At 41.0% G+C, this 267,863-nt stretch overlaps 2 protein-coding genes across 2 annotated transcripts; one reads left to right on the forward strand and one right to left on the reverse strand.

Annotated features, from left to right (window-relative positions):
- The first annotated feature begins 57,124 nt into the window (after positions 1-57,124).
- Positions 57,125-237,432, forward strand: LDAH (lipid droplet associated hydrolase). The gene is made up of 8 exons (XM_063442120.1): positions 57,125-57,245; positions 68,926-68,997; positions 75,577-75,725; positions 122,637-122,771; positions 147,012-147,181; positions 184,077-184,317; positions 216,759-216,841; positions 236,332-237,432. The coding sequence occupies exons 3-8, from the start codon at positions 75,581-75,583 to the stop codon at positions 236,515-236,517; spliced, it is 960 nt and encodes a 319-aa protein (XP_063298190.1). The 5' UTR covers positions 57,125-57,245; positions 68,926-68,997; positions 75,577-75,580; the 3' UTR covers positions 236,518-237,432.
- A 23,772-nt stretch (positions 237,433-261,204) lies between these two features.
- GDF7 (growth differentiation factor 7) lies at positions 261,205-267,455 on the reverse strand. Its single transcript, XM_063440863.1, has 2 exons — positions 267,104-267,455; positions 261,205-262,124 (listed from the first exon to the last, which is right to left on the reverse strand). The coding sequence occupies exons 1-2, from the start codon at positions 267,453-267,455 to the stop codon at positions 261,217-261,219; spliced, it is 1,260 nt and encodes a 419-aa protein (XP_063296933.1). The 3' UTR covers positions 261,205-261,216.
- Between the last annotated feature and the right edge of the window lie 408 nt (positions 267,456-267,863).

Here is a 267,863-nt window from a genome sequence, read left to right on the forward strand (position 1 = left end):
TGACTTTTTTTCTTTGTAGACTTCGGGTTGCCATCTGGAACCCGAATCTACTTATTAACTATACATTACCACTTACCTTGAATTCACACTGGACAAGGTCCTCCCTTCTTCATTTCCATGCCCTGTCTAATGTCACACGTCATCTGTGGTCCAACCAAATGCTTCTCACAGAGAAGTACTTGATTGGACTGTTTCACTGGCAACAAGCAAACACGCGCACACTGGGACGGTGAGGGGAGGGGAGATAGGATTGCTTTAATGTTTGAAAAAAAAATAACATGTTAATAACAGTGAGAGGAGGGGAGCACAGGGAGGGAGGGAACACTAAAGTTTACCCTTGCGCTGCCTGCAAAAGAGATGCTCATTACATCTATCGCCAGCATGCTGTTCACGCTGACGACTGATGTAACTTGATATTAGGCTGGCTGGAACTCTCTAAGTCACATGTGGTAGGGGTTTAACTAGCCTCCAGCACAAAAGTTTAGATTTATTGGTATGTGCATCATGTGCAGAGGTGGACATGGTGGTTGGAGTAAACCTGTACGCTTACAACTGCCAAATAGGTCAATAGACATATAAAGGAGTAAGACAAAATATAACATGTTTTAGAATAAAATATATACTCAGAATGAAAAAGTAGAAAGTCATCAGTACAGTACTTGCACAATTCACAGCCATACTAAGACTCTACACTCCCCTCTTCCCCTTACCCCCCTCTCCCCCACACACCCAAAAAAGGCCAATTTATCCAATATAACTATTAACATTTATTATTTGAAGAGCAATCGTTCGAAACTAACACATTAAGGGGAAAGAAATGTTTTCCTACTTAAAAGTTATATTTCAAACATTCTTACAGAAATGTATGTCTTTGAAACGTAAATTACATTTTCACATCAAATACAGATTTTGTGACAGTGACAATTTAATGTGCTGCATTAAACTGTCCCTTATAAATCTTACGGGTCCCGAGCCTCAGGGCCCTCTCTGGCTGTCCGAGCGTACAGAGACATGTAGTAGATAGGAGCCGGATGCCCAAAGCTTGGCCATTACTGTTCTAAGAGCATGCTGTGCTAAAACAGGAGGGAATGCAGTGAGCACATGTTAATCACCAGGAACTCTGTGTGAGATGTTGGCATTGGGCTCGATCCAATACTAGTCAAGCTCACACCCAGGGATCACACAGCACAGATGCAGAATTTGGAAAGGAGTGAGAGGATGTCAATAGCAAGAGACCTGGTGAATTCAGGCAACGGAGGTTGGAGGTTCTGTGAGGAGACAAGCCCAAAACATATGCTGAAAATAATCGGCTGTATTTACTTAACCTGTTCACTGACCTGAGGGAATATACATAAATATATATAGAACGAGGATACATAATGGTGAAATGGGTATTATAGGAAAATAATGTCATCAGGAGTTCTGGAGAAACCAGACAAATGTATGGTTTATAAATATCTTCAGAACCCCATGACAGAACCCCACATGACAGAACTCCACATGAAATTATTTCCCTAATACGCATTTCATCTTTTTATTATCATGAATATTTTTGGCATGTACATATAGCGCCAACGTACTCCGCAGCTCTTTCATATTTTATGATATTTTAAGGGTTGGTGTAAGTGCTCCGGTAGTTGGGGCGTTTGATCATTAGTGTTAGGGTACTGTAGGGGTTAATGTTTAGTACTGGTTTAGTGTAGGGATTAATATATAGAGTGTATGGTTAATGTTTAGTGATAATGTTGCGTAATAAGATAATGCTGAAGTTAATATGCAGTGTATTGTGTTAGGGTAGTGGGGGGGGGGGGGGGGTTAATGTTTCTGATAGTGTATTCGGGTAGTGCAGGGGTTAGTGATAGTGTAGTGTATTAGTCCAAAATTGTATTCCTAGCACTATAGTATGCTCTGCACCCCCCCCCCCAACCGATAAAGGGTTAAAACCTTACCCCCATTTCAGTGCCAATGGCTCAATCTCTGCTCCCCCTCAGTCGACGAGGAGACCTAATGCGCATGCACGGCGAGGGAATTAGGACTTCCTCATTGCCTTAACGCTTTCCTTTGGAGTTTTAGTTGACGCTGAATGACCTGAAGTCCATTAAGGACCATGAAGCACCTCTAGTTGTTGTCTGGTAGACTGCTACTAGAGGTGGAGATAACCCTGAAAGGTAATTATTGTAGTTTCTCAATAACTGTAATAATTCAATTGCAGGGTTAAGGGCAATAGGGACACTGCTCCCTGACCACTTCAATGAGATGAAGTGGTCTTGGTGCCTATAGTGTTTCTTTTAATGTTTAGCTATAGTGTTAGTGTAGTATAGAAGTTACTGATTTGAGTAGTAGGGTGTGTTAGTGTAGTGTTGAGAGTTAAATATGTTCATTTATAATGTTACATTGTTCCTCTGCATGTTAACATTATTTGGCTTTTTATCCAGTGCCATATTGGTCTTTTTGCAGAAGCTGTTCGAGACCTTCTGAGATTATCCCAATGGTTGATCCTGGGCCATTTCAATGTTCCTCATAGATCACTGGAGCTCTACAGTGTTTGTGTAGCAATTACAATACTCAGCCAGATGCTTCTCATAAAGATGTGTTGAATCCAATGAGAAGCATACACACACGAAGACTGTTTCAAACGGACAGCACTCCCTTACAATCACATCTCTCATTATATTGTGACTGTGCTCAGATATGGACTTAGAGGCTTACATGCATAATTAGGTGTCTTATATTGCATATCATTTAATAAGCGTACTATGCTTTTAATAAATTAACGTTAATGGTATAAGAAACGACAGGGATTTGATCAGAGAAACATAAACAACAAAATTGCAAGAATCATACTCAAGTAACCATGAAGGAAACAAGTACAAACTAGTAAATATGTTTGATTTGTGTGTGTGTGTATATAAATACAGTTGCAAGAAAAAGTATGTGAACCCTTTGGAATGATATGGATTTCTGCACAAATTGGTCATAAAATGTGATCTGATCATCATCTAAGTCACAACAATAGACAATCACAGTCTGCTTAAACTAATAACACAGAAAGAATGAAATGTTGCCATGTTTTTATTGAACACACCATGTAAACATTCACAGTGCAGGTGGAAAAAGTATGTGAACCCTTGGATTTAATAACTGGTTGAACCTCCTTTGGCAGCAATAACTTCAACCAAAAGTTTCATGTAGTTGCAGATCAGACGTGCACAATGGTCAGGAGTAATTCTTGACCATTCCTCTTTACAGAACTGTTTCAGTTCAGCAATATTCTTGGGATGTCTGGTGTGAATCGCTTTCTTGAGGTCATGCCACAGCATCTCAATCGGGTTGAGGTCAGGACTCTGACTGGGCCACTTCAGAAGGCATATTTTCTTCTGTTTAAGCCATTCTGTTGTTGATTTACTTCTATGCTTTGGGTCATTGTCCTGTTGCAACACCCATCTTCTGTTGAGCTTCAGCTGGTAGACAGATGGCCTTAAGTTCTCCTGCAAAATGTCTTGATAAACTTGGGAATTCATTTTTCCTTCGATGATAGCAATTTGTCCAGGCCCTGACGCAGCAAAGCAGCCTCAAACCATGATGCCCCCACCACCATACTTCACAGTTGGGATGAAGTTTTGATGTTGGTGTGCTGTGCCTCTTTTTCGCCACACATAGTGTTGTGTGTTTCTTCCAAAAAACTCAACTTTGGTTTCATCTGTCCACAGAATATTTTGCCAGTACTGCTGTGGAACATCCAGGTGCTCTTGTGCAAACTGTAAACGTGCAGCAATGTTTTGTTTGGACAGCAGTGGCTTCCTCTGTGGTATCCTCCCATGAAATCCATTCTTGTTTAGTGTTTTACGGATTGTAGATTCGCTAACAGGGATGTTAGCATTTGCCAGTGACTTTTGTAAGTCTTTAGCTGACACTCTAGGACAGGGGTAGGCAACCTTTTAGTAGTACTGTGCCGATATAGGATTGTAATGTCCTGTAGCGTGCCGATCCTATTTTTTTTAAATTGAGGTGTGTATGCTGCCGTATTCTGCTTGTGTTATTTATACTGTAATTGCTTTGAATCGTTGAATTTGTGGGGTGTACCTAGAGTATTTGGCACCCGGGGCGGATCCTGGGCTTGGCACACACACACAGTCACAGGCAGAGAGTCACTCACACATACACAGTTACAGTCACACACACAGTTACATGCAACATCACATACACGCACACACACCGTTACAGGCAGACAGACACACACACACACACACAGTTACAGGCGTGCAGTCACACACACACAGTTACAGGCAGACAGTCACACACACAGTTACAGGCAGACAGTCACACACACAGTTACAGGCAGACAGTCACACACACACAGTTACAGGCGTGCAGTCACACACACACAGTTACAGGCGTGCAGTCACACACACACAGTTACAGGCGTGCAGTCACACACACACACATACACAGTTACAGGCAGACAGACACACATACACACAGTTACAGGCATGCAGTCACACACACACAGTTACAGTCATGCAGTCACACACACACATACATACACAGTTACAGGCAGACAGTCACACACACATACACAGTTACAGGCAGACATACACACACACAGTTACAGGCATGCAGTCACACACAAACACAGTTACAGGCATGCAGACACACACACAAATACAGTTACAGGCATGCAGACACACACACACAAACACAGTTACAGGCATGCAGACACACACACACACACACAGTTACAGGCATGCAGTCACATACACACATACAGGCATGCAGACACACACATACACAGTTACAGGCATGCAGACACACACACACACATACACAGTTGCAGGCATGCAGACACAAACAAACACAGTTACAGGCATGCAGACACACACACACAAACACAGTTACAGGCATGCAGACACACACACACACACACACACACAAACACAGTTACAGGCATGCAGACACACACACACACACACACACACACAAACACAGTTACAGGCATGCAGACACACACACACAGAAACACAGTTACAGGCATGCAAACACACACACACATACACAGTTATAGGCATGCAGACAGACACACACATACACAGTTACAGGCATGCAGACACACACAGACACAGTTACAGGCATGCAAGCACACACACATACACAGTAACAGGCATGCAGTCCCACACACACTGACACACACACACACACAGTTACAGGCAGACAAACACACACACACAGTTACAGGCATGCAGTCACACACACACACACACACAAACACAGTTACAGGCATGAAGACACGCACACACAAACACAGTTACAGGCATGCAGACACACACACACTATTACTTACAGACAGGAGCTGGAGGAGGAGTGGATTCACTGGAGTTCTCCTGAAACCTGTTAGGTGGAGAAGCAGGGATTCCTTCTTGCTGCACCTCCATGTGCAGCAGTAACAGCAGCGGGTAAGGGCCTATTAAGCCCCGCCCCGCTGCCAATTTGACTCCAATCCCGATTCTGCTTAGCTCTGCCCCCACTTTCCTTCTGTGCGGCCAGTGCAGCTGCTCCTTGCGTGTGTGAGCTGTTCTGGCCGCCCGGCACCCTAACTACAATGGGGCACGGTGCCACTGCTCACACAGCCCCCACACCAGGGTCATGCACCCCCCACCCAGTGGCACCCGGGGCGACCGCCCCCTCCGCCCCCCCTTAGTACGCCACTGACTATTATATTGTATATGTTCATTAGTAGTTTATGGTATTGAGTATGATTCATATGAATGAGGGCTGCTTGTGGTATTGTGTGTGGATGGATATGTCACATTGTGTGTGTGTGTATGTGTGGGGGCTGTTTGGGGTATTGCATGTGAGAGGCTGCATGTGGGATTGTGTGCATGTATGTGGATTGTTAGCGGGTTACGTTTGTGCGGATTGTGTGCATGTATGTGGATTGTTAGCGGGTTACGTTTGTGCGGATTGTATGTATGTTTGTGTGTGGGCTGTTCGTATTATTTGTATGAGGGGAGGCTTACTCTGCAGGTCTGTGTATATCTAGCAGTGTGGGTGGCTTACCTGGGTTCCAGTAGGGACCAGGCTGGCCAGGTACAGGTCAAGGAAAGGAGTTGCAACAGCAGCTGCAGGCTGCTCTACTACAGTGTGGATTTCCATACACAAGTGCTTGGAGGATGCATAAATTGAGGATTGTCCTTCACTACCTCTTTGTATTAGCAGATATCTGAAGTTTCACTGGGACTCCTGATAGACCAGAGCCTGTTTGGCTCTAGCAGCCTTGAGTGCCGTGGAAAGACACCTCGAGTGCCGTGCATGGCACTAGTGCCGTAGGTTGCCTACCCCTGCTCTAGGATTCTTCTTCACCTCATTGAGCAGTCTGTGCTGTGCTCTTGCAGTCATCTTTACAGGACGGCCACTCCTAGGGAGAGTAGCAGCAGTGCTTAACTTTCTCCATTTATAGACAATTTGTCTTACCGTGGACTGATGAACAGCAAGGCTTTTGGAGATACTTTTATAACCCTTTCCATCTTTTTGCAAGTCAACAATTCTTAATCGTAGGTCTTCTGAGACATCATTCACATCAGGCAATGCTTCTTGTGAAAAGCAAACCCAGAACTGGTGTGTGTTTTTTATAGGGCAGGGCAGCTGTAACCAACACCTCCAAGCTCATCTCATTGATTGGACTCCAGTTGGCTGACATCTCACTCCAATTAGCTCTTGGAGATGTCATTAGTCTAGGAGTTCACATACTTTTTCCACCTGCATTGTGGATGTTTACATGGTGTGTTCAATAAAAACATGGCAACATTTCATTCTTTGTGTGTTATTAGTTTAAGCAGACTGTGATTGTCTATTGTTGTGACTTAGATGATGATAAGATCACATTTTATGACCAATTTGTGCAGAAATCCATATCATTCCAAAGGATTCACATACTTTTTCTTGTAACTGTATATGTTAATATATATATATATATATATATATATATATATACACATCAAACACAAAATACTTTCAGATTTTAACTCCCTAAGGATGGAGGCAATTGTACATGTTCTGATCAAAGCGAAATGTAAACAAAACCTTTAATTTGACTATATGTCTGTTCAACCATAATTTACCGCTTTTATATTACGTGCACCCACACTTATTACATATAATTTTGTTCAGGAGAAACAGGGATTTCATTTCACATCAAATATTCATATATCAAACATAATTTAATATGCATAAAATCTATATAAGTGTGAGAAATTAAGTTCGGCATGGAATATTAACTGTGAATGTCATGATACTGTTAGCTTTTACTGCAATCAGATACACATATTTGTATTCAGCGATGTCTCACAAGTACAACAGTACCCCCCATGTACAGGTTTTATGGAGTTTTGGAAAGTTACAGGGTCAAATATAGCACGTTCTATTTATTAGTTTTTTCACATTGAAATTTAACAGACTGGTTATGTTGTCTTTGAGACCAAGTGGTAGCCCAGGAATGAGAATGATCCCAATCATGGTATACCATTTGCAAAAGTAGACAACCGAAAGTATTCAAAATGGGGTATGTCCGGTCTTTATGGGGAATGTGCAGTCTAATAGTGTTTCAAAACAGTAAAACGTATGACAATGATGATCTCGCCAGTGCCAATTATGTGTGAAAAATGCAAAAAAAAATGCAGATGGATAGTCGGTGGGAACCGGGTAAGTAACAAGGATGTGCCGACCGGCATTTAGAACCGGCTTCTTAAGGACAGCAAAGAACACCAGCCGCCCTTAAGGGATTCAAGGAACACTTGGGCACCAAAACTACTTCATATAAATCCCCGGCACTTCCTTCCTTTAAGTGTTAAAATGTTTTCATATAATTTCACACTGAAGTAGAGTCCCCAGACGCCTGACCAGGCAGAGAACACATTTCTGTGGCATTACTTACTACGAATGGCTAGTGACATCTACTGATCATCTCAGACTATCACTACCACTCATACACATGTTTTTATATTTGTCTGCAGCAGAGGGAAGGGGATCCAAACCAGCTCTTGGGGGACACCTCTTCAGTGTTAACACCATCCAAAATTGATTTGACACGTAAAAATTATACGTTGCCAGGGAACTCCAAGCACCATAACCACTTAATTAATATCGAGTTTTTTTTTTTTTTAATATCCTTTTAAATGACTCAGTAGGGTAAAAGACTAAATTTGCAGAAGAATTAAATAAAACTAAGGTTTAATATGCTGTTAATCATTGACTAGACTGATTAGTGGTAATTTTTGGTAACCTTTGTGATTCCAATGTTGATCTATAGGGGAAGAACGCAGTAACCCTCATTGTGTGATAAACATAGGAAGGAATTGTTTCTAACAGTTCTCCTATACGGTGAATTATAACTAAAGGTCTTTTAAAGCCTGTCTAGTACATATTAATAAAACAACCTCATCTGGTGATAAAGAATATTAGAAACGGTCCCATGTTAACCTGTAATATAAGAATAAGAAACAGTCTTCAAGGTACTCCACTGCTAGTCATATTTTATACAGAAATATCATCTGTTTTGTATATTTAATACATTGAACGAAATAAAGATTAATTTCTGATTTATACATAGGAAATCCTCAGTGATACGTCTGCAAGTGTTGCTAGGACAGCATTGCAGCCGTCATAGCATTTCGGTAAAATTGATGACAATGTCGGTGATGTTGAGATACTTAAACCAGATGAAACAAAGGAAAATTGTCTTTATTCTCGAATAAAAGTAATACAGCTGATAAGTGTTTGGGACCTGCTGTGTTAGTATAGAGTTTGCCAAAAAAAATAAACGTGTCTGGTCCAAAGGTTCCAGAAGCACAAATTCAGACACATATGTAGCTCCTTGTTATGTTAGAAACAGTGTTCGCAACATGAAAATGTCTGTTAGGAGAAGAATAGCCAACATCTGGAACACGAAGATGCTGAGCATCATGGGAGATATAGTCAGCAGCAGACAAAGAGATGGTCATATCCTTTAGAATTTGAGCCTTATAGAAAGGTGATATGGACAAAGCACATAATATTTAAGTAAACATAAATCGGACAAATAAATATTTCACAGAAGTGCAGAATAATTTCACATCTACAGATTCTGTAACCATAAAAAATCTAGGAGAATATATGAAATATGGCAATTTTCTAACCTAAATATTGTAATATATATTCCCCCCGCTGATGCTTTCCTTCAAGACTTCTCTGGGGATGCACCGTTCCTGTGGAACTCCCTTCCCTTCTCTGTTAGACTTTCACCCAGTCTCCACGCATTCAAAAAAAATCATTGCATATCAATTAAAATGTTAATAAGTTTCCCCCATACCTTGATTCCTCCTTGATTCTGCACCTGTCATAATTAAAATAAAATTTAAATAAAATAAATATATATATACCACTAAGCCCTCAGTAAATACTATTCTAGCAACCTACTTTCAATTCTACCCTTACGTTTTGTGTCGCTATACTCCACTCCCTCTAGAAGGTAAGCTCATTGAGCAGGTCCCTCCACCTTTCTGTTCCTGTGTGTCCAACTCGTCTGGTTACAAATACTTGTCTGTTAGTCCACCCATTGTAGAGCGCTGCAGAATTTGTTGCCACTTTATAAATAATCATAATAATAATAATAATATACATTCTTGTTCTGTTCCTATTTTCCTAAAACAAACCATATAGCAAACATTCACATATTATCCAATACCGAGATAGGATAAAAAATATGTCACCTAGATCTGGTCTCCAAAGGATCCACATTGATAAACCGCATCACAACAGCCTAAATTCATGCTATCAAAACAAATCTGATGCGTTGAGGCATGGCCTTCGCAAGACCTGTGTCCTGTGATATCTGGCACCAAGACATTAGCAGGAGATCATTTAGATCCTGCACGTTGCGATGTGGGGTCTCCATGGATCAGATTTGTTGTTGCAGCACATCCCACAGATGCTCAGTAGGGTTGAAATTGGGCTAATTTGGAGTCCAAGGCAACACCTTAAACATTTGGTCATGTTCCTCAAACCATTACAAATCTTATTCCCCTCAAACCATTCCTGAACAAATTTTGCAGTGTGGCAGGGTGCATTATCATGCTAATAGGGTCCACTGCCATCAGGGGGCACCATTGCCATGAAGGGTTGTACATGGTTTGCAACAATTTCTAGGTAGGTGGTACATGTCAAAGTAACATTCACCTGAATGCCTGGACTAAGATTTCCCAGCAGAACATTGTCCAGATCATAACAGTGCCTCCACCGGCCTGCGTTTTTCCCATTCTGCTTCCATCTCTTCTTCAGGTAAATGACTCATGCGCACCAGAAATCTAAAAGAAAATGTTATTCATCAGACCAACATACTTCCATTGCTCCATGGTCCAGTTCTGACACTAGCATTCTTATTGAAGGCCTTTTCGGCGGTGGACAAGGGTCATCATAGGCACTCTAACCAGTCAGCGGTCTAAGTAGAAAACTTAGATTCACTGTGTATTCTGACAACTTTCTATCAAGGCCAGCATTATGTTTCTCAGCAATTTGAGCTACAGTAGCTCTTCTCTGTAATCAGGCAAGGCGGGCTAGCCTTTGCTTCCCAAATGCATCAATGAGCCTTGGGCGCCCATGATCCTGATGCCAGTTCACTGGTTGTCCTTCCTACCACTTTTGGTAGGTAATAACGACTAGGTCATGGTACCATTGATGTTGATGGCCAATATACATGCAAATGTTACACTTTACTTTTATGTCAATGTATGTATTCTTATGTATATGTGAATGCATGTGAATAAAACAAATGTTTGTATTTAAGCTTGGATACAGTGTGAATGCATGAGTGCTTGTTAACCGCGGTGCATGTGTCTATGTTCTTGTAGGTATATAGTCCCTGTGTGGATAAATGTGTGTAATTGTGTTTAGTATCAGTATGTATGAGAAAAAAAGATCCATTTGAATGTCAGTTTGAGAATATGTAAAATATTGAGTGTATGTATTATTATACAGCGCCAGCAAATTCAGTTGCGCTGTAGTAAAAATAAAAATGGGGTTTATTTTATACATAGCATCAAAAGTTGTGTGCACAATGAGTAGTATAGTAGAGTGTCAATCCAAACGCATACAGTGTATAGTGTCAATGAGTGTGAATGCAAAAGTATAATTGCTGTACAGACTAGAGCCTGTATGGGTAAATGCAAGGTAGTGCTGATGTATGTGAATGCAGGTGTGCCATTTATGTGGAAGGTGAATATAGGGGTATATTTGTATGGAGTGTCAGCACAAATACACTCCTGTTACAACATCCTAAAGTAGTATGAAATGTTGGAAATTACATAAATTTATAATATACATAATATACATACTTTAGAGAGGTTTACAATCAAACTGTGCACTATTTAAGAGAACCTCAAAATGTAACTATAGTTAGAGAGTTAGATAAAGGTTCATAACTTAACTTAAAACAAAATGTTTTTGACAAATGTACTAGGTAGAATCCATCATTCACATCATGGATAACATTAGAATGAGCTCTGTGCAATCACTTACTTTACTGAGAGGGCAGTGGATGCATGGAATAGCCTACCAGCTGAAGAGGTAGAGGTTAACACAGTAAAGGAGTTTAAGCATGCGGCTATTCTAGATAAAAGATAAGGCCAGGGACTAATGAAAGTATTTAGAAAACTGGGCAGACTAGATGGGCCGAATGGTTCTTATCTGCCGTCACATTCTATGTTTATATCTTAAACTCTATACTGGTGATGATACTCCCTGAGCTATACAAGTTTTAGGCAAAATTCATGGACATTGTGAGCAACGAGTCCCTTAAGGGCTTAAGGCAAAAACACTAGTTTAAAAAAAAAAAAAAATAAGGCAAACACAAAGCACAGTTCAAGAAACTTTAATTTACATTTATTTTAAGCAAATAATATAATTGAAAATCTAAATATCTATTTTACTGGTGCACGGAATATATAAAAATTGTAAAATTTAAAAAACATGCATATTAAAAAGAAAACCTAAATTTGAATCTGTATTTTTTTTCTATTCTCTGTCATTGTCTGGTTTAAATCAGAGATTACACTCCTCCTCCAAACCATATTATAGTTCTGTAACCAGAAACAGACTTAACGCTGGTGTATAAAGTCAAAGAATAGAAACAAAAGTCTCTAAAATAGGTTCATGTGTTCATTGATCTCGATTAATTCCCATTCTGGTAGGAAACCAAAAACTCATCTGATGTCGGTAATAATGGGCTTAAGGATATCTACCCAATGCAATGCCTACACAGATCAAATCATGATGACTTCATACTTTCATTTACAGATCTAATCATGATGACCTCATACTTTCATATGTGATGTCATCGTAGATTGCTGTAAGTATAAAGTTGAGGGGAAGCTCACCAATAAAGAAAATCAATGTATCGTCTCCACCTCTACGTCCTCACAATGATGTAAAAATCTACCAAGAATGCATTTGTGAAAAGAAATGTTTGCTTTATTAAGTCATCGAAAAAAGACCTGGCAACTTTTGTTGAACAAAGACCCATAAAGGGTCGAAAGATTGCCAAGTCATTTTTTGATGACTCAATAAAGTAACCATTTGTTTTGACAAATGGACTTACGGAAAATTTTCCAGCTATACATTTTAAGGGAAAATAAAATTGTACATGTATATGGGATTAAAATCTTATCCAACCACAGATCCTCCAGTGCAGCATCAAAGACCCTTTATAAATATTTCTTTCAGTCTCCTCGCTTGGGGATATGCGAATATCTAATTAAATTAACAAGATACACACCCCAAGGGAAGAAAAAAGCTAACAGTTTCATTTTTACAAGTAAGCACTTTATTTAGTAAAACATCTCTCTGTCATAATGATGGGAAAATGTAGCTCGAAGGTTCCAGGACAATATTAGACATTCATTAGGAGAGTCAAGCTGTTGAAGTGGCAGATGGCTAAGCCACTTAAGGTCCTTATTCACTGCGGGGAATTTGAGGATATAACAATTTTAACACCCAGCACCTCAGTTTTGCTGTAGAGTTTGCACTCTGCTGACTGCAACAATCTTACATCTGCAAACTGGAATTGGGAGCCAAGCGTTGTCTCATTCCAATATTAGTAGAAATGTCTGTATCCTGGCTTGGGTTTATTTCTAATCCCCATGCAATATGGGGTTGAGAAATTTGATTTCAGCTGCAGGGAAATGATAGCTTTGTTTATGAATTTTACAGGCAAATCAAACGAGAGGCCAGAAAAGCAAGGCACGTTATATGGTGGGTGTCTCTACAGGTGTATTACTTGTCCATACAAGAGCAAAGGACTTATAGTATGTTATGCTTATATTCTGAAACACTCTTACAGCATATTAACATTGAATTTCAAAGCTTTTATTTTATTACACAGTTATATTCTCCTTACAGTTATATTCTCCCGCTCTCACAGAACATTACCGTAATATTTAAAACATCATAATGCCGTTTAAAGTTGCATTCTAAAACTTGCGTATTGAAGGGGTACATTAAAGGGGTACTATATTGACCAAAACTATTTTAGCTTAATTAAGCAGTTTTGGTGTATAGATCATGCCCCTGCAGTCTCACTGCTCAATTCTCTGCCATTTAGGAGGTAAATCACTTTGTTTGTGCAGCTCTAGTAACACCTCTCTGCATGTAACTTACGCAGCCTTCCTAAACACTTCATGTAATGAGTTGTCTAGTGTTTACACTTCCGGTCTTGCCCACCGTTGCCTTTCAGACCGTATGGTAGAACAGGAATAAGAATTACCCCCATGATGGCATCCTTTTTGCAAAAGTAGACAACAGTACCCCCCATGTACTGGTTTTATACTGGTTTTGAAAGTTACAGGGTCAAATATAATTTAATTTAAAAAAAAAAATTGATTGAAATTTGCCAAACTGGTTATGTTGCCTTTGACACCGTATGGTATTGCAGATAGGGTATATCCAGTTTTTTCTAATAGCCTCTTAGTCACAAACACTGGCCATAGTTAGCGTTCATATTTGTTGTTTGCATTTTTCACACACAAACAAATATAAATGCTAACTCTGGCCAGTGGCTACTACAAAACATACCCCATTAATTATTTTTTTTTGACAATTTTTATTGTTTTTCATCATAACATTTCAGGGGAAACTGGGTGGTGGGGAGGGGTACAGAAGAGAAAGAAGAGGGGGGTTAGGCAGGGGAGGATAAGCATCAATTACATAATTACTCAATTACTTGACTACATAGCCGCCCTTGTTTCAAACAATACAGTTCAATATCTGTACTTTTGTAAGTAATAATGTTGGGTACCTTGTAAGGCTTGTCCACTATGGTGTCCCATTCGTGTGCATCCCGCCTATCTAATTCCCGTACACTTCACCTATATCTCCATCCTCCCTTGTTGGCTCCCTCTGTTGTTCCAGAGTGACAGGAGGGCTATGGTACTCGGCCATTATGGAGGGTGCAGTTGTCTCCAGGTGTCCCAGCTCTCCCAAGCAGCCGATGTCATGTTATTGGGAGGGCATATGCCTTGAAAGTGTTTCTCATAGATTCTTTGGTTGTCTAGTTCTGCTAACACTAGTTCTATTGGTGCTGCGTGACTTCCATGTCCTTGCGATTGCGCATTGGGCTGTAAGTAGGATGTGGTATGTGATTTTCTTTATGTGTAGGGGCATTTCAGGGGGAAGCGTATTGTGGTTCGTTGTGTGTGATTTCTTTGAGCACCTCCTGTATGGCTCTCAAAAAGGGCTGTATCAGTAGGCAATGCCTCCAAACGTGTAATGTGGTGCCTATGTGTTTGTTGCATCTCCAATACTCTGGTGGGCTGGATGGGTACAGCCTGTGCAGCTTTTCGGGAACCAAATACCATCTGTACAGCATTTTAATTTGCTGTTCAATGAGTGTCGCTGATTTTATTAGTTTTCTAGGGGAGGTTACCAAGTCTTCCCATTGCTGTCTGTTAAGGTCAGCGCCCAGTTCTGCTCCCCATTGTATTGCCGGTGAGGCTATTGCGAGTGGTGTGTGTTCTGAGATTAGTTTGTAACAGGTTGATAGTGGTCTGCATGTCTTAGGGAGTCTGCGTTTAATGTATATGTTTTCCCAGAGAGTTTGCACCGGTGGGTTTGGGCTCTGCGGCTTGTGATCTTTAGGGTTGTGTTCACGAAGGAATGATGCGAGTTGTCGATATGAGAAGTGTGAGGTGGTTGGGATGTTGTGTGTTTGTTGTAGCGTGTTGAAATCTGTGAGTGTGTTTCCCGTGTGGGCTTGGGCTAGGGTCGTGATGCCTCTCTCGTGCCATGGGGCTGCATTAAATGTGGGTATACAGTATGTTATAACCCATATTGGCATGGCCTGTGAGATTGGAGCTTAGCTTGTGTCTGTTTGTGTCCCAGACTCTTAGAAGCAGCGCAATTTGTGCGGGGGTGTCTGCCATTGTCGGCCTAATCCTCTTGGGGAGCCACAACACATGTGAGAGTCCATATGGTTCCATCAGGTGTCGTTCCAATGTCACCCATTGGGGAGGGGGTTGGTCTATCAAGTGCAGCAACGCCGCTGCTAGAATAGAGGCATGGTAATAGGCGCATACATCTGGTACTGCTAGTCCGTCCGCTTTCAGTGGTGCTGTCATTAGTTTCCGTGCTACTCGGGGCTTTTGTCCAGCCCATATGAATGCGTTAATGTCTTTTTGGATTGTTTTAAAAAATGAGTGGGGGACTCCTACGGGTAGTGTCCTAAAGACGTATTGTAATCTGGGGAGTATGGACATTTTTAGCGCAACTATTCGCTCGATCCATGTGAGAAAGAGGGGCCCCCAGGTTTTAATGATAGTTTTGCACTCATTCCACACCCTGATATAGTTTCCTGTTACTAAATATTTGTTCTGTCTAGTAATGTGTAATCCCAGGTATGTTATATAGTCTTTCCTCCATTTGAAGTCGTATTTGGTGTGTAGTGATTGGATTATCGTAGAGGGAAGGTTTATTCCCATGGCTTGTTGTAGCGGAGTAGAGGTATTATCCAAGGTATCTCCGCTGGTAGACAGGAAAGGTAATCCAAGACAGGTACAAGACAGGTAACGTAGTTACAATCCCTTCCCTCCAATAACTAGACGACACATAGCATGGAGGTCAACTGACAATTTTTATTCACGGCTCCAGGAGTTAACTGCCAACTGTCAACTGTCAACTTTTAAATGTTCTGCAATGCAGTAATAGCAAGACGCCATAGACCTGCAATACACTACACACGCATATCCTTGGTTCTTAAAGTGGTACATACATATTAACGAAAATACAGTTTTAAAGATGGCTGCTGCTGCCACAATGCTCCCCCAGAACCAAGCCGGCATACACAGTCTGATCCCAACGGATCTGCTTGGGGATGTCCGGAGGAGTACCCACAGATCACTTGTCAAGTTCCGTTTGTCGGGATAACCCGTCGGCATTTCCATTTAGCTTTCCCGGACGATACTGGATGGTAAAATCAAATGGCTGCAGCGCTAAACTCCAGCGCAGCAGCCTGGCAATTTCGTCGTATTTGTTCTGTTTCCTCTTTGGCCTGATTTAGCTTTGTGGTCGTTTCACGAAGACGGTGTTTGGTATCCTTGTGTGTATCCAGCTCAGTTTTGAGTTTGTTGTGAGCCCACTTCACTTTGATGGCGTAAGAATTGACTTCCTCTTTAAGTTTTTCAATTTCTCGACTCTGAAGACTTGTTTCAGTTTCCTTTGTCTCACAAAGCTGGTGCAGCCGCCCCTTTTCCTGAGTAAGAAGTTTGATTCTTGCATTGTTCTTCTCAATCTCCTTGTTAGAATCTCGCAACTTGCGTTCAATCGTTTCTTTTTCTTTGCGCAGATCCAGAGATTCCTTCTCACCTCGGACATATTTCGTTACCATGGCTTCTTTCTCTTGCCGTGCTTCCTCACATTTTTTATTTGCCTGCTCTGTTCTAAATGCCATCTCCTTGTGCAGCTGCTGGATGGCATTTTTGGCAGCCGTATCCTGGGCCATAAGTCTCTCTCTCAAATTGCTGAGTTCTTTATTCAGCTCCTTGATTCTTCTTTCTAGATGAGCCTCAGAGTCAGTGGGTGGTGCCGTGGTGCAAGCCTGTTGACGGGTGATGACTGGGTAAGCCTCCTGTGGGGTTGGTCGTGTAACAAAAGTGGAGGTAAGCTCCCCCAAGTCATTCCCCAAAATAACATCCGCAGGCAAGTCCTGCATCATCCCCACTTCCACTTGCCCTGCCCCTGCTCCCCAATTCAAATGTAGTTTGGCAGTGGGGACCTTGTAAATGGCTCCCCCTGCCACCCGTACTGCTATACAGTCTCCCGTGAGATGTTCCGTGGCCACTAGGTGGTTCCGGACCAAAGTGATGGTAGCCCCGGAATCTCTCAACCCTTCCATCCGCTTTCCTTCGATATGGACCACTTGTTGATGACCTTGGCGGTTGTCAGAGGCCGCTTGCACCGGGTTCACTTCGTGGAGGGTGCCTAGTGGTTCTTCCATCTGGGTGGGGGTGGAAGGCTGGACAAATGCTCCTGTCTGATAGCAGTGTACTGCTGCTCGAGGGACAGGTGGTTGTCTTTGATGGGGCCAGGATGGTCGGGCCCTGTTTCGGGGACAATCCCTTTGTACATGTCCCAGCTGGTTGCAGGTATGGCATCGGATATGTGCCCGGTTGTTGTATCTGGGAGGCTGCTGATGGTAGGTCCCTCATGGCCGGGGAGGATCGACCAGGGTAGGTCGGGGAAGGATTGGCTGAGAAGATACTTTATGTGATGAGCGCTGTTCCCGCCTGGTGTCCTGGTGCTCATCAGCTAGTTTAGCGGCTTCTTGTAAGGTACAGGGTTTACGATCCCTTACCCAGTTCTGTAGTTCTGGTAACAAGCTTGTGTAGAACTGTTCCAGTAGCAATAACTGCATGATATCCTGCTGAGTGGTGGCTTTTGCTGCCTCAACCCACCCGGTGGCTGCTCGCTGTAGACGGTGTGCGAACTCAGCGTGTGAGTCCTTCTCCTGTTTTTTCAGTTCCCGGAACTGCAATCAGTATGCCTCAGGTGTAATGGCATATCGTGCTAGGAGGGCTAGTTTTACCTTCTGATAGTCCCTGCTGTCCTCTTCAGGCACGGCTCGGTACACTTCTGCTGCGTGGCCTGATAGGTTACCAGCTAGCAAGGGTACTTGATATTGAGGGCTGATCGCATGCAGCTTGCATAACCGTTCAAAGTCCTGCAAATAGCCATCAATGTCGCCCTCTGTATCCGTAAAGGCTTTAAACGCTTGGTATGGAATCTTTGCTTTCCCTGGCAGGGTAGGGACATGCGTTGTGACTCCCTCCCCCGCTTGCTGGTTCATCTGCGACCTTCGAAGCATGATGTAGTCCTGCACATCTGTATAATACCTGTCAGCCATCTGTTCAGCTAGGGCTGGTGGGAATAAAGCCATCCTGCTCCTATATTCCTTAGCAAATTTGGCTTGCTCCTCCTCCCTTGGAGCTGCTGCAGCAGCTGCGGCTCTGTCTCCTTCCATGAGCTCTGCGATTAGAACAGCCTTTGCTTTGTTGCTTGCTATTCTCCCTCTTGCTTCCAGTAATTCCTTTAACCCCTTAAGGACCAAACTTCTGGAATAAAAGGGAATCATGGCATGTCACACATGTCATGTGTCCTTAAGGGGTTAATGTGTTCCGTTTCAAAAGAGTATAATCCGTTTCCATTCACCGGCTGTTCGTGTGTTTCTCTGTATTCCCGAACTCCGGTTTCATCCGAATGGTTTAACTCACGGATTATTGCTTCTTCCTTTCAGTTTGTTTAAATTCCTGCCGAACGCTTCTTGCTGTGTAGTTAAGATTCCGTCACTTGCCACCAATTGTAGCGGAGTAGAGGTATTATCCAAGGAACTAGACGACACATAGCTTGGAGGTCAACTGACAATTTTTATTCACGGCTCCAGGAGTTAACTGCCAACTGTCAACTTTTAAATGTTCTGCAATGCAGTAATAGCAAGACGCCATAGACCTGCAATACACTACACACGCATACCCTTGGTTCTTAAAGTGGTACATACATATTAACGAAAATACAGTTTTAAAGATGGCTGCTGCTGCCACACTTGTGTTTTTAATGTATTTACGGAGTAGTACGATAGGCGGCCATATGTTTGTATCTCCTGCATTATATAGGGCAACGAGTCTTGGGGTCGCGTTACATAGAGTAATATGTCATCTGCAAAGGCGCTTCTTTTATATTCTATGTTTTTAACTGTGATACCTTTAATCTGGGGGTGGGCCCTGATGGTGTGAAGCAGGGGTTCTAGTGCTAACACGTACAGGAGAGGCGAGAGTGGGCACCCTTGCCTCGTCCCATTAGAGATGTCAAAAGGGTTTGATTTGAATCCTGATTGGAGGACCTGCGCTGTTGGGGCTGAATACAGAGCGAATATTTGGTTTATTACTGGTTGGGGGAATCCATATGCTCTTAAGGTTCGCTCTAGGAAAGGCCAGCTGAGGCGATCAAACGCCTTTTCGGCATCTAGGGCCAGCAATAGTCCTCCCTCCAGTAGTAGTGTCAGTTTCCTGGTATTGTCCAGCCCCTGTCTCCCTGCCACGAACCCTGTCTGGTCATCCTCTATGAGATTGGGTAGGATATCGCTAATTCTATTAGCTAATATTTTTGCGTAAATTTTGGCGTCGCTGTTCAGCAGTGAGATTGGATGGTAATTTTGCCATTTGTCTGGTGTCTTCCCTGGTTTTGAGAGGCCAATAGCATCTCTGGTGGCAGTTTCCCCGAGCTCGTGGTTGTAAGGAGGTGTGGGGCGAGTTCCCTGGCAAACATTTTGTAGTAGGTGTTGGAGAGGCCGTCTGCCCCCGGGGACTTTCCATTAGGGAGATTCGTTATCACCTTCAATTTTCTGGAATCTCTATGGGTTTGGTCAGGTTTGTTAATTGAGTTTGGGTTATCTGGGGGAGGTTGGTTTGTCTCAGATAGTCATCTATTTCTGTGTGGCTCGCTTCGTGTGTAGTGCCTAGTAGTCGTAAATTGTATAGTTTGGAGTAAAAGTCAGCAAATTCTCTACTGATGTCTGCAGGTGTTTGGTATTGTTTGCCATCTGTCCCCGTGATGTATGCAATTTTAGTGTTGGCATATCTGGCTCTCAGTCCGTTCGGCTAGATGTTTGCTGGCCTTACCACCATTGTGATAGACATTGGCTTCAAGTTTATAGAGTAATGTTTTTGTTTTTTCCGCATTCAGTTCAGTTAATCTGGCATGTAGTTTTTGCAATTGTGTTGCTAGTTGTGGTGTGGGTTGTTGTTTGTTTTGTTTTTCTACCAATGCCAGTTGTGTATGGCATTCTAGTAGAGTGGTTTGGTGGTGCCTTTTCAGGAAGGATGCCCGTCTGATGAACAGCCCTCGCATGACTGCCTTGTGAGCCAGCCAAACTGTAGTGTCAGAGACCTCCTTCCCTGTGTTTGTGTTAAAGAAGGCTCCTTTGGGTGTCCCTGTTATGTTCGCCTCGTTGATGCCTCAGAGCGGTGACTTTTTTTTGAGTCAGTGTTTGCACTACCGAGGTCCTGTTAGCAGGCCCTGGGAGCTATATCTGTGAACATACATAACTTGTAATATGGGGTATAACAACCAATGTGGGAACATATGTTAACATGTTAGTAAGGTTAAACTTACTCTCTCGTTGTCTTAAGTCTCTTGGAAAAGATAGTATACACCTTCCTCCTTTCGGAGGTGGGAGTATGTTGCTGCGTTCAGGTGGTTGACCAGTCTCTTGCTACCCTGGGGGTTTTGGCGGGTTGTTGCTTCGACTCCTCCAGAACTGGTATGCCCCAGTCTTTGAGTGAGTCCCTGTTCTGTGGTGGATATCACATGCATCCGTCCTTCATGGTGGACCAGGAGCTTGGCTGGGTATCCCCATCTGTAGGCGATGTTCTTCCCTCGCAAGGTGGCGGTAATCTGGGCCAGGCTTTTTCTGAATCACAGTGTTTCCACTTATAGGTCGGTAAAGATTTTAATGTGCCCATATGGATCCAGCATATTTGCTGTTCTGCTAGCTTTCACTATCTGTTCCTTCACGTGGAAAAAGTGTATGCGGGCTATAACATCCCTCTCAGTACATGGTGGGAGGTGTTGTGGCCTTCTAAGGCGGTGCGCTCTGTCCACTATCAATTGGTATAGGTGTATTGCCGGAGTGAGCGCTTGGAACATATCCTGGAGGTAGTCGTTTAGGCCTGCAGGTAGTACTGTTTCAGGGATGCCTCTTAACTGGATATTTTTTCTCCGGGAGCGGTCTTCCAGGTCCGCTACTTTCGTTTGGAGAGTGTGTAATTTGGTTTCATAGTCTTGTACCTTTTCAGTCAGGCCGTTGTGGGTGTCTGCACATTCATCCAGTTTCTGTTCTATTTGGGCTGTGCGCTGGCCTATATCTGCAATGTCTTTTCTGAGCTCTGCTGCCGCGCATCGGGCTAGAAAGAATGACTCCCTTTCAGCCTTAGCTGCTTTTAGTTTTTGCCTGTGGGTCATGGTGGGTCCAGGGGTACCTGTTTAGTTGCTGTGCAGTCCGTTTATCTGTGCTATTTGGCCCCAAAACCGCGGGAGCTTCACATGTATGCGTCTATGCCGCTTGAGCTCCAGGCCACACCCTCATGGGCCCAATTTGGACATTTCCACTCACTTTTGTTGCCAACGGTTTAGACATTAATGGCTGTGTGTTGAGTTATTTTGAAGGGACAGCAAATTTACACTGTTATACAGTCTGTACACTTACTACTTTACATTGTAGCAGAGTGTCATTTCTTCAGTGTTGTCACATGAAAAGATATAATAAAATATTTACAAAAATGTGAGGAGTGTACTCACTTTTGTGAGATACTGTATATTCGCATTAGGATGAAAACTAAAGTTGAAAGGGACTGTGCACCATCACACACTCAAATGGGTATAAAAGACCAGTATGGATTCTACAAAGAAAGGCAGGGATTGGAAGAAGCAAAGCACAGAAAGGTTAAAGACAGTAGGAGTCTGGAAAGTGGTAAAGAAGCAGTAGATGGCAAAGGTTGCACTCTGCAACTTCAGAAGAGGGTTTGAAGACCAAACAGATATTTGTGAAGGGCACTCTTCGTCTAAAGAATCCGAAGCATAAAGGACAATAGATCAAAGCAAGACGATTCTAGACCTTGAACTTCAGGTATTAAGTGTACACATCAGCCATTTCTAGAAGTTCAAGAAATGGCACATATATATCTAAAATGTTTTTGTAAGGCAACACAATGTACTTAAACCTGCACCTACTCCAATAACTCTTCCTACATGTTGTCCAGTTATTAAAAACATTGTCATGCCATGTATGTTGGGGTTAAATTTAACTCAATCCCAGTTCCCCCTATAAAGATCAGAGCAGCACCATAATCAATAAATTCTCGAGTTTTCTATTTGTCCATATAATGTATTTTTTTTCCAGAAATGTCCTTCATCATTACATAGTCATGGCAAGCCCAAATATTGCTTATTATGAATAGTGTCAATAAACTAAATATTTTACATGACTATTTGTAAGTGTTGTTGCTATTGATTTATTTTAACCAATTCACTGATAGTGTTTGTCTCTAAGATGTAAGCCCTTATTTCTTTTTTCGTTATACAATTTGTTTATTGACCATTTATTAATTCCTGTAGTTACTAAGGAGGTGGCTGGGGGTGGCTGGACTGGTTTAAATGTTCACCTTAGCTGGTAGCTAGGCATAAATCCTGGATTCATTCTGCCAGTGAGTGGAAATGGGATCATGTCAGTTTATGTCCTTCCTGTGTTATTTTGTTCTATAATCCAAAAAGCTGACGTGATAATAAAAACATAATAAAATTATCCTGTTGGATAGATTCCCTTGCCAGAATGGGATGCGGGAAAGCTACTGAAACATCAGTAATTCATTGCTTCCTCCACTTTAAAGTCTCAAGTGTAAATTTGAATCAATCATCTTGTCCACACCATATTTTTCCCCATAAGATAACATGAACTTAAGATACATAAGTGCTTGCATTCACAGTGCATGAGACTGCAACTCCCATGATGCACTCTGAGTCAAATGCTAAAATTAATATTATGAACTTTAAAATCCAATCCAACTTCAATGAACATTCCAAACATGATAACAGGAGTGAGAACTAATGGTGACAGCAGTGCCTTGGCAACCCGAGTAAAATCAAACTTCTAGTACGATCAGATCAGGTCCAGTCTCCATGCTTGAATTTCTGACATTAAAGTGTTCCATTAACCTTTTTGCAACACAAACACTCGTTGCAGCCATATTTCAAACTTTAAAAATATTTAGATAGCTATCCTGTTATAATTTATTCGGGAAAACTTTATTTCTTCAAAGTTAAAATGTAATTTCAATGCATTTGATTTGATAATATATGTTGTTTAATCTATGAAAAATAGTGGTAAGATCGGGTTTTATTTCAGATGGGACAATTTGTATTGAAATAAAAAAACAAAACTGGTCTTGCATAAGCAACATGAAAAATAAAAACGCTGTATCCTTTTTCTAAGAAATTAAACTATTCTACTCTTTGCTGGATCGCATTCAAAATGGAACACGTCTTACGGATACACAGAAACTGTTGCAACTGGATGCCACCCAATAGGAAACGCAGATGGCAACTCACTGCATGTAAAAAAAAAATATACAAATAAACATGCTTATAATAAATAGTTGTTGCTGTACCACACCAGTAACACTTAAATATCTGGAAATACAACAAACTATAATTGATATATCAATGGGTTGGCCAGGAAGACATATGAAGTTGGTGATGGACCCCAGGTGACCCAGGGCTCTCATTATACTCTAAGTTTTCTTTGTTTTTGGATCTGTGGGATCTGAGATAGATCTTCACTGTGAAAAATACAAAGGTTAATTTTATTTGATAGACTCGTTGCAGTTCCTTTTTATGCATGACTATATTTTGGATAAATCTTTTGCTCAACATTCGTGATTTGCCTGTAAGCTACGCAGCTGTGTTTATTCTGGATTGTAAATCATTATTAAGAGATATGAATTGTTATTGTACTCTGGAGAAAGGTAATGAAACATAATTCAGGGTTGTATAGAAAGCACAGCGAGAGACCCCTCTATGCAGTTAGTTTAGTATTTATTGTACTCAGCTACTATGTAGAATGCAGTTTAAACACACAGTGTATCCAAGTGCAAGGGAAATCCGACTTAGCGTTTAACGCCAAATACAATGATACTCACTAGTGGGTGTTACCATGGATTAACCCCTTCTCTACCAGGCGGTTTGTGGGGGGAAAAAAATGAATCAGTGTATTTTAGGCGTCCTTAAATATAATGTTTAAATGTTTTTTTTTATTTTAGTATGCATAGACAGCACATAATGGAGACAAAAATAAAATTTTGAACAGAGAAACTTTTTTAAAAAAAATAATCACTAAATAATGAGATTACTGAGAAAACAGTGTTGTACATAAATAACATTTCTGAGTATGCAGCCTTTTTTAACATACAGGGTTAGTTACTATAGTGAGAATTCAAAATGAATTTTAAATCTAAGTCCAGAGTATCCAGACTGATAGAGTCGCTGACTTAGACATTTTTCATGTTCAGCTATTGTGACCCTAAATGTGAAATTTACTTAGAATCCACCATGATTTCTCACCTAAGTGAATAACCCTGATAGTCTATAATCCTATCACATATACATTATCCCATATACACTCATTTGCGCATCTACAACCTGTTCCAAATTATTATGCAAATTATATTTTTCTCCTTTACCTAAATAATTGATGTAAATAACAGTCAGCATAATTCTCATGTTATCAACTATTAAGAGTACAATTCAAATTTTATTAAACAAACCTCCTAATGATAACAGTATTTTTTTAAACATAAACAACTTACAATGCACTGTTCCAAATTATTACGCACGGTAAGTTTCAAAACACTTTATAGGTTGTAAAGAACTGAAAAATGTCATTTGTTGTGTTTGCAGCATATCTACTGAAATCAAAAGCTATTTCAATCAAACGTATAACAACATTTTAACTTTTTAAACATTTGAACAGGTCATGTTAAATTTTAACATAGGACCCCTTATTTGATAGCAGCTTCACAAGTCTTGCATCCATTGAACTTGTGAGTTTTTAAACAGTTTCTGCTTGAATTTGTTTGCAAGATGTCAGAATAGCCTCCCAGAGCTGCTGTTTGGATGTAAATTGCCTCCCACCCTCGAAGATCTTTTGCTTGAGGATGCTTGAGGATACTCCATCCATCTGGACCATCCAGGGTTGCACGGCACTCATCAGTGAACAGGACTGTTTGAAAATTAGTCTTCATGTATTTTTCTGCCCAATGCAGCCGTTTCTGCTTGTGAGCATTGGTTAGTGGTGCCCGAATAGAAGGTTTATGCACAGTTGCAAGACTCTGGAGGACTCTCCACCTTGATGTCCGTGGGACTCCAGAGGCACCAGCAGCTTCAAATATCTGTTTGCTGCTATGTAATGGTATTTTAGCAGCTGCTCTCTTGATCCAATGCATGGATCTGGTAGAAATCTTCCTCAATGTGCCTTTATCTGCACGAACCCGTCTGTGCTCTGAATCAGCCACAAATCTCTTAATAGTGCGATGATCACGCTTAAGTTTTCGTGAAATATCTAATGTTTTCATACCTCGTCCAGGGCATTGAACTATTTCACTCTTTTCGGCAGCAGAGAGATCCTTTTTCTTCCCCATATTGCATAATGTGGAACACCCTCCTTTAGTAGTTTTTCCTTAAATTGGGCTCACCTGGCAATCTAATTATCACAGGTGTCCGAGATTGTTTGCAGTGATCAAAAGAGCCCTGAGACACAATGCCATCCATGAGTTAAACTGAAAAACAAAATATTTAATCTTTGTGACACTTAAATAGAATTTGCATAATAATTTGGAACAGGGTGTATATATATAGTCCCATGTATATTTGTATATGGTATCAGATTAACATGACATTGCCCTCACATTGCAGCAATGTTGCAGTAATATAATTACTTCTTGGAACACATACATACACACATACATATATACATTTTGATACATGTGTGTACATTTTGTGTGTGTGTCTGGCATTGTGGGTATCTGCCTAAGAGTGTGTGTGTGACAGTAACAATCCGTGTGCATCTGTGAGTATATATCACTGTGTTCGTGTATCCATGACTGTGTATCTGGAATGCACATCTGTGTATAGTATATCTCTTTGTCTGGGAGCATGTGTGTGAGGGGGGCAGCTTGCCGTTAGTTAAGTGGGATGCTGCTTGTGGTCTTGATGTGTGCGTTCTGTTTATGGTGAGGCTGTGTTGTATGTGAGTATGAAGGTCATTGTGTATGTGTGAGGGTGATTGTCTGTGCATGAGGGTGACTGTGACAATGGTGATATAGTGAGTGTGACAGTATTACTGTGGCAATGTGACTTTGTAGGGTGAGTGCGACAGAATGACTGTTGGAGGGTGAGTTGGGGGTGACTGTGTACAGGAGGACTGTGATTCAACGTCCAGCCTCCCTACACCATGCAGTGTGTGCTTTTTGGGGTTTTACAATAACAATTTGCATAGGACAGTTCACTCCATATAATAACGTTCTAGCAGCTTAAGTGCAAGCTTAAGTAAACACTCCCCCATGTTATAAAAACAATAATAATAATAAAAAACAGGATGCACACCAAAGCTACTGAAAATATAATTATTTCTTTATTTACACAATAATAGGATAATTAAACATACAATAACCACAAAGTAAAAAAGGCTAGAATCTATAAATCACTATTTCACAATAATACCGTCATTGACTGACCTGCCAGAGCAGGACACAATCCACAAAATCTCCCAATCTTGCAGCACACAAAGGGAAGCCTTTCTCAAGTTCCCACAGTTACTAGGGGTCTAAATACATATCACCCTTCCTTCTATAACACACGCACAGGGAGCTGGAGGGTAAAATAATCCATTAGACACCTGACAACCGGCCCTTACTCCTTCCTATACCCAGTCAGTTGATGAGCAATGATTGAGGATCATGGAGCACCCAAGTCCTCTGGCTTCAGAAAGATAGTCCATAATCCCAGATGGCCAAGGGTCTCCTCTCTCTTTTTGCCCTTCCTACCACACACTCTCTAGTAAGAATTATATTGGGGGAGCAGCTAACCTAATGGAAAAATAACATTAAAAAATAATTATACCCCCCTCCAACATATTGCTTGGAGTCTTCAGCACAATACAGCAGCCCAGGAAAAAAACACCTGCACGGTTAGAGTACGGAGGCTGGCCTCTTCCCCATTAAATACTAAAAAACATAGCTTGTGCCTCTACATTTCAAGGATCTTATTGCACTACAAGTTAGAGATAGTGGATAAGGGATAAAGATCAAATTGTGACTACAATGTAGTTCTTGCTTATTGATGCAATACAAGACTTTCGGGACTAGAATGTCATATCCTAAAATAATATATCCAAAATAAATGTACTTATATATAAATAACAAAGCTTAAATAAAACAGTACCATCAGGACATGCCGAGACACAGTCTCCATCCTGTTTGGTTATTATATTACTCTGCAAAATGACAGCATCATATCTCAATATTACGCACATAGTATATGATGGGTGATCTCATCCCACTGTGTACCAAACACATCCCACCCATCTATATGACAAAACTGAAATGTAATACATGGAAATACATACATATTCAGAAACACTGGTATTTCAATATACTTACACAATGAGAGAGATCAAACAGGTGTGAGTACATGAAAGAGGTGCTTACAATTCTTACAATTACAATATTTTTTATGTAACTTGAGCAAGTCACCAGTTTTCACAGTTTTTATGTTGCTGTGTTTTAATTATCCGAGAGTTCCTTTAGATTAGACCCTGCTTTGATGGATTAAAAATGAAATAGAACTGGTTAAAGTGTATCCCAATTCTTAATTAATAAACCCACAGGGGAAAATTATTTCACTTTGTCACTCACATACAATACACATTTGGATAATAAATACTACTATTGAAATACGATGAAAGTTAAATTATGTTTTAATTATATATTTTTGGAGGTTTACTAAAGGGACACAACAATCATTTTTTTTTTTTTTTGTAAATATAATTTTTATTAACGTATTTTCAATGATTTTACAATACGAGGTATGCAAGAGGGAACAGGACTCGCAGGTCCCTGGAAACAGTAACAAATAATAATCGCTGGTGGGCTCGCAGTCCCCAATAATACTATAGAGACTCACAGGTCTCTTACTTTTTTGATCGACATGTTTAGAGTCGTTTTTCATTAGTTGTCTCGATGGTGAGACTCGCAGGTCTCTCACTGTACTAGACGTTCGTGGATGCGCAGATCCAGTTGGTGACAATTACAGCTTCAGGTATGTATAATGTACAAGAGCCCTGGGGCACTTGGTTAGTGTCGTGGATGGATATCCTTAGCTTTCTGTCGTGATCTTTAACATCCTAGCATTCTAAGGTTCTACCCCCTTCTTCCTTAACAGTAGATAGTTGTATTTAGTAGGTCATGTCTCAGCTGGGTTAGCCGGGTGAGTTCCACTTTATGTCATACCCTTAGTCCAAGCTCGTTAGTCCACTTCAGTGACTGACCCGTGTGTCTCTTTTTGTAAGTGTGGAGGGTGTCTCTGTCCATTATCTCTATCGTGTGTTTAATGTGTTTTCAGCCTTGTCTTAGCGGTTGGTGTCCGTGTTCCACCTCGCCATGTTAGTGTGGCGTTGGTGGCCTACGTCTTCATGGTGAGCCGTGGTGTGTTTGGTACCCTCCACTGATATGCATCCTTAAATGTGCCATACAGCACCCTGTCTTGGTTATGTGTGATAGTGCTGTCGTCGGGCTATTGTACGTCCCTGGGTCGGTTTCGTGTCTTGGTTTTGTGGGGGTGTAGCTGAGTACGGGAGGTTGGGTTTCCCTGTCTAGGACGGTCTGTTTGTCTCCGTCAGATCGGGCCTTCGGTTCGTCCAGGGTAGTCCCCCGTCCCTTTCTCTGAGTCTCTAAGGGTGCAGTCACTAAGTGTCCATGGCGTTGCTGGTGGTCTCGGGGGTGTCTTTGTGTCGGGTAGCATTGACCTTCGGTGTGTGCATACTGTTAAGTGGGGTCTGTCGGTGTTTTCTCTGTAGGATTGGGGGAAGGGTAGGTAGGTGGGGGTGGGGTGGTCCGGTCCGTCGTCAGTCATCAGTCCTCCGTCTCCCTGGGTGTTTAATTCCCGTTTTTAGGTTGGGTGCTGGAGGTGAGCGTCGGTGGTTATCCTGAGGTCTCGTTGGAATTTCGGTTTCGCTGTCTCTAGGATCCAGTATGTCCATATGTCTGTGTATGTCGTCGGGGCATTGTTCGTCGTCAGTGTGAGTTCCTCTATTATCCTTAGTTCCTCCATTTGGTTGAACCAGGACAGCAGTGATGGTGTCACAGGTTTCTTCCAGAATTGGGGGAGTACTCGTTTGGCTACATTTAGTATCCTGATGGTCATGGATTTTTTATATTTTGAGTGGGGAACTGGTGTATGGTGTAGGAGCATCGCGGCCGGTTCCAGGGGGGGTGGTCGTTCTGTGAACTTCCCTAGCATTTTGTGTATGCCCCGCCAGTATGGGGTGATCAGTGCGCAGTCCCACCATATATGTTTCAGTGTGCCTTCCTCTCTTTCGCATCTCCAGCACAGACTGGATAGGCTTGGGTTCATTCGGTGTAGGAGATGCGGTGTTTTATACCAGTACGTCAGGAGTTTGTAGGCCGTTTCCTGCGTTTTACTATGTGTGGAGCAGTGGTGTGTTAGGTAACATATCGATTCCCATTCCCCTTCCGTGAGTGTGATTCCTAGGGCTGTTTCCCATTTACCCATGAAACGGGGTGGATCGGTCGGGAGTTCCGACTGTAGCATGGAGTACAGAGAGGATATCCCGTGTGGGAGTGGGTCCGGTTGTGCGCTGATCCTTTCTATTGTGGTATATTCCCTGCCAAGCGCTGACCCCTGTGGCAGGGTGTGAATGTAGGCTAAGAGTTGGGCATAGCGAAAGCGGTGCATGAAGGTGGGGGGCGTGTCTTCTAGCATATCTGTAAGCTGTTTGCAAACCCCACTCTGTAGAGTGTGGTGTAGGCGCGGGGATGTGCTCGGGATGATGTTTCTGAGAGCCCGTGGGTCTAGACCTGGGGGAAAATCTTCGTTATGTGTCAGAGGCATAAGGGGGGAGGGGTATGGTGACAAGTTCCCCTGTCGTTTGGCCTTCCGCCATACTCCCAGAGTGTTTTTCGTATATACGGACATGGTGTGTCCGTCCGTCTGTTCGCGTCTCCATGGAAGTCCCGCGATCGGTCTACCTGCCTCCATCTCTTCTGCCGTTTTCCACAGTTTGTGGACCCCTTCCTTGGACCATTCTACAACCCTCTGTAGGTGTGTGGCCATATAATAAAGTCGAAAATCTGGGAGGGCCAGTCCCCCTTTGTCTTTGGGTCTGGTCAGTATGGAGAATTTTGCTCTAGGTTTCCCCCCGCCCCATATGTATCTGGTCATTTCTTTCTTGAGCGTGATGAAGAAGGGTCTCGGGATTACAGTGGGGATGGCTTGAAAAAGGTACAAAAGGCGCGGGAGGAGGTTCATTTTTATGACCTGTACTCGCCCTAGCCACGAGATATGGGGGTATGACCATTCCCGCATGTCTCTCTGAAATGTCTGTAAAATGACCGCAAAGTTGTCCCTAAACAGGTCTTCTGAGTGTTTGGATAGCCAAATACCAAGATATTTAATCTTGTCCTCGGCCCATTGAAAGGGGAAGCTACTTCTTAGGGTTTCCGTTCTCGTGTGGGGTACGCTAACGTTTAGGATATACGATTTTCCGTAGTTAATTTTCATGTTTGATAGGTCCCCGAATGCCTGTAGTTCTCTCATGATGTTCGGTAGTGTGATGGTAGGGTTGGTCACCACAAAGAGTAGGTCGTCCGCGTAGGCCGCTACTTTATGGTGTACTGGGCCTGTCGTCAGGCCGGTCACGTCTGCGTTGTGTCTGATGTGTGTGAGAAACGGCTCCAGTGCTAGAGCGAACAGGAGCGGCGACAGGGGGCACCCCTGTCTGGTGCCGTTATGGATGGTGAAGGCGTTAGTCAGTGCCCCATTAACTAGTACCTGGGCAGTGGGCTCGCTGTACAGGGCTTCTATCCATTTCCTTAGGTGGGGGCCCAGTCCCATGTGTGCAAGCGTCTCAAAAAGGTATTCCCAGCGTACTCTGTCGAAGGCCTTCTCCGCGTCCGTGGACAGCAGGAGGAGGCCTCCTACGGCCTTTCCGCCGCCGTGCATGAGGGTGAGTGCCCTGATGGTGTTGTCTCGGGCCTCGCGTCCCGTCACAAACCCCACCTGATCAGGGTGGATCAGTGATGGGATGTGCTTCGTGAGGCGCGTGGCGAGGACCTTCGCCAAGAGTTTGACGTCGCAGTTAATTAACGAAATGGGTCTATAGTTCCCACAATGTTCCCTGTCTTTGCCCTCTTTGGGTATAACAGTTATGTGGGCTGTCAGGGCCTGCTTGGGGATACGTTCCCCGTCTCGTACCGCATTGAACGCCTCCACCATTGGTGGAAGTAGCTCTTCTGCGTATGTCTTATAATATTTCACCGGCAGGCCGTCTGGCCCTGGGCTTTTACCGGGTTTGGTGTTCTTGACTGCTATCGATAGCTCCTCTATAGTGATGGGCTCGTCTAGCGTTTCGGCGATTTCTGCGTCTAAAGTCGGCATTGGGTACCTCGTCAGGTATGTTTGGATCGCGTGGCGAAGGCGGGCCTTCGCCGGTTCGGTCTGTGGTTGCGGGAGGGTATATAGGTCCGTATAATATGCGCGGATTGTGTTCATGATGTCCGACGGGAGTCGGTGTAGGGTCCCCGTTTTGTCCCTGATCCTGTCTATGTATGTGTGTAGCCTCTTTTTCCGTAGCATAGCAGCCAGAAGCTTGCCGCTCTTATTCCCGTGTAGGGTAAAGAAAGCTTTATGTCTCGCGGCGTCTCTGTGGTGTTTAGAGTGGATTAGCGTAGCTAACTCTCTTCTGAGTTGTAAGAGTCGGGTTTGGAGTGTGTGGTCTGGGTCGAGTTTGTTTTGGTCATCTGTGTTGTGGATTTCTTCGAGGAGGCTCGCCTGTCTCATTTCAGTTCTCTTTTTTATGATCGCCCCTTGTTGAATGTAATGTCCCCGTATCACGGATTTGTGCGCTTCCCATCGTATTGTCGGGGATGTGTGTTCGGCAGTGTTAAGGGATAAGTAGTCTCTAATTTTGTCGCCTATATGGGTTAAGACCTCCGTGTTAGTGAGTAGGTATTCGTTTAGTCTCCATTTCGGGGTAGTGGGGCGAAAAAGTGGTGATTTTAATTTGAGGGTGACAGGTGCGTGATCTGACCAAGTCGCCGTTCCAATCTTGGCTTCGGTGACTAGGGAGAGGTCATATTGTGTGGTGTATATGTGGTCTATCCGGGAGTATGAGTTGTGTGGGTGGGAGAAGAAGGTGAAATCCTTTGTATCTGGGTGGTGGGCTCTCCAGCAGTCAACCAGGCGGTGGCTGCGGAGTAAGGTTTTAATGTTTTGCCGTTGTTGCGTGGGAATATGGGAGGAGCCTGATGATGTGTCCCATGTCGGGTCTAGTGCGATGTTGAAGTCCCCTCCCAGTACGAGGGTCTCCTCTCTGAACTCCATGAGTTTGCGGAGTGTTTGCTTGAGGAAGCGGTAGTGTCGCGTGTTGGGGACATAAACTGTCGCGAATGTGTATTGGCGCTCAGCTATTTTCCCCTTAAGGAACAAGTATCTGCCCTCCTCATCCGTCATGCTTGTTCCCCCCTGGAACGGCACACTTTTATGTAGTAGGATCGCTGTTCCCCTAGCTTTACCCCCGTGATAGTCACTGTAGTAGCCTTGTGTGTATTGGTGGTTAGTAAGTTTGGGTCTGGTTCCCTTTTTAAAATGTGTTTCCTGTATCATAACTATTGAGGCTCTCTGCTTGTGAAAGTCCCTTAGCGCTCCGGATCTTTTCTCCGGTTTGTTTAGTCCCTTTGCGTTGATAGTGATGACGTGTAGAGGTGCAGGTGTCAGGGCCATTTCTCTCGTCATGTGTGTATCGGGTGAGCGTCTCGTCTAGTTCCTGGTCTCTTTTGTATGGGAGGTGTAGTAGTAGTACGTGTGTCGTAGTCGGTAGGGTTGTCCGGAGTCAAGTATAGGTGGTAGTAGGGTGTACGGGGGGGGGAGGTTGGGTAGGATAAGGGGTATGTCTCGGTCTAGCGACCGTTAGGTATAGACGTCGGGGAGTCACAGTCCGCGGCACCACCTGTGGTGCGCGTGGGTTGCTCACCGTTTGGTCGGCGTCTCTCCTACTAGGCGTAGGTCGGGTGTCCGGGCGTCAGTGTCGGCGTCTCAGTGACATGTCCCCTGGTGTCCCTGTGCGGCTCTGAAAAGGTGATTAGATGGAATGTGTTCGGCTTCCCCGTCTCGAGGTGTTCCTTTCTATGGGTTTGTGCGTGTTGGTCAACTCACGTATGTAGCATGTCCGGTCGCTACTGTTAAGTGTGGTACAAACAACAGTATTAGCATTATATCATTCAGTACAACAAGTATCAACAGTTAACTAGCATTTCAAACATTATATATTTTTTTTTTAAACTATGGAAGAACATCAAGAGTGCCGTTACCCCTCTCTCCTTCGGTCCCCCCGGCTGAGCTAACTGGTGCATCGTGTCTGTCAATATTTCTTTCCTGGCTATTATCCCTCTGACATCTCTGTTGGCTGGGGTCCCCGCCCCGGGTGGGCCCCGCCGGTGCCACCGCCCGCCCGCTCCCCGGAGTTCGTCACGGGTCAGGCGGGTGGCAGCAGCCGGGCCCAGCCGGCGCTCGGGGCCCCCCTCAGCTTATGGTAAACATCGCATTTGAAATTATGAGACATCACATTGCTTACATTTCCCCCCCGCTGCCCCCCTCCCCCCCAATGAGAGTCCCAGCAATGCCTGTGGGGTCCGTTAGGTTACCCTACTCCACTGAGCCGTGGAGCCCTTGATGTGTGCTCGGTCTTTGTAGTTTCTTCGTCTCCGTAGGGGGTCGGGTCTCTCTCTGGGGTGGCCGGTGGCCGCGTAGCGGGATCTATTCGGTGTGTCCGAGGACTCTGTTTTGTCAGGTCGGTGTTAGGATTGAGTGTTCAGTTTGGTAGCGGTGCCGGTGGTGGGCCTCAGGATGGGGGGTTCATAGTGCACAGTCCTTTACATGTTGGCGCCTGAGGGGCGCGTGGTTTGTTGCCTTGTTCTCCGAGGTCTCGGTGGTTGCTGCGGCCTGGTCTGCATGTCGGGTGAGAAGGTGTAAAAGGCTATCTGGTCCGGCCAAGGCATGTGTATCTGTGGCAGTTGAAGGTCCCGTACAATGTCTCTGAGGTCGTCTTCGCTCTTTACCATGTATGGGCCTGTATTCGTAGTGATTTGTAATCCGGTAGGAAAGCTCCAACGGTATCTAATTTTGTTGGCTTGTAATACTCTCGTGAGGGGGCGCATGGCCCTGCGGTACGCTAGGGTTGCTGGTGATAAATCAGGGTAAAGTTGCAATTCCGCGCCTTTGTGCAGTATTTGCCTTTGGTCTCTGGCGGTTTTCAGGATATCTTCCTTAACTTGGAAGTGTAGTAGGCAACAGATGACGTCCCGTGGGGGGGACTCCGGTGGGCCTCTGGGCCTAAGTGCCCTGTGTGCCCTGACGAACTCGACGGGTGTATTGGGCGGCCTCAGCAGTAGGGCATTAAATATTTCCGTGAGAGTTTCACGGATCGGCGTGGTCTGGTCTAGTTCTTCGGGCAGGCCCCGGATTCTGAGGTTCTGTCTTCTCCCTCTATTATCTAGGTCTTCCATATGGAGGGCCATTTGGCGGAGCTGTGTTTCTTGTCTGTTCAGGGTGTCTGCGGTTGCATTCTGCGCTGACATGACATGGTCGCAGTCTGCCTCTAGCTGTGCCACTTTGCTGTGTATCCCCTGTAAGTCTTCCCTCAGGGCCTGCAATTCCCCTGCAATCGATTTGTGAAGGGCCTCATTGGCCTCTTTGAGGTCTGTTTTCGTGGGCAGGTTGCTCAATATAGTCGCCCAGTCCAGCTGGGGTGGGGGTGGGTCGGGTGGTGTAAGTACCTGCTCTAGGTGCCCGCCGCATGGCAGGGCCGCATGGCTTGTGCCTGATGTTTCTGCGTCCCCTGAGGCCTGATCGGCCTGTTCCGTTTGGGCCGTTAGGAATCTGCGCATGTTCGCAGTTTGAGTCCCCCTCGGGGTGTCGGTGGTCGTAGTGGCGTGCTGGGACCGGTGATTTCTTCCCATATTTCTGTTGTTGAAGCTGGTGAGACGGGTTTGTGATCTTAGCCTGCAGGGAGCTCCTGGTTCACGCCGCCATTCCGCTCGGCGCTCAAGCCACGCCCTCCACAACAATCATTTTAACCGATACAGTACACTGTAGCAGTTATAGTGCTAAGAGGGTCCGGGGCAGCCCATGTGTCAAAAAGTTGTCACCCTAATCCCATCCATGCAGCTGGAGTCATCATAATGAACTAATTTTACTTGTTTATTAACTGTTGATTAATTATTTTCAGATCAAAACTTCGGGAGAAGAATTGCTTGCTCTTGCCGTTCTTGCTGGAGGCCATGAGAAGAATATCCAGATATTTTGGACTACATTTTCCCTAATGCTGTTACAGTCATAATGATCACAAAGTGTGAGGCGAAATGCAGTTCACAACATCTGGAGTACTGATGGCTGACTACACTCCTCACTCAGAAGACCTTTTTCCTGATTGCCATTACTTCAGCCAGATGTATGTCTGAGATGTAAGCATTTTCCTATAAGGAACCATACACTATCTCATTCATCTGAATCAAAATGTTGTCTTTCTGGCCTTCTGTTCAGAACCTTCTAATGAAAAAGCACATTGCTGGCACACTTTGGATCTATTCCATTGCTTATCAATTTATATTACCAGATATGTCTCCTGGAGAAAGGCTTCTCGCCTCTCTGTTCTACCCTTAAGTTCCAGGAAAGGTGAAGCAGCTATCATTTCTACTTTTGAATCTGCTCTTTCATTCTGTTGTACTTTCCAACACTTTCCATCCCTATCTTCTTCAGAGAAGGCTATTAAGAGGCTAGTTACTAGACTGAGGGACCTTGTCTGCGTACCTCCTTATGTATTGTATGTATATAAATGTTACTATCCTGTCCTGATTGCCGAGAGAGAAGGAGCTACTCAGGTACGCGTGTGACGAGCTCTTTTGCATAGAGCTCTTCCGACGTAATTAAACCGGCACGTGTGCGCCACATCTTAAACCGGGGCAGGCGCACAGCAGTCGACGTCCCTGAGGCTGAGTGGCGCCTCATTCTGCATTGGAGCGGCAGTCCGTCCGATCCCGACATCGGCGGATGGGTGGACGGATAAGGTAAGTGAAAGCTGCTTGTCGATGTCTGTCAACGTATTTCTTCTGCAAGGCAGCCCTATGAGTTAAGATGTGCCGAACCTGCTCCCATGTAGTTTTCATGTTACCCAAATAATCCTCTACAGTCGGCATCTCCAATGAAGGAAATACAGCTGGAAGAATAGAAGGATGAGAACCATAATTGAGGTAAAAAGGACTGTGGCTCGTGGATTCTCGTTGAGTACAATTGTGAGCATATTCAGCCCAGGGAAGCAGTTTCGCACAGTTATCCTGGTTGTCCGAGATAAAACACTGTAGATATTGTTCCAATGATTGGTTTGTTTTCTCAGCAGCACCATTGGATTGAGGATGATAGGATGATGAATGACATAACTTGATACTTAGTTGGTTAGTAAATGCCTTCCAGAATCGGGAGACAAATTGTGGTGTTTTAGATTGAGCACATACGTAACATGTTTGTACGTACTCCTTTACATCCTGCCTTAAAGATGGCCACCAAAACTGAGCAGCAAGGAGATTACTAGTCTTCTTAGTTCCAGGATGGCCATTTTTACGAAATGCCAAAGGGACGAACAATCTATCCTGTGGAGTCTGACTAGGTGCTTCAGTTTGTACTTCATTTAAAGACTTAACGAGGTCTGAACCAATGTTAAGTTGTGTAACTGCTATTATCTTGACTTTAGGGAAAATAGGTGCTACTTCATCAACTGTAGGAAAGGTTGGTTCGAATTGATGGGATAATGCGTCTGCTTTGGTATTGTTGGTACCTCGCCTATAGGTAAGCACAAAGTTAAAATGAAAGAAAAACAAAGACCAACGTGCCTGTCTAGCTGTTAGTCTCTTGGCCTTGCTCATGTAGGATAGGTTTTTATGATCCGTCAGGATAGTAACAGGGATGGACGTACCTTCTAGCAAGTGATGCCATTCCTTAAGGGCCAGTGCAATGGTTAAGAGTTCCCTATCTCCTATCTCATAATTCTTCTCAGCTTTCGAAAGTTTTTTAGAGAAGAATCCACACGGATGTAGGGGTTAATCAGGAGATAAACGTTGGGAGAGAATAGCCCCTACGCCTGTATCGGATGCATCTACCTCTAAAAGAAAAGGTAGAGATGAATCCAGATAGGTGCTTAACCAAACGCAGCCTTTAGGGTGTCAAAGGCGGCAAGTGCGGCAAGTGCTTCCTGGAGTCCATACCTGATTAGTTTTTTCCTTCTTAGTCATGTTAGAGATAGGCGATATTATGGAGGAAAACCCTCTAACAAACCTCCTATAGTAGTTAAAAAACCCTATGAAACGTTGGATGGCTTTCAAACCTTTGGGTATGGGCCATTAGCAGATGGCATCTAGTTTTTTAGAGTCCATCTCAAAACAGGACTCAGAAATGATATACCCCAGGAAATGCACCTTTTCCTGATCACTTCTCTAATTTGCAATACAAGCAATTGTTCAACAATTTACATAGAACTTTTCTTACATGCATATAATGGGTTTCCGGATCTGGGGAATAAAGTAGTATATCGTCCAGGTATACGATAACAAATTCCTGCAAATATTCTCTCAATACGTCATTTATCAGGTCCTGGAAGACGGCCAGGGCATTACATAGTCCAAAAGGCATGACTGTATATTCATAATGCCCATACCTAGTATTAAAAGCAGTTCCTCACTAAATTATAAGCACCTCGTAAGTTTAGTTTGGTAAAGATCCTGGAACCTTTCAACCGGTCAAACAGTTCTGTGATCAGAGGAATACGATAAACGTTACATACAGTGATCTTATTCAACCCCCTGTAATCAATACATGGCCTAAGATCACCCTACTTTTTTGAAACAGAAAATAATCCTGCTCCAGCAGGAGATGAAGACCTTCTGATAAACCTTCTCAAGGTTCTCCCTTGTGTATTCCTCCAATATCTGATTCTCTTTAAGAGACAGAGAATAAACAGTGCCTCTAGGTGGCATAGTCACTGGCAACAATTCAATAGAGCAGTCATACAGCCGATGCGGTGGTAACTCATCTGCTTTCTTTTTGTCTTGGTAGACCTTAGGCACATCTGTGCATAACAGAAGTAAGACAGGTACATTTATGAGGCCCATGAGTCTGACTTTAGTGATACATCCCTCTGTACAAGAAGAACCCCATTTGACAACCTCTCCTTTCCCCCCAATCTATCTGTGGGTTATGTTTATATAACCATGGATACCCCAACACTATAGGAAATGAAGGGGAGAAAAGTGTTTGCCAAACAAAATTTTCCTTATGAAGAACCCCAACCATCATAAGAATGGGAATAGATTTCTTAGTAATGGTGGGTTCTTCAAGGGGTCTACCATCTATGGCCTCTCCGCACTAGTATTATAATCATAACTAATTAATAAGAAATACAGTATGCAGTGTAGTATCTGAGAATACCACATTTCTCTTGACCCTGTACATAGACTAACGTAGGATACTTTCTCTATAAAAGACTAGAGTAAAATTCTAGTAGTAGAACTAGATCATTATTTTTGTACAGTTAACAGAAGTCAGACAAAACAAATATGCTAGATTTTTGTGGCAGATCCACGTTTTGTGGATTTCTTCAAGCTGATGGTCAGCACATTAAAATTGGGGTCTAAAATGTATGTAGCAATTATGTGCTGCAAGAGGAGAAACAGTTAAATAATTAAGGGTGTTTCATTGAAATTCCTTCTAGATCAGGCTTCTTGAACTGTGCCTCCCTCCCCAGATGTTCCTGAACTACAACTCCTGTCATCCTCTGGCCATTTATTGTTTTCAAAGAATTCCGAGGGGGGCAACGTTCCACAAATTGCAGGGAACCACTGTTCCTGTAGTTGTAATGTAATATTCAACCCAACACACAGAGTGTAAACCCACCAGGAGAAAATAGAGACAGTAAGAAGATATCTAAACCAGTCCTTAGGATGGCCGGAATAAAGAATAAACTATAGGAACGTCAAGACAAGCCAAGGTCAAGGGAAGCTAGAAATACACAGATAGCCGAGAGTAACCGGGTTCAAAACCAAAGAATAATCACAAAGAAAACAGGAACGCGCTAAAGAGACACTAGTGACTCAAGGAACACTAAGAACCACAACAGAGAACTGTGCTTTGGGCAGACTGTGCTTTTATATGGTTGGGGGCCTGGTTAGCATAGCCACGCCGCCAAAAGGTACGTGTGTGCCGAGCTCTTTTGCATAGAGCTCTTCCGACGTCATGACTCCGGCACACGTGCGCTGTGTCAAAAAAAAGGAATTGACGTTCAGCGTCCAGCTTCCATGAGGCTGAGTGGAGCCTCATTCTGCATGGGAGTGGCGGTCCACCCAGATCGGCAGACCTGTAAGGTAAGTGAAAGAGGGCTGACCATAATTAACTGCAGTGAATACTTTGCAAAAGGCTGCAGATCTGTTTTCTGAAGCTGTTACAAGTCCTCCCCTTCTAACCCCACCCAGACTTTCTGTGGCTATCCAATCACAGACTTCCCAAATGCAGCTCATTGAGAAGTCTTTACAAGGCAAGTGCTCTGGGCAATTGCTGCCTCTAAAGTTTAGCTCCACTAAGTTAAACAAACCAGGAAGTAACAGGACTGGTTGCGTGACTGACAGCCAAAGGGGGTATAACAAGGTCAGTTCATAAAACTGTCAAATTCTATTGAAATCTGCACTTTTTGCAAAATGAAAAAAAAGAGGACAAACCACTTCAGCAAGCTAAGCTGCTTTAGACATGTGGTGTAAGTCTTTAACTGTGAAAGGCAGTGGAATTTGCCATTTTATAGCATTCTCATCACTTAAAGCATCATGACTGTAAGACCATTTACCATAAAGAGCCCAGGGTTAATTACTTGTATTAATCCCTGCACTGCCTCCAAGACAGCAATGTTTTCAAGAAATAATAATAATAATATTCAGCATTAGTCAGAAAGATGTCAGTCACACAAAGGCCTTGGAAAAATTAAATCAGGACAACAGAATTTCCCCTGATACATAAAGCAACCGCAGCTTCCAGGACACCTGCAGAGATCGGTACATGGCGTAAACCACAGCTCCTGTACTGCATAAAACAGGCATTAGTCAACATTAAGTGTCTTTGAAATTGCCAATGATGAATAAGCACTACTACTGGAATACATAGGGGTTGGTCAGTGTCCGTGTTTATTTAATATCAAGCAGAGTGTGATGGAGGTTGCAGATCACTATTTCAAATAGTTAACTGTTCGTTCATCCGTTGCACCGTAACAAAACTCTTTATTTTCTGGGAAAAGCAATCTTTTTTTGTGGATTTTGAAGGAAGCCCAAAAAATGCAATGTAAAGAGAATGTTTTTCATTTTCACAGTTCACGGTATGCTATCCAGCAATATCAGCTGCCCTCGAGCCCAGGGGGTTAATTACAATTAAAGCTGAACGCATTTCGGGCCAGGCAGCCTTATCTAGGCGGCAGCCCAGTGACGGGTTACCTTGGCACTCCTGAACTATATTTCCCATGATGCTTAGAGAGACTTTGTAGTCTGATGTAGGCTATGCATTGTGTGTGCTATAATTCCCTACAGCTCTGGAATGTTAGCGTTTTGGCTTATGAATGCAAACCATGACACCTGGTTTGTTGTATTCACACCTGATTAGTTTTATTGTACTTGCTGCTTCCTGGTTTTCTCGTGTTTCCTGAGTCCGTATCAGGATATGATGTCATGTTTCTACCATTCATGTTTTATTCTTTGCCTTAATGTGGTCTGCGTCAGATCAATACATTCTACCTCGTCCTACTGACTAATGATCTTCTGACACACTTCTTTTGTTTATAGAAGTTAAGCAATAGGATGCAGTAGCACACTGAAGTCAGAGCTCTTTTCAGATTTTTTTTTTTTTTTATATAATTTATTGGTCCAGTGAGATGGCTCAATAAAACATTTAACTAAAGAGTCAGCTAAATAGACTACTCCCAACCAATTATTCATCCGCATGTAGGGCTGCATGCAGCATGCATAGCGCACAGAAACCTGCCATGGGAGAAATATCAGCTACGTTTTAGGGAAACTAATTGTGTCCAGAGTTTTGATATAAAATCCAAATTACAGTAATTTAGTAGAATCATTTCTGATGAACAGTTTAGTTCAGACAGTTTAATGGAACGTTGAGAGTTAGGTAGTATAACTGAGCAAGTGACAGATTCTGATTGGCTACTGACATCACATACTCTAAGAATACTAATGTAATGGGTTATTCAAACCACTACGACCACTTCAGTGATTCAAAGTGGTCATGGTGCATGGAGTCTTTATGTGCAGCATTTTTCTGAGAAACCGCATGTATCTAGGGGCTGTAGTATATGTATGTAAGAGCTGTAGAGTGTGTGTGTTTGTGTGTATAGATTTAGTGTGTGGATGTGTATAAGGGCTGTATTGTATGTATAGTATATCTCTAACTGTCGGCCTTGACCCATGGAATTCCACTGGGCATTTAGCCCAATGGCCGGTCGGGGCCTGGTATTATTTTAAAATGATTTCTATAAAAAAAAAAAGTTACTTTACGTCGATTAAAATTTTTAAATATCAATTATTTTCTGCAGGTTGTCTAAATGAAAGGACTATAACCTTTTCATGTCAGTGTGTTATATAACTAGACAACCCTGACTACAGGATTTAATCTAATAGTCATAACATCTTTTTACATTGTCTTAAAAGTGTGCCATACCTCTTTCTGGTTAATAATGTTTAAGTAACCAATTTTTAAGTTAAAAAAATAATAATAATAATAATAATAATAATGATAATAAAATGGAAATAATGTTCTGTAAAATAAATTTCTCATAGTTATTTTACTTTGATACCTTGCATTTAGAGAAAGGTTATAATGAGTGACAAACAGAAAGAAAAATACTGGAATAAATTAAATTCTGATTGGCTCCAAAGTGTTCTAGCCGGTCAAAGTAAGATACGCTTAAATGTTCGGTCACCGATGATTGTAGCCCACAGATGAAACATAAAAATAGACATTTTTTAACCACATTTACTTATATATAATTCACCTTATCTAAAAGTGTTCTTGTATATATAGTAAATACATGCTTAGCATTACAGTCTGTTTAGTATCTTTTTAGTAAAGCCAAATAATTTTCCTCCGATTTTGCAGCCAAGAGAATTTGATAAACAGACTTCATAATGTTATATCTGTATACATGCAAAGGAAGCTACACTATTTTAAGATCACTTCCAGGAAACTGGGGTCTGATCCAAACTTTCACACCTGTAAATAAAACCCACATCCACTCTTCATGTTTGCCCTTATTAAGTCCACTTATAAACTCCAAATGTTATGCCCCAAGAGCGAACCATGAGATGTGGTTTAGAATTATAAACTGACCAAAGTCTCTTATGCCCTTGCCAAATTTAAATCATTTCCTGATCTTTTGCAGACGAGCATGGGTCCCCACGGCAGCTTCAACAAGTTCTAACAAAAATAAACAATTCCCAAAAAATAAATAAATCTCCAAGTTTGAACTTTTACATTTTGTACCAAGGAGGACCTTACCAGAATAGCTGCCCAAGGAAAGTGATTGAATATTTACCTTGGCCAAGCTATTAAATCTCAGTGGCATTTTAGTCTCAGCTGGTGTTCAAGCAATAACTGAAGGATTACATAAATCATAATAATGAAGAGTAATACAGGCCATGCTAAGGGAAAACACAGCAATATATGTTGTACAAACTGTAACCTATAATAAAGATTCAATAATGTACTAGAAGTAGAATACAGAAGCATTTGCTTAGAATATATATTTGTATTTGAATTGGCACTCAGCAGCTCGATTGTACTTTTATGTTTGTTATATGTGTTTGGATGGTTATTATATTTTACGGTTGCATATGTGTTTGCAGAACCATCTATTTAAGTGAACAAAGACTCAACATTCCATGAGGTTTTTTTTGGAACCCAAAAAGAGTTTTTCTTTCTACAATCACATCTTCCAATTTCAAGTCCTCGGGTTTGTGCATCCATTGGAATAACTGTTTATATTCTGAGACGCAGAATAAACACACAAAACATCATAGGCACATAAAGTCAGCAGAAGCTAAAAAACATAAAGTTAAGCAACAACTGGTACAGACAGCAAAAAGCACACACACACACACAAAAAAAAAAAATACAACCAAAAGCAGTCCAAGGTCAGTACAAAAAAGGCAGGAAATATATCAAATTCTCAGCAGACAAAAACCAACAGGAACCTACAGCTAATCAAGGATGTCAGGCTAGTGGAGGAGGAAAGTTAAAGGGGAACTGTCATCTCTCTGGAAAACAAACCGCTAAAAGGAAAACTATAGGGACAGGACTACAAACATTCAAGCCTCAGCCCCCTTGTCAGCTAAATAAAAGGTGATTTTACTCACCTTTCTTCCAGTGCAGGACTGTCACGGCTGGCTCTGCCCAAACTCTGCCCCCTAGGCTGAGGTCATCAATCTTGATGATCTCAGCTGATCCAATGCTTTCCCACTGGAAATAATTGGGAGCCTATTGCGCATGCGCGATAAAATGCCGCACTGCACCAATCAACATCTCCTCATAGAGATGCATTGAATCAAGGCATCTTAATGAGGTTGTTTAGCACCTCAATGCAGAGCTTGGAGACCATGAACGTCAGCACTGCACATTGTGCAGCACTGACCCAGGGAGCATGTCCATTGTCCGTTTAAGTGACGGCCACTAGAGGTGTTACTAGGCAGCAATGTTAAAGGGACACTATAGGCACTCAGACCACTTCAGCTTACTGAAGTGGCCTGGGTGCAGTGGCCTTGTCAGTTTAACCCTGCAATTGTAATTATCGCAGTTATTGAGAAACTGCAATAATTATCTTGCAGGGTTAACCTCACCTCTAGTGGCTGTTTACCAGATAGTCACTAGAGGCACTTACTGGTCATTATGCATGAGGACATCCAGTGTCAGCTAAAACCCCATAGGAAAGCATTAATTCAATGCTTTCCTATGTGGTTGTCCTAATGCGATAGCGGCACTTGCCGCACATACGCATAAGGTCCTTGATATCAGGGGATTAGCAGCGGAGGCAGAACCTGACCTATTGTGGAGGTACATCAACGCTGGATATAAGTAAGTGACAAAAGGGTTTTTTTTTCTGCACTGTGTGGGGCGAAGGTGTGAGCGAGGGGATACTATAGTATTCCTAGTCTATAGTTTCCCTTTAACACAGTCTTTTCTCTAAAAAGGATGTGTTTACATTGAAAAGCCTGCAAGGACAGGCTATTGACACCAGAACCACAACATTAAGCTGTAGTTTTTATGGTGACTGTAGTGTCCCTTTAATTAAGCTCAACAAATTACCAATAACTTGTGTTAACTGTTTTTTAAGTGATGCCCCATTTTCATTTAAATGTAAGTTAAACATGTAGCAACTGAAATCCCAATCCAGTTCAGTAAAGACAGAGCTAGAGCACACAATATAATGGAATAAAATCCAGAAACATTGTGTCTATTTCTCCTACTCTCTCTATGCTCTCTCTGTGCTAATTGACAGGTAAAAAGGGCAGAACTTGTAACAATCAGGGAGCCAAGACGGATGCACGTACCTCCGGGATAGAATTAAATGCAGAAGCGTGGATTTCTACATTTAAAGGAACACTATAGTGTTACAATTACATACATATATTTCTAACACTATAGTGCTGGACTACCTGTTTAGGTGTCAATGCCCCCTCCCCTCTTTCTCAAAAGGAGGAAAAAACGGTAGTTTACTTACCTTTTCTCCATCGTTGCACTTGTTTCGCTGCAGTTGGCCCCACCTCCATGGCTGAGATAATTTATCCTGATGATCTCAGTCACTCCAGGGCTTTCCCATAGAAAAGCATGGTGAGGCTGCTGCGCATGCGTAGCAAAATACGGCACTGCACCAATCAGCATCTGCTCATAGACAGATTGAATCAATGAATTTCTATAAGGAGTGTTTCGTGCCTCCATACAGTGCGTGGAGACACTGAACATAGGTCCTGCAAAGGTTGCAGGACCTAACCCAGGAAGTCCCTCTAGTGGCTCTCAGAATGAAAAAGCAGATTTACATTACTGAGCCTGCAGGGACAGGCCATAGATTCCAGAATCACTACATTAAGCTGTAGTGAGCAGCATTCACAGCTCTATATACTGAGCAAGCATCCATCCTGTTAAATAGCAGGTGCACGGATCCAGCATGGGTAGCATCAATTAGCACGTTGGAAGTGGTAGCAAAAGCACAGGCAACACATACCCACAGAAAAACCATGGTAGATGGTGCAAACGTGACTTCTAGCAAGTCTAATTATCTGGATCTAAGCTGATATGCATGCCTTCTCTTCAAATTAGCTTATTAATAACACAGCAAGACCCACAATGTCACGCTTCGCAGCCAGAGTCTCAAAACAGTAATAATTGCGTCAAACTTTCACGGTGAAATATTGTGACTTTTTTTATTGCTAGTTCATCACAGGAATGTTCAGTTCACACATCATTATTTTCTTTTCTACTGAATCTTTTATTATATGTGGTTTTATAGATACCACCAAGAATGTTCACTTCACACTTTATGTGGGTCCAGTAATACTTAATTCAGTTTCTGTAAGTCTTGGCTTATGTATCAAGCATGTCACACGGCATGTGCAATCATTATTAATTATAGTCATACATACGTTTGCCGCAGGAATGTGAAATTTCCACAAGTGAAAAAAAAAAAAAAAGGCTTGTACACCTATACAATCATTAGAAAAAAAAAAATACATAAATCAATGTTACGATCATTTCCTTAATTTTAATGCCTTGGGTTTGGATGATAGGACTATGCCAAACTGTATGGGAGGGCTACAGCAAGCTTCTCAGGAGACCAAAGAAAGAACGAAGATCTAGGACCACTGATATAATCTAAATGCCTCTCTGAAAAAGCAAACAATATGTTTCTTCGGTTATTAAAATAAGTAATATTTTGAAACGTACTGTGACAGTATTTATGCTCATTTGAGCACAAAGGACTTATTTTTATCTACATAATAAAAGAGAAAAAAAAAGAAATGGTCTAAACATCCTAAATATTTGAAACTTCATCATTATATTACCCATGATTGGCCATTTATTAACATGATTGCTAGAAAACTCATGATGTAAAAAACAATATATTATTGGTATTAAAGGACCACTTTAATAGGCACCTAGACCACTTCAGCTCAATGAAGTTGTCTGGGTGCCAGGTCCATCTAGGATTAACCCTGCCTGCTGTAAACATAGCAGTTTCAGAGAAACTGCTATGTTTACATATGGGTTAATCCAGCCTCTAGTGGCTGTCTCATTGACAGCCGCTAGAGGTGCTTCTCACTGTGATTTTCACAGTGAGAAGACGCCAGCGTCCATAGGAAAGCATTGGTAGAGGGAGGAGAGTCCCCCGGTTCTTGCCGCGCATGCACATTCAGTCGGTGACGTCCAAAGGAGGAGGAGAGTCCTCAGCGCCGAGGGAGCCCGGCGCAGGAGAAAGGTGAGTGTTTAACCCCCTTCCTCCCGGCGAGAGGGGGGCCATGAGGGTGGGGGCACCCTCAGGGCACTATAGTGCCAGGGAAACTAGTTTGTTTTCCTGGCACTATAGTGGTCCTTTAATAAGCAATTATTCTATAATTGGTTAACAGTTTTTAATTATTGAATGGAGCTGAAATAATGGCTTCAGAATTGAATTACAAAATTGTTGACTATGCTAGGGTGTGTACATATAATCTTAATTTGAATAATGACAGAAGGCTTTATATTTTGCTTACATCTCTTTACTGTACTCGAAGCAGCAGCACAGATCACATATAGAAACATTTAAGCACAAAGCTGACAGAAAAAACATATTCTAAAATGTCTATGGTGCAAAACCAAACGTATGTGCAAATTGAAAAACAGTGTTGTCACACAAAGGTGCAAATGCAATACAAATGTGGTATATTTACCTTATAATTCAAATAACCACTCACAATATAAAGAGAGAAAAAACAAGAATACTTATAGTGTAGTATTTAATGTGACCAATACATAATAAAAACTAAAACCAAGAAAGGCACTCACAAGTATATGGCACAAAACAAGTTGTGCTGAAATGGCTTTGCCCCAAATGGGGCCACTTATCTCCTGGAAATCCCCTTCTTTTATGTTCAAATGCTCAGTCATGGAGAGTTTCAGTAATCGGTTCTTATGAACTGTAATAACTAGAGTAACCTATTTGGGTGCCCCTGGTTCGGCACTTTCCCTTCATGCGAAAGCTGGCTCTCTGGCGGCCATTCGCATGAACCAGAGCCACAAATTATCCTCAGCGGTACTTGACCACGATTGTTATGGATCTAAATTCAGTATGAGAACTTCATGGGTTTCCGGTCACCTCAGCCGCGAATGTTATGAAAGTGTTTTCAGCATGAGGTGACCGTGCGCTTCCCTGACAACTTGGTTCGCAGTTTTGAACCATTTTGAAATCCGGCGAGAGCACTTTTTGGAGGGAAGGTGCCTGAGACTAAGGGGAACAAACGCTACCTAAGAGCCAGCCGGAACACCCTGTATTGCGTCCTCAGGAGCTCTTGAAAAAAGCACCAAACAACCTGGAAATGTTTTGGGCATAGGACCATGTGTGCAGCCGGTGAGAACTTTAACACAGTGGCGTTTCCCCTACACTACATGAATCTGAGTGCTATTTGGAGAACTTGGGCGCTCAGATCAGGACTATTTAATGATGTATTATTTGTGGGGTTATGTTATGTTTTTATGATGTTTTGGGGTATTTTTATGTATGCCTCTCTGTTCCTGGAAGATAATTAGCTTACCGGTCTTTAATGCAATTATCTCCCAGGCACAAAGATTTATGGGAGGGACTTGCATTGTATTGTGTGGAGACCCCCTGCTGGGAGTTGTGTATATAAGCAGGCCACTGGGCCATAATAAACCAGTGTTCCTGTACCCTTCATCAAGCCTAGGCTGATGTTTGGGAAGCTCAGAGCTTTAATCATTGCTGGAATTGAGAGAACTACAGCGGATATACTCAGTTGGAGTATAGGGGATCCATTACACGATGTAACAGCTGACCCATAGGGAGCCCTTGAATGAGTACGAGAGTAGTCAAGATGACCAATCTCATTAAGTTGAGACAAGAACTTCAAAGTGACTGGGATAGCTGCAGTAAAGGGATTAAAGTTCCCCTCCAAACACCAGCTACTCCAGCCTATGAGTCCAAGAGCAAATCCTTAGTTGCCTACGATAGGCCTTCAACATTCCAGGAACCCTGGAAACCAACCAAGCCACCAGACATAGACAATCTTGCAGTATGAGAGCACAAGGGTCCCTGTGAGGACTGGCGAGGAGGAGAGGAAACATAGGTCAAAGAGAAAACTCCAGAAGGTCTGGATACCAAACTTGGCTCTGCCATAGATGGGCTAACAGGAGAATGGAGGTCCGAGTACCAGGCTTGGCTCTGCCATAGGGGAGTTAACAGGACAATTGACAGTTGTTGGGAGCAGATCTGATGATAACCAGCATTGAGAATAGTGGGAAGGCAATACCTCCTTGGGTTAGTCATAGTGATGTCCCGAACGGTTGGCAAATAGTTCCTGGTGAACATAGCTTGTTCGCGTTCGCCAAAGATGGCGAACATATGCGATGTTCGGTCCGCCCTCTATTCGTCATCATTGAGTAAACTTTGACCCTGTACCTCACAGTCAGCAGACACATTCCAGCCAATCAGCAGCAGACCCTCCCTCCCAGACAGCATCCATTTTAGATTCATTCGGAAGCTGCATTCTTTTTTTTTTTTTTGTATTATTATTTTATTTATTTTTTAGACAGAAGTGTGTTATATTTGAGCATGTTAGGCTGAACGTGCGTATATCATGGCCAGTTGCACTGAGGGTATGAGTATATAGCAGTACAGTGTTATGAAAGATGGCTGTCATGTTTAGGGTGTAGCTTGCACGTTATCAACTATGTATTTATATCAGCAGCTCCACCACTAGTTATAAATCAAGTGTGAGTCGCCCCATGAGATGAGACTAGTGAATAACATAATACATGAACGGTTAAGGTAAAGGCATGTAAGGAACTACGACAATAAACTCTTTAGGAGGTGAAATAATGACATGTTTAAACGCTTGCTACTTTACGATTAGTTAATGTGCAGAAAGCAGTTCATGTGATCAAAGGCATGGTGTGGAAGATCGGCTATAGTGGGACATGCTTGGCAGGCTGCTGTTTACTGCTTGTGCTCATCCGATCCCTTATGGGCGCAAGGTGCAGACCCTGGGAGTCCCTGATACCTGGAACAACAAAGGCAAGTCTCTGGCTGAGTGCCGGGTTCGCGGCTTGAGGTGGTGGAAGCTTGTTTTGTCGGGTGGTCGGATCTGTCCCGGTGGTGCTTCACGTCCGGTGCGGGATTGTGGTAACTTAAGGTGGAGGCGAGTGCTTGACATGGGGCAGGCTCTGTATTTCTGTTTGTGCCTCCGGTCCCGCCTTCGACGCCTTTTGCGTTGGTGGATTTTAATGGGGACTGCTTCGCTTAGCTGTGGTGGAGCTTGTTGGGGCTGTGGTGGAGCTTGTTGGGGCTTCCTGCTTGTTATTTGCTTCCAAAATTGATTAAAGAGTCTGTCCAGCTTAGACTCAATATCCTGCCATGCTTTGCTGGTACCAGGAGGACACGCGGCTGCCGCCATATTGGGAGAGTATGTCAGCCTGGGCGGCTGTGCTCTGTGCGTCCATTAGCCTTAGACAGCCTCTCAGGGGTGGACCGGGATAACCCCCACCGGTCCGAGAGGGGAGGTAACGGAGCTCCTGCTGGGAAGTAGCTGCTCCTGGGCATCCCAGGATCGGGAGATCGGCCGCCTCTCCCGCCCGGTGAGCACCAGGCCACACTTGCCACACGGAGGTAAGACTCTGTCGAGTTGCTGACCGCTATTAAGCATGTCGGGTCGGTCAGGTAGGAGCTAAATTGCTGGGTCATTCCCTTCTGGGGTGAAATTCGCTTGTTGATAGCTGCTTAAAGTGAGATATTGAGGGAGCTCACACAAAGTGTGTCCTTCCCCCATGACAGCTAGGCCTGCCCCCCGGAAGCTGCATTCTTAGTGAGAGGAGGGACAGTGTAGCTGCTGCTGATTTAATAGGGAAATCGATAGCTAGGCTAGTGTATTCAGTGACCACTACAGTCCTGAAGGACTCATCTGATCTCTGCTGTAAGGACAGCACCCCAAAAAGCCCTTTTTAGGGCTACAACATCAGTCTGCTTTTTTATTTTTTTCAGTGTAATCTAATTGCAGTTGCCTGCCAGCCAGCGTGTGTGTCAGGCTCACAGCGTATACTGTGCCCACTTGCCCAGTGCCACCACTCATATCTGGTATCACAATAGCTTGCATTTAAAAAAAAATTAAAAAAATTGACTGTAATATAATAGCAGTCAGTTTCCTTCACACGTGTGAGTTTCAGGGCCTGCCAGGTCACAGTGTCACACCAGTGCAACTCATATCTGGTGTAACAGTAGTGTACATTAAAAAAAAAACTAGAAATTTGACTGTGAAATAATAGCAGTCAGTTTCCTTCACACGTGTGCGTTTCAGGGCCTGCCAGGGCACAGTGTCACACCAGTGCAACTCATATCTGGTGTAACAGTAGTGTACATTTAAAAAAAAGAAAATACAGGGTGCCTGTTGTCACCTTTCGGGGCCCCTTGGTGTTGTACGTGGCTGGGTGGAGGAAGAGACCTTCAATTACATCAGTGAGGACAAGGAACGGGACATGGCTAGCTTGGTATCCAACCTTGTTTGCGGTTGTGCAAATGGACTGTTTGCGGTTGTTTGCGGTGCGGTGCGTTAAACGGGGAGTTTGGTCTGTCACTGTGAAGCGGGCGTAACCCTTACACTACCTGATCGATACAACATCATACCTGATGTTTTAAAGCACGTTATTCCAAACAATTTAGGCATGTTAGGGGATTCCTGCCCTTTATGGATTAAAACCAGACATCAACTATGTAATTTTCCATGGGAGTTTTGCCATGGATCCCCCTCCGGCATGCCACAGTCCAGGTGTTAGTCCCCTTGAAACAACTTTTCCATCACTATTGTGGCCAGAAAGAGTCCCTGTGGGTTTTCAAATTTGCCTGCCTATTGAAGTCTATGACGGTTCGCCCGTTCGCGAACATTTGCGGAAGTTTGTGTTCGCCATTTGCAATCGGAAAATGTTATGTTCGCGACATTACTAGTTAGTCAGTCTTAGTCTCACAGACCATTTTTAACTTCCAATGTATTACAGGAGCCAACTGTAAAACCTTGAAAGTTTACTATCGGTCTGTGAGACTAATATATCTACCATGTCTACCTGTTTAGAAGATGAAAGACAGACTGGTCCAGATGCCAATCTCTGCTGTCCAGTGAGAAGATATTCTACCTTGAGCGTGATGTTTCATGTGAGGCAAAAGCTGTAAATGTATTTTGTGACCTCTGAAAGGACTTGAGAACTGGTTGCCCCAGTTGATTTGTATATTGGACTGCTAAGATGTTGTCCATCTGTAATAGAATGCAACAATCTGATTGATCTCTGGCAAGACTGCAAAGAGTGAATGAACCTGCGATCAGTTCCAGGTAATTGATATGTAATCCAGTTTTTTCGTATGACCAAGGACCTCTCGTGGAAGAGTCTACTAAAAGTGTTTCCCATCCCCATAGACTCACATCAGATTCAAAGATGAAGTCTGGTTCAAGTATGAAAATTGCCTTTCCATTCCAGACCTGCATATGAAGGAGCCACCAGCGAAGTACTCACCATACTTCCGGAGTAATGGTCACATGTTGATCGTATGAGAGGTTGAATTGTAGGTATCTGGTTTTCAGACATCGCATGGATCGATATTGCAATGGTTCCAGGTAGATGGCTTGTATTGTAGATGGCTTCTATGGAGAAAGATAGCAATCTTAGCCAGGAGGTGAAAAAGAATCTGATCTATTCGGACTACTAGACAAATCACTTTTCTGATGCTGTGATCTTTAAAGGCAGTAGTTGTAGAACACAAGAGGTTGAATTTATCTTAAACCCGAGAAACTGAACTACTTGCATTGGGACGAGAGACGATTTTTCCCTGTTGACCACGAAACCTAAAGACTCTAGAAAGTGCACAATAAATAGCATCTGACAATGTAGATGAGACACTTAATCACAAAATATCAACAAGTTGTCTAGGTAGAAACAATAATGAATGCTCTGGGATCTCAGATGAGCCATGACTGGTTTCAGCAGTTTGTGAAACACTAAGACAGTCCAAAGGTTAGGCAGGTGAACTGGCAAAGGCACCCCGCCAGGAAAAACAAAGAAAATATTGACTGCCTAGTGCAATTGGCATGGGTAAATAATCGTCCTTCAGGTCAAGGCTTGTTAACCAATCATCTTTGAGGATAAGATTCTGCAACAGGTGAATATTCTCCATTTTGAAGTGCCTGTATATGACAAAGGAGTTGAGCAGGCGTAAGTTTATGACTGGACGAAAATCCCGTTTACTTTAACTCTAGGCAGATGTTGCTGAAAAAAACCTCCTTTGTCTTGAGCATACTGCACTGAGCTTTTGGAAAATAACGCTTAAATCTCATTAATGAGAGCAATATGCTCTGTGGAGGAGGACATAGCTGAACCGGAATTCTATGACATACCCCTTCCAGCTGAAGTGGTAGAGGTTAACACAGTAAATGAGTTTAAGCATGCGTGGGATGGGCATAAGGCTATCCTAACTATAAGATAAGGCCAGGGACTAATGGAAGTATTTAGAAAATTGGGCATACTAGATGGGCCAAATGGTTCTTATCTGCCATCACATTCTATGTTTATATGTTACCCCTAGACCAGGGGTCCTCAAACTCCGGCCCCCCAGATGTTGCTGAACTACAACTCCCATGATTCTTTAAATTACATAGCTAGCCAGAGAATCATAGGAGTTGTAGTTCAGCAACATCAGGGGGGCCGGAGTTTGAGGAACCCTGCCCTAGACTGTCTGAAGTATCTATGTATCCGTAGAGATTGCTTCCCAGTTCTGTAAAAAAAAAAGGGACAACCCCCTGCAGTAAACATGGGAGAAGAGGTTGTCATAGGTAAGCTCACCTGCGGGAGTACATGCTCTGCCGAGTGCCCCTCTGATCTTGTCTGTACCATGTTGGTAAGAGAAATTCCTAGAGGATGTTGCAAGGAAAAGGGAAGCTGAGTTAGCCCTGGGACCAATTGTCCAGAAGCGGCTAGTTGCCAAGCCCCTCTGCTAACCAGGCCTCCTAAAAACACCTTGTGTGTAGCGAAAGACTTGCTTCAATGATGTCTGAGCTTTGTTGAGAGTCATGAATAGATCAATGTGTTTCAGGGCCTCAAACTCCCCCCCATCTACGGGCCATGGTGGGGAATGGTGGACAGGGAGGACCTCCGGACGGTACCCCCTCCATCAGTCACTGTCACCAGTCACCCCCTCCCTTAGTCACTCTATCACCAATCACCCCCTCCCTTAGTCACTCTGTCACCAGTCACCACCTCCCACACTGTGTCTAATAGTCTAATATTAATATAATTATAGAAAAAACTGTTTTAAAATCATTTGGGGAAAAAAGTCATTTTCGGTTTCAGTTTTCGGCCAAGGGCATCTTGAATTTTCGGTTTCGGACCAGAATTTTCATTTTGGTGCATCTCTAATTACCTCCTATCAACTTTTTGATTGGTTGTTTCTATATTTGATCCGTGCTTCTGTTTGAAGTACAGTAAAGAGAGATTAGAAAAATATGAAACTGTAATGTAAGAAAACTAGTATGAATTTTTAATAAATACATCTTTAACAGTTTTAAGGACCAATGGCATATTTTATCATCATCATCATCATAATCTGATCTCCAAAGATGATATACAAGTATCCTCAAAACAAATGCTCAAGTTTGTGTCAAAGCCTATTACGTCTACTTACATGAGAGGCTTTGGTATTGATATGTCTATTATATGTGTCAATTACATATAACAGGTCTTAAAACATTCCCGATATCAGAGGGACAGTCCCGATTATCAGCTCCTAACCCACCATCCGGACTTTGCTACCTGGTGACTGCTTTTTGGGGACACCAGGGAACTGTCCCCAGAAAGCAAAGTGTTTGAGCATCATTAGATCAGGGCACCAGCAGAGAACATTAAAACAGTTCTCGATGCATGGTCCAACCTTGGTGGGCAAGCCTGCTTGATTGGCAAGCAGCCAGACCTGTCAGTTCTTTGGGTGGACTCTCCCCCTTGCGTGATGCCAGTGACGTTCACATTACTGGCGTGCCTCTTATAATCAGCCCTCCGGTACCTTTTTCAAGACAGTTTTGTGAGTGGGGAGTCACTGATTAACTGAGAGCATTTCAGAAGCCAGGTAGATCTGAGATCAGCCCTGGAGACAACTTTGGTGTTAAACCATTCAAGATTTAGATGAAGTTGTTATGGTGCCTGGAGTGTCCCTTTAAATAACCTAGACTTCGCCCATAAGGCAAAGTAATCATTACATTGTCTTATGATGTCTTTTGATTACACAGTTAACATGAATATTTCATGAAGATTTTATTTCTATAAAATACTCATAACATGACTAGAGGTGACAGAGCCTCTTTAAGCTCAGTTTTCATTCCTGTGTCACACTTTATTCCACGGCAAAATGATTTTCATCATTTCTGAAAAATCATTTGGAAAACGCAGTCTACGGCAAATAATATACATCCCAAAGGGAAGCAATCGGGTGCAACTGTGTGTTTAAATTAGTGTTTCCATTCAGAAAATATTTTTATTTAAATTGTATGTAATAACAAATCATAACAGCCACAGTAGCAAAAAAATAATCTGCGTAAAATGTGAAAACAACATTTATGTTTTAAAGAAAACTGAAATCTGGGCTGAAATATATTTTGCCTACGCACCAGGAATCGAAACAACACATAAATATACAGCAAAAAAAAAAAAAAGAATGCGCTCCGTTTATGGTGTTTGAAGAACACAGGATATATATATATATAAAGAAATATGCAGGATAAGCTAGTTGTCAAGTCGCCCACACAGTGCATCACCATAATATGCCTACGATTCTGCCATAGAGAATCAATGAATACAATGATTCTCTATGGCAGACCATGATCAGGAAGCCCCAGATATCACTGGATATGCGAAGGTCCCCATCTGTCAGCTGGGGCCATAATTAGTGAGTGCTGCACATAGCCCTTAAATCACCACGGCTGACTGATCATACTCAGCTGCAGTGATCCTGAGCTGCGAGGAGTTAAAATCAGGAAGCCCAAGGTATCTTTCAATAACTGAGAGTGCCCTTTGTCACCTGGGACCACAAATAATGGTCCCTAGACTGACCGATGAGCTATGTGCAGAGGTCAAAGCCCTTTAAATCACTGCAGCTTTGCCATCACTCTTAAGGAGAGGACTTGGAAGCACCACTTGTTTTTTTTTTGTTTTAGCAATAAGCTATCACATTCATGCCCAGCCTGAGTCTTGGTATCCTCGATATTAGCCACCATTCATACACAGTCTGGCCCCTGCTATCCTCTGTATCTGTCACCATTCTGCTATCCTCTGTATCTGCCACCAATCATACACAGACTCCTGCTATACTCTCTGACTGTCCACATTTATACCGAGCCTTGCCCCTGCTATCCTGTGTTTATTAACTGGTAACAGATATGTTCATTGTCTGTCCCCATACGTGTTCCAGTTATCCTGTGTCTGCCATTATTTATACCAGGCCTGGCCCCTATCCTGTGTCTGCCATTATTTATACCAGGCCCGGCCCTTATCCTCTGCGTCTGCCTTTATTTATCCCAGGCCCGGCCCCCATCCTCTGTGTCTGCCATTATTTTTTTTATCCCAGGCCTGGCCCCTATCCTCTGTGTCTGCCATTATTTATCCCAGGCCTGGCCCCCATCCTCTGTGTCTGCCATTATTTATCCCATGCCTGGCTCCCATCCTCTGTGTCTGCCATTATTTTTTTATCCCAGGCCTGGCCCCTATCCTCTGTGTCTGCCATTATTTATCCCAGGCCTGGACCCTATCCTCTGTGTCTGCCATTATTTATCCCAGGCCTGGCCCCTGTCCTCTGTGCCTGCCATTATTTATCCCAGGCCTGGCCCCTATCCTGTGTCTGCCATTATTTATCCCAGGCCTGGCCCCTATCCTCTGTGCCTGCCATTATTTATCCCAGGCCTGGCCCCTGTCCTCTGTGTCTGCCATTATTTATCCCAGGCCTGGCCCCTGCTGTAGATGAGCCCCTGCTATCCCCTGTGTTTATCCCTGCCCATTGTCCCTCCTGGCCCCAGCTTTGTGCCCTCCTGCCCTTGCTTTCGCTTTCTCTGTCTGTCTGTGACAGTGACGCACGTTGTGGCTGCAGTCATGCCGTACTGTACGCCGGGCGCTTTGCGTAGATGCCCGCTAGAGGTAGGCGGGGCTATAGGGACAGCTGCCAGGACATGGGAGGGGATATGCGAGGAGATGGGCGGAGCTACAGTGAGACGCTCTGATGTGGGAGGAGCCATGCGGTGACTTGGGTAGAGCTACAGTGCGAGCCGTTTTGATATGGGAGGGGCCATGCGGGGAGATGGGCGTGGTTATGTGGAAGTGGGAGGAGCTATATGTAGAGCTGGTTAGAGGATGTGAGGAGCTGTATGTGAAGACATGGAGGGCGTTGCTTGCCGCCGCCCCCCGTTCTGTTCCTGTATGTCTGCTGCTATGGGGAGATATGACTAGAAGCGGACCTGGAATGATGTGAGGTATTAACACAAGCCATGATCATACCATGTGCAGCCACCACACGCCCATTCCTGTCTGTATATTAATTAATTATCCATCCATCCCTCTGCAGGGACACTGAATAACCTGCCTCCACCTCACAGCTGTCACTCACTGCCTGTGTGCTGAGTGGGAGTGGAGTGATGGATCATATGAGTGGGCTGGGAGACCTGCAGGGTCTAATGAGGTTCTTATAAATTGCAGGGGGCCTCTGTGGCAGGGGATGCCAAAAGCTTTTTTTGCAGAACTACAACTCCCATGAGGCGTTGCCAAGCTGTATAGGCAACAGCATCATGGTAGCTGTGGTACTAGAACAGCTGCAGAGTTCCCTTTTTCCCATCACTCCTTATTGATACAATGTTGCTGAAAATTTGCTACATTGAAATGACTTGCTCTACTGCTGCCCATGCCAGCCTGCAGTGCACTGCGTGGTTTAACCCAGAAATATGCCCTGGCTGTGCCAGGTACCCTCTGCTTCAATAATGATCTCCATACAAGCTTTGTTACTGCTTTGTAGATGAGGAAACACAATTTTTACATCAGCAGTTATACTTTGTGTTAATAAGCTGATTTGTATCCACATTATGCAACCTTGGTAACGCTTTGATGCCTTAATGTATTTTTTTTTTTTTTCTGTTTTGCTTTGATTTGATTGAAGAGTGGAATATATGAAGTCGTTTTTTTTTTTTTTTTACAAATCCACAGAGGTAAACAGAGAACGCACACAATCATATGATGTTTATGTCTCAGCACTGCAAAAATGCAAGATGGATTTGTTTTGTGGATATCAGGATTTATAGAAAAATCAGGAGTTAGTAAGAGCATTGACAACAAATGCCAGATTCATTTCCTTAAGTGTGTGACGCATGATGTCATATATGTGTTGGGAGTCAAAATAAATGCCTGAATCACTGTGTGATCATATTCATTTAGTTATGTTGTTTGGACCCTCCTTGATTTTCTTACAGAGTTCTTGTATTCTAAGTAAATTTTGAGTTAAGGCGAATGCTGTGCAATGTTATTGATGTCATTTTCATTAGTTAATAAAAGATTAAAGAAACAATCTAAGCACCGTAACCACTACAGGGCGCCTTAATGGTTATGGTGCCATGACTTCCTCTGTGTAAGTAGGCAACCCAATTTCTAACAGTTTGACAAATTACTTGGGGTCGTCTAGGCGCCGATAACGTCCTATGTTTCTGTTGGCTCTCCTGAGCTAAGCCTTGCTATTTGAGCTGAGAGCTGATTGCTCTCAGTCAATGAGCTAAGTTATTCAGCTCTAGGCTTGGCTCAGAACAGAGAGCTTCTAGCTCACATGGAAGGTGCTGTGATCAGCACCTGGCGGACCCCAGGTAAGTTGCCAAAATGTTAGCAAACGGTTTCAATGCTTACATTGTGGATGCCAGAGCATACGTGGCACCATAACCACTGCATTATTTCGTAGTTATTGTGCTTGGAGTGTTCCTTTGGAAAATGTATGCCAGACCTGCAGCCTAGAGATTCCTCTTTCATTATTATGTTAAGATAATTAATTGGTACCTAAATATTGCTGTTCATTTATTAGATTTTAGGGATTTGTAGTTTAGCTGTGCGTTTGACAATTAAGCTTCAACTCCCATAAATCCTGTGCTGAGTCCATAAAGCTCTGATTATGGATTTAGAACTGTAACTTTAAGCAAGTGTTATGATTGGTTCAGTCTCTTCTGGGTCTGTGCAGAGGTTTCTGCAGAAGTTTTAAATCTTGGGATATTACTGTACAGATAGCTTGTGTATATAAATCAAATTCAGACCTTGTTTTTAACAATCTGGAGACAGATTTTAAGCATCCTAGCCTGGATGTCAGCCGTCCAGCGGCGTACGGACCAATTGAAATCCAGACACAATGGTGGCACATTTAGAGAAAATATTGCAAAATCTGGACATAATTTTTTGAGATCAGTGTAAAAATGTTGCAGTCCTTTTGGGGGAAAATATAATAACCCTTGTTAAGGTCGAAGTCCTGCAATTATCCCTTTGCAAGATTAAGGGCGCAACATTACCCTTGTATTTTGTAAAATATGGGAATCCACATTGCGCAGTCTAATTTTCCGCAACTTTTTGAATAACATAGATAGAACATTGATTTCAATCAAATCCTGTTAATTACTTTTCAATGGGTCTTTAAAAAATAAAAAAAATATGAATGACTTCTAACTTTACAAACAGTTGGCAACCACAATCCTAGTGAGGGCTAAATAAGAGAAACAATGATAAACTATGAGCCTGGTATGGGGTGAACTGGAGGTAATCTTGTTCTGCAGGTATCTGGCTGGACTTTCAACCAGAGCTTTAGATATAGTTTATCTTTTTGTACTTTTTTTCTTTAGATATAGGTGATTCCAATATGTACTTAGTTTTGCAACAGCAGCATTTTACTTGCGCAATGCTGAAAAGTAACAAACATATTGTCACATTTACTAATGTTAACCATTTCTTTTTTAAATAAGATACATTTAATATTATCGGACAGTGCATGAAGAAAATTTTCATAGTGGCAGACTAAAATCAATAAACTGGTCTTGGCAGAGATCCCAAAGGAACCCCCTTGATTAATTCATGGATTAAAATTAATTCTAGATGTATTTGCAGTAGGAAAAAGTAAAACGTCTTATATGGTAGCAGAAGATCACTTGAGTTCTAGTTCAGCAGCTGTAGACCAGCAGGTTGTCTACCCCAGTATTAAGCTGTATTTTTTAGTACGGCTTATGTTTCAGCTACAGACTTGCAAATCAAAAACTTGGCTCACACATGACTGCTTAGGTCTGTAGCCTCCTAGACCAGTCCAATGCCAAGTAAAACACAGACACACACTCACATTTGTGAAGGACATTGTCACATATTTAATCATAACTACTTGAACCTGTTTTCTTCAAACAACCGATAAGCTCCAGTACGCTACTGAGCTATAGGTTCCAGCAGGCAGGTATACTCAATGAAAAACCTTGGGTTCTGGTTTTAAGATGCTATTAGCTGCCACAAGACAAGCTTTCCGAGCCTATGTAGGTGGTCGTTCGCTGGCCAGGAATTTCTGTGGCTGTGATAATACAAAAAACATACTTTGTAGTGGTAGGAAAACTGGAAAAAACGGTTCAGGGAATGACTGTAAAGTAGTATGGTGTTTTCTTTGGGAATCCCAAGGCAGAAAGAGAAAAAAATCCAAAATACATGTCCCCTGTTTCTGGAATGTGCATATGAAGACCAGGACTTTACTTTGAAAACTCCAAGATCTTGGTGGTTGACGTATACTCATTCAATCGATGTTCCCTCACCACCCACAAGATGCTCTAAGTCCACATTCTTTTAAAGTCTTCTCTCCACAGAAATACCCTGTGCATTATATAGCATTTTCTAACATGTCTATAATTTGTGCTGATGATTTTGAAATGTGTTAAGGAGTTTGGTTTTTATATGAAACCAAAAATAATAAAATTCTAGCTAAGCCTGGGCACGTTAGATACAGAATGTCCTTCGAGAATTCTTCAAACTATTTCCTGTTTCCTGCACTGTGGAAATCTTGGAAGTGTGCAAAATCACTAATATTTGTCTTCTGATATGACATTATCTTTCCTCATTGTGTAGCTTTCATGTAAAGTTATCAAATTGTAATGCAGTTCCAAGATGGCCCTCTACATGTTGGAATTGCAATGTGTAACGGAACCACTGGCACCCCGACCGGGTACCTTCCATTGACAGATGCTCCTAGTGCTTTCCGAGGTCTCCAAGCACTCCACCTGACACCATAACCACTGCAGACCCCACAAGCCGCCACAGCTTGGTTGGGGTCTCGCCGTCTCCACCCACTCTGGACCCAAGACCAGGGTCCAGCTTCCAGTAGGTCGACCCCTCCGAATTCCAGAGAGCAGGAACAGGAACAAGCTCTTAGCAGAGCTTAGTGATTATATCCTGGGGCGTATAGTGATTATAGCAGTCCCCAGAGTGTAGTTATCCAATTCCCCAAACATGAGCTGAAACTTCATGAAGGTACACGATGATCTGTTTAATCAGCACGAACGGGCTTTCTTTTATGCAAGTTTTCAGGCCAGAGGCACACCCTCTGGACCTGTCGGTAAACTATGACAAAAGGGACACAAACCAATGGGAACACTAATTAACAAAATAACACTCCCACATACACAGTAAAATCCCTCCTCTCCATCCTGGAGATAATTAGCTTAAGGAACTGCAGTACATTCAATTATCTCCAGGTACAGAAAATATCTCCATTTTACACTAACAGTAAAATACATATAAATACATAATTCCTATTATATTACACAGAAACCCCACATTTGACCTATCCCCAGATAGCTCGGATCTCATCGCCCAATATAGGTGAACAGCGCTCATATACCACGAACAGAGTAAATTTGCCATGGGGTTAAAGTTTTACAAGGGCTGATGAGAGATTGAGGAGGAACAAAGCTGCCAGTTTAAACTGGTCTGGCAGTGTCCCTGGGACAACGCCCTGCTGGAGAACAACGGGACAGGAAATGGGGGAGTGGAAGAGGAAGAGGCACACCTTCCCAGGGCTTCAAAGGGGCAGAAAACATATTTTAAAAGTCCAAATATGAAAAACCCAGTGACAAAAGGCAATTTGTCACACAATGCTACAAGAAAATATTAGTAATTTTTTTATTTAAAGGGACACTATAGTCATCCAGACCATTTCAGCTCAATGAAGTGGTCTAGGTGCCAGGTCCCTCGGGTTTGAACCCTTCAGATGCAAACATAAGTTTCAGAGAAACTGCTATGTTTACATTTGGGGTTAAGCCAGCCTCTAGTGGCTGTCTTCCGGACAGCCACTAGAGGCGCATCTGCAATGATTGAGGCATATTATGCCTCAATCACGCAGAGCGTCCGTACGAAAGCATTGAAAAATGCTTTCCTTTGGACACTTTGAATGCGCGTGCGGCAGTGCCACGCATGCGCATTCAACTCCTGTGACGTCGGACGAGGATGTTGACGTCGGCGGGGGAGGAGAGGTAAGGGAGCCCGGCGCTGGCTTAGGTGAGCTACTGAACGGGTACCCTCAGGGTACTATATTGTCAGGAAAACCGATTTGTTTCCTGACACTATAGTGTCCCCTTAATGTTTTAATTTAATAGATGGAAATACATTTTGAATGACAATGCCAGTCCTCCATTAAAGGGTCACTCTAAGCACCATAACCACGTCACTTACTGAACCGGTTATGGTGCAAACACCCTGTCTTTGATAGCTCTCTTTTTTAAATGTTTAATGTGCAATAAATCTCCTTTTTTGTTCTTCCTGAGTGTAGGGCACCTCCTTTAGGCTTTCAGCCAGTAAGCTGGTATACTGTCTCCCTGGCTGTCAGTGTCAGTTTTGTTCAACTTTTGCATCTGGTGTTAGGAAAAAAAAAAAACACAGGTACCTAGAACTCTCTCTCAGAAGGACTTTCACAAGGGCCAAATACTGATAAATACATGACTGGGTCTGAGCATCTGGGCAATTCTTGTATGGTGTTCCCCGAATGCAGTGGTTTGTACCTACTAAAAGTGACGCAAGTAAGGAAACCAGTGAACTAGCATCAGGGTCATGGGTGCCCAGGGCTTATTGTTGCACGTGGGGAGCAAAGGCTAGCCTGTCTGGTCCGATCACACAGAAGAGATACTGTAGCTAAAATTGATGAAGAACGTAATGCTGGCTATGACAGAAAGGTGTCAGAATACACAGTGCATCGCAGTTTGCTGCGTAGCTGCAGATCAGTCAGAATGCCCATGAGACCTTTGTCCACCACCAAAATCACCTTCAGTGGGTACATGAGCATCAGAACTGGACCATGGAGCAATGGAAGATGGTTGCTTGATTTAAAGAATCATGTTTTCTTTTAGATCAGGTGTATGGCTGGATGCATGGGGAGGAGATGGAAGCAGGATGCATCTTGGGTACTGGAATTCATGTGAATTTTGTACACCTATCCAGAGATTTTTGTAGACCACGTACACCCCTTCATGGCAATGGTGTTCCTGATGGCGGTGTCCTCTTTCAGCAGGATAATGCACCCTGCCACACTGCAAAAAATTGTTCAGAAATTCATATTCCCTAGATCTCAATCCGAACAAGCATCTTTGGGATGTGCTGGAACATCCACCTCGCAGCTTGCTGGACTTAAAGGATCTGCTGCTAATGTCTTGGTGACAGATACCACAGCACACGTTCAGGGGTCTTGTGGGGTCCATGCCTAACAACTGGTTTTAATATTGTGACCGATCAGTGTACATGATACAATGTAAATAAAAAAAGAACATTTTGGTTCCTTCAATATTCCTATGTTGCAGATCCCCAGCAGATATAGGCATGCTATTGTATTGAAAGCCCTGCGGCTGTTATGTTTGTTTATATTTTCTGAGTACTTGGCTTTTTTACTAAAACCATAAAAAAATCAGCATTCTTTCTTATTATTTATCTTTATGACTGCAACATTGCAGCAGTACAGTGCAGCATGCTTAGTGTGTTGGGCTTGCAAACATTTTACACTTGCTGATTTTTCTCACACACATCACTGGAAGACGTGTTATCTCAGGCTAGGAGAGAGTGGGCCTCAGTAATCTGGGGCGAGAAGCAGGATTTCTTGGCACAAAGCTGAGTTTTTAATGAGAAGTGGAAAAACTGACTAGGAGTTTCTCTGCAGGTGCAAAAAGGTTACCCTAACTAGACTGTCAGATCTTGTTATAAAAATGTCTATAGGATTGAAAAAAAATATAGAAGACAGAAAGAAAATGACCTAAAGTACGTGCTTTCAGTCAGTCAGTTACCCCCTCCCCCCCAGTAAGCCTGCTATATATTACTGTGTGCCTGTCACAAACAAAAAAAAGGGTTGGTTTATTTTTGGATTTATATATCAAAATGGATGGTATCACCTTTGGCTGAACAAGCCATGGATTTCATTCTTAACTCAAAGTGTACTGGCAGTTTTATGTTTTGAAAGCTGTTTTTTATTTCTCAATCCATTACTTCAAAAAGAAAGCATTCTGCCACAACAATTTCATACAATATTGAACGTGAAGGCCTGATGCTAATGGATGAAAAAAACTCCCATTATAAAAAAAAAAAAAAAAAAAAAAAAACCAGACCTTAAATCCTGGACTGTTAGGTGTCCCTTGAGGAGAGGGTTGAGCAGCACTGCATTAAATGACAGATTTAAAACATTGGATGCTAGCATCTGTCCAGGAACTCATTGTCCAACTCTTATTCTGTCGCTGAACAAACTCCTCACTGCCGCCTGATCCTAACTCTCTGAAGTGATCAAAAATGTATTACTTTTCCCCAAACAAATACTTCTAATAGAGAAGCATTGCCGTCATGTCCGGTCGTCTTTGTGATCTGCCCAACATCCGTTGTCAAGATACTTGGTATGCTGTTGGTGAATGTAAAATAGAATATATTCTGAATCTGTTTTAATTAGAAGCCCTTACCTGCATTCTGTCTTACAAAGTTTGTGGGCATTGCAAAATGTAATCAGTCCTGTGTCTCAGGAACTGTATTGTTTCACCACAGCATCTGCGCCCCCAAATCTTTTCATTAAACAAACACTAGTGCATGCCTCCAAAGATATATTTATTAGAACTGAATAAAAGTTAGGTTTAATTTAACATATATTTTGCCCAATGTTAATTTTTATTTATTTATATAATCAGTTTGCAAATGAACATAGCGATAAATAATCACCTTGAGCAGGTGGGGGTAATTTATATGAAAAAAAAATAATGTAAAACTGTGTGTACCGAATGACATGGTTTTTGGATATTTTCCAAACGTTTAAGCCGGAGACATGACAACACATTCATAATTACACATGGTCAGTAGGACTTTTTAAAATGGGTAAAAGAAAATGAATCAATCTAGTGATGTAATAAGGACACCTGCTACCATTTTAAATCGTGCTGAAAGATCTTGTTAGAATTGAAATTTGTCATCGTTTATCTGTGTGACATTTACTGTGTACGTATAACAACACAGACAAAACGTATAACAGTATTAATATACTGCCCATGAAAACAAATTGTTTTAAGCTGCTATACTATAATTGTACAGGTAATTAAAGGGATAATGTCACCAAAAGAGTGGATAACATTCTAAATATTATTATTTTATTATTTATAGCGCCATCAGATTCCGTAGCACTGTACAATGGGATAGAGTGTAAAATTGAACGTAACGTGTTCTCATTGATGAAATAAATGAAAATGTATTGATCAATGGTATTTTTAACATATTACATTTTAAATAATGTGTATTTCCCATATAATGCATTATTTAGCTATTTTACGCACTATTATTATATTTGGGATATTTAAATGTTTTGGGGATGGGGGGAGAGTTAATTTTTGTTTGTTTGTCTATTTTACTTTTATGGAAGCTTAGTTACTAAATGACTCTAAACAGACAAAATCTTCATGCCCAAGTTAATACTATAAGAACAGGATGTAGTGTGCAGAAAAATGTGTAGCCAGTAAACATCTTGTTCTGTTTTTAGGTCACACTCTACCTCCTCTGAACCTTGAGTAGATTGCATGCAGTCATGCTTATGTTGTGGGTAATATTCCAATGTTTAAAATCTAATAAGAGTTGTATCATATGCCAGAAGTCTAGTAAGAAGCTATGGTCATCATGACGAGGCAGGTTCAACTAACCTAACATTTGCTTGACCTTTTTTTGTTTTGTTAACATTTTATTTTAATTTTTTTTGGATGCTTTTTTTTCAAACTTCTGTCAAGTACAATACAAAGGAAAATAAGAATAAAGGCTAGCATTACTGATGCTCGAATGCAGTGGTGTATTTTGGATTTGTGCTGCCCTAGGCATGACTAAACTTGCCCCCCCCCCCCCCCCCCCCAATTGGTGTCAAGGCCATTTTTTTGACTGACAGACACATGCCCTTATTGATACATGCACGGATATACACTCACTGACAGATACACAGTCATTGGCGCACACACTGTTTAACCAACACACACTTTCACTGACAGACACACACTGACACACACTCACAGGCACACCCATTCTCACTCACAGACACACACTGACAGCTACACTCATTCACTCACTCACTCACTTACTCACAGTAAGGTGGACAGCCCCAGAACACGAGGCAAACAAGGCATTTGTCTGGGAGCTTGGGGTGAAATGTTTTGGCGCCCCCCCGAAAGTGCCCCCCTAGGCAAATGCCTTGTTTGCCTTGTCGTAAATACATCCCTGCTTGAATGTAGGGTGTGCACTATATATATGAGAAGTGCAGAATCATTTAACAGCATCCATTGATAGTGGTGTTAATAACACCGTGTCAGGAACACAAACATGTATTCAAACATGTATGTAATACTATAGTATTCCTTTAACAACATGTTCTAAAAATATGTGCAGACCTCATACAGGCAATCCACAATTTTTAAGCACATGTCAATAAATGTAGATTATATCTCCCTCATGGGAGCCAGAGGCTAAAAGAACAAAAACAATGCAATGATACAAAAAAGGAAAATCTGTATGTGCCAAAAGAAGGGGGAAACAAAAATATGAAAGAACTTACAGTAACTCTGGACGCATTTCGCACATGTTCTGATGCTTTATCAACATAAATCTAGGGAATGAAACTATCCGCAAGTGTAATCTGCATTGCAGGCTAAATGGAAGATGTGTGTAATATTTGTCAGTCTGTTCTTCAACCAGGTGCCATAATGCACATGCACAACAAGTGAGCATGTTGGGAATCCGTTGTTAGAACACAAATAATTCCATAAAGATTAACAACCAGCATTAGAAAGCATCTGGCGGAGAACAGGTTGTGTTTCATCGTGAGTGAAGGGTCCCAAAGTAGACTGAAGAGCAGGCTTGTGAATTGATGTCAAACGAATTGGAATTAGTCAAAATTTTGGCAGATTGGTGGGTCGTTCAAATTACAAATTCACACAGACAATGGGCGAATATGTTAGTTTACGTTGTGATTCGGTGTTCCGTCCATGACCGCATAAAAGAAATAAAATAAAGAAAAAAATCAGTCAGACTGTACACTCAACCAAATGCTGAAAATTGCCAATATGTGGATCGAATTAGAATGGCAAAACACCATCCTTTTTGGTTGGGATTTTCTTTATTCGGGCATGAAAATGATGCTATTACTCTACTGCAAATTATATTTATATATATATATATATATATATATATATATATATATATATATATATATATATATATATATATATATATGTATGTAAATAAATATATTTTCCAATACAGTGAAAGGCTCATTTTTCACACCCTTTTGGTTCATTTAAAATAAATTTCGCCCAACCAAATTTTTCCACCGTGCACAAGTCTACGTAAAAGCTTGTTAATTGATTACCTCCAGCAATTTAGAGGGAAATGGAAGAAGATAAATTGGATAGAACAGAGTAATCTCTGAAAGGTTTGTTTAAGACGTATATTATTTCAGAATGTCTAATAGGTTGCTGACGCTATCCCAGTAGACAAAAATAATAAAAGGTTAATGAGGTGGATAAAAGAGGTGAGTACTAGCTAAACTTTTACTTTGCAAAATCATACCACATATGAATGGTTATATAATTGTTTAGATATTTTCTTACAATCCTTTAGAACTGTACTTCGGATGCCATTATCTTGGTATGATCCCTAACCCTATTTACATCATTTATTTATACTGAATAATTACACTCTCTTTGTAGAATTCAAACTTACATCACCTTTTTTCTAGCCTTTCAAGTGATGTAAGAGTAAAGACCATGTGTATATAATTTCATATACTATATACATAAACTACGCTGATGTAGTTGCCAGCTTTTGAAAAATGTTTTGAGGGTACCTTTAGAAAAAAGTAATGAAGTAAACAGACTGGTAGACATTTGACTACTCCCATGGACTCCATATTTCCACTCACTACACTCATGTCCTACCCCATGAGCCTAAATGTGATACTTATAGTGTAAATTTGACCCACCAATTTGACATAATGTAGATTACATCAACTAGCACCCACCGCTATTCTCAAATAATGAAGTCAGTGTTGGTGTTACAAGTTTTGAAGATCACTTTCTTACTATGTGGCAGTCCGTCTGTCCGGCCATCTTACACATAAACACGACTGGAATTAGCATTAACATGGTAGTTTTGGTGAGTCTAAGTGATTCAAATGGCTCCTTAGCATCTAGTTAGCAAGTCGATGGCAACAGACCCGCTACATTTAGGGTAACATAACCAATCACAGAGCTCTTTATGTAGGATGTAAGGATTTATAAAACACTAAGAATCCGTGTGTAAGGGAAATTGCTATTTATGGTATACAAAGCTAGGGTTTTGACAGCAAAACCGTAGGTGTTTGATACAGATGCAGTGAAAACAATAATGAGTACTTGTATAATTGTTGATGTTAATGTGCCCTGTGTCGCTGGGAAGATACATTATAAAATACTCACTATGTTACATTTAAAGAGTTATGCGTTTAATATCTATATTTTATTTGAAATTAAGTTCATCTCTTCTAACAACTATGCGTTTTTTATAATCAGAAAATTATGTTTTAGTGTTTAATTCTTTATTTTTTTCCTTTTTCTTTAACTGGACCATCTGGGAAAAAAAAAAAAAAAGATATACATTGGGGCCATTATTTAGGACCGCACTTCTAGTCAAGTTTGGACCTTGGTGCTTTGCTCTTTTCAGGTAAGCAAAGTGACATCAAAATGCAATTAAAGACATGGTTGTTACATGTAAAATACTGTATCTTGTTTAATCCTCATGGCATTACCTGATATTAATGCTGCTTCTATGAATTCTAACTCATTGTTTTATGAATAGTTATGTATCCATACAATGTAATTTAGAAACACAAATGTAACTTGTCTGCCCAGCACACCGCGGTATTGTAAGGTCTGCTGCGAGAATACTTTAATATCATTAGTATTATGGCTGTTATAATCTTATTCAGGGCTTCACTCATACAGTGTGATGAGTGGAACTGTGTCTTATCCCATAAACCCTTGCACAAGTGTTTATGGGATAAGATAAATCCCCAGGACACACATGTTAGTCTCCTGACTGGTTAGTCTCCTGAGCCTCTTTCAAGCTTGAGAGAAGTCTCCATGATGCTTCAGTTTTACAAACTTTTTTCTGTTATTATTTTAATGCATTTTTAAATGCTGTAATGGACCACTAAAGCCACCCAGGAAACTCCACTTAAATGAAGTGGTTTAAGTGCAGTGTCCTGCAATAAAACAGGGTTTAAGAATCAGGAATGTTTACATTGCAGGGTTAAATCTACCTCTACCGACTGCCTTCTTGACAGCCACAAAAGATGCTTCCCCTACACTGACCTAGCAAAACTCTGTCACGTTATGTAGAAGCATTGATTCCTCTATGAGGTCCATTGGATTGGAACATCATGAAGCAGGCCACGCTGTCTCCACAATGTCGCAGAAAGCAGAAAGATGAGCAGCTCTGTAGTGGCGCTAGAAAAATCTATGTAAAAGTAAGGAGGGACCTATAAAGATCTAGGGACAAGAGCACTGTAACATTCTGAATACAAGTTGATAGCGGTACTTTAATGATAACCATGGTACCTAGACCCGTCCTCAAGCCACTTCAATGATCTAGATTGTGTCTGTATCATTTTGGACGAGAATTGGGAAATGCCTAAATCTTGTACTCTTGGTGTGCATGATAACTGGGTTGGGAACCACTGATCTACAGAATGCAATTGTGTACCACTTAAACTTCAAATGGACAAAGAGGGGCACCTTCATTTTAGGGTTGTTCCTGGAGTGTGTGGTGAAGGGCATGGGTGTCCTTTGAAATTTTTAACTGACTTCATTTATTTATGCAACTGATTTTAGAGCAAGAACAATGTTTCTCATTTACACAGATTTTTGTCTATACACATTTATTGTAGTTTAAAAGCACATTACTGGAAGTATTATTGCTGTGGATCTCTGTTACACTGTCAAACACCAGCAATATGGAGCTCATAGAAAAGAGGAACAGAGGGACTTGGGCTCTAACTAGGCACTGTCCCTCCTAGGTAGGCACAGTTAGAATGTTTACAATTGAATATGGGGTACCTATGTATATACTCTTTATATACTCAGGATAGTTTTGATAAACTTGCAGTAATCCATTATATTAATTTTTACTGTGGGATTTTATTGTACTTTGTATGAGTGGAAAAGATAGATTGTGGGCCTTTGCTCTGTGTGATTTCTGAGGGTTTTAATATATTTATAATAAAAGTGAAACTTAACTCCATCCATTAAATTGTATTTATAACTCTAACAGTTGTAAGCTCATTCAAAACTGTGCTAGATAGTTCTAAATTCCGTGGGAGTTGTACCATTAGCAGAGAAATGGGTAATCTTGAGAGACCATTCGATTTATAGCAAAAGAAAATGAGAAACAAGACAAAATAAGGGCGATAAATAACAGTTTGTACAAAGGTGGGCACAAAGACAGTATAGTGGGAGTTATATAAAAGCCCTGCTTTTATTTTAAAAAAATGAACTAATTAATTAGCTTTCCTATTTGTCACAAATATCACGTGTGATATAAACAAATTGTTTACCATCTTTTGATTGTCTATAGAGCTTTACCTGAAGGAAAAGTATTAAAATCATCAGTAGAATAGTCAAAAACATAGTAAAAGAATAGAAAAGCAATAAAGAGGATAGGTTTGTTTAATGGATCAGTAAATGAATGACGACATTTCTCTCACAAAATAAATATAAAGAGGGCTTGAAAACAATTAAGCAGGACTGTGCTTTAGGGATCTGGAGTGACAACTTGTTTTATATCCGCTTCTGGGCAGTTCAAATGCAAAACTATATATTTTTTAGTTAGATATGTTCTTTAAGTATTTTAGATTCATAAGCCTCCCATTTTTTAAATGGAAAAATAAATACATAAATAAATAACTATATAAAAAATACTTAAATCAACACTATATAGGGTCAGGAACACAAACATGTATTCCTGACCCTATAGTGTTAAAATCACTTAGGTGGCTTGCCCCCTTAAAAGATAATACAACTTACCGTATTTCCAGCGCCACACAGGTCTGCCGGCGTTGGCCCAGCACCTGACCCGCCTCCTTGCTGACATCATCAGAATTTATGATTTTTAGCCAATCCAATGCATTTCCATGGTGAAAACCTTGGATTGACTGAAATCGGCAAGGTGGCTGTATGGGGGCAGGGCCAAACACTGGCTTGACCAATCAGCACCTCTTTATAGAGATGCATTGACATAATGCATCTCTATGAGGAAAATTCAGCATCTCCATGCAGAGCACTGCCCCATGAAGCACCTCCAGGGGCCATCTGAGGAGTGGCCGCTGGAGGTGTCCCTAGGGGGCAATGTAAACACTGCATTTTCAGAGAAAATGCAGTGTTTGCATGAAAATGACTGCAGGGAATGATTATACTCATCAGAACAAATGCATTAAGCTGTAGTTGTTCTGGTGACCATATTGTCCCTTTAAATTCCAGCTATGGAACAGCGGTAACTACAGCATGATCCACCTCCAGTGAAGTCATCAAGACTAATGACTGTTATCCAATCAGCTGTTTTCAAAGAGAAACATCAAAGACAAACGGTACATGAGTGGCACAATCTTCACAACCTGACAAGCTATTGTTCTCTATGAGAATGTTTTCTGATTTGCTAAGATTTTGCAATGCTCAAGTTCACCTATTTTAAACATTCAGACAGATTACATACAAGCCAAAATATAGTAAATCACAAATACGCACCGTGATTGGCTGATGTGACATGAACATACGTGGACTGCAGAGAAACGTTTTCAGGTGGCAAAGATTACCCTTAACACCTGTATCTGTTCAACGTTTCTACAGCTCCAGGTGGGAGGTAAGCTAGGGAGCCTGGGGTGATTTTATACATGTCAAATTAAATTATTCAAATTTAAAATATTACCAGTTTTACACTGATCTCATTTTAAAGATTAAAATGATACTTTCAGTCCTATATTAAAAAAAAGGCTAGACTGGCTTTTAAAGATAGTTTTTATTAGGTAGCATCCCCAGTTTACTGCAATTGGTGGGATATTAAAACTAAAACACAATGTTTATGGTGTAAAAATCTATATTTGCTTCAGGACCTCATTAAGAAAATGGCAACATAATTATATAATGTCCAGCGAATCCCAGAAATATTATCATGGGCCTTATGTTCTCCAAGGTGTGTAACCTTATGCTCTAGAACAAAATAATCTTGGATGCGTTTCTTCGACATTCCAATAATACAATGCTATACATGGGACTTATAAAAATGTCCACAAGCAAACTTAACGTTACACAGAGAGTGCGAAGTGTTTGATTGATGGCAAAACCAACTGAGTAAACCTCATTAAGGTCCATAATGTTAACTTTGCTGAGGAGGAGAAAATTATTTCAAACCATTTGGGTCCAAGGTGTTAAAAACATCTCTAGGTGCTAAAATGTAGTTTGGCAGTTAATGGCTGATAAACTATTCTCCATAAACTTGAAACACACATTGGATAAATAGTGAGAAAAGAACAAGAAGCCAACTTAAAATATGTGTTCATGAAATGGGAGAACCCTTGACGGACACCTCAAAAATAACTTTTAATGTGTCCTTAAAGTTGTAATATTTGGTTTTTTTTTTCAACTTAACTGAATGGGCATTAAACCTTGTTTGATCTGCAACCCTCCATAGCGATAATAAGTCTTGTTAAAAGCAAGAATAATGTCTTTCATTATTGTTGCTATAGATTTGCAGATAACAAAATGTTCTCTGCTGATATATCATGGAAACATGAGGCTTTGCGTGAGTTATTTATTTTTTTTATTATTCTTTATTTTTGCAGTGTAAATATTAACATACATGCTCATCGTGCCATAACAGCGAATGACACGCAACATAGTACACAAAATGATAACGTCGTAGGCACAAAAACATAGGCACCATTTTATAATATGATTGTAACATCACGTTAATCTGGCACAACTAGAAGGATATTCCTTGTTGGTTCCTTAATATAAGCATACTGCCTAGGCATGTAGAGTGAGCAAGGAGAGCACAGGATTAAGCTAGGCATACATGTTAAAGACTAATAACAGAAATAATGCTTATGGATGATGGGCATGAGATTAAATAAAAGTATAGGAGGGTTAGTATACTGATCCAATACTAGCACAATAGCAAGATAACATGAAGATCACGTAGACAGACAAGTATACACATTTAAATATCAGACTTGGCAATGACAGTGTCTGAACATCAAGTGCTAGACATGGTGAGTAGTAATTTGTGAAATGTGCTTGATAACATGCTGAGTCAAATTACTTAAAGTTAAAACCACTGGGATCTAAGATAGCACAATATCTCTGCTCTAGTTAAAATTAAGCAAAAGTAGATTTTAATAATGAACTACACAACATAAATTTACGTTCATAATGGCATCTGCCAACTTAATCAAGAGCTTGATTTCAACGGTAAGCACTTCGTCCTGTTCATCCGTTTCCCACAGGGAGCAAAACAGACGTGTGACTAGGCAAGTCCATGTAGGATACTGCAGCACGGTTCCTGGACAGGGCAACCCTCCAGCCCCAGACTTGAATGATAGCCAGCATCAATAGACCACAGACTTGAGAGTTCAGGGAGCTTAAGTCTTTACCCCGTTGGGGGGTCATGGAACCAGTTGGTACTTGGCGCCGTCTGCGTTTGATCCTCCGCCGGTGTTGGTAATGCAGGGAGGCTAAGCCTCGTGTAGCTCTCAGCCCAGGTGAGTAATTAGTAAATTGCATGGGTGCTTGCTGAGTTGCGATGCCTGGAGGGAGCCTTTTTGTCCCTGGCACTGTGTTCCTCATTTATTCCTCCTGCCACGCAGTCAGGGCAACATGTTCACATTGCCATAGTTTTATCCAAAAGCTCTGAAAGATTTTGTCCAACCGCCTCAGGATGCTTGCAGTGGACCTTTCATGGACTCTGTCTTGTTCAGGCCCTGTGGATCGCTCAGATGGGCCTCTGCCATTTGTGCAGGTGGAGTTCGGTAAGTGCAGTCAATGCCGCTTGTATAGGTCCAGTGGGGACCGGTATATCCCCTGCCTGACCAGACGGAGGAGGGGGTAGTTGGAGAGTAGCGGTACTCTATAGTAGACCTTGGAGGGAGGAGGTCGGCCGCCTCTCACTTGCTCTGTCTCCAGTAGGCCGCAGCAGTTAATCCCTGGTTCCCGATGGGTGAAACTCTCTAGTGAGGTTTCTACTAGCTCCTTCGGGTATCCCTGACTAGTGTGATGCACCCCAATGCGTATCTAATCTTGTTGGCCAGGATTAACACCCCTAAATCAGCCAAATTGAGAGGAGTTCAGGCAACACATGTCTGGACCGCTCGGAGATCAGGCTCCGCCCCCTTGAGTTATTATTTAACATGTTGTAATTATCAGAAACTGGATTAATGTTTATGGTCAGAATCAGAAATAAGCGTCAGAATCAGAAATAAGGGTCATAGGGTTAAGAACAAGATTATGGATTAGAGGCTAGGGTTTGACATCAGAAGATGAGGTTAAAAATTAGCAATTACAGTTACCTGATCAGTATGAGTAATTATAGGTTAGGAATTAGAGTACAGAGAGTGGGATTTGGACTAGTGTTTGTCCTTGGGTAAGAGTTGAGAATCTTTCTTTTCTGTATTCATATAAATGAGTTGAGAAACTGGGATTGACTTTGAAGATGGATGTAAGGGTTAGCGTTTATGGTTATAGCTCAGAAAATTAAGATCCGTCGGGAAGTTTGGCAGGTTAAAAATGCAGGTCCCCCATAATTTTACTTTTTTTTTTTTTTTGGTTCTAATAATTTTTATTAAGTATTTTTCATTACAAAATTACCACATGCATTCTCAAATTCGCAATTTTTTTTTTACATACGGGCTAGTGATTAGAATTAAAAAAAATATCATTTAGTATGAGCATTGCGGCTCATGATTAAGGTTCTGCTTGGATTCTACACTGCAGATGCTTAAAATATGTGTTTCTTTGATTCTGTCCATCAAGGTTGGAGAGTTTTTCTGAAGTACTAGACATTTCTAGCACAGTGTAATGTAACAAGACATGATCACATAACCCTGGTGGTCATTTTAACATGTATAAAATATATAGTTTAACAATGGTCATATATTTTAAGCATCCCGACCAGTTTTTTATTGGAAACATTACGTAACATGTACATTTTGGAACTGTAATATGTGACTGACCGACTTTTTCTTTTTTGTGGAAGAACAATGTCTGAAGACCACATTGCAATGCATGAGGAGTTTATATACTGTGGTGGAGCTGCCACCGAGGTTTTGAAATATGGCCCATGGATAAATCTAAAGAAGACAAGTGGAGAAAGTCCACCTAAGCTTTTATTTTTCATCATTCCTGGTAAGTTTGGCACTAACTAGATGTCAAATAATATCATATTAATTCTATGCAACATCTGGATTTATTAATTGTATGTATTAGGATGGCTTGCCAGGGGCTTTGCTAGGTATGAAAAATCTGTTATAATCCCTCCCACATAGTACCTAACGCCCATTCTATGTCTGCCCAAACTCCTCAGTAAATATACGTATTAATATAAAAGTGCCAACTGGCACATATAGGTGCATGGTCTTACTGGCTCACTCACACACACAGCCCCATACGCAGCAAACTGCGATACACTGTGTATTCTGACACCTTTCTATCTTGGCCAGCAGTACGTTTTTCTGAAATTTTAGCTACAGTAGCTCTTCTGTGTGATCAGACCAGATGGGCTAGCCTTCACTCCCCACGTGCATCAATGAGCTTTGGGCTCCCATGACCCTAACATTGGTTCACCAGTTGTCCTTCTTTGCACCACTTTTGGTAGGTACTAACCACGGCATACTGGGGGCACCCCACAAGACTTGCTTCCAACGTTTGCTGCCTAATACATATCACCCCTTTTTACCATTGTAACAATACAATCAATGTTATTTGCTTCACCTGTCAGTGGATTTAATGACGTGGCTGATGAGTGTATACGCACAGACTGTTACACATACTCTCAGATATACACAATCTTAAAAAAAATTATATATAAAACATAAGCAGTTTACCGAGCCCCTAGTTACATTGCTTGCTAATCCAGAGTATCTTCTCTCTCAGAAGCTTAGTTGTAACCCACAGCAATACTCTAAACACTAGAGCTCAGGAGAGCCATGCTAGACGGGGCCTGGCTGCAACAATACTGCTATTTGGCCACGCTACCTGATAGGGGGAGAAATAGAGTAGGGCGGGATTTTGGCATTTATTGCTGTTAGTTCTGAGTCCCCTGATCTGGCAAGGCACACAACCGGGGACTCAGGGCTAACCATTATAAATGCCAAAATGTTGACTTTGCCCTAACCCCTTTGTTGCGGCAGGGTCTTTATCCCAAAGTGCCCATGTAGCATGTTGATGAGGTAGCCTCTTGTTTGATCACGGTGTGAAGGAAAATTCTATACATTAGCGATTGATTCTGCCCCATCATCCTATACCTCTCAAAGGGGATATTCTCTAAAATTATTAAATTTACTTATCAATTGCAAACTTTCACCAGGTTCAACCCATAATAAATCATGTAACCCAACACCACAGCACAGGGGATGGAGATGGGTGGGTGACAAGTAGCATTACTGCTGTCTGACACTTTCTTTAAACTGTTAACTTATGAGGTATGTCAGTGCTCTCTCGTAAATAAAACCGAAAATTAATTACCGTATATACTCGAGTATAAGCCGAGTTTTTCAGCCCATTTTTTGGGCTGAAAAACCCCAACTCGGCTTATACTCGAGTCAGAGTCTGTATTATGGCAATTTGCATTGCCATAATACAGACTGGGGGGAGAGGGGGGCTGGCAGAGCTGTACTTACCTGTTCTGCAGCTCCTGTCAGCTCTCTCCTCCTCCGCGCCGTCCGTTCAGCACCTCGGTCAGCTCCCAGTGTAAGTCTCGCGAGAGCCGCGGCTCTCGCGAGACTTACAGTGTGAGCTGATAGAAGGAGCTGCACGGACGGCGCAGAGGAGGAGAGAGCTGACAGGAGCTGCAGAACAGGTAAGTACAGCTCTGCCAGCCCCCCTCTCCCCCCCACTGAACTGCCACTGGACCACCAGGGAAGGAGAGCCCCCCTCCCTGCCATGTATCAAGCAGGGAGGGGGGACGAAAAAAAAATAAAATAAGAAATAATAATAAAAAAAAAATAATAATAATAATAAAAAAAAAGGGGGTATAAGGACCACTGTGGGAGGGGGGGGGGGGTATAAGGACCACTGTGGGAGGGGGGGGGGGTATAAGGACCACTATGGGAGGGAGGGGGTGGGATAAGGACCACTATGGGAGGGAGGGGGGGTATAAGGACCGCTATGGGAGGGAGGGGGGGGGATAAGGACCACTATGGGAGGGAGGGGGGTATAAGGACCACTATGGGAGGGAGGGGGGTATAAGGACCACTATGGGAGGGAGGGGGGGGATAAGGACCACTATGGGAGGGAGGGGGGGAGAAAAGGAACACTATGGGAGGGAGGGGGGATATGGACCACTATGGGAGGAAGGGAGGGGGGGATAAGGACCACTATGGGAGGGAGGGGGATAAGGACCACTATGGGAGGAAGGGGGGGGATAAGGACCACTATGGGAGGAAGGGGGGGGATAAGGACCACTAGGGGAGGGAGGGGGGGATAAGGACCACTAGGGGAGGGGAGGGGGAAGTAAGGACCACTAGGGGAGGGGAGGGGGAAGTAAGGACCACTAGGGGAGGGGTGAGTCAGGACCACTGGGGGAGGGGGGTGAAGGAACACGGGGGTGGGGAGGTAAGGACCACTGAGGGAGGAGGAGGGGAGGTCAGGACATATGGGGGGGGCAAATATCCTTGCACCGGCCCTGCACACACTGCATTCATACACTGCATTCATACACACACTGCATTCATACACACACTGCACTCATACACACACACTGCACTCACACACTGCATTCATACACACACACACTGCACTCATACACACACGCTGCACTCATACACACGCTGCACTCATACACACACACGCTGCACTCATACAGACACTGCACTCATACACACACGCTGCACTCATACACACACACGCTGCACTCATACACACACACGCTGCACTCATACGCACACACGCTGCACTCATACGCACACACGCTGCACTCATACGCACACACTGCATTCATTATACACACACTGTAAATAAATATTCAATTAATATATTTTTTTTTAGGATCTAATTTTATTTAGAAATTTACCAGTAGCTGCTGCATTTCCCACCCTAGTCTTATACTCGAGTCAATAAGTTTTCCCAGTTTTTTGGGGAAAAATTAGGGGCCTCGGCTTATATTCGGGTCGGCTTATACTCGAGTATATACGGTAATAGTATGGGCAGATTTAGTCCTGAATCTGTTTATTTCTTTTTTTTATCCTTCAAGTTATTCTTCAGAACTCTAAAATTATTATTTTGCAAAGTTAAATAAATAATAATCTAGTGAAAACAGAAGAAATGAACAAGTGAGTGATGAACGACACCAAGCAACTTTACCCAGAGAACACATCATTAGCACAGGACACTGAAACAGCACAGTCTGCATAGTCCCACCTTAGTTGCCCGGCATCATTCCAGCCTTGTGTTTAAGAGCTTTTCTGGGAAGCTCCCACCCTACCTGAGCAGAATGCTCTCCCCGGCTGTTCCCACCTCCTATAACCTCCGATCCAGTACCAGCACTTTATTTAGTCTACCTCAATACAAAAAAAAAGCAGCCCGATCCTCCTTTTCCTGCAGAGCGCCGCAATTATGGAACAACCTCCGGCACACTTTAAAATCTTCCCCAAGCCTAAAGTCCTTTAACCCCTTAAGGACACATGACGTGTGAGATGTCATGATTCCCTTTTATTCCTGAAGTTTGGTCCTTAAGGTGTTAAGAGATCCCTCTATACATACCTCAAAACAGAATGCACGTGTCATGGTTGAGTATATATTTCCTACCTGTTCTATGTTACATTTTGTATATATTGTGTATTAATATTGTTTTTGTATTTTATCTTACCCTATTGTATCAATGCAATGTTTTGTAGACCCAGGACATACTTGAAAACGAGAGAAATCTCAATGTATCTTTCCTGGTAAAAATATTTTATAAATAAATAATTGTTAGGGAGATTGGCATGCATTCACTGTAGGCTAACCTTCCAATTCTTCGGACAGACCCACCACCTTTGATTTGCCTTACAGGCCTATGATTGTCAGGGAGCTTGGCATGCATTCACTCTAGGCTGACCTTCCAATTCTTCTGGCAGATCTGGGCAGTGCCAGTGACATGATTTGTGTCACTGGCCCACCTTCTTTGAATGATCATAATAATAGAGATTTATGACCCTATCTAATTAAGAGATCGGTATATGTATTTAATATAAAACAATGAGTTTTGGTGCGTGGACAGCTATTTTACCAGATACGGAATAAAATCTTCGATTTAGCACTGTCCTTTTGCACCCAATCGAACTTTGGATGAAATTTTGCAATGCATTTATTAATGCACCACAAGTCATTATTTAATTAGTTCATTAAAAGTGTAGTCTAAGCTTTTCAAGAAATGTATCAATGTCAGCACGTTCTGGAGGCATACAGCCATTGCATCCAATTACCATAAAGCACTTTTCATATGGTTTTATATAGATTTAGTTCTTGATACTATTAGGTTCTAAGGAAATGTGTTTCAGCTTTGCACCGATACTTTGATATGTAAAATACCTCTCAAATGTTTTTTTCTTATTTTTAAGCACAGGAATGCAGCACAGTATCTTAATATCTGGTGTTTTCGTACCACGAAAATAATTCTCTTTTCATGTTTTTTTATTTTATTAAAATATTTTTCGTCTTGGGAGATTTATCTGAAATGTTTAGTTTCTGTTTGATAATGTGTAATAGTAATGATGCAAAACATAACATTTTCTGTGGGTGTAACTGGTACATCAAATTTTGATTATAACAATTCTCGACTAGTTCCTTGTTTTTGCTGTTTAGTCTGTTGGCGGGTGTCTACCGCGTTCTTCTTCTTTTTGCCAGTGTTTCTGATCTGTGTGATAGCACTTGGATTGCTTCTGGCTAATTGGAAGCCACTGACCAGCTCTCAAAGGAAATTGGTAGTGTCCTGAATGTTATTGAAAGCTTGAGTTCCAAACCCTTAGACGACATGTCCTAAGCTATCATTACTGGTTTACTTTTCTTCTTCTTACTTCAAGCAAATCTTAAGTGTTCCACAATTTGATTTGTCAGTGAGGTTATTCCTGGTTTGCAATAAAATAAAAGAAACGCCTTCATTTGTTCTAGTCTTATCTGGAAATCAGAAATAAACCTAAAATGTGTTTTTTTCAGTTGTTTTATTAAAGTGCAAAAATAACTCAAGATTAAAAAAAAAAAAAAAATAACAAAAACCCTAGAACCAAAAAAACAGAATAACATATATGAAACTTACTCTGGGTAGGTTTGTGGCAGAATTCTAATTTATATCTTTAAAGGAACACTATTGTGTAAGAAATACAAACGTATTCTGAAATGCTATAGTGTAGCGCTACCTATTTGGAATAAAGAAAATGTAACTGGTGTGCCAGTCTAGATATGGCCACCCCTCCTCCCAGTCTGAGATCATTAATCTTAATGATCTGAGACAATCCAATGCTTCTCCATAGCATTTGGAGGCTTGTGTGCATGCGCACCATTTGCCATGCTGTGACCAATCCACATCTCCTCATAGAGATGCATTGAATCAATGAGCGTTTTTATGCAGAGCCAGGAGATGCGGAACGTCAGTCTTGCAATGTTTGCATGACCGAGCCCAGGGGGCACCTCTAGTGGCTGTTCAAGTGACAGTCACTAGAGGTGGAATTAGGTAGCAATATAAACACTGATGTTTCTCAGAAAAGGCAGCGTTTTGTCATACTCAGCCTGCAGTGGCAAGCTGTATGCCCCAGAACCACTACATTAAGCTTTAGTGGTTCGGGAACCTATAGTGTCATTTTTTTAAACCACTGCATAGTGTATGTAAATTATTCTTGCCTTTTTGCCATTGGTCAGCATTATTAGTCAGTTCTTCGTTCCTTATCTAACAAAGTTTATAAGAGGTTCCATCTGTCAACCACCTCATACACCATGATGTAAATATAGCTGACCAAATTGGGGGCATGTTAGTCAGGTTTGCTTGCTAAGCTTCCTGGGAATTTTTCAATCTGCCTCTTGGGCCTAGATATGCACACCTGTATATGCAAAGCATATATGGATGTAAATATGGACCTATATATTCAAACCACACTCATTTGCACAGGCAGAATTCTGCAAAGGGGGTTTTCCATACTGCAAACCAGGGGCGGATCCAGAGCCTGTAGGGGCTGTAATGGGGAAACAGCGGCTGTAATTGAGGAGTTAGGGGCTAGGAGATCTATTGGGGGATAGCGGCTGTAGTGGGGGGATAGGGGCTGTAGTGGGAGGGTTAGGGGCTGTAAATGGGGGGTTAGGAAATGTAGTAGGGGGATAAGGGCTGTAGTGGGGGGAATGGATGCAATCGGGGATAGGGGCTGCAATTGGGTGAGAGAGGCTGTAGGGGGTAGCGACTGTAGTAAAGGAACATGGGCTGTAGTGGGTGATATGGGCGGAAGTTAGGATGAATGGGGCTGTAGTGTGGGGATATGGGCTGAAGTTGGGATGAATGGGGTTGTTGGGTGGGGGGATATGGGCTGCATATAGGGGGTAGGGACTGTAGTGTGGGATAGGGGCTGCAGTGAGAAGTAAGGGACTGTGGTAGAAGGGTTAGGGACTGTAGTATGGGTGTTAGGGGCTGTAATGGGGGAATGGGACTGTGGGGGGGGGGGTAAGAGCTGCATTAGGGAATTAGGGACTGTAGGGGTGCATAGGAGCTACATTTGGAGGGTAGGGACTGTAGGGGCTGCCATAGTGGGAGTATGGGCTGCTGTTTGGTTAAAAGGGCTGTAGAAGAGGGCTTAGGGCTGTGGGGCATAGGGACTCCAATTGGAGGGTTAAGGGTTGCAGTAAAATGGAAGGAGCTTTAATAGAGGTGTTAAGGGCTGAAGTAAAGGGCTTTAGTTGGAGGTGTTAGGGGCTGTAGTAAGGGGCTTTAGTAGGGGAGGTTAGGGGCTGTAGTAAGGGGATTTAGAAGGGGGTGTTAGGGGCTGTAGTGGGGGTGGGTTAGGGGTGTAGTAAAGAGTAAGGGGCTTTAGAAGGGGGTGTTAGGGGCTGTAGTGAGGGTTAGGGGTGTAGGAAGGAGTAAGGGGCTTTAGAAGGGGGTGTTAGGGGCTGTAGTGGGGGTTAGGGGTGTAGGAAGGAGTAAGGGGCTTTAGAAGGGGGTTTTAGGGGCTGTAGTGGATGGTAAGGGGTGTATTAGGACATAGGGGCTGCCCATAGGGGGGCTGGATATAAACAATAGTGTATTCCCCCCTCCCTGAGGCTTACCCTGGGTAATCCTGTTCCCCGTTGTTCCGGTGGGAGATGTGCTGCTGCAGACAGCTCCTTCCAGCAGCCACTGAGGTAAGGATCTGGGCGGGGGCGGAGCCTGTCGCAAGTGGGGCTGCAGTAAAATGGAAGGAGCTTTAATAGAGGTGTTAAGGGCTGAAGTAAAGGGCTTTAGTTGGGGGTGTTAGCCCCCCCCGGATCCGCCACTGCTGCAAACCGGTTTAGTAATGCACCCTGTTCCAAATTATTATGCAAATAATATTTTTCTCATTTACCTTAATAATTGATGTAAATAACAGTCAGCATAATTATCATGTTATCAACTATTAAGAGTACAATTCAAATTTTATTAAACAAACCTCCTAATGATAACAGTATTTTTTTAAACATAAACTTACAATGCACTGTTCCAAATTATTATGCACAGTAACTTTCAAAACACTTTATAGGTTGTAAAGAACAGAAAATTGTCATTTGTTGTGTTTGCAGCATATCTACTGAAATCAAACTAATAACAGCATTTTAACTTTTTAAACATTTTAACAGGTCACGTTACATTTTAACATAGGACCCCTTATTTGATAGCAGCTTCACAAGTCTTGCATCCATTGAACTTGTGAGTTTTTGGACAGTTTCTGCTTGAATTTGTTTGCAAGATGTCAGAATAGCCTCCCAGAGCTGATGTTTGGATGTAAACTGCCTCCCACCCTCATAGATCTTTTGCTTGAGGATGCTCCAAAGGTTCTCAATAGGATTGAGGTCAGGGGAGGATGGAGGCCACACCATGACTTTCTCTCCTTTTATCCCCATAGCAGCCATTGATGCAGAGGTATTCTTTGCAGCATGAGTTGGTGCATTGTCATGCATGGAGATTTTATTACGGAAATCATAGTTCTTCCTTCTGTACCAGGGAAGAAAGTGGTCAGTCAGAAACTCACATACTTTGCAGAGGTCATCTTTACACCTTCGGGGACCCTAAAGGAGCCGACCAGCTCTCTTCCCATGATTCCGGCCCAAAACATGACTCCACCACTGCCTTGCTGATGTCGCAGTCTTGTTGGAACAGGGTGGCCGTCCACCAACCATCCACTACTCCATCCATCTGGACCATCCAGGGTTGCACGGCACTCATCAGTGAACAGGACTGTTTGAAAATTAGTCTTCATGTAGAAGGTTTATGCACAGTTGCAAGACTCTGGAGGACTCTACACCTTGATGTCCGTGGGACTTCAGAGGCACCAGCAGCTTCAAATATCTGTTTGCTGCTATGTAATGGTATTTTAGCAGCTGCTCTCTTGATCCGATGCATGGATCTGGCAGAAATCTTCCTCAATGTGCCTTTATCTGCACAAACCCGTCTGTGCTCTGAATCAGCCACAAATCTGTAGTGCGATGATCACGCTTACGTTTTCGTGAAATATCTAATGCTTTCATACCTCGTCCAAGGCATTGAACTATTTCACTCTTTTCGGCAGCAGAGATATCCTTTTTCTTCCCCATATTGCATGAAAATGGTGCTCTGCTTAATAATGTGGAACACCCTCCTTTAGTAGTTTTTCCTTAAATAGGGCTCACCTGGCAATCTAATTATCACAGGTGTCTGAGATTGTTTTCAGTGATCAAAAGAGCCCTGAGACACAATGCCATCCATGAGTTAAACTGAAAAACAAAATGTTTAATCTTTGTGACACTTAAATTGAATTTGCAAAATAATTTGCAACAAGGTGTACAGTCAAGGTAAATTTTTACAGACTTTCTTTCAATTGATTCTAGAAGAGGTAGAACAAAGAAATACCAGTGGCATAGGGTCCAAGGTTAATTAGTATTTTATGTTAATGCCATAAAACCAATTCTAGATTTAAAAGTGTAAATGTAATATATTAAAGAGTTAATTTGGTTTTGATGGAATGACAACAAACAAAGTCAGTTACATATATTTTTTTTTTTCCTAATACCTTTATATGAATAGGAGAAGTCCACTTTTGGCTCTACCCTGTTTCCCCTGCATTGTGTGTATTGACTGTTGTCATGGCGGCTCAGGTCACTGCAGTTGAAGCAGCCACTAAGAACTCTCTGATCACTTGTTAATTTGAGGAGCAGCTGTGACCTGCAAAGTACGGGCCCTTATGTCCTCCCCATCTGCATAGGCAGTCAGTTATAGGCAGTTTTCCTAGCTAATGAAGTTTTGGCGTTTCACTGTATATTGTTTCGGTTTCTACTATACTGTTTGGCTGACTGCTGCCAAACCTCTTTGTGCTTTTTGCTGTCTTACAAATTGATTTGGATCTTCGATGGATTGTACTGATGTCTTTTGGGGCCTCTGTATATGTCTCTGATGAGTTTCCTGTTAACATAATATAGTTTAACAAAGTGATTTTTGTGAAATTATCGAGATTATCTTTTTTTTTTTTTTTTACTCCCTTTACCCAATAGCAGGAATTAATTTGTGTTTTAAATGTAGGTACTGGGCTTCATATTTTATCTACCTGCTAAACAAAATCAAAAAAATCTAGGTTTAAAATTGTAAATGTAAGATTTTTAAAGATGCTATATACAGTTTTCATATTTTAGATAAAAAATTTAAAAGAAATATTGATTAATATAAATATGAAAAATACAATTGTAGTAGCCGGTAAAAAAACAAAATACATTTAATGTGTTTACAATATCTAAAATAAAATTTTTAAAATGTGTTAATGATTTCAGGGTTTTTTTTTTTTTTTAAGGCAGTAGGTAAAGAAACAGTCAAACAACTTGCTTGTGGATATATCCCTTTATCTGTTGGTATTTAGGGAAAGCAGATATTTTTTTTTAATTCTTTATTTTTGCAGTGCATATGAGGGTAACATACAGGCATGTGGTGCCCTAAAGGCAATCCACTTGCATATTTCAAAACAAGGAGTACATAACATGGAGAGCATTAGGGTATGGTTATACAGTGCACTATTTTTATATATATATGAACAAGCTTAAATCATGCTGTTTAGGCATTTATAGATTGAGATTCTGTCAACATCAGGTTAAAATACAGGAAGATAGCTTTTCAATAGTTATCAGTTGCTGCCAGCGTTGGGTTAAACGACACAATTTTTTAAAAAAAAATTTCCCCCCTTTTAAAAGGACAGGAAAACAACATCGTGTGTATCATTAGCATTTCATGTTAGGCATGCTAGGCTAGTATTGAATATGTCAGGTTTAGTTACGCTTAAGTGTGTGTCAAGCTGCATAGTATTCTGTATGGACAGGCACACAGGCTAAATGTAGAGAGGTCGCTTTAAATATACACTCTCTCTTACAGTAGTACAGATCCGCTTTGGTGCATATAAATTAGCAGAAAGCGTGTGTCATGAAAAAATAGGTGGAGGAGAGACAAAGGAGAATACATGGCTTATGCATAGATTATAGGAACAAGATTAGGCTATTGGACTATTCCACTCTTGCTAGACTGGTTACATCTCCCTCGTTTGTGTGTGGTTAAATGGTTACACGTTATAATATACAGTGGCTCTAGCGTGTATAGTTGTGGTTGGATATGATTATACTTTGCCTAACTAGCTAAGGACATCGGTCGATGTCTCGACAGCTTAAGTAAGTACTGCATCTTTGCTGTAATTCGCAGGCCTGGCAGTAAAGCAGAAGCACACTTCTGTTTACTCATAGCTTCAGTAAGAGACAACTTAAGATAGTGCTAAATAATAATAATGAACTTTCTGACCATGCTTGGTTAGTTTAAAGTCGCGTATGTTGCGGCAGAAGCCGACACAATATATGTGTATGATATATGCATCACTGAATAGGCAAGTATTTCTCTCTCTACCCCATTTTCAGATTTTCCTAAAACGGCACCCACATGAGAGATCACAAATGAGGGACAGAAAAGAAGAACTAAAAGAAAAAAGGAATACATATGCTGAACATAGTCCTACCCCACAGACTGTGAAATAGGGGGTACAGAGAATAGGCATAATGAGCTTATTTGGGCAAGATGATATCATCTTAGCCAGTAGAGACCGCCATACAGTGTCACCCAATACCACATGCGGGCCACAGGCGAGAGTCCAAGTCCAATCTGGGTTTCTCTGCTCCATTTCTCCCTGCGCTGCTTACACTGGTGCGCAGGTTACAAGGGCCTAGCCACGCTTCTCTCCTGCCACTGGCCTGCGTTGGAGCCGGCGCCAAGATGCCACGACCTCGGGTCCCGTTGTAGGCCAAATCCTTCCCAGCCGGGTGAATGTAGGAGGCACCGTACGGCATGCGTTTCTGCCTTTGTTGCTTAGGGGTCGGTCGCCTGGTAGCCTTAGTCCCTAGAAGGCGTGGAGTGAGGTGCGCTTTCTGTTTCAGCATCGGTTCGCTCGTGAGGGGCTTCTCCGATCTCACCTTGCAACTTCGTTCTGTTTTCGCCTGGGGGACCACATCGGGAGTCGCTTGGTTTGTCCTCTTCTCCAGGGCAGCCCACAAGCGGTTGAAAACTGCCTCCAGACGGTCTGAGAGGGTGTTGCTTGTGTCAGGTGAGTCAATTTGGCGTGGTGCCTGGCCTCGCGTCTCCGAGACCCTTGCGTCCGCCATCTTGCTCCCCACCTTGAGGCAATCGCTGTGTGATAGTGGAGAAGAATTCCTGTGGTAGGTAAGCCCGGGTGCTGGTGAGTATCGGCAGCAGTAGAGGTGGGGACCGGGATAACCCCCACCGGTCCAAAGGGGGGGGTACAGGGTTCCGCCGCAGCTCAGCCTGCACAGCTCTGCTAAGGGGGTCGGCCGTCACTCCCAGCCGAGACCGCGCTAGGCCTCAAGTTTGCTGGATCAGAGCTCTGTGTCAGAGTGTCTCGAAGTTGCCCCCATCAATGCTCGGGGTATCCATGACACCCCTCGGTGTGCTCCAGAGTTGTATTTTCTTGTTTTCTTGGAATTTACACCGATTATGTCAAGATTTATGAGGAGCTCTTGTCCCATGCGTCCGCTCAGTTAGACGGTCAGGCCCCGCCCCAGGGAAAGCAGATTTAGACTGTGTTAATGATTTCATATAATATACATGTAATATACACAGGGCTTAAAAGTTCTAATCCTATGACACACGTCCATGACACATTCACTAGGGCTGACATTTTTCACACAGCCTGCATGACACACAATGGTTTAATTTTCAATCAGATGTTGACTTGTTTTAGATGTTTTTATCTCCTTCTCTGTAAAATTACCTTGAGCCACACACAGAAGGCTACTGCAATGTCTAGGAAAGCATAACTATCCAGCATAACTATCCAATCTCACTTTACAGGAAGTATTTAGGAAGGCTTTGCAAGACACATGCAAGGAAGTTTGACTATGGCTGCATAAACAAAGTGATTTAATTCCTAAATGGCAGAGAATTGAGCAGTGAGACTGCAGGAGCACGATCTACACACCCAAACTGCTTCATTAAAGGACCACTATAGGCACCCAGACCACTTCAGCTTAATTAAGTGGTCTGGGTGCCAGGTCCAGCTAGGTTTAACCCTTTTTTTTTTTTTTTATAAACATAGCAGTTTCAGAGAAACTGCTATGTTTACAATAGGCTGAATCCAGCCTCTAGTGGCTGTGTCATTGACAGCCGCTAGAGGGCTTCCGCGCTTCTCACTGTGATTTTTCACAGTGAGAAGACGCCAGCGTCCATAGGAAAGCATTGTGAATGCTTTCCTATGGACTGGCTGAATGCGCGTGCTGCTCTTGCCGCGCATGCGCATTCAGCTGGTGACGGAAGAAGAGGGAGGAGGAGAGCTCCCCGCCCGGCACTGCAGGAAGAGGTAAGTTTAACCCCTTCCTCCCCCCAGAGACCGGCGGGAGGGGGTCCCTGAGTGTGGGGGCACCCTCAGGGCATTATAGTGCCAGGAAAACGAGTATGTTTTCCTGGCACTATAGTGGTCCTTTAAGTTAAAAAACCTGTATTAAAAAAAAAAGAAAAAAAAAAAACATGTAAAAAAATATACTGGGCAATAAGGCTGAATTAAAGCATACTGGTATCTCCAACATTACAGAAAGAAGCTGTTAGATGTGGAATGAAAGGTTAAAGAGTTGACATATATAAATGATGGTTCTCTTATAGTTTTGAGAGTTTTTTTTCAATCAGTAATGTATTACATTACAAGATTTTTCTGAATAAGGTACAAGGCAGAACAAAGCAAGAAAAATAATATTCAAACTATTGGACCACAGACAAAATAACCGAACAGAAAACGCAGATGGCTTGGAAATGTATTCTCTGTCTGTTATTTTCGCCTACAATTTGAAATTCTGGACAATTCACACGTTAATGAATAAACTTAAAGTAAAAAAAAACAATAGTTTAATTGTACTAACTTTAGTATTTAGTCTTGCAAAAACAACACAAATGTGGCTAACATATACCCAGACTGCCATGCAGGATACAGACCACTGTGATGTCAAAATCCAACCACAAACCTCTCCTTCCCTGGTCCAGATGATGAACATGACATTTACTCTACCGTTTATTAGTCATTTGCATAAAATGTTTTCAGTTTGTTATTTTATCCGATTGCAATGATATAATCCAGATATTGAGTTAAATCCTACATTCTCATTTGCTTGTAGAAGGTTTGAACTTTTCCACAATCGCTCATAGTAGCCACAGCTCTATGGTGGGGGTATATGGATGTGTCTCTAGAGCACTAAGCAGGCTTGCCAGTAGATGGGGCTGTTTTTAAAGATTTACAATAGACATTGTACCTAACTGGCTTTGTGCTGGCACTTCAGATGGACGTTACTCTCATATATCAATAAAGAGCTGTTATTACAGATAAAATCCCATTAGCACACATGGAGTAAATATGTGGAGTGCCACGGGTGTGTGTACACATGATCACTTAGATGGTCAGTGAAGAATGTAACAGTCTATCGAATTCCTCTGATTTGTTCAAGACCACCCAGAAATGTGCAATTCTATCTGTCCATCTGTCTGTCTTATCATGTATTATTGGAAATTTATGTCATTTATGGGTTCTGGAAACAAACAATGAGGAAAAAAAAAAGATGGAGTAGTTGTTTATGAATGTCTCCAAATTGTGGAAATAGCATTTTTTTTGCTATAAAATAAACAGTTCGTGATCACACTAATATCCTACATATTGCATCCTTTTAGGGAACGCTCCAGCGTTTTTAATAAATACATTACTTTATAACGTTGGAGTGTTGGTGAATCTGGTGGACTCCCCTTTCTCTTCCCTTTCCTGTAAAAGAACAAAAATTGGTTAATTTGCCTGTAATTTACAGTTCCAATTCACACTCTGTGAATTCATCAGTAGTGATGGTGTCTGGCCCGCCCCATGCTTTTTTTAAAGAAGTATTGGGAGGCATGGTGCATAAGCAGCAAGCACCTCTGTAAGAAGGATAGCCTCCCACTTTATAATAGAGCACAATGCAATCAGGAAGAGCACATTCGTGACTCCCTGGTTAGCAGCTGGGAGGGTGCATCCTAGCACCTTTACAAGTGAACCAATTTCTCTTGAAATCAGCACTTTCATAAAGAGTAAAGGGGACAGTGTTAACCCAGTACGCACTTTATCAAGCTGAAGTGCTTTAGAAAGCTTGGAGTTTTCCTTTAATTATTTAGGGCTTGCATTAATTAAAGCAGTACTGGTTGCTTAGATGTCTGCATAGGAGTGGTTATACCTTCAGGCAGCACTTCACTAGTTGGCAATTAATTCCTTCTCTCTCCTGAAAATGATATGCCCAGATATGAGCTAAAGTAAAGCCCGTGTTTGTATTATTTGCCTCACACATGCTTCACTCGCCTTCTAAACCAAGGTGAAAGTGTTTTTAATTTTTTCAAATGTGTTTAAAGGGACACCATAGGCACCAAGACAGCTTCATCTCCGTAAAACACAACTGTTCTGCAGAACCACAATGTTTAGGTTGCAGGTTTTAAACCCTCTAGTGGCTGTTACTTACACAGCCACTAAGGGCTCGTCCAGCAAAATAACAGAGTAAATCTCCACTACTTCTATCAGACTTTCTCAGCGAGAACATTTGATTGGTGCAGCGCTATGGTTTGCCACACATGCGCACTAGCCTCGCAATGCTATCCTCTGGGAAAGCATTGTATTGGCTGAGATCCTCAATCTCTATATGATCTCAGCCCAGGATGGCATGGCGGAGACTGGCGCTGCAAGGGAGAAAAGGTAAGTAGAATCATCTCTATTTTACTCCCTACAGATGGGGGCCAGTAACATAAATGGCCGTCAGGGCACTTCGGTATTAGGAATACACATTGGTATTCTGAGTGCTATAGTGTTTAATGTTTTTAAATTTCCTTCATTTTCCTGGCACTACCAGCGCATACTATGCAAATTAATTGTAACCCCCATGGTGCCATGCTTCTGCAAAATGACGAGACCCACTTTACTCTAGAAGAGTAGTGAACAGTGTTCTGTCTGGCTAGTAGCATTTAGTTTAAGAAACCTGTGTGTTCTACCGGCTTTCTCTCATTCTCTCCCCCCTTCCTCTACTTGTCTCTCTGTGTGCAGCGTAGGCTAGCTGAAGCTCCCTTTCTTCACTAAGGAAATGGTAAAGCTACAAGAGACAACGGCTTTGTGTGTGAGATAAAAACTTAAATTTTGTAAGTAGAGTTGGCTGTTCCTTTAAATCACCCCATGTGATTAAATCACCGAGACACCTTGGGGCAAATCGGATCACCATTCAAAGGGATACGTTTTTAGACATGGAATCCAATTTCTGGGGTGAGAAAACACATGTGAACATACGGTTGTGCCTGGATTTCGAACACTGTGTCTACATTGCATTTTATAAGGTTCCACTTACATTTGCACTTTCAACATATGTATGCATTTAAGATGAATATAATACAAAATCATGTTTTTACACATGTCTGTATGCATTCCTCGCATCAGCTTCTCAGCTTTTCACATACTTATGTATTAGGACACGATGTAAGAGTAGCAGTGTCAGAATACAATAAAATATATCACAAAATTCTGTTCTTAGTTGCAAAAGTTCCTGTAGGAAATATTTTCATCAGGTCACTATGACCTAATTACAGTCGGAGAGTTGTAATGCGTTTTAAACTTTGAAGGTAAATCTATATATTATTTCTTACAAGGGCTGGATTTACATCTTAGATGTCTGTACTTACAATTTCTAAGTCTTATGCCCCCCAAAATACACTTTTTTTAAAGAAATAAATAGAAGTTATGTAAAACCACAGTTAAAGGGATAGCCGTTTTGGTGTATGGATCGTGTCTTGCAGTCTCACTTCTCAATTCTCTTCCATTTAAATCAGTTTTTTTTTTATACAGCCTTAGTCACAGCTCCCTGAATGTGACTTATACGGCCTTGCTAAACACTTCTGGCACTACAGAGCAGGAGATAAACCTTTCTAAAGTAAGTTAACATCTGATTGAAAATTAAACAATTTTTCTAGTGCAGGCTGTGTGAGTCACAGCCGGAGGAGGTGTGGCTAAGGCTGCAAAAAACAGAAACAAAAGTGATTTAACTCCCAAACAGCAGATAATTCAGCAGTGAGACACAGAACTCGCACGTAAAATACTGTACAGATGGTACCTAGTGCCCACCAGACTTAAACACAGCTATCCGGATGCGTCAGACACATGCTGGAGGTGCACTGCCCACAGGGGTACCATGATACATATATGGTGGCAATGCCCGTCACTTTGAAGTTTCTGGCCCCAAGTCGCAAGCCTAATACAACACTGCACTGGAGTGCGCCTCAACGCCTCGCTAGAGACATTTTTACTCCTCCTGCTACCGCAAATGCCACACCTGCATCTTCGATACTTAATGTACCACATCATAATTGCTGCTCTTACACTCATTAGTCGCCAATGGAAGAAAACAACCATTCCGACGATAAACCAATGCATTACAGTGATAAACAATACCAAAACCTACGAAATTATGGCACGGAAGAGAAAACAGGGAAACATCTACTGGCGAAAAGCATGGGAACTATGGGACAATACCCAACTAGAACCCTCGTACAAGACCAGCTCACATCAGAACCAAGCACATAATTTCCTCGACTGGAACTACATCACCACACCCCAGGGCAATACGAAACATACACCCGACATATAGTCAATCACAGGCACGACACGCCACGTAGCCAGCTATGCACTCTCACACTCTACTGTTACCCCCCCCCTACCCACTCCCCCCCATCCCTCTCCTTGCTTTTATCTCCACTCCTCCCCCTCCTCCCGCCCCATAAATAACCGAACTTATAACGGCATACGATAACGAGTAAGGCATGGGATACCTTCCTGCCCTCCACTAACCGAGACCCACTACCATACACCAACTCTAACCAAGCCTGACAGGCCCACACACTTTGTGAAACTATGTTGCCGACTAATAATGAATCCACCCTACTCTGTACGGTTGCATATACGATAATAATCGTTAAACTTAACAAATGTCAATGGTCAATAATGTCTCAATTATGCCTAACCCTTTTCCTTTCTGTACCCTCCCCCCCCCCCCCCCCGTTAACAATAAAAATAAAAATTGTCAAATTAAAAAAAAAATCAAAAAAAAAAAATTGGTACACAGCTTTAGACCACCTAAACCTCAAAAACATTTTCTTAATTCAGAAAAGGGCTTCTACAAATGTGGGAATTGCAGCATATGTAAAGCGACAGGTCCTCCCTACAATAAAAAAGTCGCCAACTTTCAATACACAGTTACCAAATAATCTTTTAATATTAAAGAATGCATTACTTGCAACTCGAAGCAAGTTGTTTACCTTTTAAGCTGCCCATGTGGGTTACAGTATGTAGGACAAACCAAGAGGATGTTAAAAACAAGACTTAATGAGCACATTTATGACATTAAAAGGAAATTTGGTAAACATTCAGTATCTAGGCATTTTATGGAACATCATGCCAGTGAGCCAGGGTGTTTAGAATTTTGTGGTATTGAGAAGGTCAATATTCCCTGGAGAGGAAGATAATTAGCAAAAAAAAAACTGATCTATCAGGAAATGTCCTGGATCTATAGATTGAAAACTTTGGCTCCATCAGGAATGAATGTAGATCTTGAACTTTATTATATAATTAGCTTCTATATATGATGCCCATGGTGGAGTTTCTTAAAGGACCACTCTAGGCACCCAGACCACTTCAGCTTAATGAAGTGGTCTGGGTGCCAGGTCCAGCTAGGGTTAACTAATTGTTTTATAAACATAGCAGTTTCAGAGAAACTGCTATGTTTATCAATTAGTTAAGCCTTCCCCTTTTTCCTCTAGTGGCTGTCTCACTGACAGCCGCTAGAGGCGCTTGCGTGATTCTCACTGTGAAAATCACAGTGAGAGCACGCAAGCGTCCATAGGAAAGCATTATGAATGCTTTCCTATGTGACCGGCTGAATGCGCGCGCAGCTCTTGCCGCGCGTGCGCATTCAGCCGACGGGGAGGAACGGAGGCGGAGAGGAGGAGGAGAGCTCCCCGCCCAGCGCTGGAAAAAGGTAAGTTTTACCCCTTTTCCCCTTTCCAGAGCCGGGCGGGAGGGGGTCCCTGAGGGTGGGGGCACCCTCAGGGCACTCTAGTGCCAGGAAAACGAGTATGCTTTCCTGGCACTAGAGTGGTCCTTTAACACTTGTAGTGAGCCATGAAAAGATACAAAGTTGTTTTGGTCTATTTTTTTATCTTTACTTATATTCAAGTTACTTTGTTTTAAGATATATAAGATTTTATGCTTTTCAGCATGAATCTTTATTACAATTTTGATATTCACATATAACTTATATATATTTGGTATGTTTTTAAATATTTTAGACAAGAATCCATGTTGATATATTACTCTATTAATCTACCAGGGAATACTCCTTAGTGATGGCTCCTCAATTTCTCCTTTAATATAAAGAAACCATATGTCTATATGTCTAGATTTCTTTCTTCCTTTCACCATTTTTGCTATATATATATATATATATATATATATATATATATATATATACACTTTTTTAGTTTCCAGCCAAGTATTTATTGTCTATTTTGCATTGAACAATTTTTATTATAATTGTATTTATCTTTCATGCCCCATAGGATCTTTGTATTCATAAATGGGCATTATGGTTATAATGTTTAGGATTTATCCTAACATGATTGAAATGGTTAATTGTGTTTTGTATGTGGACCAAGAATGTTCACACCCTTTATTGAATAATTAAACAAACAGACGTTTTACTAATTAATTAGACAGGAGCATATAAAAGCATGCCCCAATGAACTGTTACACTATCTTAAAGGAGCCTGGTATTGTGGGCGAAACGCGTCGAAGTGTGAACAGCTTCCTGCTGCCAGAGGTGGATGCACGTCTAACTGTCAGCATTGTTTGCCAGCCACAGCCTCCTCTCCGTTTGAATATTCATTTTATCAGCGCTGAGATCGGGTGGGAGTGTGCACTGATGGTAACGGCTGCCTAGCCTGTTTGTATTTTAAAGTTTATATCGTGGTTTCTTGGAAACGAGTACCACAACTTGCTAATGTAAGGGTCTTTAATTTGGGGGAAGGGTTTTGTATGTTAACTTGATTAAATTGCAGTATTACGCTATGATAGGTCTTTTTGTATAATTTCAAGGCTAAAAGCCCACAGTGCAACAATGTACCTACAGATGCTGTGACATAGCTGCAAGACTAATCTTAACCCTGTAAAAGATCATCACCCAAGATTTATTGGACCCTATAGCAAGACTTTTCATGTTTATTTGAGTACTACACTTATGCTGGTTTGTTTTATTGTATTTTATTTTTTTGCACTTGGAAGTATTTCCATGAATCCGCATTTATAAGTGTTTTACATCAGTCCGTAGGAAAGCATTACTCAATGCTTCCCTATGGAAGCTGGCGTCTTCTCACTGTGAAAATCACAGTGAGAAGCGCGGAAGCGCCTTTAGCAGCTGTCAATGAGACAGCCACTAGAGGTTGGATTAACCCATATGAAAACATAGCAGTTTCTCTTAAACTGCTATGTTTACAGCTGCAGGGTTAACCCTATATGGGCCTGGCACCCAGACCACTTCATTGAGCTGAAGTGGTCTGGGTGCCTATAGTGGTCCTTTAATTTAAATCTGGGGTGTTCAAAAGGTAGATCCCCACAAGTTCTAGAACTTCAAATCAAATGATGCTACGTGATGCTCCGCTGATCGGAAGAGAACTATTTTCCAGATGATTAGTAGCACAAATGCCAAATTTTTCCTTTGCAAATAAGATGCCCTAGTATAACTATTTGTGATGACTTGTCAGTTTTGAATTCTTTAGAGAAGATTGATCACCAACACTTTTCCATCTAATTTTTGGGAAAGTCTCTTTTCCATCATATTTTAGGCAAATTAATGGCGCAATTTAGGGAATCTCTCTTTTTTTTTCTCTCTAACCGCAATTTATGAATCCATGCTGTTTTTACACGGATGCAACACATTTATTAAACGTTCCACCACTTTTTTACCACCATAAATACATTCCACCACTTTTTTACCACCATAAATTTGGCAGTCTTCTGAAATTTAATTTTTCTTGAAAGCTAGTGAATTTTACAATGAAGAAAACTGTTACTTTTCAGATCATTTTAATAAAATTGTTCCAACTAGTAATAGAATTTAGAACTTCCCATTGTATTTCATCCATAGGTCATCGACCGTGTCGACAATTTTAAAGCTTACAAATTATTAAGGTGCAGAGCTGTATATTTGCAACTTTAGATTTTTTTTAGATTGATCTTGGAAAGTTTGGTAAGTGATACTCTGTGAAGATGTCTATTGTGTTGTGTGTTGCTCAGGAAGAGCTCAGCCTTCAGCTTCAACAGATGCAAAATAGGCCTAATACACAGAGTTGACTTCTGTCCCTCCAGATGCTGTGTCGACTAATAGATTTAGGACCTTTTCAGCAGATGCTGGGTCAACATTCCACAAATGGAACGTCTTAGCTCCATATTGTAAACACTGGTTTTCTGTAATGCGTTTTGTAATTCCCATGGTTTCCAGCCTGAACGTAGCAAATTTTTCCACATTTAAGTTTGCTAATTGCATTGAAACTGATCAGTAGCTTGTAGATACATATCTGGTGTTACTTTAAAATAAATCAGTCTTATGTCATGTTAGCGTAACTACTCTATGGTTTGTAAGAGTTGGTGCTGAAACGTTTGTCTAAATATAAAATATGAAGCAATTCATAAAATGGGGAAAAAGTGTGTCAAGCACCTGATGTAAGAATAGTGAAATTTGTAATGGTAGATGGAAAGTCACTTCACCATCTAAAAAAAGGCATGACGAGAGGAGGACTATGTTCAAAGACCGATATGTGTATGTATGTATATATAAAGTATACTGAGTTAATTAGGTCCCTCACCTTCCAGTTCTCTTGCAACTATTTGTTTGTTAATCCCACTAGTGTACAGTGCTGTGGATTGTCTCTGCACTTTGTAAATAGCAAACAAATTTCCCCAAAATTTGCTCTCAATTTCCTAAAAAGTCATAGTTGACATTAAAGGACTTGAGCTAAGAATGCATAATAAACGTCAGTTTATGAATAAAAATAAAACCAAAATGGATTAAAATATATATATATATATTGAAGAAATAAAAACACTAATTTGACAATTCCTAGTTGACATAAGTCAGTCGTTACACTTTGACTAGGTACAATACAGTCTCTCCGCTTCGAAGATATATACCTGTAAGATTAACCCAATAAGGTATGTTTTAGTGTAATCAATATACTAAGGTAACCCTACCAAATAATATTTAAAACCACTGTATCCTCAACTGCTGTAATGTAATGATGTGCTTAGTATACCTGTAAAATATTCGCACATATTTAGGTAATATGTCAATCACCCATGGCAAGAACACTAGTAGGGAGGACAGTCATTTTCATTGTATTGCTTAGTGTTGGGCTTTTTTTTTTTTTTTTTTTTAATTACATCATGATGGACAATTCCACAAGCCAATGTCACATTACACCTCCTCTTTTGTACCCAATAATGTTTGTCCCATGGTCTAAATGTGTACATGTTGATGGAAGTATGTGAATGAATGATGACGATAAAACTAAAAACAATTAACACTACAAATATGCCTACATTTCCCTTTACTGGTGAATAAAATAAAGGGTATGTAACTTAAAAAGTTGAACAAGATTAATATTGTTTTTAAATGTCTTGACATTAACATGTCATGTAATTACATGACCCACCATTGTGACATGCTTAAAGAACTAAACTGTCTGTCGCTGGAATCCAGACGCACCCTTCATCTTTCCAGCCTTGTGTTTAAGAGCTTTTCTGGGAAGCTCCTACCCTACCTGAGCAAAATGCTCTCCTCAGCTTTTCCCACCTCCGATCCAGTACCAGCACTTTATTTATCAATACAAAAAGAAAGCAACCCGATCCTCCTTTTCCTACAGAGCATCACAATTATGGAACGACCTCCCGCACACTTTCAAATCTTCCCCAAGCCTTAAATTCTTTAAGAGATCCATCCCTTTATATCTAAAAACAGGATGCACCTGTCATGGTTGTTTATATGTATCTTACCGGTTCTATGTAAAATTTTGTATATATTGTGTATTCTAGAAACATAGAATGTCACGGCAGATAATAACCATTCGGCCCATCTAGTCTGCCCAATTTTCTAAATACTTTTAGTTAGTCCCTGGCCTTATCTTATACTTAGGATAGCCTTATGCCTATCCCACGCATGCTTAAACTCCCTCATTGTGTTAACCTCTATCACGTCAGCTGGAAGGCTATTCCATGCATCCACTACCCTCTCAGTAAAGTAATACTTCCTGATATTATTTTTAAACCTTTGCCTCTCTAATTTAAGACTATGTCCTCTTGTTGTGTTAGTTTTTCTTCTTTTAAATATAGTCTCCTCCTTTACTGTGTTGATTCCCTTTATGTATTTAAATGTTTCTATCATATCCCCTCTGTCTCGTCTTTCCTCCAAGCTATACATGTTAAGATCCTTTAACCTTTCCTGGTAAGTTTTATCCTGCAATCCATGAACCAGTTTAGTAGCCCTACTCTGAACTCTCTTTAAAGTATCAATATCCTTCTGGAGATACGGTCTCCAGTACTGCGTACAATACTCCAAGTGAGGTCTCACCAGTGGCGTACACACAACCCATGGGGCCCCGGTGCGAAAACTGATCCGTGGGCCCCCCCCCCCCGCGCGCGCGCGCTTACTCTGCGCGGGCTGGGGCCGCAACACATGGCGGCGGGCACCTGGTCGCAGGGCTGCGACCCCTGCGACCACGTTATGTACGCCAGTGCATGCATAAACACATACACTTAAAGGACCACTACAGACACCCAGATCACATCAGCTCAATGAAGTGGTCTGGGTGCCAGGTCTCTCTAGTTTTAACCCTGCAGCTGAAAACATAGCAGTTTCAGAGAAACTGCTATGTTTCACTGAGGGTTAATCCAGCCTCTAGAGGCTGTCTCATTGACAGCCGCTAGAGGATTTTCTGCGTTTCTCACTGTGAAAATCACAGTGAGAAGACGCTGAACGTCCATAGGAAAGCATTGAGTAATGCTTTCCTATGGGCGGTTTGAATGCGCGCGTGGCTCTTGCCACGCATGCGCATTCGGAGCCGAGATGCGGATCGGGGCGGAGAGATCCCCAGCGCCAAGGGAGTCCGGCGCTGGAGAAAGGTAAGTGCTTAAGACACACACGCACACATTAACTGACAGACACACACTCAGTGACAAACATACATACAGACGCACACAGACACACACTCTAACACTAACACGCACACTCCAACACACACTCTAATACTAACACACACACACACTCTAACACTAAGACAAACACTCTAACACTTACACACACACACGCACTCTAACACACTCACACACACACACTCACTAACATACACTCACACACTAGCACACACTCACTAACATACACTCACACACACACTAACACACACACACACTAACATACACTCACACACTAACTAACATACACTAACACACTCACACACACACTCACACTAACATACACTAACACACTAACACACTCACACACTAACATACACTCACACACACACTAACATACACTAACACACTCACACAAACATACACTCACTGACATACACTCACTGACATACACTCACTGACATACACTCACTGACATACACTCACTGACATACACTCTCACTAACATACACTCTCACTAACATACACTCTCACTAACATACACTCTCACTAACATACACTCTCACTAACATACACACTCACAATAACACACACTCACAATAACACACACACGTTTTTTTTTTTTTTTTCTATTTAATCCCCCCAGCCTCCTTACCTGTGGGAGAGCTGAGGGGATTCCCTGGGGTCCAGTGGTGTCACCCGGCGGGCAGTCAGGCTGGCGTGCGCGCGAGGGAGCACTCTCCCCTGAGTGCTCCCTCTTCAGCTCCCACGCGCGCCGCGTACTGATGCCGGAGCCGGAAGATGACGTCATCTTCCGGCTCCGGTTTCAGTGCGGTGCGCGAGGGAGCTGAAGAGGGAGCACTCAGGGGAGAGTGCTCCCTCGCGCGCACGCCAGCCTGACTGCCCGCCGGGTGCAAGCAGGGCCAGCCTCGGGGGGCCCGGAGGTGGCCGGCTCCTGGGCCCCCCAGGAGAAGAGGCTGGCCCAGTGAGTACATACCTGGGTCGCAGGGCGGCCGGGCCCCCTGGTGGGCCGGGCCCGGTCGCAGCCGCGACCCCTGCGACCCCGGTATGTACGCCACTGGGTCTCACCAGTGTTCTGTACAATGGCATTAGCACTTCTCTCTTTCTACTGCTTATACCTCTCCTTATACAACCAGGCATTCTGCTAGCATTTCCTGCTGCTCTGTTACATTGTCTGCCTACCTTTTAGTCATCTGAAATAATCACCCCTAAATCCATTTGGCTTATCCCTCCTGGAGCATCAAGCCTGTTGCAAATTTTAGTACCATCAGCAAAAATACATACCTTACCATCAAGACCTTCTGCAATATCACTAATAAAAATATTAAAGAGAGTGGGTCCAAGTACAGATCCCCGTATTAATATTGTTTTTGTATTTTATTGTACTCTATTGTATCAATGCAATGTTTTGTGAACCCAGGACACACTTGAAAACAAGAGAAATCTCAATGTATCCTTCCTGGTAAAAATATTTTATAAATAAATAATAACCGTGTACTTAGATGCCTAGCTACATTAAGCAAGTTTACAAATTGTCCAGTTCATAGAGGAATAGTGAGTGACATTTAATGCAGCTCTGACACCTTCTATGGCATAATACCTATTTATGATTGACCCCTTAGTGACCAGACTGTTTTTCAATTTTCTTACCGTTAAGGCACTTTTTACATTTCTGCGGTGTTTGTGTTTAGCTGTAATTTTCCTGTATGTATTCCTCTTACTCATTTACTGTACCCACAACTATCGTGTACCATTTTTCTCACCATTAAATGTTCTTTCTAAAGATACCATTATTTTCATTAAATCAGACAATTTACTATATTTATTTTTATTAAAAAAAATGATGACAAAATGTAAAAAAACACTTTTTTGAACTTTGACCCCAAAAATCTGTTAAGCATCTACAACCGCAAAAAAACACCCATGCTAAATAGGTTTTAAATTTTGTCCTGAGTTTCGAAATACCCACTGTTTTTTGGAAAGTTATAGGGCCATAAGTACAAGTAGCACTTTGCTATTTGCAAACAATTTGTTTTTTCAAAATGTACGGAAGTTACATTGTAACACTGATATCTGTCAGAAATCCCTGAATAACCCTTCACATGTATATATTTTTTTAAAAGGAGACAACCTAAGGAATTAAACTTGGGGTATTTTGACTCTTTTCATGCAACCATTTTACCACCAATCTATGCCAAATTTAAAAAAACAAATAATTTGTGATTTTTTTTTGACACACATAGCTATTTAAGAATACATGTACTGAGAACTTTAAGGGTTACTGCCAAAGAGCACCCCAATATGTGTTCGGCAACATCTCATGAGTACAGTGATACCCCCCATGTATAGGTGTGTCGGGTTCTCTGGGGGCTAAAAGACCTTATTTGGAGGGTGTGCATTCCAGTTTTCAAACTTGGAATTTTCACAGCTGGTCATCATAAACCCATGTCCTATTTGGGACATTTTTGAAGCCAGCCAATGTAATTTATATCCATCAAACCATATATTTTTGAAAAGAAAACAACCCAGGGTATTCAATATGGGGTATGTCCAGTCTTTTTTGGTAGCCACTAAGTGACAAACACTGGCCAAAGTTAGCATTTATATTTGTCTGTGTGTTAAAAATGCAAAAAACAATTATGAACGCTAACTTTGGCCAGTGTTTGTGACTAAGTGGCTACTAAAAAGACTGTACTATAACAAAAAAATCACCTAAGTCACCAACTCCCCCAACATTTCGGCACCAACTGGGTGCCGTTTGTGTGTGAAAAATAGAAAAAAAATTTAACTTTCACTGACAATATCGTCATTGTGATATGTCTTACTGTTTTGAAACAGTAATCTTTGCGTTCAGCAAAGTCTACCAAGTAAAACAGTACCTCCCATGTACAGGTTTTAGGGTGTCATGGAAAGTTACAGGGTTAAATACAGTGCTAGCAAATTAAATTCTCTGGACTTTCGGCCTGGGTTGTCAGGCCGGTCCCCTAAATTGCAATCAATAAAATTACATAATTATGTAAAAATATTACATAAATATGCACGTAGAATTTAAATATATATACATATTTATATTTTTGAAGTCTATGTGTATATTTATGAAATTATTTATGTAATTATGTATAATTCATATTTTTATTTATATATACAGATATATATTATTCATTCTATGTGTATTTTGATTATTTTTATATATATATATATATATATATATATATATATATATATTATCAAAATACAGTTAGAATAAAATTACATATATATATATATATATATTAAATTTTACTCTAAGTGTATTTTTATATTAATACTCTTAGTATGACATTATATATGATATTCATAAATGTATGTATTATATAGATATAATATACGTATATATAAATATCATATATATACATAAATATATATATATTATATTACTTGATTATTTTTTATTTGTTAACTTTATTTTTTTACTTTTTTCACTAGCAGGGGGACTGCCGGTCAGTTCAGGCAATCCCCCTGCTAGCAGCACTATGGACACCTATGGCGTCCTTTCAGATCAGTCACATGGCCCCTGGGCGCCCTTTTTTTGCAGAGGGGGGACTGTCTGGGCTGTCAGGCAGTCCCCCCATAGAAGAAGAAGACCAATCGCCAGCGGGGGAACGGCGGCGATAGGTAAGTACATGGGAGAGGGAGGGAAGGGGTTAATTTTTATAGAATTTTTTTTTTATTTATTATTATTATTATTAATTTTACTAAGTGCCTTGACCCGCCGAGGCACTCAGCACAGGCAGAGCATCGGAAGCCTGCCTGATTGCTTCTGATGCTCTGCACTACACTGCCCGGATGCCACGTGGGGAAATCCGGAAGTGACCGATCACTCAGGGTCCCAGCAGTGAGGGGTATTGCACGATGTTTTGACATCAAGGCATCGCTGCAATACCATTAGATCTGCTGGAAGCGATCATGATTGATTTCAGCGTTCTAATTCCCCCTTAAGGACTGTTTTTTGTCAACGTACCTGATACGTTCGCAGTCGCAATGGGGTTAAAGGAACAATATAGTGTTAGGAATACAGAACTCTGTGAAACGACAGGAAGTCTCAGCCCTGCAATGTAAACCCTGCAATGTTTTGTATTGCAGTGTTAAGGGGACAGGGACAATGAGAAGAAGTGGCCGGGTGCCTATAGTGTCCCTTTAAACTGGCATTGCAGCAAATTTCGAAACTTTATTACATCAATGTTATGTTATCAGTTTTTGGTTTGTGTTTCTTCCATGCATCATATTAATACAATTATTGATAATTATATTAATCTAGATTATTAAAATAATTCAAAGGTATTACATTTACTGACAAGGTTATTCACTGAAATGTAAAATGCTGGGAATTTAAAGTGAATTTTTCAAATTATTTGAATTGAAAAATTCTTCAAGACAAAATATTAATTCTTCATATAAAAAATAGAAAATATAATAATCGTATGAAACCGATTTTTATTTGAAAATACTTTTGCACCAGGAGCTGCGATTTTCTAGGCACTTTAATACCTCCTCCCGCTATTGACTGGCAAATTAGGCAACATGCATCGCTCTGGGATTTCACATGACCACACAGTAATCTTTTGTCTACGAGCAGATGTGTGGAATGAACTATCTTTTTGTTCTGGTTGTTGAGTGTCTTATCTCTCTGAGCCTTGATCAAAAACGAAAAAAATAGTAAGGAAAGTCCTCAGGTAAAAGTTGCCATTTGCTATGTGAAAAGAACGAAAGAAAATACTTCTTGTCTGGAACAGACATCAGTCACAGGTGTCAGGAGCTACCTAAAGTTCAACTCGGAACCCTGACAGGTGGGTTGTAAACAGCGATTACTTTCACTTTCCGTCCAGATGATTCCCGGGTGCTTGGGAATATGCCTAATGCCAAGATGAGGAGTTAATTCTCCTCGGGGTGTGTTATTTGCTCCAAGAAATTAGAGAGGGCTTTGCATTTAGAAAGACAATAGCCGGTTGAAAGTGGATATTGTAATTGCAGTGTTAGGAAAGAGTGTCTGTTTAGAGGTCAGGCTGATGTGTTGACAGTAAACAGATTAATGCATTGCGTAGGTCTATGCAAGTGTTAGTTCGGAAGGAGATCCCTCTAAACCTCTGCACCTCTACGCTCACTCCAACCAACCCCCAGCTTGTTAAACATTTGCTTCTATTTAACAGCTGTTCTCTGAAATACATATGATGAGAATTTAATGCCTAACATTTCCTACAAAATGCTTGAAAAGATGTAGAAGCACTCATCTGGCCTTTAAGAAAAATAGCATGTAGCCAAAACAAATCCACAAAGTGCACTAAATTTAAGCAAAATGTGTGAGCTAGCTAGTGGATATTACAATCTAAACAATAGTCTATTTCTCATCTCCTACTGTCTTAAATTGCTAGCAAATGGATTTAATTTAACAAATGCAACTCTGGCAGAATTTGGGGTAAGGTACTGTGTCGTAAGAGTCTTCAACTTGAACAAGTTTCTTGTTTCTAAAAGCCTACTAGTAAAATTCTAAACTCCTGGTGAGCAGAATGCCCGAGGCCTCTGTACCTGCTTCTCTGGTGTCCGGGTGGTTATTGGATTTACTAAGAAGTCAGTATTTGGAGATATTTTTCTTCAATGTGCTGTGTTATTGTGTGGAATCACACATTATGGATGCTTTTTTTTTCCAGATGCTTTGATTTTTCATGCTATTGGGGAGTGCAAGAAAGTGCCGCCCAACATAGTGTAGATATCTAGATTTTTCACATCAGTAACTCTAGAGCAAGGGTAGGCAACTTTAACACTCTAATTGTTTTGGACTACATCTCCCATAATGCTCTCACAGCCATAAAAAGTTGGAAAAGCAAAGATGTCGTCTACAGCATCTGGAGTGCCAAAGGTTGCCTACCCCTGGTCTAGAGTTTGCTGTTCGTGCATAAAATTGGAAAGTGAATTTTCATTCTCAGTGTTGGAACTCTGAAAAAATACTTTTATATTGTCTGTAATATATGAGGAATCATTGAAGAACAAGTGATTCACTACCTAATGAAGAGTTAAAGTGAATTGCAAGATACAGGCCAAAATAGCTGATAAAAAAATAAATATATATATATATATATATATATATATATATATATATATATATATAAATATATATATATAAATTAGCCTTGAATTATTCAGTTTTGTTTTGAATCCATTATATTTTTAGCACTAGATTTACATTTGCTAAAGCCAGCAAATCTGAGAGTTCCCGCTCATCCACTTTGCATCTAGTACTTACCAGCAGCATCCGATCGCACACACCAATGCAAACCAGAGCAATATGTCTACCATTAGCTCTGACGCAAAACCAGCGCACAAGAAGAGAGGGGAAGGACAAGACACCAGGTTAACAGTAGCAGACCTGTTTGCCACCTCACGCTCCAACCAGGCCGCACAAGATGGCTGCCATCTAAGCCCGCACGGCCCCCTCTCACCATCATCCACAACGGGCAGTGAGACGCCTGAAGTGACAACAGGTGAAACCTTGCATATTCTCACCAAGCTTCTGGAGGTCAGAAACTAGCCGGTGAAATAGCACGGAGCTCGCAGGAAGTAAAGACGGAAATACAAGCCCAGGGGCTGCACACCTTGAAAACAGGGTCGAGACCATAGTGTGGGCCCACAACACCACAGTGGCTCATTCACACTCCACGGACAGACAGCTAGGAGACCTAGAGATGCTAGTAGAAGACTTGGCAAATAGGTCCAGGCGCAACAACCTTCAAATCCGGGGCCTGCCAGAGGTGCCCAACGAGGGCTCCCTGGTGGGAAAAATGGAGCATTATTTTAAACACCTTTTGCCAGACATCCCTGACGACAAATGGGTGATCGATCGGGCACATCGCGCGCTGCACGCCAGAAGAGCAGAGGGCTCCATGCCCAGGGATATCCTCATGCTCTTTCATTTCTTCTCCATGAAGGAAGCAGTCCTGCACTACAGCAGAGAGCTCAAACTGACCTACCAAGCCTGCCACCATCTCCCTCTCGCATTGAGTGGAAGCCCATTACAGAACAACTGCAACTGAGGGACATTCGCTACACCTGGGGACACGCATTCAAGCTCGTGGCCTTCATGGGAAATCCACAACTTTAATGATCAATTTAAGTAGGAACTGGGCTGGGTCCTCACCCGGTTTGAAAGTACCAATGGAGCTGAACCTGCCTAAGCAAAACCACCCTGAGCTTCCCACTCTTCCAAGAGACTGGTATACCACAAAAGAATCCACACAGTGCCACACCTGAGTGCTGTCGACGGAATCTTTGATGGCGCACCTATGCCAGCACTTACTCCATGAATTGTCTGATTCCGCCGAGACTTGGACTCAGCTAAGTGTATCATATCAGGGTGCTTGTGTAGCACGGGGCTATATTGACTTAATTAGGAACTGTTTATTGTGCAGACAACAGCAGAAAGGGGGGATGGAAGTGGGGTTTTGAAAATAAGCTTAACTGTATGCAAGGTAATGTATGTAACATGGCCAGGTGAAGGCAAATCCAGGCTCACAGTATAACTTTGACACCAGCATCTGAGAGACACCCCATTGAAGTAATTCCCTCCCGCAAGGCGCGCTTCAGCCCCACGCCGTCCCCATAGCAGCCCAACCCATCTTATACCACCATTCAAGAGAATATGCCCGGGCCTCACTCATACTTAAAGCCCCCATCGTAAGTAAGGGCCTCACACACCTGAAAGCCCCGACACAAGGCCGTTGACATACACTACGAACATCTTCGGCCACTCCAAGGGGTCATTGTACATACTACTAATCTTGGGCACAGCGGGATTGCACCAACACCGATCACTCCTGAATGCTAGTACGCTATCCCGCTGATGGCAAGGGGGAAGGGCCCTCTAAATTATATGACTGCGGTGGGAATAGCTAAACTCAAAGGTGAAGGAAGGAGAGCCGCACTGGGTGGGACGACCCAAACCATATGGCTCCCGGGGTCTACAAACGAATACCACATCACACACTCACTGGGGGTGGGGGCACGGGGGAATACACAGGAATCCAACCCCCTCCTCCTGAAACATCAAGGGCACTCGATCCTCCTCTCACCCCCCATTGAAACCCAGCTTACCCCGCACCTCACCATATGTGGGAATACCAACCGACCCCTTATTTTCAATATGATTTCTTAATGTAAGTAATTTATTTTTGGCTTACCTGGGTTTGTTTACTTCCTGCTCTAAAACAGTTCAGCCTTTCTTCTTTGGAAAGTGTCAGGATATGGCTCTGTGCCAAAGTGGTTCCCTGGTGCTCCCCTTGGGACCGTGGGATCTACTATCCGTAACCCTGCCCTGAGATTTGCCCCTGCTGCCCTGAATTTTACCTGGATACTCTGCCTTCATTTTCTTTTGCCTTTTGTTTTTAGGCTCAGGTGCATAGTTACTGTTCTCTCCTCTGGTGGCCTGTTAATCTTTTATTTTACAGGCTTCCTTTGGATTATCTCAGTCTTTTTCCTGGTGTTCCTGTTGATGTCTCATCTATTTTTCTGTAGACTGTTTTGCGTTTTTTTTTTCTCTTGTTTCCCCACAGCTATTGGAGTTATTCCCATAGTTTGTTATTCCAGTGTCCACTAGCGTTAAAAAATATATAACATACATATATAATATCCATAAATAATCCGTTAATAAAAAATAAATAAAAATATAGTCCTGGAAAAAGGAAAGTACACTCTTTGAATTCTAGAGTTTTACATATCAGGATATAATAATAATTTATTCCTTATCAGGTTTTATAATTAGGTAAATACAGCCTCAGATGAACAACAATACATGACATATTACACTGTGTCATGATTTATTTAACGGGACACTATAGCCACCTGAATAACTACAGCTTAAAGGACCACTATAGTGCCAGGAAAACAAACTCTCTTTCCCTGGCACTATAGTGCCCTGAGGGTGCCCCCACCCTCAGCGTCCCCCTCCCGCCAGGCTTTAGGGTGAGGAAGGAGTTAAACACTCACCTTTTTCCAGCGCCAGGCTCCCTCGGCGCTGGGGAATCTCCTTCTGCCGTCATCGGCTGAATGCGCATGCGCAGCAAGAGCCACGCGCATTCAGACAGTCTCATAGGAAAGCATTCTCAATGCTTTCCTATGGACGCTGGCATCTTCTCACTGTAAAAAATCACAGTGAGAAGTGCCTCTAGCGGCAGTCAATGAGACAGCCACTAGAGGCTGGATTAACCCATTTGTAAACATAGCAGTTTCTCTGAAACTGCTATGTTTACAGCTGCAAGGTTAATCCTGGATGGACCTGGCACCCAGACCACTTCATTAAGCTAAAGTGGTCTGGGTGCCTATAGTGGTCCTTTAATGTAGTTGTTCTGGTGAGTATAGTCAGTATGTGCAGGCTTTTTAATGTAAACATGCCTTTTCAGAATGCAGAACTGATGTTCAGAGACTCCATCCTCTGCATGGAGAAGCTAAATTTTCCCCATAGAGATGCATTGAGTCAATGTATCTCTTTGAAGAGCTGCTGATTGGCACAGTGCTTCGTTTTGCAGCACATGCACGATAGCCTCTCAATGCTTTCCTATGGGAAAGCATTGGATTGTCTGAGATCATCAATTCTGGTGAAGGCGGGGATAATGGCAGCAGACCCAATGCGGCACTGGAATAAAAGTAAGTTTTCTACTTATTTAAGGTAAAATGGGGCCAGAATGTTAAATAGTGTTTTTAACACTATAGGGTCAGGAATACACATTTGTATTTCTAACCCTATAGTGTTCCTTTAACAAAAATAAAGCTAAAATGGAGAAGCCATATGTGAAAAATTAAGTCCACCCGTACTGTTTCCATGGGTGCTGCTAATCAAATGCCCTTGATTAATTGATCATCAGCTATAAAAGCTAACGTTTGCTGGTGTGGAGCATCCAGGTGTGTGTTAACAAAATGCCAAGGAAGCTATCAGCAATGATCTTTGAGAAGCAATTGTTGTTGCCCATCAAACTGGGAAGGGTTATAAGGCTATTTCCGAACAATCTAACGTCCATGATTCTACAGTGAGAAAGATTATGCAGAAGTGGAAAATATTCCAGACAGTTACCAATCTTGCCAGGAGTGGACTTTCCAGCAGATTCAGACCTTGCAATGCTCAGAGAAATAGAGAAAAACACCCAAGAGTTACATCTCCGACACTACAGGCCTCAATAGATATGAGATAGGAGTGGTGATGTTGGACTAGCCAACGTCAGAACCCCAAAGTAGGTTACAAGAGGTAACATGGGGGCTTAACCCCACAACAAGTAAATAACTACCAACTGAAAGAGTGGGATAGAAAAAAACCACTCACTCAAAAGTGAACGGGTTTCAATCTCACTCTAGGAGATTACCTCCTAAAGTAAACGTAACAAAGAAAATGGTAATAACCTTTATTAAACTAAAATTAAGCAAAGAAAATATATATAATAGGTATAAAGCTTACCCTGGATAGAAACACCATAGAAAGTTGTGTTAGTGAAAATCACATAAAGGTGAGGAATTAAAAACCTGGGGATATGTTCCTTAATCTCATAGAAAGTGATGTATATATATTGTATATACACATACGTATAAAGTCCGCTAAAATAAATAGTAGTAAGGCCTCTAAAGAGGACCAAGTTAGACTATAGGGACATCCGATATGTGGACCAATATATAAGAGAAACGGAACATAAGTACAGACTGCTCCATACAAAAGATGAAAATTAAATAAACCAAGTCACGCTAAAACGGTAAAATCCGTAAGTAATATATATAGCTGGGATCGTGGTACCTAGCGATAGTAGGAATGCCGATATGGTACTGGAGTTAAACTGTGGTCATTATAAATAGTGTCTCAATAGAGTATATCAAGATAACTCACTGGTGGAAAATAAATTCACAAAGAAGCACAAACGGTGTAGAGCGATGTAGCAGACTCTCTGGGAGGCCATATGTCTCGTTTGGCAATATAAACTATAGGGAAAATCCAATAGTGATATATCCCCTAGTGTGAGACTAAAAGATACATAAAATCCACACATTTACTTTACTAAGCATTTCTTTTCTACTCTTTACCTGGGTTTGACGGATGTCCGCTTTCATTATTTTTTTTTTATTTTTTTTCCAAGTATGTGCTTACATAAGCTTATAGGGATTTATTAGGCTGCCTTGAAGCAGCAGTTTAGTATCTATGGCCTGCCTGTGGGCTAGATAGTAAGCCCAGGGTTTCCTAGGATATTGTCTCCTTTTCTTTAAAGTTACTAATTTCGGAGGGGGCTTTTTTGATTTAAGGTTATATACCGCTGTGGATTTTATGTATCTTTTAGTCTCACACTAGGGGATATATCACTATTGGATTTCCCCTATAGTTTATATTGCCAAACGAGACATATAGCCTCCCAGAGAGTCTGTACAGCAGGGTCGGCTACATAGCTCTACACCGTTTGTGCTTCTTTGTGAATTTATTTTCCCCCAGTGAGCTATCTTGATATACTCTATTGAGACACTATTTATAATGACCACAGTTTAACTCCAGTACCATATCGGCATTTCTACTATTGCTAGGTACCACGATCCCAGCTATATATATTACTTACGGATTTTACAGTTTTAGCGCGACTTGGTTTATTTAATTTTCACCTTTTGTATGGAGCAGTCTGTACTTATGTTCCGTTTCTCTTATATATTGGTCCACATATTGGATGTCCCTATAGTCTAACTTGGTCCTTTTTAGAGGTCTTACTACTATTTATTTTAGTGGACTTTATACGTATGTGCACATACAATATATATATCATTTTCTATGAGATTAAGGAACATATCCCCAGGTTTTTAATTCCTCACCTTTATGTGATTTTCACTAACCCAACTTTCTATGGTGTTTCTATCCAGGGTAAGCTTTATACCTATTACATATACGGTATATTTTCTTTGCTTGATTTTAGTTTAATAAAGGTTATTACCATTTTCACTACAGGCCTCAGTTAGCATGTTAAATGTTAAAGTTCATGACAGTACAATTAGAAAAAAGCTGAACAAGTATGGTTTGTTTGGAAAGATTGCCAGGAAAAAGCTTCTTCTCTCTTCTTCTCGTGTGACACGTCATGATTCCATTTTATTCCAGAAGTTTGGTCCTTAAGGGGTTAAAAGAGCATGGCAGCACGGCTTAGGTTTGCAAAGTTGCATCTGAACAAACCACAAGACTTCTGAAACAATGTCAATTGGACAGATGGAGATGTTTGACCATAATGCATGAGGCAGACCGCCAGTATATCGCCGCCACGGACTCCCTTTCCCAGTGTAAACTAGCTCCAACCAGTTGTGTCAATAATTATAGCCAGTGTAGCATTCCCCCCACACATTAGCAGAGACTGAATGTTGGGAGTATATCTGTTTAATGCAAGCAAACACTCACAATTTATGCACACAGTAAACTCCTCCCCTATGCCTGAGAGATAGTCAAGAAACTTACAAACTCAATTATGTCCCAGGTACAGAATATAACAATTCTTTAACACCCCAAAAGTACCCCCAAAATACATGGAACCCCCTCGAGAGTCACATCCCTCGATCTGAGTGCCTAACATATCTAAAAAGCACTGAGGGGGGGCGTGGCCTGACCGGGCATGGAGTAGGACGCATCTAACCGCAGCTCCGTGGCCCCAGCTCACTACAGCACCGATCCACAAGCCAGAATTGACCCAGGATGGGCAAAACTAGAAGGCTACACACCCCGGGCCCCTCGCAATCGGGTTCGCCGAGCCGAACCGCAGGACCCATGGACGGGTACCTCGGAACTCCGAGGGACTCGCGGGCGCACCAGGCCGCGACCAAAATGGTGCCGGCCTCACCAGAAAGGCGCAACTCTGACAGCCCCACAATCAGCCCGGCCAGAGAGGAATCCCTCACTCAAATTGCAGCAGACTTAGCTACTATATCTGCAAACATGATGTCCAGGACGGACAAAACGGAATTACTGGCTGAAATACGGACGGCGATCAGAGAAGAGGTCATGGAGGTTAGGAGAGACCTGACAGCCCTAGAACGCAGGGTGGAAGAGCTAGAGGCGGACAGAGCCCAAAATTTACAGCACCATCAAGCCACTGAAATAGCCACTACCAGACAGGGCAATGTCTTGCTGGAACTAAGGAGGAACTTGGAGGACCTGGATAACCGCGGACGCAGAAACAACATCCGCATACGTGGGCTCCCTGAGTCCTCCGGGGAGGCACTGCCGGAGGTCCTACAAGGCCTGTTCACCTTGATACTGGGTGATAGGGCCCCGGCGGACTTTGGCATAGAGCGCGCTCACAGAGCTCTACGCCCTGCGTCCACAGAAGGCCCGCCAAGAGATGTCATCTGCTACATGCTCTCCTACTCATTGAAGGACGAAATCATGAGAGAGGCAAGGAGTCGGCAAAACCTCACCTACATGGAGGCCCAAATCTCCCTGTATCAGGATCTCTCAGTGCTCACGCTGGAAGCAAGGAGGGCGCTGCGCCCGCTAACATCCATGCTTAGGGACCGGCGGATACAATACAAATGGGGATTCCCCTTCAGTTTACAGGCTAAGGTGGGCAACACGTGGCATATCGTACGCTGGCCGGCGGACGTCCCGCGCTTCTTACGGGCCGCAAGCCTCCCAGCAGTGACAGTGTCGAACTGGATCCTCGAGAGACAACCACCACGCCCGAACACACCGAGAGAAAGACCGGGTACCGGCCTCACAGGTGCTGGATTTCGCCGGGGCGGACCGGACAGCCATGAGGAATGACATGCCTTGGGGCCCTGGACTCGGCAGTATGGGGCGCCTGCTAACGGCCCGACTTCCCGGCTCTACACCCAAGTCTTGGCCTAGAAACACCAACGCACCGAGACTGACAGCCTTGCCCCCCCCCTAGGGACTACCTCGAGTGACAGCCTACCTATGCAGCGAATTGCAGACTGACCCGAAGCAGCTACTACTTCACTGGGTATGTACTTGTTCCCTTACCTTGGACCCCTAATGTTTTGGAGCTAACCAGAATTGCAGGACACTGAGACAGTGGGGAGCCACGCAATTGGGGCGGGGGGCTTTGGTGGGAACATGGGTCTCCCGGGGAAGCTTAGGGGAAGTAATCCCCTGTGTCTTACGTGACTCAAGCCCAATAACAGCTGGAACCCCCCTTTGAGTGGCTGAGATGAGAGATTAGCCCCAGTGGACAGCAAGGGCCGGTAGCTCGAGACGATCCCCATGTCAAACTCCCAGTTAATCCCTTCCACTTCTGGAGGGCCCTTGCTCCGCACCTTGCCTAATCCCATGAGGGCTGGCGTGCTCGCAGGCAACATAGCCCAGCTCATAGCCTGTTGAAATTCGGGGAAGTGGGAGGGATGTGGCCCTTGGGGTGGGGGGAGAAGGGAAAGTTGCATGTTATGGACTATCATGTACTGCTTTACTGTTAATACTGTTTATGATGTTTATAAGTTCCACGCCACATTTGTCCGCACACACACCTCCACGAATGGGCAAGTCGCTCATCGACACTCACTGGTTGGGGGAGGGTGGGCTGGAGCGGGAGCCCGGGGTGATATCTGGTCCTTGTGGGGGCCACAGAGCCTGAATGCCAACTGACTGCACACTAAAAGGTCCCCGGGGTCTGGAGGGGCACCTGGACGGAGTACGGGTCACACCCCCACGCACGACCTCCGAACTGATAGGGACAATTCCTAATAACCTTGACTAGTGGTCTGGGAGCCTAGTGAGCAGGGTGACATACACCACGGTTGACCCCTGAACGGACGATTCACGTACCCCCAGTGACTGACTCGCACTGTGTAAATACTCGGAAGCTACTCTGGTGACACACCCCGAGGGGACTAGACACCGGGGGGCGACGGACTCCGAGGCGAGTACTTGTTACCTACCACACAGACTGACACCCCCCCTTGACACCGAACCGACCACACGCCCCTTCCCCCCCCATATCCTACCCCCCTGAACATTGACGTACCCAACCCCTACCCCTCACGCAGACAGTGATGGGTTCCAAATACGAACCGGCGCCACTCAATATATGGTCAAACAACGTTAGAGGCTTGAACGTGCCCGAGAAACGATCCCAAATACTCCGAACCCTATGGTCGGAGCGTGTCTCGGTCGCGTTTCTGCAGGAAACGCATCTCAGGGGAGCGGAGGCTCCCACCCTAAAGAACGGGAGGTACCCCACGGGATACTATGCAAACCACCCAGACGACAAAAAAGCTGGTGTGGCGATCCTATTCTCACATACTGTCCCTTTCATATGCACTGAGCAGCGACCCGACCCGGGGGGTAGATACCTGTTTCTCAAAGGGACAATAGCGCAACACCCTTACACATTCGCATGCCTGTATGCCCCTAACCGCAACCAACACGTCTTTCTGACTAAAACGCTCGCAAAGCTAGATAAGTTTAGGGAGGGACTTTTAATTCTGGCAGGGGATCTAAACACTCCGCTAGACACTAGACTAGACACCTCTAGAGGGGAAAGTTCGATACCAGGTCATTGCATACGCGCTGCAGGGAAAGCACTGACAAGGAGTGGGCTAGTGGACTGCTGGAGGGCGGCAAACCCAGATGGTAGGGACTATTCCTACTACTCGGCGGTGCACCGGCGATATAGCCGGATTGACTATATCTTTATGGCACAGGAAGCCCTGCCACTGCTACGCAAGGCAAGCATAGGCCCGATAGCAGGGTCGGATCATGCCCCGATCACGGTTCAGATCCAATCCCCATTATACAAACCAGCAGAGAGGCAATGGAAGCTAAATGAGAACATGCTCCTACACCTGGGGGACACAGACCCGGTCAGACAAACACTGACACAATATTTCGACACCAACACGACCCAAGACGTACAACCGCTGACAGTATGGGAAGCACACAAATGTGTCGTACGGGGACATTACATTAAGGTCTGCACACAGCGGAAAAAAGACAACGCACGACAACTTACCACGCTGAACGGACAAATTGCTAACCTGGAGCAAACACACAAGCAGAATCAGGACGAGGACACGTTCCTCCGACTGACTGCACTCCGAAGACAGAGAAGGGACATACTAGCCCAGGGACTCCTGCGCACAATTAGAAAATCGGCCCGGTTCTTTTTTGAACACTCTAATAAGAACGGGAGGCTACTGGCTCGACAGCTTCGAGACCGGAGGATGGCGAGCCACATTCATAAAATTAAACCCAGGAACGGGGCTGAAACCCGTCTACCTGACGGAATTCAGTGAGCGTTCGTAGACTACTATACGGAATTGTACAATATCCCCCAAACCACCTCAGACGCGGCACGAGCGCGGCGCTCCCGGCAGATCACTGAGTTCTTAGAACGGAACATAGATAAAAAGCTAACCGCTGACATGCGGGATGATCTGGAACGACCCCTCACAACGGAGGAGCTGGCAGCGGCCTTAAAACTCTCCAAAGCCCATAAAGCCCCAGGCCCAGATGGCCTACCTCTGCTGTACCTACGTACATTCAGGGATATCTTGCTTCCGCATCTTTTACGTGGCCTCAACTCCATATTGGAAGGGGGCCGTTTCCCCACTGACACTCTAGCGGCCATAGTTACCGTGATACCTAAAGAGGGAAAGGACCCGGCGAACTGCGCGAGCTATCGCCCCATATCGCTCCTGAATGCAGACTTGAAGTTGTTTGCAAAAGCCATAGCTCTGAGAGTCGCAAGACACCTCCCCTACCTCACACACAGACCAGGTTGGGTTCATTCCGGGCAGGGAAGGGAGGGACAACACGATTAAGGCACTGAACATTCTACACCTAGCTCAGACACATCGCAGGGAACTCCTACTACTATTGACAGATGCTGAAAAGGCCTTTGACCGGGTGGACTGGTCGTACCTGGGGAGCACCCTCACACATATGGGGTTTGGCCCCAACATGCTGTCCTGGATGCTCTCCCTGTACACTAGTCCCACGGCGAGGATCCGCATTAACGGGGCTCTGTCCGCCCCTTTCCAAATCAGGAATGGCACCCGACAGGGATGCCCGCTATCCCCCCTCCTGTTTGCCCTCTCCCTGGAACCATTCCTGGGGGCGGTCAGACGGAACGGGGGAATCTCCGGCTTTCTCCATGGTCACCATGAATACAGAGTAGCGGCATATGCAGATGATATGCTGTTTTTTCTCACTCAACCACTGGTCTCACTACCAAATCTTCTCACAGCATTTCGGGAGTTCGGAGCGCTTTCAAACCTTAAGCTCAATACGGACAAATCAGAGGCCCTCCACCTCCCGCCCCCAACCGGCCCCCCACCCCATCTGTACTCCCAATACCGATTCAAATGGTGTGACACCAAACTGAAATACTTGGGAATTTGGCTGCCCAAAGACCCATCCCAACTATACCTTCATAACTACCACCCACTACTAAACTCATTGTTAGCAGACTTTAAGAAATGGTCCCCGTACTATATATCCTGGTTTGGGCGAATCAATGCGGTCAAAATGAACGTGTTGCCCAGGCTACTTTACCTATTCCAAACAGTACCGATCACCGTGCCCAGGGCCTTTATTAGCTCCGTATCGACCGCTATACGCCAATTCGTTTGGAAATCCCGCCAAACCCGGACAAAAAAATCCACCCTGGAACTGCCAAAGCGGATGGGAGGCACAGGTTTGCCCTCCATAGAGACATACTACCGCGCCTCACATCTACACAGACTGACGGACTGGCACGTACAACACCCCTCAAAGCAATGGGTGGCGCTAGAGCTGGGACAAACGGACAGGAGAATTCCCTCCAGGCTATGGTTGCACACCTCCACATATTCAGACTTACACACCAACAACCCTCTAATCGACGCTTCGATCAGAGTGTGGACAGCTGTGCGCTACAAACTTAGGCTCACCACCTCTCCTAGCCCTTTAATCCCCATCACTCATAACCCGGACCTGGCGGGCGCCTTATCCCAACGGGACATGGCTGGTCTCCGACAGGCAGACTGGATGTACCTACACCAATGGATCGGCACGAGAGGACTTAAACCACTCGCCGAGATATGCCCCGATAGACCACCAACGATACTCGAACGATTCAGGTATCACCAAATAAAGTCATACTTTCTTTCTTTGCCGGGCCGAGGGCATCTACTCAGACCCCTAACCAGCTTTGAACACCTATTCGTACACAGAATACATGTACACAGGGGTATCTCTACCATATACACCATACTCATGGCCCAGACCAGTGGAGACGTAGTGCTCAAATTTAAGGACCACTGGGAGACAGATACGGGGGAAGCCCTCACCCCACAGGACTGGGACAAAATCTACACCCTCACTCATAAATGCTCCATCAGCTTAAAGTACCAAGAGCTAAATTACAAAATTTTAACCCGCTGGTATAGAACCCCGGACATATTACATCGCATGAACGACAACATCCCGGACACCTGTTGGAGATGCGGCACACATAGAGGCACCTTCATTCACATATGGTGGACATGTCCAAAGATCACCACATATTGGGAGAGAGTCAAGGTAGAAATAAACAGAATCACAGGGGCAGGGATTCCCCTAGACCCCCTAACGATGCTGTTACACCACACTCCCACACCCATTAAGATTTATAAGAAATCCTTAACGTTGCCACTACTTAACGCAGCTAAGGCCCTTATCCCAGCATTGTGGAAACAGAGGGGGGCGCCTACTCTCCAGCAGTGGGTGACAAAGGTAGAAGAAATCCACTCAATGGAATCTCTAACGGCAGACCTCTATGGTAGACAAGAGCAGTGTGCACTGACCTGGTATCCATGGGAGGCATATCTAGCCAACGGGGCCACCAATCCCCAAGGGACTCCTCAGAGGGCCATAGCGAGCCACCACGTACAAAGCTAAACTAGCTGGATACCCCCCACCCCAACACCTCCCATCCCACCCCCCCCCCCAGGACTGGACGACGGACGATACCCCCCAACGACTGACTCGGACAGACCCGTAATAGGGACTTATTGACCTGTACACGTTTAAGACGTAAAAGACCAGGCAGGGCAATGAGATCAGAAGACATCAGGTCACCTGTATAGCACAGCACCACCTGACTACCTGGACCGGTAACCAACGGGTTCACGCCTCAGACTGACAGTATGGTATGACAGGCAAACAGATCTCCAGTTATATGCTCACCCACAGTACTTATTGACAGTGCAGGCATTAGCACACCGGGCTCTTACCCGCGTAAACAGGCGGCCTGCCTAAAATAGAACTATGGACTAACATTAACCCTACTTACCCGAGAAGTGTTCCCAGCAATGGCTGCTAAGATAAGTGCTCGATAATATTCAGGTTGAGGGTTACACGGATGATAGGGAAAATCCAGCAATCATCTAGGGTAAACAGGGAGCCAATGCACGACAAAATAAGACTACACGCAGAAGTGTATACACACACATATGGGACCCTAAGTTGCCTGAAAACCGTTAGATATCCCCGATTGGGACCCGGCAGGTTCATGCAGGTGAAGAGACACATTCATGCACTACCTATCACAGCAATATATACTGTTTTACCTTCAAGAATCGTTGACTCTGTTTGAACCCACATGTTTATTATTGCTAACCAAAATGACAAGCAGTCTGTTTATAACCAATTGTTTATTGATGACTGAGTTCTACATTTGTAAGCATGCTTACCGACTTTGCTGTTCTGTACACAGCTATTGATCACATGTATCTAACTTAACATGAAAAATAAAAAATAAAGATTGTCTAAAAAAAAAAAATAAAAAGCACTGAGATCAGTTCGGTGGTTTGGGACTGCCACTAGGGTAAACTTTTGACCAGCCGACCACGAGGTTGAAGCCTAAAATAGTTCCAGAGAATAAGTGGCAATGGCCGGTCTGAGTAAGAGGATTCCTATATGAAAACCACACACAATATACAAATGATTTCAAGTGTTGTATCTACAGAACACCGTCCGTATGAGTGGTCAGGAGGTTGAACAGGCAGCAGTTCTGTCTTCAACGGTGTTCGCAGGAAAGCCTTCCCGAAATCAGCTCCATGCACTCGACGACCAGGTACCGCTGCCTGCGTTCGAGATACAAAATGTCACCCAGGAGAGCATTCATTCATTTTTTCCCTTGTGGTTTCGCACTTGTTAACGGAGGGTTCTAACATTCTAATGAACTGTTGGGGTGGTCCTCGTTTGGTTACCGAAACAATGAGTTCAAAGGGAATTGTAGCATTAAAAAAAGAATTAGTATGAGTTATGGGGTAATCCTTCACAATGCACAGTGCTACATTTGGCAAGAACCAAACACAAGCACCTTATACCAACTGTCAAGCGTGGTGATGTAGGAGTGATGATTTGGGCTTGTTTTGCAGCCACAGGACCTAAAAACCTTGCAGTCATTGAGTCGACCATTAACTCCTCTGTATACCAAAGTATTCTAGAGTAAAATGTGAGGCCATCTGTCTGACGGCTACAGCTTGACCGAAATTACGTCATGCAACAGGACAATGATCCATAGCCCGCCAGCAAATCTACAACAGAATGGATCAAAAAGAAAAGATCAAGGTTTTACAATGGCCCAGTCAAAGTGCAGACCCCAACTCAATTGAAATGCTGTGGCACGACCTTAAAGGACCACTATAGGCACCCAGACCACTTCAGCTTAATGAAGTGGTCTGGGTGCCAGGTCCATCTAGGATTAACCCTTTCTGCTGTAAACATAGCAGTTTCAGAGAACAGGGTTAATTCAGCCTCTAGTGGCTGTCTCATTGACAGCCACTAGAGGCACTTCCGCGCTTCTCACTGTGATTTTCACAGTGAGAAGACGCCAGTGTCCATAGGAAAGCATTGAGAATGCTTTCCTATGAGATAGGCTGAATGCGATCACGGCTCATGCCGCGCATGCGCATTCAGCCGATGACGGGGAAAGGAGGGGGAGAGTCCCCAGCACTGAGGGAGCCCGGAGCTTGAAAAAAGGTAGGGGATTACCCCCTTCCTTACCCTAGAGCCCGGTGAGTGAGGGGGACCCAAGGACCCTATAGAGCTAGGAAAGCAAGTATGTTTTCCTGGCACTATAGTGGTCCTTTAACCCCTTAAGGACACATGACATGTGTGACATGTCATGATTCCCTTTTATTCCAGAAGTTTGGTCCTTAAGGGGTTAAAAGAGCAGTGCATGAACAAATGTCAGCAAACCTCAATGAACTGAAACCACACTGTAAAGAAGGGTGGGCCAAAATTCCTCCACAACAATGTGAGAGACTGATAAAGTCATACAGAAACCAATTACTTCATGTTATTGCTGCTAAAGGTGGTTCTACAAGCTATTGAATCATAAGTGTACTTGGTTTTTGCACATGGCTTCTTAATTTTGGCTTTATATTTCTTAAATCAATTATAATTCAGTGTAATATGTCATGTGTTGTGTTTATCTGAGGTTATATTTGCCTAATTGGAAAGCTAGCTAAGGAACCCTAGAATTCAAAGAGGGTGTACTTTCGTTTTCCCATGAGAGAGAGAGAGAGAGAGAGAGAGTGTATAATATATATATCCGTTATACCTATATTTGATACATAAGTTTATTTGCAGACTTGTTTTTGTTCTATAATTTGATTAATAAATTTATTTTTTTATTTATAAGATATTTTACAAGGAAGGATACATTGAGATTTCTCTTGTTTTTAAGTATGTCCTGGGTCCACAAAGCATTGCATTGTTACAATAGGATACAATATTACAAAAATAAAATATACAAACTATACATATACACACATATATAACTTTCATACATAACAGGTAATAAATATATTCAACCATGACAGGTGCGTTCTGTGCTGAGGTGTATTGCCATAGATCTCTTAAAATATTTTAGATTGAATGAAGATTTGACTGTGTCCCTGAAGTTATTCCATAATTGTGATGCTATGTAACTTTATTTTTGTATTGCAGTATGCTAAATATCGTGCTAGTACTTGATCGGAGGTTATAGGAGGTGGGAACAGCCGGTGAGAGCATTCTATTCAGGTAGGGTGGGAGCTTCCCAGAAATGCTCTCATGCACAAGGCTGGAAAGATGAAGAGTGCGTCGGGATTCCAGCGACAGCCAGTTTAGCTCTTTTAACATGTCACAGTGGTGGGTAAAGCAATTACATTCTAGTACAAAGTGGCAGAGCGAATTCTACAATGTATTAAGTTTATTAAGGTGGGTTTGTGGTGCGGGTGCATACACTAAATCCCCATAATCAATGACCGGCATTAGCATTTGCTGCACTGTTTCCTTACTGTAGGGCTTAGCCAGGATTTGTTTCTGTACAGGGCACCTACTTTTGGATTAAGTTTTTAAGCTATTTTTTCAATGTGAAGGCCAAAGGATAGATTGGGGTCTAGCAACATACCTAGATATATGAAAGGACAGACTGCGGTCAGTGTGCTATTTAAATTTGTTCTGATACATAGTTGTTGATTTTGTAGTTTACGTAATTTAGGTACAGTTCCAATCTACACATTTTGTCAAAAAGGGCAGTCATGGTTTTGTCTCAAGGAAATTAATTCTCCTTTTATAATTAAATGTTGTAACTGTGTATATTCCAATATTTTTCACAAAGTTTTACTGCAGTTTGCCCTAATTCCCTTTTTAACTGAGTTCGGCCCTTAATCCCCGTTTTGATGTAGCTGGTTAACAAATGACCTCTTTTGCATCTTTATCAACCATTGTTGTGTTGGAAGGAGCAGACAAGTTAAACTCACTGATTATTATTTACTAAATTGGAATTCAAAGAGCATTGAAAATATTGGATGGAAATACCTGAGCTGGAGAATTTTTACAATTCAGGTATTTAGCCTAAAATCTGCAATTTCCTTGCAAATTCTCCATGGACCCCATTGACATTGGTGATACTCATCACACACTGGTGTTCTGTTGTCAAAAGGTCACTACAGTGGTTCAGCAATTAGTTTTGTTCCCTAGCCTCTATTTGATAACAATAACAGTTGTTTCAGAATAAACTCATGTTCTAAAAAACTATGTATATATATTTCTGTATAAAACTGTGCCTTGATTAATCTGTACTATTCAAAAAAATAAAACGCATCTATTTTGTAGGCAACCCTGGCATTGTCGGCTATTACAGGACCTTTATGGAATCATTGTACCGTGGCTTTAATGAGAAATACCCAGTGTGGGCTATTAGCCATGCAGGACACTGCTCACCCCCTAAAGGCATGGACATGACGAACGGTATGCTATACACATAAATACAAACTGTATATTTAACCCAAGGCTCTCTTGAGATGTGACCAAAGTCTTTTTGACACTTTCACCATGTGTTCATTCTGCTACAATGTCACCCTTTCTGTGTAACTGAATCCATACATATTATATCTAATTTTTAAAAGAGAATGTAACGGACCGTTTCAGCAGAAAAGGGGAAAAATGCGTTTAGGCGATAATCCCCTTTTCCATAGACCAGCAGCTACCATAAGCACCAACTTCCCGAACTCCCAAACTGCACGAATTCACCAACTCTCGAACAGCAGACACACGAACCCTGGAAGCAGCCGAACAGGAAAAGCAATATGGACAGCTTACACTCCTGGCAGTCGGCATACAGTCCCCTTCCCCCCAAGAAAGAGACACACTCCAGCTTCAGGGTTAAACAGCAACTCATTTACTCAGGGCTACCTGCCCAGTATTTATGCAGGTCTCCCACCTGGTGGACACTCCCCTAGGGGACCAAATGGAAGACTGTAACAAAGGACAGACATAAACCAATTACAGACACACAGCAGTAAACATTCCCACAATGCATCCTGGTTTCCTCCCTTCTGCCCTGGAGATAATTGTAGAGGTAATCCAATTATCTCTCAGGACAAAGACAAGACTCCATTACACATGTGGGGATCTAAATACAGTATTATGCTTTAAAATATATAAAGTCACTTTTATTCCACCCAACACAGACATGTTACATATCCCCAGATAGCTCAGGTCTGGGTGCACATTATTAGGTGAATGGCACCCAGACTACACGAATACAGTTTAATCGCCATGGAGCCAAAGTTTTTAATCACACAAATAGGCTCCATGGTATAGCTATCTGGGTTACTACAATTCCCATAGAAATACCGAATTCCAGTGTTCGGTTAACCTTGTACGATTAGGACCCAGGCGACAGACGGCTCAGCGGTGTTCGTGCAATTAAGTGTCCGTTTATAGTTCCATAGAATCCTCGCCGAACACCGCTGGTCTTTTGCACGATTAAAATGGCCGCTACCTCGTGGTCGGCAAACGAACAAAGGCCACCCAGCGTTCATCAATTAAGCTGCGGTTAACCGCAGCTTCTGGGCGGTTAATTGACGGCACACTCCATCTCCTAGGTGGTCCCTCATACGGTAGTTTGTTCGGTAGCTGGAATCTACCGAACACCCCGGCTGAAAGGCACGAATATGCCTTTCTGCAGGTAAAATAAAGCTTTTTAAAGTCTGGTCCATAGTCCAAAGGAAGCAGGCGAGCAACCAGGCTTCTCCAGCTCATAGTGGCGAGGTTGGTTTCGCCACAGAGAAATAGTGATTTCTTTTGACACCCTATATGTATTCATAACACTATTTAATAAGAATATAATTTAAAAAAATGTGGGGGGAAAAACACGTTTGTTTCTCAGGCTTACATTTAAAGGAACACTATGGTATTATGTATTCACTCGTGATTTATTTGGGGGAAATTCATAGACCACGCATGTCACACTACTGTAAACATCCCATCTCTGTATTCTGCTACTGTTCTCGAGTACAATGATATTCCACATGTATATCTTGACTTTGCTCCAACCCCTAATCCGAACAATAACCCTAACCATAACTCTACCCATTCATAATCCTACCCATAATCCAAACTTTAATCATAACCATAGTCCTAACAATACCCCTACCCTACTCTCACAAATCTTAACCCTGCTCCTAATCCCACCTCAAAGGGATTCCCTCTGCTGGCATCAGTACTGACATCAGCAGAGGGAGTCCTAATCCGCACAGTTCAGAGTGTTCTCTGAGTACTCCATACTGTCTGATTGCAACCTGAGAGGGAGAACTCACTCTAATGCTGCAGATTTTGCACACAATGATTTGTGCTGGGCAGCTGGCAAAGTGCAGCACCAATAATTAGCCAGAGGGGCATCCAGGAAAATCTCACCAGAACTTGGGGGTTTCTCTAATCGTGTGGGCAGATACAAAATTACCGCAGTTGAGCGCAATTGCTTATCTACAGAGATTTAAAGGGCTATATGCAGCACAAATTTTGAGAGCTCATCTGTTGGTCGGGGGCTACTAACTTTGGCCCCATTAAACAAAGGGGACCCAATAATACCTTGGGCTCATTGGTACCAGTAGGGATTTAACCCTGCTGGTACTTTTAATGCATGGCGCCATAGAACGTGATGTGGTTCTTAAGGGCTTAATAAATCTTGCCTAATTTCATGCAAAGTGAAGATTAATGGGAATGTTTTAGATGATATATAAAAAAAGTTTGCAACAAATGAAAAGTCTATACTCGTTAAGCATGGTATAGAAATCAGCTTCCCAAGCTTGCTGAAAATCTGGCGTTTTAATAAACTATTACGAGAATAATTCAGCCTCGAGTTAATAAGCTTTCTGAAAGAAGCCTATGACAATCATGGCTAAGCCTGGCCCCAGAAAATTGAAAAGTATAGTATCCATTGTAACAGCATCGGGAGGCAGTGAGTGTCAAACTAAACTGCCCCAATGGTTACAGCCGGTGATTGTGTTCAGACTGGGATTTGGAAAGACTTAAGCTCATGTCCTCATTTATAGATAGTCTCCAACACAACATCCATTCTATGGAAATGACAGGTGCAAACACTAAACAGCACATCCTTCCAATCTCGTAACCCCTTTAGAAAACATATATATCACACATCAATTATATACACTTTTATTTATTTTTTAATTTGTTACTATTTCTGGTTTGTTTTCATCTACACACCTCATACCATATATATATATAGCTACAGTTGTGGGTGTGTATGTGTACTTGTTTATGTAAAGATATATATTTTACTTTGTCTTGCCCTGCATGCTAATGCTAGTTGTTTCCAGCCCCACTTAACATTGTTGGCTTGGTAACTTAAATGTTATTCACCTATCTGCTTATCTCTAAAGACTTTCTCTATTATTTATTTCTGCATCCCCCCCTTATTTTGATACCCACCCAAATGGCTTGCTTGACCATTGCTCACCTCCTCTGTGCATCTCCATTCCATAGCTTTATCGCAGCCCTTTTTGACCCTATCATCTCTGTCTTCCACAGTCTGAGTTAAAAGTTCCCTGCTGGAAACCAGAAGAGTCCTCAGTTGCCCGCCCACCCCTCCCCTCACCATCCCAAGCTCTTTATTCCATTTATAGATAGAATCTCACATACAATTTTAGATAATTAGGCCCCAGGGGGGATAAAACACTACCTGCATTCAGAACACTCCTACACTCCCTTAACCCCTAACACTCAGTCCTCATTCTCCTTACTTCTGCCCACTCTGCGTTCTCAAAGTACTTACTCATCTGAGCAATGCTCTTCTTCTCCTCTTTTCCTTTTCTCTCCTCTCCCTCAGCATCAAAATATCTCCTTACACCCACTTCCCTCAACAACACAATCACATCCACATTAATCCATCTCTGCTACACTCCCCCCTTCTCTCATCTCATGCCCTGCACTCATTTCTCTATTCTTTCTCTCCTGCTCCCACCCAATCTAATCCTAGACCCCACCCATATAAAACCCATTCACATCTCCTGTCCGTATCTCTACTCCTAGGAGCTGGTGATGTCTCTCCCAACCCAGGGCCCTTCACCTCGTCTGCTCACACTAAAACAACTAGAAACCACACAAACCTCATCCAAATACCCTGCAGTTTCTCCTCCTCTACCAGCATTCACTGTGCACTCTGTAACGCCTGTTCCATCTGTAGCAATATTAAATCAACATCCATACACGACCTCTTCATCTCGAATTCCCTCACACTACTAGCACTCATTGAGACCTGACTGCCCCCTTCTGATACCGCTGCTCCAACTTCTTTATGTTTCGGTGGACTACAATTCTCCCACATTCCCAGACTCAACTGTAAAGGCGGCAGTGTAGAAATCCTTCTTTCCCCTCAATATACCTTTCAGCCTATCCTCCCTGCCCCTGCCCTATCCTTTACTTCCTTTGAAGTTAACTTCTGCTTATTTAATCCCACTCCTTTAAGAATTGCCATCATCTATCGCCCCCCCCGGTCATCCTAGGATATTCATTGAACACTTTTCTTCCTGGCTACCCCACTTTCTCTCCTCTAGCACTCCTTCCCTCATACTTGGAGACTTTAACATCACGATCAACAACCTCAACTGCCCTGATGCCTCCCGTCTGTTTTCTGTAATATTCTGTTAGGGTCTTACCTTGGTTTGGAGTCTGTAGCGCAGATATGTTGCTCACCCTTGCAAATAGCCACAGGCCAAGGTGGTCAGGTAAGAATTCACCTGACCTGTGGGTCTGTGCACGGGGGCTGTGCAGAATGAAGTTCCAAGTCGCAGTGCAGGCAAGGACTCAAACAGCAGAATTGTCAAAGGATGCCAGAGGACAGGAACAACGAGGAGTAGCTGAAGTCAAGGGATGCCAGAGGTCAGAGTAAACGATGTCAGAACCCGGGGTCAATATGAAGCAGAGAATCAATAAACAGGAACACTGGTACGGAACACACACAACAGGAACAAAGACTTGACCCAGTTCACAGGGAAGGCTGAGTTTATATACCCTGCTGATAACTGATCAGGGTCAGGTGAAGCACAGCTAATGTCAAGGACCATCCGCCACTGCTGCAGACAAGTCAGGAAGAACAGAACTGGAATAGCTTGAAAATACACAAAGCTGCTGTGGCTCAGAGGTAGGAAGCAAAACCAGGACTACGAAGTTCCTCGGTTCAAATCCCCTGTTGGGCACTACTGGGACGACCACGTCTGGCTTTCTGTATGTCGCGGTGAGTATGTTTGACCTCACACAGCAGGAAACACTCTTGACCTCATCTTCAACAATTTCTGTACAACCTCTAATCGCTCCATTGTTCAATTTCCTTTATCTGACCACCATCTGCTGAACTTTGACATCGGCATATCCCATACCTAAATCTCACCACCCTCAACTCTCCAATCTCCAGCATTTCTCAACCAAACTCCAAACTCTCCTTTTACCTATCTCAAATCTCCCTTGCAACCTCACTCTTCAACTCTACTCTCTCCTCTCCTCTCATGGCACCTCCTACATATAAATGTAGCAAGCGTTCCCAATTAGAACCGGGGCACTTCAAGCTTACCCAATATCTCCAAAAATGTTCCAGAACTGCTGAACACTGTTGGAGAAAGTCTCACTCTGCACCTGACTTCATCCACTATAAATTTGTGCTGCGCTCCTACACTTTGTCTCTTTCCTCTGCAACACCCTCATAAGCACACTGTCCCGCCAACCCAAATGCCTATTTCACACTTTTAATGCTCTTCCTCGCCCTGTTGCTCCCCCTCCTCCTACCACTCTGTCCGCCTCAAACTTTGCAACTCACTTCATTGAGAAGATTTCTACAATCAGGGAAGAGATCTCTAATCTCTCTCCCACCCCTTCCAACACATCTTCCAATACATCACCCAACCCCACTCACTTTTCTATGCTCATTCGCACCTACTACAACAGAAGAGGTTTGCGCTCTGCTCCGGTCCTCCTGCCCCATTACCTGTTCCCTCAAATCTCATCTGCACTCTGTCTCCCTCTCTTGCTCTTCTTCTCTCTAAAGTTTTTAATCTCTCCCATTCCTCCGGCACATTTCCTTCACTTTTCCAGCATGCAACCATAACGCTGATTCTGAGAAAGTCCAACCTCGACCCCAACTCCCCATCCAACTACCGCCATATATCGCTACTGCCGTGTGCCTCCAAGATCCTTGAGAGAGTTGTGTATGCGAGATTAACAGACTTCCTTGAATCCAACTTTCTGCTTGACCCGCTTCAGTCTGGATTCCACGCTCGTCACTCTGTTGAAACAGCTGTGACCAAAGTATCCAACTATTTAATCGCTGCTAAATCTCACCGCCATTACTCTGCCCTAATTCTCCTTCATCTTTCTGGCACTTTTGATCATCAACAGCTTCTTCTCATTCTCCAAAATCTCGGTCTACGATATACTGCTCTCTCCTGGTGCTCCTCCTACCTCTCCCAGTGCTTTTTCAGTGTTTCTTTCTCTGACTCTGCCTCTTCTCCTCAACCTCTCTCTGTTGGTGTCCCACAAGTTGTTTCCTACTGCCCTACTGTTCTCCATCTATACTGCCTCCCTTGGTAAACTCACCAGCTCCTTTGGCTTTCATTATCATTTAAACTGTTAGCGGGATTTAATTCCCCTTCCTCCCCCCCATGACTCCTCTCCTGCAACTGTCAAAAAATAACCTACTAAGTTCCCAGTGAATACTTTTCTAGTAACCTATTTTATTACCCCTACTTATACCCTTTGTGTCACTATACCCCACTCCCTCTAGCATGTAAGCTCATTGAGCAGGGCCCTCAACCCCTCTGTTCCTGTGAGTCCATTTGTCTGGTTACAGTTATGTGTCTGTTAGTCCATCCATTGTACAGTGCTACGGAATTTTGATAGTGCTATATAAAGTGACAGAAGAGCATAGTTTTTTGCCAATTGCTTGAAATAGCACATAATAAGGCACAATACCAGTCCTGACTATAATTCTTGTTGTGGTTATAATGCTGTATAATGAGTCTTTGGGTGTAGTGTTTCAGCAGTATGGTAAAAACCTGTGTTTTCTTGGTACCCATGGATAATGTGGAAGGTTCAGAACTAATCCCACCACCCACCCCCCAATTCTTATTGCATTGCCCCAAGATGCAGATGTTCTCATAGACTCTCATTGAAAGGTCACTTTATTGCACGAATAATAACATTGTTCTTATGTTGCCCTTATTTTGCCCTGAAAAATTCATTTTCTTACATTAAAAAGTCTGTATGTGAGCTATTAAAGTATTTTATGAGATACACATTGTTTTAAGCTGCCTGGAGTTTAGATTTTATATCAAACCACATTTTCACAATGCTATGCCAGGTTTTCTACTTATCCAAAATATTTATTGCAAAGATAAGCACAATGTATGATCTCGAATGTTCTATACTTTGTATTATAGATAACTTTCCTAGAATTATCCATAGGAAACAAATTAGCTAATGAACACAGCTGAGCTTAGACTTTGAAGTTCTGATAGAGACTGACATTGCTAACGATGGCTATTGTGTGTTTAGTTTTTCCAAAATTAAAGTTGAAGTGTATATTATGGCTGAGGTTACTTCTAAAAGTGTATGTCATTTGTTCCAAATCTGTGTAGACAGGTTAGTATTTAAAACACTATTTTATAACAAGAAACAATGGCTTGCCTTAGGGCTAACATGAGATAATGGTCTTGCTCTGTCAAATAAAGCATGCAAGCTTGTGTAATCTATGTCTCTGTTTAAATAATGTGCTGGTACAGCGTGTGGGAATGACAGAACGACTAATGACTTATAGCCTTGCCTTTTATAATGTCGGTTTTCCTACATCAGTCCAGGCAGAAGTTCTACCCCTTTTACATTAGGCTGATGAGACTGACACAGAGTTGAGGAAGGCAGACAGATTGATAATCAGAAACAAGTTTTCAAATTATGTTACATATAGCAGAGGAATTGTACGTGAAAGAAATTGTTTTGTTGGAATATCAAACTGCAGCCGCTTGTTGTGTGTTGGGTACAGGGGAGAAACCATGAACATTTTGCCATTATCATCCCTCTTGCCATATTTCACACACCAACATGCCATTTATCATACATATATCATTAATTAAACTCTTTGCATATTTAGTCAATACAGTACTTTCTTTAATTCATCCTATTGTCATATTTCATATACCACATTATTATTCATACCATCATCATTCAGCTACAAAATTCTAGTGTGCTTATCCTTCCCTGTGAAGGAGACTTAATCTTTGTAATCTAGTTGCAAGAGTTGCATTTTGCTTCCTTGGTAGTATGCAATATGAATTATGAGAACACATGAGAATTAACTCATAGATTGCAACCCTCATCGCAAAAGCCTTCGTGCAGGTATTCTGGTAGCAGAAAGAAAAGGGCTAAAGGTTTGATATGTGGCACAACAGTTCCCAATGGCATCTCTAGAAAAAGGTACTAAAGGTACCAGATAGTGCAGTATAGATATTAAAGGGATACTCGAGGCACTAGAACAATCTAATTTCATTGAATTGGTTATTGTGCCTGAAGTCCTCTGGCGCTGTCCTTTCATTCCGATTTAAAACATTTTCTAGCAGTTTAACACTAAATACTAAATAAGTGTCCAGGCCACCCATCCAGAGATTACACACTTCCTCCGAGCCATACCAATTTATACCAGCAATGGGTGCTGTGATATCCTTCCTCATTAGCCCAAGCAGCACAGAGGGAATGAACGGCTGGGTGCTGTCATTTAGAATTAAAACATTAGAAACTGTTTAATGCTGAATGGAAGTTCAGCGCCAGGGAAATTCAGAAACTATAACCACTTAAATGAGAAAAATTCAGTAGGACTGCACTTAACAAGACACTGCAGGTACTTCAACTGTAACACTGCACATGCAGATTCCAAACACCATAACAACTTCAAATCACTGGCGCTTGGAGTAACCCTTCAAAGGTTGCACATTATTTTATATAAGTATGAAATAATGAACAAATGTAAAGTAATCTAGATTGCAATGCCTGTGTTCAGAGTATTAGTAAAGTATCTTCATGCCATTATAAAAGGCTACCTTGGTCTTAGCGTAGATGGATCAGATCTCACTTCTTCCGTTGGAAGCTTACTTAATATGTATTATTTATATAGCGCCAACACATTCCGCAGCGCTGTACAATGGGAGGTAATTACATTACATAATTGTAACCAGACAAGTTGGATGAACAAGAACAGAGGGGTTGAGGGCCCTGCTCAATGAGCTTACATGCTAGAGTGGGGTATAGTGACACAAAGGATAGAAAATTAGGTTGGTAGAATAGTATTCACTGAAGACTTGGTGTTTTTAATGACAATTGCAGGAGAGGATTCAGGATGCAGGGTGGGGGTAGGCTGAGCTACTAACCGTGTAATTGATATGCTCTGACCTCATATATACATATTTGTTAAAGGGACACTATAGTCACCAGAAAAACTACAGCTTATTGTATTTGTTGTTCTGGTGAGAAGAATCATTTCCTTCAGGCTTTTTGCAGTAAACACTGTCTTTTCAGAGAACTCCACTAGCTGTCTAATGTGCAGCACTGCCATTCAGTGTCGCCACCCTCTCCATGCAGACACTGACCTTCCCTCATAGAGATGAATTGATTGGCCAGGACTGCTGATTGGCCAGGACTGTGTTTGACTTGTGCTGGCTCTGCCCCTGATCTGCCTCCTTAACAATCTCAGCCAATCCTATGGGGAAGCATTGTGGTTGGCTCAGACCACCATTTCTGCTGATGTCAGCAGACAGAGGCAGGTCAGAGGCAGAAAGGGGCAGAACCAGCTGCTACAGACTTGAATACAAGTAAGATTTCTATATTTAGGGAGCCAGTGAGGGGGGAGGGGTGGTGGGCAGGTTGGCTAAATGTTGGTTTTAACACAATAGAGTCAGGAATACAGGTTTATGTTCCTGACCCTATATTGTTCCTTTAAATATACGTGATACAAAAGCATAATGTATCACGTAAAGTTGTGTTGTTCCTGTATAACACTACCACGCGTATTTTATTAAAACCATTTAAGATGCCGCCTGTGCTCTTGTGAATTAAATAAAAGAATACTTACCTGCCAACATAGCAAGACACAACTGTGGAGGTCTATATGTTACGAATTTGAAAGGAATTCCAAGTTTTCTGTAACTCAGGCCTTTTAAATTATTTATATTACAAGTTACAGCTGTCACAGATAACACGTCAATTTTATCAGCTCAGCAAGAAATCTTTTTTTGAAAGAGCGGTTTCACTTTTATGCTGAGAAGAAGAATGTGGGGCAAAGTACTGCTTTCAAATATGGCTTAAAAAGCACATTTTTGCAATGACTTAAAGGTACCATAAAAAAAAACAAAAATAGAATTCACCACACAATGAGAAATTGGTAATAATCGAAAACCACGGTCATTTTTAGGATGAACTATTTTTTGTGACACTGACATCTTCTACGACGTTTCTTAAGGCGACAGCTGTAGCAATTGTGTAAGAAAACCAGCCTTTATTTAAATTTTTTAAAAGGGAAAATGGGAACTCTATAAATCTTTGCATATATGAACAAAAGAATGTTTTATTCTATTTTTTTTCTTGCCAATTTTACCTTCTTCCTATTGTTTAAATTTCTATTCCTCTTTCAGAATCTGTTCTTGTATTCATTTATGAACTATTTCTCTTTAAAACATAAGTAGGGACTACTTTGTCTTCTAGATTTTTCATATACTTGACAATCTTGACAAAGGGTGGCACGTAAGGCAAATTCCACTTCCTTTGTCAAGATAGTGGAGCTTGCCTTAAAGCAAATTTGTTACCATCTGGGGACTTTGCATAATTAGTAAAGACCTCCGACGGTGACATCGCCACCGGAGGTCCAGGCTATGGTGAGTTTTACTTACCTGAACTTGTCCCTTGCGGGCAGTGCCATCATCTTCCTGTCATTCATTTTCTGCTCTTGGTGCTTCAACCGCAAGGAGACGACATCACTACTGTACTTACGGCATTGAGGTCTACAGAGGATCCCGCGAGGCCGTGGGATCCTCCATAGAAAGAGCTAATTTCCCTGAAGATGTCACTGTTGACGGCTGGGGGAATTGACACTGCTTGATAGCGGTAGCTTTGCCCAATGTCAAGCTTTGTCAGGCGGAGAAAAAATACTCATTACTTGGCCTCAAAATATTTTTTAACTAGGTTGGAATTTCAGTGGCAGAGAGGAGATGGGTGTGACCCTGCCGCATTAAGCTCCACTTTTAGTCAAGATTTAAGAATGATAACATAGGGTAAAGTAAATTGATAGCAGGCATGACACTGGTTCGTTCAGATTATTCAGTAGTTCAATTAATCCTATGTGGGGGACACGTTTATGAGATAAGATTAGACCCTTATAAACAAAATGAGAGGCTTATTAGAGTGGCATATGCAACTAGATTTTAAAAGATGTAAAATGGTATGAATTTTAAAAATAGTTTTTTCTATTTATTATTTTTTCTTATTTATTGTTGTTTTTAAAAAAATGTAATGCCTTATTTGTATAATGCATTAGGGCAGCAGTTCACAAACTGTGTGCCGCGGCGCCCTGGGGTGCCTGCAAAATGTTTCCACAGTGCTATGATTGCAGCACCGGGGAAACATTACTGCTGAACAGGGGCCCGGACGGGTGCTGCGGTCCTTTAAGACCGCGACCGGGCACCTGTAATGTCGGCCGGCTTCATGCAGGGAGACAGCGTGGGAGGGAGAGAAGGCAATTGCGGCATGAGCGGAGAAGAGCACAAAGAGCTCCAGACCCCTCCCTCCCACCAGCAGTAGCAGGAACAGGACTCCAAGCCACCCTCCTGGACACACAAGGTAAACTAACAGGAGGGTGGCTGGAGATATTAAAAATATCTGTGTCAGGGTGTGTGTATGTCAGGGTGTGCATCTGTGTGTGTGTCAGTGGGTGCGTGTGTTAGGGTTTGCATCTTTGTGTGCGTTTGTGTGTGCATCTGTGTGTGTGTGTGTGTGTGTGTGTAAATATGACAGTGTGTGTATCTGTATCAAGGTGTGTGCATGTATCAATGTTTGTCTGTGTATATGTCAGTGTATGCGTGTGTTAAGATGTGTGTGTATGTGTGTGTGTGTCGGTGTCTATATGAATTTGTGTGTATGTATTTATGTATGTGCATACATCCAAGCAGTCCAGCACAACATACAAACACACTCTTGCAGTGGTGTATCTTGGTTTTGTGCTGCCCTAGGCAGGAAAAAACTCAGACACCACCCCCCTGCACGCGCCACCCCCACCCAACCCTACCCCCCTGCCCGCCTTCTAAATACACACACATGCACTGACAGATACACATACACTAGCTAACAGAAACACACACTTGCTAACAGACACACACACTAACAGACACACACACACACTAACAGACACACACAGTCAGACACACACAGTCGGACACACAGACACACACACACACTATCAGAAACGCACAGTCGGACACACAGTCAGACACACACACACACACACACACTAACAAACACACAGTCAGACACACACTAACAGACACACACACACTAACAGACACACACACACTAACAGACACACACACAGTCAGACACACACACAGTCAGACACACACACAGTCAGACACACACACAGTCAGACACACACACAGTCAGACACACACACAGTCAGACACACACACAGTCAGACACACACACAGTCAGACACACACACTAACAGACACACACAGTCAGACACACACAGTCAGACACACACACAGTCACACACACACTAACAGACACACACAGTCAGACACACACACACAGTCAGCCGGGCGGCTGGCGGGCGAGGGAGCTCTTCCTCTGAGCTCTCTGCTCAGCTCCCTCGCGCGCCGCCCGCAGAGTGAGGCTGGGAGGCGGAGCCAGAATATGACATCATATCTCGGCTCCCAGCCTCACTCTGCGGGCGGCGCGCAAGGGAGCTGAGCTCAGAGGAAGATCTCCCTCACCCGCCAGCCGCCCGCCAGTGCCACCCGCCCATTAGCCCGACCGGCATATCGGTTAGCCGCAAGGCCCTGGGCATTTGTGGGGCTTTTTTGCCGCCCCCTGGAAAATGCCGCCCAAGGCAAATGCCTTGTTTGCCTCGCGGCTAATACGTCCCTGCACTCTTGCAATCTAACACAAATATTACATAAAATCACAGTCCTGCATTCAAACTCCAAAAGGATATACAAACACACTCCTTCACCCAAACACAAATACTTTGCACAAATGTACATCTACATTTAAAAGTGAGCATTACATTCAAACACACCCCTGCAATCAAACGCAAACATCACGTACAAACACACCCCTATATTAAAACACTAAAGCTATATACAAGCACCTCTTCAAACACCAACACTGTGCATTACACTGTAGCACCAGTAAATGCTGCAGCGCTGTACCGATATACAACCTAGAATTTTTTACTTGGGGTGCCTTAAAAAAAATATTGAAATATTAAGGGCACCTTGAACCTAAAAAGTTTGGGAACCACTGCATTAGAGGATAACTTCCATCCTGAAGCTTCATTTTATTTAGGTCATCAATTTATATAATGCAAAGAAAGGTGTTTTCAAACTGACAAAGGCTAGAATTGTCTTGAATAATATAAAAATATTGCTCTAACCTTAAATTCTAAAACCAACATTGGGAAGCATGACAATATATAGATATATTTGCGTGTCGTATGCAAAGTATAGGCCTGTTGTTGGCTGGTTTGCTCAGAAATTGAAATATAAGTAGCTTTTTACAAGGAATTCGAAAATGTTATTGGTTTAGTGGTTGTTTTGTGATTTCCTTTTTACATTTATGTACTTTTCCCATAGATTTCCTTGCTTTGTTCGCTGTAGTTTTTATTACTTCTGGTGTCCATTCTAATGAAAAGGCTAGAATAATTTCCCATTTTCTCATGGTTTATTGTTGGTCTACTCTTTGTTATTTTTTTATTTTTTTTTCATTTTTTTTTTTTTTTATTATTTAAGGTCCACCTTAAATTACAGTCGTACTTGGTGTCACCTTCAAAGCAACTTAAAGGAATATTCCAAGCACCGCCACAGCTTATAGTGTGCATTGATTATGGTGGAAAGTATCCCCTTGTCCCAGCTGTCTTCTGTCTTTGGCTTAAGCTTCTGTGAAATAGAGGCAACCGTTACAGAAAGCAATAGTAACCGCAAAACAGATTTTGAATTCCAAATTAACTGTATCGGTACAGCTACCACGCTATTCAGTTTATTCGAAAATTCTGATAATTTTTTTTAGGATTTTAGAAACGGACACAATCGGACAAAATTCAGCCAAGTTTTAATTCAGTCGAACCGAACGTCAAAGCCTACTAAGTAACATTTGTTTTCCATGCTAGTGAGCTGTAGTGCTTATGGTGCTTTGAGTGTTTCAGTTATGTCTGCTTGGTCAAAGTGCCCGCAGAACAGCGAAAGCATATTAAATGATGGGCTCACATTGTGCTCAATAGGACCAGTTCCCTGGTATGGATGAGGTCTAATAGAAAATAAAATCAGAATGGCAGAACAGAAACCTGAAATCAGGACAGTCCCTCTAAAAACAGGACAACTGGGGTATGCAGATTGATCAATAGCAAAATATAAGCCACTGTAATAAATTAACTTAATTGTATTCAAAGTATGATGGATTCTTTGTAGCTGAGGTCTTGGTCTAATTCATGTTTTGTACTTGTAGCGTGCAGTTTGAATAGCAACGTATGTACAATATTACACAATCTGAAAATAGTTTTATAAATAACAATGTTTTGGCCAAAGGGAAGTTTAGAGGTTTGGGAACATGCAAACAGCTTCCTTCGTTTCTAATAAGAAGACCCCTTTGGCAATATAGCATCTTATCTTATTTATTTGTGTCTGCATGTGTTTTACTTTTCAGCTCCAAATATGTTTTAAAAAAACCCTTTGTAATATTTGCCAGAGTCTGAGAACTAAATCACAGTGGAATAATAAAAAAAAAATTATATATATATAGCTTTTTTTTTTTAATGTTTTTACTTTTTACTTTTTTATATTTTGTACTAGAGCTGTTACATTTTCTCGGCTATTATTTCTGAATCGTGAAAGGTCGGAAGATTTATTAAGTACTATATACTGGAAATAGAAAGGTTGCTTTAGGTAATTTAAAACACGTTAACAGTAGACATCGAATAAAATAACACAGTCGGTGTTAAACATATTAGTTCTGTTTACATTAAGTATTATTTAATTTTTATAAAGTGATGTGGAGATGTAGCGCAGATGGATAAACACAACCAGCTAAAATATATTATCTGTCACTGAGATGCTCGAAGAGAGCCTGTCCTACATTCGTTCGCTAGATGATACTGTGTTCCCTCCTAAATAAAAACTGTGCTGAAGTGACCTTTTGCTAAATCTTGCTGCTATAAAAGCATGACTTAAAGATTCTGAGCTCCTTGAAAAAAAAAAAATATTATTAGTATTTAATTATATCCATGGTACCATATGTGATAATAATGATTAAGATAACAGTTACCTTAATCTATATTTTCCATATATTTTAGTCTTTACAGCTGCAACGCTATTACAAAATGCTTGTTCTGGTTGTATTCCCTCCACCCCCTCCAATGCACTTGATAGAGAAGAGACTATAATTCTTGCTGGCTGGTGAGGATATGTGTTCTGGTATGCAGATGTTAAGACCTTCATTAATAAGTGCTGTTTGAAGAATAAAATGTGTTTTTATTTATTCATTAACTGATATAATGCAGTCTTTCTGACAGGCTCCAAAATAATTGTAGTAAAGATGTAGAACTGCACTCAATCCCAGGTATTGTGTACCTGGGTACAACCAGGCAAGTCCCAGTACCAGGGACCAAATACTTAGTAGAGAAAAATAGAAGAATGGTGCAGGCACTCCAGGATACAAAAAAGCAAATTTATTGAACCCACTGCCACTCACAACGTTTCGACCTATGCAGTCTTTGTCAAGCAAAGATGAAAAACCTAGGATTATAAAAAATCAATATTTTAAAATATATGTTGAAATGGAAATAATGCCGCATGTCAAAAAATAGTAAATATTATAAAAAACGAAACAAGTCAAAGTCGGCATTAAGTCCATTAGGATGTAGGATGTAGGGTGTTTAGGTAATCTACCCATTGCATCTCTACCTGGCCTCATTTTTTTTATCTAAGTCCCCCCTCTCCAATGATTTTTTTTAGTGCAACTATCCCCAGAAATTTTAGGTGACTCGGATCGTTGTTATGGACACTAAAGTGTGAGGACACTATGGACACTAAAGTGTGACTAGATGATTTTTGATATTATTTAATTTATTTGTAAGGTCAATGGTATCCTTTAAATATGATTTAACTTGTTTAACATAAGGTTGTAACATAATATCTACATATTCGGAAAGGTTTGATAAGATGGACCCAATTCCAGAAACAATAAGGCGTCCCGGGGGGTTTCCTACATCTTTATGTATCTTAGGTAAAAAATAGATAACTGAAATCTAGGATGTAAAACAGTTAAATCAATTCCTGTATGTTTAAAACTCCATTCATTCTACCCTTGTCTAGTAAATTAGTTAATTTAATTTTGATGTCTGAGGTAGGATCTTTTCCAAGTGTGGTGTAGGTATTACTATCATCAAGTTGTTTATATGCCTCGTTGCCCTCGATTGAATAACCAAACCACTGCCTTTATCACTGCAGTCTGACAGGAAGAGCTCTGACAGGAGGGGCTGGGGGAGAATAAGACACATGGAGAGACTAGGGGGAAATGAGACACATGAAGGGTGGGTAATGGGACATCTAAAGGGCTGGGGGGATGAGACACATGGAGGGGCTTAGGGGAAATGAGACACATGGAGGGGCTTAGGGGAAATGAGACACATGGAGGGGCTTAGGGGGAATGAGACACATGGAGGGGCTCAGAGGGAGGGAATGGAGGGGTTGAGGAGGAGGGAATAGGACACATGGAGGGGTTGAGGGGGAGGGAATGAGACACATGGAGGTGCTGGGGGGAAAGATTGAGACACATGGAGGAGCTGGGGGGAGGGAATAAGAAACATGGAGGGACTGGGGGCAGGTAATGAGACACATGGAGGGGCTGGGAGTAAGGAATGGGAGACATGTAGGGGCTGGGGGGAGGGAATGAGACACATGGAGGGGCTGGGTGAAATGTGACACATGGGGGATAGGGGCGCGGCAACATATGCACCGGAGTCCGGTGGCTTCTAGTTATGCCTCTGGGTAGATAGACTTTCTAATAACTAGAAGATGTCAGTTTGCTCCTTTTTCCTCACCTCTTTGCATACATTTTTTGGGGGGAGGGGTTTTCATCTACCCCTTTGCTTGATGTCTCTGACAGTATTTACATCAAGTATTTTTAGTGGATTATCTAGCATTGAAATGGTCAAGAAATAAATCTTTATTACAAACACACCCTGGAAAGTTTCATAGGAACAGAAGGTTCTCCATACAAAGTCGATGGTGTGATGTTATAAAGATTCCTTTCTCATCTCGATCAGTGTTGGACCACTTGCAAATAAATACTTTAAGGAGTTAAGTAGACACTGATTCAGTGATTCAAACATATGAGGAAAGGAAGCATGAGTATGCTGTGCACATCAAGAGCAACATTTACAAAAGCTATAACATTGGTGTCTGGTTAAAGCACAGATACTTTGTGAGTACAAGCATCAAAAAAGCCAAAAAGAGTAGATGTCATTTCATGCATATTACCCAGCAAATGGTGCACACGACACAAATAACAATATAATTCTGAGACCATTTATAAAAGATTTTTTTGAATGCTCTTTGTCATATGTAACTTTTCAAGATGGAAATAATTTAATCAATGCGTCACACTAACTGAATGACTAGCAAATTAATTGTTGTGTGTGTATATATATAATATAAAATATCTTGCTCAATATCTGATTTGATGTGGGCGACTGTGCATTAGAAAAGTCTACAGTGCTGAAGAAGGTAGTGTGAAACCATAGCACAGCAGCCACTTTTACTTAAAGTGCAGAAACAACAGTAAAAATATAAGGTCCATCTATAATCTAATGAATTTTATCCTACATACCCACTGGACTTTATCATAATTTATGGATTTGAAGGGTCCACTTTTAGATATTTTCTCCAAGTGCACCACATTACTCCTTATAACACATTTATAATTCACATCCATTGTGTCATGTGTATAAAAGCAGCGGTAGGTAATAAATTAATAAAAACTACTTTTATGCAAATAAAAAAGCTGTTCTGCTTGAGAAATGAATAACAAAATACACAAACAAAGATTGAAGAACATACGAGGGGAGTCTGAGACATTGAGAGGGTGAAAGACTCAAGGTAGTCTGAATGAAGTGGGGGGATGGTTTGGAATTTCAAGAAGAAAGGAGCCCTCTTGGACTACTAAGGAAGGGAGAGCATGACTCTTGTCCACACACACCTGTTTGGCTGGGCATAGTTACAAACATTGTCACAAAAGCTGGCAGGTAATATAAACATTGGGGAGCAGAATGGTGGACATGTCAGACAGCGGAGTAAGTCTAGGAAACCTGACTTTATTCGTGCCCTCCTACCCGATATTCAGTTTGGTTTGCCGGGCTTGATATGTTCTATGGGGTTGTCTTTGGTGTATTTTCTGTATGTTACATTTTGTCACAGCTTTCAGTTCCCTAATTATTAGTAAAACCAGGGCGCACCCACCTCAAAATGAATCGAGGGTGCAGGGAGTGACTCATGCTCTGCCACTGTGGGAAGTAAATGTGAACATTAAAGCCTAAAGATGACCAGCACTCCTTATAATGGCAACGTTTCAACTGTGACCGCTTGATAAACACACACAGCCAAAACTTTGTTATATTTCTACCATTACAATGAATGCTGGATATCTTTTGCCTTTTTGTTTTATGGCTTAAGGCAGACTGACTGGCTGGATGCTGGATTGAATATAGCAGATGTGTCTGCAAGGGTTCCCAATAAATTTTTCCCGTGGAACCCTTTGACATAGTGTATGTACACTGACACACAGATACACACACCTTGACACACAGTGTGTATCTGTGTGTGTGTGTGTATCTGTTTGTATGTGCCAGTGTGTGTCAAGGTGTGTATCTGTGTTTGTATGTGCCAGTGTGTGTATCTGTGTGTGTATGTATCTGACACACAGATACACATACTGACAGATACACACACCTTGACACACAGATACACACACACACTGGCACAGACAGATACACTGACACATATATACACACACAGTGACACATACACACACCTTGACACACAGATACACAAACTGGCACATACACACACACAGATTCACACACATTGGGAGATACACACACTGACATAGGTACAGACACATACACACACACACGTTTAAATTTGTTGTTCACTTACCTTTTTTCTGCAGGAGGATCTTCAGTGCTGCTGGCTAAGATGGTGTGCTGCTCAGTCCCCGCTGCTCCCTCCCCCCTCCAGGCAGCATGCTCTGTCTGGGAGGAAGTGCTGTCACTTCCTCCCAGCATCCCATACATTATTTGCAATACCTTGGATTGTCTACTATTGCAGATGGTATGCCATCATGGGGGTAATTTTCATTCCTGGGCTACCATACGGTCTCAAAGGCAACGTAACCAATCTTGCGAATTTCAATGTGAAAAAAACAAACACAAGCCTTATATTTGACTCTGTAACTTTTGAAAACACCGTAAAACCTGTACATGAGGGGTACTGTTATACTCTGGAGACTTCACTAAACACAAATATTAGTGTTTTTTAAAACCGTAAAATGTCTACCCCCCCCCCCCCCCCTCACTGAACAGGTGCACCACAAGCTCCACAAAGCTCACCCTATGGCTCAAAATCACCAAAAGCTAACAACCCATAATATGTTACAATGATCAGACAAAAGACCGCTTATAGGAATGGTATAAAAGTACTCCTCAAAGAGACAAAGATACGGAAAACAACGTAATAAAGCAAGTAACATTACCCGTTTTTTTCTGTACCCCCACCCCACAAACCAAGAACCCTGAACTTGGATACAAATACTAATTTGCATGTACTCACTGTTGTGACAACTGTTTGATACGCAATGTAAATGAAACTGCACCTCTACCCTTTCCCTCTTCTTTTATGTATCCCCACCCCCAAACAAAAAGACAAACCTTGAAATAAATAAAGAATTTATAAAAAAAAAACTGTAAAATGTATCACAACAATTATATTGTCAGTGTAAGTGCCATTTGTGTGTGAAAAATGCAAACCATTTCACTTTCACTAACGATATCATCGTGGTAATACATTTGACTGTTTTGAAACACTAATATTTGTATTCAGCAAAGTCTTCCGAGTAAAACGGCACCCCCCCCCCCCCCCCCATGTACAGGTTTTATGGTGTTTTGCAAAGTTGCAGGGTTAAAAATAATGCTAGCAAATTAAATTCCCTGGACTTTCGGACTGGGTTGTCAGGCATGTCCCGCAAATTGTAATTAATAAAATGACCTAATTATGTAAAAATATTACATAAATATATACGTAGAATTGTAATATATTTATATACGTATGTGTGTGTGTGTGTGTGTATATATATATATATATATATATATATATATATATATATATAGTAATATATATATATATATATCTATATACTTATGTATATAGATATATATATATATTTATTTCATTCTATGTGTATTTTGATATCTATATATATATATTGGTATCAAAATACAGTTAGAACGAAATTACGCATATATATATTTTTATTTTATTGTATTTGTATATTTTTTTACGTATTTACATATTTATTTATTTTATAATATATATAAATATATATATTTAATCAATATCATTCAATGTGTATTTTGATATTGATATATAATTATATCTTAATATTAAAATACACCTAGACAGTGTATGTGTGTGTGTATATATATGTGTATATATATATATATATATATATATATGATCTGAGTATATATAATTTTATTTTAAACTGTTTTAAACTTTAATTTAACTTTTTTTTCAGGCAACAGGGGGACTACCTGTAATTACAGGCACTCCCCCTGCTTGCACTGATGTGGACGGTGCCGTCCATGTGATCGTGAGGTCCTCGCGATCACATTGCCCAGGAGGGCCGGACGCCGCAGTTCAAAGCCGGGTCCCCAAGGACGGCATAGCACGCCCGCCTTCCTTAAGGGGTTAATATGTCAAGGTAGTTGGCCTGAAATATTGATTATATGCAAATGCATTGTCTGCTTTTCATTCCCAGTCCAACCCTGACTTTGATCTTTCCTGTTAATTCATTGCAATGCTAACAAAAGCTGTTGTCATGGACCAGACAATGGTATTTTATCTACTCCCTGATTATTTTCCAAGGGAATGTGTTCTGATGTGTCATAAACCTTGTTGCCAATGGTGTAATATTACTTGTCTTTTAAATAAGTCGGTTTTATGTGTGGGATTTCGTTGTAATTTAACCTCCTCTAGGATACATTAATAAGTGCAGCATGCCGTATTCGATTAGCGACCTTTCCTTCACCGTCTGCCAGTTGGCCGTCCCCGAGCACACAATACACTTGTGAAATGATCATGTCATATTGGCTCCTGTAACAAGTACTTTGATTGGTTAACTGCGCCAAGGAAACAGCTAACAAAGATGAGTTATATGCAGCAGACAGTTTGGATGGTGGATCTATGGGACGTAGATGGATCCAAGTTGCCTGTGTCAAGTCAATTTTCATTTAGAATGTTTGATCCTCAGAGGTGTGAGACTCGGCTCATGTCCTGATGTCAGCATCTGAGATAGAGATATGTTGTTTGAGTCCTTCTCTGCCAGCAGAAGGCAATGGAATAGTTTTGTTCTTTTCCTTTTAATTGGAAAAATATACTTGTTCTTTATAAAGTTGTTCTGATGCAGATTAGTGTTTTTTGTTTTTTTTTAGACTTCAATAAAATTGTGTGTGGTCATTCATGCAAAACACGCATTTGATTGGATTATAGATTCAGTTAAACATGTTAAATTTGAGTGTGAGTTAAATTTGAATTAAATGTGTTCAAGAAAAAAATATCTTTGTTGTAATTGTATTTTTTGTTAATCATTCAAATGTTTACCAAAACCAGAATAGTTGTTTAGCCACGTAGATTTAAATTTAATTTATAGACCATTAACGATACATTAAGTATATAATTGTTTTACAGTCATTACATGGAATGCCACAAATAATTAAAGGGACACACCAAGCAAAATAATAAAGTAACAACAAGCAAAATAAAAGCACTTCTACTTCTTGTACAGACTAGGATGCAAGAAGGTCCCCTGTACAATATATCTTATGTCTGCAGAAATTAAAAAAGAAAATCCCTGCAACTATAATCTTATACAGGAGGATACTGTAAAAACTATGCTTCCTCCAGTGTCTAACTTTTAAAATAGCAGTATCTCACTTGGTGGGGGGAAACTATGCATGCCTACACCTCCCCTGTCAATCATTATTAAGTAGACAAAGCTGCATTCATGTAAGGTAAAAACTATGGATGGAGCTTTTCGCAAGCTGATAGCAAATATTACAGATGTCTGTCCGTTAAGGCTTCCATTCTACGCTGATCAGCCACAACATTAAAACCACTGACAGGTGAAGTAAATAACTGATTATATTGTTACAATGGCATCTATCAAGAGGTTGAATATGTTAGGAAGTAAGTGAACAGTCAGTTCTTGAATTTCAGGTGTTAGCCAAGGGCAAGCGAAAACATTTGAGTGACAAGGGCCAAAAAGTGATGGCTACAAAACTGGATCAGAGCATCCTCAATCAGTGACTCCCCATTCACAAAACTGACTTTAACAGAAACATATATTTTTCAAGCCAGTTTTGTGAATTAAGAGTAACTGATTAGCTGAGGGTGTAAGCTGACTGCTCTCAGCCAATCAGTGGTGCCCTTGCCCAGCGGCACTCCATGCTTCCTAAAACTAAGTTTTCTTAAGCCGGATACCGCCTGGGGGAGTTGAGATCGGAGCTAGAGGCTCATTTTGGGGTTAAACCCATGAGATAAGAGTGCGCCTGGGGTCCTCCTGGCACCATAACAACTTCATTTAGGTGATGTTGTTATGGTGCCTGGAGTGACCCTTTACATACTGTTAAATGTTGAACTACATGCACAACTAAACTACTTCCTGGATTGGTGAGAGCTCACTCCAGTAGGTAAAAACTATGGATATTTACAGAAAATACAAGAACTTTTTTTGCTATGTAAACGAACCTCCCGACCTTCTTAGAGTCCTGTCCTGCCCATCTTTGTTCTCTTCTAAAGACACCAGGGAACTGTCCCCAAAAAAGCCTAATGGTGCGCTTGCACTATGCTCAGGGTTCTAGAACCCTGCAGAGGGCACTTAATCAGTGATCCCTACGTGGTCTGCCCTTATTGGGCTGCCCTGTTTGATTGGCAGGCAGTTGGCATGCATTAATACTAGGCTCCCCTACCAATTATTTGGGAACATACGCTCTCTTTTTAGGCAGGCATCCCCTCTTTGGGAAGCCCCAGTTGTGCCATTTGTGTCACTCAACTTCCCCTTTGCCCACTGGTGTTCCACTTCATAGGATGCCAATGATGGTGGGTATGTTTAAATCTTTTTTTTTACTGTTCTGCAGATTTTGAATGCATTAGCTAAATTATGTAGGTCATCTTCAGCCTGGAGTGTAGCTTTAAATAAAAGTTACTTCACTTTCACCAGGAGTGATTCTGTGTTTTTTCTAGAACACCACTTTGTAAATTTCTGTTGTATAGTATTCCAGTTTCAGCAGCATTTGAAATGGGCAGTATCTAAAGCCACCCTGACAAACCATCCAGGCACTCTTTAGACCCTCATCAAATAAAACCAATAAGCCAGCTTTGTTTGAGTTTATGTTAGTTTGCCCAATTATTTTTGTCCCCCTAAACTGGAGGGACCATAATTTATAAAGAGCTGCAATGTTTACATGGTTCATGGTTCAGGGATGTAAATATACTCAAATTAAATCTGACAGTCTGCACTTTTTCCTCCTAGATACTGTTTTTTATATTAAATCGCGTATGCTATAGAGCCAAAGAAAATCTAAAATCATGCCACTGTCCAAATACCTGTGGCCTGCGCTGTATATAGATTAAATCTATCATAGTCACCCAGCACCAAAAAAACAGCCTTTGTATGATCTTAACGTCAGAATTCATTAACATTCAATTGACCTTATCTCTATGGAACTATGACAAAACTTAATTTAACTATGTAATAATGTTTCTGTTCCATTAAAATGTGCAGGTGGCCACTGCAAGAAGAAATGTCTGCTTTTTTTTTTTTTTACAAATAATGCAATGTCTGCCTGTCTATCTCTGTGGTTAAATGGTTACTCCAAGCATTATAACAACTACCGCCCCCTCTTACCTGGGAGCCCACCAGGTTTGGAGCCTTTTGTGTGCTGGGTAAAATGCTGCACATAGAGATTCCAAACACCATGAACGCTTAAAATCACTGAAGTGGTCACAAGGTTTAGAGTAACCCTTTATTGTGAGAAAACATGTTTGTTTAGGTATCGCTGTTCCTCATAATACTATGATAAAAGAATTTAACTAACTGGTTTACTGTTTATTGTAGATACTGAAATAGACCCCATTGAAGATATATTTGGAATTAATGGACAGATAGAACACAAACTGTGTTTCCTGAAGAAGAATGTACCAGTTGATACTAAACTGATTCTAATTGGGCATTCCATTGGTTGCTATATAATACTGGAAATGATGGAGCGGGCCATAGACCTTAAGGTATGTCTATCACTTTGAATTTAATTCCATTACCTCTGTGACCTATATCTAACTGGGAAATGATGGATACCTGTGCTCGGGAAATGTTTTATATCCAGTTCGCAAACAGAATAGGTGTTAGAATTTAGATCTTTTGGGAGATTAGGATCATACCTTTGGATTTGATACAGTTTCTTAAAGCTGGTCCTCAAGTACTCTACAATATGACCATGAATACACAATTTGAGGTCAGGTTTTAAAAATGATACAAAAACATTAACATAATTAGCCATCCATTAAACTATCGCTGCTCATGGGCAGCAGCAATGGCTGATTCTTCTATAACTTGCCTGATCTTGCTATAGCCCACCACAACAACACTCTCTCTTCTGCACTGAACCCTTTTTCTCCTCCCCAACTACGCAAAATCACCATGGTTGAAGTTTCTTCTTCATGCCTCACAACCTGCCCACTTGCCTATATCCCTTCATAGGATAGCTCATCTGTCTTGTACCCTCACTCTTGCTCACATCTTCAACCTATACCTTTCTAATGGTTTGCGCCCATCCTATTTCAAACATGCAATGGTCACTCCCACACTCAAGAAACCCTCTCTTGACCCTAATTCTACTTCAAACTACCCAAGTTACTGCTTCCATTGACATCATAACTCCTGAAAAAAATAGTTTACGATCGCGTAACCCATTTACTGTCCTCCAACTCCCTGCTTGACCTCCTGCAATCTGACTTCGGTCCACAACAATCGATTGACAATGTTCTCACCAACATTATGAACTACCTTATTTCTGCTAGAAATGATGACCACTATCTCACTTGACTTTTCAGCTGCCTTCGACACATTTGACCACCCCAGACTCCCAGCTTTTTTGGTCTCTGCAATACTGCTCTGTTTTGGATTTACACCGATCTTTCTACCAGGTCTTTTTTTATGTAATTTGCGGACAACTCTTCCTCTTAAATGGCTCTGTCAGATGGAGTTCCTCACGGCTCTGTTGTGAGTTCTCTACTCTTTTCGATTTATACTTCTTCACTGGTTAGAGGTATCCACAGCTATGGGTTTAAACATCACATTTATTCTTATGGCACTCAGATCTACATCTCCACCCTTATCTCTGTCCCTGTTTCCTTTCTCACATAAGCAACTGCTTATCTGGTATTTCTTCTTGGATTCCCTCTGACCTTCTAAAGATTAATATTCTGTCGAAGACTGAGCTCCTTCTAATTCCCCCTCTAGTTTTAGCACGATTTCTGATGCCTTCTATGACTTCTATCACTGTCAACTGCATCACCCATATATATCCATTGCCTCGGAGTTGCACTTGGCTCCAGTCAATCCTTCATCTCCCACATCTAAACACTTTCTTCATCCTGCCTTAACCACCTACTCAATATATCCAAAATGTGTCCTTTTCTGACTTCCTAGTAACTCCCCTGTTATTTCTTGCCAATATCCTAAACGCTCTCTCTCTACTCCCCATCCTGAATATCTCTGCCAGGCTAATAAACCTTACTCTGTATTTGCTGCACTCTATTGTGAGTCTAGGTTAAAGGGAGAATACTTCTAATCCTCCTTACATAAACACACTACAGCCCCTATCTACGCACGTACCACGCAGATGCAGAACCCCACAAGCAGCCTTCGTTTTAAGAAGATAAAATCTTTATTGAAACTTTGAAAACATAGAAACCTAGAATGTGATGGCAGATAAGAACCATTCGGCCCATCTAGTCTGCCCAATTTTCGAAATACTTTCATTAGTCCCTGGCCTTATCTTATAGTTAGGATAGCCTTATGCCTATCCCACGCATGCTTAACCTCCTTTACTGTGTTAACCTCTACCACTTCAGCTGGAAGGCTATTCCATGCATCCACTACCCTCTCAGTAAAGTAATACTTCCTGGTATTATTCTTAAACCTTTGTCCCTCTAATTTAAGACTATGTCCTCTTGTTGTGGTAGTTTTTCTTCTTTTAAATATAGTCTCCTCCTTTACTGTGTTGATTCCCTTTATGTATTTAAATGTTTCTATCATATCCCCCTGTCTCGTCTTTCCTCCAAGCTATACATGTTAAGATCCTTTAACCTTTCCTGGTAAGTTTTATCCTGTAATCCATGCAATTAAGAATACAGCACCTGGGAAAAAAAAAACTGTAGAAAATACATTGGTTACTCTATCTTTCTAAGCACATTTTCTTCCTCTAGTCTTGTGTATTGCAGTTAGTTATTTGTTTGAACTTGAAACTTTACACTCGGTTCCGTAACTAGAACTCATTTATTACAGTATTAAAACAAAAGAACCCTGCAAAAGTCCAAGGAAAACTACACAGTTCTTGTGTGGCTGAAGCATGCAGAACATGGTTTATTTGAGTCTAGTAGACAATAGATAATATTTCATATAACCAGAGTGTTGTGCAACCTCTATATTACTGCCAATAAAAGTTAACTGCTAACTTGCATAACATATGAAGTGTAATAATCAGAAACGTGTGTTCAGATCTCTCTTAAAAATGTGTTCCCCGTAATATCTTGAGAACATGCATGTATTTTAGTAGCTGTCTGGTGATTTTTTTCTATTGATATTTGAAGTTCCATGAAATAGTTCATTTTCTGTTAAGGACTTTCAATCCATACTTTACTGTGGTTTCTATAAAATTTGTTTAACATAATATATTTGTGTTTACTATTACTAGCATCTTTACATCCTGTAATATAGTGTTATCCTTTCAATGTTAGAGGAAGGTTTGATTAATGCTTATCTGCAGAGGAAGTTCTGGGTCTATTAAACCAACAATAAAACAAGAATCTCCAAAACCCTTGCTACAATTAAATGAATTAAGTGAATACCATAGAGGATTGAGTTTGAGACCCATCTTCAACATGTTAATAACTTTGGGAATGCATGGACATCCTAGGGATTGCTGATCCTTAAATATAGCATTTAAGTATTACTACTACTTATAAACTACTTTCACTTTACGCACTTTTGGAAAATGTTTTGGAGATGGAAGAATGGACGTGGTGTTAGAAACAACTGCCTGGATCTGTTGAGTTTGTAGTGAACACCCAGCGTTCTACTTATGGTGGCAACTGCTTTCATGGACACTTATGGCAGGACACTGTCACACTGGCACAAGGCACTTTTTCCCATCCACAATAATTTGCTCAGGACATTACATCCTGTGTCTAAAGAATTATTGTGTCTTTACAGCCCTTCTAATAAGTCATTTATTGCCAATTATTCTTGTTCATTGTAATTTAAAGAGATTCTATAGAATCCTACAGTGCCCTACTCCCTTGCGCCTCCCTCCCATGGCGCTGAAAGGTTAAAACCCCTTCAGTCACCTGAATCCAGCACTGATATCCCTCGGCACTGGATCAGGCTCCTCCCCCACTATCAGCTGGCGGGGGAGATCTAATGCGCAGTCTCTGCAATGGCTGCACTCGCATTATTCAATGCATTCCTATGGGGAAGACTCTGACGCTGAAAGTCTTAATGCAGAGTGTTAGGATGTCTAGCGTCAGATAACGGACCTAAGGTCCGTTTCAAACCAGGAAGCCCTCAAGTGTTTGTCTGGTAGTTTCTCAGAAACTGCAATAATTCCCACTTTAGGGTTAAGGGACATGGGATATTGCACCCAGACCACTTCAGTGAGCTGAAGTGAAGTGGTCTGGGTGCCTAGTGTCCTGTTATGGAAGACTTTCAGTCACCATTATTGGTTAATTGAGACTTAGAGGATGCTGTTTCACAAGACAATGATTCAGACTACGTAGCATATCTCCCTGAAACACAGTGCTCTGAGGACAGTGTATTTTTATGCATCGAACATATGCACACTATTCATCTGGAAGGTTTACGTTACAGATTATAAACTTTCCCTAACAGCCAAATGATCTCTCCTGAGAATGGAGTCTCTACAGTAGCTATGAATTTTCAAGTCCATGATGCCTTGGCAAATTTTGTGCCTTAGGTATGGGAGAAATCAGGTACCTCATTTGCCTATAAGAGGATTTACTCTGTTCTACCAGGCAAGATGAACTCGAAACACCTTGTGTTTGGAAGACTATATTAATAGGCTAATCCTGGGCCTTAGGACATTCCACAAAGTTGTTCAGGTTTTAATATTCAAAGAGGATACACTATGGTCTGTCATTACTTGAATTCAGGAGGCCCACTTCCATAACTCCCAACATTGGGAAGTATGGAATCGGGATGCGTGGGTGGACCTTGAAGGGGGTTTCGCCAATGACAGACAAACAAACAGACTGTACCGTTTCCAGCCGGCACAAGGCCATGCAGAGAGTTCGCTCCTACTGTCAAATGCACAGAACACGCACAACTAATGATGCACTCACTCTTTGCTGCCTGAGAACAGTTCCTGGGGTCCCTTGATGTGGGACACTATTGAACTAATTAGGGATGGCGGGACAGGGTCCTGAAATCAGGACTGAACTTCTGACCATCATACATTTAATGAAATTCCTATCTTCACATTTTGTATCATCACTAACACTCTGGATATAGTCCGTTTTCTTGTTTTGTAGCCCTGGGAAGATGGAATAACTAAAATAATACATTTATATAAAACATGAGAGGAGATAATGATTTTACATAAAAAAATGTCTAACCTAAAGACAAAGCGGGTAGCACATGTCAAGTATACAGACTCCACATAACTTTATCGCTATGTACTTCTACATACTGTTGGCAGTGGTCTGCAGGATATCCAGTGGGGTATCACACATTATAATAGAGAAAATGCAGTAAGTGTGAAAGGATTGAGCAAACATTTATGTGTTAAGGATTTCAGGGTAGAACGTATTTTTATACATCATGTAAATGGACTGTGACTGGGGTAGTCAAGATAATATTGGTAGTTGCTAGGGATCAGTATAAATTATTTAGAGCTGAGTAGATCTTCCAATTCTGTGGTTAGTTTAGTAATTGGTACTAGTCATACAAGCTAAGGAGGATTATTTACTCAGAGAAGGATACCAGATCAGCTACACAGACAGAAGGGTGAGTTTTTTGTTTTCGAAGTATAAGTTGATGACGTTTTGTTCCAGCCACAGTAACCAATATAAAAAGGTCTTAATTGTGTTCTACTCGACTCCCAACTTTATTAATTTATGCTTTTCTCGGAAAATGGCATGGTTCATGTAAGTAATTTGTAACAAAAATAATACAAAAACAATAGAAACGGATTCACTCGGCAACAATGAGACGACTTAAAGCTGTAACCATCCAAGTCTGCAGAATCCTGTATGTGTTAAGAAAATATATCACATTTCATGTACTAGACTAGGGATGAGTTATATGGGCCGTTTTAAAAAGAGCACGATAATGTGTTTTATATTTATGTATGTGTGTGTGTGTGTATATATATATATATATATATATAAATTTATATATAAAAAATTGATTTTCTCACCCCTCCTGCGTGTTATATATTTTGTGTTTATTCCTCATTCTCAGGTCCCCAACCAAAGCTTGAGAGTCTGAGGGTTCTGCGCAGTATCCTAGCTGTTCCTAGAACTTAATTCTTCTTGACAGTGATCTCAGAATGTCCCATCTTGAATCTGTTGAAGCCACTTTCCCAATTTGGAAGTCACAGCCCCAAGTGCTCCTATCAAAACTGGTACTACTAGTGCCTTTACTTTCCACATACGTTCTAGTTTTACTTACGGTCCTTGGTATTTGCTCACCTTCTCATGTTCCTTCTTCCTGATGTTCACTGGGTATTGCCACATCCACCACCACCGCAGTCTTTCATTCCTTGTCTGCCACAACAATGTCAAGTTGGTTGGCCACTATCTACATGTCTGGAACAATGGGGTGATGAAAGTAGAAAGGTCACAACAGACAAGACCCAGTGGAGCGCTAATAAAATAAATTAACTCACCCTTATATTAAGGGATATAAATATGAGAGAATCTGGAGGGAAAGAGATATAATAGAAACAATGGTGTAGTATATATGGACTGGATGGTCTTAGAGAGAAGAATTATGTTGTAACAAACTCACATGGTACAGAGCCTGAAAGGGATAGGCTCAAATCATAAGCGCAGGGGTATTTTACCAAATACCAAGCTTCTTCAATGACTGTGTGGCAATCCTCAAAGAAAGGGAGAAAAAAGGACAATGGACCGGAGTCCTAGTGTATTATCCTCAACCCAAAATGGTGCCAGAACAAATACAAATGCTTGCTCACCTTTAAGAGAGCCAATCCAAACTGGGCTCTCAGTATAATAGATAGTGTGCCTTTAAGAGGGCACTGCTCTTCTTTTTAGCAGGAAAATAGATGCAGGTCGTGGACTCAAATATAAAAAACTAATTTATTATAAAACACTTACATAAAATGCAAAAATAAAAAGCTCCCATAAATTAATGGTGCAGAAATGAGTCCTCTTCCGAGCACCATTAATTTATGGGAGCTTTTTATTTTTGCATTTTATGTAAGTGTTTTATAATAAATTAGTTTTTTGAGGATTGCCACACAGTCATTGAAGAAGCTTGGTATTTGCTTTAAAATACCCCTGCGCTTATGATTTGAGCCTATCCCTTTCAGGCTCTGTACCATGTGAGTTTGTTACAACATAATTCTTCTCTCTAAGACCATCCAGTCCATATATACTACACCATTGTTTCTATTATATCTCTTTCCTTCCAGATTCTCTCATATTTATATCCCTTAATATAAGGGTGAGTTAATTTATTTTATTAGCGCTCCACTGGGTCTTGTCTGTTGTGACCTTTCTACTTTCATCACCCCATTGTTCCGCATGTTATTGTGTTAAGGTTTGGAGGTATCTTCACGTGTGTTGAGCTGCTTAGTGGAACCAGGTTCTTCATTATATTATTTGAGCGCCTATACAGCACGGTTTTTTTGTTATTACTTACTATCTACATGTCTGTCTGGATCTCCCCATCTGTATTTAGGCAAGTCCAGCGAATATTTGGTGCAGTAATTTCAGTACTAAATCACAGCAACTTGGTTGTGCCTCTCAGTGTATGCTGTCCCTGCTAACATTTTGCACCCAGCTACTATGTGCTGGATTGTCTCACAGGCCTCTTTGCACAGTCTTAACCTTGGGTCTAGTCTAGTAGACCCCCTCTTCTATTGATCTAGTGCTGAGTGTCTGTTCCTAAGATGCTAGAATTAGTACCTCATGGCTGTCTTTCAGTTTCCAGCCTCTGGTAGGATTTTGTAATGTGAGCCAAATCTACTATCCTTAGCAGTTCCTCTTTTGGAGCCATCTTCGTGATGTACTTGTGGATGCTCTGTGTTTCATCCATGGCCTCAACCTCCTTCCTTCCGGCTGGTGTACTGTCTCTCGGTGCTGGATTTCAGGTGGAATCCTTTTTTCATAGTGAGTAGTTTCTAGGTCCTGACATCCTTGATGACCAGCTCTTCTCTTGGCCAGGTTTTTATTCCAGCTGTGTACCTGATGACTGGTAGGTCATATGTGTTGATGGTTTGGTTCTTGTTCTTGGCTTTGAGCTGGAAATTCAAACCTATCTGACTCTTTGGAGGTACTTGGATGCTGTGCTCCTCTTCCTCATGTTTGCCATGTGTTTGTGGTACTCCAAGGTACTTGTAACTATTTTCTACACAAACCTTCTGGTATTTTAACTCCTTCTGTCCTAACCATCTTCCCTCTTTTTGCTATCATCCACCCATAATTATCTAGTCTGTCTGACATTCCGATGTCCTTGCTGTATCCTAGTTAGTTGGATCAGTGAATCAATGTCCCTCTTACTCTTGGCATACAATTTGATGTTGTCCATGTAGAACAGATGGTAGCTCCACTCTTGAACCTGTAATCATGTCCACTCTTCATGATGATTTGGCTAAGGAGGTTAAGGTCTATGCAGAACAGCATCTGGGAAAGAGTATCACCTAGGTATATGTCACATTTGATGTTAATGTTTATTGTGTTATTGTCCTGGAATTGGCTTCTAGAGTTGTTTTCCACTTGCCCATCTAGTTCTTGATGAATACTCTTACCGTCTTGCTGACCTTGTATAGAGACAAGTATTCCAGTATCCATGTGTGTGGCATTGTGTCATAGGCTTTCGTGTAGTCAATCCAGGCTGTGCATATATAGGTTTGTCTGGTCTTAGATTACTGTGTGGCTGCTTGGTGTTCCACAAGTTGGTGTTTTGATGCTCTTGTGTTGTTTCCCATCCCTTTTGAGTATTGTTTATGTACTGACTCATATCCCAAACGATCTTGGTGGCTATGATGCCTTGCAGGACCTTCCATGTTGTGGGGAGGAAGGTGATTGGAACGGTAGATAGATGGTGTTGCTCCCTTGTCCTTCATGATAAGTATATTTCTGCCTTGTGTTGTCCAGTCAGGGTTGAAGCCTGTTGCTAGAAGTTGGTTCATTTGTGCTACTAGGCGTTCATGCAGCGTTGTTAATTTCTTTATCCAGTACCTTTTGATCATGTCAGATTCTGAGGCTGCCCATCTCTTCATGTGGGCTACTTATTGTTGGTTATCTTCCACTGTGATGGTGACTGATTCTGCTTTCAGGCCTATTAGCCACTGGGGCTTGGTGTTCAGTACTGTTCAGTCTCTGGGTGGATATGTGGTTACCCTGTAGCTGTGCATACACCTTGGGTGGTTCTTTGGTAAATGGTTCATTTATTCTCTTAGCCTCTGCTCAGTGTGGTTGCCAGTATTGTCATTATTTGCTTAGATGTTTCCAGGGCCTCTGTTATAGGCACAACCTTGTGTTTCCTGAGTAAGCAGGATCTATCCTTGATCTTTCCACTGGTGAAATGGTCTATCTTACTGACTTCCGTATGTGTTGCCTTTCTCTTGACTCCCTGTCTTAGAAACATGGAATGTGATGGCAGATAAGAACCATTCGGCCCATCTAGTCTGCCCAATTTTCTAAATACTTTCATTAGTCCCTGGCCTTATCTTATAGTTAGGATAGCCTTATGCCTATCCCACGCATGCTTAAACTCTTTTTCTGTGTTAACCTCTACCACTTCAGCTGGAAGGCTATTCCATGCATCCCCTACCCTCTCAGTAAAGTAATACTTCCTGATATTATTTTTAAACCTTTGTCCCTCAAATTTAAGACTATGTCCTCTTGTTGTGGTAGTTTTTCTTCTTTTAAATATAGTCTCCTCCTTTACTTTGTTGATTCCCTTTATGTATTTAAATGTTTCTATCATATCCCCCCTGTCTCGTCTTTCCTCCAAGCTATACATGTTAAGATCCTTTAACCTTTCCTGTTAAGTTGTATCCTATAATCCATGAATCAGTTTAGTAGGTGTGGTAATTGGAATATCTTCCTCCTCATGGCTCATGTATTGTGATACATGTATTATGTATTATATATTTTTTCTTCTGAACATATATTTTGAATCAAATTGAGGTTAACAGAAAACATGGTACTTTCGTGTTCTAGTATATTACACATATATTTAATTCCTTCTGTAATATTTTAAATGCAAAAGTCTTGATTTAATAAACTTTTTTAAAATGATTCAGTACTGTCAGAAAAACATTCCGAATGATTTATCTACAAAACTTCCCATAGACATTAATGGTAACATCCATAGGTAAATCATTTGTTAAGTTTCTCTAAAAGAATTTAAGTTTGGAAAGCTTATTAAATATAGGCCAAAGTTTATATTGCAATATACACTATACCGTACATTACAACTTCAAACCTGGTGACAATTAAATGAACCACATGAATCTGTGGATCCACAATGCTTGTCAAAGGTACAGACTCTTGGTAAATTCCAATTATTAAATGGTTGTTTCCAGCAGGATAATCCCCTATATCACATAGTAACATAATATCTAGTGAGTTCAATAAACATACTATAGAGGATGTGTGGAATGAAAGGTTTAATGCGTAAATTTATGGGAAAAGAATATCACGGAGAAGTATGTGTCAGAATCCTAAAGAACGTTTCTTGCATGTTTCATGTTAAATTCATCCCACCTAGCAAATGCTGTTGAAGAGGCAAAACTAGTCCTACCTGTCCCCAGTAAGGACACATCTGGTTTGTGTGTATCAAGACTGAAGTCCTGCACCGGTGGAACTGTAACCCAGCTGCAAGGAAACAGCATGCTCCTGAAAAATACCAGTTCCCGAGAAGACCTTGAAATGGGGACAGTCCTTCATGACATTTGTGGTTGGTAGGTAAAGGTTGACACCAGCATCAGGAGATGGAATGTCCAGGGGCATGAAAGCAATAGGAGGAAGGCAGAGACTAGATCAGATTAAGACCAAAATATATGTTTGCATATATAATTAGCTTGTTCAGAAATTAAAGTTGACACAAAAGTGTCTAAAGGAAAATTAGCACAGGTGGAGAATGATCGACTACTGGTCCAGAGTAAACAGAATAACTAAGCACAGATTGTGGCATGCTGCATGATTTATAGGGTGGGTCGGGACAATGACAAATGGTGAACAGCGCGTGGCTCACACAGGCACAGCAACCTTGGCATCACTACATGATTTTGACCTATTGCCATAATTTCCATGGTCACTTGATGTTTCTGACTAATATGGCACATCCCAACAGCATTGCTTAACATCAAAGGAGACACAGTACAGTGGCACAGTACAACTGATGCCCACATGCATAAAAAAGGCACAAGAACACTGAATAGAGGGTAAAAGATATCAGAGAGCAATAATTGTGTGTGTGTATATGAGTGTGTTTTAGTGTATCTGTATAAATAATTTGCTCTACAGCCATATATTTCATTCACATTTTAAGTTCAGTAATATTATTATTATCGCCATTTTTTATAGCGCCAAGAGATTCCGTAGTGCTTTACAATATTCTGAGAGGGGAGATTTAACTATAAATAGGACAATTACAAGACAACTTACAGTAAAGATAGGTTGAAGAGGGCCCTGCTCAAAGGAGCTTACAGTCTATAGGAGGTGGGGTATAAAACACATTAGGACAGTTATATTGAAGTCTAAGTATCTGAAAGTAATTAATCATGGACTGTTAGAGATGACAGTGACAGAATGTGCGGGGTGAAAGGTAATTCTATATTTAAGTCATTTCTGACAGGATAATGTGAGACAAGTAGGAGATTACAGGGAACATTAACGCACAGCAATACTTAACATGGCTTTGAAAGAGGAAGATATTGTTGACCCTTCTTGACCTTTTGTTGATGTGATCACTATGGCGGGCAGGGACAATGCGAAGAAGCATGCACAGTGGTAACCTCTGGGAAACTCGATACTCTATTTTGTTTTCTTCAGATACATCGTGAAAATCATTAAAAATCCAAATACTTGCAGCTGCTCTAAAGATGAAATATCCCATTTGTTGTAGGAGTATTTTAAAGAATGTAAAGAAAATTAGTAGCTAAAATTGATCATGTATGTGGATATATATGGATATATTGTTTTTGTATTCAGAAAAGTTCCATAAATTAATTAGTTGAAATTGTTATATCTCTGATGCCTATCCAGAACATTTTATACAAATTAACTTCTATTTCATGTGATTCCAATCTCATTTTCAACAAAATCCACAAATAAATTCTTTAATAAATCTAAATTTAAATCAATGGGCCATTCACTTCTTTATCTAAGAATGCTCCAGCACACGGAGCTATAAAACTGCCACCCCAAATTGGATAGGTGTACACAGATAAATCTGGGAACAAACCTTTCTCATGATGGAGCTGGGCTTTGGTGCCAAATATAATTTAGCATTTTCATAAATCAACAGTAAGTTGTATTCTGTGCACCTGTTTAAAAATATATATTACGGCAGTGCTAATGTTGGCAGCTAATTTCAATTTAGTTTTAGTCATAGTCTTTTGACTAAAAATATATTTTCGGTTTAGCCGTATTTTTGTCATCAGATTTGTTTTAGTCGACTAAATCTCCAGAAGATTTTAGTCAACACGACTAAAGTCTAATTGGTTTAATTAAAGCCTCTATCTGTCTCTTTTGCCACCTTCCCAGTCCCTCAAATGTCTGATTTCTTCCTTTCCCCATGTATCTTATCCGCCAGTGTTAATTTAGGCGCCAAATTTAAATTTAGTTTTAGTAATAGTCTTTTGACTAAAAAGCCATTTTTACTTACGTCTATCTTCTGTCCGTGCTCCTCGCCTTCAAGACTTCTCGAGGGCTGCACCGTTCCTGTGGAACTCGCTTCCCTCCTCCGTTAGATGCTCACCCAGTCTCCACTCCTTGAAAAAATCATTAAAAACCCACTTCTTCATAAAAGCGTATCAATTAAACTGTTAATAGCTCCCAACTGATTCCTATTCTGCAACTGTCACTAGTCTAATACTATCCTTACCTTTTGTGTCATTTTACCCCACTCCCTCTAGCATGTAAGCTCATTGAGCAGGGCCCTCAACCCCTCTGTTCCTGTGTGTCCAACTTGTCTGGTTACAACTACATGTCTGTTCGTCCACCCATTGTAAAGCGCTGCGGAATTTGACGGCGCTCTATAAATAATATAAAAATAATAATAATTTGTATTCGAGTCATCTGATTTTTTTTTTACTTTTAGTCTAGCTTTAGTCAACTATATTTCAAAGATCTTAGTCGACTAAAATCTGACAAAAATTGTTAGTCGAAAAAATTAACACTGTATTACGGTACTAGAAAAAGTGCAGAGACCCGTCAGAGGAAGATTTTAGTTATAAAAAAATGGCTAAATACTTCGAACTTATTTACGTTACTAAAAAGGCTTCTCAAAGGGAATACGGTAACATTATAACAAATATATACCAATATAAACAGTTCTCTGGTAACCTGTTTATTAGTAGGACTGAACGCTTCTTTATAGTGTGAACAATGATAATGTGGAATTATCTGCCTAAATGGTATGTGTTCAGATTTTGAATCCGAATTTGAAACATTGTCTGGATTCTTTTTGGCAAAATTGAGTATTCTAAGATATAGTTAATATGTGTGGTAACAGCTTGCTGATTCAGTGAGCAATCTGACTGGCATATTGGAGTCAAGAAGAAACTTTTTCTGATTTTGTGTCAAATTTAAAAATCCTTCCAACTCTGGTTTTTAGCCTCCTTTTGATTCAATGCAGAAAAGGGGATGAGTGATTGTCTTGATGTGTTTTGTGTTTTTTTTTGCTTATGTAACTGTGTAAGTATTTGACTGGTTATCAAACCTAAAAATAAGAAATATCGAATATTTCCCGGACTTTGAAACTTTAGATTTTTTTTAGTAACATTTTCCCATTTAAATTGAGTCTGCTTAAATTAAACGAGTTAAAAAATAAATAAATTGACACTATGGTACAATTCTAAGTAACAAAACCACCACAGCTCAGTGTAGTCTGAGGGGTGCCATCTCGTGGTTCTTTTTCAATTTGAAAGCAGTTTGGCTAAAAATGGTGGTCTCTCTGGCACCCAATGACAGGCCCCTACATGGCCAATTTTATAATGCAGAATATACACTACAGCACTGTCAATGTATGCTTGGTAACACTGATTGGATAAGAGTGCTCAGCTAATCTTCTCCCAGCACTGTCAGTCATTGCTGTCCAGGGTGCATTAAGATTGACACTGATTATGAAGTATAAATGGCTCATTAGTAATGCAGCTGGAGAGGTGGCAGTCTGTCATTGCCAGAGAGAGTCCTGTTTTTTTACATAACACTCGCAAAAGGTTTCACACAGAACCGGGGAATGATGATCAGATACTACTGGCAACATAACCAATGCACTGAGCTGTAGTGGCTATGTTGGTTAGTGTCCCTTTAAAGTTGAACTGTCACAGCCCGATCCGCCTCCACAGATGTTATTAGGCTTGATGATCATTTTTAGAGAAGCATTGTGAACATAAGGTCACATGCGCAACAATCATTGCAGTCCACCAATCAAAATCTTCTCAGCATTATGCATGCGCACTCACATCGGTGCTGACTGCATTGTACAGAGGCAGCGGTAGTCATCCTCAGGGCCGCCACCAGAAATTTTGGGGCCCCTGACAAAGCACAAGGTCTGGGCCCTCCCCTCCCCCCCCCCAATGAATGCAGTGTGTGTTAGTGCAATGAATGCAGTGTGTGTGTCAGTGTAATGAATGCAGTGTGTGTGTCAGTGCAATGAATGCAGTGTGTGTGTCAGTGCAATGAATGCATTGTGTGTGTCAGTGCAATGAATACAGACTGTGTGTCAGTGTAATGAATGCAGAGTGTGTGTTAGTGCAATGAATGCAGAGTGTGTGTCGGTGTAGTGGATGCAGTGTGTGTGTTAGTGCAGTAAGTGTGTTAGTGCAGTGAATGCAGTGTGTGTCAGTGTAGTGAATGCAGAGTGTGTGTCAGTGTAATGAATGCAGTCTCTGTGTTAGTGTAGTGAATGCAGAGTGTGTGTTAGTGTTGTGGATGCAGTGTGTGTGTTGGTGTAATGAATGCAGTGTGTGTGCTAGTGCAGTGGATGCAGTGTGTGTGAGTGTAATGAATGCAGTGTGTGTGTTAATGCAGTGGAGGCAGTGTGTGTGAGTGTAATGAATGCAGTGTGTGTTAGTGTAATGAATGCAGTGTGTGTTAGTGTAGTGAATGCAGTGTGTGTGTTAGTGCAGTGGATGCAGTGTGTGTGAGTGTAATGAATGCAGTGTGTGTGTTAGTGTAATGAATGCAGTGTGTGTGTTAGTGTAGTGAATGCAGTGTGTGTGTGTGTGTGTGTGTGTGTGTGTGTTTAGTAGTGTATGCATGTAAATGTAATAATGTAAATGTATTCTGTTATTCCCCCCCTCCCTGTTTCTTACCTAGTTCAGGGAGGGGGGAAGATTCTTTGATCCCTGGTGGTCCGGTGCCATTGTGGGGCCCCCCAGGCTCCCTATACTTGCAGAGGGGGCCCAGCGGACTGCAGCTGTACTTTACAGCATTTCCCTCGCTCTAACTCCCGCTAGATGTGGTGTGCGCATCGCGGGAGTTAGAGCGAGGGAAACTGCTGTAAAGTACAGCTGCAGTCCGCTAGGCCCCCTCTGCAAGTGTAGGGAGCCGGGGGGCCCGCGGCTGCACCTAAATAGAGCGATCATCGCTATATATATGTGCAGAGAGTAATTGTGGGGCCCTGGACTGCCAAAGCAGTCCGGGCCCCCCAGGACCGCCGGGCCCGTGACAAACGTCACGGTTGTCACCCCCTGATGGCGGCCCTGGACATCCTTATGCAGTGCATGAGGATGTCAAACATCCAGAACTGATTTTGACTTGGTTGCGAATGCGGAAGCACTATCCTGTGTCTGTCAGGGTGCCAGCCGTTGAAGAGGCGTTTAGCTCCACAATGGAAACATTAACGTATCTCCAAAATTGCAATGTTTTACTTTGCAGGAGCAAAATGGCAGGACACTGCATTGATACCGTTTTATTGAGATGAAGTGGTCTGGGTACTTATAGTGTCTCTTTATTGTATGAATGTTATCCAGTTGGCTAGCACAATGGTCCGATTATAAAAAATACCATCTTGTACCAATAATTTTGCATTTAACAGCGTACAAATCCACAATCTTACCTTCTGAATGATATTTGTTCTTACATAGTATTTTTAGATTCCTTTATTGCCTTTATTCGGTGAGTTACAGTTAAAAGTAAAACCTTTTTACCGTAACACTGAGCAAATATTCCTTATGATGATATCACATTACTTCCAAGATGACTTTAGGTTTCGGTCATTTACAGCCAGACCAATACAGGTGTTAAGTTGTTTCAGGGTCTCTACATCTGTTCTTTGGGAACAGAATAAAGATTTCTTGTTTTTATCCAGTGATCTAAAGAAAGTGCTTTGAAAGTATGTACCCCCTGCGCACACTTGTTCATACAATTTACCATCTTGGCAAGGCAAAAAATGTAGTTTTTGCCTTTAAACAAATATTTATTTAATGTGATCACACACTGAAAAATGCTTGATATATACTTGAGTAATTGACGTAACCATAGAACTCCTTGTATCTTTTTGTTGGCACAAAAAATGGTTTGTAGAAAGCATTTTATTGACAGAGCAGTAACTTATTTTTGAATTAAATCTTACCAAAAGTGGAGATATTATCACTTAAGGAAACTGCTTGAGTGAAAATCCAAAAAATCAGTAACAGAAAATAACACATACAGGATCGATAAAAGGAACACAAAAGAGATCCGAGATGATACTTTTATAAAGATGATCTGTACAACTTTCGATATTAATATATATGTATCCAAGCGAGCAGGCGGTAGATCCATTTTCTGGGTGTATTTATCCCTGACATTCACACACTCTAAAACCTTCGGCTCAATTAGGCAGAGGTCGGCTTGTGTTTGCTTATCTCTTTATTCCCACCGAGTGCCATCAAGGAGCAATAAGGTAAAGGAACATTGGCAAGTAAAGCGTTTGTAGAGACAATAAAGTGACTGATTATAACTGCTGGTGACAATCACGCTAATTGGTAATGCTTTCATGCTTTATTTGATGAGAATAAAAAGATCTACAGTGGAACTGGTAACAGCCGCCCTGTGGCAGGGATGGCTAACCTTTTTGGAGTGACAGTTGCTATGGGCCGCGTTTCCCATGATGCTCAGGCAGCCAATCATTTTACATGACTCGTCTGTGGAAGGATTCTAGAAAACAGGTCGACAGAGGTCATTTAGCTGTTGTAGTACTGCATCTTATAATGCAGATTAAGTGACCAGTGTTGGCTGAGGATGATGGGAGTGTTCCTTTAAGTTAAAGGACCACTATAGTGCCTGGAAAACAAACTCGTTTTTCTGGCACTATAGTGCCCTGAGGGTGCCCCCACCCTCAGGGCTGAAGGGAAAGGAAGGGGCTAAACACTTACCTTTCTCCAGCACCGGGCTCCCTCAGCGCTGGGGACTCTCCTCCTCCTCCTTCGGTGAAAATCACAGTGAGAAGCGCGGAAGCGCCTCTAGCGGCTGTCAATGAGACAGCCACTAGAGGCTGGACTAACCCATTTGTAAACATAGGCAGGGTTAATCCTAGATGGACCTGGCACCCAGACCACTTCATTGAGCTGAAGTGGTTTGGGTGCCTATAGTGGTCCTTTAATGGCATTTCTCAGCTTAAAAGATTAAGTGAGACACTGGTAGATCTGAAATTTACATATTGTACCATCCAACATGTGTCCTGATTTTTTTTATGTAGGGGATGCAGGACACCGTACCCCACCTCCACTGATCTAGACCAAGAAGCTCTAAAGCAAGAGCGTTTGTTAGCTCTCCTGAGCTTAGCCCTGCAAATCTGAGTTTAGCTCAGACATAGAGCTTTTGGCTCTCTGTCTGAAGTAGTGGATGCAGATTGCAGCCACTGGCAGACCCCAAGTAAGAAGTCAAACCATTCCAAAGTAGTTTGACTGCTTACAATGAGGGGCACCAGGGCACTCTTGGCACCATAACCACTATGGTGAGCTGAAGTGGTTATGGTGCTTGTAGTGGCCCTTTAAATTTAAATGAACAGTGGCCACAAACGTCTATTATTTACTGACGCATGACGCACTAGATTAAAGAGTGTACTTTATTCTGAAAACTAGAATTGGCATGGATTTTCAAATGAATGTTTAGAGTCTGTTGTGAACATCTGACTTGTTATTAGTTTCTGCAGGAACTGAGCTCAGGAGTTGACTACAGTTTGAGAAATTTGGTGAAATTATTACTCTTTGTCTGTGCAAGATAGATCAGTACAATGTGTAAAACCAGGAAACACAGGGTACAATTATATGAGAAAAATGGTGGTAAAATTCCAAAAGTAACAATCCTGAAAAAACATTTAAAAAAAAAAAAAAAAAGCAAAAAACTGGTACTTCTATTTTGTCATTAAAATGCCAGGAAAGCTCAGTCTACCAATGGGCTTCCACTGAGAAGACCAGTATATACCACATGCTATAAATGAGATGAAGTTGTTATGGTGGTGGAAGTGTACCTTTTAAAAGTAAAAAAAAAAAAACAGTTTTCTTCCGATAAATGCCCTGTTGGGATTGCAACACAGACATTCGTGACTCATATTTTCCCTGGGTTGAGCAGCCGGTCACTTGTGTATGGAAAACACTGGCAGGTGGGAATAACAGCGTCAATAAATAGACATCTTGATTTTAACGGCGTGTGGATGTCTTTCAATGGATGATTGCAAAATGTTCTGTGCGTTTTTGCAGTTTTGCAAGTCGTGTTTTTATTTGTTACTGCCCTGTTGCTAGTAATCAAGTTCAAACTGATACCTTTAAGGATATAAATTTATCAATGTTGTTCTTTACTGAAACTGCCCCTTCTAGGGTCAAATTAGAGCACGCAGTTGAGAGTAGGATGGTAGCCAGGTGTCAGTCATAGTTTTCGCAGAGCAAGAAATTTGGCATCCATAACAACACATAACATATTTTAACAAAAACATTACTCCGTATTATATTGCATCGATGTTCTAATCTGCCCTTGGCATTCATACAAGAGCCATTTCCTGTTTGAACGTTCCCTGAAGTTTATCTGATGTCAGGTATGTCTTTCCAAGTGGTACCTGATCGGTTCATGTATCTCCTTTTGATTTGCTCCTTATCGCTTTATCAGTTTATTATTTTGGTTTTACAGTGCATTAATTAAAGGAACATTATGTAATTGTATATTCTTCGCTCACAGATATAGACATTTCTTTGTTTCTGATAGGGATTTGGAGAACAAGCATTTTGCTGTCTTGTCTTTTACATTTGCTTGTGTCAAAATGAAGTACGTTGTCACAGACTGCACCCAATATAAAGTTCATACCACTTGCAGCAGTAAAATACATAGGAGAAATTAAATAGGAGAGAGGTTATGCGAGCAGTGTATAGCCACACTATAAAGCAGAAAAGAGATTACGGGAGACGTATTGGTGCAATTTGAAGAATACAGGGAATACTTAATAATGTAGTACAGAGATTATAGGGGAAATTAAATAATGTAATAGAAATTATAGGTGAAATTTAATAATGTAAGTATGTAGGAGAAATGTAAAAATGTAGCACAGTAATTAATGGGCGATGTTATAATGGGACACAGATTCTGGGGTAAGTGTAAGTAATTTCACATAGATTATATAGAGAATGTATTAAAGAAGCTCTGAGATTATGGGGAATTGTTTTTTTAAAAAATAGGAAAAATAGAAATGTGATCATATGGATATTTAATTGCAGTATAGAAACATAGAATGTGACGGCGGATAAGAACCATTCGGCCCATCTAGTCTGCCAAATTTTCTAAATACTTTGATTAGTCCCTGGCCTTATCTTATAGTTAGGATAGCCTTATGCCTATCCCACGCATGCTTAAACTCCCTTACTGTGTTAACGTCTACCACTTCAGCTGGAAGATTATTCCATGCATCCACTACCCTCTCAGTAAAGTAATACTTCCCGATATTATTTTTAAACCTTTGCCCCTCTAATTTAAGACTATGTCATCTAATTGTGGTAGTTTTTCTTCTTTTAAATATAATCTCCTCCTTTACTGTGTTGATTCCCTTTATGTATTTAAATGTTTCTATCATATCCCCCCTGTCTCGTCTTTCCTCCAAGCTATACATGTTAAGATCCTTTAACATTTCCTGGTAAGTTTTATCCTGCAATCCATGAACCAGCTTAGTAGCCCTTCTCTGAACTATCGCTGAAGTATCAATATCCTTCTGGAGATATGGTCTCCAGTACTGCGTACAATACTCCAAGTGAGGTCTCACCAGTGTTCTGTACAATGGCATGAGCACTTCTCTCTTTCTACTGCTAATACCTCTCCCTATACAACCAGGCATTCTGCTAGCATTTCCTGCTGCTCTATTACATTGTCTGCCTACCTTTACATCATCAGAAATAATCACCCCTAAATCCCTTTCCTCAGATGTTGAGGTTAGGACTCTATCAAATATTCTGTACTCTGCCCTTGGGTTTTTACGTCCAAGATGCATTATCTTGCACTTATCCACATTAAATGTCCGTTACCACAACTCTGACCATTTTTCTAGTTTTCCTAAATCATTTGCCATTTGGCTTATCCCTCCTGGAACATCAACCCTGTTACGTATCTTAGTATCATCAGCAAAAAGACATACCTTACCATCAAGACCTTCTGCAATATCACTGATAAAAATATTAAAGAGAATGGGTCCAAGTACAGATCCCTGAGGTACCCCACTGGTAACAAGCCCAAGCTTCGAATATACTCCATTGACTACAACCCTCTGGTGCCTGTCACTCAACCACTGCCTTACCCATTCAACAATATTGGAATCCAAACTCAAAGATTGCTGTTTATTGATAAGCCTTCTATGTGCAACAGTGTCAAAAGCCTTACTGAAATCTAGGTAAGCAATGTCTACTGCACCACCCTGATCTATAATTTTAGTTACCCAATCAAAAAAATCAACAAGATTAGTTTGGCAATATGCTATTTAAGAGCTAGCCAGGGACTTTACAGCATTTTTCACAATAAGCAGTAATATCTAACAATAAACATTTTTTACAGTTAACGTTAGTTTTATACATTGTGTTATTTTTGTTCCAGCCAAAGACAATCTATTTCTATTTGTTTATTTATTTTTTTTAAGATCACTGAACGTAAATCCTGCAGCGTTAGTGCTGTGAAAATCACGGCTTATCGTGTAGTTGGCCATCAGTGCACTGGTGATTTTCTTTAAGAAAATTCTTATAAATTCATAGTTTCCAAATCTTTGTCTGCCCACAGACTACTCTATAAAATGAGCTTTATTTGACGTTGTTTCGTTTGGAAGAGATGCAGCGGAGGATAATGACAGGGGGAATTTGCTATTGCTTGTACAGTGCTTTCAAAAAATGTGTGGTCAGTAAATAAATACATTACATTAACCACCGTTTGGTCAACAATCCGATCAAATTTGAAAGAAGGTCAAGTGCCATTGTCCACATCGACTTTTAGCATTCCATAACAAAAGCCAATTAGCATTCTTCCCCACAAATAACATTTGAGGGGTGAGAGAAAAAGATTTTCAGAGGACATCATCTCTTACTGCAGGATTCCTAAATATTTGGTGGAAATAAATAAATGGACAGCAAACCTTAAAGAAACACTACACAAAAATGTATTCCTGACCTGACCCTATAGTGTTAAAAACACTATGTAGCCCTTCTTGCCCCCCAAATATAGTAAAATCTTATTTTTATTCCAGTCTGCTGGTGCTGGCTCTGACCCTGATCTGCCTACTTGGCAGACATCATCAGAAGTGGTGATCTCAGCCAATCACAATGTTTTCACATAGGAAAGCATTGGATTGGCTGAGATTGTAAAGAAGGCAGATCAGCAGCAAAGCCAGCCCAAGCCCTGGTCAATCAGCATCTCTTCATAGATTCAATGCATCTCTATGATCAAAGGTCAGTGTCTCCATTCAGAGGGTGGAGACACTGAATGTCACTCACACTGTGCAGCACTGTCCCAGGTAGCACCTCTAGCAGCCATCTGAGGAGTGGCCAGTGGAGTTATCACTAGGCTGTAATGTAAACACTGCATTTTCTCTGAAAAGACAGTGTTTACAGCAAAAATCCTGAAGGTAATGATTCTACTCACCAGAACAAACTCAATAAGCTGTAGTTCTGGTGACTATAGTGTCCCTTTAACCCCTTAAGGACACATGACATGTGTGACATGTCATGATTCCCTTTTATTCCAGAAGCTTGGTCCTTAAGGGGTTAAAGAAACAAATTGTCATCTTTTCTTGGAGAAGCACTGATGGAATACTGTCCCTATTTTCATTTGATTTGACGTGCTCAGCGATTTGAAGTGGTCATGGTGCCTAGAGTCTCTATGTGCAGCATTTTGCTATGAAACACTGCCCATATGGAGTTTAATCCCTCTCCTGCCAGAGGTGTAATGCTATGACATTGGGGTGTCATCAGCCAGGCTGGAACTACAGGCTAATGTCAGTTCTGTATAACTTTCATTCTTTTTGTTGCCAAACGGTTTGCCCATTACCTGAGAACTGGGCCAGGGAACCCTTTGTCAGGATCGGGACAGGGATCCAACACGCAGAGTACAAACAGGTGGTAGGTACGTATACCGGACCTTAGAATGGCCGGACTTAACGTAATGAGTAAGTAGAGAATGGTCTAGGAACAAGCCGAGGTCGAGGGAACGAGAGGACAGGTAAACGAGAGACAAGCCGAGTCAAAGGGAAACAGAGATAAACAGGGTAGTACAAACAAGCCGGGTCAGAACCAAAGAGACAACGAGAATACAAGAGCACTGAGTGACTAGACAGGCTAGAACCACGACAGGGCAATGAGCAGATGCCGAAAGCCTTACTTTATACCTGATTCTGGAGGGTAATCACGCCCCCGACGAGTCCTGATTAGTGCTCGGGACTTGACTGACAGGTCGTCCCGGGTTGGCGTCATGACGTCGACTACTGAGCGTCGCGTCATATAAGGAAGTGGATCCCTCGCGGTCGGCTTGTAAATGGCCGAGGGAAACGTGAGGAACGGAAGAAACAACCCCTCTGGGAGGATAAACGTCTAAGTCTCTCACCTCCTCTGAGGTAGAGACTACAGGTACCCTGACACCCTTGGCATCATAATCACTGCAGCAGGGCTCTTTGATTGAGAGGGCTGCAGTGCTTTCTTTGTTTTGTGGAAATGAGCATCTCGCAATGAGGTCTGGCTTCATTATCAAAACCACATACCACCTCTATACTGACATGAATTTCTCTAATATAGGCATGATTGGCTAAGCCACCAGGGAATAGAATAAACTACTTTATGGCATTTGTGTGTCGCTTGCAAATAATGCAAAATAACGAAAGCTAAATTTTTATTTATTTAAATTACATTTTGACTGCTCCTTTAAAAAAATAAATCCTACTACAAAGGATACGTTCCTTCAAACATGTGTTCTAAGTATTATTTTCAGAAGCTCAAGGCGGCAATTCTTTTCTTTCATATGAAATTGAACAATAATGGAGGCAATGTTTCGTTAAAACGTGACTTTCATTAAAATACCATACTGCTCTAGGTTTTTGGACCACACTCCCTCCACGCATACTTTCATTTCAATGTGGCAGGAGAAGCATTGAATAGGCATGACCCCATATTGTTTGCTGTGGCCCCTGTAAAGGCTTCCCAGTGGACCAGGATGAACCCTTGTGAGATTTGTTGGGTTAAAGTGCCTCTGGATGTCAATGGATTGTAATGTACAGTATCTGTAAATAAACCCAACCAATATGACTATTATCAGGTGTGGCCCACTAATGGCATAGAGGTATATAGGTGCCCCTACATTTCCAGCAAGTCACTATTTTTGGACATGTTCATTTTTGCTTGCAGTTACATAGTTACATAGGCTGAAAAGAGACATGTGTCCACCAAGTTCAGCCTTCCTCATATTTTTTTTTTGCTGTTGATCCACAAGAAGGCAACAAAAAAAAAAAACAGTTTGAAGCACTTACAATTTTACAACAAACTAGGGGAAAAGAGGGGTCCCTCTTGACCCCAGAATGGCAGTCAGATTAATCCTTGGATCAAGAAGCATTTACCCTACATTGAAAAATTATATTCTTGAATATTCTGTTTTTGCAAGTATGCATCTAGTTGCTGTTTAAACATCTGTATGGACTCTGATAAAACCACTTATTCAGGCAGAGAATTTCATATCCTTATTGCTCTTACAGTAAAAAACCCTTTTTAGACTAAATCTTCTTTCTTCCAGTCTAAACGCATGACCTCCTGTCCTATGCATAGTCCTGTTTGTGATTAGATTTCCACACAATGCTTTGTATGTTATCATATCTCCTCTGAGGCAACATTTTTCTAAACTAAAGTGTTTTAAACTTAATCTTAAGTTAATCTTTCTTCCTAACTAAAATGTTCCATTCCTTTTATTAATTTTGTAGCCCTCCTATGCACTATTTCTAGTGCCATAATATCATTCTTTAGAACAGGTGCCCAATATTGTACAACATATTCAAGATGTGGTCTTACCAGCGATTTATAAACAGGCAAAATGATATTCTCATCCTGAGAATTAATTCCCTTTTTCGTGCATGACAATACCTTACTGGACTTAGCCACTACTGATTGACATTGCACATTGTTGCATAGTTTGTTGTCTATAACAATTCCTAAGTCCTTCTCGTGTGTGGTTATCTCTGTCCACATCACCTTGCTCAGTGTGGATTTAGCTGCATTTAGAGGTATTTTATATAATTTTGCCATTTAAGATCTTTGCAAAAAATCACCACAATGAGAGGTTGATGATTGGTGAAGCATCTTCCTGTTCTGGAATGAAATGCTTGGCAGCTAGAGCCTGCCTTTATCACCTTACCAGCAGGAGGAACTTTGGAGCTGAGTCTGCATACAACAAAATATCAGGACTTTAACAGAAACAAGGTATCTGTAAGGATACATGCCCTTGTGCTACATCACTCACCTGGTGCCCCTACCGCCACAAGTGGCCACTGGGTCAGTTTCACACCCTCAGATACCTTTTCCAGCATTTATTTCTGCAAAACCAAATCCAAAATACTGCACTCATCCAAATACAGGATCCTGGGTGCAACTGAACCAGTAACCAGCACCAGGTTCCAAATACAGTAGGCACAAGAGGAAAAAGGTCCAGGCACTCCAAGGTATCAAAAGGGCAACATTTTAATGAAACTCAAAAATCAGCAACGTATCGACCAAGGTGGTCTTTTTTAAGCTAACACATGTAAATGAATGTACAATATATAGGCAAAAGGTTAATGAAATAATTAGTGCGTACAACAAACATGAGACCATACTCAAAATCAGTACTCACTAAATAGTGTAACATCTGTGTGGGAGACCCAATGTCCAATTGCAGAAGAGAAAAAAAAAAAAGCTAGTTAAATGAATAATCTTTCTGCCGACATTAATTTCCAGCCTATCAATTCTGTTAAAATACAACGTCCGATTCTGGCGTCTGATGTCTTGACGCTCCAGCCCGGCCATATGGAGCGTCCGATGTCAAGGCTCAGAAATGTATTACACACAAACGCACACGCATTAGAATTTGTGACGTAAGGAATAGAGCGGCACTACGTATACCCTGCTGATCCAAAGCTAATCTAATCTAAGCTTTTTTTATTTTTATTTTTACCTATAGCATTTCTTTCTGACGCCAGACTCTGTAACCCCACCCCTTTAATGATGCTATTAAGCCAAACCCACTTCCTGACATCATCATGCCGTTACCGACATGCAGTCACGTTTTGGGGGTGTGGCTAGTGCATTTTTTTCTATACTCTGTTTCCTGGTTACTGGTCACAGCTTGTCTCGACTACTCTGTTCTCCACTTCCCTGACCTCGACTTGTTTATTGATTTAGTAATTTAGTATATCTCTATAGCCCTTGATCTTGACTTATTTGACATTTCTGTCTTCTCTTCTTCGCACACTAAGCCCAGCCACTTTAGGGTCCAGTGATACATACTGCTACCTACAGTTTTACCTGTACTTGTGACCTTATTTTGCATGTTGGGTTACCTATCCTGACAGCATCTGCCTAATTCTTATACTCTGTGTTTTTTAAGATACTACCTGTGATTTAGCTCATCTCAAGGTATCAATTATGGAGGGCTGCAAGTGTTGCATTGCTAAATGTAGGTAAACAAGGGCTTGAAAAAATAACCGTGTTATTCCCTAAAGTAAAAATAATGTTGTTTTTAAATCCCCTTCCTGCTTGGGCTCTGAGTCAGACAAACAGTCCAATCAAATGCTTCTACATGAGAAGCATTTGATTTGACCATGATAGGGCAGCACCGACGATGGAGGAGGCATGGAAGGCAGTGCTGGTAGCTTCACCCATTGCTAGATTCCAAGTAACTCCATAACTCTTCTTTTAACAGGTTTTAGGCCAAAAAATGGGGTTGGACATATTTGGTGTGGCCTTATATGTTTAAAAAGCTAAGGTAAAAAAAAAGGGTTAAGGTAACGCTTTAAATTTAAAGGACCACTATAGGCACCCAGACCACTTCAGCTTAATGAAGTGGTCTGGGTGCCAGGTCCATCTAGGATTAACCCTTTCTGCTGTAAACATAGCAGTTTCAGAGAAACTGATATGTTTACCTATGGGTTAATCCAGCCTCTAGTGGCTGTCTCATTGACAGCCACTAGAGGAGCTTCCGCGCTTCTCACTGTGATTTTCACAGTGAGAAGACGCCAGCGTCCACAGGAAAGCATTAAGAATGCTTTCCTATGGACTGACTGAATGCGCGCGCGGCTCTTGCCGCACTTGCGCATTCAGCTGATGACGGGGAAAGGAGGCGGAGAGTCCCCACCGCCGAGGGAGCACGGCGGTGGAGAAAAGGTATGTGTTTAACCCCTTCCTCACCGTAGAGCCTGGCGGGTAGGGGACCCTAAGGGTGGGGGGAACCTAGAGACCCTATAGTGCCAGGAAAACAAGTATGTTTTCCTGGCACTATAGTGGTCCTTTAACTTCATACAAAGGGCAGATGTTTGCAAGTGTCTGCTGTATGTATCAGTTGGGGACATTATTTTCTATTCTAGGCATTGGGCTTCTTTTTTCACAACAAACTATTAGGTGTTGTGAAGGGCAGTAGTAATGAAGGACGTGAGTTTAGGAACCTCCAGTCCTTTCTTAATTGTGGAAGTCATTGTACTTAGACCAGGAAAATCGAGCATTCCATAATAGCCCAGTGTTGAACGATGCTACACAAAATTATACAGAAAATGCCCGTTTTGTCAGTAAAATACATTTCTCCTGTATTATAAATCTGCAACAAACTTGCAGCACATGTGGTACCTTCCCATCTTTAATTACAAGGCTTTTTCACATTATTCTCCATAATTGCTTTTGGGTTGAAAAAATAGTCTGTGTTTTCTTAGATTTAAAACTAAACCTCTCTTGTACAGAGTGCAGTTATTTTAATGCCAAAACCATTGCACAGATGTAATTGCACTGAGCAGTAGTAGCACTGAAAACATCCCTTTAACTTAGCCACAGGTGTATATTCCCAAAGAATAACTTAAGGGATATAGCCCAATCACTTTCTTCTCTTGACAAGCAACACATGGTACCGTTGCCAAGTTTTAAGTGTGTTTTTTGAGAGCAGAATATCTGAATGTCCTCTCCTACTCGCTGTTGCTGACTACATCCCACAGAAAAATGGGATTCTCAAAAAACAGTTTGTCAACGTTTTAGTCCTGAAATATTAGCTGTAAAGTAACAGCTATAACACTCATTTCATTTTAAACAATCATTTTTTTTATATCCTGGTTAATTCCTAGATTTAGTAGAATTTAATTTATTTGCAGTGTCCAAAATGTGGGCTTCTAATTTTTTTTCTTAAATATTTTATAAGGATTATGTTTCGGATGAATTAAGTTGAATGAGGCACAAGGGTCAACAAATAAATATTTAACTTTTATTTTTGTATGTCGTTGATGAATCCGAGATCATTTTTTTTTTTTTTAGTTAAAATTTAGTTTGCGTCATCCTTCTATTTAGCGTTACATAGAGTGTGTCCTAAAAGTTGGTAGCAACAGATGTAGAAGAATCTGGTTTATGGTTTTGGAAATTTCATATCTATAACGCAGAATTCACCCGTTGCTTTTTTATCACTATGTGTGGTAACTTTAAACATCCTTTAGTCCCTAAGAGGCCATGAAATGGCCAATCTCAATCATTAAAGATGTAAGAATGATTAAAGAATAAAGAGACAGATTTAGTAAAAACAATTGATCCTTCATAAAAACAAGCGTTTATTCATAAAGACGTAAACACTGTTGACAACGGCAGTTACTAACTAATTCAGAAGGGAAGCTGAAATTAGTATATGTTTAAACACCTTAACTGCTTCAGCTCCTCATTGCCCTGGCGTTGTCCCACATTTGGATGTCACACCCTTTAAGCATGAATTGTCAACTTACCTGGGTTCTGCTGGGCATCCACACTGCATCCAGAGTTACCCAGCTTGTTGAACGCTCTCGAACCAGTTGTTTGCAGTCCTGCTTTGCTCCAAACAGTGACGTCCAGTGTCTCACCTACTGAAGAAGACTTGATGCAGTGGATGTGACGCAGGCACCCAGTGGGACCCAGATAAGTTGTCGTGGTTTGACATCTTACTGTGGGATGTCACCAGGTAACTGCTGGCACCATGACCATTACAGAGGGTTATGGCGCATGTAGTATAATTAGCAACTGACATCATTATATCCAGTTCAATACAGTCCAGTCCTGGCACAGCCAAGGCACACATTGATCTGGAGGAGACAGGTGCACAGGGCAGAGTGTCAATGATTGACAGGTTGCCAAGATGGATGCACTGAGTTCCAGGGTAGAGGTAAATACTTCTAACTCTAATAAAATAAAAACTGATTTAAATTTGTTGTTATAGACCTCATAACCATTTATTTGTTAAATGTCAGGGATAAGTAAAAGTAATAATAAAAATCCTGCAAATGACGGTTCCCCTTTAGCATTTTCATGTGAACTTATTTTATCTTTTTTCTATTTTATTTATTTTTCCTTTCTAATATTGCAACTTTGGTATAGTTCCAGAACCTGTATTAGATTGGGTCGATGCCTGTAAAATAAAATTTCTAACTTAATTTGTAACTACTGCTTATTAAATTAAGTATATATGTATGTAGTATTATTGTAAGTAGAAGGACATTTGAAAAAACAGAACTATCATTGTAATTCCAGTGACTCTTATAAATAGAGTTGTAATCAAAATTATTCAACCACCATTGAAAATCAGGTTTATTATCAAAATGTGCAGACTTTCAGCTGTTTGCAATGAAGAAATCAAGCAAAAGCAATTGAAATAGCTCAACACAATGAATGCTTCAAGTGGTTTCCCCAAATTCAACTGAAAATGCAATTTATAATGACTTCACCAGTCAAAAAATTATTCAAGCTCCTGAATAGAATCTCTCACAACATTACAAATATGCAAAACAGGTGTTGTTTCAAGCACACCCGATGCAACTAATCAAAAGCTTCATTAGTTGCACCAGGTGTACTTGAGCTGAAACACTTGAAATACTTGAACTGGTTTAGAATTTGTTGAGTGTCACATTTGACTGCATGTTAGAAAGTTAAAAGAATGGTCCACATAGTTAAGAGAAGAGATCATCGCCCATCACAAGCAAGGAGCAGGATACAAAAAGATAGCGAATGTTCCTCAAGACTGTTGGAAGCATAGTTCGCAAGTTCACAATTGAGGGAACAGTGCTTACATTACCTGGACAGGGCAAAAAAAGAAAGTTATCAATGTCTGAAACCAAATTTCGGAGGAGGCAGGTTGTGAAAAACCCTTGAGTGACTGTGAAAGACCTGCAGCCAGACTTGGTGGCAACAGGTTTCAGTGAGCACAGTAAGGAGCGTACTAAACGCAGAAGGTTTCCATGCTAGAACTCCAAGACGTAGACCACCAAAAGCACAAGAATAGTCAGCTACAATATGGTCAAAGTCATACAAATAGGTCACAGTGGTTTTCGGATTCTGTTCTGCGGAGCGATGAAACAAAACTGGAACTTTTTGGCCCAATGGATCAGCTGTATTTCTGGAGCAAGAAGAATGAAACATACACTGAAAAGAATAATCTGCCTACAGTCAAGCATGGTTGTGGCTCGGTGATGCTCTGTGGCTGCTTTGCATCCTCTGACACTGGAAACCTGCAGCGTGTGGAAGCCAAGATGGATTTATTGAAGTATCAGGAAATCCTAGGAGTAAACGTCATGCCATCTGTAAGGAAGCTCAAGATTGGGCGACCTTTCTGAAAGAGACAATGATCCCAAGCATACCTCAAATTCCACCAAAGCTTGGTGGCAGAAGAAGTCCTGAAAATTTTGACAGTCACCTGATTTGAACCCCATAGAATTTCTCTGGAGGGATCTTAATAAGGCGGGTGCAGCACGCAGACCCAAGAATGTTCCTTAACTGGAGACCAATACTCATCAGTCACACAACAGGTCCTGTTACTTCCTGGTTTGGTTAGCTTAGCTTAGTTGCACTGAACTCAAGAGGCAGCACTTGCCCAGAGCACCTGCCTTGCAAAGATTTCTCATTGATCTGCATTGGGAAGTCTGTGATTGGACAGCCACAGAAAGTCTGGGCGGGATTAGTAGAGGTGGGCTTGTAAATGCTGCAAACAAGACATCTGCAGTTGCAAGTTGTTTTTAAATATATCTCCAGTGAAAAAATGCATAATAAAATGCATGCAAGTTTTCATTTGAGGTATATCTCCTACACAGGGATTTTTATTTATTTTGTATTTGGGCAGTGGAGTGTCCCTTTATCTGCTGCACCTAATACCTCATATGTATGTCTTTTAGTGAATTACCATTTATTACATGAAATGTATATAAAAATAGAAAATGCACTCACGGACAATCATACAGGAATGAGCACTTATCTATATAATCTGAAGCTGGGAAGAGTCTCCGCCACACCAAGGTTAATTCCATGGTTCACGGCACCTGTAAATCTCCTTCGGTGACACTTTCAAGGATCAGCTCACAGCAAGTGCTCCCACTGTCACCTACCGGTTTTGGGGAATTACCGTCTCACTTCCAAAGGACAAGTCTGTTAACATTCACACCCAAAATTTAAAAAATGATAGCTGTTTAAAAGTCTGTATTATCACGATGCCCTCACAATTATACATCAATGGTAGAAGTTGCATCATGACCTGTCTGGTACTGGCACATATAATAGATAATTATTCCTAGAGTGGAAGCTCTTTAGAGCAGGGCCTTCTCAACCTTGTAATTCTGTCGACATTATTTTGCTGTCAGTTACCTCCTGTTCCCAGTGTAAAATTGTAAAGCTAAACATAATATGTTGGCACTTTGAAATTACTAAAGGGACACTATAGGCACCCAGACCACTTTAGCCCATTGAAGTGGTCTGGGTGCAGTGCCCATGTCGGTTTACCCTGCAATTATAATTATTGCAGTTATTGAGAAACTGCAGTAATTACATTGCATGGTTAACTCCACCTCTAGTGGCTGTCTAACAGATAGGCATTAGAGGTGCTTCCGGGTCGTTAGGCAACTTTTGTTCCACTAATTGACACTGGATTGAGGACATCCAGCGTCCCCTTAAACCCCATAGGAATGCATTAATTCAATGCTTTTCTATCGGGTAACCCAAATGCAAGCACAGCGCTGGCCGTACATGCGCATTAGGTTCCATAGTACAACGTTATATTCCTAACACTGTGGCTTCCCTGTAAAGGAACACATCAAGCACCATAACCACTACAGACTTTCGCGCGTTAAGCCTTTTCAAACCGCTCTACCAGAGAAACTGATCAAATGCATTGTCGGTCACTGACTTGGTGTGACCATTACAGGTACAATGCGGGCCTTTGAAATGGAATAACTATGACATGACATTTATTACTGATCATTAAGTCTTAGCATTGATTGGTTACGAAAAGTTTATCTAAGAGTTATTATTGTGCTCTAGGCTGAAACGTGCTTGTCATGCCTGCTGAATGTTATCTGGGTGTGATCGATGCTGTCTGCCGCTGACTGAAGAGGCAAAAAAAACAGTAGGAGTGAGTACAGACTATCATAGAAATAAATGTGTTGTTTACATTGATTGCAAATATATTCAATATTTTACATTCTACATATAAATTGAATATATTGCCATTTTTAACATATAGTCTGGATTTGTTAGTCATTTGTTGCCACTAGCATGGTTGGATTAAACAAATACTATCTTTTATTTTTATTTTGATTTTCTTTAAAAAATAGTTGGACCTATTCAAAAAAATATAAACGTCCTGATAGAAAGGTGAGATATATGCCCTGTATAAAGATAGATTGAAGTATTCATATATAATGTTACATTTCTGTTGCTTTAGAACAAATGCCACTTTGGGTTATCTAAAGATTTTTATAAAAATAAAAAGTGTTGCTGTAGGCCAATAATCCTTCATGACTTAGACGTGCTCCTGCCAACAATAACACACAGGTACGTAATATATCTGTGCTGAGAAACGTACTTGGCCCAAGTTCAACTTTGTAACACAGAATTTTACTTTACACCAATCCTCAAATAGATCTTCGGATATTTGCTAAGAATTCTATCCTCTCAAATTGTTATTAAACTCATAAAGAAGTAATAATAAAAAAAGATAATTTTTCAGACTGTTAAGTTAGCTTTACAATTCTTCTACGCCTTGAGCTAAAAAAAAACGGTTTCCTTGTAGCCTTTTTTTTTTTTTTAACAAATATATTTATAGCCAAAGTAGATTGTGTTTATAAGTGTATAGATTTCAAATAGTAATGTGGAATGTTATAAAACTGCCCTCAGAGCAAAAGTGAACGTGTTATTCTAGATGAACTGCCTTTGATGCCGGAGAAACATAAGAAAATTGTGTCTGTTTTGTCGTGTGCATTAACTTGGATGCTGTCGATACACAGCTGTGTTAACATAGCAAGAGTAAGAGTTTTCTTGACCCTGGTGATTTTTGCCTGCAGGTTATTTCATGCTGACGAGAAAAAAAAAATGGATTAATATGACACACTGAAAAATTTGGACATTAGATCATTATTAAGTGCATCATTATGCTATATTTGAAAAATGTTCCAAGTTTCACCTAACAAATGATATCTTCTCCCTCCACTCAGCCGATTTAGAGAAAGTAAACTAATGCAAGAAATGTTCTTAAATGTATTAGCGGATGTGTTATGTTTGACAGATAGACAGCATTAGGTTTTACAAAATTTTTAAGGAGTCTGTTTCACGTAAGTGAGACTTACAAGATTTTGTCTTTTTTTTTTTCCAGGTTAAATCATGTTAGGCTTTAATTGTTTTGAGGAACTTTGAGTACAGCATAAATCATGACTGGGGTTTTTATTTTTTTTGGTAGCAATGGCGCTGTCTCTATATTCCTGGATCATTGTAATGGGTCAGTCCTTTAAATTTAACTCCACCAAGTTGAGATAAGAATCCGGTTGGATGTCGTTCTAAAATGATGGGATTTTCTTAATCCTGCATTACTGCTAAAAGCCATTTCTATTTTTCCTGATTTATAAGAAAGTTTGCCTCTTTTCGGTACTTATTATTTAAGTCGATTTGCAGATGTTTCATTCTGATAATCGCTAGGAAAAAAGTGTTTGAGGTGCTTTCAGGTCTCTTGTCAAAACTGGACCAGAAAGAAAACGTGAGATGATTTTTGAAGATCATCAGTCTACAGTTCTAGGTTTCTACTGTTGGAAGATTTATTACACTAGCTCTTGATGTACAAGTGTCTGTAGGTGTTAATTAACTAATTAAATAAATACACAAGTCACCCACTATCTCATTTTATAGGGGGGGGGGGGGGTTATATAGAACTATCATCTCCAAGTATTCATTACTTGTGGTCCTTACACTACCAGGAAACTATTCTTTAATTTCCTCGCACCATAATATATGTGCTGCGTGATTTACCAACACTGCCAGATATCTTTTTCTCAAAGGGTTACTGAATACTTCAGTGTAATCAGCCACTAGAGTTCTGGGCTGTCCAATGTCATTCATTCATTCAATGATGACAGCGGCAGCTTCTGGGTTCTACAATTCTGCACAAGACAGAATCGTGTCACCAGCTCACCAGGGATTTTCTGAGTTTGGAAGGGACCCAGATAAAGGGACAAACTGAAGCAAATTGGTTTGCCTCATTACCAGGGTAACCAGCAGTGGTGTATTTTGGTTTTGTGCTGCCCTAGGCATGACTAGACCTGGGCACCCCCCCCCCCCCCAATCTAAATTTTCCCCACCCCTACCAGTCAAGGCTGCACCTCTTCCTGATTAAGAACCTTCCCCTTCCTCTTTATACTCCACCTTTTCCTACACCCTTTAAAAAATGTTCCTGGCTCTATAGTGCCCCCCTCCCTTGTGCTCTCCCTCCCCCACTCAGCACTGAAGGGGTTAAAACTCCTTCAATCACTTACCTGAATCCAGCGCCGATGTCCCTCAGCGCTGGGTAAGGCTCCTCCTCCGCGCTTGCATTAGGCTTCCCTAAAGGAAATAATTGTATCAGTCTTTCCTATGGGGATTTACCAGACGCTGAATGTCCTCATGCACAGTGAGGACGTCCAGCATCAGTTAGGCGACCATAAGGTGACCATAAGGTGGCCAGCAGGCCAGCCCTTGGACCCCCCCATGACAGGGGGGTAACACCGGAGAAGCCCAAGTGGGCGTTTGGGGGCAGCATTTTTTGCTGCCCCTTCGTTAGTGCTGCCCAAGACAAATGCCTTTTTTGCCTTGGGCTAAATACAGCACTGGTCACCGGACCAGGGTGGTCTTGATACTTTTACAAGGTAGGAACACAATGTCATGGAGGGAAAGTGAATATCATGGAGCAGATTGCTTGGTTGTATAGGGAGAGGTATTGGCAGTAGAAAGAGGGAAGTGCTCATGCCATTGTACAGAACACTGGTGAGAGGCAGTACTGGAGACCGTATTTCCAGAAGGATATTGATACTTTCGAGAGAGTTCAGAGAAGGGCTACTAAACTGGTTCATGGATTGCACGATAAAACTTACAAGGAAAGGTTGAAGGAACTTAACATGTATAGCTTGGAGGAAAGACGAGACAGGGGGATATGATAGAAACATTTAAATGCATAAAGGGAATCAACACGATAAAGGAGGAGACTATATTTAAAAGAAGAAAAACTACCACAACAAGAGGACATAGTCTTAAATTAGAGGGACAAAGGTTTAAAAATAATATCAGGAAGTATTACTTTACTGAGAGGGTAGTGGATGCATGGAATAGCCTTCCAGCTGAAGTGGCAGAGGTTAACACAGTAAAGGTGTTTATACATGCGTGGGATAGGCACAAGGCTATCCTAGCTATAAGATAAGGCCAGGGACTAATGAAAGTATTTAGAAAATTGGGCAGACTAGATGGGCCGAATGGCTCTTATCTGCCGTCACATTATATGTTTCTATTTTTTTCAAGATTGCCTGATCTGCTAAATAATTCAGCTTTTTTTATTGTGAGATGCCTTAAACACTCTGGGATACAGTGTGACACAGTCAGACATCCAGGAAACGTAATTACAATGTAATTACTCTTAATGCTATCAACAGGGAGATTTAACTTGATCATCAAAGAGCCTTTCATAAAAAGCTAAATAAATAGTGGACTCACCGCTGGTGGGAAATGTCATTTAGCTGTTACATATATTTTGCCTACCACTATGTAATTTGGCACATATGCCTTGGCTTTATATTATTTTATGTATTCCCCAGTGCTATATTTTATTAAATATTATTTAAATACCTGGTGAAACTACAGGTAACCTGGAATACAACTATCGATAAAGCGGTCCACAGCCTAGTCCATTGGTGCAGTCCTGCTTGCCGACTATAGAGCTTGACCATGGTGTTTCTAAGGAACATAAGTTGGAATCATTTTTATGTTACATTTTAGACTATAAATGCTCATTTTTCACAGTGCAAACTTTAATGATTTATATATATACATATATATATATATATAGAGAGAGAGAGAGAGATTTGTATTAATTTCGATTTGATGAGTATTAGATTGGAGACACTATTTTTTATTAAGTGCTGCATGTGTTTGATAAATCACTTTGTAATAGGTAGATGCACAAATCTCTAGATCACTAGATTTCGGTATGGTATCACTCAGTCAGGTATTATTTATCTATTATGGATCTATGGAGTGAGTTTTTACTATATCTTTAAGGCCTGCTATGCATGCTTTCGACAAGGCCAGATTAAAAAACTTAGCTTGGTTTTAGTAGTAACACAAAGACCTTTACAGACAAGACTGAGACTTCAAATCCCGGACCCTGTTTGGCTTACAGTGACTCCCCTATGAATCCCAGCTTGCCAGCTTTTTACACAAGTTGTTGTTTATTACTGTCTATCACAACAATGTATTCATCTTGCTGCGCTGCAAAGATGTTGCAGAAGTCTGTTGTGATAAGTATAAGCAAAATATGGAATATACAGTAAATCGAATGGATTGACTAAGATTAAACAGATTCTCCTGACAAATGCTTAATATTAATCAAGCATAAACTATTTGAGTTTTAATTTGGTTTCATTCTCTATATGATTAAAGCTTACTTACATCTTAATATATCCTCTTGTTCCATTTGTAACCCAGGTGTTGGTGAATAGCACTTGTTTAAGATATGCTGACAATTACATTTGTATTCCGCCCTCTAGTGGTACGTTGTTTGTTTGCCATTTTATGACTGCATATTACTGCACACATTTAACTTTTTCTTTGATTAATTTTCCCAACACTTTTATATCTTCCAATATTTATACTATTCAAAAAAAACAAACAAGATTTCTCACGTTGAAACACAAGCAATGCAATAGAATGATTAAATGCAATACTTAACCAATGTGAATAGTGCTGGATTTATATGTTAATTTAAATCTAAGGCACTCGAAAGCCATATTTAACACCTTAGATCAGGCTTCCCCAAACTCCGGCCATCCAGATGTTTCTGAACTACAACTCCCATGATTCTATGAAGGAAATAGATAGGCTGAGAATCATGGGAGTTGTAGTTTAGCAACATCTGGAGGGCTGGAGTTTGGGGAAGCCTGCTTTAGATAAATACATGTATGTACTTTTAGATAGGAAAAAGACGTAACAGATTGCTCACTCTGGAACTGCGTGTTGGTACGGTCCTGGATGATATGATACGTGGCCCAGCGGCAATATGTCAAGACTATCACTACTTTTGGGATTCGGTTCCGGCCACTGTCAGTCATATAATTGATGGACGCTAAGAATTTTTAGAGCAAGATAGGCAAATGTTGACGCTATAGTGTGTTTTGGTTGTGGTTGAAATATATTGTTGTTAAAAGGAAACATGTGTATTTGTTTCTGTACAAATATGTAATAGACTATCAAGTTGCTAAAAGTTTGTGTTTGTTTTTTTTCATCCTATGGCCATGCAGATTCTACAATCAATATTGCTATTTCCCACAATCGAGAGGATGGCTCAATCACCGCAGGGCAAAATCATGACCCCTCTGTTGTGCAACCTGCGCTACGTTGTCTACATGCCTCTCTATCTTCTCTCCTTTTTGCCTGAAAGTGTTCAAGCATCACTAATAAAATTTGTCCTGCGAGGAATAAAGTCTGTGGATGAATTCTCAGTCACGGCCTCCTTGAATCTCTTTCGAGTGGACTGTGCAGGTGAGAGAATATATATTATTATGATTTCGAATTGTTTTCTTGCTTCAAAATTCTTTTATTGGTTTAGCAAGATAGAAAGCTAACAATATAGGTATGCAGGATTGAAACATTAAGGAGAGTTGAATGCAAGAGGAGCATTTTGTCAAGATAATAAGAGACGAGAGAAGATGTTCATTGTAGAAATCATTGACTCTAAATCCTGAATTTAAGTGTCAGGCATGCATGTGGATTTAACAGCTGACAGGTGTGAGACAGATCCACTCAGCGGATAAAAAAAAGAAAACAAAGGAAAATAGAACTTTTCAGCTAAAACCAAAATACAATAAAGCTGTCCATATGGCGTTAATATTCCATGAATGCAAAGTATTAAAAGGGAGATATGGCAGTGTTTTCATTGAAGGGTCACTAGAGGGTGGCAGCCAAGGTGCTGGCAGGGTGCTTCCAAATCCGGAACTCGGTTCTGTGATTATTGATGATTGATGCCCTTTGAAACTAAAGTGATATATATTTACATTTTAAAAATATGTGTATGTTCAAGGTTTTTTTTTTTTTTTCAATCTCCAGGGGTGCCTTAAGAGGGCCTCCTGAACCAATTTAGGCCCCGGCTGGTCCTACTTGAGGATGGGTGCCCATGAATTTAGGGACAGGCCTTATAAGACAGACAGACCAAAAGCTGCCAACCACTGACTTATAAAATAAGAGGTGCAGTTAAAATAACTAGGAAAAAAAGGTTACCTCCACAGCACCTGTATCCAAAGTTAAGGTTATCTCCTATCGGAATTGGCTGGTGCTATATAACATAATAATAATCTCCCATGATGCTCCAATCTCATTATTGTGTGCTTGGGAATCTAGAAAGAAATGTCATCAAGTGGTTGAATGCTCAGGAATTACTTTGCAGATTAATCTAAACCCCAAAGTGGCACTTCGGGGCTTAGAATAATCTGCATGGTATGCGTTTGTCAAGCATACAATGTTAATTGTAAAATAAAAATAAAAAGATTAAAACATTTTTAAAGAAATACAACCCATAGGTAGCTTGTTGTTAGCTACAAGGTTGTACAAAAATAAAACACGTGACTGTTCCGCTTTAAGACTTTGCATGCATGCAGATACTTCAGAGTATGGCTGAGGTACTGTCTGAAATTGCTGCAGGGTCGTATAAGGGCATGATGTTTTATCTAAAATGTGTCTTTAAAGCCGAGTGTGACAGAATTAAATGTGTGTAACCTGTTGCTGGAAAAAACACTGGCTCGTAGCCTGTAATTCAAAGTGAGTCACCGGCACCTGTGGAATGTTGTCCTAGGGCTCAAAAAGCTTCTACATCCACATTAGCAGCTGTCTTGTAGAGTTTCTTTTTCATCCAAGACTTTCTTTGCACCGAGGCCATCCTGCTATCATTAACTAAAAGTCCCGTCTTTTCCTTATATTATCTCTAAATGCCTGTGATTACTTTTTCCAACTCAAATGTTGCCCTTGATAATTTTACTAGATACATTTCCTTGACTATTAAAAGGCGTTTTGGTCTCTGCAAGAGGTCTATGAATATTTGTAGGTGACCGTTCTTCCCTTCCTGTGGTTTGTTTATTATCCGTTACTAGTGACAGGCTGAGGGATAGGGACCAAAGCCAAACTTTTTTCTCAGACAACCTCTTGAAATCTGTTCGAGAAATATCAGGCTTAATGCCAGCAAGCATTTCGAAAAAAAAATGACACAAAACTGGGCACAGTCTAGTACAGGATGCTGCTTAATTTAAGTACAATTTACAGAGTTAATGTAAGTGTTACAAACAGGGTATGATTAACATAGGGGCCGATGGAACTGAAGCTCCTGTAATAGTCCCAGATATTTTTTGGTCATTAATGTGACTGGATTCTCCACCAGCTCATGTGTGAAGGTCTGGGAGAACATCCATCATTGACCAAGCAATACGTTTTTATGGCCTCTGCATATTGCTTCACCAGAGTAGCAGTGGGCAAGCCTCATTAAACTTTTCTTCATCGGCAGTGGGTGAGTCTTGACTATCGAAGAGTCTCAAGGCCAAGATCTATGGGCTGTAGGGTACAGCAGAAGATCTCTGCTGACCCCTACCAAGGTTACTATTGAGGATTTCAAGAAAAAAAGCAGTCTACAACTCATGCAGGCACATAATACTTTTGCAAATTAATTACAGGATTTTACTAATCTATGACAGAATGTCATGATTATATTAAGAACACAAGGCGAGTATTGTGTGTTTCTCTTCCTTTACTCTCCATCACTTGTGAGAAAAATCATAGATTTCTGGAAGCTTTAGGCAATGAATGTTTTGATTTACCTAAGATTTTGTTTTTCTGGAGCACCTCCAGTCCTTAAAAATGCCATAACCAAGATGGCCACCACAAGTAGAAAATTGTGGTTGTGCTCAGGCCTCCAAGATAGCCACCACACATGCATGGGCGTCCACAGGGGGGGGTAAGGGGGGCCCCTGGATTTTTCAGCCTGTTCTGCTATTTTTGGTTTGATTTAAAATGAACTGCAATACCGGCGCCGAGAGAGACAGGGATAGGAAGCTGCATCTATCCCTGCTTCTCTCTGCTGAGTGTAACCGCAGGGGAGCAACACATGCAGGCAACAAAGACAGCCTACAGATCAAGTAAGTGAGGGATGGGGTGGGGTGGGGGTTTAAATAGCCTATAGATTAGGGGAGTGAGGGCTGGGGGGGAGGGGCAGCCTATAGATTAGGCAAGTGAGGTGTGGGGGGAGGCTAAATGAAGAGTCAGCAAGGAGCAGGAAGGGTCTGCAAGGAGCAGGGGCAGCAAGAAGAAGGAAGGGGTATGCAAGGAGAAGGGGCAGGAAGGGTCTGCAAGGAGTAGAAAGGGACATAAGGAGCACAAAGGTAAAGTTGAAGAAGGAGCAGAAAGGGACAGCAAGAAGCACAAAGCTAAAGTAGAAGGAGCAGAAAGGGTCTGCAAGGAGCACAAAGGAATCAGAATGAGAAAGGAGCAGAAGGGCGCAAAATAAGCAGAAAGGAGCAGAAAGGTAAAGGAGCAGAAGGAGCCAAATATAGAAGACAGTGTCAGAAGAAAAAGAAGACTGTCAAATGAAGAAAAGGAGATTGGAGCAGGAAGGACAAATGAAGTGAACCCTCCACTTTATTCTGGACACCACATCATAAGGCTTTGGTACCGGGCCTGGCAGGGAAACTGTAGACCTTCTCATATTCCCAGGTAAAAAAACAAATCAGTGTTAATGTGTTCACTTTTATTTACTGATTGTCAGGAAGCACAGAATGCCGCTGGGTAGGGGTGTTGCTGATTGGCTAGAGCGGTCAGCTGGCACTCTAAGCCAATCAGTAGCTCCCCATTCATTAAAAAAAGTAAAAAACAATTATGAACCGGGAACTAGCGATTGGCTTAGAGCGTCAACTGTCAACTCTAGCCAATCAGCGGCACCCATGCCTGACGTCAATCTGCACTTCCTGACACTCCGTTTCAGATGCCGAACACCACTGAGGGACATGGTGCTGGAGGAAGCCTTTGGGGTTAAACCATTTGAGAGCGGTTTAACCCCTTAAAGGAAAGAGCACCCAGGGGCTTCCTGGCATCATAGCATTTTCATTTAGATGAAGTTGTTATGGTGACCAGAACGGTCCTTTAATTTGCTTAAAGGAACACTATAGTGTCAGGAATACAAACATGTATTCCTGACACCATAGTTGTGAAAACGCTATTCACCCTGGCTTTATGTGATAACGACTATGCTCCTCCCCTTCATGACACTGTCAAAAAGGGGCCAAGCATAGATGTCATTACAATTATGCCCCCCCCCCCCCCCGGAAAAAATCCTGCGGACGCCCATGCACACATGTAAGAAGCACTGAAATCAAATCAAGCACTGAAAAATACACAAAGAAAAAGTAGGTAAACTGTCCAACGTGTGGACCATAAGCAGGGATATTTCTGATACAGGGACTAAAAAAGGGTAAGAAAGGGCCAAAATGTACCAGTATATGTTCAAAGTATGGGGGTAATAGTTCTGAAAAACAGAAAAAAAAATACATGACCATATTTAGCTATGAGTAAATTAAGATCACAATGTAAAATCATCAATGAAGGATCAAACCATAGCATGAAGAAATTATGTGTAAAAAAAAATCACAACAATAATGAAATGGGGGCAATTAAACACCCTGCAGGGATTTTGCTAATTAATGGAAACAGCAGTATACACCTGCTAGGAAACATTAAAATACAGTAAAGAGAGAACTCATCTGATTGCAAAGCAAAGAAGAGGTCTTTAGAATGCAGTCTCTGTTATTTATAGCTTGTGCTGATTTACTATTGGAAGAGAGAGGATGATGTCACTACGACATTATTGCTACCTCTTACTATATAGCTATGGTTTTACATATCGTTTACTTGTTTCAAAACAAGGAACATGAAGGCACGGCCGGCGCATCTATAAAGCGGCTCAGAAAGCCGCCTCAGGGTGCCAGAGCAGGGAGGGGCACAAAAATCCAAATCCCCTGTCTCTGGCTGGGGACTCTGATTTTTTAACTTACCTGTCTCCCTGCATCCAGCCACTGTCCCCCTTCCTCAACCCCTGTCCCCTTCCTCAGCCCCTGTCCCCCTACTCAGCCCATGTCCCCTTCCCCGCCCGTGCTCTGTATGCCTGTATCTGTATGACTACAAGCCTGTGTATTTATGTATTTGTATGCCTGTGTCTGTACGACAGTGTCTGAATGTTAGTGTTTCAAAACAGTAAAACATATCACAACGATGATATCGTCAGTGAAAGTGCAGTTGTTTCCTTTTTTCACACACAAACAGCACTTTGACTGACGATATAATTGTTGTGATACGTTTTTCTGTTTTGAAACACTAATATTTGTGTTCAGCGAAGTCTCCCAAGTATAACAGTACCCCCATGTACAGATTTTATAGTGTTTTTGAAAGGTACAGGCTTGATTTTCTGTTTTTCTCACATTTAAATTGGTCAGATTGGTTAGGTTGCCTTTGAGAGCGTATGGTAGCCCAGGAATGAGAATTACCCCCATGATTGCATACCATTTGCAAAGGAAGACAACCCAATGTATTGCAAATGGGGTATGTCCAGTCTTTTTTAGTAGCCACTTAGTCACAACCACTGGCCAAAGCTAGCGTTCATAATTGTTTTTTAACACACAAACAAATATAAATGCTAACTTTGGCCAGTGTTTGTGACTAAGTGGCTACTAAAAAAGACTGGACATACCCCATATTGAATACCCTATAACTTGCAAAACAAAAGCTAAGAACATGTTAACATTCGGTATTTCTAAACTTAAGACCACATTTTTAAACTATTTAGCACAGGTGTTTTTTGGCGGTTGTAGATGCGTAACAGATTTTGGATGTCAAAGTTACAAAAGGTGTGGGGTTTTTTTAGATATATTTTCGTCATATTTTATACTTTTTTATAGTAAATTATATGATATAATGAAAATAATGGTATATTTAGAAAAATGGCAAGAAAAACGGTATATAATATGTGTGGGTACAGTAAACGAGTAAGAGGAAAATTACAGCTAAACACAAACACCGCAGAAATGTAAAAACAGCCCTGGTCCTTAACGGTAAGAAAAATGAAAAACGGTCTGGTCACTAAGGGATTAATGTATATACTTTTTTTCTTCTTTGGCTGAGATGTATGCAATATAAATAACATTGTAGCAAATTTATCTGAGTGCCTCATACTGAATGGAGAGTTCTCTCTACTTTGAGATTATTTTAGAGTTCATCCTTCTTCCAGTCCTGGTGCTGGAACTCCTGGCAATTTAGGACATACGAATGTAGTTATGTTCTTTTGGAAAATGAGACAGAGATCAAGAACAAGGGTAGGAGAGAATGGGGTATTTGTGGGGAGAAAATAGAGTGCATGAATAAAAAACTCCATTAAGAAAACAAGTGAGGAGAGGAAAGATCCCCAATTGAGAAGCCCAGGGAAACGGGTGTATGAGAGAAAGGAAGAAACTAGGAGACAAAGGGGTAAAAAGGTGTGACAACTGGGGATGGGGAGCAGAAGGCTAACGTGAAGAGACCAAGACATGCAAGCTGGGATGGAGAACAGAAATGAGGGTGCAAAGATGGGATAATAGGGCGGTGTCAAGAGGAAACCGTGAAGTAGGTCGGGTACACCAGGAATAGCCTGAATGTGCCGGAATGTGGCAGAAAAATAAACCAAACAAGAACCAGCAAATTCTTTTGCAATCTTCTTTTTCTAGGAGGATCCAATGATAACAATCCCAAATCCTCTTATCTTTCCTCCACCTGTGGTATGTGCCGGGACGTGAATATAATGTAACAAAATCTGGGATCAGGGCTGATTCCACCCACTATTGTCTATGTTTTATATTGGAAGGCAAAAATATCCACTTATTAGTAGAGCCTTGTAGATCTCTACACTATAAACCTCAATATCCAAAAAGTGACATTTTCCATGTGGTCCTCTATCCAGTTATAGGAATCCCAAATCTCTGGCCAGTTAAGAGAAGGTGTTTGCATTACCCCTAGTTAAAACAGAAAGGTTTTCTTAGATTTAGGGTTCATACCCACTAACAGCTACATTCAAATCTAACCAGATCAGACCTGAAACACTATTAGTTCTGCATTTCGAACCGATGTGATGCTATTTTTAATACAACCTAAAGAGCCACTAAGTTATAAAGTCAACCCTGGCTTCTTCTAATATAAAAAGTCAGTTAGTTTAAAGAAGCTCTGGGGATTTTTCGAGAACTCAGTGTACGTTTTACAATACAAGTGCTTTTCTCCCATGCCTGTCTCACGTTGGATAAGCTATAATACTACAAGCCAGCGATCAGATTTCTCTCATTGCAAGGGTAAAGTTAACTTGAAATTAACAGGTTACTACTACAAGCACTATAACCACTACATCTTAATGCGGTGGTTATGGTGCTAGGAAGCAATACGCACAGTTCCCCCAAGTTAGTGTTCTCGTTTTTTTTGTTTTTTAAGAAGTTGGACGGAATTTCAAGGATTCCCCAACATTTAAAGCAAGCAGTAAGAGGCTGAAGGCTGGAGTAAAGTTCCAAATTGCAGTTTACCTTTGTCAGCACTGTAGAATTGACACAGGATGAAACTACTTAATTATTATAACGCAAGCTGAGCTAAAGGGGGGTGGGGTTTTTGAATGTTCTGGTTGTTAATTTAAAAAAATTTGAAACCGGTTTTAAGAAAAATGGCGTGACGACACAAAAAGCGTTGTGCTTATAGTGCCTGCAGTGTCCCCGAAATGACATCATATCTGTAAGTAAAAGGTAAGTACTGATCACCTGTCTCTAACCAAGCTCCAAGAACTGAAATGCAGATAACATATATATGGTCTCTCAGGACAGTAGAAAATCGCAAAGTATTCTTCTAGAATCGATAAACTCCTAATAAATTGTCATGTATCAAAACCTGCATCTGATGCAGCTGCAAAAACAAAATGTTCTCGACTGCACAAAATGATGCTATTTTTATTGTATTTTTTTAAATATGTAAAAAAGGTCATTCTGGTTAGGGTAAAAAAAAAAAGCATGGATCCAAGTAAAATTTGACTGGTGGATCACAGCGATTGCTGTGAATGTCCCCAATGCATCTGTAAATAGCTCAGGAAAAACCATAAATGTTCAGTTTTTTTTTTTAAAGGAACACTATAGCATTAAAATACAAACGTATTCTAAACTCTATAGTGTTCCCTAGTTATTTTGGTGTCCCGTGAACGTTTGAAAAGTGAGCCTGCTCCGCCTCCCTAGCAGAGATCGTTAGGATGCACAGCCACTAGAGGTGTGCTTAACACTACATTGGAAACATTGTGGTTCTTGCATAACTGCCTTCTTTTACATTGCACAGTTAAAACTAAAGTACTCCTGCGCCCAGACCATTTTCTTGAGATGAAGTGGTCTGGATGCCTTTAGAGGTCCTTTAAAGGATCACTATAGTGTCAGGAAAGCAAACTCGTTTTCCTGACACTATATAACCCTTAGGTCCCCCCCACCCCTTCAGTTACTTACTTTAATCCAGCACCGGGCTCCCTCGGCGCTGGTGACCTCTCCTCCCCCACCGACATCAGCTCCCGACTGGAGCTGAATGCGCATGCGTTCAAACAGTCAAGCATTTCTCAATGCTTTCCTATGGTCGTTCTGCACGCTGAATGCGATTTTCGCATCCAGCATCACAGAAAGTGCCTCTAGCGGCTGTCAAGAAGACAGCCACTAGAGGCTGGATTAACCCTGCAATGTAAACATAGTAATGTCTCTGAAACTGCTATGTTTACATCTGAAGGGTTAAAACCTGGGGGACCTGGCACCCAGACCACTTAATTGAGATGAAGTGGTCTGGGTGACTATAGTGTCCCTTTAAGATAAAACCGAGAAATACATGGTTAATACAAGAAAAATACAAGAAAATGGTTAATACAAGATATGGATGGCTTTCCATGTTTTAATCGGTGGTGTAATTGGTGTGACAGATCCACTTTAATACTAATTTTAGAAGTGGGAGCACAATGTTTGAGATGATGAAACAATTCGAAATTTACCTTGTGATTCCATCCAAGTTAAACTAAAATTACATTTGGATACTTTAAAACTAGGGAAGGAGAACTTTACATGAAAAAGAGTTTTCTTGACACGAGAGCCCACCTGTGGCATTTCGATTGTTATGCTACACTTTCAAATTTTGAAAACTCAGTAACTGAAGCAAAGTGCTGGGTTTGGATACAAAAATAAATATTTCAAAGTCCAACTAACCTCGAAATGTGTAAATAGCAAAAAATGATTCCTGTTTACAAGCTGAGAATATTTAAAGTTATATGACCAATTATTTGCATATAATGCTGATAATTCCCTCGTATGAAAGCAGTACTGTCAACATATTTAAACAAATTATACAAATACATTTTCTTAAAATGTCAAAATATGTCCAGAGGTAGACCAGTTATTACCCAATTTATAGCCACGCGTATTATTGACTTGGGAAGAAGGTAAAGCTGGATCAAGTTTGGCATGCTTAAAATGTTTATTTTAAAATTATATGAAAATCTGTTTTGTTTTTTTAAAATCCTTATATGACATCTGACTTTTTTTTTCTTCCATTGAACTTGCTTAATCTAAACTGGGATATAGTTAAAACAAAATGAAATTAATTAATACTCTTCACTAAAGACCCAGCCACGGATGGCTACCTGCCCCAAACGTTTTATTTGGTGTCCATGGTTCTCAAAGTTTTATGACAAGTAGAACATGATAATGAGGGTTTAATGTAATACAGACTGTTCTTTTCCCTTGTAGAATGAAACAATCAACTTAATTAATATTTTTTTCGTTGGAAAAAACGAATATACCATATAATGATTGGATTAATGTGAGCGCTGCTTAACAGTGCTCAGAAACATTTGTAAACAATTTAAGATTTTTGTCAAAACAGCTGTCTGTAAAAGTTGTTTGAAAACCAAAAATATATTAATGGGATCACGGTATCCCCACAAACCTGCAGTGTCTGTTTGGGTCTAAATGGAATTGACTTGGGTTAGGTGCTAATGTGTCATTGTAACAAAAATGTGTCTGTATGCATTAAATAATTATTGCCAGAAAGGGGCGGGGCCGGACCGCCGAGCTGGACGGTCGCAAGACAGAGCAGCTCCAGCAAAACTTGAGCCTTTCAGCAATTAAACTGAAACTTTTGGCAAATATTCCGGCCAGCAACGGCGGCCCTCGACGGGCATAGTGCACTGGACCCAGGGAGAGGCTAGCTCGCTGAGTTTTAGTCCCCTGGGAGGGAAATCTTCGATGCTGAAATTGAGGCCTACTCCGGCGGTGAGTGGAGCGGACGGCCGCCGCCCCGCTATCCCGCCGAACAGTGCCCAGCCTGGGGCTTAGGCCCTCGAGGAACCGGCTCTGTTCCCCCCCCCCCTCTGGACCGGGGGGGTGATCCCGGTCCTCACCCTGAAACCCTGACCATCACGATTGGGACTAAGGCCTCGCAGTACTGCCAGAGGCAGAATTTAAAATGGCGGGGAACACGCACCTAACTTCAAGATCTCAGCGGGAGATACCTACCCCACAAACGCTGCATCCAACAAACGTGGCTCAACAGCTCTACAGGATCAGCCACCCATAAGCTCCAGCCGTGTACTCGCACTATGGCGCCCTACTGGGACACTTACCTCGTGGAATTCTCTTTAAGCTTTCAGCTCCGATAAGGAGAGGGATCAGCAACTAGCGGCGGGAAAAAGGGCACAACGCACCAAGCCTGCAACTACCAGACCGGCAGAGCACACCATCTCCCACTCTGCACCACATCACCTTTTGGAAACTCCGGGGTCCAAGTCCAGATAATCGGATGTCGCACAGCACCCCATGCAGCACCGGCTAGCCAGCCCACAGCAGCCGCAACACGAGCAGACCACCAGACAACAGTGGGAACAAGCTGACTCCACGGAAGGCAGGACTTTCCAGACACAAAGGGACCTTCTAAGCATGACCTAAATAGTCCTTACTCTCCCCAGTTCAAATATATCGAAATACTACCTGCCTTACTGTGCTAAATGCATTCATGTATAGCTATAAGTGGCTAGGGGTTGATAGTGTATCTCTCAGGCCTTACCTACTGCATCCATGTGTAGCTAAGGGGCGTAAGGGGTGATATTATATCGTTCATACCTAAGCATGTGCCTAACTAAACATATTACTTGCATGTAACTGTATACTAACTACTTGATATTATGTAACGCCTAGCAACTACTAAATGTTATAAAACTCATCTACTGAACCAAAAAAATGTGCCAGTTCCTCGTATGCCACAAATATGTTCACAATTTTACAAATACTACACTTGTCAGAGCTGCTGTGGCTATACAAGCAATGTTGTAACCTCCTATGCACAACAAAAATAAAAAATTCAAAAAAATAATTATTGGCAGAAAATAAATAAGTGTGACAAAATAAAGAGTGTTTGTGGTTTATTTAAAGGGTCCATGAACACTATTGAAAAATAACCACGGTTTTCCATAATAACAAAGGATTTTTATATAAAAATACATTGGATTCAACCCACGCCTTTTTGCTAAGATAAGTATATTTAAAAGGACACTCCCACTGCCTATATAATCAAATAAATAACTACACATCACTGTTTTGTAAATATACCCCTGATGAAAACATGCATGTATTAAAATGTGCATTTTTTTTTCGTTGGGTGTGTAAAAAACAGTCTGAAAAAGTTGCAGATCTCTTGTTTGCTGCCTTTGCAAGCCCTCCCCTTCTAACCCTGCCCAGACGTTGTGTCTGTCCAATCACAGACTTCCCAGTGCAGCTCAATTATGTCTTTGCAAGTGCTGCCTCTTGAATTTAGCTCCACTGAGCTAAACAACCAGGAAGTAACAGGTTCTGCTGTCTGACAGCCATGGGGATGTAACAAGTTCAATTCATAAATGTGCCCATTTGTATTGAAATGAAATGAAAAAAAGAACACACACTCTTTACACATAAAGTATTTCAGCAAGCTAAAGTGCTTTAAGTGTGTGGACTGTTCCTTTAAGTTTAATAAACATTTTGTATTCTTATACAAGATTTTACTTTTGATATATTAGCCTGGAGATCTCTTACAGCTTAATTAACTCGCAGGATTGAGGTTTGATTAAGCAAAAAAAATGCATTTTCCAAAACAATCTGATCTCCCACCCGCGATACGTTGCTATAAACGTGGCAATTTGCTGACACCACATTTGTGGGTTCCAACCACAGACCACTGAGGCACCTCCATCTTCACAGACCTCACAGCTCAAACACTCACAACCCCTCCAAAATCATTTCTAGACACTGCAACAGGTACATATGTTTACAAACTGGATAACCCAGACTGCATACCTGCTTAATCAGATGGCAATGATCTTTGAGTGTGTTGACAATGTCTTGCAAGAACATTGCACACACTTTGACTTCACAGAATGATACAAAGCTGCACTCGTAAACTACGCAAGTGTTTATAGATGAAACCGTGACTTGTGCTGAATAGAATAACACATTTGCAAATTTAAGACCAAAAAGTCAAATCCTTCTCGATTATAAAGCATTGAAGATGGTGGTTTTTTATGAATTAATGTAAATTTCCCTTAGTCTGCTGCTATGCATTGATGTCTTATTTCTTAGTTAACCCCTTAAGGACACATGACATGTGTGACATGTCATGATTCCATTTTATTCCAGAAGTTTGGTCCTTAAGGGGTTAAGAGAGTTAATTACTAGAGCAAACGTTTAGTTACAATGACATTTTTGTTACAATGACACATTAGCACATAACCCAAGTCAATTCCATTTTTATTTTTAAACTGCTATCACTGATTTAACTTTTTTTTATTTATTATTATTCACGTTGATCATTATTTTGATTTTTGTCAGCAAAACAGTCAGAAGGTTAGGGCAAAATAAAATATATTTCAAGTGGTGGTAAAATACCTACCGTACAATATATATTGTGTCTAGTCTCTTTGTACCCATCAATAATGTTCCATTATATTGTGCTAAAAGCTTTTTTCTTGGGTTTCTTTTTAGTATGCTATCTTTAATCATACCTTAAAATTAAACATTTCTTAAATTACTGGTCCTAAAATAAACATTTGCGATTTTTGCTGTTTTCACTATCACGCAAGTGCTCCCTATTTACTCTTTACAAAGATCTTCAATGTCCCCCATTTAAGTCTCTTCCAGCACTTTCGTGTTGATTTTTCTTTATTTGGTTAAATGTAAAGAACATAAATATTTTACTGATACTTTGGGTACAATCGGTTGGCACTGGAACATGAATGTGTGATTCTATGGATGAGTATGTAATAAATGTTTGACTTTACAGAAACATAATTGAGGTGCACACAGCAATAAAATGTGCCTTTGAACAAAATCTGTAAATTTATGAGATTTCTTACATAAGACCTATTTTAGGAAGAGGAGGATCTATGCAATCTATTTAAAGGTTTACAAATGCATCGTGTGGCATTCCTAGGTGGTTTCTGCATTACAGAGAGATAATGAGATCTGCAATTTGTTTTCTGTAGTCTGCCATTTGAAAAATCATGATACTACTGTACATTATATCCTAAGATTGCCATTTCAAAAGAGTAATCAGGTGGGTGGAGTAATATAGTGTTCTTCCTTTAATACATTGTAGACACAAAGACCTTCAAGAATCCAAAGGATATTCTTGAAAGGCTTTTTGTCTTCAATGATCCTTTATCTACAGAATCAAATTGTTCTGGATGCTACTGGATTCATTTGGTTCATTGTCACATTGCTTAGCTGAATCAATGATGTCCTTGCTGGTTGAATACTAAATAGAACTATATGCCACAGTTGGCACAGAATTGTATGGTGTGCATTACCACCATCATTGGCATCCCTTGAATTGGGATGTAGGTGGGCAGTGTAAAAAGGGGGCAGGCCTGTTGTGCAGATTGCATCATTGACCCGCATCGAATGGGTGGCGGGTCTGCCCAATTGGCTGGCAGGTCAGCCAGGGTAAATGCACGCCAGGCTGCCTGCCAATCACACAGGCCAGCCCACTATGGCTAGATCCAGTAGGGACCACTGTTTCAGTGCTCACTTCAGGGTCTCAGAGCCCTGAATGTATCTAGTGAAGCGCTATAGATTTTGGGGACAGTTCCCTTTTGTCCCCAAAAGCAGAACACCAGAGAACAAACTCGAGATGGCAGGATCCAAAAACGTTGACCTTTCCAACAAAAACAGACAATTGAATGTGGTCTTTTGCGGTCTGTATTCAGTTTATGAAACATGTTTTAGGGTGTGATGTATGTCAGTGCTTGAAAATCAAGAGGAGGAATATTATATAGCTTAATGCTAGCTTTACGAAGAGACGTGAAGATCCTGACGCTCATGCCAGCCGCCGTATTGTTAATGCCTTATTTTGTTCCCTCTTGTAAACGCCCAAACATACCATATATCTGTGCAATTATTACTATTTAACAAGCTTTTTGTTTCTAAAAGAAACCAGAAAGGAAAAGGAAAGATACATTTTTCCTATGAAAGAAGCTAGCCTGTTCAGTCTATTTGCAGAATGACCAGCATACCAACCATTCGACCAAGCCATATTCAAATGTGCATTTCCTGAGGGCATCAACGTTAATAGTTTTTACTAGTACTTATTTCAAAATCTATAAATATTAAGTCTCAAAGCCACTGAGGTGTCTGGTTTTTCTACACTCACGTCAACAGTGGCAGACCACATTCTACCCACGGCTGGCCAATTTACCGCTATTTAAAACATTAATAACCTGAGGAGAGATTTCTGTGTGTTTGTAGTCCATCCACAGTTAATTCCTACTTTAGGAACCTACAGTTCTGCTTCATCTAACTTCAATTTACATCACGTTTTATATTTCAAGGAGTATATGTATGTTAGATATATATAAAAAAAATAGGCCAATAGTTTCTTTATTTTATTTAGGTAGGCTGCATTTTTTGGTAGTGTTTATTTCTGTTTTAGTAGTGTGTGTCTATTGTGAAAGTGTTGATAACATGAATTCCTGACTTTAAAGGGAAACTCCAGTGCCAGAAAAACGATCCGTTTTTCTGGCACTGGAGGGTCCCTCTCCCTCCCACCCCCAATCCCCAGTTACTGAAGGGGTGAAAACCCCTTCAGTCACTTACCTGGGACAGCGGCGATGTCCCTCGCCGCTGTCTCCGCCTCCGCGACACTCCTCCTTGTGATTACGTCGGCCGGTGGGCGAGATTAATCTTGCCCACCGGCCGAGGAGACCTAATGCGCATGCGTGGAAATGCCGCGCATGCGCATTACGTCTCCCCATAGGAAAGCATTGAAAAATCATTTCAATGCTTTCCTATGGGGTTTTGAGCGACGCTGGAGGTCCTCACACAGCGTGAGGACGTCCAGCGACGCTCTAGCACAGGAAACCTGTGCTAGAAACTAGGAAGTGACCTCTAGTGGCTGTCTAATAGACAGCCACTAGAGGTGGAGTTAACCCTGCAAGTGTAATTATTGCAGTTTATGAAAAACTGCAATAATTACACTTGCAGGGTTACGGGTAGTGGGAGTTGGCACCCAGACCACTCCAATGAGCAGAAGTGGTCTGGGTGCCTGGAGTGTCCCTTTAACTTCCACAAGACGTCATAATCCTAATATCTGTGAACCCTAGCCTAACTCTAAATGTCTAATACAGAACAGAATAACACATAATACCTAAGGAACAGCGCACACATAAAAATAAATTTCTAAATTCTATAAGGCTATTTAAAATTGCCTATAATATAGGGATTCAGTATAACCATATAGCCACATTGTGTTAAGCCCACCACATCTTCACAGTACCCCAATATCGGTGGGTCCTACACTAATTTCAACCTGGGAGATGCAATAAATAGTGCTAAATGTGCTAAAATGTATTTTAATAATCTGCTGTAAGCAGGGGCGGACTGACCGGTCGGGCACTTCGGACATGGTCCGAGGGCCCGGCCGGGAGGGGGGCCCGCCATCAGGGGGCCCGGCCGCCCCTTTAAATGCTGCAGCCGCCTGAGCGCTCTCTTAAGAGCGCTCAGGCGGCTGCAGCTTCTCACCTCCCCTCCCCGTAGCGTGGCCGAGCTGCTCTGCGTCCGCGGTGCCGGCCGGAGTTATAGGAAGGTGCACACACACTGAGTGTGCACCTTCCTGTCAGTCCGGCCGGGTACAGGAAACAGAAACTCCTGTTCCGCGCGGAACAGGAGTTTCTGTTTCCTGTACCCGGCCGGACTGACAGGAAGGTGCACACTCAGTGTGTGTGCACTTTCCTATCAATCCGGTCGGCACCGCGGACGCAGAGCCTCTCGGCCACGCTACGGGGAGGGGGTAAAAAGAGAGAGGGAGGGAGGGGAGGAGGAGGAGGGGGGGGGGGGGGGTTAAAAGAGAGAGGGAGGGGGGGGGTTAAAAGAGAGAGGGAGGGGGGGTTAAAAGAGAGAGGGAGGGGGGGTTAAAAGAGAGAGGGAGTGGGGGTAAAAAGAGAGAGGGAGGGGGGTTAAAAGAGAGAGGGAGGGGGGTTAAAAGAGAGAGGGAGGGGGGGTTAAAAGAGAGAGGGAGGGGGGTAAAAAGAGAGAGGGAGGGGGGTTAAAAGAGAGAGGGGGGTTGTTAAAAGAGATGGGTTAAAAGAGAGAGGGAGGGGGGTTTAAAAGAGGGAGGGGGGGTTAAAAGAGGGAGGGGGGTTAAAAGAGAGAGGGAGGGGGGGTTAAAAGAGGGTGGGGGGGTTAAAAGAGAGAGGGAGCGGAGGTTAAAAGAGAGAGGGGGGGTTAAAAGAGAGAGGGAGGGGGGGGTAAAAAGAGAGAGGGAGGGGGGTAAAAAGAGAGAGGGGAGTAGGGGGGTAAAAAGAGAGAGGGAGGGGGGTAAGAAGAGAGAGGGAGGGGGTAAGAAGAGGGAGGGGGTAAGAAGAGGGAGGGGGGTAAGAAGAGAGAGAGGGGGTAAGAAGGGAGGGGGGAGTAAGAAGAGGGGGAGGGGGAGTAAAAGAGGAAGGGGGGAGTAAGAAGAGGGGGAGGGGAGAGTAAGAAGAGGGGGGAGGGGGTAAGAAGAGGGGAGATTAAGAAGAGAGGGGGGAGTAAAGGGGGTAAGAAGAGGGGAGGGGGAGTAAAAAGAGGAAGGGGGAGTAAGAAGAGGGGGGAGGGGGGTAAGAAGAGGGGGGAGGGGGTAAGAAGAGGGGGGAGTAAGAAGAGGGAGGAGTAAGAAGAGGGAGGAGTAAGAAGAGGTGGGAGTAAGAAGAGGGAGAGGGGGAGGGGGAGTAAGAAGATGGGGAGAGTAAGAAGGGGGAGTAAGGAGAGGGGGAGGGGGGAGTAAGAAGAGGGGAGAGTAAGAATGGGGGTAAGAAGAGAGTGGGAGTAAGAAGGGGGTAAGAAGAGGGGGAGGGGGGAGTAAGAGGAGGGCAATTGCCCCCTCCCCTGTCCGCAGGCACCGTGCGGGCAGCCGGCAGGGGAGGGTGGAAGAGAGGACCCGGGAGCTCAGCCTGCAGCTCCTCTGGGTCCTTCTTGCGCGAGCACAGATCGTTGCCGCGGTTACCACGGCAACGTTACGGCTCTTGCAAGAGTAAACTCTAGCCCTGGAGCTACGGGCTAGAGTTCACTCAACACTGTGACCACCAGGTATTCCTGGTGGTCGCAGTGGTGAGAGTGAACTTTAGCCCCATAAACACACTGCCCCCACACCATACACATTCACACACTGCCCCCCATACACACACACTGCCCCCACACACACCATACACACACACTGCCCCCACACACCATATACATTTACACACATTGCCTCACACACACACACATACACTGCCCACCCATACACACACAGCCCCCCATACTAACATTGCCACACACATACACAGCCCCCTCGTACACACATTGCCCCACACACCCTACACATTCACACACTACACCCCCTCACACACACTGAACCTTTCACACAGACTGCACCCCTTACACATTGCACCACTGCTCCTATACCCTACTACAGCCTCATATCCCAGCAGACCCCAGGTAAGTTGTCAAACTGTTCTTAAACGGTTTGACTACTTACTCTGGGAGGGGGGCCCGGCCCTCCTGGCACCATAACGACTACACAGAGTAGTAGTGGTTATTGTGCATGGATTATTTCTTTAAATAATCTACGAGTGCCCCAGTAGCCAGCAAGCCAGCCAACCCACAGGCCAGCCAGCCCACAGGCTGGCCAGTAGACAGCCAGCCAGTCTACAGGCCACCAGTTAGGCTTAAAGCCAGCAACCCCACAGCCTGCCAACCGCAGCCAGCAAGCCACAGCCTGCCAGCCAGCAAGCCACAGCCTGCCAGCCGCAGCCAGCAAGCCCACAGCCTGCCAGCCGCAGCCAGCAAGCCCACAGCCTGCCGGCAGTAGCCAGTAAGCCCACAGCCTGCCAGCCGCAGCCAGTAAGCCCACAGCCTTCCAGCAAGCCCACAGCCTGCCAGCCGCAGCCAGCAAGCCCACAGCCTGCTGGCAGTAGCCAGCAAGCCCACAGCCTGCCAGCCGCAGCCAGTAAGCCCACAGCCTTCCAGCAAGCCCACAGACTGCCAGCCAGCAACAGTAATTAAGGTAAGAGGAGCCAACTTGGCCTAGGTATCAGCTATGTTGTGTTGCTATATTGTGAATAGGAACCAGAGTGTTGGAGAGACCCCCCTCCAGGCCCCATTAGACTCCATTGTAGTCTCTAATGGGACCTGGAGGAAATTCTTTCTAACACACTCTCTAAAGGACACTGAGATAGCCTCTGCTAGAATGCTCCCCCCCTCCATGGCCCATTAGCCCTCAATTGTAGTCTCTACTGGGGCCTGGAGGCGACTGTTTCCAGCAGGGACACTGAGATGGCCTCTGTTAGAAAGACCCCCTTCCAAGCCTGTTAGACTCCATTGTAGTCTCTAATAGGGCCTGGAGGGGATTCTTTCTAACACACTCTCTAAAGGACACTGAGATAGCCTCTGCTAGAAAGACCCCCCCTCCATGGCCCATTAGCCCTCAATTGTAGTCTCTACTGGGGCCTTGAAGGGATTATTGCACTTTTGTTCCTTGTGTCTAAAGATTGTGTAGGGTGTGGCTGGAGGCGGTGCATGGAGGCGGGACATGGGTGGCGCTTGCTGCGGAGTATGGGTGGGGCCTGTAAGGGGGCCCTTGATTTATTTTGCCCGGGGGCCCTGAGGGTTCTCAGTCCGCCCCTGGCTGTAAGAGCATGGTGAATATATAAAAATAATGCAAAATTAATGTTAAGGGAAAGTCTCCTAACCCTGTCGTTGTTTTCGGGCCTTGGGAGGGCTCCAGCTCCATCATATGAGTTGTAGCCTTTCTGTAATTATGACCTCAGATAGGACACGGCTGACCGCTATGACTGGATTCCAACTATCTTCACGAGCTATCAAGCCAATCAGCACAGAGGAGATTTCTCTTGCAAAACTGAAGCAACTATGTTTCTTTACTTGGAGCAAGGATCCTACAGATCGAATTTCTAGGAGCAAGGCTACTGTAGATCTACTTTCTGGCCACCCCTGTCCTAGAATCTTTCATCAACTTCACAGAGAGAGCCTGATTGATTTTCTTGGAGGGCTGCATTGCCAACAAAGGATTTGTCCTAATAGTGAACAGCATTTGTGTGAAACCAGAGATTTCAGCAAATCCAGCCTGTCATATCCACAACAGATCAAAAGAGTCCAATGAGGAGATTGTTACATGCTTTTGTCCTCTCGATCTTGTGAGTGAACTATATCCAGGGAAGTGGGCACCTCTATCTCATTCACACTTTTTATGATAATTTAGATCTTTTAACATGTTTGGTGTCTTTTATATAATGCTCTTACTAAAGGTTACTACACTAGAGAAGCCTTGTTTTCCATTGTGCATTTTTTAGGTCCTGTCTCCTAAACTGTAGAATTGAGGAGTGCAAAGGAAGCTACATTCTAAGAGCTGCAATAGGATTCTATGGGCTGACCCGATTACTATAAACTTTGGACCTTTTCACTAGCCATTTGAAACATTGTTTTTTTACAGAATTTAGGTTTTTTAAGTTTTTTATGTATCCAACATTATTTTAGAACTTTTTCTCTGTTTATTTTTATTGTGTTGATATTATTATTACGTCTATATTTGCTATTAATATTGCTTTTGCACTTATAAGCGTAGTTCAGTTTGTACTCTAATGCCTCGTTTCCACTGAGCGGTACGGTTCGGTTCGGTATGGTACGCTATTTTGAGTGTTTCCATTATGAAAGTGGCCCATACAACTGAACCAAACCGCACCATTCCTGGTCCCCCTTCAGATTGCTGGCCATAGGAAATGGTACGGTACGGTCAGGGCGGAGCTACTGGCGTCACACTATACAATCCATTGATTGGCGGACAGGAAAACTTCAATGCTCACGACAAATGACACGCTAGGCATTTAGTCTAAACCCTGCATGCCCCCTGGCGGTCCGACTTGCAGTGGAAACGCTCACCTGAATAGGCTGACCATTCTAACCCTTGCGAACTGTACCGACCCGACCCGTACCGCTCGGTGGAAATGAGGCATAATAAAACATGGGCTTAAAACGTGGATTCTGTTTGAGAATGCTGTTTCATTTTAAATCATGTGACACTATTCACGCCAATAAACGTGGCACTGGAACAAGTATGAAATGGTGCCGCAGTGTCAACCTTTAGAAAATTCCATTATGACGTGACATTTGGATGTTGAAATTTCATAAATATATATATATATATATATATGTTTTACAGCAGATTGGTTTGTCGCTTTTACATTTACACTCCTATGTGTCTTTCTCAAGCCATGATTGGAATTCTGATGGGCTGTAAACACAAAGCAGTCAATTAAAAGATGACTGTTTGAGTTCAGCTGTATCCTCTTTTCTGTAACATTTGTAGCAGTTATAAACCGTTTTATTTTTCAATATTTGCACTTATTTTGCTATTCTATTTATCATAAAAGTACCTTATATCACAATAATACTGATATCTAACAGAAATCATCAACACTCCCCGGGGGCTCCTTTTACCATCATCTAGCAAATCGTACTTTTCTAATGCGTTAAACTCTGCATCTACTGCTGTTGCACCGTCTGCATTTAGTATGAATTATAAGAGCTTCACAACCGCCAAATAGTTACTGAATTACCGTAATCTTTACAAGAAAATAAATCTCAAGGAGAAATACTTGTGAAATACAGTCATGTCTCTGCTGTTAATTTATTAGAAGTTGACACAAGAACAAGAAGAACAATGCGCAATTTTACGATACAGAATTTATGAAGAAAAGGAGGAATATTTGTTTGTCAGTAGTTATAATTTTCTATGAGTTTTACGCTGAGATAAATTTATTTCCAGCAATGAAACTTTTTACAGTGCAAACGGGTTATTTCACTTTATTTATATGTAGCTCGAAACTTCAGTTTTCTATTGGAAGACTTTCACTGTATTTTAATATAAAGTGCTTCCTGCATGATGGCTGTTTTATATATTTATTCACAGTTGTCTGCTTTTTGATTGTCTGTTGCCAATGTATAAGGATTTGCCCTCCGACACAGGTACAATGGGTGCCCCATACAAACTTCATTGTTGGCTTATTTCCAACGTGATGTTAAAATGCAGCTGTTACACACTGTTCATATATAGCCCTGTAGATGTTTGCAGCTAAAAAGAAAATACAGAAAATTTTCATCTGTCCAGAAATTTATTTTTTTCAAGTTCATTACGACAGAGAAGCAACTTACCAATTTGCCTCCCTTCCTCTCCTCACTCTTAGTGTAGGAATGGCAAATGGTGTCAACTTTGGTCAATTATCTTCATGGTGCTGGAGCCCCATCTAACTCCAGGGTCATAGACACCATATGGCAAATCCGGTTAAAGACCTGGTTTAAAGGAAAACTCTGCTGCCCAAAACACTAATTTGTAGATATATCACTAATAAAAACATGCATTTATTTAAAGGAACACTATAGGGTCAGGAACACAAACATGTATTCCTGACCATAGTGTTAAAACCTCCATCTAGCCCCCCTGGACCCCTCATGGCTCCCTAAATATAGCAAAATCGTACTGTATTCAAGCCTGAAGCTGTAGCTCTGCATGCTGTTTGCCTCAGAATAGCAAGTTGTCTGCTGACATCATCAGAAGTGGTAGCCTGATCTAATCACAGTGCTTCCACCATAGGATTGGCTGAGACTGTCAACTATGCAGATCAGGGGCAGAGCCAGCACAAGTCAAACACAGCCCTGGCCAATCAGCATCTCCTCATAGAGATGAATTGAATCAATGCATCTCTATGAGGAAAGTTCAGTGTCTGCATGCAGAGGGAGGAGATACTTAATGTGTGGATGCATTTTAGGCAGCCATGACCCAGGAAGGATCTCTAACAGCTGAGGAGTGGCCAGTGAAGTTATCACTAGGCTGTAATGTAAACACTGCACTTTCTCTGAAAAGACAGTGTTTACAGCAAAAAGCCTGAAGGTAATGATTCTCTTACCAGAACAAATTCAATAAGCTGTAGTTGTTCTGGTGACTATAGTGTCCCTTTAATTATGCTTTTTTCATTGGTGGCTATCTAAAAACATCTTGCAAAAGCTGCAGATCTCTTATTTGCAAACTTTACAAGCCCTCCACCTCATCCTTAGCCCATACTTTCTGTAGGATTACCGACTTCCCAATGCAGCTTAATGAGAAGACGTTTGAGGGCAGGTGCTTAATTTATAAATATGGGAGAAGCAAACCAAATGCATTGACACAAAACAGAGAACATGAGAACTATGAGAATGGACAGAAGCTTGGATAAACTCAATAGCTTTCCCTTTGGTAAATCCACGCTCAGGTCTCAAAATAGCTCACTTGTGCCATTACAGATATAACCTATACCATTTAAATATCAGACTGATCCTATCTATAACATCTGTCCAGATCCAAAATGTGGGCAAGTTCCCTCTGCACGTGAGATACAGCAACCCTGACAATAGTTTCAGACGTCTTTGAGCCTCGTCAGTAAGGTGTAGCTGATATCCCTCCAGGGTCCAGGTCTGGATTACACTTTTAGCTTAGGGAAAGCCTAGGTAATTGCATTGCAACAAACAGAATATAAAAACTCTGAGATTGGGCAAAGGTTTTAGATAAGCTCAATAGGTTGCCCTTTAGTAAATTCCCATTTACATATCAGACTGATAAATGTGCCAATTACTACTGAAATAGGCACCTTTTGTAAAATGAAAAAAGAGGGCACACTCTTCACACATAAAGCAATTGAACAAGTGAGAGCTTTATGTGTTTGGAGTGTTTCTTTAAATATTACATTTTAGCATAAAAAAAAAACAAGTTTTACTCTGTATTTAGAATTTCCCATTAATGTCTGTGAGAAATGTAAAAATTTATGGAAGACGTTGATTGACAGTCATTGACTGTTAAGTTTGATAGCAAGAAAACTGCTGGTAATCGCTAATGATAGCCACAGCCATTTTAATTACCGTCTTGTCACAAAGTGAGTGTGTCGCGCATGGTAACAAGGAGATATAAGGGAAACGACTGAGTATAGGCAAAAAATATTGAAACATGCAAAGTAGGGTTAAACATTATTGTAAATGTCCAACTTTATATACCCTCTAAAAGAGGAAAAATACACAAAATTATTATTTATTTATTTTTTGTGGTGTTTGAAAACGTTGGAAAACTAAAAGCCATATAAATTGGAACTCAATTGACTATTCCTGCTTTTTTTACATTACAAACCTGAATTTTCAATTCTTTTTTTTTTTTTTTTTTTTTATGCCCATTTCCATTTTTGTTTGGATAAAAAAAAACAAAAAAAAAAAACAAAGCACAGAACATGTAGGAGTTAATAATTTGTATGGAATAATTAATGTGATACATATAGAAACCTGAAAACATGTCACTCTAGCTCCACCTAGAGGGAGGGAAATTTAATCATGAATAATAAAACACGATAGTGTTTATTCACTAAACGGCAAATTGTAGTGGATTTAAAACCAAAAAGCAAACGTTGGGTTAAAATAACTTAATAAGCTATGACCGTACCAGAGTTGCAGATTTTTCCTATATTACTATCGTTGGTTGTTTAGAGAATACACATTCTATGCCTGATCTAAATGATAAATTTGTAATCAATGAATAAAAGCACGTCTGTATCAAGTCGTCTATTCACATGAAACGGAGACAGACAATATATCCTGGCAATACGTCTACCAATACTTTGCTAGATTTCCATCTTTCATAAGGGCTGGGGTTCCAGGTTACTTTTACTTGCTGTATCCTCAAATCAATGCACTCAGACATTATTTTATTTATTGGCACATAAATCATCAGTCCTTGACTCGAGTTCTGCAGGAACGCGTGGGAGCGGCGTTCCTGCACTTTTTCCACAGCAGGAACGCTGTTCCCCTTAGTAATACTGCAGGACCTGCCAGGGCCAATCTTGGGCGGATGCACGGGGTGCACTGTGCCAAGAGGTGGGGGGCACCGTGCAAAGCAGGCCGAGAGCAGCAATGCAGAGTAGGCACCTGCTTGTCCCAGAGGCAGGCACCTACTCAGCAGCAATATACCTGACCAGGCTGGGGTGAGGACAGAGTCAGACGGCGGCGAGGGAGTGCCATCTGAGCTGATGATCTTCCTGCTCCCTCGTGTGCCCTCTATGGTGATGCTGGGAGCCGGAATATGACATGATTCCGTCCCCACATCTCTAAACATGTTTATAAAATGTTGGTTATTATCAAGGTCTAAATTGTCTTACTGGCTAAAACAGGACTAAGCAACCTTCGGCACTCCAGATGTTGTGGACTTCATCTCCCTTTATGCTTTACCAGCAATTTGGCTGTCAGAGCATTATGGGGGATGCAGTCCACAACATCTGGAGTACTGAAAGGTTGCCTACCCCTGAGATAAAGGGTGCGCTGTCAGAGAATAGTCCATTACGAGAACTACCCAACCCAAGTGTCTTGTCAAATATATTTAAGCACGTGTCAATAGCATGTATCACTATTTAAAATGTGAAACCAAATATCGATGCTTGGCTCTAGGGAGCCGTCTACATTTTGTACGTTGTTAAAATCCCTATCTGAGACAGAATTCTGAGACAGGAATCCAAATCTAGGGACCGTTTTTGGAATGTGAGAATATTTGGCAGCATTCACAATAGGATAGGGATATAAAATACTTGCAATATCATGCTGCACACTTCGTTATACAGATTATTTGCCCTGTCCCTGTTATTTTGCAGCATATTTTGTGCATTTAATTATTTGGTGTTCTGCGTACCAATTTATGCAAAAAGTCTTAGTCTGCACATTTCGGGAAGGGTAGTAATGTTTATATTGAGTCTTCTTTTCAATATATAAAGCATGTTTCTTGGACTGTAGATATGTTTTATTTTCATATGACACCACTGTGTATGTAAGTTATGTCACAACGGACCCCAGATGCTTGGCCAGGCTATAATATGCAGTATGGTATTACATTTAAGGGAAAAAGGCAGTTGTTTGAGTGAACAAGAACAAAATGATATTATCAAGTGCAGTAATTGTATATACGAAACACAAACAAGATTTTTAGCAATCGGCAAGTACAAGAATTTTCATAAGTTTCAGCCAGATAACCTAAATGCAAGAAAAGCTCAGTTTAAAACAAAGAAAAATCTTTAAAAGAAAGGTATTTATAGCTTCCAGATCCTATTTTTAGATACACTACATGTATTCGTTATAGATCATCCATAGATATCAGTACTGTGTTTTTATTTCAAATTATTCAGCAATATCCACTTACCTGCCCTCAGCTCACCTTTCTATTTCCCGTGAATGTTCAGACAATAGAAATGTACAACACCTGCAAGAGCAAAGGCTTCAGCTGTGGTACTGCTAATTAATTCTTTGATTACGTTTTGGTCTTTGGCTTTCCATTACTTTTTCCAAGTGACTTTTAATTTGCTTGAAATCTGGATGCCCTGACCTTTGACTTGTTACAATGATGAGTCTTCCTGCTAGGCCTATGTTTATAATTAGGACCCAGAGCAGTCACCCAGTAGATGCCATAAAGCCGAGTGGGATAAGCAAAATGTGTGATTTTATTTATTTTTTTCTTGTCTTGTGTTTTCTTCGTTTTTCCGGCTCTATCACAATTTACTATTATTTTTCTCAAAAGCTCAAAACATCATGGAAAGATAAGGAGTTGAAATATGATATCTGGTTTAACGGAAACTCTGGATTAAAAATGCATATTGTTAATACACTTTAAAACAGTATGTTACATTAGTAAATAACATGATGGATCTTTTAAACATTATTTGCATAAAATAAAATGTTCATATTATTCTGGAATAGGTCCCAAAATGTGCTGTTCCAGGTTTTAAATAATTCTTATTTATTCCTGTGAAGTTCTGATACCTTCTTTTTTTTAAATCTAACTTCATCTATTGTCACCCAGGAGACTACTTATCATTAGCAGGCAAGAACCTCTAGAGTAAACACACTCTGCTAAGCTTTGAAAATGGAACCCTTTTATTTATGAGGAAGTGTATAGTGAGGCTGTGGAGTAACAGCCAGGGATGGTGTGGATAGGGCTGCATAAACAAAGTGGTTTAACTCCTAAATGGGAGAGACTAGAGCAGTGATACTTAGAGGGCATAAATCTACACACCAAAACTGCTTCATTAACTGATTGATTTGCTGAAAGTGTCCTTTTGTTCTATTGATAAACTGCTGCAGTATTAAATAACTTGAACACAGTAAATAATTAGAATAAGTTGAATATTAGCAATTGGTATTTACTTGTCAAACATTTGCTTCATATTTCATACATATCTCGTTAGAATACTTTGTGTGAACATGTAGAGTCACATTTTAAAATATTTGATTTTTTTTCTAGGTGCTACATACAGGAATAAAATATTTCTACGTATGACTAAAACTAATATTGTTGTTTTGTGTAAGTTACTTAAAGTGGCACTGTCAAGGCTGAATCCAGTTTTTTTAACCCCCCTCATGACTTTAGTACATCTAATTGCCCCCCTCTCCCAATATTTCCTACTTTTTTTATCTTCATTTCGTGTCGGGACCTAGGACCTGGACGCCGCCATCTTTGTATGGACAGATAAAGTCCCTGTGGAACACATCATCTGCCCACACTAAATAGCGCTGTGAAATTCCCGCACATTCCCAGTTAAACACTTGGGCATTTGCTATTGTCCGAAATGTGAACGGGGATTTCATCTATTCATAACAAATGGGGGACAAAGGCGGGTGGGGGCCCTGAAAGACAATGGGGGGAACCCACCCATGAGCGGCGGGTGGAGGCCCAAATTAAAATGGGGGGGACCTATTGTTCTCCACACCGCCCCCCACCCATGAGCAGTGGGTGGGGGCCCTTAAAGACAATGGGGGACTTATTGTCCTCACCCCAAGCCCCAACCATAGGCGATGGATAGGGGCCCTAAATGACAATGGGGGGGGACCTATTGTCCCCCCGGGCCCTCACCCATTAGTGAAGGATCCAACTATTTTATAACCGAAATTTATTCTACTTTAGTAATTTAAAAGCAGGTTTACATTTACCTATCTCTTTGCCTTTACTAGTTTTACTTTTTTTTGTGCCACCTTTAAGAGCATAAACCCCTTAAGGACAGAGGCTATTGCCCAACTTCTACACCAAAACAAAACCTAGAATTTGTACCATGTGTTTGTTTCTCCATAATTTAAGGGTTTTTCTGTTCAAATCAGCATATAATATATTGGATGTTTTTTTTTGTTGTCAATATTTGTTTTATTGAGGCATTACCATGAGTATACAGTGGATATAAGGAATGCAGAAATAACATTAATAGTCATTTGACATATGGCCCTAATGTTAGGCGATTCATTTAGCTGACAACTGAGGTGGGCATAATGGTTATAGTGTGTGTGTGTGTTGTTGGGCTTTATTGGATGTGTTGACGTGCTGGGTATCTGCAGACGTGCCGGGTATCTGCAGACTATGCTGGGTATCTGTTGACGTGACGGGTATCTGCAGACTATGGGAGTGTGTGGATTAGTAACCCCTAACCATGGGGACTACGGGGGGGTGAGGAGGATATTTTTATAACCTAGGGTTCTATCATGGCCGATAGGTGCCATCCTGGATCAAAGTGATCCCATAAACTAAAACTCTGTGCCGTTGGGCAGAAAACTGACCACGGACTCTAGGCTGTGATGCGGACATCAAGCAAATAAGGCTGTATCAACAAGAAAACATAATAATAAAACATAATGCTTGGTTCCTAAGGTGGTTCAGGTTGCTGCTCCGGGTTTCTCTCCACCTCCAGGCCGCAAGGGCTCTGTTCGAGCTGGGTCCCAGACGTGAGTGTTGAGGGAAGAGTTTGGCATGTCTGTGTTCGGAGTTATCCCCAGTGTTTGGAAGAAAGTAGTGGTGTCCATTAGGGAGGTGAGTTTCAGCACTCTACCATCAGTAGTAGTAGCCATAATTGATCTTGGTAAAGTCCAGTGGTATTCCACACAGGCCTCTCTCAGCTGGTCCGTAATGGCTCAAAGGGATCTCCACCATTGCAGCGTGTTCCTAGTGAGGTCTTGAAAGAATGTGAACTTGGATGCCTTAAATTCATATGGAGTTTTATCCCGAACTGCTGCCATGAATCATGTTCTTGTCCGATAAAGAGTGACATCTTACTATAATGTCCCTGGTGGCCTCAGTTGGGGCCTGTCGTGACTTGGTAATTCAGTAGCAGCCGTCGAATAGGAGCTTTTTTGCTTGAGAGTGAGGTAGGATCGTTTCTGTCAGGCGCCGCAAGTAGTGTGGCAATTCGGCATGGCCAACTGAGTCTGGAACGACTCGGATTTTAATATTGGTGCGACTGTTGCGGTCTTCTGTGATGTCTACTTGTTGCGTTAGAGTGGTGTGTGAGTGTTGCATGTTGAGCATTTGCTCCTTTGGCACTTGTACCTCCTGCTTGAGGTCCATGACCTCCACTTCGGTGGCTTGAGTGTGCACTGTGACCATCTGTACCTCAGTTTGGACCACGTCCAGATCTGCTACTGACATCTGTCTGAGCTCTCTCAGGAATTTGGCGATGCCTTGTTTATTGACCGGGGATAAAGGATCCCTTTCTGCCATTTCTTCAAGCAGTGTCGTGAGGGAGGTTGTTCCCCAGTGTCTATGGGATCTGCTTGGGAGTCTGTCCTGTTTGTTCCACTGTCCATCCGGGCTGGCATCTTGGAAGTTGCTGGGCGCTGCAACATTGTTCCAACGTCCTGGGAGTTTTTGCTGAATTCTGCCTGTGGCTTTTGTGATCTGTGACCCATGTGTGTGGAGTGGAGTTGTCTTGCACCCAGGGGGAGCTGTACAGCTCGTCTAGCTCAGATTCAAGGTCCCGTAGGATGGCCCGTAAGGCTGGGTACTCGAGTTAGGCCCTGGATTTATGTTGACCCTTCTTGCCCTTTTTTGGATATAAGAAATGCATGGGCATGATGCTCACACTCCGCTGGGAAGTTTGTGAGCAGGGAGATGTCCAATGGCGCTGTGGTGTCGGTGATTTTCGCGGGTATGTTATCGTGTGTGGAGCTTTGTTGGATGGCGTCCATTCGTCTCTGGCGCTAAGCTCCGTCCCTATATATATTGTTTTTTAAAGGACTGAAAGGCTTTTTTATATTCTATATGTAAACCTAACACAACATAAAGTATGAATAAAATGTTGGAAATGTAAAATACCATTTTTTTTACAGTTTTGCTTATACTTTTTACACATCAAGAACAACTAAAGAACAATTACTCAAAATAAATGTACCTATCAATCCTGATTGTTAAATGCTTCATATGTCCAGTGTCTAACTTAGTTTTTGATAGTTAACCCTAACCCTACACTAACCCTAAACCTGTGTTTAGTCAAATTCTAACTGTACAGCTACACTCACCTTAGCCCCACACTGTCTCTAACCCTAAAACAGCACTAACCCTAACTCAGCATTAACCCTTACAATACTCAAACACAAATGCTAACGCTAACTCCGAGAGATTCCCTCTGCTGGCGTCACACAGTTCATACTATTCTGAGTGCTCTTTGCTCTGTGATCATCCTTTGCCACAGCTCTGGCAAGCTGTCTGTGCCGGCCACACAATGATTTGTGCTGGATAGCGAGAAAAGCCCAGCGCTGATCACAGTTGGCAAAAAGGCATGCAGGAAAACCTAGTAGTCAGGGTCTTTTCAAACCCCGAGTGGCTCCCTCTGATCAAGTCAGGCTTAGAATCACTGGAGCTAATTGGGATCATTTTAAACACATCTGTTAGCCTGGGGACACTAAATATAGTCCCCGCTGACAAGGGGATTGATACATGGGTCTCCCCTTTGTGAGCAAGGTTTTAACCCTGCTCACATCGAATTGGGATTTTACCTTAAAGGACAACTGTGGGGTGCGTGGCTAGCTGAGTACCTGACGAGACTTGTTGGTGTTTGAAACTCCGGTTGAACACACCACTAATTTGCTGAAATTTCAACGATATCACGACAATCTAACCTATCAGAAGGATAATCTACACTCCTGAACCCCCCAACACAGAGATTGGGCTCCAATCTGCCCGATATTGGGCAGTCCTTGGATAGGCCGCAGCAGCTATCACAGTCTAAGATGGCATGAGGGAGACTTCAAAGCTCCATCGAATCTGAGGCCTCACTTGATGAAGAGGAATCCATACCCTCACGGACCCCCAGAGTGGTACACTGGCTGGTAGACTCCGACTCAGACACGTCACCTTCCAGGAAAGATGATATAAAAAAAGCTGCTTCTAGATCTACGAGAGGTCTGGAAGTCATTCATGGACAGGGTGTGCATCGGGATGGGCAGTCTCACAGCTTGCATCTGAGCCGTTGAGACTAGGGAGGGGGAGAGAAACAAGGTACTCACTGAGACCAGGTCGCAAGTGGAAAACTTGTCCAAATAACTACAGAGAATTACCCACACGGAAATGACACTTGAAACATGGCACTGCAAGAGAAACGTGCGCATCCACAGAGCACCCGAACATATAGGCCAGGAGGCCATGCTTGAATTCACAAACAAAGTGGTTGGTATGGGGGTGAACAGGGATGGAGACACAATGCTCATTATATCAACATTTCGAATCTGGAAAGCCCCAGCTACCTCTGCAGATGCTCCCAGGGATATTATTGATATTACTTAGGACATATCAGTCAAGACCACCAGGTTGGCACACTCACAGAGCGTACCTACAACCACTGTGAACAATGTCCAGATCCGAGTCCATGATGACTTTCCATTCTCAATCCTACTGGAGAGGAGAGGTTTTCAGCCCAATACTAGGCAATTGCATGCGCACTGTATCAGATACCTCTGGGGACCATCTGGCACCCTTGTGGTGCAGCGCGGAGAAACTATCCTGTCCTTGTCAGCAACAGAAGACCCCATGGGATTCCTGAGAGCACTCCACCTACCACAGCTGCTTTCACCATCGCGGGGACGTCTTCGGTCCTGGATCCTGCTGATGTCAGCAAATGGGGGGCTCTGGAGTCGAGGCGACAAAGAGGAAGCCGCACAAGCTCAATCCTCCGTAGTATGGATTGGGCACTAAAGTGCTGGACAGTCAGTTATCCGCTAGGCCTCACTGAGGTACCACAGGGACTTACACCCTATATATGGCTTTCTTTACTTCTTTCATCTTACATTTGGCTTAAGTGTTTTTTTTTTTGTTTTTTTTTAACTAGCCTGAGTTAATTTATAGTTCCTACATTTTTTTATTAGACTGTCTGAGTGACATTTCATGCCGGTTTTACCTTACCAACAAAGTTGTCCGGCCTAAAGCTAGGGAGGTAGATGTGGAGGGTATGTCAATGTGAGGATGAATGTTAAGCCTTAAGGGGTGAGGTTAGAAGGGAGGTAGAGTTTAAGAGGCATTTTACCCAATAGTTGAAATTGCATATGACTACATGAGTTATTGTTAGCTAACCAGAGGTGCAACCGGGACCCTGTTGTGGCATATAATCCGTTAGTGATATATTGCTGTCTCCAAGTGAATCTAATGGAAGTGAAGAATGTGCACAACGTATGCTTGCCACTGACGGTGGATTGTTAATATACTGGACAGGGGCATACCTGCGCTGACACAGGGTAACAGTATAGTGAGAATAATAATTTCTAGTTTTGAGAGGAATAGACAGGTGGATATTTTTAAGTTATCATGCAGTGGTGTCTGTTAAAGACTTGCGATAAAGTGAATGTTGCCGAAGAGATCCCCGAATGGATGGACAGTGGTGGTGAAGGAGATGAGCGTTGTTAGGAATGTGGGATGGAATGTCTAGTAGGTCTTAACTAATATGATGTCTCAATTTTTGTACTATGATATGTTCTCTTTGTATTGATGGAATATATGAGCTTGTTCACTTTCAAAACATGTGAATTGCATGCCATTGCTGACTTATATTTATTCCACATCATAAATAAAGTTTTTCTTTTTTTTTTTTTTTTTTTTTTTTTTTTTTTTTTTTTAAAGGACAACTGTCACCTCAAAACCATTTTTAATAAAATAATCATTTCACCAAGTTTTGAAATGAGAAATACTCATCCCTACCTTCAGCCATACACATGCATCTTGGGTCATATGGTGTTTGAAAACTGAAAGTCTCTATGGCCTGTTTTTGTGTAGGGAGTGAAGCAGGGAATAGAGTCCATAGAGACTAACACTTTTCTAACACTGTTCAAAAAACTTTGGGTATTGTTTTATAAACTGTAAAGAAAAGAACAACAGCACTACCAGCATCATCTAACCCAATTCCATCCATGGCGTAAGAAAGTTGGCCATACATGGATCAATACATATTGTTTTACTATTTCAAGTTTTAATTGCACTAATTTGGACACGCGTACTAAAACTTGCTTTTATTTTATGTTTTTCAGCAAATGCGATGTACATGGGAGGGCAAGAGATGATGCAGGTTCTAGAACGAGACAACACAATTATCCAGAAAAACCTAAGCAAGGTAATATAACATTCTTACATATTACCTATGATTTTTGTTTATTATGTGTAAAAAATATACTTGTAAAATAATTCATTCATAATTGATTCAAATAATTTATTTGTTAATTATTTTGCTTTCCTTGGGATTTATACACAATTTATACATACTCTACTGTGTCACACAATAATAGAATGCAATCAAACTTTCTTGACTTTTCTTGGAAAATTGATTATTATTGCTCCAAAAAGACATAGCCAGTTCAGCATTGTTGATGTTAAATGGTCAGCAGCTGGTGGTATTTTTTGGAAGTTAGGTGGAGACACCTTGCCCTAGATGTTCTGCGTCCCTGTCTCTCTGCTTATAGATACAATACATTTTGTATACAGTTACATACACTAACACAGTGACTCCATTAAAATGGCAATAACATTGATACAGAATTTCTGTTGGCAATTCCAATACTCCTATATCGTCATCTAGAAGTTCAACCATTATAAACTATGGACATTAATGAATAGGAAAGACATTTCAACGCTTACAAGGTACAAAACAAAGCACAATACAAACACATTAGTACTAACAATCTGTTAGTTTCCTCATGTTCAAGGTTTCATCCAAACTTACTTTTATGTTAAAAATTTGCATCTTTAACTAATGCTCATAATGTACAATATTTCTTTATTCTCTATTTTGGGAATATTATTTAAATGCTTTTTCATACCTAGGTTGATCCTGAGTGTTATGAACAGATGGTAGTAACAGACTTGTTTACTAAAATAGGAATTGTTGGGGATTCAAAGTGAGCTTCAAATTTAAGGCCAAAATAACTCAATTGGAAAAAGTCTTAAAGTCCGTTGTGGTTTCAGTTTGGCTATTTTGGAGGAAGGCCCCGAACCCAGTGGCATGAGAGGTACCTTGTGGGCACTGCCCAAGTGTCCAAGAGGTTAATCTGCCCCTGGTCCCTGCGAAGAAGGTTAAGAAGCACTACTCTAGCAAAGATATTAGTAATCCTGAAAGTCTGTGAGATAAATCTGACCAAGAAAGACTGTTTGCCAGCTTGTATCCTGCTTTAAAACTGTGGAGGTTATATTTTTCAAATTCCACTTTCAAAATCACCCTCTTGGAGTCAGTAGTAAAACATCATTTATACAGCTGTGACTGTTTTCCTTGGAGCCAGTGCATCCAATTAATAGACACTACCATTCCTTGGCTGAGCTTCATTGAAATGGAGTCCAAAATTGCTGTACTTCAAACGGTTAGCAATAACTGCCCTAGAGACATGGGACAAAAACCTATTTAACTTCTATATAGTACAAACACCAATCACCTACATTCTATATATATTCTTTGCTGCTTAGAACTCAAAACCATATTTAATCAATTTATGATATCTTGTTTCTAATCAAAGAATTGTAATGCAAACATAATCAAAATTTGGATACAAATGTAAAAAGATGTTTGGTTAAATCTAGTGTCATGTAGCTCACATGTGAGAATTGTTAGATTGAATTTATGTAAAATGCATTGTTTGTCCATGTGGAATTATTTATAACATGTACCTGCAGTCAGTGATAGGCTGGTAATAGGGTCACACAGAGCTCTCATATAGGCTGGTCGTCTGTCTTCATCCATAAAATGAATTTTCATTTTATCCATAAATTGTGCTAGCAAATGTATAGAATTACATATATATTAATACCAAATTGACAACATCTTTAGTTCTTATAAGAATGCTTGGAGCGGGGCTGCAGCGTCTAGGGCAGAGGTGAGGGTAGCATTATATGAGGAGATAGGAGGAAGGTAGGGATGGATCAGAGAATTTGGAATGGAGATCAGCTGAGAGTTGCTGGAGGTCAAGAGAATTCAGATTCAAATGCTGGGGGTTAGGTTGAGGATATTGGGTGTGGGGGCACTCAAGAACACATGATAGCAGGTGGTGGTCTGATAGAGGAAATGGAGTATTACAGAGATTGGGGACTAAGCGTGCATTTGAAAAAATAATATCTAGGGTATTGCCAGCTACATGTGTGGGAGAATTAGCCCATGGCGATAGCCCAAAGGAGGAGGTGATTGAAATAAGTTTTGAGGCTACTGAGGACAAGGGTGGGTTAATTGAAATGTTGAAATCCCCTAGAATTAGGGATGGGATATTGCTTGAGAGGACGTAAGGAAGCCAGGCAGCAAAGTGGTCAAGTAAGAGATGAGGAGAACCTGGTGGGGAGAACAATGAGAACCTGGTGAGGAGAACAATGTTTACAGATATGGGTTTGAATAAGCAAATTGAGTGATTTTCAAAGGAGGAGAAAGAGAGGGAAGGGGGGGGGGTTGGGTAGAGGTTTGAAGGAGCAGTGGGGAGAAAGAAGAAACCCTACACCGCCACCATTAATGCATAATAGAATAGGGGATCATCTGCTAAATACAGATAAAATGGAAAAACATAGCATTTAACTGTGTGGGAGTAAATGAAGGTGTGTGATTTACAATTGGCCACTCACAAATTTTCAGATGTTAAAACAGCCTTGAATGGAATCTTTTTCTTCAATATCTTCACACTCCCATCAGTCAATCAGGATATTTGCTCAAAGAGAAAATATATGGAGAAAATAAAGTGCAATTCCAGAGTAAAGTAGAAAAAGAATTTAATAACTTACATATAAGTTAAAAACAATCAGCATATCACCACTGGGCGTCCTACGCGTTTCGTCCTATGATGGGACTTCCTCAGGGACTTGGTGCATCAGTAACAGCAAGAATGTGTATGAAAAAACATTCCCCCCACCAGTTCTTATATATCCCCTCTAGGAGTTCATTATTCAATTATTCCCGGCCGGTGCTTCTTCTCCATTCGGGCGGCACTTCCTGCTTGGACGCGATGTCGTCATCACGCACGCACGCCCTTTGCGTTCCACATGTGCGTTCCAAATACCCGGAAGTGTATGACGGTCATAAATCTTCAGTTCTCCCGGCGATGTATGGGCGGAATAGAGGCATATGAGGGGGAAAACAAGTTAAAAAGACTCTGGATAGCACAATGTACATGGACAAACATGTCCTATTATCATAATGTTAGAAACTACAGAAAAATGTAGTAAAAAATAAAAGATAAAAAAATGTATATATACTTTGTATAAACCGAGTTATACATAGACAATATGATGAAATACAGATGAAAATAAAAAATATATAAAAATATAAATAAAGGATAAAAATAAAAATAAAGATAGAAATTAAAAATAAAAATAAAAGTAAAGATAGATAAAAATAAAAATGCACTAAAAATAAGTATATACATCTAAGTTACATTCAGCATCTGAAATACAGCTCCATATATTTACATCTTCCTTATGTATTAATTCTTACATTCATGGGGAATGTAAGAATTAATACATAAGGAAGATGTAAATATATGGAGCTGTATTTCAGATGCTGAATGTAACTTAGATGTATATACTTATTTTTAGTGCATTTTTATTTTTATCTATCTTTACTTTTATTTTTATTTTTATTTTTTATTTCTATCTTTATTTTTATTTTTATCCTTTATTTATATTTTTATATATTTTTTATTTTCATCTGTATTTCATCATATTGTCTATGTATAACTCGGTTTATACAAAGTATATATACATTTTTTTATCTTTTATTTTTTAACTACATTTTTCTGTAGTTTCTAACATTATGATAATAGGACATGTTTGTCCATGTACATTGTGCTATCCAGAGTCTTTTTAACTTGTTTTCCCCCTCATATGCCTCTATTCTGCCCATACATCGCCGGGAGAACTGAAGATTTATGACCGTCATACACTTCCGGGTATTTAACTTTTTCTTTTTCCCCCTCATATGCCTCTATTCCGCCCATACATCGCCGGGAGAACTGAAGATTTATGACCGTCATACACTTCCGGGTATTTGGAACGCACATGTGGAACGCAAAGGGCATGCGTGCGTGATGACGACATCGCGTCCAAGCAGGAAGTGCCGCCCGAATGGAGAAGAAGCACCGGCCAGGAATAATTGAATAATGAACTCCGGGAGGGGATATATAAGAACTGGTGGGGGGAATGTTTTTTCATACACATTCTTGCTGTTACTGATGCACCAAGTCCCTGAGGAAGTCCCATCATAGGACGAAACGCGTAGGACGCCCAGTGGTGATATGCTGATTGTTTTTAACTTATATGTAAGTTATTAAATTCTGTTTCTACTTTACTCTGGAATTGCACTTTATTTTCTCCATATATTTTCTCTTTGAGCAAATATCCTGATTGACTGATGGGAGTGTGAAGATATTGAAGAAAAAGATTCCATTCAAGGCTGTTTTAACATCTGAAAATTTGTGAGTGGCCAATTGTAAATCACACACCTTCATTTACTCCCACACAGTTAAACGCTATGTTTTTCCATTTTATCTGTATTTAGCAGATGATCCCCTATTCTATTATGCTTTTGTATTGAAGACAAGAGGAAGTCTTTGGGGACCTTTTACCCTACACAGGGAAGTTCCGTTTAGGTTTACAAATTATCACTATTTCTCACTGGGGTTGTGTTCACATATTTTGTTTGTTTGTATATATTTCTGATATACCGCCACCATTAATGTCAGACTATCTTGGGTTGTGCGTAAACTGTAGACCTCCATAGGATAATGAGTCAGGGGTAGTTCATCTATCATATCTGTTTCTATAATCACATCATCACTCATTGGGATGGATGCATGACAATGTGTCTTTATTTTCTTAGGCTTGAAGGAGCATTTCAAGCACAATAACCACTGCTGCACACTGTAGTAGTTTTGATGCCATGAGTACCCTGTTGCCCCCCTTCCCCCCCTGCCCCCAGTATAAATTGTCAAGAAATATGGTAACAATTTGACTTCTTCTTTATGTGGTCCACTGGACACAAGCCTACCTCTCTACAGCCAGTCTTGAGAACCAGAAGTACCTGCTAAAAGCTTATATTAGTTCTCCAAAGCTCTCCCAATTGCTCTCAGCCAGTAGGCTAAGCCCTGTATCAAGATTTTGGTGAAAGGTGGCTAACCAAGCTAGAGCCCCCAAAAAGCATCAGGACTAAATATTGTCACTTATTGTTATTTTGTAACTTGTATTTGCAACATAATTTGTGTATGTGTAATCGTATGTAAGCCAATAAGAGCATGTTCATCATTATGTACCAGTTGACACTTTAATTATATTACAACGGAGAGTGAAGCAGGGAATTGAGTGGAGATTGGGGCAAACCTGGGGTAAAATGTAGGAGTGGCTATCATATATATATATTTTGGGCTGAAGCTCCTGGTCTTTCACAGACCCAGCAACACCCCAGGTTTAGCCAAATGTTACACTGATATTACACAGTATTGTCCCCTGAGAACTCACAGCAGGATAGAATGTCCTACTTATATATCCATGGTGGCTCCATACATGGAGTCTTTAACTGAATGGGCTATTCCCATTTTGAATGAGATCTTCAAAGAACAGATTCTTATGACAATACAAACTATCGATAATCCTTGAGGGATTTATTTTGAAAATGTTATCTTGTTTTGTACCCCACAACTCAGCTTTCATCTACACTTACAGTCTCTCTAAGAAAGTATTCCATTATTATTAATATTGCCTATTTATATTAATATTGTGTCTGACTCAACAACACAATGTGTAATTTTGAAAACCCTGGTATATCAACCGATACCTTCAAGACTGGAGTTCGATGCCTGGGCATTAACTAACTGACTGACTGACAGACAGCCTTATAAACTGGAGCCTGGGAGCAGTGTGACGCCCTATATGTACAGATTAGAAGAGCTGGTAGTATAAGCAGACTTCTCTAATAGTTGATGTAGGTGCTAAGGACAAAGGGTAGTATCCGAAGGAGCTAGAAATAAATGTAGCAAAAAGCGAGCAGCAGGTCGGGGCAGGCAGCACAGGATCAAAGATAGGAAAAAAAGCTGGAGAAGTGGAGACCACAAAACCATGTAGCTCTTGAACAATTCAGCACCGAAGGAAAGAAATAACGTCATTATATACCTGAGCCTCGGAATTGGGTCCTGGTGATGACATAATACGTACTGATGGAGGATTGATGCAATATATTGAGGCCAAGTAACCAGCATTTCTTCTTCGCAATAATGAAGGACGCTGGACTGTGTGTCCTGCATCATAATAGGTGCAGAAGATGAAGCTAAAGATGTAGTCTGCAACAATTTTGACACGGGGGGTGACACTGAAGACATAACCTGCTATACACTTGAGAGATGCAGAGGATGTTGAAGGCATAATCAACTGGACGCAAAGGTGAACACGAAGTATAGCCTGTAACATACTTGGTTCAGAAGAGGACGTTGCAGATCTAACTTGGAACATATTTGATGCAAAGGAGGGCGCCAAAGATGTGGCCTGTGTCGATATTGGTGCGGACCTGCAACATTTTTGGACATGAGACAGAGCTTCTGAGAGTCATGTGCCAGGAACTGGAAGTAGAAGGGGGATTCTGACACTGACCTTACAGGTTACATGCATAGCATACATTTATATTCCTTCAATTTAAGAGATGGTTAATCTCGTTACAATTGATGCAGAATTTACAAGAATACTTAGTAATTCAAGATGCTGTTTTGGCAAGCCTAACGAGGCAAGAATTCTCACACTAAGGATATTTGTAACCTGCCCATATAGATCATGTATTGCAACTCATCCCATGTGGCATGTTTAGTTACTCTCCTGTTGTCATTAAAATACATTTTGGAGAACAAGACCAATTGAATTTAATGTACGTTAACCGCATCCTTGCTTAATATATGTACATTTTTTGCGCAATTAAACGTGTATAAATATATTTCTCTATGGGTTGCTAAGTGACGTTCCTTCTATTAATAGTAGGTTAAAAACAAAAAACGCTGTCCTTTTGGGAATAGTAACACAAGTATAGAAGAAGGCCTTAACTATTTCAGCCTTTTTTTTATTATTTTTTTTTTTTAAATATTCTATATAAAAAAAACTTTGGCGTTCTTTTTCATTTGTAGTTTATAGAGAAGGTAAGTGGGTTAAAATCATAAGGGTTGTAAGTTTATAATAACAAGTCGTAAAACCCAAGTTGCTTTACAGTTGGCAAGTTACCACTCTGAAAAATTTATAGTGTTTACTAGTTATAGTGACCGTAAGTTAAAAGCCAATCTTAACACCTGGCCATGCCAAGCCCGGTGAAATTGAAAAGTTTTTACTGGATTCTGTTTGAACCTTGTGTTCTGAAGCGGACGGAAGATGAGGCACTAAATTATTCCAGTCTCACATGAAGTGTAGCTTTAGAAATACTTAATGCTGGCCAGGGAATGATTGAAAATATTTTCTTAGGGATCTAAAATTCCGAATATTGCTTTAGTAATTAATTTAATGTATATCCTCTTCTCTGTTTTGATCTGCGTGGCACTGCACTTTGCTCCCCTTGCTGTTCTCTAGAAGATACAATGGTGCAGATAACTGGGAAGAATCTTCTCTCTGTAAATCCAATGAGAATTATCTCAGCAGATATTAAAAACCTTCCTTGGCATCACATTATTCCGTTCGTTTGCCTGATATCGGTGTTCTGTTTGTGCTGTTCCAATCAAATTCAGACGTTTGCCACTGTGTTGACTGATAAAAAAACTAATAGGGGATACAGGTCAGCTCTAAGAACAAGTGTCAGATTTAGCTGTGATGTCCCCTTAGTCCCAAAGCTTTTGTAGAAGATGATGTAATGTCATAAATTCCTGGACAGGTCAAGACTGTGCCTTTTAAAAAGTATTAATCTGATACAGTAGGCTTTGAAGGTCCTGTAGATTTCACTCTAAATTAAAATGGGACAGGTGAAACGTGATGTGTGTCCTTTATTCAGTGTGCCGTGTTGCTGTCATTTAAGTTTTCTGGCTGGAGCTAGTGGATTGCCGTACGAGCCTTGAGGATTACCACTGGGAGATTGTTTGGATGTGGTCAGAGATGTAATGCGTTCCAGGGGGGCAAAGCAGATTGAGAATGGTGTTGTAGATGAGAGGAGGGTGATGTAATGATTGTGATAAAGAGGTGTGGAATGTGTTGGTGTTCATTGACTATGTTATATATGTATGGGGGAAATGTTTTTGACACAATCGTACTCCACTATGTGGACAGATGTTACCATTTTCTGGTGAACTACTATATATACTAGGGCATTGTTGGTTGTTGTTAAATTCCTATTACCATGTATATATTGCATTAGAGGCTCAACGCGTTGACACATTCCTGTCAAGCTTTATATCTTACCTTCTAAAGTTTTACTTTTCCTCATTCAACTTGGCTACTCTTCTTGTTCTTCTGAGTATTCAGTTTGATCCTTAATACATTGAAACGTGTTCTAGATTGGGTTTCAATTATGAATATCTACTCCTTGTTTGTGGCTGCCCTTTTTCCATGTATTCGAGACTTGTTGATATGTTTTTTTGAAACATCTGGGCTTTATCTTACCTTTTGTGCAGTTTAAACTACTCATTTTAGTTAGCGAAGTGCATATATTTATAGTTTTGGATTCCTGCCCAGTGTAAGTGTTACAGGTCAGAGGCTGAGTCCCCCATGTATAAAATTAAGGTAGGACCCAGCAAACACGCTAATTAAAGTATGCATGTTTAGAGTATTGCATAATCTACAATATTTCATGTCATAATGGATGAGCAATGTTCCATAAAGGCTTTTTTTTTCATTTACCCACACTAACAAAATCAAACATTACAATAATAATATCACATTATTGTACACTATTATTATTGCACGTGTAAGCGTAACACAGAACTTCAAGTCAACTTCTCTTGCGAAACCCAATCTGATTTATGCGCGATGATAAGGGAACTTTCAACTGCCATGATCTTGTTAATGACGAAGAATGGCTTGCTAACCCTTGAAATTATAGTATAAGTGAAGCTGACAATTAATGTTTGGCAAAAAGGATATTAAGAGATATCATAATGTCCCTGGAGAAAGTTTTTAACATGTGTAGCGAAGAGGACTGTATCCCGAATGAAACAGCTGCACAACTAATAAATGTGCAAATGATAGTTCGGAGAAATATGTTTTTCCTAATAGAATCAATGTGAGCAATTAAATTTTCAGAACAACTATCCCATACGTGATGTTATTTATAGCATCAGAGTCAGGGGTGTTACCAGGTAGCAAAAGGGTTTCAGCCCAAGGGGAAATGTGATCACCCGTCACTCATACATTGACATAAACCCCTTTTAAAATCAGGTCTATAGAACGCTCCAAGGCCAACTCTAAACCCTAACATGTTCTATAAATCACATTGTGACACTAAGTCTTTGATTGAAGTCAGAGTATTACATGAATTTACAATTATTAACTAAACACACAGGCTGTATTATCCCTTTATTTAAAACCGTGCACCAACAACAATGCCTCCACACTGTGCTGTATAATTAACCCCGAATGTAGTGCATTAAAGTGGCGCTGTCACAAATTATTAAATTGGAGGAGTTAGTTTTCTATCTGTATTACAGGGGACTTGGGAATAACCATGAAATAGTGCCAACTAGGGGGCTTCAGCCCTTGCCAGCCTGCATAGCACCCCAACCAGAGTTATTGTCCAAGTGGTGTACCTCGATGTAGAGTAAAGGGGTGAATGACTATCTCTGTCACCACGAGTATCCCAGATACTGCATCAAGCTAGACTTCCAGGTGTTCCCATCAAGTTAGCAGTCACTATCTGAGTAGTGAATCGGAAGAGCCAGTACGGAGTAAGACAGATATAACCAAAAAAGCACAAATGGTGTGTAATTAAGATAGATTTCCAATATAAGTGTGAGTATAATAAAATATTTAGATTTATTCAGTCTTTCTCATCTGTTGTTCCAGAATCCACATACACATGTCAAATGTTAGAATTAAATTCTTCCAATTCTTTAATCAATTAAAATTATATGAATGACATAAAAATATCACTGTTTGAGGCAAATGATGGTCACACCAGATACTGGCTGGTTTTCGGACCCCCCTAGGGCACCCCCAACACATTTTAGAGTGGCCTTTTATTGTGGCCAGCCTAAAGCATACCTGTGCAATAATCATGTGTCTGATCAGAATCTTGATATGCCACACCTGTGAGGTGGATGGATTATCTCGGCAAATGAGAAGTGCTCACTAACACAGATTTAGACAGATTTGTGAACAATATTTGAGAGAAATAGGGCTTTTGTGTACATAGAAAAAGTCTTAGATCTTTGAGTTCAGCTCATGAAAAATTGGGGCAAAAACAAAAGTGTTGCGTTTATACTTTTGTTCAGTGTATATGAAGGTATTCCTCACAGACATGTCATCTCAAAGACCATTATATTTCAGACTTCTGGGTTGCTAGTTGAAGAATGCCTTCATAACTGAGCATTGCATGTAGGTTTTTGATAATTATTAGTGGACTGCATGCAATGCCTGGTTCCTTCACTGTTCCCACAGTGTACCACCCACTTCATCATCTTTTTCAAAGCTGTAGCGCCATCCAAATTATTTTAACAAAATTCAAGATAGAAGAATTGATTATAGATTAGAAGGGATTAATTGTACATTTTGACATTTAATCTACAAGTTGCTATAACAAATAATTGTTTTCTTTACTTGCTGTATGAGATCTTCAAGTGCAAATAATATCTAATTTGTGTGCTTTAACCAAATAAATTCAAAAACTGGCTTATTTATATATGTATCCCTAAGTGTTTGACACCATAACAGCCTATGCTCATTGCATATGCTTTACTGCATAGACTTACCTGCTTGCCTCTGTTTGAAGAAATTAGAACAAAGAACAAGAACTATTAGCTATATTGGTATGGTATGCACATTTTTATATGTTATTTTAATTTTTAACGTTTTTGCATATATTTTATCTATGTATAGTATTAAGAAGTGGGGTCACTTGGGTGTCTACAGGGTCCTTTTAATTGCATATATTAATTCCCTTGTGAATTTTTAATTTATAAATCTGCATTATATAATAATATGTAATAATGTATTATAAAATGATGGATATTTATATTTTTAATAATGGAGTGCCGAAAAATATTTTTTAATAATGTTAGAATTCCTATATATTTCCTTTTATTTAAATGCCCAGCTACAATGAAACTGTACTCTTGCCTTTGGATTGATAGATGCATTAAGAAACATTGTTCATGTAAACAGCTGTTATAATATCTGACTAATATATCATAAAAAATATGGGCAACATCTCTCTCAACATCTGTTGCAAAATTTGTTTTGTCTGTTCTAAATTATTTACAGAAAAAAAAATGTTTCTCTACATTGTACTTATTAACCAATTTCCTGTACAACATGAGTTGCAGACACCTCCTCCGAAACCTTTATAAAATATGGTTTTATAAAATAAAATATGGTGAAGACAAACATTAACTCAAAGCTCAATGTCAAACATAACACAAAAAGAGTCACATAATTAACAGTGTATTAACCTTGATTATCAATAAAATTATATATATAAACAAAAACTATAGCACACTAAGGACTTCATATCAGGATCAAAATAAGGCTTAGCTTGTCCTGATAAAAGTTTTTTGCCAAAATTGAAACGTTGATATTTTAACCTTTAACTAAATAAAAGTTGAGTTTTATTTTGATCCTTGGTGTGCTATCTTTTTTGATCAAATATGCTATATGCGTACCAGCACCGGGCATCAGGCGTTTTTGTACCCTGGAGTCCAGGTTTCCAGTAGAAAAGTGTGTGTGTGTGTGTGTGTGTGTGTGTGTGTGTGTGTGTGTGTGTGTAAAATAGTCATTGTTACTGTGTTTTTGTTAAAATAAAATGTAAAACTTTTTTTAAATTACTTGAAACTTATTGTTTATTATTGTTTAAAAGAATGTCATTCTCCCAGAGGCTGTAGTAACATATTTTTGTTATTAGGAGATTTCTGCCTATTTTTTAATGTTTTAACAATGCTATGCGTCATTAACTCTTAAGGACGGAGGCAAATGTACAAGTTCTGACCAAAACAAAAACAAAACAGAACCTAGAATTTGAGCTATCTGTTTTAACAATCATAATCATAGTTTTCCTCTTTCATAGTAAGTACACCCACACTTATAATATAATTTTGTTCAGTAGACACAGGGCTTTCAGTTCACATCAAATATTTATATATGAAACATAATAATAATTTAATATGAATAAAATCTACAAAAGTGTGAAAAATTAAGACATTTTATTTTCCAAGTTTTGCATTGCATTTTAACTGTAAATGGCATAATACTGTTAGCTTTTACTGCAATAACACACACATATTTATATGCTGTGATGTCTCACGACTACAACGATCCCCCAATGTACAGGTTTCGTGGTGTTTTGGAAAACTAAAAGGTCAAAGAAAGAGCTTGCCCATTTCATTTTTTACACATTGAAATTTGCCAGATTGGTTTGTTGGTTCCATGAATGAAAATTACAGCCATCATGGCATGCCATTTGTACTAGTAGGGTATGTCCAGTCTTTTTTAGTAGTCAATTAATCACAAACCCTGCCCAAAGTTTGTGTTTGTTTTAGATTTTTCACAAAAAGCTTTCACCGATTAGGTCATTGTCATTATACGTTTTACTGCTCTAAACCACTCTAATTTGTATCTGTGTCATCGCAATCACATGATGTGGATCGGTGGGATTTCCTGCAGAGGGGCTGCCTCAGTTGTCAGGCAGTTCCCCCAGCTCAGGATCGCCACGGTAGGTAAGTATTGTGGCTCCCATGAAGGCATGATCATTAAAGCGTGCTATGCTGCCCTAACAGCATCAAAGCACTCCTCTTGCAGGACGGCATAGTACGCACGAACAGCGCTATGGGGTTAAAATTAATCAGGCCTCTGAAATTTTTTATACATCAATCACTAAAACAAGAAGACAAAAAAAAAGCCTGCTTATATCTTGTGATTTGTAAGGTACATTTCATAATATATTTCATAATATATTTTCAATAATGTTTCCTGTCTCTTGAGATATCCCAGCATGCATCTGGCCTGCTCTTCGTCATTGGCTGCTCGTGTTCCATCTATTTTATATCTTTTATTGAAAAATAGGAGATAGGTGGTTAGATAACCCAGAATTCTTCAAAGTTTTAAATGTTTTGTTTCAACTCTACTTTAAAAGAAGAAAAACTACCACAACAAGAGGTCATAGTCTTAAATTAGAGGGACAAAGGTTTAAAAATAATATCAGGAAGTATTACTTTGGATAAGGGGAATTAACCCTAAACGTACCAGGAGATCTTCTAACCATAAAGGGGAAACAGCAGTATTGGTCCAAAAATGAACCCAATACGCAAACCACACACTAGAGTATGTAAGCTCTCTATACGTCTCTATACGTCTTTATATTTATTTTTATTTTTATTCGTACTTCCATTTTTATTTTCATATTTATATTTAGTTTATTTGTATGTTTGTTATTTTATTTTATTTTATTTTCATTTTTATATTTACTTTTATTTCTATGTCCATTTGAAAAATTATTGAAAAATTATTTTACTTTATTTAAATCCTTCAATTTATGTTTACTTTGATTTTCATGTATTTCTACTACAATTCATTCCAGCGGGACTCTAAACTTATAGATCTATTATATTCCCCCTTCCTGAAGTCTGTCCCCATAATGGTTTATCTGCCGTAAGTGTTTATCTGCTATCTATTGCCATGTCTCACCACTATCATTTTGGTATGATATTATGTCTGAGTGTTTCCAGTCTGCACTAAAGTATGAGAAACCGATAGTCATTGATATTTCTCTCCAGATTTAGATTTACCTCACTCTCTAGATTAAGATTTGTTTTATCTAGATAGCAAATTAACAGTAATCCAGTATCCTGTTATTGCCTTGATACAATTTGTAATCCTACTGAAAAATCCCTCCCCGAAATGCTCTGTATCTTTTTATCATTTGGAGGAAGTTCACTCTACTATCAAACTGTATCGTTCATGTATACATGTAGACTCGACTCCCGAATCACAAATATTATCCTCATAGAGCCAGTGTAACTAATTACGCTTGAAAATTTATGTGCTTTATCTAGGTTCACCCTGATTTTAAACAGTGTGGTCTTGTATCATAAACTGCTCCCCAGTTATACATTTACGTATGGATTGATATTCTGCACTATAGACGTGTATGTTTTATATGTATTGCATTATATGACATTATTCTTTTTTTGCTCCCCCTTTTTGTCTTTATTCATTCATTAAGGTTATTTTTCCGTTATCCCAAACATTGTAAAGATCACGGATAAAGTGACTAATTGTTTTTAGATAGTTCACAGCTGCACGGGATATTCTGATTAATGGGTGCTATATAAGAACATTGACTGCTCTCCTAAGATTACGAGCCTCTGATGAAGTGACATCATTCAGTCACGAAACGCGTAAGGCATTTTTCGGCAGGAGCCGCAACTTCATAGAGATCCAGGGGAACGCAGACCAACATAGAGTGAGACGCACGAGAAGATTTTTAAAACTATCTTCCCGGGTTTTTTTCCACCGTTACCTCTTGACCGGCCAGAGGCTCAGTGAGCAACCACTCCAATTGGATTCTGCCTATCCCAAAGGACTCTGTAAATATACCCATCGATTTTTTATATATACTTTTTTATATATACTATGTATTACGTTTTTCATTGATTTTTTTCTACCATTGATGATGCTGTTAAAATAAATTTTATAGTTTTTTACTGAAAATAACGGGTGTTTTTTGAAGCTATAAAGTACTAGAGGTTACTTATCTCTATCATTCTAGATTTTTGCCAGTAACTTAATGTCTGAGCAGTAGTTAACACAGTAAACCATTAGATTATATTTTGGTGTTTGTCTGCTATTATACAGACTCAGTATTACAGACAGTATCCCAGTTCAGCTGAACGCATATATACTTTGTTGCTGGAGTTTACATACACTGTTACATTCAATTGCACCAGTTTGTACTCAGTACATGGATTTAGAATAATTTTATTTTAATTTTAATTTTTATTTTTTTACTTTTATTTTTATTTTTATTTATTTTATTTTTTTTTATTCTTTTTACATCTTTTATTTTTATCTTTATTTATATTTATTGCAATCTATCTAACTTTTGGCTGAGACGTATAGAGAGCTTACATACTCTAGTGTGTGGTTTGCGTATTGGGTTCATTTTTGGACCAATACTGCTGTTTCCCCTTTATGGTTAGAAGATCTCCTGGTACGTTTAGGGTTAATTCCCCTTATCCAAAGTCTTATTATTTCAGAGCTCTAATGGGGAGCTCATTTACCAGTTGAGGACTTCTTCCTAACATATTATTATATTCTGAGACACAATTAAATTAACCATTTTTTCCACTCATTCAGGGTAGATTTTTCCACCCATATCTATATCAGGAAGTATTACTTTACTGAGAGGGTAGTGGATGCATGGAATGGCCTTCCAACTGAAGTGGTAGAGGTTAACACAGTAAAGGAGTTTAAGCATGCGTGGGATAGGCATAAGGCTATCCTAGCTATAAGATTAGGCCAGGGACTAATTCAAGTATTTAGAAAATTGGGCAGACTAGATGAGCCGAATGGCTCTTATCTGCCGTCACATTCTATGTTTCTTTGTTAGTAAAACATCTTAAAACACGATGAGTTGCTTAAAAATGTTCATTGAGATTGACGGCTTTTATACTCAATGACTAAACTTTACGCTTTACAGAAAATAATATATTTCTTCTCTTACAAAGTTACTTTCTTTACTGTTACTTTTTCGTTGTAATTTTCTGTTCACGCATCTTTAGTGTATTCTATACATGCTGTTCTTTAATATTTACTGTACATATCGCTATCTTTTGGGGAGATAGAATGATTATATCTCTTTCGATGGCCTCAAAAATCATATCCTCTACAAGCACTAACCTTTTTATACTAAGCACCATGCCATACCCTCACCCCTTCTTTCACCCAACCATTGGCATCTCCTCCAAATACCTCCTCGATCACGTCATGTGTATGTCGCATAAAATAGATGCTTTTTAAATACAAATAAAATATATTCTATTAAAATTTTCTTTTTATATTTTAATTGTCTGATTGAGGCAAACTTTATTGGCTGTGTGACTTTTAAAAAAAAATATTTAATGCAATATGTAACTTAACTGAATATGGTAACTTAAAATATTTATTTTATTTGTGTTATTATTTTTTTTAACACTACATTTCAAAGTAAGGTCACATATTTTATTGAGCACTTTTCACCCCACTCCTGAATTGCATTTTAAAATATTTGTTAGAGATTTTAATTAAGTTGTAATGTCATGTTCAATCTTGATGCCCACTTTTAACACCAAGTCTTACATAAAGTTGTCTGTTTTGTCAAGTGTATTATTTGTCTAGAATGGAAAACAGATTTTCGTCCAGCCTCGAAAAATGACATAATTTGTGGATTAATACAGACGCATAAGCCGCATAGTTTTCTCACCAGGTGCATTGTGTTCTCTTCTCAAAATTGTCGTTCTCCGTCCAGAACTTCATATATGGATGACTTAATATTTCTTTCGCCATCCAGCATTTCAAAAACTCTTTAAACAAGTCCTCTCATCTAAGAACCACATTAAAATCAGCTTTAAAATATACATAAAAAATATATACACTATACACATATGTGAATATGAGACTAGGCTAATTGGCATTCCATGCTGGTTGGGTATGCCAAAACTGTCAACTAGGGCATTCTTTACCAATATGTTTTATTTTCTGTTTTGTTTTTTAAATGTTAATACCAAATGAAGGACGACGTTGATAAAATGACTAAAGATTTATTTTGAAAAACATTTATTTTTCATTAATTGTACTAGTATTTCCTTCTTAAAGTGCTTGCATATTCCAATCTCTGTTCCATGTCAAAAAAATAGCAAGTAGAATGACATCACCAACACGTTAACAAGTGCTCTGCCCAACCTTGGCCATTAAGATGTTGTTTGATTAAATCTCTCATAATTAGACTTTTCTTTTTTATGAGCATTGTAGTCGTACAACCCGAGGTCTGACTTTGGCCTAGAGAAGTGGTTCCCAAACCAATCCTTCACCCGTACCAGTGTTCCGAGTGTAGCCAATGTTTTCATTGTAACAAGATCAAAAAAACTCTAAATCTTTGAATGGATTGAGCACCATTCATTTAGAGCAAGCATGTCAAACTCGCGGCCCGCAATGAACATCTTTGCGGCCCGGTGAGCCGCAAGTTCATGCTTGGTGTTAAAGCAGAGTAGACACCTGCTTTCTCCACATTGCAGGTGCCTACTCTGCTAAAATGTACCCGACCGGAGAGGAAGCAGGATGCTGGCAGCAGCGAGGGAGCTCAGTGTTACTGCGTGCGAGGGAGCAGGAAGGATATCTCCAGATAGAAGATATCCACTGGGAATGATGTAAATGTGTGCAAGAATGTATACATGTGTGTGTGTATGTGTCTGTCAGTAAGTGTGTGTCTGTCTGTGTGTGTGTGTCTGTGAGTGTGTGTGTGTCTATCAGTGAGTTTGTCTGTGTGTGTGTTTGTTAGTGAGTGACTGTGTCTGTCAGTCAGTGTGTGTGTGTCTGTGAGTGTGTGTGTGTCAGTGTGTGTGTGTGTGTGTCTGTCTGTCTGTCTGTCAGTGAGTGTGTCTGTTTGTGTACAGTGGAGTACCTTGAGGTGCACGGAGGCACGCAACGCCACGTCACATTCTGACGCGACGTCGACGTGCTCCACCTTCACATGGTTGTTCACAGAATATTTCAGGAACAGATTTAGGAAGTGCATAAAACCTGGACTGTTGCTATTCAGATTATGGATTCTCCATCTATTACCTGATGTTGCTTAAAGCGTGTTTCTGTACAAAAAATATTACATTTTAATCATACCCTGGTCAATAATGTGCCTTTGCTAACAATAATGTGATCATGTCAAAGATGTACATTAAGTGGACACCATAGTCACCAAAGTAACTTTAGCTTAATGAAGCAGTTTGAGTGTATAGATTATGGCCCTGCTGTCTCACTGCTCAATTCTCTGCAATTTAGAAGTTATATCATTTTGTTTATACAGCCCTAATCACACCTCCCTGCATGTGACTTACACAGCCTTCCTAAATCCTTCCTGTAAAGAGTCCTCTAATGCTTACACTTCCTTTATTGCAAATTCTGTTTAAAATATAATTTCTTTTTCTCCTGCACTGTTAATAGCTTGCTAGACCCTGCAGGAGCCTCATGCATGTCATTAAAGTTCAATTTACAGAGCGGGAGATAACTTTTAAAGTAAGTTGCATCTGATTAAAATTGACGCCATTTTGTTTTCATACAGGCTGTGTCAGTCACAGCCAGGGGAGGTTTGGCTAGGGCTGCAAAACCAGAAACAAAAGTAATTTAACTCCTAAAAGGCAGTGAATTTAGCAGTGAAACTACAGAGTCCTGTTCTGTACACCAAAACTGCTTTATTAAGCAAAAGTTGTTTTGGTGACTATAGTGTCCCTTTAAAGAACTGGTATGTTTCAAACCTTGAATTTACTTGATATCATAATCGTCACCTCTTTCAAGATTAGAACAACATTGTTTCTACAATTCATTATTAACCTCTTCTTCCCCTGCCCACACCAAAACTTCTCCCTTCGTGATTCCAACTTCCTCCTACAGCATCAGAGGTCTCAACCCCCTTTTAAGCCAAATTGGCAGAATTCAAAGTAATTTCTTTTGACTTGGTCACCTGGGCCATGTAGGAAATAAATTAATTTCTCAAAGCTTACTATAGCAACGTTTTCCTCTTTTGTTAACATCTGCGACAATGATCTACTCAAACAATAAAGCCATTTCACCCTATTATTTTTACACTGGCTATTTCGAAGTGCGGAGAGTACACACCAAATTATGTAATTTCCATCTTCACGGTCCACGGTTTTCTATTCTACTACATACTGCCGGAACTTTATTACTTAAACATAATTCCAACGCTCTACTTTGTATCTTGCGAGTTTAGGTATATCAGGAACACCCACTCCAATAAAATGGGGTAGATCTAGTATCAAAACAACATGCTTTACTTCTTTATTTAAAGGAGAGGTAAAGTGGCTAAAAGGTACCAATCCACAATATTTTTTTTTTGCCCAATGCTACTTAATCAGTGGCCTATAATTCAAATGTGTAAGGCTGGTAAGTTATGTTGTACCTGTAAATTGCTATCTAATATCTAATTCTCCAACTTGCACGTATTTTATATTTTGGTTATTTATTAGCATGGATTTTGAATTTATGTGCCGTCCTAAAATGTTCACTGTGTTCTGCTTTCGCTATAACATGCTTAGAAATCCAGATTTGTTTTACCCCTGGCGTTTGGCAGCCATATTTCACTAACGCTTTATAATTTTAGGACCATTTGCTTCTATTTTAACCAAAGCGAAGGTATTATCCATAGCTAAACTGATACATAATGTTCTATGGCATGTTCATTTTGACCTGAAACTTCTAAAACAATTTATTTTTCAGATTATTTTTTACTACGGAGCAAATGACAACTGGTGCCCGGTCCAATACTATGAAGATATCAAGAAGGACTTTCCTGAAGGCAATATATGGCTGTGTCAAAGAGGAATCAGACATGCCTTCGTTCTCGACTCAAGTCGGGAAATGGCTACTATGATAATAGACTGGTTAAAAAACAAGCAGACATGAGGGCTGTGTTGCAATGAAGCTTTTTTTTGTTGTTTTTGTTTTTTTTAAACTTCTGTAAAGTTTCTGTCAAGTAGTAATTCAGTTTTATGTGGCTCCAGTAATGTAGATTATACAATGACAGGATTTTTATGTAGTTTAGATATAGTTTAGGATGAATTATTGCCATTCAGTTCCAGCTTGAACACACTTGATTTCCTGCCATTGATATGTTGGCTGCACATTAGGACCAAAAGTGTCACTCGGGAAATGTGCAAATCATGCATGGGGTGGAGAGATCTGGGAAGGTGAATCTAACTTTAAAATAATAAATATATAATATGATTTCTAAATAAGGAAATGAAGATACTCACTACCAATGAGGCTTGGCTGACAGCTCTTTAAACTGGGGGCCGAATTATATCTACTTGTGCACGCCTTTTATGCTTTCAAGTTTCACTTGACTTACAGCTATGCATGTAACCTTGTAGCAGTTTTTGGGATATATTACAAATAATTCTTTGCCAGCCCAACTCACTGAGATTTAACGGAATCTTACGCTTGTAACACCTGGAAGATTACATCTGGATTAGGTGGTGGTAACCTGTCAGACCAGGTGTAGCGAGAGGTAGATCTCTACATGTAGTAAAACAACACCTCCCATGATGCTTTTCCATTATTAAGGCTGGCAAGGCATCATGGGAATTGTAGTTAAAGGGACACTCCAGGCACCCAGACCACTTCTGCCCTTTGGAGTGGTCTGGGTGCCAACTCCCACCACGCTTAACCCTGCAAGTGTAATAATTGCAGTTTTTATAAATGAAAACACGAAAAGTGTTTTAAACGTCGCTGGACGTCCTTGCGCTATGCATGAGGACCTGTAGCGAATCCTCATAGGAAAGCATTGAATAATGCTTTCCTATGGGGAGGTCTAATGCACGCCCGCCGACATCAGGAGCATGGGTGGAGCCTAACCCAGTGCCAAGTGACATTGGCGCTGGATTCAGGTAAGTCACTAAAGGGGTTTTAATCCCTTCAGCAACATGAGATGGGGGGGGGGGGGGAGTGGAAGGGAGAGGGCCCCTGCAGGGTCCTGCAGTGCCAGGAAAACGGGTATGTCTTCCTGGCACTGGAGAGTCCCTTTAAACAACATTCAGTGATCTGGCACTGGCCACCCCAAGTTATATCATATGATCTTAATTCATGTGAAACTGGAGATCCCTTTTTCATCTGCTCCAGAACCTCTCAAGAAGCCAAAATTAACATCACTTTAATTGTGATTTGGAACAATCATTGACAGTGCTGTTTCTCTACATTTTATATAACCGTTTACCAGTCTGAACAATTACCTTGATAGTTTGATAACAAATGATTCTCTTACTGTACCCAAATCATTGCTGTTACACAGCATTCTTACCTTTCTGATAATCATTTAAATTCTGTATAATTAACCCTACGCTATTCATTTTTAAATGTTGACACATGAATTGTAGTCTAGCAGTTTTAAAGTGTCAATGTATTATATTAGGACAGATCTAAAATCCTTCTTAAACTGGATTAGCAAGCATGATAATAATGTAATAAATTGTTATGACCGATCATTAAGCCTGTCTGCATCACACTGGCCAACAAAGTTTGTAGTCAGGAATATTTCAGATTGCACATTAAGTTATTGAAGAGGAGCTAAACAATTATTTTTTAGACACATCTCATTTGTACTTTGTTTTTAAAGGTTGTTGTTCTGTTTCATTTTTAGTATTTTAGTAGTAGCAATGTTTTGAAATAAAACGTCTGCTTTATAAATTAGTATAAAGTATAACATAAACAGGGAACCATTCTCCGAAAAAATCTATTTTATTGGTTCCTGCCAATGGCCACAGCTGTTGACTCCCACGGCAAGTCACAAATGTACTCCAAACAATAGTGCGTTGGGAAAAGTCTCTACTGTTTTTCAACTCAGCGAACCATTATAAAAGTTTTTCAAGCATTCAAAGTGGAACATGAGCCTTGTTTTCATGGTTTATTTCTCAAAACCGATTGAATTAAGAGCGGCTTTGTGTACTGCTTAATCATTTGTAATGTTGCCTTTGTGTACCAAGGAGAGCTCAGTGAAGAATTTTATGTTTTCCATTTTTCTCTAAACTATATAGCATTTTTTAGTTTATTTATATTTTACTATCTACATTGTTTTCTGTATTTCAAGCACATACAGGTTTTATGAATTTTGGCACTTAAAACCTGCTCTCCCGGCAGTGGAGAAAATACCATCGTAGCAGGAAATGAATAGAGTGCTTGGCGCTATCTGTCATATCTTCATCTTAACACTGGTGGTATAGAGAGAGATTCTGAATTTCCTGGCAAATTTGGTGGTGTTTGCTTAAGAGCCACTAGTTAGCACACTATTTAAGCCAAGACCAGGAATTAAACTATTTGTGGTGCTCCCATGCTTGTCTATGTTCATAATGAGTGGGCTCTTTGATACACTACTTTTTTACACTTACATAATTTACTTCCTTCACTCCTTTGATGCATTCATTCTTCTCCAATGTTCCAGTGCAACATATCGTACTGGTGGTATTTAAAAAATGGACTTGTAAATCTCTTTACTTTATGCAGAATATGATATATTATATGAATATGAACTTATGATTATCAGTTTCAACTTTAAGGCTAATCAGAATTTTATGGACCAATTTATAAATTCCTCTTAGAAGCTAGCTGTACCAGGCTATTTAGACATGACCTGTAGCAATATCTCCAAACAATCCATCCTGTTCTTAAGAAAATAATATTATTCACTCATTTATAATCAGTGTTTTGATTGAGCGATAAATTACAGAATCAAGCAATAAAGAGTTTTGTGTCTCGAATCTTATGCTTCTGCAGTTTGATTTATTTAACTTGTACATTTCTTAATTTTCTACCTGTGCTTTATTCTTGAAGACAATTTAGAAAGAGCATTCTGTTTCATTTTTGTGAACAACTTTCATAGAAGAAAATTTCTCTCAAAGTGTTTGTGTTCCTTCGTGCTCCAGAGATTGTTATGCTATGTCACAGTTTACGGTAATTCTTTTTGCAATTCTGGTATTGTTGCTTGAAGCAACAGGTTCTCTGCTTGAAGTTTAAACAGCTATCCCATAGAGAGAGAATTTCTGTAAGAACACGCAACTATCCTGTAACACATGTTGATAGTACAACGAATGAATACCGAACAAATTTGAAGCAGACTTGTCCGTTTAATTGATTGCACGGAATAATCCTGTTTACCCCATCAATAGTCACAACACAGTTCTTATAGCCGAAATAAAATAGAGAATTTCTGGAAACCGTAACACTCAGTTTAAAATAGGTGATGATTCATTACAAAGCTCCATTCTCTGTTATGATGATAATTGAAGCAAAATTTACCACCAAAGTTGCACATCTAAAATTACTGCTATTTCAAGTATATATTATTTGTAAAATGCCTCTCTGTCCATGGCACTTCTTGTCCAGCAATTTTGTTTGCATTTTATTATACAGAGGATCACGTACTATTATAAAACTGAATAAATTCATGGTATATTATCATGGTAAATTCATGGTATAATAAAGGAGAATCTACAGTAGCAAACCTTGAATGTTACCAGTTACATACAGTGATTTAGAACAGAGTGGTCTACTTCCTTAATATATTATACCAATGGTGAGGTACCAGGTTCTGATGTTATATTGATGGTATGCATCAGAACCTGTGATCTTTGTAGACCAAATAATATTTGTACCAAATCCTTCTTTGGTTGGATTTGATCTCAAAATGGCCCCCTTTAGGCATTAATAGTGTTGTTGACTTAAGTAAGAATTCAAAGTTACATAGTAACATAGCCTGAAAACAGACGTGTCCATCAAGTTCAGCCTTCTTCACATCTGTTTTTTGCTGTTGATCCAAAAGAAGGCAAAAAAAAAACAGTTTAAAGCACTTTCAATTTTGTAACAAACTAGGATTAAAAATTCCATCTTGGGGGCGGAGCCTAGCAGCGAACCAGAGCGGCCACACTTTTCCGAGCTCTGCTATAACTTGCCCTAAAAGGCTATTTTTCTAAGGCTACCTGGCAAACAAGCGGGCTACCCACTCTGCCCTAAGCACCCACACCATTATGGGTCGAAAAAATAAAAAGCCTAAAGCGGACGCAGGCATACCGAGCCGAGACATAGGCGAGATGCTCCGCAACACACAGAAGGCCGCATGGGACAAGATGGCGTCCCTCGAGGAAGGTTCCTCGTACTCATCTGATGACTTTTATGCCGAGCCGGAGGAGGGAGCTGCCCTCAGACTTCGCACGGGTCCCAGAACAAGCAACCCGGAAAATAGAGACCCAGTCACCGCCGCTCAGCTGAAAACAATGCTTGCGGAGCTCCGCGCCAACATAGCGGGAGACATGGCCCACTTCCAAAAAGCCATGGAAGGCGCTACAACGAAGATCGCCCAGCTTGAGGTGGCGCGCAGTGCCCATGACTCGAGATTAACCAGGGCTGAGAAGAAGATTGAAGAACTGGAGCAGGCACAAGGTACCGCCATGAATAAGCTTGACGCTATGGAGGATGTGAGACGAAGGTACAACCTCAAGATCAGAGGTGTGCCGGAGATGCTGGAGACTTCTGACCTGCCACATTTCCTACGGCGATTCTTTGCTGCACTCATCCCTCACAAACAAGCGAAGGCAATTAAGCTCGATGGCGTGTTTCGCCTGCAGAAGCCCACGAGCGCACCGACAACTGCAACGCCAGACCTCATCGTGCGGTTCCAATCTCTGCAAGATAAGGCCCTACTCCTCACGGCGGTGAGAGAGAAGTCTTCATTGGAATTTGAAGGAGCAACGCTGCAAATCTTTCCAGACATCACCAGAAACACGTTAGCATGGCGCCGCTCCCTGCGTCCACTTCTGCAGCTTCTGCGAGCAAACAACATCTCCTATCGGTGGGGACACCCAAGAATAGTCCGATTCCAAGCAAAAGGAGAAACGTTCCGTGCGGGCACCTCGAAGGAGCTGGAAGAACAACTGGGTAAGCTGGGAATCCTAACCCCAAGCACAACCTCTGGTTCAGGACTAGCTCACCTAAACCCAGCCACAATCCCGGAATTTACACCCCGCACGGCCCGAGCCTCATTGTCGTCCAGAGACTTAACCTGACTCCAAGGCTGAGAATGCCGACAGGGAGATAACCTGGCTGAGTAGGCCTCTCTCTTTAATACGGGACATACCCAACTATACCACCGCTGTTATTTCTTACAGTCCAATGTTTATTTTAAATTGTTGTTTGTTTGCTTTTTTTCATTGACCATCACGTACTGACGTGCTTTATTGTTTTTGCCCAGCTACTGAGATACTTTATCTCTATGCTCACTCCCCGAATAGGCTAATCAGAGCTAACCCTCGCTGAGTCATGTGACCACACACTACCGGCGACCCCGGCCATACTGTACTGTACACCGGCAGGTACCCTGCTTAAAATCCCACCCAGATAATCAATTAGAGCCCTGGTCACCGCCAGAAATGCCCCACAGGTACTTTAAATACCCTCCCCCCCCCCCCCAAGAAAACTTAAGCAACTCGCAAACACCCTATGGTGTCACTGACCCTCTATGGGGGATAACACTACATGGTCTGTTTCCCGACGCTCACCTTTTTTTTTAGCCACCCCTGTGTAGCAGACCATATTTTCATTTAAACACACCCAACATGTGTCGCTCGCTTTACTGCGAATGCCGGTTCTCTTTGCTATTGTTGACGCTATGAAGCTCCCACCCGGCTACTGTTAAAATGTCTGTTCCAACAGGGCGACACACATGGGTGCTATACCTTTTATAAGTGTTCCGTATCAAATTATAAAAATGTGCAAGTTCCTCGCTAACCATGACAAAACGTTATATCATCTGTCTTTATATTGTTTATCACCGCTGTTGTGGCGATGTATACTTTTTTGTTAACCCTGGCACGCAAAAATAAAGAATTAAAAAAAAAAAAAAAAAAATTCCATCTTGACCCCAGAAGGAAGGTAAGATTTATCCTTGGATCAACAAGCTACTACCCTACAGTTCAAAAATTATGTAATTGAATATTGTGTTTTTTGCAAGTATGCATCTAGTTGCTCTTTAAACATCTGTACAGACTCTGATAATACCACTTCTTCAGGCAGAGAATTACATATCCTTATTGTTCTTACGGTAAAAACTTTCCTTTGCCATAGACAAAATCTCCTTTCTGCCAGTCTAAACGCATGACCTTGTGTCCTATGTATAGTCCTGTTTGTGAATAGATTTCCAGTAAATTTCAAATTTTAGGCCAAAGTAGCTGAACTGGAAGCACAGCTGAATTAGAGATTTTTTTCCAGTTTAGTTATATTGCCTTTAAATGAGACATGTGCATTCGTTTTCGTACGAATACGATTTTGTCTGAAAAAATTTTTTTTTTCGAATTCGTTTACTAAAAGGTAAACGAAAGCCCTGCATACAAAATATAAACAAAACTACAGGGCAGTTGCCGAATGCATAACTTTTTTGTTTTGTTTAATAGACTCCGTGCTGCAGAGGAAATAACCCCCACAGCACGGAGAAAATAACACTGCGCGTGTGCGGAAGAAAACACAAGGAGGGAGCTGGCAGCGCTACCAGCTCCCTCCTTGTAATAAATATTAATTCCTAACCCCACCCCCCGCATTTAACCTATCGATGTCACAATGAACCCCATATTAATAAAAGGGAGGTTTAATACTCCCGCATGCCACATACTTACAATTAGATGTCTTCTTTTCTTTAATATTAGGGATATGCATGGGCAAAAAATTTGGTTTGGTTCGGGACTTCCGAATTTCTGGACTTCGGGAATTCGAGACTTCGGCAATTCCCTAACCCTAACCCTACCTTTACCCCTTACCATAACACTACCTCTACCCCTAACCCTTACCCTAACCCTATCCATAACCCTACCCCCTACTCTTACCCTACCTCTACCGTGATCTTAACCCTATGAAGGTTAGGGGTAAGGGTAGGGTTAGAGGAAGGTAGACTTAAAGGTAGGAAGGTTGGGGTAAGGGCTAGGGTTAGATTCCTGTCATCATTCCCTTAATTTTCCCTCCATCACTTGTTTTGCCACTTTTCAGAAATCCGAAGCACTTCGGCACTTCCAAAATTCTGCAATTCGGAACTTCGGCAATTCAGCACTTTGTCGATTCGGTTCGGCACTAAGGGAATTCAGACATTCGGAAACATCCAAATGTCCCAATTGGCGAAATTCATCCAAATTTAAATTTGGATGGAAACGAATTGCCTGTGTCTATTATTTATTATGGTATTATTTAGTGCCAACAAATTCTGCAGCGCTTTACAGTGGGTGGACGAACAAACGTAGTTGTAACCAGACAAGTTGGACACACAGGAACAAATGGGTTGAGGGCCCTGCTCAATGAGCTTACATGCTAGAGGGAGTGGGGTTAATTGACACAAAAGGTAAGGATAGTACTAGACTAATGACAGTTGCAAGAGAGGAATCAGTCGGGAGCTATTAACAGTTTAATTGATACGCTTTTATGAAGAAATGGGTTTTTAATAATTTTTTGAAGGAGTGAAGACTGGGTGAGCATCTAACGGAGGAGGCAAGTGAGCTCCACAGGAACGATGCAGCCCTCAAGAAGTCTTGAAGGCAACCATCAGAGGTGGGAGTACGGACAGAAGATAGACGTAAGTCTTCAGCAGAGCGTAAGGGTGTAGACGGGACATTTTTGTTTATTAGGGAGGATAGATAGGTGGGAGCAGCATTATGTAGAGATTTGAAAGCAAGAACCAGAATTTTAAATTGAGCCCGATATCTTACAGGAAGCCAATGTAAGGACTGACAGAAAGGTAAGGCATGGGAGGTGTGGGCGGACAGGAAGATGAGCCTCGCCGCCGTATTCATTATGGACTCTAACGGTGCAAGTTGGGAGCACGTAAGGCCACTAAGAAGTGGATTACAGTAGTCAGGGCAAAAAAGAACAGTGGAATGGACCAGCACCTTAGTCGCATCTGGCGTTAATTAGGGTTGCATGCTCGCAATGTTTTTGAGATGGAAGCAGCAGAAAAAAGAATCCATCTTCATTCAGCGAGGGCACCGTGCAGACTGAGCTCCACAGAGAGGGGAAAGGCTTATAAAGCCTTCTAATGCCCTGCAATATGACTACAATCTCTACATTTACCTGTCACAGCACTCTGGAATCCAACCAATCAGAGTGCTCGGAGTAATTTTACACAGCATGGGAAAGTTCTTTGGAATTTCCCCATGCAGCGTAATTTGACTTATAACACTCTGGTTGCTTTCAATCAACCAATCAGAGTGCAGTGACAGGTAAATGTAGTGACTTACATGTCAGTCTCTTCATTTACCTGTCAGAGAACTCTGATTGGTTGGCTTGGGATCAACCAATTAGAGTGCTCTAAATCAAATTGCAGGGGGTGTGTTCCCCCACACAAAAAACAGTAATCAATTACCCCCAGGCAGGCAGAGGGAAGTATGTTATAGACCCCAAGCTAGAGATGGAATGAATGGTAGGTAGAGAGATCTAGCTGGGTAAGGACAAAAAAGGCAGAAAAAACAGAAAACCTCACGGTTGAGTAACCCTTAAAACATACAAATAACACACACATAATGGAGGAACCAACAGAGGGCAGATGCCGCCGGGGGCCGGACCACAACTGTGTGCAGGCCGCCAGGGTTCATCTTGGCACACTTCCGCAATGCAAGCGCGCCAAAGACCTATATGCTCCGTGCCTTCGCAATGGCCGGCGAGCAGAGCAAGCGCTCACAGCGAAAACAGAACCACGCCAGCGGGATAAGATCACAACACATGCGGCAGTACCTAACAGAGAAAGTCCGCTGTGGTGTCGGGGCTGTATGAAGTGCCGTGGCGGTCCGTGCATGCGGCCGTGGAGAGGGGAGGGTGGGAAGGCCAAAGCAGAGGCCGGAATCCCCTGCCTGTGCTCACAAGGGGATGCAGCAGAGCCAGGGAAGATCATTCATAACAAACCCAGTTACAAGCAGTTACAAGAAAAACTGCAACAGTGAAATCCAAAGCATAGACAGTACATATATATATATATTTGTATATATATATATAAATACAAGTACAATATACACTTAGCAAGTAAAAAGGAATATACTTAGCTGGTATGAGGGAGCAGCAAAGAAAGAGGAAGTTAGCTGCTAGTTCTGACCTTTTATAGACTGTTACTGTATCCTGATTGGCTTCCCTGTTACTAGGCAGATTTGATATATGTAGTCCTTTTATTCATATTACATTCAACTTTATATATTTTTCTCTTTGCTGCTGAGGGAAAATAAAGAAAGAGATAGCATAATGGGAGCCTTCGTGTCATTAATAAAATTTGTCAGGACAGCCTTCCCCTGTTTACACAACCAGCTGTCCCTTGGGAGATATGTATTCGCACAGAGAATGTGTTTTCAAATAAAAAGATATTCTTATCTATAATTTACAATGTGAGGGTGTGCATGTACTCTTGATGCACCATTTTCAGTCCAATAATTTATTACGTTATAATCACAGACTCTGAAATAGAAATTACACTCGATCAGGATGTCTTGATATATTGCACTTATGTTAACAATTTTGTTAGCAGAATATAAATAGTAAAATATTTTTAAAGCTTACTCCTTATTTTCATAAGAGAACACCAAACAAAACATACCAATTGTTATAATATTATCTTTAAAGTGCTTTTCTAATCTTTCTACCTGTTAAATATATGAAATCTTAACAAACAATAATTAATTCTATGTTTCTATTTTTGTCATTATATGTTTCTATCTATATTTAAAAGAAAAAAAACTACCACAGCAAGAAGACATAGTCTTAAATTAATGGGGCAAAGTTTTATAAATAATATCAGGAAGTATTATTTTACTAAGAGGGTAGTGGATGCATGGAATATCCTTCAAGCTGAAGTAGTAGAGGTTAACACAGAGAAGGAATTTAAGCATGCGTGGGATAGACATAGTTACATAGTTAAATAGCTGTAAAGAGGCATGCGTCCATCAAGTTCAGCCTTCCTCACATATGTTTTTGCTGTTGATTGAAAAGGAGGCAAAAAACCTAGACTGAAGTGCTTCCAATTTTTAACATTTTCTTTGCCTTAGATGAAATCTCTTTTCTTCTAGCCTAAATGTGTGACCTTGTGTCCTATGTATAGCCCTGTTTATGAATAGATTTCCAGATAATGGTTTGTACTGGCCAGAATATATTCGTATAATGTTATCATACCCCTCTCAGGCACCGTTTTTCCAAACTAAAGAGATTTAGATTTTTAACCTTTCTTCGTAACTAAAATGCTTCATTCCTTTTATCAATTTTGTAGCTCTTCTCTGCACTTTTTCTAGTGCCATGATATCCTTCTTTAGAACAGGTGCCCAAAATTGCACATCATATTCAAGGTGTGGTCTTACCAGTGATTTATAAAGAGGCAAAATCATATTTTTATCCCGAGAATTTATGCCCCTATTTATACATGACAAAACCTTACTGGCCTTTGCAACTGCAGATTGACATTGCATATTGCTACCTAATTTGTTGTCTATAACAATTCCCAAATCCTTCTCGTTTGTGGTTATCCCTAATTCACTACCATTTAGGGTGTAAGTTGCTTGTGCATTCTTGAGCCGAAGTGCATAACTTTGCATTTCTCTACGTTAAATTTAATCTGCCATTTTAGTGCCCAGTCCCCCAATCTATCCAAATCCCTCTGCAGCAAGGCAATATCCTGCTCACATTTTATTACTTTACAAAGTTTTGTGTCAACTGCAAACACTAATACATGGCTTTCAATGCCTATTTCAAGATAATTTATAAATATGTTAAATAGAAGCGGTCCCAAAACAGAACCCTGAGGGACACCACTTACCACTTTTGTCCAGCCTGAAAATTTACCATTAATGACAACTCGTGGTACTCTATCCTTAAGCCAATGTTCTACCCAAGAACAAGAATATTCATCTAGACCAATTTCTTTTAGTTTGAAGACTAACCTGTTGTGAGGAGCCGTATAAAATGCCTTGGCAAAATCCAAGTAGATCACATCCACTGCAACCCCCTGATCTATAATTCTACTTACTTCTTCATAGAATGCAATTAGGTTAGTTTGACATGACCTATGTTTCATAAAACCATGCTGATTATTGCAAGTAACAAACTTCTTCCAAATGAATTCCTGAATATTATCCCTTAATAGCCATTCAAGACATAAGGCTATCCTAACTATAAAACAGAAGAGAAAGGATCGGTGGTGGAGAAAACCTCCGCCGATACCTTGGTAGGGTTACAGGAGGTAAAAGGGGCTTAACCCCAAATGCAATATTTCGAAAATTGGGCAGACTAGATGGGCCGAATGGTTCTTATCTGCCGTCACATTCTATGTTTGTATGTTTTTTGGATGTCCTATTTGTCAATAAGAGGAATAAATATTCAGCATTTTTAAATAAAGAAATATTTTGTTTTAACACAATGCTATACCACCCAAGTGACCCTATTTTTTAAGACCATTCCCAAATTTAGGGTCCTAATTCCACTGTTTTCTACAATAATGATCTTTTTTGTTCCAAAGTTTTTGGTGTGGATGATTACATAACAGAACGGAACTGACAACACTTTGTTTTAAACATGCAATAAATATATTTATGAAATAAAAAAAAATAATTTATGAAATAATATGTAAAATTAATGTGCGAATAAAATACATCGGTTTTCTTCTAAATTAGATTTTCATTCAATCAAATACCAATCATGAGGTCATAATGTCACTTAACAGCCCTCCCAACTGTCCCAGGCTGGTCTGACCCCTTTTCTACAGCGCCAGTGATGCAATTTGTACCCTGCCCATCGGTGTCCCAATTCAATGTTGGGAGGTATGACCTACTATGTCATAGAATATCGTTTGAAAAAAAAAATCGAAATACCTTTCAATGGCGATTAAAGCATCGCAAGATATGCAATAATAAATATACATTTACTCCAGAAACTAAAGTTACAATCTCAGAATTACCAAACAGCAATTTTTATTGATTAATTTGTGTGACAGCAATAACATTTTCGGTATATGGGATACAGCGATTTGTGCATATTATCTAGCCATTGAGAGTGTAGAAGCTTATTTGGTTGTGAAATTGTTCAGCTGCAGATCATAGATTCTCACAAAAGAATCTGTGGTACTGCCAAAAAAAAAAAAATCCAAAACGTCACTAACTACTTGCAGTGATTTGAATTGAGTTGGAAGACATGACTCAATAAGTCAGAGGCGAGGAGAATACAGAACATACAGTGCCGTTTGGAATCAGAGTCTGTGGCTAAGTGGCAACCATTGTAGAACTCTGATCGTTTGCCAATATCCTGTGCTACTCATTTGGACTCGGTGTGTAACTTGTCATTGTTCATTAATCTGTTGTATGTCAGTGATAATGCTTTCAAGAGAGACAGTAAAGAATGTTATTCAAATAGCCTCTAAAGACAAATTTACGTATAAAAAAAAATAATAAACTCGCTGAAGATATGCAACATGGAATTAAACTACATAAGACTGCTTAACGCAATTATATTGAGTACATTTGGGTATTTGGTCTCACCTAATGGCCAGATTGTGTTACACTCACACTATGCCACAGTGCCCCGATATTAATGATATTAGTGTAAGAATTGTTACCATCAATGGAAAGCATACAGCATGTTGCCCTGTGTATCCTATAAATTCCTTTACAGTATTTTCCCCCATTTCTTCCCAGTGTAGATTCTTCTTCTAACATTTTTGTCCCCAATTCGATGATTTTGTGCTTGCCTCTGTTCCACATTCCATCTTTTTTACCCTTCGACCCTCAGTATTTGTTCCTTTCTTTTTGTATCTTGGTCTCTTTTCAACTGTTTACCTACTAGTCTCTCATTCTACTCTCCACTAGCCTTCAGGTTATTTGGTCTGTACCTCCGCAGGGTACAAACCATGTCTCTCTCCCTCTCACGAGCACTGTTTTTTTTCAGAGCGTTGCCGTGGGTTACTCTCGGTGCTCACGAGAGATAGAGAAAGAAGCTGCTCGGCATGCATGTAGGGTGTCCGGTATACACCGACTCACTGCCCAATATACCCTCTGCCCTATGATGGAACAGAACTCCATCTTGGGGCCGGTGCTACCCTGCATGGCTGGCAGGGCAGATCTCTTGATCTTTCCTGCTGGCCTCGGCCCATGGCCATCGCGGCCCACCGGGAATTTGCCCGCTTTGCCCGATGGTCAGTCCGGGCCTGGTGCTATTAGTGAGGAGTTGAGAGCTGTGGCACTTTTAAGATGTATACATTGGGATGAGAGGTTGACAAGAGATTGACACAGATGGTGCCTGTAATTGTCTGTCCTGCTCAAAAAATAGGTCATTTTAAAAACTATATTTACAAAAGGCAATTACTTATACTATTTTTGTAAAAAAAAAAAAATGTGATTAATCATTGAAAAATATAAATAAAGATAACGTAACAGATGAAAGCTCTAAGCCTAGATTTGGAGAATAGTTAGTACAAGAGATTGATATTGGTATATCTGTTTATATCAAGAAATAAGATAATTTTTTAACAATCTAAATATATAGCCCCAATAAAAAACTTGCATGCATTTAATTATACATTCTTTCATTAGGGGTATATCTAAAAACAGCTTGCAGTTCTCCTGTCTGCTGCCTTTGCAAGCCCTCCCCTTCTAACCCCGCCCAGACGTTATGTGACTGTCCAATCACAGACTTCCCGATTCAGGTCAATGAGAAGTCTTTGCAATGTAGGTGCTTTGGGCAATTTCTTTTCTCTTCACTGAGCTTACCAAACCAGGAAGTAGCAGGACTCAGAAGCGGAAATCTACCGCTAGTGCAGTCGGTGCGACTGCGCCCGAGCCCGCACGCTTTGGTGGCCTTTGTGTAGCCTATGCACCTAGGGTCACTCAATGGGTATTATTTCTTTATTGTATCTGCCAGCTGGGATAGCTGATCACTTTCTACTAGCTTCAGAGGGAGTTGTGCAGGGGAAGAAGGCCACGACAGCACAGGCAGCAGTGGGTAGAGGAGCAGCAAGAGAGCTGCTCCAGACCACATAATCCCATTAACCAGCCAGCAGCAGGGCTCAAAGCATGCCACCCTCCTGGACACAAAAGGTATGCTAACAGGAGTGTGGTTGCAAATATAAAACTTATGACATGTATGTCAGTTTGTGTGTCAGTGTGTGCATCTGTGTTTGAATGTCAGTGTTTGTGTCAGGGTCTGTGCATTTGTCACTGTGTGTCTGTGTAGGTGTGTGTATATCTGGGTGTCATGTGCATCTGTGTGTTTATGTATGTCAGTGTGTGTATCTGTGTGTCGGGTCAGTGTGTGTATGTGTTGGTGTGTGTATATATGTGTGTGTGTGTCAGTATGTATATGTATGTATATAAATTTGGTGTGTATGTATATCTGTGTAAGTATGTTTGTGGCAGTGTATGTGTTTTAGTGTATACATCCAAGCAATCAAAAACCAACACAGCATTCAAACACACTTCTGCAATCTAACACAAATATTAAGTACAAACACACCCCTGCATTCAAACTCCAAAATTATATACAAACACATCTCTTCACTCAAACCCCAATACTACACTCAAATGTACATCCATATTGAAAAACTGACATTAAATCCAAACACACCCCTGTAATCAAATGCAAGCATTAATCACATCGGTTTATTGCTATTGTTTGACTTGCTGTACCGCCTCCAGGAGCTATTTTTTACATTGCGGTAACTTGCTGTCTCCTTTGTGAACTGTACTATTTTACCATGTTTGTTTATTGTTTACACATACGTTTAATTTTGTTGTAAGTTTTAGCTCTTGCCTACATAGGCTTAAAGGGACACTCCAGACACCCAGACCACTTCAGCTAATTGAAGTGGTCTGGGTGCTGTGACCCTATTGCACTTAGTGCTGCAATGTTAAACAGCTCTCAGTCTGCCCTCTGTGGCTGTCTGCTAGACAGCCACTAGAGGGGTTCCGGAATCCAAACCGACCTTTGGTTCCCTATGGGGAGGTCTAACGCGCACCCGGCCATTGCTGCGCATGCACATTAGGTCTTCCCCGCCAGCGGTTTTAACCCCTTCAGAGACGTGGGATGGGGGGGCCGAAGGGAGAGGGACACTCCAGGATTCTACAATGCCAGTAAAATGCTTTTTGTTTTCCTGGCACTGGAGATTCCCTTTAACTTTAATAAGTTGTAACGTAATGTGCCTTTCCTAAACTTTGCAAGAAGAAACAATAAAACAACATTTAAAACAAATGCAAGCATTACATACCCCCTGTATTAATATACCAATCATCCAGTCAATCAAAACCAAAATGACACACAAAAGCACACCTGCATTTGAAATCCAACATTAAATACAAATACACCACTGCATTCCAATGGCAATAGTACATACGAATAGTACCTACAAATACTTGCACACATATACTCTATACAAAACATGCTTACATTCGAACGCACAAAGCCTGCAATAATGGGCAAATGGGGAATTCCCAGCTGACATAACATCCTTGGAGTTACCACAGATGGGGATCTACTTTTTTGGCCACCCTTGCACTAGAGGGAGGCCCAAAAAACCTTCCTGCACTTGAGCCGTCTCTACATTAGTTCCACCACTGACAGGACCTGTTGTCTAACTAACTGACAGCTGGGGGTATAACAATTCTATTGAAATCTACACTTTTTGTATATTGAAAAAAGGACACACTACACACACAAAGCACTTCAACAAGCTGAACCGCATTAGGTGTGTGGAGAGTCCCTTCAATGCACTGCACATACTAAGATAAGAACTGGTTGCCACGAAACATGTACCAAGGTTTTTCAGATATCTAATAACCTTACTGCCTGTCCACACTGACTCCGCTGTGCAATAGGTGTGAGACTATGTTTGCAAATGAGTCTATGTCTTATCTTGTACTCCAAAAGATTCCATAATCCCCTTTCCCAAACACAATGCACCTAATCTTATTTCTATTTTGTTTTCACTCATTCTGCTTTATCTCTTACCCCTTTACTATTTTTGTTATTAATTATCTCCCAGTTAGACTTTTTTATATAATCTTATCCTTCTATATAACTGAGATGATCTGACAAATGACCTTGTTTCCATGATATATTTTTATTTTTTATTAGGCCTCATTTTTGAGATAATGTACATACTAGATGTATTCAACATGTGGGGGGAAAAACTAAATGAAATTAAAGAAGAGAGCAGAATCTGAGTAAATGACCTCCGGTATTACTGGTATTACATTAATAATGTTATAATAACCTAATACTAAGTTATTTCTAAATGTCTGTGAACACTCTATTGCTGGTTAACGGCTCACAAACTCTGCTAATTGTCTTCTATGTTCAACTCTCTTTGTCCCCAATAAAAATATTTAACGAAGCACAAAAACACACACAAAAAAATATTTCTTTAATTTTGAATTATCAAGAGCAGCAACAAAGGTTAAACTTGATGAGCACAATTCTTCGGTTTTGTAATTTTGGTTTTGTAATTGCTAGATAATTCCATGTTTGTAATTGTTATAGAATTCCATGTTTGTAATTGTTATAGAATTCCATGTTTGTAATTGTTATTACTAACTAAAGTGAGAATTCAAGAGGGGGCGGAGCCTGGCCACCGAGCCGCATAGACGCACCGAACATGGGCTCCTGCCGAGCGGACACAATCCGGGGCAAGAACGGAGACAATCTCACCCAAAGCCACTCAGGGGTGCGCCACCCACGTCGGGGGTGCCCTCCGGAACCCATTGATGCCACCCCGGGGCCCGCGGGAGCCGGGAAAACGGAGATATGGATGCGGCCTACTGAGGCTGAAGCCGGGGAGAGGCGGCCGCTCTCCTCGGCTCAAAAGCCACCAAACGAGCTCTCTGCAACTCTCCCCCCCCCCCCCTCTGGACCGGTGGGGGACATCCCGGTCCGCCTTGTAAGCAAGCAAGCGACCCAAACACATGTCAAGCTGGGGCACCCGACCCACAGGGCAAATCCAAGATGGCGGCTCAGCGAAAACGCAGAAAGCAGAGCAAACGCAACCAGCCACCCATGTCCCCTCTGGAAACATTCGACCACCTCTGCTCAAGCTTCAGGGATGCCCTGCAGAGGAGGGGAGCTACCTACCACCAAGGTGAGGTAATGGTGACCTCGTGGATGCGACCTGCGGCTAGACGGAGCTATTACAGGCAAACACCACGAGCCTCCAAAATGGCCGCCCGACAACACAGACTACAACGGGCCCACAGGCGGAAAATGGCGGCTGGCATATCGGGCGCAATCCCTTACCGGCAAATGCACGCATCCAGATATGCACACCGACCGTCACAAGCATGCAACCCACCGGATCACAATCCCAGCACCTATTGCAGCCTGAATGGACGCCAAGCACTGATCAGGGCAACACAAGCGAATGGGCGGCAGCTGTGCCCACGGGGCACCGCCAGAGCCAACGACCGAAGCGGTGTCAGCAAGCTAGGGGGGCACAAAGGCCACCCTGCCCTGGAAGACAACCTGCCACGGACCGGCATGGGCTGAAAGAGACTGGTTTGCAGGCACACAACCCCGGTTTCAACCAATCTCCTTATGCTATATTGTATTCTATATCTCCAGTGACATGTACCAACCTAAATCACACTACAGCTAAATCAGTCTGTCTAAATACGCCCAAATCAGCCTGTAGTTTGACATGTTTATATGTTTGCTTAAAACTGCGCCTGACTCTTAACAATCGAGTATTCAGTTACCCTAATCGTTAACACACATACGCTAGTAAAGAGTACCGTTATCCAGTTAATTTTCTATCACTTTTATGACACACTCTAAGTACACTCTTATGCACAAGTCATGTTCCCCGCATAGGTCTCTACCATCTCTGTTTCTCCATGACATGTGTAATATGCTACAGTATTTTAAATCAAACGTGTTCCTGATCTACTGTTTTCCAATAATATAAAAAAAATGTGCCTGTATTTCAAATGCCATAACAAGTCATACCAGAGTTTATTTCCCTACCGGCTGTCGCTGTTGTGGCACACGCCGGCTGTTTGTTCAATCAGTGCACAACCAAAATAAAGAATTAAAAAAAAAAAAAAAAAAAAAAAAAAAAAAAAAGTGAGAATTCAAGTTGAATGTCAAATTTTATCTTTTTGTACTGGTGAAAAGGAATGCGAACCACAAAAAAAGTGGCACTTAAAGGGACACTCTAGGCGCCATAACCACTACTACAGGTTCAGGGGGTATTCAGTACATTCAAACTGATAGGAATTCAAAGTGAATTTTACACTTGATACCAAAACAGCAAAATAAAAATAAAAATCAGTAATTTATTCAGTTTAATTGTTTTGGGCCAAAATGTGAAGATTACATTGAATTCCCATCAGTTTAAAGTTAATGAATATTAATAAAGCTGCAGCAGTGGTTGTGGTGCTTAGTGCACTTAGAAGTACCACTTATTTAGTGGTTAGCGTTCCTTTAATGGCTGCTTTGGTTTTGTTTTACTGGTTTGGAGTTTCTCGCACCAGGACTGGCAGTGGGTTTTGGATGAATGTGTCCAAATAACTAAGACATAATCTCAGAGGCAGAAGAAAGGCCTGGCTTTGGGTGCATGGAGAAACCCATTTTTACCAGAAACACTGCACCCCAAAATTCATAGTACCATAACCACTATAATAAACTGTAATGATTATGGTGCCTAGACTGTCCCTTGTCCTGTATAAGTGTAACTTGTCCCTAATTGTTTGTGAATGATATCAAAATTCCATCTCATGCCATTCAAACTACTTTTAATATGTGTTTTTTTTTTATCGCTGAGGACACTGACACCCCTGCTGTGTATCCTTTGGTCTGAAGACACACCCCTTGTACAAGCTGATGGACAGCAATGCTACCTGCAGTGGTAGAATCCAGTCTGCAGGGCTGCAGTGTGATTTGGGACCGATAATCTCACAGTTACAGTGCTGAACAGACATAGCATTTGGGGTGACTGGGTCACACCTGTCCTCTCATATTGTGAGTGCATTCCACCTGCGTTATTCTAATGTAATGACCATTGACCTGTGACCTGCATGCTGTTTGGGGAGGTTTATGGGAAATACTCCCAAACTGTAACAATTATGAATTTATTGTTTTTGTTTGTTTTGTTAATCCTACACACTGACTATAGATACTAACACAACTAAGGGTACCTCCTGTTCTGCCATTGATCAGACAAGCCATTCACTAATCAATCCTGATAGGACAACTCCCATGATCTTAGTAGAACTGGGATACTGTTTTAACTCCTTCAGAACCAATGAAATACTAGAACATATACCATAACTATAGATTTGCTCTAACCTCTTCCCCAAGGAGTTCTCCTGGGAGACATGGCATGTAACGCTTTACCATCTGAATTGAATCTGTCTGGGCAGCAACTATGACAACCAGAAGGTGTATCTGGTCTCTCACCCCTGCAGCTGGTAAGAAAAGAGTTAAAAATGAACAAATAAATAAATAAATAAAAAGTCTTACTGGGATGGAGTGAGGTCCATGCTTTCATCGTTTTGAAAGTGTATTTATCTGAAAATAAAGTTCAATGAAGTATTGACCCTTTGAAGGCCAAAGGGCCTTAGGCCGGTAGAAGACAGCGAATTGTCCTTGGTTTTTGATTTCCAATCCCAGTATGCTTAGCCTGTCAGTCTCTGATTCTTAAAGAGCTTTAAAATGGAAAGCAACCAAGGCAGAGGTTGGCTTGGGATAATAGGATGTGGAGGGGCACATTGCCCATCTTATGTATTATTAGTTTACATGTAAATTGCCTTAAAATGCCAGAATACTCTGTATAAACTCTGTCATGGAATAACATCATGGACAACAAGGGGTAACCAGAAAATATTTAATAAACATTATCTGTACAAAATATAAAAAAAATTGATTAATAGCATGTAAAGGAAAAGTTTAATTGACAAATATATATACCACTATGTAGAATACGGAGAAAATATGAAGTTTACATTTTAATTTACATTTGAATATGTACAATCTGTTTAAACATCGAATACATACAATGCATTCACACCCTCAAGTCTTATTAATTGTGTTCACGTTCCAGGGCTGCTAACAAAGTATTGTTCTATTGAAACATTGTATCCACCTAGAATGAAAACATAAGCAAACAGGGCAAATTAGAATCATAAAGAGTGATCTGTTTACAAAATAGATATTATTCCCCAAGGCTTTTACTGTGGTTGGATCATAACATTCCAAAATTAGATCAAAAGGCTGCTTTCAAAGTTTTTTGTTTTTTTTTCTCTTTTTGTATTTTTTTTTTTTTTTAATATATAAATAAATAAACATGTCAGAAAAATAGGTTTGATAGAAAGTTTATAATATTCTTCCTGTGACTCACAAGCAAGGGTTACACGTATTCAGAGCCACTGTGTATTCGTTGGAGTTAGATATTCGATATATCTCTGGCACTGAGTTAAAAAAAAATAACCGTGTTTTTTTATTAAGTGAGTCTAATCTGTGTGGTATTATATTTTGGGGGGCTGGAGGGGGGGTTTGCTCTGCGTAGGATACTTTTAAATGTAATTTATTTTCTATGGCTTTTTAATGATCCGTTTATTTTTAAGGTCTGTGACCAAGTATGCAAGAAAACAAGCGTTTAGTTTAGAGCTTGGATTTGTAATTGACTTTCTTGAGCATTGATTTTTAAAGCAATATACATCATTTAAAATTGGGGATAAAATGTAGCTTCTACGACATGCACTGCTTGCCTCTCTGGCACTGAAATGGTAAAATTATATATATATATATATATATATATATATATATATATATATATATATATATATATATATATATTGTATTTTTTTAGTTTTAATATAAAGAAATAACAAACTGTCTTTCATTCTGCCTTGCGTTTATAAAATTAGTAGACCATTAATTTAACCCAGTAAAAGCCAAGGACATACCAGCACTGTAACAATAGCTAAGAATTTTGCTTAGGTCTTGTATTTAAGGGTTAATGCCAATGAACATCGCTCGTTATATTATGTATTAAGGAATACAGTTACCCGGATGGGATTGAATAATTATATGAAAGTTAGGCAAACGTAGCATTAATTATTGTTGTGAAATTTTAATAATCAGTGATTTTGTGCATATTAACACATTTATTAGATTCTGGGGGTTTTATGTCAATGTCATGCTCTACCCTATCCTGTATTTTGTTCTCATTGCATAAATGATCATTTAAGGGGGAGATGTGAAATGTGAAGTTTTGATGGTTCTACAATACTAGCAATCAGAGTTAAATTCTTTGGAGTGGAGGTTCTGTATAAACGTGTTCTGTTCTGGAGAGTGTTCTAAAGATGTAGAACAGGTGTAGTCATTCAATTTCCCTGCTGGTTCCACTGGTTTCCATGGTGATTGACCCACTCTTCGTACCTTAGACCACTTTTCAGAATTCAGTACTTTTATACCCAATGATTGAATTGTTCTAAAACATTTATTACACAGAATCCAATAGACACATAAATAAGAATATCCAGATATATCACCCAGGCCCATCTGTTTGTATTTCGGGGGGGTGATATTACCCTCTGCGATTCACCCTCTCAGGTCTAATGGAATGTACAATGGGTTAAAGAACTCAAAAGGATTAATAAGCAAAAATCAATAGACTACTTTTAGGTCAATAATAATTAGCTGAAATATTTATGTGTACATTATAAAATACAAACATATTTTTACAGCAATGAGATAAGCCACGTATATACACTACAATAAAATAAAATAATTAAGAAACCCCCCCAAGGGACAATTACAGATCGCAGTCTGGGTTATTGCTGGCCATTCTCCTCTACCTCTCACAGATCTTTGATTTCACATTTAGCTGCTGGGTAAGGCCCCCCACCCTTTCACTGAGAAAAAGACACATATTTGGCACAACACCCAGGGCTGGGGTCAATGGCTTCTATAGACTTCAGAAATGCACATTTTTCTGAAATTGCTGAAAAAATAGAAACGTCGAGGGAGGTAAACAACCCAGCCTGCTAATAACCCTTTATTTTTGGTTTGTTTTGTATGACTGATCTAATAAACGGGCTTAGCATCTGGTAATTTGCAACTACTAGTACTGAGAACATGATAGGACCCGCTGGCATTTCACACGTTAACTAGCCAAGCATCACTCTTATACACAGACTCAAAGGATTGGTGCAAATAAGATAAAGTTAGTTCCCCCCCTCCTCCCCCCCCCCCCCCCCCCCCCCATTGTATTTAATAATAAGTGTGCAACTGGTTCTTAATATGAAGGGTTAGTTACTAAAAAGCAAATTATAGTATTCTGAAAATCATGTGGACTATAGTCAGTTTGGACTATAGTCAGTTAAGGCTTTTCCCCTACATAAAGCTGAATTGCTGTCCACTTATAGAAGGCAGGGAGGTGAGAAATATTAGGGTTGTTTATAAATACTGTTTATAAATACCAGCTCTGTAACATTCTAAACGTGGGGCAGTCACCATGGAAACAATGGAACGTTCGTGTAGATTACTCCAAGTTTCGAACGTTGCCCCAGACATTCCTTCTGTATCTGAATGCACGTTTTTCAGTTACTCAATGCTGATCAGCCTGTACAAGATGTTTCCTGAATACAAGCTATAGCATGGGGCCTGACTACTCCTCAAACCGCCCTGTGTAATAAGCACGAACATCTCCCTCCTGTAACAGCTGTATGACAGAAGGCACTGCCCCTGGATCTGACCTCCATTGAATCCTAGCTCCAGGTTATCCCTGAATACATGATGTCACCTGCCTGCTGGCACAGTCTGCTGGCTCTAGGTCACTGGGTTGAGATTCTGAACAAATTGTAAAAGAAGGAAAAAGTACAAAATTGGGAAAAAGCATTATACATTCCCTTCCTTTGTTGATTTATTTCTAGTCCCAGTTTCCAAAAAAAATTAAAACGTATTACTCTGCTAACAGACATGGCATTTTTTACATTTTTTTCCTTTAAGACTGATTTCCTTGCCAGTGTGAAAGAACATCTACAATTCAAAAGTGGAATTAAATGACATGCATACCCCAGAGCATTAACCGGGAGAGGGGGGTTAAATATATGTAATATTTTTAGGTATGTGATACATTCATTGGAAATATATTATATTCACTGTTATTTTCTGATGGGTGAGTCCAGTACAAAAATGCATTATTAATTTAAAATTAAAAACAAAAACCGATGTAGAACTGTATAGATGCATTTTCAGTCTTTGAAACAAATTATATAATATCCCCTCAGTCAATAAAAGACCGAAGACCTTCACTAACCTGGTAAATATAGTGAATTGTTAAGGTTCAGTTCAAATGTCCGACCAAAACAGTCAAAAAGATGCATTGAGATTTGTTTTTTTTTACAATTTAATTAAAATGGCCTAAAATGTGCAATTTTCTTCTCAACCGATTCAACCGATTTGCAGTTTCATAAATAGACTACAAAGTCATAAAGGGTCTACTAACTCATTGTGAGCTGTGGTGATCACACAGTGGGCTATACATATATATAATTTTTTAATTTTATTTTAATTTTATTTATTTATTTAAGAAGTCTATGGCGAATTAATTAATTGATTTAAGTTTTGAGATTTTCCAAAGCCAAGTTTAAAAGACAATATGTGTTTCACAATACTATAGAAATGTAGATAGAAACTTATTGTGACACTTATTGTGACAATATTTAGATATTTCTTCATCACTGACATCGTTAACTTTGAATTACTCGCAGGACCCATCAGCACTCTAACAGGGTTATTCAATAAAGTAAGATTTCAAAGGGAATTCCAGGAGAATCTTAAATAAAAGACCAGACTAGTAGAATTTAAAGGATAACTAATTTAAATAATTTTTCCAGATCGACTAGTTTAACCTTAAATATGAAATTCACCTTTAATTTACTTTATTGAATAAGCCAGTCAGAATAAAATGAAACCTGGTGTAAAACTACAAAGTTTAAATGAAATCAGACATAATGGATAATCGACCTTTTTCTTATTTTCTGTCTCCAGTGTAAACTATTATGTATTAGGACCTTCTGACTTCTATTCCATATTTTCCAATTGTATGACCCCAGGGCTGGGGTCACACACACACACACACACACACACACATATATATATATATATATATATATATATATATATATATATATATATATATATATATATATATATATATATATATATTGACGCTAGGAGTTTATATTTATTATAAATTTGCACTTGCAAGGGGTATTTCAGATTGTTGTGAGAATTGTCCAAAGCTGAAACATTTACCAAATACATGTTTATAGCAATTACACCTTGCAACACTTATAGAATATCTTGGAGGTTGTGGCTATTGTAAAGGTCCATTTATGCAAAACCTGTCCCAAAAAGTGCTTTTCATGTGTGGAAAACATCAGTCACTGACCCTGGTATTTATCTTATCACGATTTACTGATTAATTATCTTTATCTTTTTTTTTTTTTTTCTTCCTATAAGCAGCAAGAAGGGTGTTAAAGATGGTCATAACGAACCAGCACTAAAAAGAGATTTAAAAAAAAAATCCATATGCGACATTGCTGGTCTGGGGTTTAATTAGAACATCTGCTACCTACACCCACAGCTCTCAACCACCATGTCTTCATATTGTTTGTAGACTACATTGTTGCCAGAGTCTATATATAAAATACTGATTGGACTGAGTTTGGAGGGTACACAGCAGCTTGGTGGTGTGGACTCAGGGTCCATGGAGTTCATTAATGTCTGTATGATGGCGTGATTGGTGGGCTCTAGGTGGGATCTGAGGGGGAAATCACAAACACCTTCGCAGTGATATGCTTCATAGTCCAACGGTGCTATGATCCAGTCATCCCAACCCAGCTCTTTAAAATTTACATGGAGGGGCTTCTTGCTGCACCTAGTTTTGGACCTTTTCCCATTACCCTTACCGTTATGTGTCCTTGTGGGCAGGGTTGACCTTTTACTTCTTCTTCTGGTAATGGATCTCTGGCCAGAATCTGGTGGCTCCAGAACTTTTGGGTTTCCCATTGATTTAATTTTGTCTCTGATCTCCTTAAATAGATTTTCCTTCCTCTTTGAGTGGGAGTAGACAACCAGCAAAGGCTTTTCATTAGCCTCTTCTCCATGTCGGTTAAATCCCAGTTGCAAAGGTGGCAGAGATTTCTCAGTGAGGTCAGAAGTCATCTTCAGCATTAAGCACAAAGGATGTTTCCTGTTGTCCATGGCCTTCAAGACTTGAAATACTTCCCACTTAGAACTTGTGGAGTCCAGAAGATCTGATGATCTAGAATCTAGAACCTTGGGTTCCTGCCAGGTGGTAGGACAGGTGTATACATGGAAATGAACCAGGTTCCCTGTCTCAGAGACCACTGAACTTGTGTTGGTTGGAAACCTTCGTAGAACCCGAAGTTCAGCATTTACAATGTCATCCATCTCTGGTAAAGTGCTGGTGTCAAACAGGTACCTCTGTTCTGGAGAAGGCAACACAGTATCATCTGGAAGACATGAACCAAACAGTCTTAATGTTGTCACAATCCTTCACCATTCTGGAATAACTCTATTAAGATCTACATATAATATGCAACAGTTCAGCTGTCAACAGTAAGTGTATGATGGAAATGATTAAAAAAAAACCTCAAAACTAGCTGCTTCGCTGGGTAAGACACCCAAAGAAAGACATGAAGGCACATTTTCACAGGACAATGTTATCTAACCTGGTTATTGCAAAAGCTTGTCCATTACATTTCCCATTATGTTAGACAACATTATTAAGATCTACAGCTAATGAATAGCACGTTATCTATTAATATGTACAACGGGCTACTAAATGGAGAATTCAAATGTAAGGCCAAAGTAGCCAAACTGAGAGTACAGCAAGTTTAGGGAATTTTCCCAGTTTAACTATTGTGTCCTTAAATTTAACTTTGAATTCGCATTTTTAGTAATTAACCATAGTAGTGAGTTATGTAAATGAAATCGATATTATAAAATAAGACATTTCGACAGAACTGTACAAATCCAATGGCATAAAGATTAATATGTGACATAAATAGTTCACATAAAATGTATATTTATTACTGCAAAATGTATTATACAACCATCAGGTGTGTGTGATAGTGCAACTACCATATTATACTGAAAAAAACTCAATTTTTTAAAAAAATTATTTTTTAGAGTAAAAGCACTCCCTTGGTCGATAACAGCTGGAGGTGGGCATAATCAGGGTGCAGTAAAAGGCTCCCATTAATTTCTATTTCCATTAACACTATAGGGATATGTCACCCTCCTGTAACTTTGCCCATATTATAATACACGTAGGCGATGCATTAAGTTATGGGGGAGAAGAAGTGCAGCAGACTTGTTCTGAAGTGTGCGGTAGTCCCTCCAGAACTGATATATATTCTTCACTCATCTCTGGGTTTGAAGAGAAATAAAAATTCCTCCATTGCCGAGATAAGAGAACTCTTTGAAGAGGTCATCTGGTTTTATTTTAAACTGAAAAGGGATAGGGGGAATATTTCACCTCTTAACCCCATCGCTCCCAAAAATGAGCAGAGAACTACACTAAGTAGTTGAAGGGGTTAAAACGATCTGAAAATATCTCCAATATTATATTACATCACCACCTTCCCCATTGTCTCTTTATCGCAAATATTGTGCAAAATATTATCTGACTCTAAAAAAAAAAGTATATAAATAAACATTAATCACTTGTTTCATTTTTAGCATTCTACATTTCAAAGCATTATATTGCATGTCAATATTTCGATGGATAAAATGTAAACTATCTGTAATATTTATTATTATTATTATTATTCATTTTCCCATCATTGCATTGGACTTATTTTTATTTTTATTTTGTTGGCATCATTTTCCCTTGATACAAAGTAACATTGTTAAAGAAATAAATAAACTTGTTTATAACTTCTAACAGGCAGGGAAATGTATTTACTAAAATGTCACTTAACTTCCTATGTCCTAGAATTGATGGAGGTTGGTTTAATAAACTGTTTATTCCCCACTTATTGGCCCTTGGAGGTCAATATTGCTCTTATTGACTGCACACAATAAATCTACACAAGTCTATTAGGGGAACCTTATTCTGCAATATTAATAAAAAAAATATTATGAGTGCAGTACAATAATGACTACATTAACATTGTTGGATATTTATATTTCTTAGATATAACTATGTTTAATAAAGATATAATTAATAAAGATAACTGTTTATTGTTCTTTAATTTTATGATTAAATGCATTCAATAAAGCATCAAACTCCATTTCTTCTGGTTTCTAAAATGCGATGACTTTAATTGGATTTTGCACGAATTAAATTGAGTTGATTTATTTTGTACTGAGTAAACGCCAATTGAATGCCTTCAAATATATCATCTATAATTATAACCCACACGGGTCACCGAATAGTTTATATTGCTACAATGGTCGGTATTTTAATAGATTTCAAATTCTATATATCCTTGTTTCTGTTACAGGAGCTTTTTTTTTTTTTTTTTTTTTTTTAAAAAAAAGGGTTTTTGAACCATTCATTCACTCCAGTAAAATTAACAAAGTGTTCAAAAACAATACATATGGCAAAAAGTGAAAAAAAAAAAAAAAAAAAAAGCAATTGAATTAAGACTACTTCTCGATAGAATGTAAGTGTATTAGAGTGCAGGGAGACACAGAGGTAAAATTAGAATATTGAAATGTAATGTCTAGAAACACAGTCTGCAAGGTGTTAATGAAGTCTATTTGCCAAGTTATACAGCACAATGCAACACACAGTCTGTCTGGAGCTAATCATTGGGAATCCCAAAGCCAGTTTGTCCTTATTATATATCTGGAGGGGACATAAAATCGAGCTGAAGTCTTAGCCAGGGATCTGTGAAATGTAACTGGTCTTTTAGCATACACCCAAGATAAACATTTCAAGGAGTGCAGCTCCCATCACTGTGAGCTAAATGTCTATTCCTGCTTCTATGTGTCAGAAGGGTCCTGGCTCCTGACACTACGTCTATGGGCAGTGAGAGGTTTTGAGAAGACATGCCTATGGGGACAATTACTTTTTGACACATGTTTATGGGCAGAGAGGGCTTTTTACGTTCTATGTGTAATTAGGTATTGAAATGGGCAAATATAGGTTTTGACACTGCATGCTTGCGAGCAGAGCTAGGTCCTGACTCTTCCTACCTATGGACATATTGATGTTCTGACACTGTGCCTATGGATCCTGCTTATCATGGAACTGGATACCTATGGACAGAGGTAAGTCCTAACACTGCATGCCTATGGATAGAGAGAGTCATTGACCCTGCATGCATATGGACAAAGAAAGGCATTTACCCTGCATGCCTATGGATATAGAGAGTCATTGACCCTGCATGCCTATGGACAGAGGGAGTCATTGACCCTGAATGCCTATGGGCAGAGGAAGGCATTGACCCTGCATGCCTATGGACAGATGGAGTCATTGACACTGCATGCATATGAACAGAGGGAGACATTGACCCTGAATGCCTATGGGCAGAGGAAGGCATTGACCCTGCATGCCTATGGACAGAGGGAGTCATTGACCCCCTGAATGCCTATGGGCAAAGGAAGGCATTGACCCTGCATGCCTATGGGTAGAGGAAGCCATTGACCCTGCATGCCTATGGACAGATGGAGTAATTGACACTGCATGCCTATGGACAGAGGGAGCCATTGAACCTACATGCCTATGGTCAGATGGAGCCATTGACCCTGCATGCCTATGGACAGAGGGAGCCATTGATCCTGGATGTCTATGGACAGAGGGAGCTATTGACCCTGAATGCCTATGGACAAAGTAAGGCATTGGCACTGCATGCCTATGGACAGAGGGAGTCATTGACCCTGAATGCCTATGGATAGGGGAAGCCATTGACCCTGCATGCCTATGGACAAAGGAAGGCATTGACCCTGCATGCCTATGGACAGAGGGAGCCATTGACCCTGCATGCCTTTAGAAAGAGGGAGGTCATAATGCGGAAGGTTTACAGACTGGTGGATATATGGGTCTGCTGGGGTGGGGAGCATGCTGGTGGGAATTCTGTAAGTTCCCATACTCTCCATGGCTACAAAGTGAGGCTTAGCAGGCATCTTACTAAAAACCTCAATTATTGCAATATAAAGTCAACAGGAGGCGCATCAGGTCAAGCAAGTCTCAAGTTAGGAGAATGAACGATGACTGTCTGGCTCTGTCCATGCACTTGTCCAAAGCTTTCTTCCTTTCTTCAAGGTGATTACCCAGAGAATGTTCCCACCATCACAAAGGCTTCCACTGGAAATGTATCTTTTTCATTAAGTCCACTGCACAACATGCTGTTCTAGACTAACAACTACACTTAAACCCCTGCCATTCACACAATCACATTTCATTGGTACATTGTCACTGTATAGTCAACCGTAACACTATAACATATCTCCCTTTTATAAGCTCAGTATGCATTGTGTCTAAGTGCAGTCACAGTACCAAGTCCTTCTTCAGCTTTAAGAAATAGACCTATCCATCCATTCCACCATCCAACCAACCAACCATCCATCCATCCCACCATCCACCCAACCAACCAACCATCCATCCATCCATCCCACCATCCAACCAACCATCCATCCTTTCTTCCTATACCTTCTACCCATCAATCTAAAATGAATATAATTATATTTCTCACATAGTAAATTAAACTAGTAATAAACTGACCTGGGAAAACCATCCAGTCCAGACAATTCCAACTCGAAGAGCTGAAGAAGACTATCCCTTAAATATCCAATCTAAGACAGAATTCCACAGCAGGATCTCCTTGTCTGGAGCTGAGATACCATGCAGTTGGTTGCTGAGCAGGTAGATATAAATTTCCCTATAAATGTCTAGAACCCATGCCTTTAGGTATGAGAGCAATTGCTACAATACATTATCTACTGCCAAGTTCTTGTGATGTTATCTGCTGACACAAGGTCCAGAGACTTCCTGCAGATGAAAGGGATGTTCCTTGTAAACTCTAAACATGTTAATGAGTTTGGAAGGAAGGAACTTTTAATGTCCTAGAGATTACCTAAATAAAATAGTTTGCTAACATGCACAAACACACACAAGTAGAATACATACTATGACCCTGATTGGTACCAGAGTACCAGTATTAATAGAGATTTTCAATATTCGGAGGAGACTACAATATAACACAGATCTGGAGTAAATACAACATATGCTAAAATGAACTAATACATATCACTACTATGATTATAGTTACTGATTAGAAAAATGTAGCTATGATCATAAATTATATTATCAGCTTTTATCACCCAGTCTGGGGAGGGGGGGTGGGGGGACACAACACCAAACCCCCCAGGTTAGTTAGGCACAATGGGAGTGGGGTTCCAAGGCAGAGAATGAAGCGATGGGTTGTATTTCTGATGCCATGCCCCATGCCCAGTTAGTCATAGTAAGGATGAGACTCACCATCTTCTCCTTGATCTACAAAGCTGGTTATAGTGTTGGCCACTGCTTTGTCTCTTGTTAAATTAGACTTTAGCCCTCTGGGCTCTCTCCTGGACAGACTTTTGTAGAGAGACAGCATGTAGTCGTGGGGTATCACTGTGCCCTTCCCTATGGGCTCTTTCCTGGAGGGTATGTGGTTCTTAGGGTCCTTGAGCAAAGTGGCAAGTGTGTGCCCAGAAAGCAGGTCCCTCTTAGTTGCCCCTGGCAGCCTGTGTGAAGGGGGTAACACAGATGCAGCTTGAGAATTTTGTCCAGCCCAGAGCCAGGCACTCCACAGCCCCAGACACAGAGCAGCAGCCTTCCTTAGATCCATTTTATCAGTGCACTCTGCTAGGGAATGAGAGATTTGGAGGGGGTTTGATGATTTGGGAACTCCCCCCCCCCCCCCCCTACCCTTTACACACACACCTCCTGTGGCTTGTCTAAGATTGTGTTAATAACCTGTAAGAGTCCTGCATGCAGACAGATTATAGCGCCCTCTGGTGGGTCACTGTAGAAACACACCGAAAAGGGAATGCTGTATGATACCTGCAACAGGCTTTAAAACAATGGGTGTTGATAAGAAAGTCTAGGACAAAGCTTCCGAGGAATGCCTGCTGATGACTCAACACATTGGTTTGTTGCTTTAGAAAATTTGGTGACAAATGTGTTCAAGTTTCTTGTTCCTGCATTTTTTTTGTGTCCACACTATAATTTCACTATAATCAGAAATCCCTGGGTC

This window comes from Pelobates fuscus, chromosome 2, assembly GCF_036172605.1.
Source record: "Pelobates fuscus isolate aPelFus1 chromosome 2, aPelFus1.pri, whole genome shotgun sequence".
Taxonomy (NCBI): Eukaryota; Metazoa; Chordata; class Amphibia; order Anura; family Pelobatidae; genus Pelobates; species Pelobates fuscus.

What these genes read in the sequence shown, in the direction of transcription:
- LDAH (XM_063442120.1), top strand. Translation starts at nt 75,581, where the DNA reads ATGTCTGAAGACCACATTGCAATGCATGAGGAGTTTATATACTGTGGT. An exon ending in CTTTCGAGTGGACTGTGCAG is followed by an intron (nt 184,318 to 216,758) that starts GTGAGAGAATAT and finishes TATGTTTTTCAG; the next exon opens with CAAATGCGATGTACATGGGA. An exon ending in TCCAGAAAAACCTAAGCAAG is followed by an intron (nt 216,842 to 236,331) that starts GTAATATAACAT and finishes TTTATTTTTCAG; the next exon opens with ATTATTTTTTACTACGGAGC.
- GDF7 (XM_063440863.1), bottom strand. Translation starts at nt 267,455, where the DNA reads ATGGATCTAAGGAAGGCTGCTGCTCTGTGTCTGGGGCTGTGGAGTGCC. An exon ending in TGTAGATCAAGGAGAAGATG is followed by an intron (nt 262,125 to 267,103) that starts GTGAGTCTCATC and finishes CATGTCTTCCAG; the next exon opens with ATGATACTGTGTTGCCTTCT.